Source organism: Spodoptera frugiperda, chromosome 10, assembly GCF_023101765.2.
Source record: "Spodoptera frugiperda isolate SF20-4 chromosome 10, AGI-APGP_CSIRO_Sfru_2.0, whole genome shotgun sequence".
Taxonomy (NCBI): domain Eukaryota; kingdom Metazoa; phylum Arthropoda; class Insecta; order Lepidoptera; family Noctuidae; genus Spodoptera; species Spodoptera frugiperda.
This window is the reverse complement of record NC_064221.1, coordinates 631,214-877,672: the sequence shown is the minus strand read 5'-3', so window position 1 is coordinate 877,672 and position 246,459 is coordinate 631,214. Positions and strand designations below refer to the sequence as shown.

Below are 246,459 nucleotides of genomic sequence, written 5' to 3'. Positions count from 1 at the left end.
AGCTTGCTGAGAATGAGCAAGACAAGTATTGATTAGATTGTCTTGTTGCTCGTTTTTCTCAGCAAATATCATATTTGATCCCTGTTTGATAGGCACGATGACGACTTGTAACTTCTGCGTTTTAGATATTGACGAATAAGAAGTTTAATGCCTTTATTCTAATTTCTATTATATTTAGACGATTTTATTTAGCTTGCCCCGTTTTAACTATAAGCTATGAGTCTCTTTTTTGAGGTGGGTAAATCGTCCTATGAGCCTTGGGCGATGCGAGAGGGAGTGTCTTTTACTGACTAAAAACCACCCCCTACTCCTGCTTTTCGAGGCCGAGGCCCGGCAAACCCGCTAGATAATCCGCAGCACCGGATCAGAGTTATGCGTGGCTTGAAACTAGTCGACTTTTAACCAAATTATTCATAACTTAAATGCACAAATTAGTATGGTCAAAACATCAAATTAATACGACGTGTCATTATCGAACCAGTTGCTAACTGAGTGACACCTACACCTGGTGGCGCTCGCGTCGACTCCCGAGTCGTTCAGTTTTTTGTCCACAATCACACTCGGTTTCACTGTATTGTGTTACTACTGTCAATGTATATACCTACGTAGGTAAGTACTAGCGTGATGTAATGTGAGAAACGAGACAAGCTTCACTTTTACAAGGTGCTTATGTAAAAATGAGTCATGTTGAGTAGTGGAGTATGTAAGGATATAGATTTTTGACTGCAGTCTCAAGGTGGCTGGACAACCGGCTGCCGCGCAACGTGTAGCGGAGAAACGCTTTGTGTGATCCACAAATTGTTGTTTCAGGTCTGGGTGTCATGTGTATGTGAACCTGTATGCTTGTAAACGCACCCACGACACAGGAGAAAATTTTACAGTGTGGGGGAGCAAAGTTAAAAAAAAGGAGAAAACATATAGCCTTATTTATTGGTTAAATAAAGTACTTGCACTACACTTTTAGCCAGTTTTTTTGAGGAGTCAGAAGGCCGTAATTGTCGTGCGGTGACGTGATGACGTCAGACCAGACGTCAGAGATAGTAAAATACAGTTTGTGTTTGTCACTTGTTCATTACCTCTATTTATTGCCTCAGATTTCGTGAGAGCCGACTTAGGGACTACACATTTGACAGCGGCTAGATAACAGCGCTCCCTAACCCACCTGCAAAACGTAAAAGTTTTAGCAAACCCTCTTTTTAATGGAATAGTGGGCAACCCAACAGACGGATCACCTGATGGTAAGCGATCAATGCCAGCTATGGACACCCGACACCAGAGGAGTCACAGGTGCGTTTCTTGAAGGTTTGGTTCGGAAGTCTCTTATGTAAGGAGGTCCATAGCCCCGCAGTGGATTGTCACGGGATGTGGTTGTCTTGTTGATGAATGAACATAAATCATCAAACCTGTTTATGTGAAACAAGGTGAGCAGCAACAGGAACAATCTCTCATTCACTGCAACCTTGGTTTGACGCCTTCTACCAAGTGAAGTGGATGCGCCCACGCAGCTTATTCGGTGTTCTACGAAATTTATTACAAGACCTACACTCGGAAAGTATAGGTACCATAACCACCTTAAATTACTCAAGGTTTTTATTATGTTAATACCTTTCTGAGCATATAAGATTATGACCGGTAGTCACATTTGCGACTATTCTACATAGGAAACAGACAAAGTACGAGTTTGTTTTACGTTTAATGAAATTGAAACAAGAGTCTGCGCACGCTGCATGATGAAGAGTCCTTCTGTGACTCGAAACTCGAGCTTTTCTCCATTAATGTACATGAGTAAACCGTGGATGTTTAGTTAATTTAATTAACAAGTAAGTACCTGACTGACTACCTATTACAGACGTGCAATTAATTATTACATCGTATCTATCGAAGAACTTTGTACCGTCTGTTATCTCTTAACACCTCCACTTTAATTAGTATTCATTTGAACACTTAATTACTTAGGTATACTGTTTGCTGACTATACCTAGACTTCGCGGATATCCTATATTGGCCTGTCTGACAACCATCCGTTCAAAACTTTATCAGATTTTATTTATGACCTTCATTTAGTATTTAAATTAAATAGGTTATACTAAATATTGAATTAAGTTTCTTGTCGTGTCTGTGTGTAATAAATTCTGTATTAAATAGTTTCTTTAGAAACCGTTTAATAAAACGTTTTTTTCTTCTACTGATTCAGATAAGGATAGAATTCTGTCTGTATCAAATGAGTGCTTGCACTGTGCCGACGACGCGACGTCTTATGACATCTAAGAGTATGGAGAATGACACGTATCATCTACCGGCACTATTACCTACTTAATATTAGCAGACTAGTAGGTAATATTAACTAAGAACCTAAGTGTGGGAGTGCCATGCTTCAGCACGAATGGGCCGGCTCGACCGGAGTGATACTTATCACCGAAAATTGACGTGAAACAACGCTTGCATTGTGTTTCGTTGTGTGAGTAAGATTACCGGAGGCCCAATTACCTCCCTTCCCAATACCCGATTCCCCAACAACCCTTAAATTCCTAACCCCCAAAAGGCAACGTACTTGTAACGCCTCTGGTATTTCGGGTGTCCATGGGCAACGGCGATTGCTTACCATCAGGTGATCCGTCTGCTCGTTTACCGGCAAAACCTACGTACTAGCAGACAAGTAAGTATACAAACATATAGTAAATAGGTATAACATATTGTAAATCTCACAGAGTGAGTGAAAGTATTGTGTTTATCGTTTAAGAAAGTGCTTACCGAGTTTATTTTTATCGACACAAGCTGCCATATTGAAACGGCTGTAACATTGTTTATGCTTATTTAATGGTAGGAACGCGTAGATTGAAGTGTTACAAGTGCCGCTGCTTAGCAAGAGGTAACGGATTCAATCCGGAATTTGGAAGATTGGGAAGGGTGGTAATTGGGCCTCCGGTAACCTCACTCTCACAACGAAATACAACGCAAGCGTTAATTAACGTCGGTTTTCTGTGAAGCCATGGTATCACTCCGGTCGAGCCGGCCTATTCGTGCTGAAGCATGGCTCTCCCACACTTAAAATGTCAGAACCGAGCACAATTTGGAGTCTTTAAATTACATGGGATACGAATGCTACCTGGCGAAAATCCGTAGTATTTGCATGACTTCTATCTACCCTTTTGAGTTAAAAAGGGCGTGATATTTACTTGTAACTAAACCATTCATTAATATAAACAGTACTAACAGTAGTCGTAAGTTGTGACACTTAGGTAATGAATAGTAATGAGATAATAACATAATGACAGGCAATGTATGTGTAGAGCATGTGTTTGTGAACCATTGTGTCGATGGCACCATTTTCAGCCTTTGTGCTGCGATGTCTACGTCAGATCCCAAGACGGTGTAGGTAAATAAGATTTCTGAAGACTTAAAATATACTTTACAATAAGTATTTTCAGATGTACATTCAGAAAAGTAGCGTGTAACAACGTCATTGCGCTGTGTTTTTATTATACTCAGCTAGAGGTCACGTTATAATCTTTATTTATTAATAATCTTGGGCCTTAATTTACCCGGAGCTGCGGACTACCTAGGAGCTCGAAAAGCAGAAGTAGGAACGGGATGGTTTTTAGACAGTACAGAGTCTGAAAACCATTCTCCACGTCGCCCAAGGTGGAAGAAGTCATTGAATGATTTTCCCCTTAAAAAAGGCCTTAATTTAATCAGGAGATAGTGTTACAGTCTTTAGAGTAGAGACAACAAATCGATGTACAACAGATACGTATAGAAATAAAGACAAAATACTAAAGGGCCCAGAATACACCCTTAGGAACTCCTATAGCTATTACACTATCCTATCTCTCTAATTCATTTCTTTTATTGTTTTAAAGTGGTTTGCTGTTGCTGTTTAGTGCAACTTCTTCAAAAATAAAACGTTTCAAGTGGAATCCACTCGAACAGCATTTTTATAGAACATTTCGCAATTAATAAAAGTGCGTACGCTATCGAACGCATTAGATAGATCACAAATATTATAAACTAGTTTTTATTTGCCGTTTTACTCCTCTATTTTTAAGTGTCGTAGCACGATGAAAAGGTGATAGATTTCCAGATTTCTTTTCAACAATTTTCCTAACAAAGAATTACACTGAAACAGATCTAACCAGACTACTATATGGATACTAAAATTACTATTTACTAAAAATTTTATCTAAACAAACAAACTAAAACATTCAGCTGCATTATAATAATATCGAGTCGCAAGTTTAGGTATATTAAACATAAATTACGTGTGAATATGTAGACTGTGGACTATTTTTTATAAACAATCGATTAATCGATAGTGCGAAGGTTAACAAAATTAGATAGACACGCATTGATGCACGTTGTACATTATATTCAGAGAACTGTGACCCAATTGTGGCTGAATGTCACATGTTATCTAAGATGCAGTCATTCTACAATTATGTGGGGACTTTATTATGAAAACATTAAAACATTTCTATTTATGGACTACTCAAAATAATATAAGCTACACCAGCTGTACGTGGAAATGATGAACAATAGACGTGTTCCACAGGAATGGAATAGTTTCTTAGGATTAAAAGTAGCTTATGGTACAAGGCCCACGTTGATCTGTGTGTCCATGGGCGGCGGCGATTGCTTACCATCAAGTGATTCGTCTACTCGTTTGCCGACTTATCGCATAAAAGAAGACTGTTTTTTTATTCCAGACTGTAATCTGCTGGTCGATATAATGGGTACTGAGTTTTATTTAGCTGTATTGTTTAGCCATTTCAAGTTCATCGATCACGGATCGGTAACCATGGAAACTCGAAGTTTCGATCCTAACAAATTGCAATAATAACATAACTGGGGGAAAATGTGCGTTCTACACTTAAAATAATTTTCCGGAGCTGCGGACTACCTAGCGGGTTACCAGGGCTCCGGCTAGAAAAACAGGAGTAGGAACGGGATGTGTTTTAGTCAATAAGAGTGACACTCTCTCTCGCCTCGCCCAAGGCGGGAGAAGTAATTGGGTGATTAACCCCATCAAAAAAAAAAAACTCTTAAAATAATTGTTTATCTGTTTCTAAAAACATTAATATACCAAGAAATTACTTATAGGTCAGCTGTATGAGCCATATTGTTCCCGTGAAGTCATTCCCGATGATCCAGTTGCGGTCAGCGGTCGGCGGCAGATCCTCGATGACTGATGCATCTCAAGCTCACAAACACACAATGAGTAACTTGATGGGCATTTGTTTATTAACTTATTGTTAAGTATTCAGCCATCGGCATTGAGTTTTGTTTTAAAATAAAACCTCTTCCATTAATCCTCCCTTGTTAAACTTGTTTTACGTGTTTTTAAATCTATAGCTTATAAAAAAGTCTTTTAAAATTAGAATCTGTCAAAATGTTGACAGATGTATATTTGTTAGGAGGTTACAGATACAAGCCTAGGTAAGTGTTTTAGCATTCATATATTACTTAGATTGTGTATTGTGTAGTAGTCTAGCAATCTGAGTCATAATCATATTTTAAACTTGACATTCGACCTCCATTAAACAAAAAAACATGTCAATCTGTCTTCTGTGAAGTGATTTAGCTCAGCCTTCACGAAGGTCCATAAGAAAACCGCGAACAAAATCATTCATTGAACACAACAACACGGCAATCTTAATAAGAATGTCACACAAACCCACATGACATAAGTTGTTTATTATGACGAATAATAATGACATCACCGCGTTATCACCTGACCAATTTAAATTGATACCTCTCGGTCCTCTCATAATCGTTTATTAGTACAAATAGAGGTTATAACGGGAATTGACAGCGGCCACTTAAAATGGCCGCCGTATAAGTGCATTTCTAAATTTAGACCAAGGCGATGATGTCAGGTGTATTCTGCCTAGTTTTTGTTGCTAACCTACTATGTCGAACATTCAGTCTTGAATGCGTATTTTTGGGAATTTTAACTAGTGGAGTTTATTGTTTGTAATTTATTATTTGAATGCGTTTAATGTTCGTGTAGGTCCGTCATATTTGGACCAGAGATAAGGTATTTATTATCGGTAGATTATATAATGGATTACAGATACAAAAGTTGTTTGTTTGTCGTGCTATAAAGTGTTTTCTTGTTGTTATCAAGATAGGAGTTTGGCTGTTCTTAACCTTCATCGAAGTCATTCGATACAAGGAATTCATTTTCCATGAAGGAATGACGTAAGTGTTGTCCACCTTGCTGGTGCTGATTCAAGGAGCCGATAGCAAGAAAACAAAGTGATAAATAAAAATCTTTATTATATACATTAAATTATATTGTTGAAAACAATTTGTAATCGTAATAAAACTTCGGTTATTGAAGCACTCTATGATTTGTCTTGTATGCCTGTTTGAAGACATTCTAACTTTATCATAAATACATAAAGAGTGTCATCAGCCTTAGAAATGTTCAGATCTTGCTCTCAACGAGGCCAGGCATGGAATCTCTAGGAATGTATATGTATACAATTACATAATATATGCCCACGAGTCACATAATGTCAAATCCGGGGTTTTAGTCGTGCATTCTGTTAAAAGTTAGAAAGCATGTCTTTTCATTCAATACACATCGTAGGAATCATTAATGTTACTTAAACGTAAAGTAACGAGTAAAATACAATGGCAATGTACTATGTGGGTGGCAGTGCGAGCGCCCTCTAGTGGTGCTCGTCCAGCTCCTGCTCCTGCTCCTCGTCGAACTCTGCGTCCTCGTCGGCGGTGGCCTCCTGGTACTGCTGGTACTCGGACACCAGGTCGTTCATGTTGCTCTCCGCCTCGGTGAACTCCATCTCGTCCATGCCCTCGCCAGTGTACCAATGCAAGAAAGCCTTGCGCCTGAACATAGCGGTGAACTGCTCCGAGATGCGCTTGAACAGCTCCTGGATGGCGGTCGAGTTGCCGATGAAGGTGGCGGCCATCTTGAGACCACGGGGCGGGATGTCGCACACGGCGGTCTTCACGTTGTTGGGGATCCATTCGACGAAGTACGACGAGTTCTTGTTCTGGATGTTGAGCATCTGCTCGTCGACCTCCTTCATGGACATGCGGCCACGGAAGATGGCGGCCACGGTGAGGTAGCGGCCGTGGCGGGGGTCGCACGCCGCCATCATGTTCTTGGCGTCGAACATCTGTTGGGTGAGCTCGGGCACGGTGAGGGCGCGGTATTGTCTGCTTCCGCGGGAGGTGAGGGGAGCGAAACCAGGCATGAAGAAGTGGAGACGGGGGAAGGGAACCATGTTGACGGCAAGTTTGCGGAGATCAGCGTTCAACTGACCGGGGAACCTGAGGCAGGTGGTGACACCGGACATTGTGAGGGAGACCAAGTGGTTGAGATCACCGTAGGTGGGTGTGGACAGTTTCAGCGTGCGGAAGCAGATGTCATATAGGGCCTCGTTGTCGATACAGTAAGTTTCGTCTGTGTTTTCTACGAGCTGGTGGACTGAGAGAGTCGCATTGTAGGGTTCGACGACGGTGTCTGATACTTTGGGTGAGGGGACGACTGAGTATGTGTTCATGATTCTGTCGGGGTATTCTTCGCGGATCTTTGAGATCAGGAGTGTACCCATACCAGAACCGGTACCACCGCCAAGTGAGTGTGTGAGCTGGAATCCTTGTAAGCAATCGCATGATTCCGATTCTTTGCGTACAACGTCCAGTACTGAGTCGACTAGTTCAGCGCCCTCGGTGTAGTGTCCCTTGGCCCAGTTGTTGCCGGCGCCGGACTGTCCGAACACGAAGTTGTCCGGTCGGAAGATCTGTCCGAAGGGTCCCGAGCGCACCGAGTCCATGGTACCGGGCTCGAGGTCGACCAGGATGGCGCGGGGCACGTACTTGCCGCCGGAGGCCTCATTGTAGTATACGTTGATGCGCTCCAGCTGCAGGTCGGAGTCGCCATGGTAGGCGCCGGTGGGGTCGATGCCGTGCTCGTCCGAGATGATCTCCCAGAACTGGAACAAAAGTAAACCGTTAGCGGAACGAAAGCAGTGGTGTAGTGCGCGCGGTGTAGAATGCAGTCAATTAAGATGCCTACACGAAAGCTCTTGGCGCACTATTTGTAAGTGCGCCGACGTTACTTTCCAACCGGTTCCGTGTCGCGGCACAACATCTCGGGAGAGTGTCGTCCCTAGCGAGTTGCAATCGAGGTCCAGTGGACACTCGCGATTCTATTCAGATGTACTTTAGGTTATAAAGCTCAATGAACCGTCGTAAAAGGTACACAGGATACATAATGCATCATTAATGAACGCTCGGCTTCGGGAAGGGTTACGCAAGACAATGGCGCGAGTTATGACAGCGGTACAATGGCTCGCCGGCGACGGCCGACGCCCACGTCCTGCCGTATTTGGTTTATCTCGCCGTATAAGCGGAGAATGTCTCGAACGACTGGCTTTATTAGCATTCAATTTTTCGATGCCTCTTGAAATCTGCGACCTGATTTCAGGGCTGGCGGCCATATGGTCGCCGAAATTTCGCAATAAAACAATTACTGCTTGTTTATTTTCGAGAATAAAGTACCTATTATCGCTATGGCCGGCGGATGTGTGCAATTAGTTGACGTAATCGCCACTCCTACCAATTTGGTGATCAGAAGTCGGAACCGATTTTTAAGAGTCGAAACATTGCCTCGCGATATCATCAGGACTTAGCAAGTCACAAAGCTCTCCGCGTCGTAAATCAATTTGTGAACGCTTACGTAATTCGTTAGACTGCTGGTGAAAATAGTCAGCAACACAAGGCTGATGTTGTCGTGCTGTTAGAGCATTAACATTCAGCGGCGTGTGCGCCTCGGTCCTGGTGATGTCATCCGCGAGTGGGCACAACTCGACATGTACATATATGGTAATATGACTAACATGGCCGCCTTTTTGGTTCAGGGTTTAACTTCGACTCTTGTTTATTTAGTGTGTGTGTTTAAATTAACTCGAGTCCTTATGAGGCGCTCGGTATTTTTAGATTGAATCGATTTTCATTTTGGTTCAGATGAGTTCTTTAGCATTTCCAAATTAAGATCGGCGAATTATATGGATTTATCATCAAATTCTTTAAAATCATTTATGATGCCATAAATGGTTTCAATAAAAACTTTATTAGTTTACGTTTTGGGCTTTTTAATTACATTCCAACCACCTACAGCTTTATAATAGCAAAAATGAAAGAACTCCTAATCTAGCAAATTACAATTTAAGAGATATTCGTGCAGATTATTGCAAAAAAGCCTCAGTACATGTCAATTTATCATGACTTTCATAGATGACATTGTAATGATTTTTAATAACAGCGAAAAGTGAAAGGCTGCAAGAGCTGCTTTCTTAGTAACTAGATAGAGCAGGCAAGTTGAAAGTATCGTGTGAACAAACGAAGGGAAACTATGGCCTCTGTGTAATGGTTCCATGCTCGTAATACTATTACCATTGTGTTTGATTTCACCTTACACCCGTTCTCAATGTGTCTGACTTTCGAAGATGACGTGCTCCAAGCATCTTTTGTTACACCGCATAGTGCTCAATTTCCATTAACATTAGATCTGCGAGACGCAGCTACGTCGGCAATATGAATCTAATCTTCACTTCAATTTATTTTCGTTATAATACTCGGTATCGAATGCGTAGCAATCAATTTTAGAGCTTGCGAATTTTGGAGTTCATTGCTCGAGAATTTGCCACAGTCTGCCGTGGCTATAGTTCTACTGTAATCTGTAGTTTCCTGCAGTTAATCCCTGCGAGATATAGATGGTGTTATAGTTATGGAGTAGCGGTACTCCGCGCATGCACCAAGTCATGGCGAACTACGTCTATGGTAGTTATTTATAAGTGGGCATCGACCGACAGCTGGCGGGTCGTTCAACCCTGCAATCTCTCTTTGCCAAACGCTTGATAAGATAACAACTCACTTGGATTCAATTACGAATGAGAAAGGCCAGATCTTAATGGGCATCTTAAACAGTTTAGGCTCAATTTGTCCGGCTTTATTGATTGCATTTTATAGTTGCTGTAAACATTCCGTTTTGTTCTCTCGTAAAATTGGAAATTGGTCGTGAAATCGTTTTGTTAATGTGGCTCTTTATTCCTTCCTTTTTTATCGTCTCATGTTTCTTTATGTTTGACATTATTGTATATTATTCTAACTGTTGTTTGAAAAAGGTCATGGATGCAAATAAATCACTTTTAAAATGACACACAATACTACTATGCTTATAAAAATATGTTGACGTCACCAGCAATTTTCTCGGCCAGCGAACGGATCAAATTATTCGCTAGTCTGTCTGAGTTTTCAAACTGCCAGACTGACTACTATAGGGATGAGTAATATTATTTTACTCATTTGTTTTGCCAACAAACTTTTTGCTGTTCCAGCCAGTTTCAAGGCTTGCTTGATGTGTACACATCATTAGTTGCTAGGCAATGATGTCATTATATTATATGTACGAGGATAAAAAATATACAACTATGACCAAATTTAAATGGAATTTCCTTTAACCTACACAAAACCTACATTGTAAAATATTTTCAAAATGGCCACTCTTCATAATGAAGCTGTTAACACAGCTGTTACAAATATTCCTGTAGTTATATCTGACTGCCATACAAATACTTGGAGTGCATGAATCATTTTCTGAGTAACAAATGTTTTAAGACATAAATAGTCATGAGCTGGCTCAATCAATAACAATCCGAGTTTGAATATCGGAACTCTTTGCTGCAATCCATCTTTAGCTTATGAAAGGTACTGGCTGATGAATGCGTTCCAATTTTAAGTTTCTTTTTGATGTTGGTAGTACTGTGTTGATGTTCTTATTTTGAGCTTTAGGAAATTTATTTGATCTTGTTTTTGGTTTCGAAATAAAAGAGGTACGATATCACTGCATTCAATTTGAATGCTTCAGTGGTGAGTAAAGTTTTAAAATACGGATGCTTCAGTGTTTTACAAGAAATGAATGTCTTCTGACCAAAGAACGTCCTACGCTTGGTTACTCAGTATCTAATGCCAATTAATAACATTAATGCTTCCAAAATTAGACACGAAATGTAAGAAGGCTCGCTGGAGCGTAGACAATAAAATTTACTGTTAAATTCAATCCGGAATCGCTTCGTCTTACATTGTCTTGATTGAATTGAAAACGCGAGAGATTGATGACTTGTAATTGACCTCAATTTGTTACAATCGCATTTTCCACCGGCTTGAATGCTGACACACCTTATGCATAGTATCATGCCCTTCTTGCATGATTATATTCTATTTATTTAATAGATGGGCTACTATTACCAAGAAACTTTATTCTATCTTGTCTAACCATTGTGAGAAGGAATAAAAAAATCAAAAGTGGTTTGAATTTCGAAAACAGGAACAAGCATAGTTTATTGTTTCCTTCCAGCCATGTCTTTATTAACAATCCTAAGTTTGAATTTGGAACGGAAAGGCCTTATAAGTCTGAAATACCTATAAAAATAGCGAATTGTAGTTTTTAAAGTAGATGTAAGTGTGTGAATGTTAGAATCAAAGTTCTTTTCAAAATGGAGGCGTTAAACAGTCATTTTACTCTACCGTGATATTCATGCAGCAACGCTGACTAGTTTCACCTCAGTATTTGATAAGAAAGTATTATAATTACCGGTAATTTGCAAGCTAAGTAGCTTAGCTAGTTATCTGAGTAACGTCCATGTTATCGGGCAAAGACTAAAGACAGCCGCGGATTTAAAAAATGCCGGCTAAATTGATATTTGTGGTAGCTTTTCGAAATTTAAATCTGTACTTTTGTAGAATATTCAGCTAGTATTCTCAAGACTGTGTGCTGTTGAATATAAATGGGCTGAATATAGAATTATTAGCTGTCGGACGATCTCAGACTACAATCCGTTACTATTGTGTATTCAACAACAATTTCCAAGCAAATTCACAAGATGATCGAATCAACTTTTATAACATTTTATAATCGTGAGCCGGATACAAGAAATTGTGAAAGGAGGTCTTAATACAAGCTGTCAGATCATCTGTCAAAATATAATTTAAAAAAATACTCCTTTTTATAGTCAAAGCGTTCATAAAGACGGATTTATGATTGCTAATCAAGTTTGTTTCAACCCAAACAAGTATTTGTTATTTAGATTAATGCTAAAACTATTAGAATCTAAACCAGTTTGAGTAAAACCTTCTTGCTTGGACCAATGATATTGTACCACATACGGCTGTATAAGTAAACGCCATTGCCTGTTTTAGAATGTCATTTAAATACCTACGTGAGTATTTATGCTACGTACATACTTTCTAGAAACTTGTACCTACTTGAGTTATCAGAATTTTGTCGAATCTGAATATTTATATTTATTTAGATAATAAATTCGCCGGCATAGTAACATTTCTCTTACGTTAAGATAATAGTACCTTTATATTTGGCTTTACGATTGCGATTGTCCTCTTGCCATTGTCAGTTTGACCCCCCGATAAAAATACAGCTAATCTAAATTACACACGTTTACAATAACTAGGTGCATATATTGAGGTCATGCGCGTAGGGGATGACAGTTGCCCTCCTTACCGGTGCGTTCGAGCGTGAAATATTACCGTTCTGTCATTGTCTATTCCCGAATTATGAACGGAGCTATGCAACAACACAGCAGTTTACCGGTCGACCCAGATTCATTACGAAAATTAACTAAACAATGGTATTTCTTGGTCCATTATAACTTATACAGCAGACTAACATTACATCGAGTACAATAATTCTCATTGTAAGTAGCGGGTTCTCTAGTAGAGACCGTTACCAACGGTTAGATGGCCGGGAATCTATAGAAACAAAACAGGAGATAGAACATACCTTAGCTCCAATCTGGTTACCGCACTGGCCGGCCTGGATGTGCACGATTTCCCTCATATTTGATTATTAAAAAATACTTTGTAATAAATAACTTAAACACTATACGCGGCTCTCGCACTACACAACTCGCAGATTTGATCAGCCGGCCGGCCCGGTGGGGATTTTTGAGGCCCGCTTCGCCTCCGCGCTGCGGCCGGATCGCGGGCTCTGATTGGTGGATCGCAGCCGCATGTTGCCAACTTCACGACACGCGAGACGCTTATCAATTTGAAATTGGAATCATCCTACAATTCTATGTATGGATATTGTCGCGAATGTATTGATGCTCGTGTATTTAGACACGTCTGTTTTTTGTTTGCGATAAGGTGTGACCGCGGCCGCGGCGCCGGGTTTCAACTTTAATTTATTAATATTTTTGGTTCCGTTTGACATGACATCGTGTCGGGGTGTGATCCCGCGTGTTGCCGGGATAGTTTCGCGATAGTTTACACACCCTATGTTCACGGGTTACAGCCCCTAAGCACGTAAGCTGTTTGTTCGATAATACCAGCCGGCATGTAACTAGGCGTGAATCACACTTGCCTGCCGTGTAATCATATAATCAACGTAGCTGGATGTGTTTATTTATTACAATTTGGTAGCACATAAAGTTTTTAGCAAGACAAATATGAAATTTTCATGAATATTGATACAAAATATTAATATACAGGTTGGTTCCCTTGGTTACAATACAATAATCGATTATACTTTATCAACAACTATCTGTTTATGTTGTTTTTAATGCATTAAGTATTAGGTAGGTATGATTATTTATGTGTTTATTTTTAATTGAGATTCTATCTAATCTGGTTCTGAAATTTTTAGTAGGTACTCGGAATTTGCATTAAGGTCAGGGGGGCTAATGCCGGCATAGTTTTTTTTTTACTCACATTCGAGTCTCCGTATCGGATGAACGTGTTGATGTATGATCAATGATATGGTCTCATCGAAATGAGAATCTATTAAGCTTTGAAATGCCGGGACCTTTTTTAATTAAATTGTCGCCAGTGCCAGGATATTAACTGTTTTTTAAAATTTGAGCAGTAGACGGATTTTCCCTTCTAAAATCGGAAAAATCCGTCATAATCGAAGAATTTATTGAAATCTTTAATTGTTTTAATAAAATACGTATTTGTAATATACTTCTGTAAGTGACAATGAATTCTGTGTTTCACAATCTTTAAAATAACGTCTCGTTCTGGTTAAATACGTAAAAATCATTTTTAGGGGCTATTTCGGCATGTTTAAGCCAACAGGGGTGGTCAACATATTTTAGTGGAGCGTTATCATCTCATTTGTTAAATAGGTACTTGTTAAATAAGTACCGCTATTTACGAAAATTATGATTTTACTCCTTATACAACAGTACAAAACATTGGGTGATTCGATTTTTGAGTATACACTTATATACACATATACATTTAAAAACATCCCAAAGTAACATATTCTTGTAAAATAAACATATTAATGATGAAGACGGCGCAGATGAAGTAAACTAAACTTAAGATTAACGTACACAGAAAAATATGTAATTGTCTTGTTAAGGTCGTTTTAATTTACAAATCGTTTTAATTCAATCAAAAACTTAAAACCTATCAAAATCAAATGGTATTTTAAAACAATATTGTGGTGGCAATTATTCTGTAAATGTTACACACAAAAAAGATTTACGATCTCTGTAATGGGGCAAATTCGTCGTATGATGATTTTGCCCCATTCAAAACAGACGGAATTATGCACTTAATCATTTCGAGGTTACAAATTTGTTACGTTAAATAATCTGATCATTGGTAGCGTTATCTTGCAAAGAAATACACTGAAGATAAAAAACGACCCTACACTATATATATTGAATTCATTCGACACTGTAAATAACATAATTTTAAACTTATCTTCAAAAATACAGGAGCGTAGGGCACTTGCATTTCACTTTAAAAACGTAAGTAAACTTTGTAGACTGTTTTACCCGTTTTTATAGCGCCTAACGCCAATCTGATGAATTTTATTTATAGTTAAAAGTAATGTTGTTTTACCGACCGTATTACAAACGCTGTAACTCGACTGTAAGGAGCGTTATTTCAAGTAGACGGTTACGCCCCATAGACGGAATATGCCACCCTGACCTTAATTAAAGATACACTCGATTAGATTTAGATATCCTGGGTATAGTTGGATGTAAGAGGTCGGTTAAAATACTAAAGTGAATTTAAAATACAAAATTGAATTTCCTCTTCATTTTAGGTACCGAATTATGCTGATAACTCCTACAAATTAATACAAAGAACCTCAAAGAAATGTTTTCCTCAATAATATACTAGGCGTCTAATTATTTTTAAGGTATAAGCCGGTAAACGAGCATACGGATCACCAGGTTGTAAGCAATCGCCGCCGCCCATGGACACCCGAAACACCAGAGGTGTTACAAGTGTGTTGCCGGCCTTTTGGGGATTAGAATTTATGGGTTGTTTGGGAATCGGGAATTGGGAATATTGGGAAGAGGGTTAATTGGTCCTCAGGTCACCTAAATCATTCAACGAAACACATCGCAAGCGTTGTTTCACATCAGTTTTATGTGAGGCCGTGCTATCACTCCGGTCGAACCGGCCCATTCGTAATATCGTCGTGACAATAAACCACCCCGTTCCTATTCCTTTTTCTCGCCAGAAATATAGTTAAACATAAATTAATAAACCATTAAACAATATTTCTCAAAGATTTACATAAACACAGTACCTATACCACTTGTGTCCTTAGCATGTTTTACATCTACCGAACTCAAGGTGACATGATGTGAGTCAAGCTAGAGAATGTCACATTATTAACTTTTTCCTCCATTTTATAATAAAAGTAATATATAAATACTAGTTGTACGTGAGCAATAGTTTTATTTAAGACGAGGTAATTAAAGGAAATTGTCTGTAATATGTTTGTTGAGAGAGATAATTGGGTCGCAGGCCTACTTTTGTATGTCAGTGGGTCGATCAGCCCTATTATACTATCCTGTGGAAAACGGATCATGTTCTGTTTTAATAATCTACATACCTTTATTTCGTAGCTCAAATATCTACACTAGAGGACTGACCGACAGACAGATATTTTGTTTTTTTTTTTATATTGTAATATTTGCTTTGACGTTCAAAAGTGTCTTCCTGGTCTATTTGAAATAAATCATTTTGACGTTGACTCTTTAGGCCTTTTGACAACGTTACAGGTTACCGTAACTCCGGCTTAAAGTAGGAGAAGGAACGGGGTGGTTTTTAGTCAGTAAGAGTCTGACATTCCCTCTCGCGATACTCAAAGCGGGAGAAGACTTTGGAGCATTTTTGCTCAAAAAAAAAAACGCCTTTGATCATTCATTAGTTTTTGGAGTCTTAACCAGATTTGGCTAACCGTTATAACCGATTTAAAATGGATAGAGAGACATAAAACATGCCACAATAATAGCTACATTGTCCGATCAACATAATCTTTAATATTGTAGAACAAATAAGGACTCGTTAGTCAGTACCTTAACCACAAGCCCACAGTTACCACAGAGCATGAAGTAAGTAGTTAATACATCCAATTTATGAATGCAAAGGTCTACTCAGCTGTTTGTTTGATTTCCATCATGTTAACCTGCTGCTATCTGCTGGAATAGTTTCGCTTACTTCTGAATAAATGCGTTCTTTCGTAATACTTTCTTGTAGTTCGCTCTACTAGTTTCGAGTCACAGAGGGACTCTTCATCATGAGCAGCGTGCGCAGACGTGGTGACGTCGCGCAGCCTACGTAGTAGAAGTGGCTAGCTTTTCTTAGCTCCTTTCTTGTACGTCTCTGTCCCACAACAGTTACAGTTATTATAAAAATATATTTAAGGTTATAGGGATTTTACTATAATCCCCTCACTTAGCATGCAGCTTGGAGATCGTGTAGAAGATAGTGCTGCTCGTAGCTCGCGATTATGCGCTCCGATGTGGCTTGAAACACGTCGAACTTCCTTGAAGTATACCTATATGTATTGTAAGGGAAAGACCTAACCGGTTTCCTAAAGATAGAGCATGTAGGTATTAATTAAAAACTTATGATTTGGTATTATTGACCTAACCAGGTTCCTAAATTTAGAGTGTATATTGAAGGATCCTTAAAAACTTACGATTTTGTTTGATTTCAAAATGAACGAAAGTCGCATTTTAAATCCAGCTAGCAATAAAATAGGCGGTCTATAACGGGACCTAAGCAGTTTGGTTTACAAAAGGAGTGATTATGAGCGATGGCTCGAAGGCGTGAGATGGTAACAGCAGATTAAGTGTAATTTGAATTGACATTATCATTCGCGAGCAACTGGTTTATGATGTTGTATGAAGGCTTAATCTGTGAATGGGTAAGTAGAGGTGCAGATGGTCATGGTATAATCGTATAGTCCGGAGTAAAACATTAATTGTGAGTTAGTTATCTGAGTTGAGCTCTGATGTGCCTGAAAGGTTTAAAAATAAAAATATACAATACCTACTACTTTGCCCAGCCATCATATTTTATTTTTGTAGTATAGACGAATCACCTGATGGTAAGCAATCGCCGCCGTCAATGGTCACCATAAACTCCAAAGGCGTTACAAGTGCGTTGTCGGCCTTTTGGGGGTTAGGAATTTAAGGGTTGTTGGGGAATCGGAGAATGGGAATATTGGGAATGGGGGTAATTAATAATTGCGCACTTCTAAGGTATTTTTCATAATCTATTGAAATAAACTATATGCTTGTCTAGAATTTTGAAGTTAAAAATGGTTTGCCTGACTTAAGAATCGAACCTGAGACCTTAAACTCGTCAAGTTCCTACACAATCTCTTGAATAATAAAGCAGTCACTTTAAAGTAGGTTAAAAGTAATACGATCAACTACAATGACTACTAGATAAAGTTATTAATCTTACATTTAATGATAGTATCAATGAGACCACCCACGCGGGCTTGGCACTCCACACGATACCTAATAAGTGCAGTCCATGAGCGGACATGTGAATTAATTTGTTATTCACTTATTACGAATTGTTTATTTATCTATTGTACTGGTGAAGGGGGTAAGCTGTGATGGTAACAGTAATTTAATACATTTGTTACTACTCCTGATCTTCTCTTTTTCTTGGGTGTCGGAAACCCTGACTCCTCCTGACAGGGAGCAGTGAGAGCAACAGTTTTGTTACTACTCCTGATCTTCGGGGTCGGAAAACCGGGCTTAGGGAGAAGGTAAAATGGTTTAAAATTGCGATCTTCAAATGTCTCCAATATACATGAGAAGTGTGAAAATTACAGCCCACACAACATAAAAGGGTTTGCCTTTTTATGTCTTGTGGGTCCATGGTTCAACAATAAACTGTCTCGCTGTTGATGACTATGTTATTAAAAAAACATTTAAGTAAAGAATGTTAAAGAATTTCTAGATTAAAAAGCTCAACTGAAACAGTATGTGATTCCTTATCTTATTTAAAACTCACTCTCCTACTGTCCTAGCCACAGAAATATCCCGGAGCTGCGGACTACCTAGCGGGTTACCGAGACTCTGACTCGAAAAGCAGGAGTAGGGTGGTTTTTAGTCAGTAAGAGTCTGACATTCCCTCTCGCCTCGCCTAAGGCAGGAGAAAGAAGAAGAAGGTTTAAAAAATGCCACAGAAATATTATATCCGTAGTCCTAGTACTTGTGTTTTACCTCTTTACTTAGGAAAAGGACAAAATATTCATAAAAGGAAAAATCCGTGTACTAACAAACCTATACAAAGTTCTTACTAATATAATATGATGTCAAGGACAGATGTGTCTCATCCGATGATGTTCATAGAAGTCAATAAATAGATGACTAAACAACTCCTTTGTGGTCAGTGGGTGCATCAAAATAACCTATTATTTAGGTCACAAACTGAGAATGAAGTTAGGCATAGAGTTAAAATAAATATTGTTTAAGGTACTTCGTTAGGTACCAAGAAATACATTGTGTTTTTGTTTTGTTCATATAACGTTACCTATATGTATACATTAGTGTATAATTTCTTTGTAGACAAGGGTAATGAAATATCAAGGTATAAGTGTTGGAATACGTTCGTAAGTAAAGAAAAATAGAATAAAAAACATTTATTTATTTACTACTATTACTTTTGCCCGCGTCTTCACCCGCGTGGATAATGGAAGATGTGTCTTGCAACTAGGAGAAAGTGGGTGTTTTGTTTTTTTTTAGACGGGCTTCACACTAATCTTTTTTCCTGTATCGTGGGTGCGTTTACAAACATAAATATGACACCAAGACTCTTGCTCCGTGCGGGAATCGAACCCGCTACACGTTGCACGGCAGTCAGCTGCCCAGCCACCACGCCAACCGCAGACGAATATGGGCACGCCACCGCTAAAACAAATAACAGATGTTATACTACTTTTTACTCGACATTGAAATAAGTATACTTTTAGAATTTTAAACAAATACCAGAGAATATATTCTCTAGCTGAATATTTACTATATTTTTTCCTCTTTCGAATTGAACTGTCCAGAAAAAAACACAAAATGTTAACGACGTCATTATCCTCAACCAAAAGTTAACAATTCTGCCGATTGAAACACAAAATTTGGTTTCAGTAAATTAAGCTGTGACACTGTTCTCAACCAATCCAATAAAAATAAGGATGATAATAGGATACCACGATGCTTAATAACGCGGGAGAATAATGATTTGTTAAAGAAAAGTTAAAGTTTTCTGAAAAATCACCCCTGTGATTCATTTTGAGTTCATAAACCTATCCAGCCAGCGTGAGTGCACATAGCCCGGTATTGATCCCTGCAGTGCGCACCGACCATACTCTACACTGTGTACCTATGTATACTTAGACCACACCTAGTGCATCTGTGTGAGTAGCGTACTGCGCATGTCAGCGTTGCAAGGGAGTTGCATTGGGGGCAACGACCTGAGTGTCATAAAATTGAGACGGTTTTAGTTGAAGTTTTTGGCTATTTGACTTTTATTTGAGCATACATACATATTATAACTTCACGTCTGTCTCCCATGGTGGTAAACAGTGACAATGGAACGCCAATTGCTCTTTCGTTTCATCAACAGTCATCAGTCTTTTCATGCATGCTCGTCGGTTAAGAGTACTTTACGGACATATATCGACGAGATTGGCGATATATTAAAGAAGGGCCAAATTATTTGAGCAAAACATACAAATTATACTTATCCTTAATTAATATTTGGCCAAGCAATTAAGCACAGACAAGCGGCGGTCATTTAGTTTCAAATTGACACTGTTTGAAGAAACTTGCATCGGTTAGGCAGTAATTTTAAATATCATATCGACTTTTATTCCTCAAAGAGGCAGGAGAATAATAACGGACTCCGTGCTACCTACCAGACTACTACGAAACACGAGAACCGATTGCTTGATAATAATTGTTAATGTTTAGCATCATCACCAACCAACCGATTTAAAGACAGCCATTTAAAAATTCTGTCTAACAATTTTGAAACAAAAATCAATAAAACTTTGCCTGCAGAAGAAATAAAATGGTGGTAGAAAAATTAGGTCGTATAAGACGCGGTATTGATTCCGCTGCGGTACTCTTGAAGTCTAGCTCAAACCGGGAGCGCTAAGCCTAGGTTACATAATGCGGTAAAAACGAGGATAATAATGTAGGCAGACTGGTAGGGACCGCATAATATTATGTCGAAATTCCTCTGGTATTTTTATTGGATCCTGGTGTGTCTAAAAACTGTGATCAAATACTTATAGACAGAGAGTAACATCCTTTCAAACTTCTAACTGTGATCCCAACCCAAGAGTGGGGATTATGCCAAGCCAATTGATTATATTTGATGTCAATATTCAGCAATGGACATATTCCGGCTGATAATTATGATGACTACTTGTTAGTTTTTTACAAAAAGAGCTTAATTTTATATGCTTAGAGCGCTTTTCCACCAGAGATGTGTTATGCTACGTTGCTGTGAATGCGATTGGTTTCCACCAATCATGTTCATTGGTACACATACACACCCACGTGTTAAAGTAAACACTTACCTTAGCTGTTGTGAGAAGTGCACACCACAGCAGGACTCAGCTAAGCCATGTTTTTTATATGGTAAGATGCGTGCTATGGATGGCTTCCTTACTATCGTATTCGTATTCGATATATCGTATACTCGAGCTGTTCATCTTACTCGCACAGCTACATAGCTTAGTATCAGTGGAAACGATCACCCGTTAAGCTTAGCTATTACATCTTCGTATAGCATAGCTACATAGCACATTTCTGGTGGAAAAGCACCCTTAGTGTGTGGACTCAAAACATAGTTAAGACCTCTAATATCCTTTAAATATTCAGATATAAGTACCAGTTATTAAAAATCAATAATACTTAATAGGCTACATACACTAATACTCTTGTAACATGTCATGGCCGGTCAGTCATTAAAAAACCAGCAGCTAGACATTAAGTATTCTGTCAAATAAGGCCGAGCCTCCACGAAGCGTCGTTTGGCGTTTGGTCAACAGCCTATAAGTGGCCACTGCTGACCAAAGGCCTCTTCTCACACGGAGATGGTTTGAGCATTAATCACCACGCTTGCTCAATGCGGGTTGGCGATTTCAAACTCATAATCAGAAATTATAAGCTCAAGTTTCCTCACGATGTTTCCTTCACCGTTTGTCAGTGGTGTCTAAATAATCTTAGAAAATACATATAAGTCGGAAAAAGTCACATTGGTACTTGCCGTTGGTAGGTTTCGAATTCTCATGCATGAGAAGCGGGGGTCTTAAGTCTCCGGGCCACCAATAGTTGGCTTAAAATTACCGCTTCATGAACAGTTTTCATTGGTTCTAAGCAAGATGTAAGCATTTGTCATATAGGCCGACTATTGTTTTTGTAGGTTGCATGCTTTCGTCAAATGCCGCGTCGTAGAGAAGACCTAACTAATCGATAAATGATAAATACTTATAAACCATTTGACCACGTAATTGTCAAATATGTACCTACAACAAATTGTTGATAAAAAACTGGAGACGAAATAGAATGAAGTTCATTCATTACTTATTCATGTATTCAAATTATAAGTTCAGTGAATAACAGAAGTTTATGGCCGTCTTAGTCAGGCGATTAAGTAAATATGAATTTGTTATGCCATATCAGATTTGTGAATAAATCTGTTGTTAAGAGTAATAGTACCTCTAAAATATAAGGCTGATATGTTTGTTAAAAGCTTAGTAAGCTTACAAATAGGTATTATGTACATCGTTATTTTGTTTTATGGAACAGGAGGCAAACGAGCAGACGGGGATGACACCAGATCAGAACAGAATAAGTTTTAAAAAGGAATATATAATAGTTCTTCTCTTAAAGGTTTGAAGGTCGTATTGTTTCGGAAATACCTACGTTGTTCAAATTTTCAGTGCTTCAGTATTAGTAATCACGATAAATGCAGAGCTGTTATTACTAAACAACTCCTATATACCAAGAATTAACTAAATACATAACAAACTTAGTCACTATTAGTTTGATTTACGAGAAAATGTGATGCAATCTAATTCAATGGCATTAACTAAGAGCCTGTGCTAGTGTTAGTTCTGAAAACTGATTCTACCAATACCAATTCAATTCCTTAACTCAATATTTCTAAAAGTTAAAACCATTCTAAAACTATTAATATTAATATTCTTCATTGTGTCAAACATTTGGCGCGAAAATGAGTCATAGATAAACTATAACATGGCGCGTTACCACAGATATATTACAATTAGCACAATATTTATTCAGCCAATATTTTCTCGGTGTGAAAAGAATAAATTAAATATTTAAAAAGACCTTCGACCAATAGGTAGTATGACGTAATGAAATGTCCTCAAGTATAAAAATATGGATTTATTTTTAAGTTATCATAATGATTTTATCATATACATTAGCGGCACCAAGTTTATTAAAATGTGATAAAAATAAGTAGATTGCTTATGAATTTGTTTTCAATTTTTGTCTACCGTGATGTCACATTTATTATAAAACGCTATTAAACTTTGTCAAAAGCGAAACAACTTCAAATGCAAAGCGAACAAGTCATAAACTTGAGATGAGAAGCAGAATGTTTTAAATTGAGTTTTCCTGTTTACTTCAACGCTGTTTTTAATTAAAAATTCCTTGTAATAATGAATGTCTAAAGGAGATCATTTTTTTGGGCCTTTTCTAAAAGTGGTCAACGAAAAAAAAGAACTTGTCATTTGGAGCTATAGTTAATATGACACTAAAGTTATACACGTTTGAAGATTCATCATTTTCATACATTTATTGTTTTCTATTCAAGGTCCTAGGAAACGCAAAATAATGATAGATATTGCCAGAATTAAATATATGAGGCAATTTTGATTATAATGCGAAATATCCGTCCGCGAGCATATAATGAAAGATTGGCAGACTCAAGACAATTGAGGAAATTGAGGAAACTTATTTCTCCATTATGTGTATGTATATGTATGTAATGTGTATTACATGTATTGTATGTATTGTATGTATTATATATTTAAATATGTACTATATATTGTATTGTATTCTTATATTATTATGTATTGTACATTGTATTCTTATATTTATTCTTTTGTGCCTGTGTTTTGGCTTCGCATCGATCCGCTTCATTTCTCTGCACTACCCTATGGTTGACTGTAAGAGAATGCCTTAAGGCATTAAGTCCGCCATTCACTGTATTTGTGATGAAGATATAAATAAATAAATAAATAAATAAATATGTTCGTGGATTTTCATTTGGTGGAACATCTTCAAATCTCTCCTCCCGTCCTAAGGGTAGTGGGAGGGAGTGCTAGACCAAAAACACTTGCATTTGATTCGATCATCCGATAGCTAATCAGTAGGTGCTATTAGAGTGATCAAGTAATGTCAACATCATAATAAACCGGTGCCCGCCATTACCGTAACCAGTCACACGAGTAGGCAGTAGGTATCGAGTGCCGGTGCTGCCAAATCATCAATTCTCGAGAACACCTACGTGTAAATCGATAATCGATGATCGTACCTTATTTGGGTTAAAATGTATAACTGTAGTGTTGGTTTTCTAATACATTTATAGTTTAATTGCTTTGTGTGATTAAGTCATTGTTATTTTATTTAGAAGGGTTTATAGTGGTCATTTTAGTCTCTATTTTACTAGCATTTATTTTACCTGTTGCCTCGAGTGCCGGACATGGGATCTCGGGTTCGATTCCCGGATCAAGTATTACTAGGCTTTTTTCAGTTGTTCGAAATAATTCTAAGTGGTAGCTCGGAGTCTGGAACTGTGCCCAGTATATGGTAATAGGGTCAAGTGAAACGTTGGTGTACGTTGTAATGTGCTCTGCCTACCCCTTCGGGGATAAAAAGTGTGACGTTGCAGGCATGCTTTTATTTTAATTAGCAGGTACATCCTTCTTGGGGTGGTGTAGTACAGACTACAGATACAGGGTATATCGGATATAATTTAGTCATAGGTGCTTTCAGTCATTACCTAAATCCTAAAATGTTTGACGTACCTACTTGACAGTCGGCACAAACTCCCCAACGAGAACTTTCTCCAAGTATGGACGTTTTCAATCCAATGATGATGTCATTACTTCCATTTCTAATAGGGGGACGAACTTTCGCAGAAGATTTATCTCTCAAGGCTCACCAGCCTCTATTTAAGCAACGAAACTTAATTTTTTGCACGCATGTCATCTGTGAACAGACCACAGCACATCAAGCTACCCTTTACTCTCAAACCTTTTAAACAACTTTCAACTTTACCCTCTTGTAATAGAGTTGATATTGTTCTGAATGGAGCTGCACATTTTCCTCGTGTGTCAAGTATCTGCATAAGGCAGTGTACCCAATAGTTGGTTGCATTTATGGTAACTTGTCGCTACCAATTCGTAAGTGGGACGCTTGATTCGTGTGTAATCGCCTTAAAATGTATTTAGTATTACAATCGTGTAAGCTAAAGGTAGGTACATACATTATATGTATGCACGTATGTATGTATCAGATTGTTTATTATTTTATGTTGTAAGTGGTATTTAAGTCTTTGACTGCCAATAGAAAACTGTTGAAGGCAAATCCTCCGCTAACGTCGGTCACCGGTGACCACCACGGGCGTTCAATGTGTTAAACCCTAACCATGATGTACCATATTCACCTCCAGGGTTCGTCTATTAAGAGGACCCAGTGCCTCCTTTAGGTGCAGATGGTGGCCACCGGGGAGGTTTTAGTGAGTTAAAAATCCCACACTCTCTAGCTTTTTCCCTAAAAAGCTAGGCGCCTTTTGAAGGTCCCGTTAACAAAAAATGTACCATAAGTATTCGCACAAGACACCGTATGATTGATACCAACACCTTTTTCATTAGTCCCGTTATCCAAAACTAATAAATAAACCTCCACACTCTTTACAAATATCTCTATATTAATAATGACAAACAATGACATTACATATTTCTCAAGTATTGACGCCACGAGCCGCGATAGTACTCGATCTGCGTAACTGTATTTTAACCACACAGTCCACAATAATAATGTTCTTGTGTAAAGAAAAGTGGGAGATAGCAGAGTAGAATACATTTCTTTTTGACCACCCGTCCTATTCCCGTGGTTGTTGTAAGGACCCATTAAGGCCATATTTGAACGGGAAACCAGACATGCCATCGTGGTCTCCGTAAGCTACCAAACCAGGTAGACACCAGAGTCTACACGACACTGCGTATTAAGAATTAAGATAGACCTCTAGGTACTGGTGTACGAGCTGAACCGCGTCGCGTTCCACACGCCACCATAAATGGGGCTCAGTAGGGCTGATGCCTGATCCGGAGCTGCGGACTACCTAGCTCGATTACCGGTGCTCCGGCTTAAAGCAGCAGTTGGGATGGGGTAGTTTGTCACTCCCTCTGGCCTCGTCCAATTCGGGACAAACCATTGGATGATTTTCGCTTCTGAAAAAAAGAATAGCAGCGATCTCTGATGAATGTAATCCTTTTAAACTACAATCTCCATCTCATCTTCAATAATAAAATAAATAAAACGAGAAATACTTCCATACACATCGCTCTGCACCCTACCCTACTGAAATAAAGATAAATATTTCACGCGAAACACATCACAGTGAGTTCATGGCGAGCCAGTGCCGACGGTAGCAATAAATTGTCAGTAGCGAACCACTGTGGTACTGCCACGGACCACGGGCGAGGCTGTCAGCTCGAAGATGTTTCGCCTTTAACATTTTTTTAAAAGAAAAGCCTGCTGTAAAGCTTGCTTGTTGATTTTAGACACGATAAGAACCTTTAAGGGTTGACATAAAAGGTCTTTTATTCGGTTGTTGTCAGTTTTTACGTTTTTATTTTGTTTTTTGTAAGTTTCGAAATTGTTTGGATATGTAGTGTGTAAGTATAATTGAAACTACTTAGATACCACCAATCTTCAAGTAAAGTAATTATTAAGAAAGTGATTATTAAGGACGTGTAACTAACTAAACTATGAAAATATGAAAAAAAAAACTTCGATTTCATATAAAATTGAAAATAATACTTAGCTAGAAATATTCAGGAATTCCAGGCGAGACCTAATAACAATCTAAAAGACAGACAAATAGCATGAGAAAACCCCATCACACAGATAAAATAACATTACCAACAAAAAAGGTTATATTAAAAAAACAACCTAGCCATAAACAACCTCTATCCTCTACGTCCCACACCTGACCAAAAAGTATTTATTCCCCTCGTGTGCATTACCGAAATTAAAACGAAATCGCTTCGGGTTTCAACCCCTGTGCCAGGGGATGACGTCATCGCGTGACGTCACCCAGTGACTCATGAAGACCCACCCCTTCAGTCCACAGGGTTTTGTTACTGTTAAGTACTTATTTGTTTTCGTTAAGTAAGTAACTACTGAGAATTTTATGTATAAAATATTTTTTTAATTATAAAAAAGGGTCAATGGTTTTTAGCCGTCTTCCCAAAAAGGAGAAGAAGGTTTCCAATTCATCTGCTTTTTTGCCATGGTGTTTTAATTCCCTAAATTATTTCGGAATGAATAATTCTAATAGTAGAGGACTAAGGGGGAGGCCTTTGTTCAACAGTGGACGTCTCTCGGCTGATGATGATGATGAATAATTCTAATCAGTATCGTGTTGTAGGTATAAAATGGTGTAAAAATAATAACGCTACATTTATATTTAAAAACAATTGGTTGTAGTTACACAAAAAACAATATGTATTGTATATCAAAAATAATTATTTTCCTAAACCTGTATCAATCAGGTAGATGTTAAAAAATATAAATAAATATGTAATCGACAATATTCATGGGGAAAACCAAGCATACAATAAACCAAAGTAGGTAAAACTGAAGATTTTATCTGAAATATACATACATAGACATAACTTCATGCCTGTCTCCCATAGAAGTAGGCTTCTGCCTACCTCTATGTTGTTTCTTTAATGGACCGCCAATTGCAACGAATCTTACATACCCCTTTCGCTTCATCAACAGTCATCAGTTCTTTTCATGCATGCTTCGGGTAAGGGTACTTTAGCCTTTCTTTAATATATCGATAAAATGACATTTGGACAATAATCAATAATTATTGATTATATAATCAGATCTATGGACAGTTAAAGTAATCGTAATAGAAAGGAAATAGTAATTAGTAGTAATTCGGCCCTTCTTTAATATGTTTGAATAATAAATATGTAAGTAATGAGATTATCCTGAGAAAAATAAATGTCAAAGATCTTTTGGCATTCAACAACAATGCAAGCATTAAAATAATTAAACAACTAATCATATAGTTAAAAGGCGTGATGTTATTAATCTGTTTCTCGATAAGCAGAATTCCCATAACACCACATCTTATAATAGGAGAGGTCATTCACCCATCGCCCACAAACTCACAAACGCCATAACTAGCCAACCATTATACTGATATATGGTGAGATATTCTTTAATTGATGATCTACGCCTAGTTTTAATCATGGCATGGACTAATAAATAATTCTTTACTCCATAGTTTAAATTAAAACAACATAAGTATTGTAAAAAACATAAAGACGATTTAGTGTTAACGTTAACTGTAAGTTCATATTTTTGTTAAATCTATACTAATATTATAAAGCTGAAGAGTTTGTTTGTTTGAACGCGCTAATCTCCAGAACTACTGGTCCGATTTGAATAATTATTTTTGTGTTGAATATTGCATTTATCGAGGAAGGCTACATAACATCACGCTATGAACAATAGGAGCCAAGCAGAGCGGGTGAAACCGCGCGGAAGTAGCTAGTTATGAATAAATCATTAAATAATTAATACTACACTTGTCTTTCCAAGGGAGGCAGTAAAGAACAGACGAAGGTAAAATGTATGAGAACCTCTTCCCTCAGTAAAATTTTCTCGACTTAAGAATAAGAAGCCAAGAAGTCTTGTTCAACAGCTTGTTCTATGGAATGGAATGTGAACAGAAAGGACCATCACAAAGTATTTTTTAATTTTGACGTTCCGAAGATTACCAGCATTGTTTTTACTATTCAACAGCTCGATAAATTAAAAGCACAGTGTAAACTATTAGATGTATAAATTCCAGTCTTAACAGTGCTTCTAATCTATACATACTAATATTATAAAGCTGAAGAGTTTGTTTGTTTGAACGCGCTAATCTCAGGAACTACGGGTCCAATTTGAATAATTATTTTTGTATTGGATAGCGCATTTATCGAGGAAGTTTATAGGCTATAAATCATCACGCTATGACCAATAGGAGCCGAGCAGAGCGGGTGAAACCGCGCGGAAGTAGCTAGTCTTAAATAAATTCCCAAAACAAAGCTCTAACTATAACAAACCTAATCTATTTGGTCATGTTCGCGTGTGGTGCCAATCTGTTGCGTGTTACAACAACCAAATGATTAACTAATTTCTCAGAAACAGTCGCGGACTAACCTCCTGTTAATGGCCTGTGAAAGTCTACTGCTTGTAAATGTTACATTTTGAGGAAAGAGTAGAGTTGTGGGCTATTTGCCTGTAAATTTTTAAACGAGCAGACGGATCACCTGATGGTAAACTATCGCCGCCGCTCATGGACACTTGAAACACCAGAGGCGTTACAAGTGCATTGCCGACCTTTTGGGGGTTAGGAATTTAAGGGTTGTTGGGCAATCAGGGATTGGGAAGATTGAGAAGGGGAGTAATTGGGCCTCCGGTAACCTTACTTATACAAAAAACACAACTGGTCTTGTCTTAAATAAAATTCGTACCTTTATTTTATGTTCTTTAAGTGCAAAATTAAAAAAGCATTCACGAATAACATTACAAATTCAGAACACAAACAGACCGTCTACCTACACTATCTACAAATCACATTTAAGAATACAGCCACCGTCACCATGGCAACCGCAATCAATATCTCAGAAACAATGACAATGAACCATTTCATTTAAACATCGTAATAAATATGGACTCATGTTGCAAAAGTTATTAATGGAAACTAGTTAATACAGAATAGAGTAGATGACTAATATTTATATTAATGTCTGTCTTGTAGATTATTTTAAAATATTAGACACGATATATATTTTTTTTTCTTTCGCAAACAAATACTTTCGAAGATATATCCATTTGAAATATCGCGTGACGTCACTTTAGAGTGCATTTTATACTGAGTTAGCTCCCACTTCTAAACTTTGATTCGTTTTATCTAAGTATTGTTATCTTATATAACAAAATAAAAAAATACATGTCTAATATTTTTTCATTACCTAACTGACGGACTAATTAGATTTTTAATTTTCATACCCCGTCATCATCCCTATTCACATCAACGTTAAACTTGTGAAATAAACTCTGTATTGAAGTTTATAAATGTCTAGTTTCGTCTAAATAATTCAGCAAACACAAGGCAGTTTAGCCGGCTAACGTCGCCATTTTAGGTAGCGGCATCGATCGGCCGTGGGTGGAAGCCTAAATTATTTGCTCAAAGGAAAACTCAGTCATAATATAATCAGTTTTTATGTACTTTTGCCGAGTTTTTATTATTGTCGAGTTATATTTGCGTGTTTTAGGCCTTTATGGAGTTATTAAACTGGTTTTATTTCGTTATAGGTATTTATGTGGAAAAGAGGTTTTTTGGTTAAAAGACTTAGTATTTACTGAAAACTAAATCATAACATGTTAGCAGCTTAAAAAATAAAGGTAGAATGATATGTTTATTATCTATGTGTTTCAATCAATTTATTCTAAGAAATAAGAACATAATCATCTAATAGCGTCCCTTGTTATTTCCCGAGTGACTAGAGAGCGAACATTACCTACGTAAGTACACTCGACTACGTTTATAAAATAATAAAACATACTTAACTAATAATAACTAATATATAAAAAAGACATAGAGCACATGTTCCAAACGCTTTCCTTAAGTCAATATCTTTCTAACAATTCGACTATTAGACTACACCCCTAATAGCTTACGTAAAACTTCTATTACAATACAAAATACCTCAATGTTCCATTTGTACCCCGTGACAAAGTTACACCGCAAATTCTGGCGAAACAGACTCGTCGTGATTACAAGCAATAAGGGATCCCTTACAAGGTCATTGTGGGGAGTCGTCACGTGGCACGAGGGGGCGGGTGACAAAGGGTGGGGGTACAAGGGGGTCTCAGTTTCTGGGGTCGTAAATATAGGTCTTATAGGGATGAGTTGCCACGGCTGTAGTGCGAAAATAGATGGATGAGAGTAGAATAGTTTTTTAATGGTTAAGTTAAAGTTTATTATTTTTGTTTCTTTAGTGGAAATGGATTCAGTATCTGTGTTCTACTTCGTGGACTGATCAACTAACTTGAGTAAAGGATTCACAGATAGCTAAGCTAAAGCATTTACCTACTTAAATCAAGATCCCCAATAGGGCTGATGCCTGATCCGGAGCTGCGGATTACATATCAGGTTTACCGGGGCTCTGGCTCGAAAAGCATAAGTAGGAACGGGGTGGTTTTTAGTCGGTAAGAGTCTGACACTCCCTGTGGCCTCGTCCAAGGCTGGGAGCAGTCATTGGATGATTTTCCTACTTAAAAAAAATCGTCTATTGTATTCTATTAATAAAAAAATCATTCAAAACATACTATGTATTACGTCAATCGCCAATTATATGCAAAAACTCAAGTAGGTTTTATACAAACAACAATTACTTTTACATAAAAAAATAAACCATTTCCTAATCAATAAATTCTAAAGACCTTGATTATAAGCGACCTTTCTTCAATTTCAATTGATGTTATAAAACCGATACAGTTTCGTTACAGCCCACGTTACATAAGTATTGAATATTTTCATTCACTTCGCCTTGTAAGCGCCCACAGCGATGACTTCAGCCGGCTTCAAACCTGCTACTGACTCATACCAGTCCCGCCTACAACTCAATGTGCCATATGGATGTACTTTCTTTGTTTAGAAAAGGTTCTTTATAGTTTTTTTTATTACTGTTGAAGGGTTGTGTTAGGGGTCATAAAGGGGTGGTTTGGGTTCAAAATGGGAGGAGGGGGGATGTTTGTGAAATGTTTAGTGGATGTTTTGTGGTTAAAGTGTATTGGATTGTGTTGTTTTGTTTCTTATGAGATACCTACGACATACATACGACTGCTTATATTTACTTTATTTGTTCTTTTTAAATTACTTGTTTTGTCAATGTTTCTGCATCTGTGCTTATGGAATAAAATATATTATATTATGTATTTGTGTCTATGCTTACAGATTTGTTAAAAACTTTACCAAAGTCAAAGTATTTATTTCAATTAATCATAAATTAGACATTTTTGAAACGTCAAATTGATTTGTCAGTCAGTCTGTCTGTCAGTGAAGCTAGGTCCACTTCCAAAGTGTCAGTCCAATCAGTTAGTGCTGCTACCCGGTTTCTGTTAAACATGAAGTTCCTTAGTCGGCTCTTACGACACCATGGGAAGAATAGGAGGGCTGATAGTATATGTCAATATAAAAGCACCATAAAATAAATACATGGGTTACAGAAATTACATACATACAAAAATAATCTATTGTCAACTTCCTTACAAAATGAATAAGGTTCAAAATCCATAATTTTTCCTAGTTTAGTATACTTTGTATATTATAGTCTGACTTGCTACAGCTCCTGTCAACTTAGTAGTACCTATTACCAATAAATAAGGTTCAAAATCCAGATTTTTTTCTAGTTTGGTGTACTTAGTATATTATAGTCTGACTTGCACAGTCCCCGTCAACTTAGTACCACCAAAATTCATTTAAATTAAAACCAAGGTTCACGTAGGTGGCGCGTAGGCGACTCTTTCCTATTCCTATAACCACGTTACTGTTGCCGTCCATGGCACTCTTATTATGAAAGGTGTAGAGGTCATATTCGTTTGTCTAAGTTGTGAGACAGAATGAGGCCATAAAAGTCACTTGTGGTGGCAATGTGTCTCAATTTACGTGGTTGAAAGTAGTGATGTTGGTGTGTGGTGTTTTGGATACTGGATTCGGATGTACTGTCTCGGTTTCGGACATGAAATCATTAAATTTTTAAGCCTTTGACTGCCAATAGAAAACAGATGAAGGCAAATCCTCCGCTAACGTCGGTCACCGGTGACCACTACGGTGTTCAATGTGTTAAGGAAGTCTAATTGCCGTACCTACTCAGAGTCATTCAATGGTTACTTCTGCCAGTCCTTAGCAATTGTTTTCGGAACAAAATCGTAATTAAGGAATAGTTTAAGTAATCATTAAATGTCTCTGAGTACGGCAGTTTTTATTTTAGTTATTATATAAACTATAAATGATGAGTTATACGAAGACAAAGCTCTCATAATACCAGTAAAATTAATGTCTTTTACAAACGTAACACAAAAACTGAGTGTGGCAGTAATTAAAATACGAGAAGGACTAAAAGATCGAGTAATTTGGACTGATTTTGACTGTGTCTATTGTCCATATTCGATACTTATATTCGGTTATAATAACGGTTACCTATGTTTTACTTATGGTAATCAAGAATTTACCATACAGTTCAACATCTTCACTATCATTTGGAACACGCCCATTGCCGAACAAAGTCCTTCCCCATAAAAATAGGTCATAAAATGTTTGGTGGCTTGAGCATCGTAAGTGTACATAAAAATATGTATGTATGTCATCCGAAGCAGTGTACAACCTAGCGGGTTTACCGGGGTTCCGGCTCGCAAAGGAGAAGCAGAAACGGGGTGGTTTAGTCAGTAAGAGTCTGACACTCCCTCTCGCCCTCGACCAAGGCGGGAGAAGGCATAGGTTAATTTTCTCCCCTTAAAAAAATGTTGTATGTCATCAAAAGAGTATGCGGGTGATTTTTGAAAAAGCTTTAACTTTTATTTAATATATCATTATTCTCCCGCGTTATTAAGCATCGTGGTAGCTTATTATCATGCTTATTTTCAATGGATTGGTTAAGAGCAGTGACACAGCTTATTTTATTGAAACCAAATTCGCCGTCAGCCGTCTCTTGGTACTCGGTTGCAACTTTAGGACATGCCCGATCCGAATCCGGTTATGGGACTTTAAACATCCCTGTTCATAACTTGTTGGTAACATCTGCCGGTAAAATGGCACGTGACACGTTGACTGACAGGTTTTATGAACTACTATTGTAAATTGGGCAACAGAAGGGTTAGGAAAACGTAGTTAAAAGAGCTTTTAGAGGTGTTATATATAAGGGGTGGTTTAAAGGAATGAATAAAATATTCTAATCAGCACAATGCCTTTATGCGTAAGAATGGTGATACGGATATGATATTGTATTGGTGGTCTTCAGGGCTTAAGTGAATAGGTTGCTTATTGGCAGACGTGCTCCATTGATGGCAATATCATCACTTACCACCAAAGAAGGTTATAATTATTAAATAACCTTCTATTCCATTAAAAATAAAAAAAAACTTCGATTTCCAGCTTTACCTAGCTGGTTTACCGGGGCTCCGGCTCAAAAAGCAGGAGTAGGAACGGGGTGGTTTTTAGTCAGTAAGTGTCTGACACCCCCTTTCGCCTCGCCCAAGGGCTTAAAAAGAGCAAAGTAACTATCTCTTAAGAACCAACAGAATTATTAGTAAATTAAAACGTCTCATGTAGTGTATTATGAACAATTATTAACTTAGGTACCTATTCATAATTTCTGAACAAAACCTAAGATGTTTTTTCTTCAATCGAACCTTATACTCTACTATTAACCCCTTGTCTGTCGGTATATGAGACACAATAGAAAAAACACATTGTGTCTCGCGTAGATCTGCGTTCCGACAGACAACGGGTTAAATAGCACAAGTCACAAGTTATTAAATAACTTGCAAGAATCTGTCCAAAACACCTACACATGTTGATGGCATCAGGAGATGAGTTGATTTATTCCAAGTTCTTCCCTCCTGCATATAACAAATACGTAGTTAAGATGTCCGATACGGACGAGACGAGGTGAGATCTTATTAAATGATTGTGGAGACTGACAGACGGTCTAAATACACCATGTATAATATGTATAGTTCCTATATTCCTTGTAGCTATGTGTATTATTTTATACCACGTGGTGACAGAGTGGAATATAGGTATATGTCGTTACCCTTATTCTTCCCGCGGGTATCGCAAGCCTACTAAGAGCCTGTCCGTGGGATCTATGCAACGTCACGCCTTTTATCCCCGAAGGAGTAGGCAGAGGCGCATATTACGGCATCCGTGGAATCTATATAGATCTACTAATACAAATACAAATCTACTAATACAAAGCTGAAGAGTTTATTTGAAGGCACTAATCTCTGCAACCACTGGTCCGATTTGAATATTTTTTTGTGTTGAATATTGCATTTATCTAGGAAGTAAGTAATAAATCATCACGTTATAACTAACAGGAGCCGAGCAGTGGGTGAAAAACTATATAAAGTAGTAGCTTTTTCGAAGAGCAGCCGCATGGTCCAGCAGTTGACTGATACAGGCTGATGATGGCGTATATTAATTTAATTGACTCATTGGTTCGGGACAGTGTAAGCACACTGTTGTCGGTTGTCAAGAAAGAGGTCGGTATTTGCGTAGATATCTATTAATTGGATAAAAAGTTGGTTGTTCTTACACAACTGTTCTTAATTAGAGTTAATCTGGTTTAAGGAAAGATTAAGTAGCTACAAGTACTTAAGTTTTTAGTGTCAATACTCTACAATACATAGTCTACTGTAAACAGTCTGGTTTGGAGAAATTATCAGAAATTATCGCGAGGAAGAACCATACTTCGACACAAATGGGCCGGCTCGACTAAAATCATTAATTCTACATCAATAGAATAAAGTATATTTCAGTTCAAATAATAAAGAAATACAAATATCTTCAAGAGCAACTCTCATTTCTACCTAATAAATATTTTTCCGAACAACGTTAAAGTGTAATTAAATCGCGAGTCAAATCATTTCTTCGTCTACTCGCTCACCACTGCCTTCGATCGTTATCATAAACGATTCTTAATTACTGCCCATCAACAACTTCAAAGCTTTCCATTATTTATTCTTTCGAACAAATATTTGAATTTTGGAAACTCGGAAAAACATGGCGTCAGCGAGATATAGATTAAAACACTTAAATGGCGTTTTTACGCCACATTTGAGATTTATCATAAAGTATAATCTTAATAATTTCAATGAATAGGTCACCTAACAATCTAGACTCCCATCCTACAGTATTTAGACCAAAAACGGAGCATTACGTAACCTAACGTTATAAAATATTGTCGCATCGTCTGCCTTTACTCTCTCGTTGTCATAGCAACCGAACATACCCAAGTACTTATCATCCGCTGCGTAGGTGTGAAGGAGACGAGGAATATAGGTGTCTCTCTCCCTCTTAGGGCTCAGCCGTAATGCAGGCACCCCACCCACGGCTAGGCTAGGTCGCAGAATTGGGCCTAAGTTGTATATAATCGAGGTATGTAGGGAAAGGAAGCGGGTTGCACCAAATAACTTGATCGGAGTTTAATCCACGGTTAACGATTTTGTCACCAGTAACCAAAGTAAGAGCTGCGGACTACCTAGCGGGTTTACCGGGGCTATGGCTCGAAAAGCAGGAGTAGGAACGGGGTGGTTTTTAGTCAGTAAGAGTCTGACACTACCTCTTGCCTCGCCCAAAGCGGGAGAAGTAATTGGATGATTTATCCCCTCAAAAAAAAGTAATCAAATTAAAGATAAAAGGTTTGGTAAAGACCGGATAAGTAATCATAGCAATTTTAATCTAGTTTTATTCTACATATGCTAACTTACATTAAGATTGAACACCAATAAACCTCCAGCGACTTTGTCGCTACAGTCGGTGTATAGAGCTATATAATTTGGTAAATGCACAAAAGCGTGACATTCTTTTGTGAATTCGAGACAGCATCGAATGCAAATAATAGTAATGCAACCAATATAAAAGGAATAAAAGGTGCAAAGTCTGTACTCTACAGTATCCCCCTACCTTGGTCGCACCTGGCTTGCTCCGACACCCTACATGAAACAAACTATGACCTCGATTTGAAATCGATTTACAATGGACATACGGCTTTTTGAAACCCTAAAAAGCCGACATCAGTCGTCCTTATAATTGCAATAACGTAACAATGTTGGCTTGTGACTCATAAAACGTTTTATGCAAATATTATAATAGGTATACTTTACATAATGTTTGCAGTAAAAAACTTATATCATGTTACCTATATTGCGTTATTTATTCATCAGTATTTATGTGTAAGACGTTGGAGCTTTTAGGAAATCAAAACAAGTATCGTAGAATTGCTGCATGCACGTGATCTGATTTTAAATAACACAAAAGTGGGCTTATAGGCTTTTGATTTAAGGATTAGGTATAGTAGGTGATGAGTGTTTCAGTTTACTTAATTCAAATTCATTTTTTATCCTCCCTTTCCTTTCAACAAGAACACAGTTACTTTGACAAAAACTATAAAGTTAGAACAGTTAATCAAGTTATTAAACAAATCATTGTAATGAATAGGTACCCATTTACTGTTTTTTATTTCACAGTTTGTTCACCATTATTTGCCTTCGTTGTTGAATGATCAATTGCTTGTATTTATAAGTAAGCACTTACCAATATCTTGAAAGCTTTTTCAAATAAAATGTTATGCAACTAGAAAGTAGAAAGACTGTAAAAGGACAGATTTCTAATGCAATGGAACCAAATGTCGTACGTCAACGCAGTGCTGAAACAAAAACTAGTGATTGGTCGGATCATTACTAGACTTAGCTTTTACATAATTATTTGATATGAATCTTACTATGAAATGAACGGTTCCGTACTTAAAATATTTTGCTATTATTACATGATGACTGCCTTGTTGGCCGAGTGGTTGCAAGTGTGACTACCGGGCAAGGGGTCTCGGGTCTGATTCCCGGGTTGGGCGAAATATTGCTGAGCTTTTTTCGGTTTTTCGAATATTTCTCAGTAGTAGCACGAAGTCTGAAAATGTGCCCGGTATATAGCACAACTACCTCTTACATGGGACTTACAAAATAAATTGTTAAAAGTGGGTGTACATTGTACGTGCCATAATGTGCACCTCTGCCTACCCCTTCGGGGATAAAAGGCTAGACGATATAAAAAAAATATATAAAAAAACATGATTTATTAAACAACAATTTCATACTTAATTCTTTTTTTCTACATAGAGTCCTTTTCATTTTACGTTTGGTAAAAACTGTAAATGTTGGGGTATGCGAGGACAAAGCTTTCATAATACCGGTTAAATAAAATTGATGTCTTTTACGAACGTAACCCAAAAACTAGCCTAAAATAAATTACACGTCAGTATAGCAAGAGACACCCACACTTTAAAACTGTCTGTCACAAACTATCTTGATGTAGAATAAACTAGATAATTGGCGGTTAATTACAAAACATAGGAAGATAATTATGAAAGGATTATACAGTTATGTGGGCTACATCCCACACGTATTTTAACTAGGCTTACATTGTTACAACAGAGTAGGAAATTAGTCAAACAGTAATTTACTTGATAATAATGCCTTAGGCTTTGAGTTCGCCTATACACAAATAAAGTGTTTGAATAGTTGTGACTGATATGACATTTTTATTTAGGTATCCTTGTTTGACGTTTCAAGGAATTTATCGGATGTGAAAGTTAATTGATGCAAGTATGTTGACTGTAATTAATTAATATTAAATAGTATGCTATTTAGTAGACGTAAAAAAATGTTCAAATCCTAAATGCATTGTAATCGTACTAATATTATAAATGCGAAAGTTTGTATCTTTGTTTGTTACTCCTTCATGTCAAAACGGCTGAAGAGATCGAGATGAAATTTGGAACAGGTGTAGATTTTGGATGGAAATAACACATTGGTATGCCTCTTTTTATCCCTTTAGAAACTCGGGCGAAACCGCTGGCAGAAGCTAGTATTCCCTTCAAACAAACAGAATTGCGTTTACACCATCAATCAAAAAACAGAAATTAGCAAAACAATAAGGAAATAACAAAAATATAAAAAGCAAAACAGTTCATCAAAGAAAACAATACCACGGTTTACGATAGCGTGCCCCATCACAATCCCTTCGATAGATCGGTATCGTGGTATCCGCAATTTTATTCATGTCAATATAAGTTTTGCATAGTCACGCAGTGTTTTAACCACCGTTACGGTGGTGCCACTCGCCCTGGAACAAACCCAGACTGTATTGATTTCGCGGTATAACGACCCGACACACACATTTAACCCTACACACACACACACAAACAGTCTATGTCGACGGTTAAAAGGAAATAGGGTATAAGCGACAAAAAATAAAATGTTCAGGAGAGCCGTTTAAACTCGTCTGTCGTCGAAAGAATACTAGGATTTTTTTTTGCTAGGGTATAAACGCCAAAAACGTAGAGCCATGAGAGTAAGCGCATTCGAAAGAACGGAAAATTTTACGCAGGTTAGCATAATAAACTCATTTCTGACCAAAATGTCGCTTATACCCTATTTCCTTTTAACTGTCTATGTGTGTATACTTAGGTCTGGGGAGTGCAATCGGGCCCTGGATTTTCAGTAAATAGGTTTTATATAAATGTATGTTTGACAGCTTGTACGCAGGTCCCTAGGTATTGATTTCCCTCTGTCGTTGCTACGCATTTAGCAAAAATATGTTCGCAAATTGATTTCCACAGAATAGGGCTGCTGTGGAAACTATATTGCAATGATTTTCTCTAATTATGGCCGAGTTTGAGGGGAAAATGTTGTGAAATGTCGTTTTGTGGGTAATACAGTAATAATGGTTTGTATAATAGCTCCTTATAGTAGCGTATTTATTATTTATCCAAGCAATAAATAAAGTAAGTACGTAGTTATATAGACAGTACTTTAGTTACCTCAATCGATTTATTACACGTGTCTCAATTCCGGAGCTGCGGCTACTTACCTAGTGGGTTTACCGGGGCTCCGGTTCTAAGAGCAGAAGTAGGAACAGGGTGGTTTTTAGTCATTAGGAGTCTGACACTCCTTCTCGCCTCGCCCAAGGCGGGAAAAGTCCTTCTTCCGTCAAGTCGCCAGGTCTTCCACAGATCCGTAAGAAGAAACTGCTAAAATATGGATCGAAATAGTCCGTAAAAAATAGATTTGATGCCTATTAAACCTGAACACTAAAAACGAGTGGAGATTATGAAAAACCATCCTATTCCTCCTATTCGTAAATAGAGGGCCTCCTCTACATAATATGTGAGCTATGAGCCGTCATAGTAATGGACTATGAGCCCTGCAGTGAACTGATACGGGCTGTGGAGTAAAACTAATGGTAACTTTTTAAATTGTACATTTTAAGTTGACATGAGAGGACGCATTGCGGTTTTACCACATACATAATATGTACTTATTACTTTATAATGCAAAACAGGTATTTTCTTCACAAGTTTCATGTTAATTTTATTATAGCACGATGTTTGAATTGAGGGAAATTAGAATGTTGCATGTTACAATTATTACTGCAGTTAAATGTTAATCCGTAATTATATGGAAACTGTCACGCCTTTATAACCCTTTTATACTCTCGAGGGGTTAACGGTTAACCCTTTGTAATGGGGAGGGTTAACAATGAATTTGAATTCATTTATATTAGGTGTTAATTGACATATAATTTGTTAACTCATGTTTTTATATCATGGGAGTAAATAGAAACATTTCGCCACTTACAATAATACTTATTTCTCCTCCTAATCCCAAATCGCCAAATGCTCTATTCCAAATCTTTATTAACTCTACAAAAAAATCATTCCATTACCAACAAACCATTAGGTGGTGTTGCTTATTGTGTTATTATGTATATTGTCGTATCTTAACCGGGTTTCATGTTGAACCTAATGTGCTAATGTTAAATCTATGTATACACATGAATGTAATAAATGATTTGAGTTTGACAGGTGATCAGTCTGTTGATTACCTATAGTTAGACCCGTTCCAAAAAGACTCAGTAACTATAATAACGTCAACCCCTTAGTTTTGACGTAAGAGGAAACATAGCGTGTTACCTACTTAGACCCACAATCTAGATGATTTGTAGCTCATAAACCGCAGTCTGAGATCATAGCTAATAGATAGTAGCAACTACACATCAAACAATATAAACCACTGTACCCTGGTCTCGCTTTGTCTAGCAACTTGGTTCATTCGACGGTCAGGTTATACTGGTTATGTTTAACTTGATATGTCGTTATATGTGCTTAGCTAGTTGCAAGCATGCGGTAGCTTGGTGTCGCTGCAATACTAATCTGCCATTTATGGTGATGAGTCCACTGTGCAGCGTGGTGACATCACTTCTTATTTCTTGTGACACTTCCATACATAGGTACTCAGTACCTATTGCAGAGTACCTAGGTACAGATAGGTTATTCTGTAAGTATTAATTCGAACTTTCAAAGTGAGTTCGATTGCAAATTGTCCGTTATTGGTCGAGAGTATTATCAAAACTAATATCATGGCAGACCGCGATCGAGTTCACTTTGATCTTTCCAATTTAAAATTACGGAATAAAAGAAACCATCTATGGTTTGTTTTTTATTCTTTTAAGTGCCTTTTGATCTTTTCATCCTAGAATTATAATAGAACTAGCTTCTGCCCGCGACTTCGTCTGCGGAAAATTAAAAAAATAGGGTTGTAGTACCCCTAATATTTAGGGGGATGAAAAATAGATGTTGGCCGATTCTCATAAATACCGGATAAGCACAAAAAATTTCATCAATATCGGTCAAGCCGTTTCAATTTTATATATTAGATTAGTAACGCTATAGTCGGTACAGTACCTTTACCAGTGCAGGGTCTTAGTTGCACCTTTTTATCCCAATGGACAAACGACTCTTTCCAACACTTAGAGGAGTACTTATGAGCTGCGGATTGCCTGTCAGGGTTACCGGGGTTCCGGCTCGAAAAGCAGGAGTAAGAACGGGGTGGTAAGAGTGATATTTGTAAAACTTTTAATTTTATATGGGTAGATATAATAAAATTTAAAGGTTTCGTCCAATCTAAGTACCCACATACTCTATTTACCAATACTAATGTTTTCTTAATAGAAAATACCACGATAACTATCTAAAATCCGTTTATCAAAATAAATAAGATAACCAATATTGTCAATAAACGATGGATAACAATCTAAAGAGAAGCAAGGTCATGTTCATGACAAACTGCCGAAATTATATCGCGGCCATATTTCATCCGATTGTCTATGGCCAATCGAGTATGGTGCCGGCCAGAGACAAGCCGTTTTTATTTTTATATCGTTGCATCATTCATTGTCAAACGTAATTTATTCTTCGGTCGCTAAATTCAAGAGAATTCTTTAATCTATTTCGACTAGACTTGTAAACGTTATAGGATCGTAAATTTTCTAACATTTGTTTGACTATTCAGTACAGCTGACTTTGTCCTAGATCCAAATTAGGGGTTTATGGCTTTGTTTTAAAGCTTAATCTCGGCGGCTACGGTAATTTTATTACTAATCGAATTTGTTCGTAACATGTGTCATTTGGTAATGAGTACGCTCTCTTTTTAGTAAACCTAATGACCATCAGTGGCACCGAACACCTGGTAATAATAGTTAAGCTAATAAGCAATGGGTGCTGCCCATGGACACCTAGCGTTATCTGCAACACCATAGAAGAGTTACAAATGCGTTGCCAGGCTTTTGGGATTTAGTTCCTCTTTTACTTTCTTACCAAAAGGCGACTGCCTCGTTGGTCGAGGGGTCGCTGTCGTCCTTGAGTTCGATTCCCGGGTTCTCCGGCAAAATAGTACTGCGGCATTTATCGGTTTTTCAGTCGGTAACATAAATTCTAAATACTAGCACGGACCTACTACATGGGCCTTATGACACAATTGATGAAAAGTGGGTGTACATTGTATAGCGGCATTATGTGCCGTTATGTGCACCTCTGACTAGCCCAACGGCGATAAAAGGCGTGACGTTGCAAAGTCAGAATATCGTTAGTATCATTTAGGTTTTAGGTACCTAGCAAAGAGTTGAGCCTACACGGTGTATGAACTTCGGTCACAGCCTATACTCAGCTGAGTCATAGCTTCCGCAATATGTTCCACAGTATGTAGGTCGTATCGTAAATATACGTAACAATGATTGATGCGGCCTAGGAACCAGTAACAACACCTTCCCATTTGCATTAATCTTTATTTTATCACATTTACTTAGGAAGTCGACTCCTACGGACTTTAGGGTGATTGAAACTTAAATGGGTTTATGTGTAAATTACCTTTATGGGTTTAACTCTTGAATGTAGGAAATCATCAGCCTTCATAGGTGCAAATTACTATGAAGCTTAGAATCTGTTGTACTTTGTTAGACTCTTTAATGACACTGGTACAAAGAAAAAATCAAAAATCATTTAGTACTAAGCTAATTAGGTATAACCTAATTAGGTAATCATAAAACCAACTCATAAACATGACTTCGTTTTATCTCAAGCAAAGCTTTTAATGTCGTACAAATTTCCTAAGACGGAAATTAAGTGCCTGAAACAACTCAGGGAGTATGTCTTGGCAGCGAGCCAACGCAGGCACTAGGCAGATCAATAGACGCATCTTTGCCTGTCGCATAGACAATAATCTTGACGCGAAAATCTCCCGCCATTAAAAATTTTTGTTCTAATGTCCAATTACTCTCAAGACTAGTTCTGTCCCTATCAATTCTTTGTAAAGTGACAGAGATAGCACGATATTTAAGTACCTACAATTTAAAATTGAGTAGCATTTCAGTATTCAGGCGTAAATGAAATAATTGTTTTTATTTCGTTCCAAGATTGGCTACACAAGTACACATTCAACCTTGGGCCTAGCTTACTCATCAATTGTTATAAAACAGCCTACTGCATGTTATTGTGATTGTAGGCAGGTAGCAATATTATTGAATATTGAAATGGTCGACGGCCATATTGAAAAAAATGTAGCAATATTTTTTGTAACATTTAGCCACCTATTGTCATTTATTATGACATTGAAATACACCCTAGGCCTCAGTAGGTAGACTGACTTTATTGATACGGTTATGGCGCGGCGGTTGTGGGCGACCGCCTGCGACGCGACGACGTGTCGTAAGTTCGATTCCCGCAAGGAACCATTCTCTGTGTGATCTACTAATTGTTGCTGCGGCTTTGGGATTGATGTAAATGTGACATCAAAGTTTGTAAACGCACCCACGATACAGGAGTAAATCCTAGTGCGGCGCAACGTTTCTATGAAATAAACTAAAAGAACCAAACCATACAAACCAATTTAGTTTTTGGACCCGGACCAGGGTGTAGACCCTGAAACTGTGACCAGTCATCCTGAGGTAAGAGCCAGACCACCACAGATGGGGCCCAGTAGGGCTGATGCCTGATCCGGAGCTGCGGACAACGTAACAGGTTATCGGGGCTCCGGCTCAAAGCAAGAGAAGGAACGGGGTGGTTTTTAGTCAGTAAGAGTCTGACACTCCCTCCCGCCTCACCCAAGGCGGGAGAAGTCATTGGATGATTTTCCCCCTCAAAAAAAAAGGTAGCAACTTCCTTTAGCAGGACTAGCTGGTGAGATCAGTATTGATGAGTGGATGATACACGATTTCTATATACCTAGTTACCTGCTTACCTATTTATTTTATAGACCCGCATGACCACAGGTCGAGCTAAACCCTACCAGTAGAATTTCTCTTTCGCCGTGCTCGTGGATGCGATGACAACCGTAACTCGTTGCGCTTCGCAGTATTTACACGTATTTGCCCTGCCATGGCACCAGGTTTAAACCATAGGTACTGTATCCTTAGTACGAGTTTGCTTTACGTTGAACGAAAACAAAACGAGAGCGCGTTCTCCAATGAACTAACCAGTCAGTCCCGAACCAGAACGCGCTCTTATTGAACGTATAACAAACTTATACTAAGCCCTGTGTTATCAAATTACAAACTGGCTAATTTCTTCAATAAACCTTCCATATCATTAAATTAATCATCCAGTTTTTTTTAATCCTAATTTTTTAATAGGACTTCTTTTTAAACTTTGCCCCACATTAAATTTTTCCTGTCGTGATTGCGTTTATAAACATACAATTTCACATACACATGTCACCCAGACCCGGAATAACTCTTTTTGGGATCTGTGGATCACAAAAAGAGTTGTTTCTATGCGGGAATCGAACCCGCAACACGTTGCACGGTAGCCAGGGTTGCCCAGCCACCGCGCTAAATGTGCAGTCTTTTTTCCTAATAAAAAAATGACAGCCCCATTATAGAATACAGAATTCAATAATACACAACAATGAAGCACCTAGCTTGCTTGTATCTACATTGTACATATTACACCCGGCTACAAGTCTGTTGTGTTGTATCCGGCAGCTCACGTGTCGCGAGCCCAGTGATTGATGTAGGTTGTGCGTGATGGACGCCCGGAGTCGGGAGGACAGTATGTTTCCTGTTGATGTAGAGATACGTACTTGGGTACCTACTATGGTAATGTCTATAGCTTTGTAACTGAATGACGATTTGTATTCAGGGGCGTAGCTAGCGCCGTTTCTGCCGTATCAATTATACGGAGCCCCCAACGTGCATAAGCAAAAAATAAAAAAAAATCTAAGTAGTTTATTATATCGCGAGACCAGATGGGGCCTAGCAGGGCTGATGCCCAATCCGGACCTGCGGACTACCTAACGGGTTACCGATGTTCCGGCTCAAAGCAGCAGTTGGAACGGGGTGGTTTTTTTTCAGTAAGAGGCTGACACTCCCCTCCAAAAAAGACAAGAGCCCTCAAACAAACGGGCAAGGCACTAAGGCCGCCACTGTTTGGATTGTACTGTAACAAAACATGCACTGCTTAACATACTCCTCCCCCAGTCGGTCGGTTGGAACTGCCCTCACCAGTCACCACTCTGCATGCCAGTCACACCTACACTTGGTACGTCAAATGTCATAACATCTGAATTCAGTGGCCTATGGCCCAACCGCTATACTAGAAGCTCATCTCAAGCACTCTAGGTTACCATAAAACGGAGTGAATGGAGTTTCTTACTCTTTCTTCTCTATTCGAAGCTACACTTTAGAACGAGCACCTAGTTTCACCGACAGACAGACTCTTTCTTTCTTTGTTGACCTTTCAGAAATATCTAAGTATTTATGGTTTAATTTGAATAAATGATTTGACTTTGTGAATAAATAGTAGAATATTTTCCCAACATCTATGCAACCCGTTTCACCGTTACTAAAAAAAGCTATATTACAAAATTCTTCCTAGACCTCACCAAAATGCTCTTTCCAAACAAATCATAATCACAATAGAACCTAAGTGATGATCAAATCTAATAGTAGGGTAGCGTGCCACCAATTGTGAGCAGACATCAATCTGCCGGCAAGTGGCGACCTCTACCGGATTGTAATTGCTTAATAGAGTTGCTATTTTAGTCAGTATGTCAGTGTGGATACAAGGTCATGTAATAACTGTCTGATGTGTTATGTTGATTGGAAGATCCTTATGGATTGTCTCCTGTTCAGAAGATTGTGTGAAGTCGGTATTCTAAACTGTGCCCTATCTATTGTGGGACGACCTAAAATGTAGTCTTCTTAGAAATATGGAAAATGCGACTGCGACTATTTACTGAAAACTCAGTATTTGATTAGCAGGGCACTATAATTATCGTTTGAAATTGAAGACCATTTAGGAAACCAGCGTGCAGGCTGTGTATTTAAAATATAATACAATGCTTCTCCATCTCAATACAAAAATGTGTAAAAAATACTTCTATCTGCATAATATTATCACTTGATTAGACTACTAGTTATATCTGAATGCTATTATTTAAAACTAAAAATTGAATGTATTGTTAGTATAGCATGGATTTCTATAGTAACACCTGATTCTATTTTAGCTATTAATTATGGCCAAAGTTTATATAAAAGCAAATAAACTTGTTAAATATTGTAACTTAAAATACTGAGAACTTTGGAGATAGATACCACAATGCAAAACCCCGGAAATAAAACACTTAGATTTCTTAATAAAATATATTAGGCAGTTGTGCCTACGCGTCAGCGATGGTGACCTCAACCTCTACACCGGGCTCGATGTTGATGGAGGTGATCTGCTTCACGATCTCCGAGGGCGAGTGGAGGTCGATCACACGCTTGTGGATGCGCATCTGGAAGCGGTCCCAGGTCTTGGAACCCTCACCACAAGGAGTCTTACGGGTGGTGATGCGGAGCACCTTGGTGGGCATGCGCACGGGTCCCTGGAATTGAGAAATTGAGATTTAGCTTACAATGAGGAGTAGTAGCCTTGTGGGTACAGTTATAGAGAATTTCCTTATAAAATTTTATTGGGATTTAGTATAGAATAACATCCAGAATTTTCCATAGGGTCTTTTTATACTGTGAAGAAATTAGTAATGAATAAAAGCTAAACAAAGAATTGTATGTAGACAAACCCGTCTTTATGAAAGTAACAAGTAGTTTCATAAATTAACACATATGATGTAAAAGCATGAAGCAAGTACAAAGAGGAGATGCCATATGATTGTGCACTGTGACACAAAAAAAAAACAGCCCTGCCCAATGACATCATAAGTAAAAAGGTGTTGATAGGTTATAAACACAGAAAGTGGTAGTTTAACATGTGGACAACTGGCAATGTTTTTTTAATATGAGACTGCATGGTGGAAAATAGAGAAGGGTGTGGTGTGTAACATCCTGCACTCACTGTAAAGTATCACATAATGCATGATGTTAGAAGGAAATTCTGTTATCTCCTCTTTGTATTTGCTTCATGTAAGTGTGTAACCCTCAGATGAACAATATGCCGTGTGTGTACTGGCATAAAGCACTTTCGAGAGTATCACTCTAGCGCCGGCAGTGAACACAACTGCATGACACATGCCATGCTGTGTATGGTAACTACTGGCGCTGTCTTACTACTTTATTATCAAACTATACCTAGAAGCCACATGGGGGGCTTCAAAGATGTATAATGGTTGCTCTTAATACTTAATTTTAATAATCTATCTAAAGCAGTGGTTCGGAAACAAAGTTCTGCAGAAGAAGAAATGTGGTCTGCGAAATAAAATTAAAACAAGGCAGAGGTGTCTTATGATTCTAATAAATAAAGATGGTTAAAGCTTGAATGAAACTTATGTTAAAGGAGACAACAGAAATGATTAATTAATTTCAATAATGGAAACGTCACTATTATTGAGAGAATGAGGCTAAAACTGGAGAAAATGTTGTGTGGGGACCACATGGAAAAAGTAATACTTAGTTATTCCACAAATCCTTAATCTAGAAATGTTATAAAAGTGGCCCTTGACTCAGAAAAGGATGGGAAAAGAAAGTCTATGCTTTAATGCAAGTTGAAGTGATATAATATGAACCCCTTATAATTAAGATACAAAGAACTAAAATGTTTTTTCTCAACTTTTAAACCTACTCAGGACTTTGACCGCTTCACTTTGAATACCAAAATTTGCCAAATCAGTCCAGCCATTCTGGAGTTTTAACCAGACTAACAAACAGCAGTTGATTTTAATATAATTATATGGATTTATAAATACTACCAGCTCATTACTATCTCACCTTAACACGGAGCTTCTGTTTCTTGGCTCCGTTGATGAGGTCAGCGCACACCTTCTCCAAGGAGCGCACGTTGCGGGAGGTCAGGGTGATCCTGATGCGGTGGATGGGCGAGATCTCAGCCTGGGGCTTCTCGATGTCCTTGCCTGACACGACAGCGGCTGCCTGCAAATTGATAAAATACAATTTATATGAAACTTACAAAACTGCATAGTTTCTGGTTTTACTAAAGATGGTATTGTGTTATATAGACTTCACACACGTGATATGGTTGGAATAGATTCTAATAAATGATAAATCATTGGCTTTGATATTGTTCTCAGCCAGTTTCTGAAGAACATTCGGATATCAAGCGAAGCGACGATAAGTTTGTTTTAAAACTCACATGAGGTGTTGTATATACATATTTAGGTCGATTTCAGGCTGTACTAATTCACTAACATATATATTAAAGCTAAAATCAATGTAAATGAAGAATTTCCCGCTTTAATACACATTAACTTTGTTGACACGTGCAAAGCTAACCTCAAAGTTTCATGTAAAGTTAAATATTGCTAAATAACAAAATTTATCAAGAAAAACATATAACGGGGTGGGAAAACATAATAACTTACCATTTTGTTGCGATATTCCGGTCGAGATAAACAATTTAAAGAGAAAATTGCACAGCGCTGAACCGGAGCACAGCTTCACTTCACTTAATGAATGAAAGAGAAAAAGAATGAAAAAAAAGACTAGATGTCAAAATTTTGAACTTACGTTTTGTTAGTTTCAAAGCGAAGTGAAAATTGGAAAAAAATAATTTTGCTATTAACTTAGTCGAGAAGAAAAATAGTTTGGCAACGCTAAAATTTTTATTACATTAATTTGATAGTATTAATACTCCAAAAATAATTACCTAAGCTTTAATTAATGGATTCTGTTGAATGGAACAAAACGCATCAAAATTCTATTTTCTATGATATTTGATTCAGCAATGTTACTATAATAAAAAAAAATACCACATTGTGGGTAATTTATGAAAACTTGGGACTTAGATGAAGACTTTTTTGTCTGATAATACAAACTTTAAAAGAAAGGAGATCTGCAACATCATTCGTGTACAAACTATTAATCAACAACGAAAATCTGTAAAACGCTAACCAAGCAAATATAATTTATTGTTAATATTAATCAAAATAGATGTTTTAAATAACACAATACTCCCAAAATGAAACATAAAATAAGGTGCCAGTAAATAAAGCTTTATTTATTAAGTATAATTATGGATATAAACAGTCAAACATCATTTGATGTCAATTAACTTAAAGTAAATTATAATATACTAGCAAACCTGGCGAATTCCGTTTCGCCACCATGAATTTTTTTTTCCTGAATTATCTTTGCTATAAACCTCACAGAACCCGAGACCTTTCCAACGAATGCAAAACCGTGCAAATCGGTTCGTGCGTTCTGGAGTTATAGCGTCAGGAAGGAAAACCCGACTTATTTTTATATTATAGATTATACTAACAGTTACATGAGTTACAAGAAAATTGTGAAGGTACAATCACAAGCATTTAGCATAATGTCACAGGCAAGGGAAGCATCAATTATTAAATAATGTTCAATATTTATATGGCTTTAAGGATAATACGGAACCTATATTTTAAGCATCAAACATTATTCAATAATGTAACAGATTACGTTGGCAAATTAATATAATAATAATAGCCTAGTGACGTTGACTGTACTTCACTTAAGCATATTGAGAAAACCAGGATCAAACATTGTTAAGCATAATATTCTTGACTTGTTTGTCGAATTTCCTGTAAACAAGAATTTGTTGATTAGTATACTTAGCTGTTCTTTGAATAACATTTGAGACAAAATGAGACATTAGAAATACAAAAATATGATCTTACAAGGAAGTAATTTGATCTCCAGGCAAATGGAATGGATTGCAGATAGCATCAGCATAGAGTGCGTGCAGGCGGCGGAGTGCTGTCCTCACTTCTGCATCACGAATGTTAGAGCCACTTGGAGACGTAGACGAGGTCACTAGAACCAGCTTGATGCGCGTGTTCGTCACGTAACCGTAACTGAAATTAAATATTTTAATTACGAATTAAAATTTCGATTAATAGATTAATAAATTAAAGATGTTTAATATTCCGCTTTGGTGGACTGTCTGTCTGACGTTGTTACTTACATTTTATGAGTGTCGGTCGAATATAGTAGACCTAAGTACAAATCTCTCAGATCGGTGCGAGCGGCGTTCGTATTGGCACCTGTGTTATTAGTATTAGTACTAGCAAGTCTCTCTTCCAGAGCATCCAACGCAGTGTGCACGAGCCATTGACGAGACAGTTCATTATCAGTGCTTGTATCGTTGCCGATACCACCAATATATAAAGGTGAATTCTGAAAAACAACATTTATGTTATTTTTTAAGCATTTAAATAAAATGGATGTGGGGTAATTTTATTCTACACTGGCAAGTATAAAATTGTCATTTTGTTTTCTAATATGGCAGTTTTCAATTTTCTAGTAAAATAATCGGAAACATTGATATTTTTCGATAGCTATTCCGAAACAATATCAATCTATGTAGTGAGGAATAGTGTATCTGTGTTGTTTGGTCTATGCAAATTGCTATTGACGTCATCATGAAATCTGAAGTGACGTGTGTGAGTTAAAAAATATTACATTGGATTTATCGTCAGTGAGAGGATTTGGTACAATTATGTTATAATATGGTGTAATTTTAAACATTGAGTGTGCCCGTGATGTATGTGTAAGGCAAGTCGTAGTGTTAGCGTGTGGTAATTCAATTAATACTCACATCTTTGCCGATAACTGCGACACAGACTGCCATTGTTGACAATTATTCAGCGGAAGTGTTCTCCAGACGGTAACGCTACATTGACATTTCTCGCCATTCGCGGGAATTTCGAAATTGTGGTGCGCACTGTGCTACCTTTGGCCCAGTAAAAATAATTGGAGGTGAATTTTGTGCGTGATAATATAACAATGGCTATAAACGACGAGCTTGTATACGAAGTTAATGAGAAGGGCGAGAATGTTCTCGTTAAATCGATAAATTCAGATCACCAAGCGTATCTTCGCTTCACAAATCTAACATCGCGAGCGGTGGACGTGTGGTGGCGTGATTTTGCTGGGAAGAAACGATTTTACGAGCGGATGGAGCCGGGCGCGTTCTACGATATCAACTCTTACTTAACACATCCTTGGGAGTTCACTGACGCAACGACCGGGGAGCACTACGTGATCAACAACAAGCTTGTGTTCAGGGCGCCGGAGCGTGCGGGCGACCTCCGGTACAGGACGAACTGGAACATCACCGTGCCTGTGCGGACCTTGAAGAGCACGGCCATGCAGACCCTGGCGTCGCTGCTGCCCCACCCAGACGCAGCTAGTGAGCTGGACCTGCCCAACGTACTGTCCCGAGAGCTGGCAGAGCTGGTGACGAGGATGCGCCGGGCCCCTGCGGTGGAGGAACCGGCGGAGAACACGTGGTGATGGCTGTACATGCCAGTGGTGGTGCTGCTGCTCACACTGGCCGGTCTGATGCTGCTCTGGTGTGTGTCTGTGAAGAGGTCTCACAAAATAGGTTTGATCATTCTTTTCTTTTCTGTCTGGCATCTGTTGAATGCGCTGCAAAACCCCAGCGTGGAGTCCAGTCTGATAGACTACACAGAGCAAAGTGTGGTGCGGAAAGTGTTTTAAAGAGGTGATATTTCTAGTCGGCCTGTTTCTTAAAGAAATGACGGACGGTGCTGTAGACAGAGAGTGAGAGAATACTGCAAGTGGAATTATGTTATTGTAAGCTATTATTAATGTATTACTTACTCACAATTGAGTAAATTCTGTTTATTGTGCATTTATCAAAATTCCTTTAGTTTATATTGACTTACATTAATGTGATCTAGTATTGTTAAGTGATACTGCTCATTTGGTAACTCGTAATGGCAAGATTAATTATTAAATAATGTTCTTGATTGGCAGAAGTTTGAGCATTAAGGCTGCTATAATATGTGTCATTTTGTAATGATATATCAAAAAATATTTGTTTGATATTTCATAGATGTGCTGGTTGAGACATCAAGGAAAAATTAAAATTAGACCTAAATTACTAATTTCTGTCTGGCTGATTATACCATACCTTTTATTCTAAGGGGGAAAATTATCCAATGACTTCTCTACACTATACTATAACTTGCAATAGTGTTAGACAATACAATGCGAATGTTTTTAATGTTATTATGTTTCCGCCTGTTTTCCTTTCTATTTATATCTATAACTGCCTTTACTCATTCTCCTTTGTATTCACACACTTCTACTAAAACAAGTATGGAAAACATACAAGCAACTTAATAAGCTATTCAGTTAGCAGCCTTTCTTTAATCTTTAAAACTATGGAAATCCTCATAGATACCTTTTCTCTTAGGATGTGCATCAGACTGCAGGTTATGTCAGACTCTTACCGACTAAAACCACACACTCTCTCTGAAAACAAGAGAGTCACTGAGTACTCGAGTGAAGAAACTCAAGAGTTACACTCATTTTATGTTACTACAACCTATCTTTAGGTGTTAAATTCATTTAGCAACATAGCCTGTTTAATGAATGACATTGCAGTTCAATTCTGGTTGTATATTTCCAATGGCGATTCGAATTTTGTGCTATTCGCAATTTCTAATCTAACCTACCTATAAATTCTGGTGGTAATTGTGTTCTAATAACAAATTCATCCATTCAATCAAGCGGCTAGTTATTCAGGTTGTTAGTTGAATGGCTAATTAAGTTAGTTGGCTGGCTGCAACATATAATAAAATACTTGTACAGTGTGTAACTATATCTGTGTCATTCTGTATGTAACCCAAATGTCACAACCGCAAAGGTCATAATGAATAGATTATTTTTAATGATAATCATGAAGTATACTCGACAATATTCATAATTATTTTAAGTTTAATTTTGTAATAAATGGTTTAATATAATGAGTATGTGTGTGTCTGTATGCAGAGTATTTTAAACATGATTGATTAATATTATGTTAATACATAGTAATGCAATGTGAAATTGTTCTTTTAAATTCTTTTGTGTAATATGTTATTTAGAGGAAAAAGAATACAAAATTCTATCTTGGTCACTGGTCACATGATTTTTTTGGAATGCATATTATGTTATTATCTATTGTTACATTTAGTTTGCTGTACTCAATTGATAGCTGTAATGTTGGAATAATAATGGACAAGATGTATGCAACTAATTTAATTCATAGCAAAGTACATTATAATATAACAGGTATTTTAAAGTATTCTGGGTGTATTGACTGTGCATTTAATGGATCATAGAATATAGTCACAGATGTTTTAACTTTATATTGCCTAATAGTAGAATTGAGAACTAATCATGTATTGAATTGCTTATTGTCAATAGTTAAACATAACTAAAGTGTTATTTAGGCAGAACTAATGATGCCTAATTCAATTTATCTATACTCTATGTGTGAATCTCATGTCAATAGCTGTGTAAGATCATAGGACTAAAATAATGCAATGATTTATTATATATCTTTATGTAGATACCTACCTATAACGTTATTGTTATTTTTATTTCTATGATAGAAATTATAAACTTAAAATTTATAATATTTTTTATATTGAAACTTTGGAGCGGTTTTATTAATTGTATAGTTTTATGTGCCATGCAATTTGATTGTTGGTAAGGTATAATGTGTAAGAATTATTATCTTATACTTAGTAGTAAGTATATAATATTAATAATTAACTATAGTGTATACATACAATAAAACATCTGAGTGTTTGGTGTAAGCGTAACCAATTATATTTTGTTTTATTTTCCCGAATGATTCAGGAAAAAAGGAGGAAAATCGCTTCAGTTCGCAAACAACGCAAGCGTTGTTTCACGTCTATAATTAAATTACGGATTTATCTATCTTACTGTGACATATCGTTTTCGGCTATAAAAACGCTAACGACGAACACATAGAGTAATATAATATATGGGGTATAGAGAGCCCGCTCGCGGAATTTTTTGAAGACCGCTAATGTCAATTGATCTGAAAGACAGCGCCATCTATTATCGTCATCCACAAACTTACGATATGTATAGATATAGCGCCTATAGCTATAGACACGTACTAATGGCGCTTGGACTTCAGCTTCTTACTATTTTACTTGAATTTAAGTTGATAAAGTTGAGAGAAGTCAAGTTAAGTAAAATCTTATCAACTTAAATACAGTAAAATAGTAAGAAGCTGCAATCTAAGCATAACTTTCAGAAAGTGAGTGGATACAAAAACAAAAACACATTTTATTTTACAATTTATTTATGTAGTTAAAACTTACATTATTTAACATTGAATTGTAAATTTTGACAATGGTACGGGATTTTAGGAAGTAATTGATTTTGATTGTTTTGTAATAATCAGAGACAATTATTTTGTACTGTACATGTATTATTTCAATATTAATATTATTATTATTCTGTTGAATACAATTTAATTTTTATATAAGACTATTTAATACATCCAATATTTTATTTTAAATAACCCAATTTAATTTAATTATCACATTCAATCTTATTTATTTTCTATTAATGTATTTCTGTTTAAACACAACTAACATAGATTAAGATGATTTGTTACTAACAAAATTATGCACATATGATTCGTCTGAATAAAGAATTATTATTATATTATTTATTTATCCCATGTCTGTGTTTATTTTTATAAGCTTGTGCCGCTGTTTTTATTTCGTCCTCACCATGATACGTTATTTTGCCAGACAAAATACGGTTAATTGAACGGCACCAACTGTATACAAGTACATTAATGACTGTATTTTCAAAATAATTTTTTAACATTATTTTATGTTTATCACAATTAAAGGGATAATCCACAAATATGTCGGTAAACATTTTAATTTTATGTTTTAATCCTTTTTTAGGTACATCTTTCTTCAAAATATCTATGACTAAATTTTGAATTTGAATAAAACATTTTTCCATGGCTTTTGATGGATATATTAAAGATTGTTTATTTTTTTTGTACTCTTTGGCCCTTATATATTCATTTGATGTGCTCTCAGGGTCGCCATACATATTTTTTACAGTCTTTGCAGCTTTTGCAAACATTTTTAATACATCTGTTCAGGACCCACCCACACACATAATTGCCCTGACCAACATCATTTACAGACGTATTTAAATTAATAAAAGGTACCACAATTTCATCATCTGTGCTTTCAGAAAATTGTGGCTCCTCCTCATCAATTGGGCTGGGAATATCAGAAGTCGACGGCGCCAAAACCGACTTTTCTTTTAAAAAAAAATCTAGGTTTTGTAAGCAATTATCTTCGTCTTTTTCGCAGTTTGCGTGCAGAGAATGGGGCGAGTTAAAATTATTTATTAATAGGGACTTAAAGGCCCCTTCGAATGCCACTGTGTCTGGTGCCGTATTCCTCGCCCCATAACTTCTGATATTCCCGAAGAAATTCTCTAGTGGGTCCTGGTTAAAATTACGAGTTAGCATAGCATCAAATGAATATGTTTGAGACAATAATATCCATATTTGTTGTATTCCCTCAATTGTGCGTATTAAGTTTTTAATAGATGGTATTGCTTTTGTTTCAATTAAACGGATTTTGTTATTATCCTTAATTTTTTTAACAAATTTTACTGTATTTAAAACTTTTATAGCATTCTTCCATAAATCATGGTGCAAACTATTTCTTCGTACACAACCTTTATAAATTTTACCATCAGGTACATGGAATGTATTGGAATTCAGGGAATCAAAAAGATTATCTATTAATTTGGTAAATTTTACCAGATTTTGGCATTCTGCTGGAATTTCTCCTCTTGCCACAAGATGTCCCGCAGTCGCAGCCATTGTGTGGCTAAAAATTTGGGCTGCTGGTTTCACTTTCATTTTTCTCATTTTTTCCACATAAATGTGCTCGTCTGTGATTTTTAGCAGGCATTTTAACTCTCCATAGGATTTGTCTGCTTCATACGTTAACTTGTAATAGTCCCATTTAACAATTTTTTCACTCTCCTCTTCAAAATCAAAATATTTCAAATCTTTGGTGAGCAGATTATTTCTCATTCCTTTTATTAAATGCGGAACATCAAATATAGGGATTAATTTTGTCTTCCCTATTTCAATTATTTCATTTCCCCATTGTTTTTCTTCTCTTAAATATTTTTTTCTTGTGTCTTCTATCAACTCATTGATGACACTAACATTGACTGTGCTTTGATCGCACACAGTGCACACAACTTTTAAACCTGTACTTCGTATATATGAAACAACTTTTTTTAATATTTCTTTTAATTGTGCCTTATTTAAGGCGTTGGTAAAATAATATGCGATGGGTTGTTTAAATTTTTTTCTTAGTCCCTTAACCATGAAAACTAATACATGGTCTGCAATTTTTTCACCATTAATTGTGAACCCCCTAAGTAGATCTTTTGCAGCATTGTAATGGATTTGTGGAGAAATCGACATTTCGTCGAATATAAGGCTGCACAATCTGTCTTCTGGGCTTAAATCCTTGACAGTATTTTTTATTTTTAAAAATATACATTTATTAAGCCCTGGCGCCACTTCTATTTTTGTTAAAAGCCTCTTCAAAGATTTTGTTGATGGCAATGTGAAAAATTTTGCTAACAGAGGGTAACTTCTCGGACTCTTCTTATATAGAGAAAGTGAGAGCACTTTTTCTTCAAGCGTGAATCTGCGCCCAGAAGGCTTCTTTCTTGTCTGGCTGTATTGCATTTTGGTGAAAATTTTTGCTGCTGTTGTCATTTTGCAGGACAGTTTTTTAAATAAATCGTCAGCAGACATTTTCTCCGCACTGGCTATTCTGGATTTAAGATTTTGGTTTCTCTTCTGAGATCTCATCAAGTTAGATTGCAAAATTATAATTTTTCGTCTTGTTGTTTTAAGCTGATTTATCCAGAATGATGGCACCTCTTGCTGCTGATGATTACCTGTTTAAAGAAACACAATTTCATTAGTCTCAAACTAAGCGAAATAGTATTTGTATGCTGTATGTATTAATAGATTTGTTTGTTATTAACTTTAAAAAATAAAATATTATTTTTTTGTTAGCCTATCTTGTCCAACTCCTGCGCAAAGGCCTCCTACCAGTCTACTCTTGCTAGTCCTGACGGAATCGGTTTTTTTTTTTTTATTAATGGGATCGGGTTGGTCTTTAGGAAAACACCCTTACCATTTGTTGTGGTTACCATTAAAAGTGCACTCTGTCACCAATTCCCCTAAACAATCTAAATAATAACTTACTTTTGTTTTTATTTATTGCCTTCTTCTGCAGCTGGCAATAATTGTGTTCTGAAATTATGATTCTGGCAGAGTCATCTGTAATGTGAAAAAAATTTATTAGAAATATTGATATGTAGTTGTTTTTATATATATTATATTACAGGTAATGTGTATAATCCGGTATTCTATACAATACCTAGGCAATGTATAAAGTTAAAAAATAATAACCCTAACCTGTCCATGTCGGGGTGCTCTAAAATTACATTACCTCCTTTCTCGTCACTGCCTAGGTTTTGTATAGAATACCTGAATTATACATTGTAGAGTTGAAATTAACTTTTATTGAAATAGATGAAAAATTACGTTATACAAATTATTACAAAGATGTTGTGTGTTGCAATATTCCCGTCGTTCTGGCGGGAGTAGGGCGAGCGCGCCGCGTATGCCCATACGCGGCGCATTGAAAATGGCGTCACTTCGTTTTAAGAGCGGGAAACGCTGATTGGCTGAACACGCGCCAGGTGTGCCAACCGCGCACAGGTCTACCAACTTACAATTATATTTGCTCTTTGGCCCTTGCCATGGACAATTTGTAATAAAATTAGGAGGCGCGCTACAACATATATATTTACCAAAAACATGTGTAATAAACAATATTAAAATAATTATAATTAACATACCTGTCAATATAGATTCTGATACAGCAGGGTTGCTTCTTTCATGTTTGGATTCAGGTAAAAGTGTAATTTTCTCTGAAAGACCAACATCATCCGACTCGCCTGAAAAATAAGAGTATATGTTTAAGTATATTGCCGAGCACGGATAAACATAGGAAGATTTTATTTATCATTGAAAGTGTGTTTTACTACAACCCAAATGGTGAATTAATACAGTTAGTATTGATTGGGTTCAATACAGTTATTGACCATTTAGATTCTACTACATTCATTACATTTTATTAGAGTAGGCCCAAAATTAATTATGACGACCTTTTGGGCATGTTGACCTAGGCCCTTATTAATAAACGTTACTCAAAACTCCAGCATTACCGGATATTACCGGAGGCCCAATTCCCCCTTTCCCAATCTTCCCCATCCCCGATTCCCGAACAACAACCTTTAAATTCCTAACTCCCAAAAAGCCGGGAACGCACTTGTAACGCTTTTGGTGTTTCAAGAGTCCATGAGGGCCGCAATTGCTTACCATCACGTGATATGTCAGATAATAAAAAAAAAAATACTTAAAACTAGTTTCAAACTTGAGTAACGTTTAGTATCATGGGACCTAGATGCCGTCAGCATTTCCAAAAGGTCATCATCGTTCAAAAGTTATTTGTTATAACAATAAAGGTTTAGTACCCTTGGACCCGAACCCAAGAGTACTAAACCCAATAAATAAATAAAATGAAATAAATTTTGTTATACATTTATATACCAAAATTTATTTTGACTTTCTTTAATAGCCCTTTAATACTTTAATCTTAGCCAAAAGACCGAAAAGTGATGTTTAATAGTTTTCTCTGCTAATTAGAATCCATATATATAATATGTAACCTGTACATACCTGCCAATGTCAGTTTTAGTGTAGTAAGGCTGCTTCTCTCAATCACAGGTTCAGGTACAAGAAAATCTTTTTCTGAAATACCAGCTTCATCAGACTTGCCTGAAAAATAAGAGAATAATTAATTATTTAAAAAATAAACTTGTAAATTATGTCAGAGAATTTTTAATTTTAAGTTGGACATAAATATATTTTTTTATTATTAAAAAAAAAACTGGGTTATAAATAAAAAGGAAATGTTTGATTTTTGTTTGTTTTGTGTTACAACTTATCTCCAAAATTCTCAAAGCTATATTTTTACTGAGTAACATGACTAATTATTTTCTTTGATATGGGCGAAATTGCTGACTGAAGCGAGTAGTGGCAAAATTTATATTGCTTATTATTTTATAAATTATGTAATTTGTACATACCAGCCTGTGTCGGTTTTAGTGCAGCAAGGATGCTTTCCTCAATCACAGGTTCAGGTACAAGGAAAACTTTTTCTGAAGTACCAGCTTCATCACACTTGCCTGGAAAATAAGAGAATAATAATATTAATTACTGTAAAAACAAATAAAAACTTATGAATTATTTCATTTTTGTATGCTTGAATGTTACAATTTATCACAATAATTCTTAAAACTACTTGAACAACTTAAAAAATTCTTTCATGGGAGCGAAGACGGTGACAGAAGTATATACATATATAAACACTAATAAATATAAAAATCAAACAATACTAACCATAGCCAAGTAAACTACAGTAAGTGTTGTTGGGTAAAACATCATAGTTTTGCCTAATGGTTTAGGCGCACAATGCCACTTTCGCAGATTGCCACATTAGCAAAATGCCACATTCGCAAAATGCTACATTATCAAAATGACACATTCTCAAAATACACCCTAAAAAAATCCAAAATGAATGAATGAATTGAATAAATATTTTTGCCATTATGCGAAAGTGGCATTTTGCGAAATCATTTTGCGAATGTGGCATTGTGCGCCTAATCCTGCCTGAGCGCAATATTAGCAAAATATTAACTTCAATTTAATAAGTTATAATAAAAAGCCCAGTAATTAAGTTATAATGACTTAATTTAAAAATTATATGTAAATCTTACCAGGAAGGTGAAGTGATGGCACAGCTAGAAAATTTAACCGGTTATTACGGTTCCTGTCCCTGTCTGTAAAATGGATATCACAGATGACCTTCTTTCTATACAGTTCATAATCAGTAGGACTATCTAACTTCCCACCTGCTATATGAACCCAAGCCTTGAAACGGTCAGGATTCCTTTCTGGATGTGGAAATTGATGGTAGGAGATGTTCTCTGAAAAAAAAAAAAAACATGTTAAAGTTAACAATACTAACATCTCAGCCAATTATAACACTACTAATAATATAAACAAGCAGTCAAGTTAGACTTACACTCAATTTTTTTCTATCACCATGTGATATTAACACTACTTTTAAGTAAATCCTTGCTTAACAAGAAATTGGAACCCCCAAGCACCGTCAGGGATGTGGTCGGCGACGGCGACCTCTCGCGCCCGGCACTGGTTCAGGCCATGGTGCGGAGCGAGAGGGACTGGGATGCCGTCTCCTCCTTCTGCGAAGCAGTCATGCTAGCTAAGGAGGAGGCGGGGCGCGTGAGAGAACAAACCTCCTCACGTCCCAGCCGTCGCGAGAGACACTCCGGGCGTAGGGGATCGCGGGATGATCTCCGGCCACCGTAAGTGCGGGCCTGCGGACGGCGAGCAAGGGTAGCTCACCGCCCGAACAGAACCAGACCCGTGCGTCGCGTTCCGCGCGCGCCTCAAAGAGCCATCAGACCACCACAGATGGGGCCCAGCAGGGCTGATGCCTGATCCGGAGCTGCGGACTACCTAGCGGGTTTACCGGGGCTCCGGTTCGAAAGGCAGGAGAAGGAACGGGGTGGTTTTTAGTCAGTAAGAGTCTGACACTCCCTCTCGCCTCGCCCAAGGCGGGAGAAGTCATTGGCGCACGCGATCTGGTGTAAACAACTTTTAGTAAAGATGGAAGAAATATTACATGAGAACTTAGGCCCATATTAATAAACGTCACTTAAAACTCAAGCATTACTTAAAACTAGATTCAAGCCATTTGATTGGTTAAAACAAGTTTTAAGTAACACTTGAGTTTTGAGTGATGTTTATTAATATGTACTGGCTTTAGATTCACCATTGGTTTAAGAAAGATTTGACATTACAGAAAGAAAACACAATATGTTGTAGCATAGGTACCAAAGAAAAAGATAAAAAAAAAGAATAATTACTTATTTTTCAAATAATCACATTAGCAGTATACATGATTATTTGCAGACAGTAAAGCTACCATGCATAATAACACAAAGGCACCGGTTACCGACCGACCTCCTCGATCCGTCCATTTTAGTTTTTTTACGCTAACTTGTGTATTTATCACGCGAAAGTCTTGAAACAAGCCTTAATCAATCTGGGGGCACGGTAGTGCCCCCGCCAAGACGAGCCAAGCGAAGCGCAAGCGCAAGGGCACTACCTACCTTTTCTCGAAGCGCTTCGTCGTGTTTTTGATACATTAATTCGTCATACACCTTCAGTCTAAATTTGGGTTTTGTGCAGTTATCCCAATTCCAACTATCCCACAAAATCTAAAAAAGGAGCAGTTTGCGTAAATTTGAATGCGAAAAAAACATAAATCAGTGAAATAAAAGATCTCGATTTTTGCGATGAACACTCGGGTAAACTAGGAAAGTATTTACTTTATGTGAAGTATTGGTTCATTGAGTCCTTATAATTTCAATATGCATACAGAAATTCCATGGTTTTATAGATTTATCGATAAATTAATGTTGGACGGAATAAGGAACCCTACAAAATAACGACGTACCGAATACCGACCAAATTAGTCGGTAAACGGAATTTTAAGGTTTATGAATGACACTAATTTTCTGTAACGTGAGATGTTTTGGGAGTGTTTTGTGATTAGTTTCTTATTCTTAAAGCTATCCTTAGATAATAGACCGGTATCCAGGGTTGGCAATGTTTAAAACATTTGTTTAAACATACGTTTAAAACACTGGTTAAAACACTACAAAAGTATGTATCACGTTTAAAACATGATTAAAACTAATTTGTTTTAAACATGTTGAAAACACACAAAAAAATACTCTTTATAGTTTTACACTCAAGAAATTAAAAACCTAATGGTATATTTTTTTACTAAAGAGTTGGCAACATGGATATTACTAGATGGGATTCCCCTGACTGAAGCGGGAATGCGGTGAATGAATGTTCATAAAACGCGGGGATTTCCCGGTTCGCTTTTGTTCATTTAGATAGAACGAAAGCCAAACGAAATCGATCAATTCATGTTTTGCATGTGTAATGTGGTGGACACGTATTTTTTTTACGTAATTGTTTTTGTTCGGCGTTATTAATTAACTATTACAGTGCGTGTATGTGTGGTGTGTTATTTGGGAAAAAAATATGATAACAGGGCGGAAGAAAGACCCGCTTTGACGGAACTTTATAGAAATTCCAGCCTTTTTTTTTTCATTTTATACATATTTACGTGTTTAAAACAAGATTAAAACATGTTAAACATGTTTAGAACAGCAGTGAAGCATTAATAAAAAAACATGATTTTTTTGTTTTTCAATTAAAACATGATGTTTTTTTTCTTTATAAAACAAACATGTTTTTTTCCAACCCTGCCGGTATCCGACCTATGCTAACTATAATGGATTCTTTGTAATTTACGTTTCAAATTGACATATTTCCGATTTATTTGCGATTCCTTCACAAATTCTTGCTAGAAGTAAACCTTTATATTTAATGTTTATTTCGAAGAATTTCATGAATACGATATTGTTACAACTTAATAAGTAATAGTAGAGTAGAAAGTAACTAAAAAAAAAATGGTATAAATTTCGGTAAAGACGTTTTATTAAATACAGGTTTGGTCGTAGTCTGGATACGATTTGTTTCCCTGTCCCTTGTTCCGACTAACTAAGGAAATATAGGTTTAGGTGTTTTTTTTTTAAATTACATGATAAGCACATCATCGGTAAGTCATCGGGATGAACGACAAAAACGTTGGTAATAGGTATAGTACTTGTGCGTAATACCTACGACACATAATGTTCCGAAAATAACTTCGGAGGTTTATTGTACCTACCTACAACCTACAAGTAGTAAAGTAAATAAAATAAGTACCTACCGTATGTACGATACATAGTATATAATATAAAGTAGGTACATACATGTGGCGACACTCTGACACATTGACAAGTGACAGATGACAGAAGTCACACATAGACTATCGACGAGCAAATCAATGGATGACGTCATAAATATCCTGCATCGCACATACGAAGTTTACATGCGAATTAACACGGATAGAAAATCCCAACGAACAACAGTTGGGCAGAAAGCCCGCCAGGCTGATCACCTCGCCTGGTCGAGGATCCTCCTTTTCTTAGGGAACTTTACTCTCTGTTCCCTAAAGTGGTGACCCCGACGTGATTGAAAGCAACCTTCACGGAGCAGATCAGCAGCACTGTCATCCTCATCGCCACCTCCCTCACCCATCACTTCTCCGCTGAGCGGTAATCAAGTCGCAGCCAACCAGCATCCTCGGCCTCATCAGGGACCACCACACGCTACATCGAAGATATGCAGCCTGGTTCTTCCCTACGGCCTCATCAGCGTCTAGGCACAGCACTCTGCACACGGTCTGAGGACGCCTTCCTCCCGTCAACGCAGACGCCAGCCACTACGCACCTACCCTCGCAGCATCTATTCCCCGACTCACCGTGGGATACTGCGAGCTTCACTACTCCGACTCACTGGAGTATCACCCTGCACCGCTCACCCGACTCACTGGGGCATTCAGCGGCACAGTTCCGACTCACTGGAACTAGGGACATTCTACACTGGCTCTGGCACCGCTCATCTCAAGCATCGACAGCCGTCTCAACAGGATCGACCTCCGGTCTTGGGGGGGAGTGATGTGGCGACACTCTGACACATTGACAAGTGACAGATGACAGAAGTCACACATAGACTATCGACGAGCAAATCAATGGATGACGTCATAAATATCCTGCATCGCACATACGAAGTTTACATGCGAATTAACACGGATAGAAAATCCCAACGAACAACAGTTGGGCAGAAAGCCCGCCAGGCTGATCACCTCGCCTGGTCGAGGATCCTCCTTTTCTTAGGGAACTTTACTCTCTGTTCCCTAAATACAAAAATTTAGTTACGAATATACCCAATGACGTATCTTAATTATAGGTACATAAGTACTTAATGACCATGATTGCATTAAACAGTAGGTAATACGAACAATTTCTTTATTAGGCATAATAAATTAAGATCGACATGATGTAGGTAAATCGTACTAGGAAACTTAATTAAAAAATTAAATAACTACCAACACGGTAGGTTGAAAAGTAGGCGTTACATTGTATGTTCTCTGCTTACCTCTCCGAGGCGAGTGTTAAAAGACGTAATGTTATGTTAAATTTTAAAATTCATTATCGTAATTTCAGTATCGAATCCAAAAACAATGCGTGAATAGTTTTTGAAAGATTGTTGTTTTACGAATTTCTACTCTACTGCCAGATAGGTTCCTGAGGAGTCGGTATCACGTACATCTGTCGGCAGTCGGTCGGTATACGGGGACTTTAGTATTTTTCCAAGCGTAAGAGTTTAAATCGAAATAAAGGTACAAAATAGTCGTAAAAGAGCAAAATAATGAACATATTTCCAATTCATAGTTCTTACGGAATCCGGTACTTTCGGAAAAGCATTTTTTATTATACGATCTTGAGTATTTGGTAATATGTTATTAGCCTTTCAGATACTGTCAATTTAAGGTTACTAGGCTACAGGTTATATTGTTCAAATTTATACACCTACGGCACTTGATTAACTTAAAATGACGCCGGATTGCACTAAGAACCAGCATGTAAGTAGGTACTTCAACTAGACTCTTCTTGGAAATCTATGAAGAAGAAAAAGATAATGGTAGAATATATATATGATGACTATACTTACTATTAGAACATCCTAATGCACAACGTTTAGGCATGATGAAAACAAATCACGAGCGTCTATATCGCAAAGAAACAGCACAAACACAGCGTTCGTCGCAAAATACGATTGCACAGGTATGGTGGAGGAACTAAAAGCTCAACTCGCACAAAAACTTCGAGAAATACGTACACTTCACTGCGGAGGAGAGGACTCAACTCAACGCGGATCAGAGGATTAATTTCACGAAGAACGGTACAAAAATATAACAAAACTACAAACAAGCGCAAACGCAAGGAGCAGCCGCCATATTTTTGAATTGACAATTTAACACTTGATAATCAATATGGAGATCAATTCTCTGTGTTGCTATAGTAATTATTACTCAGCTTAAAAGCTACACAAAATTTAAAAATATAATACGATACGAGTTCAATTATGTAAATAATTTAGATATTTAAATAGATATTCTATGTATTTTTTTGTAATAAACTATTTCTTTTCGATTGTGTCGCCATCTGTGAGTGTACAAATCAACTAGTTGTTTTGGATGGAGATAAGAGATGGCGCATTTTACAAATAAAGACCCTAAATCTGTCATTCTAAGGAATTGTCTTACCCCTGGTGCGGACTGAAACGCTACATTGCACTGTGACATCTCGACATTCGCGGGAATTTTAAATTTTATTCGCGAAATTAGTGGTGCGCGCCGTGGTACCTTTTGTCGAGTAAAAGTAATTGACGGTGTTTCTACTTGATAGTATATACAAAAATGCCCTACGAACAGTTTGTATACGAAGTTAATTGCAAGGGAGAAAATGTTCTCGTGAAATCATTAAACTCCGATACTCCGGTGACTGTCCGCTTCACGAACCAGACGTCGCGGCCGGTGAACGTGTGGTGGCGCAACTTCGAGGGGAGGCAAGTGTTCTACGGCCGGATTGAACCGGGCGCGAGTCTCGACCAAGGCACGTTCCTGACACACCCTTGGCAGTTCACGGATGCGTGCACCGAGCAGTACTATGTGATCAACAACAAGGCTGTATTCAGGCCGCCGCCGGAGCTGGCGTGCCAGACAGCGAACTTTAACATCACTCAGCCCTCGTGTTGTGCTCACACTTGCTTTTCCTTTTGTCATGATGCTCCGCAATCTGTCTATCCCGTCTATCAAAAGATGTGTTAGGTTTGAAACAAAGTGTAGTTGTAGCTTTGTCACTAAGTTAGGTACATAAATCCATATGTCCAGTTGTATTATCAGCGTTTAAATTTTAAATGAGTCATTTTTACATTTTGACAATATACACGTACTTACTATGAGCACTAGGAAATTAGTTCCTAGTGCTCATGTACTTCTAATCTATAGATAGAAACCTAGATTAGCTAGAATTTCCCAAATTCTTGGCAAACACACATGAATTTGTACCTAACTAAAGTTTTAAATTGTTTTGGGTATAGGTACCTATTATTATGTGGATCCTCTGATTCATAGATGTTTTCAACTTTAGATTAACTTTTTTTTTTGAGGGGGATTATCATGCAATGACTTCTCCCGCTTTGGGCGAGCGGGAGGGAGTGTCAGACTCTTACTGACTAAAAACCACCCCGTTCCTAGTCCTGCTTTTCGAGCCGGAGCCCCGGTAAATCCGCTAGGTAGTCCGCAGGTCCGGATCAGGCATCAGCCCTGCTGGGCCTCATCTGTGCTGGTCTGATGGGTCTTCGAGCCGCGCGCGGAACGCGACGCACCTTACGCACGGGTCCTGGATCTGGTCGGGAACTTTAGATTGGCTGACAGTAGAATTTGAGGAAAAATAATTTAGACATTAACCCTTGGTGTGACGGAACGCAGATCCACGCGAGACACAATGTGTTTTCTATTACATAGGTACCTATATATCCATATACAAGAGGCATACAAGAGGTTAAATCGTTTATTGTTAACAGTTATATGTATGTGATGCCTAATTTTTATCTAAACTCTATTTATACCTATGTGAATCTCATGTCAATAGCTATTGTACAATAAATCCTATTGTTTTTTTATTGTACCTATACCTAATGCTACTTTTATGATATAAATTAAGAATGTATAATCCATACTTTGTTTTATTTCTCCCTATAAATTAAACGAGTAGTAACCAACTTGGCGAACTCCGTTTCACCACCAATTATTTTCCCTGTTTTTCTACTTTTTTTTTGCTATAAACCCCACGGAGCCCCCAAAACCGCGGAAATCGGTTCGTGCGTTCCAAAGGTATAGCGATCAGCGTCAGGAAGGAAAACCCGACTTACCTATATTTATATTTTAGACTAGCTGACCCGACAAACTTCGTACCGCCTCAGACATTTTTTTTCTCACCTTTTAAACCTTCCCTGGACTTTCACTAATAATTCAAGAGAAAAATTCGCCAAATCGGTCCAGTCGTTCTCGAGTTTTAGCAAGACTAACGAACAACAATTGATTTTTATATATAAAGAAAGATGTATGATTCAGGCTATTACAGACCACAAATAAATTGTCGAAAATTACCAATGGTTTTAGAGAATCAACGTCTAGATCCCATTTTTATCTGATAGGGCAGCAAACGAGGACATTGATCAACTAATTGATGGTAAGGAGTTGGCGGTACCCATGGACACCCACAACACCAGACGAGTTACGAGTGCGTTGCCGGCCTTTTGGGAGTTGGGTATTTGAGGAATTGAAGGTTGGGGAGGAGGAATTGGGCCTTCGGTAACCTCACTCACGTGGTGAAACACAACACAAGCGTTGTTTCACTCCTATGTAGTGTGGTATCACTCCTGTGTACTGTGGTATCACTCCGGTCGAGCCGGCTCATTCGTGCCAAAGCATGGCTTTGCCGCTGCCGCACTTACTTTTCATTATAACATGACGCCTTTTTATCTTATACAATGTAACATCTACTTTTCACTACTGTAATAAGTATACCAAGAATTTTGTACAATCGAAAAAGCCATCTAGTAGGTAGGTAGGTAGATAGGTAGGTAGGTAGGTTACCTACTGCAATAACTACTTTAGCTCATTACGGTTGCGACCACTCAAACTAAGAGTTTTGTCTAATAAGTCTATTATTTTGTTATCTTATTTACCGACTTCAAAAAAAGGACTACTATGTTCGGATGTTTGTAATTTTTGTTGAATAGAACTTTGCATTTATTTGGATCATAATTAAGTAGTCAATCAAAACAAGTTTATGTAGTCTTATACTTACTAAAGAGAAAAAATAAATAAATAAAAAAGCTGTGTCTAAAAAACCGACTTCAAAACACCATTAACTGAAAACAAAGAAAAAGTTAATACTTACTAAAAAGTTACCATTCTAAGTACTAATGGGTTATCCCCGCACGGATAGGTAGAAGTCGGTGCCATAATCACATATCAACATAATACAACTTTAATGTTCACAAAATTGTGAACATTAGGTATCTATATCGGTTTGAATAATTTAGTTTGTTTCTCAGACATTTTGCCGCATAATTATAGGTATGTTTCCAACTAATTCCAACTAGGTAATCGCCCGTCGTTTTACGCACGCTTTCTTTTCAGAAACTAGTAGCAACGAAAACCGTTTAGTTTTCTAACCAGTTGTAACGAAAATTAAACGGTTTTCGTTGCTACTGGTTAGAGGTTAACATAGGTTAGGATAGTTATGAAAACTACAACAGGTTACAATAGTTATGAAAACGGTTGTCAGAATCGTTTCAATGACTTAAGCTATAAAAGCAGCAACGAGCGGCGACTCGCTACTACTTCCCAGTGTGCCGCAGGCTGTAACACTACATCACCATTTGTGGTGCGCACTCTGCTGCTGTTTGTCAGTAAATATATTGCCGGTGATAATATCACAATGGCGTTCGAGGAGTTTATATACGACGTTAATGAGAAGGGAGAAAATGTTCTCGTGAAATCAATAAACTCCGATACTCCGGTGACTGTCCGCTTCACGAACCAGACGTCGCGTCCGGTGAACGTGTGGTGGCGCAACTTCGAGGGGAGGCAAGTGTTCTACGGCCGGATTGAACCGGGCGCGAGTCTCGACCAAGGCACGTTCCTGACACACCCTTGGCAGTTCACGGATGCGTGCACCGAGCAGTACTACGGGATCAACAACCGGCGTGTATTCAGACCGTCGCCGGACCTCGCGGATCAGACAGCGAACTTCAACATCACTGCGCCCCAGTGTACCTGTGCGTGGTAGAGAGTCTGTCTGCAAATGTCTATTAGGTTTGAGCATTCTCCTCCTTTCTGCCTGGCATCCGTTGAGTGCGCTGCGCCACCGACCGAGTACAACACCTCCCGTAGAAGGTGTTACGAGAGCTGACATTAGCAGTCGCCTGTTTCTGGAACAAATGGCAGACGGTGTTGTAGACAGAGAGTGAGAGAATACTGCGAGTGGAATAATGTAGTCTTTTGTGTAGTCTTATGTATTAAATATATGCGTATATTATTTACTTATACATATAACCTAGTTTTAAGTAAATACATGGTTGTTCTGTTGTTGCATTATATAAAATGTACAATCAATCATATTCATGTTGCATTTAGGTATCTAGACATTTATTGTTAAGTTTATTTTTGTATAGGTAATTAGGTACATATCTGATAATCTAAGTGATGTATCAGTAGGCGATAAGTTTACACAAGGACATTATTTCATAAGCACCTATGGGCAATAAAGAAGACATATTCTGAAACTCGACAGTTTTTTCTTAAACCACCTGACATCCCTTGTGAATTCATTTTTATTTTAGATCGCTCAGTAAGTTACCTTACAGATAGGTAGGTAGAGCAACCACCATTTGTCGACTGCACGCTGCATTCCCCGCGGCTGTCGTAAGAGGCAACTGAGGGAACGTATTTAACAGATCAGGCAGTAGTTCTCGTTCTGTGGTAAATATAATTAATTATCTCTCTCTCTGGTCGGTCCTTCATGTCTGAAGATCGTGGTCATGGTGGGTGATTCTGGCGCGCACGAATTGTCTCCATCGGCTTCTGTCTGATGCTATGCTAACGACGCCATAAAACTTTGTTGCTTTCGTGGTCTTGAGCTGGTCAGACCATCTTGTCGGCGAGCGGCCTCTGGATCTTTTGCCCTCCGTGTTTCCAACAATGACCAATTTCTCGAGGCTGTCGTCTTCGCGTCTCATTATGTGGCCAAAGTAGCTCAGCACACGCTGATAGCACGTTGCTGAGAGACGCTCCTTGATTTTAAGCTGTGAAAGGATTGACACATTTGTGCGTTTGGCAGTCCACGGAATTCTCAGCATCCGCCTCCAGCACCACATTTCGAATGCGTCAATCCTTTGCCTCTCTCTTGCTTTGATGGTCCATGTTTCCACGCCGTACAGGAATATCGGGAAAATCAATGCTCTCACCAGGCGCATTTTGGTTGTGTTGGTGATGCCCCTATTCTTCCACAGCCCATTAAGGCGGGTCATAGCGTCCTTGGCCATAGCTATACGTCTCCTTATCTCCGGCTCGCAACTGCCATCGTTACATATTTGGGAGCCTAAGTAGATGTAATTTTGGACGACGTCTACACCAATGTCATCAATATCAGCTAACTTCTGAGCACGGTCTACTATCATAAGTTTAGTTTTGCTCCTATTGATGGCTAGACCCAGATTCAAGCTCTCCGCCTCCAGTTTCTGCAGAAGTAGTCGCATATCCTCCATGGATGTTGTTAAAAGGACAGTGTCGTCGGCATACCTAAGGTTACATATGCGCTTCCCTCCTATCGGAAAACCTCCCTCCCAGTTCTCGACTGTTTTGCGGATTATGTACTCTCCATAGATATTGAACAGAACTGGAGAGAGTATGCAACCTTGTCGAACTCCCTTCTTTGTGACGAATACATCAGACCAGTCGGTATCGATTCTTACGAAGGAGCGGTTGTTCACGTAGAGGTTACGAATAAGGCGAACGAGATGTTCGGGCACTCCCATCTCTCTAAGAACCGTCCATAGCTTATCCCATCTCACGCAGTCGAAGGCCTTACTGTAATCTATGAAACATAGCACTACGGGGTTGTTGAACTCTCGGCTCTTCTCTATTATCTGCCGTATATTGAGAACCTGCTCTCTGGTTCCTTTACCCTTAACAAAACCAGCTTGCTCTTCGGGTATTTGGCGGTCAAGGTAATGATGGAGCCGATGGTTTATGATGTTCAAGAGAACTTTGCTGGCATGCGAAATTAATGCAATGGTTCTGTAGTTGCTACATTCCGTGGTAGAACCTTTTTTATGAAGTGGTATAAAAACCGACTCGGTCCATTCTTCCGGCCATTGCCCAGTGTTCCAAATAGCGTTACAGATGTTGGTCAACATTGCTATGCCTTCATCGCCACAGTTTTTAATAAGTTCAGCCGGAACTCCATCCTTGCCAGGAGATTTACCAGGTTTTAGAGTTTTCACCGCTCTTTCTACTTCAGCTGGTAAAATATCTGGTTCCTTTTCCTGTATGTCCCAGGGTAATGGTGTTAAGTCAGCAGAAACGTCATCATAGAGTTGGCTACAGTATTGATTCCAGCGACTAAGTACTTGTTTCACATTTGTAAGTAGTACTCCATTTTCTGCTTTTATTGAACACGTTTTGAAAGCGCACGTTCTGGTGAGATCTTTAACTTTCTGAAAAAGGTCTTTGGTCTGATGCTTTAAAGAGTTCCGTTCCAGTTCCTCACAGAGATTATTAATCTGGTCAGTTTTGTCTCTCCGACATCGGCGTTGTATTTCAGCGCTTAGATCAGAATATCGCTGATGGTCTTCTTCCGAGATCAATCCTTTTTCCTTTAGCATTCTTCTCTCCGTTATAGCGCGCTCGGTGTCTTTTGTAATGAAGTTCTTCATCAAGGTGTTATGAACTGCGTTTTCTTTAGCTGCTTGTATTATGACTTCCTTCATGCCACTCCAAGAGATTACGCCATTTCCAGGGTGATTATCAGTCTTATCCTTGAAGCTCTGTCTAAATCCGCTGTAGTCTACTTTTCGGAGGTCTGGTGTTCTGCTTGGTTTCTTTAATTTTTTGAAACGTATTCTTAGAACAGCAGCAAGGAGCTGGTGATCGCTCCCACAGTCCGCTCCAGGAAAGGTAGTGGCGTTCAGAACAGACGATCGCCAACGAGATTTTATAAGAATATAATCTATCTGGTTCCTGTATCTGTCCCCCGGCGATATCCACGTGTATAGCCTACGGATATGATGTTTAAACCAGGTGTTTGCGATAGTCAGATCTTCTTCACTGCAGAATTGCAGAAAACGATCACCTCTCTCGTTTCTCTCTCCAATACCATATTTTCCAAATAATGAATTATATTTCAAATAATTATTTATAATTAATTATATTAGCTAGTAAAACTACAGACAACTATTCGCACATTGTTTATTTATTCTTACTTTCACTTCTTTATCCTAGAAGGGGTAGGTGCAAAGGGTACGTAATGTCAATGTACGATGTACACCCTCTTTTCACCATTTGTGTTAGAAGTTCAATGTGATAGGGTGTGAGCCTCTTGTCATATACTGGACAAAATTCCAGACTCCTAAGAAATATTCGGAAAACCGAAAAAAGCCCAGTAATACTTTGCCCAACCCCTTGTCCATGTCCAGCAGTCGCACTTGCGACCACTCGACCAACGAGGCAGTCATAATAAAATGAAACTTTACAAATAGGGCATATAATCTAACCGAGGAATATTCCTCAACCGTCAATTGGGACATACATATAGTATGTAGGCATATATACTACTAGGGCCGTTTGAAAAGTCCGTGCAAAGTCAGAGCGATAGCAATACTGGCGCGTATCGAGGTTATGCCCAGTTAGTAGCGTCTTTTGGAAGACCACACACCAAGTTTCAGCCAGATCGGTCTATTTCTTTGTGTTTGGCATTCGTTTGAATAGAAGAAGTCGAGTGATTTTCAAAAAATTTATGAAAAAGTATTTTTGTGTGTTGATTAAACACTAGATTTGAAAGGCAAAACGCCTCAGGAGGCTAAAGAAAAGCTTGATAAACATTATGGTGACTCTGGTTCCTTCGATTAGAATAGTTTATTAGTGATTTCAAAATTTTCGGAGTGGCCATAAGGGCACAAATGACGCTGAACGTTCTGGACGCCCTGTTGAGGTTACTACTCCAGAAATCATTGATAAAATCCATGATATGGTGATGGATGACAGAAGATTGAAAATGCGTGAGATTGCTAATGCTGTGGGCATCTCGAATGAACGGGTACATAATATTTTGTATCAACATTTGGACATGAATAAGCTATCCGCAAGATGAGTGCCGCGATTGCTCACGCTCGACCACAACGCACCAACTCACACCTCAGCAGTTGTGGTCGCAAAATTAATGGAAATAGGGTTCCAACTCGTTTCTCATTCCCCCTATTCTCCAGACTTGGCTCCCTCGGACTACTATTTGTTCCCCAATATGAAGAAATGGCTGGCGGGAAAAAGATTTTATTCAAACGAGGAGGTGATTGCCGAAACAAAGGCTATTTTTTAGACTTGTACAAATCCTATTATTCGGAAGGGATCAACAAACTACAGCAGCGTTGGATGAAGTGCAAATCCACTCTCTCGTCCCTCCTTCTGTGGTCCAATGGACTGGCAGGCCAGTACGATCGGCAAAGGTCGGGATGCAGCGAAAGGACAAATGAAAAAACTGTCGAGTTCCAGAATATGTCTTTTTTATTGTCCATAGGTGCTTATGAAATAATGTCCTTGTTATCGCCGAACTTATCGCCTATTGATACATCTAGATCTGTGATTATCAGGAAAACATAAATAAAATAAACAAGACATGTCTAGATACCTAAATGCAATATGAATATGATTGATTACTACGTTTTAAATATGTAATGCAACAACAGAACTACTATGTATTTACTTAAAACCAAGTTATACACAAAGGAATACACAAAAGACTACATTATTCCACTCGCAGTATTCTCTCACTCTCTGTCTACAGCACCGGCCGCCATTTGTTTCAGAAACAGGCGACTGCTAATGTCAGCTCCCGTAACACCTTCTACGGGAGGTGTTGGACTCGGTCGGTGGCGCAGCGCACTCAACGGATGCCAGACAGAAAGGAGAAGAATACTCAAACCTAATAGACATTTGCAGACAGACTCTCTACCACGCACACGTACACTGGAGCGCAGTGATGTTGACGTTCGCTGTCTGGTCCGCGAGGTCCGGCGACGGTCTGAACACACGCCGGTTGTTGATCCCGTAGTACTGCTCGGTACACACATCCGTGAACTGCCAAGGGTGTGTCAGGAACGTGCCTTGGTCGAGACTCGCGCCCGGTTCAATCCGGCCGTAGAACACTTGCCTCCCCTCGAAGTTGCGCCACCACACGTTCACCGGACGCGACGTCTGGTTCGTGAAGCGGACAGTCACCGGAGTATCGGAGTTTAATGATTTCACGAGAACATTTTCTCCCTTCTCATTAACGTCGTACACAAACTGCTCGAACGCCATTATGATATTATCACCGCCAATATATTTACTGACAAACAGCAGCAGAGTGCGCACCACAAATGGTGATGTAGTGTTACAGCCTGCGGTACACTGGGAAGTAGTAGCGAGTCGCCGCTCGTTGCTGCTTTTATAGCCGAAGACAATGAAACGCTTTAGTCAGACGCCTACTGGAATTAATTTATTTTTATCCGACTACGCCAGAAGCAGGGTTATATTTTTCGAGAGTATGTATGTATGTATGACTATATGTGCCTACATACTATATGTGTGTCCTCCTTACCGATATACATATGTCGACCTAAATCCATTAAGAGATGATAGTTTTCATCATTCCTGACCGTTGTGACTGGGGAGCCCTATATCCCTATATATTAACTACACCGTTCTCAAGTTATTTGAATTTTTTATAAACTTTTATAAAAATTACCGTTTTTGCCCTCTTTTTTGTGTTTTGTGTAAGAATTTTGTTTTGTTTTTTGGTATTTTGCTTTATTCTTTTAAGCATTACGACTGCAAGTACGTACGAACAGAGTCGTAGTAGACGAAGGAATAATAAAATAGAAACAAAATGGCGATAAGTGTTTGTTTTTTTAGTAAGATATTTTAGAAAATGGTACGAAGTATAGTAGTAAAATCTTTAGCTTTCTAACTAGGTATAACATGCTAGGGTACATTAAGATAGACCCAGTGCTAGGTTTCTGTTAGGATTGCAATGCAACTTCACGCGTTTTATCCCCGAAGGGGTAGGCAGAGGTGCACATTATGGCACGTAATGCCGCTCTTTTTTCGGGTTTTAGAAAATTTCTCAGTAGTAGCAATTTTTCAGTTGTGCCCAGTATTTGGCAATAGACTTCCCCTTATTACATGGGACTTATTATAACACATGGTGAAAAGTGGATGTACTGTTAGGCTAGTGTTAGGATTCTCGAGAAAAGTTTCAAAGACGCTCCAACGGACGACGATCTATGTGTTGTGTGCGACGGTGTACCATTAAAATATGCGCAGAAAATAAATACATGACGCTTTGATAAACCTCTGTCTTTTAATCTGCTATTTGTAACCTGCTGCTGAGATATCGTAGTACACGCTTCTATTTTAATAGAGACTTATAGTGCAGCCTGCAGCGGAATCTCACAGGTTTTATTTTATGGAACATGCCAGTTAACGGGCAGACGTATCACCTGATGGTAAGCAATCATCGCCGCCCATGGACACTTGAAACACCATAGGCGTTACAAGTGCGTTGTCGGCCTTTTGGGGTTTACGAATTTAAGGGTAGTTGGGGAATCGGGGATTGAGAAGATTAGGCAGGCAATTGGGCCTACAATAACCTCACCCACACAACGAAACATAACGCAAGCGTTGTTTCACGTCGGTTTTCGATGAGGCCGTGGTATCACTTCGGTCAAGTCGGCTCATTCGTGCCGAAGCATGGCTCTCCCATCTGGAGCTGCGGGCAACGTAAAAGGTTACCGGGGCTCCGGCTCGAAGCAGGAGAAGGAACGGGGTGGTTTTTAGTCAGTAAGAGTCTGACACTCCCTCCCGCCTCACTCAAGGCGGGAGAAGTCATTGGATGATTATCCCCCCCGCAAAAAAAAAGAAAAAGAAAAACAAAAAAAGGATCTCCCACTCGTACGTAGGTTGATGTTAAAATAACATCATACCAGGTAAATAAACATTTAATGTTAATTTATTAATATTATGGTTCCAGGGTTTCCCAAACTGTATATGTTCCATATTAGGTAGTGCTGTTAGTAGGGTTACCGACTTTTTTACAAGAATGAAAGTATATTTAGGTTGGAGAAGGAAAATACCATGTTATAAACATATAAAAAGTCAGTTTTAATTAAAATTGTAAGCAAAATAAGTAAGGAGTTCATTTTTATTACATTAATTTTATTGAAGGTCTATTTCTGTCTTCCCGCCAATTTGCATTAATTACTGAAAAACGAATCAAACTTAGAGTTCGTCCGACATGTTGTTGAACGGTAAAAACTATAATGTATTGAAAGACTGTATGATACTGTTTTAACTAACTCAGTTTTTTAAGGGGGGAAAGTCATTCAATGTCTTCTCCCGCCCTGAGCGAGGCGAGAAGGAGTGTCAGACTCATACTGATTAAAAACCACCCCGTTCCTTCTCCTGCTTGTCGAGCCCGGGCTCCGGTATACCCGCTAGGTAGTCCGCAGCTCCGGATCAGGCATCAGCCCTACTGGTCCCATCTGCTTGATGACTACTTGAGCCGCACGCGTCTGGTTCTGTTCGGGCGGCGAGCTACCCTTACTCGCCGTCCGCAGACCCGCATTGATGGTGGTCGAAAATCGGGCGATCCCCGACGCCCGGAGTATCTCTCGTGACGGCTTAGGCGTGAAGAGATTCGTTCCCTCACGCGCCGCGCCTCCTCCTTAGCTAGCATTACAGTCCCCTTAGCTCCGCACTATGGCCTGAACCAGTGATCACCCAACGGCAACCCTAACTGTAAGAGGTAACTAACCTACTTAATTAGAAAACAATTATTTATTATACCTACGTAAAAATACCCAAGTAGTTAATTAGTTTAAAAACAGGAAAATTTATAGACTTGGTACTTATCACAAAGGCATATAACATAATAAAAATAAATTAATTCCAATAAGTAGGTGTCTGACTAAAGCGTTTCATTGTCTTCGGCTATAAAAGCAGCACCGAGCGGCGACTCGCTACTACTTCCCAGTGTACCGCAGGCTGTAACACTACATCACCATTTGTGGTGCGCACTCTGCTGCTGTTTGTCAGTAAATATATTGGCGGTGATAATATCACAATGGCGTTCGAGCAGTTTGTGTACGAAGTTAATGAGAAGGGAGAAAATGTTCTCGTGAAATCAATAAACTCCGATACTCCGGTGACTGTCCGCTTCACGAACCAGACGTCGCGTCCGGTGAACGTGTGGTGGCGCAACTTCGAGGGGAGGCAAGTGTTCTACGGCCGGATTGAACCGGGCGCGAGTCTCGACCAAGGCACGTTCCTGACACACCCTTGGCAGTTCACGGATGCGTGTACCGAGCAGTACTACGGGATCGACAACCGGCGTGTGTTCAGGCCGCCGCCGGACCTTGCGGGCCAGACACCGAACTTCAACATCACTGCGCCCTCGTGTAACTGTCCATGCTAATAAAGAGTCTGTCTGTAAATGTCTATTAGGTTTGAGCATTCTTCTCCTTTCTGTCTGTCTTTTGTATAGGTATCTGATATTCTAAAAGATGTATCAATAGGTGATAAGTTTACACAAGGACATTATTTCATAAGCACCTATGGACAATAAAGAAGACATATTCTGGAACTCGACAGTTTTTTCTTAAACCACCCAACACCCCTTGTGAATTCATTTGTATTTCAGATCGCCCAGTAAGTTACCTTATGTAGTTAAATAAGTAGAGATATATTACCAATCCAAAATGGTTGTTATTGTAATTAAATCGCCATTTTTCGCACGGTTTGTGCGGTGGCTGGGCAACTGACTGCCGCGCAACGTGTAGCGGGTTCGATATGTATCGTGTCTGGATGTGATGAATATGTAAACTTGTATGATTGTAAACGCACCTACGACACAGGAGAAAATCCCACCTGGAATTTAAGAATCCCAGTAAGCGGGGCTCTATCGTACCACAGTTTGCCCAGTTATAATTATTGTTTTTTTTTTTTTGGGTTTTTCAAGTCTACGTATGTCTCATTTGTCACAACCCCGTCTTTCCCCGCGGCTGTCATAAGAGGCAACTGAGGGACTACATATTTAACAGATCGGGAATTGTAGTTCTCGTTTTATGTTTTTTTTTACATTTAATGGGTCGACGTTAAATATAATTAATTATATTAGCGGGAATAAGTAAAACTGCAGACAACCATTAGCACACAGATTTTTTCTCATCGTAACGCCTTTTATCCGCACCTACCCCAGGTGCAAATTTAGGCACGTAACGCCAAAGTACTACTAAACTATTAATAGATTTGTCCCGCGGCGGACACTGCTTCGGGACACTTCAAAAGCAATGTTTTACATTATTTTTTAAATAGAGTCACTATTCCAGACTAGAAAATCTTGGGGCACTTTCGTGTCGCCCAGAAAGTTCTAATTGATATACACAACATTAAAAGAATTCATACATATTAATTTATATAGGTAAGGTAGGTACTTACCCCACCTATAGGTCAATACTCTCCTAGAAAATTACTAAAATTATGTTACACTGTAACCACTAGGTAGTAGGTATTTCGTTAGCCCATAAACCCCTGATTACAGCCCCGCGGTCCTATGGGGGTTGCTGTCTACAATTTGTGTCGTAGTGTATTCGTACATTTATAAATCACCTAGTTCTATTCTCGTATCGATTAGACAGGGTTTCCCAAACTATTTTTATTTTTTGAGGGAGGAAAATCATCCAATGATTTCAGAACGTGTGTGAGACTACTCTTACTGACTAAAAACCACCCCGTTTCTACTCTTGCTTTTTGACCCGGAACCCCGGTAAACCCGCTAGGTAGTCCGCAGCTCCGGGTTTCCCAAACTATGGGTAGCGACCCATTAATGGGTAGCAAGCTAATTTTTAGTGGGCCTTGTAGAAAGACATACCTACCTACTAATAAACGGTTCTGTATTTTATTTTTCATATTGGTAACGGTTTAATTCCTTGAAAGTGGGTCCTGAGTTTAGTAACTTGATTTAGATAGGTCGTAGTCCAGATAACTTTTTTTTATGAAATACGAGGAGACGTATCACCTGATGGTAACAATAACCGCTGCCCATGGGCACTTTGAAACACCAGAGGCGTTACATTGCGTTGCCGGCTGCCGTTTCTGGGGGTTAGAAATTTAAGGGCTGTTGTTCGGGAATTGGGAAGGGGGGAATTGGGCCTCCAGTAACCTCACACACACAACGAAACACAACGCAAGCGTTGTTTCACGTCGGTTTTCTGTGAGGCGGTGGTATCACTCCAGTCGAGCCGGCCTATTCGTGCCGAAGCATGGCTCTCCCACATTTAACTTTGGGAACCACTGGATTAATAGGTTCGGGGTAGTTTAGGTTTCATAATTGAACTGGTGGTTCCTAGGAATCAGTCATTACCGTCACGTACCTACGTGGAAGTCTGGCGCCTAACTGACCTTGTGTCACGAACGACCCTTCCATTAGGTTCCAGGTATGATAGTGTGTAGGTGTGGGCTAACGTTGTTGGCTTCATAAGCAACGACAACGACACGCAACCGTTTTCAGTACTACAAAAAAACTAGTTATCCAAAACGGTTTTTTTTTGGCAACTGGTTTGCGAAAACGGAAAATCGCGTTAGGTTTACGTACGTATGTTCAAATATTATCGGTTTCAATTAATTTTTTTCTTTGGTTTTAATACTTAAACATTCTTGTTGTTTTTAACTTGATGTTGTGTTAATAAAATTGTGTTAGATAATTTAATTTTATATTTTTTAGTTTGGCAAGAATAGTATCCATGGAAAGTCAGGATAGTAAACAAACGCCGAAGATTTTAATGCGAAAATTCCTAATTCGCAAGTTTATGGCAATTTACAGCTAGATATGATAGTATGTTGATAAAGTATATATTGGCGATAGTGAAATGTGTGTGTTTACACTGCAAAATCTATTTTTAGACCATCCAGAATTCGGTGACGGTCGGGAAAGCACTTACAATTTTAGTAAAAAGTCTAAAAACTTCTAAAAGTTACTGAGATATTAATAGAGTTGTAAACACGTACATTTCACTACCGCGCAGTGGAGATAGGCATGGTGGTACCTATGCATTCACCATCCATTTAGAATTTGGTAAAGACGGTGGTCTCAACGTTATCAGTGAATATTCAAAAGATCACTTGCATGGTTCTCCTACTTTATCTAGCAGGGATTCCTAGGTAACCGTTTTCTGATCAAGGACCACTTTTATAATCCCAGTTATGTTAGGAACCACTATTACTATTCCATTTTTCATGTGGTCTGAGACTGGTTTTTTCATTTTCTCATAAAAATGGGTTATTGATAATCAGTTAATCCTCTCAGTTGTCTCGTTTGATATAAGTTTAATTCAAGCTTTAACTGTGGTATTTATTGTACAGAGATGTAGCCTTGCATATTATCTTTTTCATGTTGTAGACCATTGTTATCTACTCCGGATGACCAGTTGGGAACTATTATCTAGACTTTAGAAGAAAATGTGACCTGTTTTTATGTTTTTGCTCAGAGTAGTCTGGTTGAAAATACACAATCTAGTTTACACCTATTTTCGTTCCTACTTTTGTTTTCTACAGGCAATAAAAACAACAAAATGCTGGGTATAAAAAATAATTTATTGTAAAGAAAAAGACGAATTAAGTGTTACAATCACATCACTGGTAATGGCAAGTCAGTGTTTGTTCTGGTGCATGTGTGTGACGAGCGCGAGCGCGCCGCCCGGGATGAAGCGCACGAAGTTATCCGCAGTCAGTGGACCCAGCGCGTACATGCCCTCCGGCCCATTCAGTATCTCGTGGGAAGACTTGTCCACAGCTATGGGGTTACTCCGGCCATCCACCGGCTTCTTAGGGTCTAAACCGAAGCCCAACCCCGAAGAATAAGGATTAACAGCCTCGCAGGTACATTTCACCTTGTCGTCGTCTGAATATGGAATGATTTCACATTTGTTTTTGTTCATCACACTAGTTTTGTCGTTACTATCAACAGTTCGCTTATTGCAGTCCGGTATAACGCACTTTGTGTCGGAGTTGCCATTTATTTCGGAATAATTTAAGTATCTTGACTTGCAACTCTGGATGCTCTGCCCCAGCACGGACTTGAGGTAATGCCAGTGGTTCTTGAGGAAGCATTGTTTCTCTTCTATCTTGCGGTTGGTGGGTTTGTCGTCGATACATTTGGTGCAGTCTATCTTGATGTCGATGCAGTCGAGGTAGTTGGTTTGTAAGAAGAAGAGGTCGGGTTTGGATCCGATGAAGACGCCGATGACGTAAACTTGTATCTCTGTGATCTCGTTAGTGTTCAGGTCGAGTAGTTTGACCCGCTTGAGGCAGAGGGCGCAGTCGTCGATGTCGTCAGTGTGTCGTGTGTCGAGGGGGGTGACGTCCACGATGGTGTGGTGCGGGTACGGGGTGTAGTTCTCGTGGTTGCCTGCAGGACCGTCGCACATCATTCTGTACACCTGGAATACGAGATAAAGTCTAATTAGTACAAGTTATGTGACATCAAGGGATCAACAAAAGGTAATAAGACTTTTCTTGGGTAATAGAATCTTCTATTGCAACTGTAATAATTTACTGCTGTGAGTGTCGTCATTGCCAAGGAGAGTCTTCACCATGAATGAGCTGGATCGACCGGAATAATATTACAGCTTCACAGAAAATTGGCGTGAAACAATGCTTGCATTATGGTTTGACTCCTCGAGGCCCATTCTTCCACCAATCCATGCACAACCTCGTAAAAACACTTTTGTAACTCCTCTGGTTGTCCATAGTCGACACTATTGCTTACTATCAGGGGCTTTGGTCTGCTATTACAATTGTGTCAGGATGGTCAACCATTGTTTGGTGCGGGAGGGACGGAGCTATGTAGGTTGTATAGCTCCTTCCCTTTTGCACTGCTCAATGATCGACCTGGGGCCTTAGTCTGCTATTACAATCGTGTCAGAATGGTCGATCACTGAGCAGTGCGAGAGGACGGAGCTATGTAGGTTGTATAGCTCCGTCTCTCTCGCACTGCTCAGTGATCGACCATTCTGACACGATTGTAATAGCAGACTAAGGCCCCTGGTGACTCGTCTGCTCATTTGCTACCTTATAAGAAAATGTATGTATCAAGTAATTACCTGGCAGTAGTCGGGATACGCGCTGGGTTCGAGTCGTGCGAGGGCCTCAGCGGGCGCGCGGTGTATGTGCGCGGCGTGCAGGCCGGCGCGGACCGCCAGCCACACGCCGTCCGCCGCGCTCACGCCTGACCCCACCACCAGCGCCGTGGGCCGACCGCGGGGGGGGACTGGAATGGTCACACAGATATTATCATCTACAGGAAGATAAAAGGAAATGTAAAGAGAGATAAGAGAAAGATAGATTGTTACTTACTAAACTTAAAGACAAAAAGTAATAGGAAAAGGGATGGATAGTTTGTTTTTTTATGACATGAAAGGCAAAAGATATTTGTTAATTTTGTAGTAAGAGCAGAAATAAGATTATCATCTATAGTCCGTAAGAGCTCACTATTGCTAGCAGTGGAGACAAGAGGTTTTACAACTCGGTCGTTAGACATCAACAAAAGAAGGTTGCTATAATCTAATCCATATCCATCCATAATCTCTTGGCTAGGCTGGTTTAAAATCTTCGTTTAAAATATAGTATGTAAACTTTTAATCTTACAACGACTGTAAGGAAGACTAAGACTTTAAACAGATGTTTCTTTACTCCGCTGTTACACATGGTAAAGGCGAAGAAGATAATATGAAGCCCACTCACAGGAAGAGTTATGGGCGATGGAAAAAAGTACTTGTCAGAAATAGTGGTTTCCCCTCACCAGTATTGGCGAGCACGTGCAGCGCGCGCTCGAAGTCCCCGAGCGCGTGCAGCGAGTGCTGCGCCACGTGCCGCGCCAGCGTGTTGGGCCGCGCGCCGCCGCCGCTGGCTACTACCACGCGCCGGCAGATGTAGCGGAACGGGCGACAGGAAGAATTGTCGTAGCTGGAAGCATATACAACTTGTGTTAAAGCTTATTCATTCATTACAGTTTTTTATACACTTAATCTATGCTAGATCAGCTAGAAAGGCGATTTATGTTAAAAGAATCAAGCAGGTGTCTTTAAGGGGCCCAATCACTCAGTGAAACGTAACGCAAGCATTGTTTCACGCCAGTTTTTTGTGAGGCCGTGGTATCACTCCAGTCGAGCCGACTGGACTGAAGAGGACAAGGCTTAGGGTGTTTCGCTGTATAAACCCCAAATTTCCAAAAGAATTCGTAAATCATTTTGTGTTGTGAGTATCCATAATGACTTACCATCAGAATCCGCCTACTTCTTCGTCACCATAATCTTAACTATAGGCTTAACTATAGGCAAAATCTTCAATATCCTAAATATCTTCTGCAGTTATGCTTACCCCTGTACGCAGAACTGTGCGTTGAGTGGGCAGTGTGTGTTGTGACAGCGCGGCGCGTCCGACTGAGGGATGCGGGTCACGCTGGTCACCGTCACGCCGCTGCGGAAGAATTTCTGGAAACCACAACACAACGAGTTAATAAATAAATAATACACTAACATGTTAGATTTGGCCTTTGCCCTGCAGTCCAGCCTCATCTAGCTATTTGAAATATTGACGTGGAAAAGTGTTATTATATAACCTATTTACAGAAATAAATATCATTTATCATTTAGTGGGACGACCAAGGCAGACAAAAAAAACATGTTAGATTCATTGAGTTTCACGGCTTGCTCTCGTAAATGGTATTACGGGATAGCTGGATTCGTTTCAAGCCATGTGGGGGTCCATAGTCAAGAGCGAGATTAGTGTTTTAGTTTATCAGAGATCGGTTCAAGTTTATTAGAGATGAGTGTTTTAGTTTATCAGAGATCGGTTCAAGTTTGTCAGGGAAAAGAGAAGAGAATGCTAGAAAATACAAATGTATACTACACGACAAAAAAGAAGGAAGTGTGTTATTGTGTCTTGAAGTATGTTTAGTCTGGTTAGTTCTCCTACTTGCAGTAGTACATTGTCGTCGTTGTTTGTAGTTGTGGTAGTATTCTGTGTTGTTGTCACAACACAAACTTGGATATTGTGTCTTGGAGGAGTCGCGTTGTCTTTACAATGAAAGTACGGATGGAATTTTCACGGCCTCATGGAAAACCGGCGGTGAAAAAACCGCTTAAGTGATGTTTCAACGAATGATTAGACTTCAAAACCACCCCAAAATGCCCGAAAGGACAGTGTTGCTAGAGTCCATAGTGACACCAATTATTGCTTACCATCAGATCCGACTTCCTTCATGGATGCTTTTTTATGGCATAAGCTGGTAAACTACCAGACGGATTACCTGATGGTAAGCAATCGCAGCCGCTCATTTACACTTGAAACACCAGAGGTGTTACAAGTGCGTTGCCGGCCTTTTAGGGGTTAGAAATTTAAGGATTGTGGCGGAATCAGGGATTTGGAAGGGGGTAATTGGGCCTCCAGTAACCTCACTCACACAACGAAACACAAAGCGTTGTTTCACGTCGGTTTACTGTGAGGATCGGAAGACGCAGCGTGGGCAGACCTCCTACTAGGTGGACCGACGACATCGTCAGAGTGGCGGGGAGCCAGTGGATGCAGGTGGCGGCTTGTCGTTCTACGTGGAGGACCAAGGGGGAGGCCTGTGTTCAGCAGTGGACGTCTCTCGGCTGATGATGATGTTTACTGTGAGGAGGTGTGAGGTGGTTGTCTAATCTATACTAATATTATAAAGCTGAAGAGTTTGTTTGTTTGTTTGTTTGTTTGTTTGAACGCGCTAATCTCCAGAACTACTGGTCCGATTTGAATAATTCTTTTTGTGTTGGATGGCGCATTTATCGAGGAATGTTATAGACTGTAAAACATCACGCTATGACCAATAGGAGCCAAGCAGAGCGAGTGAAACCGCGCGGAAGTAGCTAATAAACAATAGTGAGTGTAGTTACCTGTAGTTTACAAGCGTGCACGTATCGGCGGCAGTAGTTGGCGACGGCGCGCGCGGAGAGGCGCGCGGCGCCGGCGGGCGCGTGCGGCGGCAGCGACAGCCACGCCGCCGGCGACAGCGTGCGCACGCTCGGCGGGAACGTGTGCCACGCGCCGCCCGGCGGCCCGCGCCCCAGCACTATGTGCTCGATCTGAAGTGAAGATAGACTACCTTTAGTATATGATGATAAAGAATTCAAAGTTTAGTCAAATGGTCTAACTGCCACACTCAGTCATTTAATGGTTACTTAACCCTAAGTACTCTTAGCAATTGTTTTCTATACAGAATCGTTACTAAGGAATGGTTTAAGTAACCATTAAATGACTCTGAGTGTGGCAGTAAGTAAAAATTATTTATTTCAAATAGACCAGGAAGGCACTTTTGAACGTCAAAGCAAATATTAATTATATAAAAGACGTCTGTCTGTTGGTTAGTCCTCTAGTGAAGCTATTTGCGAATGGAAGAGCGAATGTGCCAGCTCAATGAGAGTAATACCACGGCTTCACAGAAAATCGGCGTAAAATAACGCTTGTGTTGTGTGTAGTCGTATGAGTGAGGTTACCGGAGGTCTAATGCCTAAGAAATGTTTGGCAACCCATTTGTGATTTCTCTGGTGTTGAACGAGTTCATGGGTAGAGCTGATTGCTTACCATCAGGTGATCCATCTGCTTGTCTCAGGTGATCTCATAAAAAAGTGCTTACTGAAGACAAGATTTTGGAACTATCGAGCTTATTATAAAGACTGCGCGTGCGAGTGTAAACACTGTCAATAAAATATACCTTTGTGTAGCGTAGGCTAGTGTAGATTGATAATTATGTCTGAAAATCGTCATCCTACATGACGATTTTCTGTAAGAAATACGTCATTATAGCTCTATAAAGATACGAAGTAAAACCTATGTGTCATCGCTATCATTAAGTAGGCGTTCCAAAGTAGTACTAGTACTGAAGCGATCAACTCCAAGGTTGTCTGTGAAATATGGATGTCCCTCACACATCGTATCTATGTGAGTCATGGAGGTAAAACCATATTGCTGATTGATTGGGCTATTGTAAAGTTTTTTTTTTATAAAAAGTATATTGATTTGTTATCATTTCTTTGCAGCCGACGGTTGTATCGATAAAGCGTTATTAATATATATATTTTTGGTTAACTTGTAGACGTTACGTAGTTAGGCGTCTGTTTTTTTTAATCTTGCTTACATAATAAATTTTACGAGTGTCGAAAATATTTTAAATCTAATCTAAGTATTGTATGCACTAATAGATTTTGCTAGCGATTTCGTATTTGCAAAAGATCTTGTAGGTTTTCGAGTACCTCCCTAACTATCCCTTTTGTTCCTTAAGCTAAAACATAGCATGTAGGTAACATACTATGTTTTAGCTTTCTTCCAGTGTTCTCAAATGTGAGTCGTCTGTCTGTCAATAATTCAGTTAACAGTTACGAGGTTGTGTAACCATTATTTAGTTACTTATTTACCTGTTTCTCAACATCGTATTTCCATTCAATGAGTGGGTCTGCCTGTATGCCCATGTCTGCGCAGGGCCGCAGTAGATTGTCCATCTGAAAACAAACAAATAAACAATTGAAATAACGACCACATTACACATATTTTTCTTAAAGAGGTTGTGTCAAAAAAGATCGAATTAGTTCATGTAATAGGATAGTTTACTCAGTCAAAAATAAATTATTACGACTTTTCAATACAATAAAATAATCACACTTTCATTCATAGATTTGACAATCTACATAATTTTCGAATTTTTAACGCTTATGGTGTTTCGAGTGTTCATGAGCGGTGGCGATTGCTTACCATGAGGTGATCCGTCTGCTCGTTTACCGGCTTACATCATGAAAAATATGTCTTAGGAATCTAGGTGATACTGATACGTATTTCTTTGGTACTGTTAACTAAATATGAAGTTTATAGCATTGCTACGCTTGACCAGCCGCGGAACAGTAAGGCCGTCCGTCAATTTCCTGACTCCACAAAAACGTTGCACGATGACATTTACACAATCTTCCTGTTTCCAATTATTATTGGATCGAGGAAGTGGACGGCTTTGATTGGACGGAAGAACGGAACTTAGTTATTATTACTTTAGCGAAGTAATTTCTTTTATTAATTATAGTTAATATTTTTAAAGTTAGCTAAAATAGGACGCAGGGAAATGAAACAAGAGCGCGTTCGGCGTTCTGATTGGCCGGCTCCAGTGAGCTAACCAATCACAACGCCGAACGGGCTCTCATTTCGATCCCTTTCAACGTAAAGCTAACTCATACCAAGGCCCTTGTAAGTTAACTATGTCGATAACTCTTAAGTAATAATTGTTTTAAGCAGCCAGAAAGTAATAAATAGTCTAATTTTCAATATATTCTGATAACAATGGACATAGTTATATTAATTAGATCATCTTTTCATCTTTAACAATGATGAATATCATCTGGCAAGATGTTTTGGCTTATCCACGTGCATTGTGTTTACTTTGTAATAAGACATGCCGGGGAAGAGGTCATTGACCTTTATTTGTTTTAATATAATTATATAGTATGTATCTTTTAGACATTTCTATTAGAAGATACTAGGACACGTGTCTACCGAAATAGGCGAAGGAACTTTAATAAAAATCTATTTGATTCATTAATTTGTACTGAAGCGTTCAAAGGAATCTGTTCAAAAGAGTTGGTTGAATGTTGTACATGCATTGATACTAGATGGCGTTAGTAGTTACATTGTAACATTTTATGTGAATCTGCGTTTAGAATGCATTCGTCGTCAGTTAGTACCTGGTTCCGATATCTAGATGCTTACTAAGACGACATTATTGAACCTCAAAACTATCCTAAATCCTTATCCTTTAAGTTTTGCTTCCAAATTTTTTTCGTAGGTTGTATAGCTGGATGGATTGATTGGAGTGGAATGACAAATTTATACAATTTTCACACGCTTATTTGTCAAGTAAATGTGAAAATTATCGAGCGAGCCTTCGTTTGTTATTGGAAACGTAAACAATTTGCATACAATGGCGTGTCAAGAGAGGCACGGTCGGCTAAATATTAATGACTCATTTTCATTCACTATTTAATGCAACCTCACGACTTTTATCCCCGAAGGGGTAGACGGCACTGCAATGTATTTCGACTTTTCACCAATTGTGTTATAAGTCCTATGTAATAGGGAGTGAGCCTATTGCTGTATACTGGACACAATTCCAGAGTCTGTGCTACTACTGAGAAATTTTTTAAAACCGAAAAAAGCTCATTAATACTTTGCCTGACCCGGGAATAGAACCCGAAACGACAGTCGTATTTGTGACCACTCGACCGATGGCAGACAGTTTAATATGATTACGATATAATAAGTTTCCTTCATGCTTTAACCCGTCGTATGCCGGAACGCAGATCTACGCGAGACACAATGCGTTTTCTATTGTTGTCTTATATACCGGCATACGAGAGGTTAAACCTGGTCTTCTTTGTAAAGATTGGGCTCGGCCCTTCTAGGCGAGGCGAGAGAGTGTGAGACTGACTGACTTAAAACCACCCCGTTCCTACTCCTGCTTTTCGAGCCGGAGCCCCGGTACCTAAGGTACCTAAATGAGCTAGGCAGTCCGCAGCTGCGGTCTTTTGAACCCCTAGTATTAGCATTAGTACGTAACGCGCTATATGTTTGATTACTTTAAACGTAGGTAAAGCAAACTCGTACTAATTAATGGTACTGGCTAAAGGCAATTAACGTAGTCAGCAAAACCAGAAATGGTCTTTACAGACTTTGCTCTTCAAGAACCGAATATATTCCTTGTTTCCACCTCAGAATACTACAGAAAAGATATGCAAACACTTATCAAATATGTACAGTTGCTAGGCAGCAACAGAATAATTGGTGGTACATACGCTATGCTAAGTTTATTGACCCGAGCACATATCATTCGGATAATAAATAAATACGTTGCCACTGCCTGACTACGAGTATCAGACTTATTGTGAGTACAGTCGTCAAAATACCAGGTGACCCTGTTCGGGAATAGTTAGAGGGGGTTGAGTAATAGGGAATCCTCACTGACACAACGAAACACAACGCAAGCGTTGTTTCACGTCGGTGTCCTGTGAGGTTATCACTCCGGTCGAGCCGGCCCATTCGTGCCGAAGCACACTTAATAATTATTAAGTGTGCTTCGGCACGAATGGAATTTCGAATTAACGCAGCAATTATAATTGCTGCGTTAATTCGAAAATTACTTGAAGATATAACTACGATTTTCAAAAAGGTAGTTTTTAATAGGCCTTTTATATTTACGAATTTATCATTTGATCATAATATTTACATTGAAAAAATTGTCATTACATTTAATTTTTTTTAATACTTGTACTACTTTTTTTAGGAATGACCTTCTAAACATATTTTTAACGCATTTACATTGTCATAATCGTACTTTACCGTGATTGTGAGTAACTTAGTCGATAGTACCTAGCCTAACGACTAACGAGTGTATTTCGTGACTGTAAACAAATTACTGTAATAGCAATATTTCAGCAATCACCGAAGTAAGGTGATTGACTTTTAACGACAGCATGGCTAATTATATTTCAAGTATTTCGTTAAGTGTTTTATTAGAATTTTAATGAAATCTTTGAGTAATGTTTTGTTAATTTTAAGTTGTGAATCAGCACTTCAATAAAAAAAGGTAATTTAAAAAACTAAAAAACCCGACTGCGCATCTTTATAACATGAAAATGAAAAAAAAACCCTAAAACAAGAATACAAGAAAAATGTAAGCAGTCGGGACCCATATATCCAGTGTCACTCTCACAGTAAATACGAATCTAACGACACCTCTCAAGTCAAAATCCATCAAGCCGTTTAGGCTGCAGAGCGTGCCAAACAATTATACATACATACAAACATACATACATACATACATACACTCGAAAAACATAACCCTCCTTCTGGCGCAGTCGGGTAAAAAAAACATGGCTTGAAACTAGTCGAGTTCCTTGTCAAACAGTTACTTGAGTGAGCCGATAACATATACATACATAATAAAATTTAGTATGTTTCACGAAAGTTATAATAAAAAAAATGTCTATTATTTAGAAATAATCAACAAAACGGACATTAAAATAAAAATTAGTTACCTATCCTATTGTGTATAGTGAGTCAAAATCAGTTATAAAAGTTTAAAGTATTATAGGTTATTCGGTATATTCTTATTCTTAACATAATAAATTACGTACTTAAAACATTAGCTTATTGGTTTATAAGAGCTGATGTAATATTAGGCAGAATTATGTAATTTCTTGATAAAAAAGAAAAAAAGCTAGTCAAACAGGAATCCTGTTTTAGACATATCAAATTAACATCGTGCATTACATAATCGTTAACCTATATACGTTAACATATAAATTCCTAAAAACTTATTATATTGATTTTAATCATAAGATTCTAACCATCTTATATGAGGTATAAAACTGAAAATGCAATAATTACCAGCGCTCGAAATGACTCACTCAAATACAAAAAGTGTATTGGATAGTCAATTTATTGAAGAAGGCTTATACGTCATGAACTCATCAACTTATGTTGGGTGTAGTACATTATACTAACTACTAAGAAGAGAAGCGAGTGAAACCGCGGAGAATAGCTAGTATTAGCTAAATAGGTATTTGTAGAGATTTTATTAAGTTCAATAGTAGTATATCGACCTCTTATCGATCACAAGTTCATTCGCGAAGGCCGCGGCGCATGCGCATGCGAACGTCGAACAGGTTCGACTTGTCTGTACGTGGTCTATGGTCTACTCTAGTTGTAGTGCTACTATTTACGATTATATCCGGTTTAAGTGGACCAGTGTACTTGATATTGGTTTATTAAGCAGTTGAGCAACATTAATTTTATTGCTTTAATACTTTTTATTTATTTATTTATTTATTAGCCTCGATTGCCATTTTTTTCACTATACAGTTATAAAGAGACTACGTTTTTATATTTGTTTGGCGTGTCCTGTGACACAAAGGCCTCCTCCAGCTTTTTCCACTCTTCCCTGATGCAAGCCATTCTTTGCCATAACGGACCTGCAACCTTTCTTATATCGTCTGACCATCGTATTCTTTGTCGTCCTTTCTTTCTTTTTGTTTGAAATCTCGGTGTCCATTCTGTTATGTCTTTTGTCCATTTGTTTCTGTTTTCTCTCATAAAGTGGCCGGTCCATCTCCATTTGAGTTTTTTTGTTTTATTTACGACATCTTCTATTTTTGTTATGTTTCCAATGTCTACCGCTCTCTTTCTATCTCTTTTTGTGAGGCCCAGGATACTCCTCTCCATTGCTCTCTGGCAAGTTATTAACTTTTGTTGTTGTTGCCGCGTGTTAGCCCAGGTCTGACAGCCGTATGTTAGTACTGGTAATATGCAAGTTTGATACAGTTTTCTTTTTATTGCTGTGCTATATTGTTTACTTTTCATTACTTCTTTAAGAGACCAATATCTTTTCCATGAGTTGGTAATTCGTCTTTCTATTTCAAGGTCCATTTGATTGCCGAATGCGATTAGGTGTCCAAGATATACATAGGAGTCAACGGATTCTATTTCTTCGCCTTCTACTGTAATTTGCCTATGTGATCGGGTTGTCATTATTTTCGTCTTTGCCTTGTTCATGGTGAGGCCTACTTTCTTGCTTTCTTGGGATAGGTCTTGAAGCATGGTTTGGAGTGTTTCTGGGTTATCTGTTAATAGAATAATATCATCCGCAAACCTTAGGTGATTCAGAAAAGTACCATTTATGTTGATTCCTTTATTATCCCATGTCGTCTTTCTGAACACTTCCTCCAGCACTGCGGTGAAAAGTTTTGGCGAGAGTGGGTCTCCCTGTCTTACACCTCTTTGTATTGCAAAACTTTCTCCTTCTGATTCCAGTTTTATTCTGGCTGTGCAATTCGAATAAACATTTTTTATTATCCTAATGTATTTCTTTTCAACTCCTTGATTTTTCAATGCTTCCCATATATTCTCATGTTCCAGTGAGTCAAATGCTTTGTTATAATCCACAAAAGCCATATACAGTGGGTTATTGTACTCTTGGCATTTTTCGATTAATTGTTTTATCACATGTATATGGTCTATTGTGGAATACCCAGTTCTAAATCCGCCTTGTTCTCTTGGTTGTTGCTCATCTAGTTTCTTGGCTATGCGACTTAGTATTATTTTAGAGAATGTTTTATATATGTTAGACATAAGACTCACTGGTCGGTAGTTATTTATATCAAATCTATCTCCTTTCTTGTGTATGAGTATTATGGTGCTAGTTGTCCACTGCGTAGGTACAGTTTCCTTAGTTAGGATGAGGTTGAAAAGGTTCGTTAGTCTTTTTATTGTTTCTGGCAATGTTGATTTTATCATTTCATTTGTAATTTGGTCAGGTCCGGGAGCTTTTTCGTTCTTTTGTGTCCGTATAGCAAATTGTACTTCACTCTCTAAAATTTGAGGAATTTCTTCAGTGCTATCGTCTAGGTCTATATTCTTAATTTGTGTTTCGTTTTTTGTAGAATATAGTTTACGATAGAAGTCTGTTGCGGTTTTTAGAATGGGCTGTCTTCTTGTTTCGCTTTTGTTATTATTGAGTTTGATTTTTTGGATCCATGTTTTCTGTTCTCTCAGTTCTTTTAGTGCTTTATTTATACCGCCTGTTTTGACTATGTAGTTTTCAATAGTTTTGAATCTTCTACTGGCCCTGTCCTGTTTTATACCACGACTTATTTCTTTACTTAATTGCGTTATTTTTCGTAATGTTTCTTTGTTCTTCTTAATTTTGAGTAGATCTTGTCTTTTTTGTATTAGTTCTTTTGTTTTAGGGTTGAGTATACTTTTCTTTTCCTTTAGTGTTGCTCTTTGTTTTGTACCATACATACTGATAATTTCTGAGGTGTAGAGTTCTTGTACTTTGTTTAATCGGTTGGATGTCAAGTCTTCTTGTATGCACGGTGGTAACTCTGCGTATCGCGTTTTAAAGTGGTTTCTTTGCTTTTTTTGATGTTTGCATGACAATGTTGCTCTGACCATGCGGTGGTTGCTATTGAAATTTATATTATTTAATACATTTACATTTTGGAAAAACTTGGGTTGATTACTCATTATATAATCTATTTCGTTGCGATATGATCCATCGGGTGATATCCAGGTCCATTTATTGGCGGGTTTTTTCTTAAAAATGCTATTAATAAAAGTTAAATTGTTCTCAAGTGCTATGTTAACTACTCTCTCGCCATTTTTACTCCTTTTCCCTATGCCAAAATTTCCCATTACTGACTCCTCGCCGTGTTTCTGTCTCCCTATCTTGCCATTAAAGTCACCCATGACAATGAGGTTTTTGTGGGTATCTTCTAGTGTGGCTGTAAGTTGATTGTAAAATTCATCCTTAATAGTGTCCTCTGCTGCTTCAGTGGGTGCGTATACTTGTATTATTGTCCATTTGTCTCTGGAGCTTTTCAGTTGTATATTGAGTGTTGCGATCCTTTCAGAGACGCCTTTGGACTCGATGATTTGATCTTTTAGTTGTTTCTTCACCATGAATCCTACTCCGCTTTAATACTACTTTTATTTAAATCAAAATAAACTTTGACATTAATGAATAAGAGTCAATTTTCAATACGCAATTCCGTATTATTAAATCTTTGGTTGCCGAGGATCGAGTGGTCGCAATTGCGATTGCCGGACAAGTGGTGTCGGTATCGATTCCCGGGTCGGGCAAAGTATTACTGGGCTTTTTTCGGTTTTTCGAAAATGTCTCCCTAGTAAGTACGGAGTCTGGAATTGTGTCCAGTATATGGCAATAAGCTCACTCTCTATTACATGGGACTTATAACACAAATGGTGAAAAGTGGGTGTACATTGTATAGCGGCATTAAGTGTCGTAATGAGCACCTCTGCTTACCTCTTCAGGGATAAAAGGAGTGACGTTGCTTTCTATATCTTTGGTTTAATAAGTAGTCAATACACTCGGTACTAATCATATATATGGACATTTTATCTACACATTTCCACAAAGAATAGGTATTGGCACCGGCGTCCTATTTCATAACAATGGTTGAAGGCGCGCCGTCCACCGTCGGTGCTAGGGGACAAATCGATGGCAAACATAGGAACTTTCCCATTTACCATCGATCCGACATTTAGTGCTTTGCTAACTTATAAAAGAGCTGAGTTATTTGATTGGTTTCATGGTGGTTTTATAGGGTAGGGAAGCAAACGAGCCGGTGGATCAGCTGGTGGCAAGTGGTCAGAGGCGTGTGGATACCCACAACACCAGAGGAGATACTAGAAGTAATCGTTTTTGTACGTATCGGTTATGGCACAGGCGATAGGTCATTCAACAGTATTGTGGGAATTGGCAGAAAGAGGCAGTTGGGAATTAGGAATCCTACATCCTATGGCTGAGTGAAACAATTAAAATGCAAAACCTACTTTGTAGACTGCCTCCTTAGTTGAGTGGTCGCAAATGTGACTGCCGGACAAGGGGTCTCCGGTTCGATTCCCAGGTCGGGCAAAGTGTTGCTGGGCTTTTTCGGTTTTTCGAAAATTTCTCAATTGGCAATAGGCTCACATGGAACATATAACACAAATAGTGAAAAGTAGACATTGTATAGCAACGTTACATGTAGTAATGTGCATCTCTGCCTACCTCTTCGGGGATAAAAGGCGTGACGTTGCTAAATAAATTTTGCATAATTGCACTTTTCTCGATCCATAACCTAAGATCTCGTGCTACCTGTACAATTGACAAACGACATTTGTAACATGTTTACAAGTAATTGCAGTAATAATAATAACGCCTGCAATATTGTTACCGTAATGCCATTGTTTACACGTTGAATAATAAAGCGCAACGAGTAGTGTTACGCTTGTAAGCGCAATCATGTGGCGACGTGCAGTCGACGCGACGACAAGCCAAGGAGAATCGATTGGGGCATTGAACAAAACTGGCTGTGATGGACAATTCACACTGCATGACTAACGGACAGTCTTATTAACTTATATATTTGTAGATTTGCTTACTTTTTTATGTGGGAATATCATTTAATGACTTCTCTCGCCTTGGCCGAGGCGAGAGGCCGAGAGGGAGTGTCAGACTCTTACTGACTGAAAACCACCCCGTTCCTACTTCTGCTTTAAGAGCCGGAGCTCCGGTAAAGAGATATAATTTTGGAATTCACGTGGAAGAGCCTGCTACGTCTTACCGGCTATGAATGGCCTCAAAGACTCACAGGAAAGTAACGTGAAATAAAGCGTTGTGTTTTGCTGTGCCAGTGAAGTCCTTTTTTAACTTGAAAAAGCAAGTATTATATAGGAATATCACTAAATTACGCCAATTCCAATAAAAAGTATCGCCCACAATTACATCACGTAAAATATCTTTATCAAAAGTTCCGTAGGTCACCCGGTACACCAGTCGATAGTACTTTTCAGTAGGTAATTAGGAATGTATAGTAAAACGTTCACACTTGGCGTACAATTATGTAAAACATTAAGCACATGTGATCTTGGTTGGACGCTACAGTAATATATAGTCACTAGCTGACCCAGCGAACTTCGTACCGCTTTCGCGTAGCAATGATGCTCTACTTTATTTTGTATAGCTGAGCTATGTATGAGTCCCTATTCAATTTGAACTGGAATCTATAATATCCTCCATATAAAAATGAATCCATAATTTCCTAGTCTCACTATACCTGAAAAGGACTTCACTAATTTAATAAAAAACAAAATATATTTTCATAATAGTGTTTATTTCATGGGATTCAATAATTTCACTACAATTTTTTACAAATCGCTATTGAAGAACTTGGCATTTTTAAGTAAACACTGAGCTAAATACCACGCGCGCTCTTTATCAATTGTTGGCACATTAAAATGTCCAGCATTTTGTCCTGCTGGCGCCTTATCGGCTCTGATGACAATTTTGTGATTATCTGATGGCATGCGGTCTAATGCATTTGTGAATAATGCAACTAATTCATTGTGTTGATGGAAAAATTTTGAAGTTGTTCCACAATGGATCTTTTTACTGAGTTGTTGTATGCGCAACGCTGATCGACTTCTCTTGCTGAATTATCCATAAAATATATTTGCAAAAATTTATAGTCTTCAACAGGCACTGGCAATAAGGAATCTGTTTGATGATATATTTGAATCCCTGAATCTGCAAGAATATAAATATGTAAACAGGTAATTGTATAGCAAATTGTACCACCATGTGGCTCGCAAAATACTGCCACAATACTTTACATCATTTCAAATTAAAACTACTCCCTTCCTACTGCCTTCCACGGCAGCTTTAAGTAGTAGGCTTTACCAAGAACATCTTGCTCATGCCACTATAAAATACAACATGTTATAAAATGTTGCGGATTATAGACTATTATTATGTATTTGACTAATTGTTTACAAAATAAACACATCCTTGACTCAACATATTTTACACCAGCTACATGGTTGTAAAACTAAAAAAAATGTTTGCCATTATACTTACTTACTAAAAGTAGGCATAAAATTGTCTCGTATAATTTTTGTTGCCCCAAATGATGTCATTTGAAAGCAAAAAATGCTGGATATGAGTCAAAAAATGAACCAATGAATGTAGTGGCTCTGGTGGCGGTACCAATGGCGTCAATTTGACTTGGCCGCTGGCGCAACACAATCCAGGGGCTTCATTTTTGAATTTCAATCCCAATGTGGACACACAATGTTCATTAGTCCAAAAGCAACAATTTGCTCTGAACTGTAATCAATTGCCACATTATAACTGAATGCAGCTTTGTGCGGCCTAAGCTTGTACGTCTGGTTGATAGCATTGTTAAAAACGAAATTCCAACTGAAAATAAAAAGCTTTCATACATTTTCTGCATAACCATGTTTGTATACCAAATTGTAGTATTGTGTAGTGACCAAAAGTTACTAAAAATCAATATGAAGATGTGAACTTACCTTGATTAACAAACACTTATTAGCAAATAAAAATCTTCTTAGTCTTTAAAACTCGAAAAAATATTAAGATAATCTCTCAGAAATATTGAAAAATATACATTTATTTAATTTTGCATATTTTAAAAAACGCGCAATACGAATGTCAATGTCATTCACACCAATTGAAAGAACATCGTTTGTTCGAAAACGTGAATAGAAACTTTAATTTACACAAAATAAATTTCTGAACACACGCGTAACTGTTGATAATTTGTCATTATTTCTGAACGCACGCATAAATATTTGAGGAATTACTATTAATGCTTAATGCACTTTTCAACATTTTCAATAGATTAAAAAAATACAGACAATTGTTTATTCACCCTTTTCATAGTTTATGCATAAATGTCAATCATTATTTACAGAATTTGAATTTAGAAACAACAAATATTTGACATGTACAAATGAAAATTTATTGAATCTAGCTTTTTCCCGCGACTTCGTCCGCGTAGTGGTGTTAGTGGTCAAATTGCTGCCGTATGTCATCTAATATGTGAATTACTTGAGAATATGTTACTGTTAGCATTTTTAAAGATATGTATTCCATAGAAACCACGACCGCCGATTCATCATTTTATAATCATGATGAAAAGTAGCCAAGGTTATCTATATTATTATCCTTTAATTTCCTACATATTGCCTATCAATAAAAAAATACATTGTTTTGTTGTTACATATATTCCAAAAAAAAAACATTCGTGCAAGCGTAACCTCAACACAAACAGGATTACTTTCGCATTCATAACATTAGTATGGTAGTAGGGATATTGGCGATTTAAATAAGTATATGTGTATTTAAATAAGAATCGAACGCGAGTGAAGCCACAGGCAACGTATTAACGAAAATGACGAATTTTCAAGCAAACATTAATCTCCTCTATCAAACATTCTACGCCTTCTACCCTTTTTATTAAAAAGTAGCCTATGTTCTTTCGCTCCTCATTAAGTGTCTAAATACAAAATTTCACTGTTACAGCTTTAAAAATGACGAATTTCCAATCCCTTTCCCTATTTTTACCCACTTCCCCTATTTTTTTGCAATAAAAAGTAGCCTATGCTCTTTCGTTTATCTTTAAGTGTCTAAATACAAAGTTTCACTGTTACAGCTTTTAAAATGACGAATTTACATATGAACAGTCATTCCCTCTTTTTACCCATTCTTTCCTATTTTTTTTGCAATAAAATGTAGCCCATGTTCTTTCGTTCCTCATAAAGTATCTAAATACAAAGTTTTACTGTTACAGCTTTTAAAATGACGAATTTCCATATGAACATTAATTTTATCCCCTATTTTTACCCATTCTCCGCTATTTTTTTTGCAATAAAAAGTATCAAGTAAGTTCTATTCTATCTCAGTACCAAATTTCATCAAAATCGGTTCACTGGTTTAGGCGTGATAGCGTAATTACAGACAGACAGAGTTACTTTCGCATTTATAATATTAGTAGGGATTCTGTGCTCCAAGTCTCCAACGCACACTTATCCAATAGCATTTGTTTTTTTGGTATCCAATAGCATTTATTAAATATGAACTTTATCCAATAGCAATAAAGCTCAAATTGACTCTACGTATTAGTTAGAAAACGTTTGTATGGGATAAAGAAAAGGGCTATTTTTAGGGCTTTTCCGTCAATTATTTGATATTTTCTCGCCGTAAAAACCATCCTTGAACTTCGACAAATATTACAAAAAAAGAATTGGCTAAATTGGTCCACGCGTTCTCGAGTTATGCGCTTACCAACACTTTTAGCGATTCATTTTTATATATAAGATGCGTCACTAACCGATTATGTTTTGTAGTAAAATGCAATAACTATTGTGGGTACACGAGACATTTTACCGGGGCTTCGGCTCGAAGGACAGGAGTAGGAACGGGTGGTTTTTAGTCAGTAAGAGACACTCTTTCGAAGATATGTATCTCATAATGTGTCAAATTCCATATTTCGGGATTTTCATTCTGTGTGTTCACATGGTGACACCATGGTTCAACTCAAACCCTTTTAGTGGTAAGTATCAGTATTGATTATAAGCACTATCTTATCACACCGTTAGATCCCCCTCACATGAAAGGTTTGCACAGATATGGATAAATTAAATACGAAAGCTTTAAGATTAGATAATACAGAGTACTCACGTCATTGTGATCATGCGGAAAATGGAGAATAATTTGATGAGAACTTTATATATTTTTTTTTAATCCTTTTAGTCGTTCATATAGAAAACTAGTTTTGAATTTGTTTTTAGGATGGGCTTATTTTATAGTGGAAAGTTTTATTTTCTTTAACAGCATGGTTTCTACATATTATATTAAAAAAACTAAGCTTTTCAACTGCTTCGTATTAAGTGACTAGATGCTGAGCTGAATCAGGAGTTCAAAATTCGATCAAAAATAATTATAATCCCATTCCTTCAATTTTTTAGGATAATATTCTAGCTTTAGCACTATGATATCATTTTTTTTAACGTCTTACACAGATTTTCTATCATTTCTTCATTTCCTTTCCTCTTTCAAACCTTTTAATCGAGTGTAATTCTGCCATTATAATTTCCCTAAAATATTTCCGCAGGGATTATGATAATGCTAGCTGATATCCACGTGGGTAGACGTGGCAACAGTCAGCGTTATTATACATAGATACAGATATAAATAAAATGGCTTGAGTTGGTAGCCTTGGCAACATGTCTAATTTTATAACAGACTAGGCATTCGTTACAACATAGTTATGAAATTCATACTGTTTCTATTAATAGCTCAGGCAAAACATGTGCGAATTTAGAAAAAAAACTTTTGGGTTGTTTTTTTTTCCTTTTTTTATGGTATAAGCTGGTAACCGAACAGACGGATCATCTGATGGTAAGCAATCGCCATCGCTCATGGACACCTGAAACACCAGAGGTGTTACAAGTGCGTTGCCGGGCTTTTGGAGGTTAGGAATTTAAGGGTTGTTGGGGAATCGGGGATTGTTAAGATTAGGATTGGGGTAATTTGGCCTTCGGTATGCTATTAAAGAGCTTATCATTTTGATTATAAGCATCTTTTTGACTTGTGAGTTCAATGACTGCAAGCATAATGTGTTTTAAAACTTGGTCTACGCCAATTCTGAGAATATTGATGTGATTTTCTATTTTGATGATTGATAAATTGCTCACATGAATTTACACACGAAGTAAACATCAAAGTGGACGATCTGTGTGTAGTGTACTAACATACAAAACATTTACAAATACATTTTAATATTCTGTTCCTCATAGAAGGTTGAAACCAATTTGTACAGGAACTTCCTTTTAAAATACCGTACAGAAAGTACGAGAAAAACAACGCATGTCCAATGAGGAATTCTTTACATCTAAAACAAAATATTTTATGGACCGGCTTGCATATTATGTCACAGTTACCATGAACTTCGAATCAAGGTTAAGCAAAATATATTATTAAACAAAAATGGCGTCTCATTTTGTATTAACTAAATGAAAATTATAATTTAGACATTAAAGTAATTAATTGCTCCATTATACGTGTTCCGATGTGATTTGAATAATTTAGATGGAAATAGCACATTAAAGTAAGATATAAAAACGCTATGTTGGCTTTGAATATATTTTTGGAAACTAAAACTTCTTGGTTGGGGGGGGTTTTTGATATTATACGTACATTACTAATTATGTTTCCATACTAGTGTGTTTACTAGATAGTAATGAATAAGTTTGATGGTTGAAAGTTCATAATTTAAAAATCACATCACATCAACAGCCTATACTAGTGGCCACTGCTGAGCAAAGGCCTCTCCTCACACGGAGAAGGTTTGAGCATTAATCACCACGCTTGCTCTTTCCTTCACCGTTTGTCAGTAGTGTGTAAATAATCTTAGAAGGTACATATAACTCTGAAAAAGTCACATTGGTACTTGCTGTTGGTAGGTTTCGAACCCGCACTCTCATGTACAATGTAAGAAGCGGGCGTTGTATACCACCGGGGCACCACGACATACAGATATTTTCACAATTTAAAGTTAGAAACTGAGAAACTTTTTACAATTTGAACGACAATAACATTACTCAGTTCACCAAAAATTTTGCCGTTAGTACTTTTAGTAATGACGTCACTGGTATAGCGAAGTTTTCAGGCAATACGCCAACTCTTGCCTTGAGAACCTAGTACTACCTACTGGTAGTATGCATAGTAAAACATTGCTCGGCTTGGTTATTGAACCATAGACGCCAAGGTCTGTGCATTCAACCGTTGCTTGGTTCAATGAATTGCTAACTGGGCCATAGGGTGCTATTTAGAGTTGTGAATCGATATTATGCTGTTTTATGCAATAATAGAGCATGTTTTTTATTTCCTTAAGGGTTATAATTGTTTGTTTTATGTGGTTCGTGCAAGAAAAAGACTTATTGAAATCGTAATTTCTGATTATATTTTGCATTTTAAAGAGATTTTTATGCTTGTATTTTCAGAAGGCATTGGAAAAGCAAGGATAAGAAAAATAAATTAACTATGGGTACAATGCTCTATTTTACAGTAGCTATATTTTAATCTATTGCTACAATAACTATTGTAGAATATTCATAAATTATTATGTTTTGCGGCGGTAACGACTGTTGCACTGCTACTGCATCAGTAGCAACGCTACAGTCGCCGTCGCGGAATGCTACTCATTAATATGAGCCTCTGACATAGCTTGAAACTAGTTGAGTTCCTCTTACATGAGTTAGCCGAAAAATATAATAAAGTGCCTCTTTATAATGATTACTTTGACAGGATAGATCATTCTTTAAGTAGTACCTAAATCACTCCATCGCATGCTAACTCTGATCAAAAAGAAACTAGTCACTGTATTATTATCTAGACTAATTAAGAAAGATGGCCGTTTGCTCGTGTCACCATAGGTAATTGAGAAAGGCAGACAGACGACACACATAAACAAACCATGCCAAATAAAACGAACATGATCAAGAATTTATTGAGTCATGCTCGTTCACCGCGAAAATAGGCAATAATTTGCTTTTTTACTAGGTTAGCTAGCTAGCTAACTTATAGTTAAACATCGGTGATAATATTGCCATGCTATTTCTTTTATGGTATGAGCTGGTAAACGAGCAGACGGAACTCCTGATGGTAAGCAATTGCCGTCGCGGATGGACACCCGAAACACCAAAAGTGTTACAAGTGCGTTGCCGACCTTTTGGGGGTTAGGAATTTATCCTTTAGTTTTTTTTTTTAATGATATAAGTCGGTAAACGATTAGGATCACCTGATAGTAAGCAATCGCCACCGCCTATGGGCACTCGAAAACCAGAGGCGTTACAAGTGCGTTGCCTTTTGGGGGTTAGGAATTTAAGGTCAGTGAACCGAGCAGACAGCAGACACTACACTAATGTTGATGAACGCGAGTAGTAGGAAAGGAAGACTGTAACATCACGGTGTTTATAAATACGGTAGTAAGCTGACGCGGTCACTTCCAAACATCTTTTCTGTGAATGATATAATGCTGCTTTCCATTATTTATGGAGATCGGGATTCTTAATAAGAAGAGATTGACAAGGGTGTCACTGAGGCTGCTGAGAAACGTAAGGGTTGTCGTTGCTCCGGCTTGAAGCAAGAGTCGGAAAGTGGTGCTTTTTAGTCAGTCAGAATCACTGCTTCTCGCCTCACCAAGGCCACTGGAAGGCGACAGAGGCCACTGGAAGATCAACCCCTAAAAAGGCGTGTTGCATCTCCGGCAACATTACACAACGAAATAAAACCCAACTGCGGATTAGCTAGCGGGTTTACCGGGTATCTACGGTACAACGCATGCACATTTACAATTTAAATAAAACATATTAACTTAATGTCGGCATACAGTTTTAATTAATTATTAGGTTTTTTACGTACATACATATATTTATATAGTTCTAGACCATTCTGTTTAAAAACAGAATATAACTTAGATATGCTCGAAAAGCAGTAGTAGGAACGGGGTGGTTTTTAGTCAGAAGAGTCTGACACTCCCTCTCGCCTCACCCAAGGCGGGAGAAGTCATTGGATGATTTTCTCCCTTAAAATCGTAGGATCACCCCGGGTTTCTGTATAGCCGTAGTATTCCGGTTGAGCCGGTTCTCTCACTTCAAAAGAAACATTCTCTTTTACTGTTTGACACGATGACTTCTACAATTTTACGATATAGTTCCGAGTTATTTACCTATTTTGTCATACCGACACCATTCAATTGGCAGTTTCTCAATGTAAACTAATCATCGATATGAACTGGGAATGGGTTCATTCGAAATTCTTTACGATGCTATTGTGATGCGACTGAATCAACGGTGACATGGTTTTATTAGTGACACATTACGATATTGACATTATTCTGATTATAGGGTCATTCATGATCGCGCGACGATCTCCGGCCACCGTAAGTGCGGGCCTGCGGGTTTATCGGGTAGCTCGCGGTTCGACCAGAACCAGGACCCGTAGGAACGGCGCGTCGCGTTCCGCGCGCGCCTCAGTCAGACCACCACAGATGGGGCCCAGTAGGGCTGATGCCTGATCCGGAGCTGCGGACTACCTAGCGGGTTTACCGGAGCTCCGGCTCGAAAAGCAGGAGAAGGAACGGGGTGGTTTTTAGTCAGTAAGAGTCTGACACTCCCTCTCGCCTCAGTCATTAGATGATATTCCCACCTCAAAAAAAAGCGTATCATAAAAAGATGGGACATAAAAGATTGATATTTATCAAATAAATTACCTACATTGTACATAAATACATAATAATTATTATGTATAAAAAGCGATGTAATGGTGGTGTCACGTTGATTGTCATGTGGTTATATACCTACCTATATAAGTATATTGTATGTTTAGGTGACTATGCGGTTGATATTATGCATAATGATAAGTAAATAATGGTAGGGCATTTATAATGTTTATTATATGAGAATCTATATAACTGATATAGGTATAAAGCTGAAGAGTTTGTCTGTTTGTTTGTTTGGACGCGCTAATCTCCGGAATTACTGGACCGATTTTAATAATTCTTTTTGTGTTAGATAGGGCATTTATCGAGGAAGGCTAGATGCTATAAAACATCGCACTATGACTAATAGGAGCCGAGCAGAGCGGGTGAAACCGCGCTGAAATAGCTAGTATAATATAAAGTTAGGTATAGAGGACTTACCAGTAAAGGAATGGGGTTCTGGCTTCTACCCTCGAGCCCCTCAGCCAGCTCCAAGAGGTCTGTTTCATATAAACTCTGTCCACGGGGCAGGTTTGATAGTCTGCAACGAAATTAACCCCTTAAATACCACTTTTCAGATAAACAATTATGAAAATTGGTTTGAGCTTTAAAATCTAATAAAAGATTTAGAATATCTTATGAAATTTAGTTAGTAAAAGATTTTTAATTACTGCCTCGTTGGTCGATTTGTCGCAAGTGTGACGCAAGTCGGACAAAATATTACTTTTTTTCGGTTTTCGAAAATTTCTCATCGGTAGCACGGAGTCTAGAATTGTGCCCAGTATATGGCAATAGGCTCACCCCCTATTACATGGGACTTATAACACAAATGGTGAATAGTGAGTGTACATTGCGTAATGTGCACGTCTACCTATCCCTTCGAGGATAAAAGCCGTGACGTTGCATTTTATAAGGATTTTTATTGGATTCGGATCGCCATCAAATTCTCTTTATAACACCAACAAAACTGCAATCCTTTTATTACAAAATGTGATAATATTTACCTGGCTCTAAGCATCTCATCGATGGGCAAGTCATCTGGTATCTCCTTGAGGTAGGGCACGTTGCCGGCCAGCATGAACGAGGTCACCATACCGCTCGGTCCATTGCCTGCAGAAAAAAAAACAATAACGTCAAATAACCGCACAATGTCGCTCAATAGATGGCGTTAGTCTGAACTTCGCGTGTTTCGTCCAATAGGGAATTAGCTAGTGTCCACACCATTGGACGTTGAATATTTGACAGCTGCAGTGATTGGACAAAAAATGAAAGGACAAATGTATATTTGCGCCATCTGTTGACCAAAAACGGCAACCCCTATTTATTATGGAAATGTCATACATAGTAAAGTTGAATATTTGACAGCTGCAATGATTGGACAAAAACAAATGTATATTTGCGCCATCTGTTGACCAAAAACGGCAACCCCTATTTATTATGGAAATGTCATAGTGTACTGATGACATAGTCTAGTTGGATTACGTCACGATCCTAAACCTTCATTTTAGCATGGAATGTGGAAATCGGATAAAGTCGTGCAGTTAATTCAATATTAATGGGATCTATTCATTATATCTATAGGAAGTGCATAATTATGTCGGTTGCTATAACAATTATCTTGCCATACTACGTATTTAATTACTTATGTATTTCTATGTAGATAATATAATAAATAGGAACTAATGTGCGTGATACTATGTATTTTCCTGTTAATTGATTTTATTTATTTAATTTATTGATTATAATATACTAGCTGACCCGACTCAAACATTTTACTTTTTTGAACTAAGACCAGAATTTGCCAAATCGGTCCAGCCGTTTACAAGTTTTAGTGAGACTAACCAACAGCAATTGATATTTATATATATGTATAGATAGATTTGACATTGAAAGGCGATTCATTATTGTATTTGATTATTTTTCATTGATGCAATAAACTTGAAGATGATTAGCTGCAGTGGGCGTGATATAAACTGTAAATGTTTTCCGGATTTTCCGAATTATGCTTTGTAAAAACTTTGAATATAATAATTAAGTATTAAAATAATACTAAGCTGCAACAAAAAGGTGGGATTTCTATAGTTTTAAACATAATATTGAAGATAATCTTTTTGACTTTGAAGGCCAAAGATTTTCAGTAGATAAATAATGAATGGGTTATGTAGACGAAGCAAATATAAAGAGTCGTAATCATGCATACTACAAAAATGTTGCCAATTGTCCACATTTTAATGTGCCACTTTTACAGTCTATCTAGAGGGCCGATTTGTTTTATCAAAGTGCACATACATATTATGGCATCTCCTCTTTGTACTAGCTTCATGGTAATTTATAGTCTACTATACGAGTACTTGTACGAAAACAAAATATTGGCTCTCATCCAGGTGTTGATTAGAAGTAATTTAGCATCAATTTTGTTGAGTATATACTTAGTAGTTAGTACTAAGTAAGTAGGAGGCAACAAACTACAAAGTTTCGCATTTTAATATTAGTTGGTTTATAGATCATAATTTATTTTCCTATCTAATAAAAGCTGCATAAATTTATGGATGATAATAATTTGATAAATATAGAAATTGACGTAATATCCAGACGATTTTATCAATAACTGTCCTTCCTTATCCAGGCTATCAGTGTTAGACATGACAGGTGATACGTTCCGGTCTAGATTCACTTATCTGTTAGGTAATATTTGTTAAAATATCGAGATCTGGAAAAAAATATGTAAAAACTTGCACGACTTTTTCATTAAAGGCAAAAATACGCAGAAGTTGCTGTATTTTATTTGCTAAGTTTTTGGTATTCGTATGCAAATATAGTTACCTGGTTCATATTATAATTAAATAAAAATCCTTGTTGACTTTTTATGGCTGAAATTATAAAAAAAAAAAACTCTAAAGAACAAAACGTAAAGTATATTGATCTAGATTTCGGATTAAGATCGTTTTTCTTACATATTATGCTATTAATGGAATTCAATAGGTTTCGCCTCACTCAAACATTAGATCATCACTCGTACTCATAAATTAGAACAAAAAGAAAACCGCTTTATATTATTAATTACCAATTCTACCGAAGTATTATTTCCACTGCCCTAGTGTCCTTCGCCTATTCCATCATGGTGCGGACCATCGCGTGACCCTCAATACTCGGTCAAGGTACTAGGCAGTAGCCAAAACTATAACTGATAATAAATCTTTACTTCTCTACAATAATTTTGAAGAATTGTTTGTTTGTCTGACCCATTTTCCCTAGATATAAATATAAAGGGAACGTGTGTAGGTGGTTTTTGTCGTAGAAATGAGTGTTGGGACGTGTAGGTGATTGGTGACTGTCATTGGATAAATTAGTGCGGCACTGCAGGGGTGCCCACTGATAATTAGTGCTAGGTGATTGGTGTGTCTAGCTTATACTGAGTGGGTAACCCGTTTAGTATGGGTATGTTGCCAATTTTTTATTTATACTGCATAGTGCCTGGTGTTAAATAAATGTTTTTTCTATCTTTCTGTCTCTCTTAGTGTTTAGTTTGTCCATCAGTGGTCATTGTGGCTAATACAAATTAGGGTCTTTTTATTATGAATATCTTTAATTTTAAGTTAAGCTACTTGAGTTTTAATTTCGCGTTAATTTCGATTTAATATTATTAGCTTATTTACATAACTATGAGCTATTTTAAGTAAAGATTAATTAAACTATTATAATGTTTATTTAGTAGATGTTCCGGTTGAATGTTTCAGCAAATTATAATAATTATAATTATCTAATAGAAAAGGTCACCAATGAACTAATTACTTTAATTACAAACTATTATGTCATTGTGAACCTTAAAACAACGCAGTAAGATAAGAAAGTACAGTACCCTGCGATAAAACGTGCACATTTACATTCAATATATCCGAAAATACATCTAAAAATACTTTATGAAACGGTATTTCGGTTCATTAAAATTATCTTCCATAATTTTATTAGAGCATGATGTTAATGACTCAAACGAATGGAATAAGTACCTCGATTCGATTTTTTCAATAAATACATATGTACAATAGAATTGTTTAGTAACATTAATTAGCAGCATTCCGCGACAATCGCCGCATCGTGTGTCGCGGAATGCTGCTCATGAATATGAGCCTCTAGCATGGCTTGAAACTGGTCGAGTTCATCGTCAAACATAATAATTAATTTAGTATGTCTCACGAAAGTTATAATAAATGTATGTTTAGTAATGTAATACTTACAATAAAAATAAATTACATATATAATTTCCAACAATATTATAACTCCTCTCTCCTAATAAAATAAATTCTCTTTATCTTTATCTAATTCTTGCTGTGCCCGACAGGGTCGATATTAATCTTGTATTATTTCCATACAATCTGTATACATTATATTATGGAATGCAATAATGTATTGATTTTATTGTAACTTTCGTGAGACATACTAAATTAATTACTATGTTATCGGCTTACGTAATTGTTTGACGAGGAACTCGACTAGTTTCAAGCCATGCTAGAGGCTCATATTCATGAGCAGCATTCCGCGACACACGACGCGGCGATTGTCGCACTGCTACTGAGTAGCATACCTCTAGCATGGCTTGAAACTAGTCGAGTTCCTCGTCAAACAATTACGTGAGTAAGCTGATAACATAGTAATTAATGTATTGAGTATTGAGTAAAATACGAAAATTTTATAAAGATCGATATGTAATACTTATTACATATAATACATTGTATGCATGATGGTACAAGGGGTCAATTGATGTCGCCTGCACATTCGAGCCGGGTCGGGGTCACAGGAACATTCCATGCGGCCATGTTTAGACTTCGTTATGCACTTAATTGATAGTTGCGAACTACAATTAGACATTTATTGCGCTGATGAAGAGTGACTGAGTGACTTTGTATTTATGCAATTTTAATTTTAATTTTAAATAAACATTGCCCCACACTAGGATTTTCTCCTGTGTCGTGGGTGCGTTTACGAACATACAAGTTCACATACACATGACACCCAGACCCGAAACAACAATTTGCGGATCACACAAAGAGTAGCTCCGTGCGGGAATCGAACCCGTTACCCGTTGCGCGGCAGCCAATTGCCGCACTGGCCGTGCAGTCAAAGCTGATTCAATTACATATCTCTATCGAAAGACGTATGTAAGATTCGTAGCAATTGGCGATCTGTTATCTCTGCCTACCACCATGGGAGACAGGCGTGAAGTTATGTATCTTTGTATAACAGATCCATAAAGGCAACTCTTAGCTAGGTCTTACTAACAGTTACAATTGCGTATTATCAAAAAGAGGATTAGATTAAGTAATTCCTAAACAATTAAGATTAGCTAGTAAGTACCTATAATTCCTTTTTACTGTTATATTGCTTTATAAGAGAATATTACGATTACAAGAGCAATGCGAAAATTCGAGAAAGTTTTTAAGATTTTTTTTATAGTAGAAAGTTAATGCCTGATATGAATTAAACTTCTGTATTAGTCTGCCTAGTTGGTCGAGTCGCAAGTGTGACTGCCGGACAAGGGGACTCGGGTTTGATTCCCGGGTCGGGCAAAGTATTACTGGAACCTTTTTCGGTATTTCAATAATTTCTCAGTAGTAGCACACAGTCGTAGTAGAGTTTGGAATTGTGTCTAGTAAATGGCAATAGGCTTACCTCCTATTACATGGGACTTGTGGGACATATCAATTGGTGAAAAGTAGGTGTACATTGTATAGCGGCATTCGGTGAGGCAGTGGTACTTATCACTCCGGTCGAGCCGGCCCATTCGTGTCGAAGCATGATTCTCAAACACTTAAAAAATATATGTATATCTATATCTATAAAAAACTATAATAATTATAAACTTACCGATAACAACAACTTCTTTGTACACGACGTCCTCCGACAACGTGTGCTGGCACGATTTCATACTGTCTTTCATTTTACTGTCCGATCCTATCGCATACAGCCTCCTTTGATCCAGCCTTTTTACTTCAACGTCACTGGTATTAATTATCTGTGCTTAGTTTAGTCTATGGCTACTTCTATTCGATTGGTGGATTTAAATAGCGAATTCTAAATTCTAAATGCAGTCAGAATAAATACTTTTTTTTTCAATAAAATTAATATCACACGCAGTTTTGAGTCTTACGGACTGTTTTATTTAGTCTATTTTCCTTCGTCGTTAAGTTTTGGGTTTGTGGTAGTTTGTCAAGGCTATCGTGGTTTGTGTCGGTTCTCTGAGGTTCTTTGTGTTATCTGTAACAATAAGAGATTCACAGGTTAGTAAATATGATCATATTTCTTAAAGAATTGCAGTTAACAAAACGGCAGTTCTAAAACATACAAAAAAGTATGCTTTAAAATCTCAAGTTACTTATTTGTTTAACTAAAACATCACGGTTTATTCACGTATGTACATTAATGGAGAAAAGCTCTACTACTTTCGAGTCACAGAGGGACTCTTCATCATAACCAACGTCCATTAATGTAACCTTTAGTGAGTAAACAGTAATTTTTTAGTTAATTTTGTATGTCTCACGATAATTATTATAAAATAATACACATTTCTTGTTTCATCCATTATTTAAGTTTCCATATGACCGTGTCATGTACGATCTACAGTTTTTTGTCCCAATACTTAAAATAAAATGCAACATCATGTTTGTTATTATCAGCATATCTTAAAAAGCCATAAGTTCAGTGACGATAACTCATTACTCGTTATCAGTTATATACTTAAACAAAAATTTTGACACTAAATACATAATGACATGTAATATTGCATGACATAGTTATGTAGTAGGTACTTATAGACTATGTTACATAGGTACTAGTCATGGCGCAATAGGTCGTTAGTCTCGTAAATATAAGTTTGATAATCGTAAGATTGGTAAGGTTCAAGGATCTGATATACATTAATCAAAAGACTGACAGTTCAAAGCAGTGCTATGAGCTTCATACTCGCTTCCTGAGAGGCGGGCTTTTTTATGGATTAGGGGGCAAACGAGCTGAGATCACCTGATGGTAAGCGATCAGCGCCACCCGTAATACAAGGAGTCACACGTCCGTTGCCGGCCTTTTAAAAAGGAATACATACTTTTCTTAAAGATTTGAAAGTCGTATCGGTTCGGAAATACCACCGACGGCAACTCATTCCACAGTTTTGCTGTGCAAAGCAGAAAGATTCATGGCGTTGTGTTGTAGTTTAGAAAGAGATCAGGTTTATCATAAAGCGGTGCAGTCCAGTCTTTGTCTCGAAGAGCAGGGGTAACGTCCTGCAGGGGTAGGTACGGGGTGGTTTTTAGTCAGTAAGAGTCTGACACTCCCTCACACCTCACTCAAGGCAGAAGTATACTGTCATCGCCACAATAGACGTTTTATAAAACAACATTACTTATAATATAAATAGCCATCTCTCAATATGGAGCACGTATCTGCACTTGCGAACGTTGTACACTACTTGATTACTTATAAATAATGATAATATGAAATTGGTAGATAACACGCAGTGAGGGGGCCGTTATCAGCTCGTAACATTGTAAATTATTTATATTGCTTTTGTATGAATAGGCTTTGGCTAATTTATATGAATTGGGCATTTTGAGGTATTTGACATGTAGATATTTATTAGAGGGTTTATGGCACATTAACCGTATACAGAAAAAAGTAGGTGAGGTTTTTTGTTCGATGTTAATATGTAGAATGTATTGTGATCGCCAAGTTTTTTTTTGCTTTGATAAGTCTATGTTTGCCACAGACCCCCTTTCTGCCAGAACTGCGAAGTGAAGATGTGGCTGAAGATGGAGCACACAGACTTAGAAAGTACCTACTCAATGTGAACTTGATTTATTTTGCACTTGGTTGTATTTTTAAGTGTTAGGTATTGAGTGAAAATGAGAAAATAGTTTAAATCTATAGGATGAGATGGACGATATCTAATAAATTAATGCACTATAGACAGCCAAAAGTGGATGACAACCTTAGTCAATATTATAAATGAAAAACCGATTTAAATCTAAAATCTATGGATTGCTAGTTCTATTGAATTTCTGTTAAAGATTTTCGATTAAGATCGAATATTAATATCGGCCGATAGAGCCATAAAAGTCAAACTGCCAGCGAAAAACTTCGAACCCTTATGACGTACATCGGTAAATATAAAAGCGAAATATTATCAGTCATCCGATATTAGACAAACACCTGAATCTGATAACGTTAACATAATGCATATTCAATATAATTAGAACTGAAGAGTATTTGGATGTATTCATATAGAAAACTGACTTTCAGATCTTTTCTAGCCCGTGAGTTGGTGTTACCGGAGTTCCGGCTCGAAGCAGAAGTTGAAACGGGGTGTTTTTTTAGTCAGTAGGAGACACTTCCTCCCCCTAAACCTTACCCAAGGCGATAGAAGTCATTGGATGATTTTTCCATCGTCAAAAAAAGATCTTATTCTGATTCAGCTAAGTAGCGTCACTGAGTCTTAAACAGATCCATACTGTTACAGAACGATTCTAAATAAATCAATCATTAGAAAGTACTTCAAAATGAAAGTGAACTAATCATCTAATATCAACATCATCATATCAACCATGAGACGTCCACTGCTGAACATAGGCCTCCTCCAATGACTTCCAGATAGGTCGGTTGGAAGCGACCTGCCTCCAGCGGCTCCCTGTGACTTTCATCGAATAAGCTGCGTTTATTAGGTAGGTATCTATAACTCTAGGTTGAAGTCCAAACACCTGATTTAACATGAAAACAAACGCCTTATCAGTTGATAAGAAATATAATCAAATACGTCGTAGGGGCTCAGTAGTGTGCAATTAATGACATCATACTATGCCGTCATTTCTTTTATCCAAATTTTTTTTTTTATTTATTTTTTAAAAGAAACGTAGATTAGAATTACACTAGGATTTTCTCCTGTGTCGTGAGTGCGTTTACAAACATACAAGTTCACATACACATGACAACCAGACCCGAAACAACAATTTGTGGATCACACAAAGAGTTGCTCCGTGCGGGAATCGAACCCGCTACCCGTTGCGCGGCAGCCAGTTGCCCAGCCACCGCACCAACCGTGCAGTCAAATTATAAATGTGAGTTTGTTTGTTACGCTTTTACTCCTAAACTGCTGCGTCGATTTGGATGCAGTTTGGGTATAGAGATAGATCATTTTAGAGACGTGTTTTTTCAATAAATTTTTGTATAAAATATGAATGGTAATATGCTATCCGTGTAACTGCTTTAAGTCTATTTTAGTGAATATAAAACTAGCAGGTAAAGTCGTGGGGTAAAGCCTAGGAAGTAGATAAATAAATATGATTCAAAATGATAAATGATGTAGCATATAAATACGATGTATCATTGCTTTTTTATAGATATCAATGCATTTCTAGAATACTTTGACCATTTTGGTTTGCATGACGTCATGATGAATGTCGTTATTCTAGTAATTTTTTTGAAAACATTTTTTTTTTTAAATATAGTACTCCACACTAGGATTTTTTCCTGTGCTCCGTACGGCAATCGAATCTACTACACGTTGCGCGGCAGCCGGTTGTCCAGCCACCGTGCCAACCTTGCAGTCAGGTACAGGTAATAGTTACCAATTATTTATTTATTTAGCTCAATAATTTAATGGCATTCGTAAGAATTGCTATCATCGAGTTTACATTCATAGGTCAAAAACCTATAAAATATTAAAGACATATTTTCAAACATTAAAAAATATATAAAAAAACAAACAGAAGTGCTAATTTACAGCAGTATTTAGAGCGAATATGCGGAAAACATTACTAGTCGTTGGCACTGGTTCAGTCGGCTAAATATAAGTACTTATAGTACTGTGTTAATTCTCTTGTACTTAATACTAGTTTCTGCGAACGGCTTCGACCGCGTTCCCTTTGAAAAAAAGGATTTATCACTCAACTCAGCTCATACCGTCTGTATACCAAATTTCATCAAAATCGGTTGAGTAGTTTCAGCGGTATTGACGGACAAACATCAGAACAAAGTTTCACATTTGTAATATTAGTACGAGAGTGATGTCATTTCTTTTCGTATAGAATTGTGATCATGATATTCTATGAAAGGGTTAACAGAAAGTATGATTTTTCTCAATCATCGAGAAAAAATCTTAACATGTAAAATATGCAAAATATACCTGCTCCTATAATTTTATTAAATTAAATAAATAAGCTTAATAGTTCCATTGATCGTTCAAAAAACCTAAAAATAGAAAAAAAAAACAGTCAACAGTCAAATTTCTTCATTTAAAAATAATTAAATGTAGAAATAAAAAAACAAACTTTGAAATAGCTTGCTGGGCGCTAACATAAAAAAAAAATATTCGGTTCCTAGTTTCATAGACAAATTAGCAAAACAAATTATATCACAGACTATATAGAATGACAATGTACTTTTTTACAACCAGGAAATGGTCAATAAACAAGACATTATGACAAAAATATTTAAATCAGAGGCCCTTGGACATTGATTTATGGTGATAAAGAGGTCGCCCAACGTTTTTATTAATGTTAGGTAGGGCCAGTTACTAATTTAGCAGACATGTGTGTTGAACCTTTGATTACGACGCAATAACATGATCATGTTAAATGTATGTTGTTTAGGTTAGGTTTTTTTTTAGTTGGTTCCCCCCGTCATAAAAAGAAGGTAGGTTTTTAGTTAGAAAAAAAGAAAAATCGATTAGATAAGTTAAAGAGGACATTAACTAGTTTCTGAAGTATTAAACACCCTAATATAATCCCCTAATCAATATTTAACTCATTATCGTATTAAAATTAATAGTACTATTTGCTTGTATAAGGCTCTCCAAAGTACGAATCAGTGCATTCTCTATTAAAAATAAAAAAAACGAAGGCAGTCCGGTTTGCACAATCTGTCGTCGGGGTTTACCAAAGACAAAATTTTTTCCTTATTCATTCATCCTTATCCATAAGTTATGAAAAAATAATTATTTTCCTTAAAAAAGGAGCAGGAAAAAATAATAGTAACATTATTAAGAATGCACTCATGTCATGGCACCTAGATTTATGTCATCGTTTTGTTTTATTTATGTAAAATAGGTACTTAGAAGAATAAGATGTCGGATGATTCAATACCATTGTTAGTTATTTTTCTAAATGTTAATTAAACCACATATCTCGTACGTATATACCTACGAGTATATATAAATCAATTGCTGTTCGGTAGTCTCGCTAAAATTCGAGAACGGCTCGACCGATTTGGCAAATTTTGGTCTTGAATTATTTTTAGACGTCCAGGGAAGGTTTAAAACCGTGACAAAATAATGTTTGAGGCAGTACGAAGTCTGCCGGGTTAGCTAGTTTGTAATAAAAATATTTAAAAGTAAAAGCAATTTTAATTTACTTCACAATCTTGAAATACGCCTTAGAACAAGGTATTTGGTAAGGGAAAAAATCATCCAATGACTTCTCCCGCACTGGGCGAGGTGAGAGGGAGTGTAAGACTCTTACTGACTAAAAACCACCCCGTTCCTACTCCTGCTCTTCGAGCCGGAGTCCCGGTAAACCCGCTAGGTAGTGTACGCCTTAGAACTGGGTAGTTTTTGTTTCTACAAACTAAATTGTGATTAAAGATTATACTTTGAAGTCCCATAAGACCCTGTCTGTACTAATTATAGACTATTGCTATCAATGCTCCTAGGCTTTCATGTCGGTTTAATGAAATTTCTGAGAACTTAAAGGGCATCTTATATTTAATCTTGTATCATAATTTCAATATAATAGTCTATTTTCGATACCGACGATATTAAGTAAGAAGAATTTTCTTGGAATCGTATGACCGAAACTATATATTTAACATTCCAGGCTTATCACATTTTTTATCGGCACGGGAACGGACTTTCTTTAACATTTCAGTAGCCTGACTTCGTACAGTATTAAACGTTTGCCTCTCCAATAGTAAACCTTCTTGCACGATCTTTAGCTCTCCGTATCTAACCACTGCCATTCATATAATGTATTATAATAATATCAAGTGTGGCCGGCTCGACCGGAGTGATACCACGGCTTCACAGAAAACCAACGTGAAACAATGCTTGCGATGTGTTTCGTCGTGTGAGTGAGGTTATCGGAGGCCCAATTCCCTAATCCCAGATTCCTTAACAACCTTTTAATTCCTAACCCCGAAAACGCCGGTGATTGCTTACCATCAGGTGATCCGTCTGCTCGTTTACCGGCGTATATTCCATAAAAAAATCAATGAAACTAATACACAATAAGTAAAGGTAATGTAAACAAAATGGAAGGAAAAATAAATAGTCTATCAGTCCTCATTGACTACGGAAACCCGAGGAAAGTCTATTGAGGATAGTCTGCAGCTATGATTTAATGCTCTTACAGGAAAACTGTAATAATTAATTAGATGACGCATGTAGGTATAAGTTGATAGGTATGGGTGTCGTGTCTTGAGAATAAAAGTAGTTGTAAGGTAATTCCCAATAGTTAAGGATTTGTTTCCTTCCTGCAACATTGGTTTACAAGCTTTGACTAGTGACTTTGTTTGTATAAATAAGAATTAATATAAAATAGTTATTGTTTATTGATCTTTTGGTCTGATCTTCGTCCCTGTACTTATTTTAATACCAATTGGCGAGTTGGGTCAGCAAAAACTTAACGATTAAAGCTTAATCGTTAAACTTTAATCGTTAAGTTTTTGTTTTAAACTAAACGTTATTTTAAAGCCTAATGAGAACACATTTCTATTATTAAACTCGAGAACGGCTGGACCTATCTGGCTAATTTTGGTCTTGCTATTATTTGTAGAAGTCCAAGCCAGTTGGCTTGGACTTCTACGCCTCAAACATTTTTTCTCACCTTTTGAAGTTTCAAAAGGTGAGAAAAAATGTTTGAGGCGTTACGGAGTTTGCCGGGCCAGCTAGTTTCGAATAAATCAAAATAAATAAACAAATGACGTAATACTTTCTTAATGTGGTGATTTGAAAACGAAGACAACACGCACATTCAGCCTATAACATAAAAACGTTTGAATATTTTATGAAATCGCCCACAGATAACGTATACTTGACGTCAACCTTGTTGGTTTTCCGGTGGTCAGCCGCTATCGTTTACAATATTAAAATATTTATGTGAAAGTTAAGTTTGATATGGGAAATGGGTTGATGGCCCTCGATATTACAGAATAGAAAGTTTAATATTGATGCACTGCCAGTGCTGCAGTTACGTTGCAAGTGGGGATGGCTAGGCCATACGCTCCCAACCATATTCCCAAGCAGGATTTAGACTGGAATCCCCAAGGAAAAAGGAAGCGTATCCGGAGCTGCGGACTACCTGGGTTCCGGGGCTCCGGTTCGAAAAGCAGGAGTAGGAACGGGGTGGTTTTTAGTCAGTAAGAGTCTGACACTCCCTCGCACCTCGCCTAATGCGGAAGGAGTCATTGGCAAACCTGGCGGCGTAGTGGAGTGAGGTGAAGCAGGAAGCTCAAGACCGATCGAAATGGAGGACCTCTTTGGACCCTATCTGCCCCATCTAGGGGACATAGGACTTTAAGTCACTGTTAGTGTTGATCATCAAAGTAGCTTTAATCTTTTTTACGGCTGAAATCGAATAGTTTCTAAACTCATTTTCGCATTTGCATAATAATCATCACGAAGTAATTTATCTTTCTTGCAGAAGAACATTAACATTGGTTTACGTTTCGTTTTTTTTTTCTGTCTGACGGCTGGCGTTTAAGTACCTATCCATTCACGAAGCTTAGCGAGCAGGTAAAAACGAGGTTTTTAAGCAATGAAAAACGTGTTTTGTTACTTTATTACTTTTTTAGTTCTTTTTGTAAGGTTTCAGTTGGAGTATTCTTAATTTAAATGTGTCTTCTACTAGAGATGTGCGATGTAGCTACGCTACGAAGATGTAATAGCTAAGCTGTGAAACTATGTGACCGTTTCTACTGAAACTAAGCTATGTAGTTGTGCGAGCAAGATGCGCAGCTTGAGTTTGCGATGTATCGATAACAGGGAGGCTATCCATATACGCATCTTTCCATATAAAAAAAACATAACTTAACTGAGGCCGTTTCCATCAGTGCTTAGCCATGTGTACCAATTAATATGGTTGGTGGAAGTCAAACGCTGTTGGTAGAAAAGCACCCTAATGATGCCCTTGGCTTAAAAAGGTCGTTATATCGGGTGATGAGATCTACCTATCTACTAAAAAAACGAATACCCATCAGACACACATAAATCTTCCTCGTACATCCACAGCATATCAAAACTGCATAACGATGTACGGAGTAGTCGAAACAACATGATATATGATGTATCAGACGTCGGCAGACAGCTCACAGACTTCCCGCGTAGTTTCAAGGATGGTTCCTTGGCGCGCCGCCAGATAGCGCCTCTTACCTCGTACTATTATTTATCTGTACACATTCATTATTTTCTTCTTAATAATTAGTCTGTTAGTGAGTCACATCTTGTTGTTTTTAAATATCTAAAGTTTTACTACATTGGTTTTTACGGGAAGTAATTTGTTTTCTAGCAAGTTTTGTCTTCGGTTTTTTTGCTACGAAACGAGTGAATGAGTTATCTCCACTATTTTAAGACGTTGCCTAGGTTGCTTGTTAGATTTAAAGAGACAATTTTTCACTACCTACGACTGCCTCGTTAGTCGACTGCTGGACAAGGGGTCTCGTGTTCGATTCCCTGGTAAGGGCAAAGTATTATGGTTTATCGAAAATTTCTCAGTGGTAGCATGAAGTCTGGAATTTTGCCTAGTATATGGCGATAGGCTCACAAATGATGAACATTCGTATAACGGAATTATGTGACGTAATATGCATCTCTGCCTACCCCTTCGGTGATAAAAGGCGTGACGTTAACGTTGACAATTTTTCAGCAAAACATTCCTCGTTTAGCTAAGTTTTCAAGTGGCATCATCATAATATTGTTTTCATAGTACTCTCCCAATGTCCTTTTAAGCTACCAGTAATTTAGGCAGAACATTGATAAGTCAGTCAGGGCCAAGGTTCTAAGTCGATAAACATACATACATTACGTCACTACACATATGTACATGTTATACTAATTTATCAACGTATTAATGAAGTAATCAGTGAAAAATCTATTGCTATTGATGACTAGGCCTCCCTCGAACATAATATCAATAAATTACGGTGTTCACAATGACGTAGCACATCAAATGATTTAACATTATTCTCAGATCGTAATCTTGAGTGGTAATGATTCAGCAGTTTTTGTGCTTGGATAAAAACTAAGAAGTTAGTCTAGCTACGCGTTAAATAAGGATATTTATGTAGTTTACATTCTACAGAAGAGCTCAAAGGTGCATTTCCAGACATGTGTTATGTAGCTATGCTCCTAAGATGAAATAGCTAAGCTGTGAAACTATGTGACCGTTTCCACTGATACAAAGCTATGTAGCTGTGCGAGGAAGATGCGCAGCTCGAGTATGAGATATATCGATGGTAAGGAAGCCATTTATAGCACGCATCTTTCCATATAAAAAACAGCTCGCTATAAGGACGGACAAACATCCAAACGTTTCACATTTATAATATTTGTTTTCAGGGAGGAATGCTTTGCGAATACGGTGGCGTAATTAATTGGGTTGGGCACTCGCAGTTATTATTTACCCTCTAAACGTAGCAATATTACGTCACTGCTTCACGCTCTAGTATTCTGTGAGAGGGTGGTTTTTGTGACCAAGCCGGCGTTTTCTAGTTTAATTGCTAAAGCTACTTCTAAAAGTTAATTATATCTAAGTAAGAGGCTACATTCCGATAAGAATGACTGTACCTGTTCGACGACCACAACCATTCAGTCAAGAGTGAAATGAATTAAAATTAGTTCTAAACAAAATAATCCTTAACACATTGAACGCCGCGGTGATCACCGGTGACCGACGTTAGCGGAGGATTTGCTATCAACAGTTTTCTATTGGCAGTCAAAGACTTGAAATGTAAAACTGAATTTTAACTACACTCGTGTGACACATATTATGTATGTTTTAATGCTAGTCACGATTTATTTCGGTACTTCAGGTTTGCCCGAATACTTTCGATATAGAACGGAGCTAACACACGCCTACATGCACGCGGTCGCCACGCCGCGACCCTGTGTGGAGATGTGCCGACAACACAAGTGTTGAGATAAATGAAAATATTTAGAAATATGGCCGGCAACGATGATAAGATCACTTTACACTATGATAAACACTACTGACATTTGCTGTCCATTGTAGGTATGGATTTTTATGGTATAAGCCGGTCAATGAGCAGACGGATCACCTGATGGTAAGCGAACACCGGAGTTAAGTGCCTTGCCAGCCCTTTGAAGGTTAGGAATTTAAGGGATGTTGGGATTGAGCAGGACCCCCTTTTTTTTCTTAAGAAAAGCGTTGCTCCCCACTAGGATTTTCTCCTGTGTCGTGGGTGCGTTTACAAACATACAAGTTTACATACAAACTGTATGTACACATCTCCTACCGTAGCTGAGAATTCCTATAGTTAAATATCTATATTAAATTAATTAACTATGAGTATCTCTCTCGGCAATCGCACTTCTTGACCAAACAGTCAAGTTATTACTCAATAAAGATAACCGTCCATTTCGTATTAAATTTTTCACTTTTTTCCCAAAACTGATACAGGTCTTTGACTCTGCCGACGTCACTACGGTAACCGGATTGAATATATGTCGAATAAATTACTACTACGGTACAACGCATGCACATTAACAATTTAAATAAAACATATTAATTTAATGTCTATTCGACATACTGTTTTAATTAATTATTACGTTTTTTTTTACACACATACATTTATTTTGTTCTAGATCATTCTGTTTAAAAATAGAATATAACTTAGATATGCTCGAAAAGCAGGAGTAGGAACGGGGTGGTTTTTAGTCAGTAAGAGTCTGACACTCCCTCCCGCCTCGCCCAAGGCGGGAGAAGTCATTGGATGACTTTGCCCCTCAAAAAAAAACTAAGTAAATAAAAGGATACGTGTAAGGATTGTATTGAGTAAAACACTCGACTGCTGATTGAATACTGACTTTTATTAATAAGGATTCATATTTAAATACACGAGTAAGATACATTGATATATGCGAACTTAGAACTATAGGGTATACACTACACCTTCCCCGGAGGGATAAAATAAAATATTATGTTAGTATTATTTTATTTTTATGATTAAACATGATTAACATACAAAACATTTTTTTTTACATATTAGTTTATTAATGTTAATTAAGTCATACAAAAGTATAAAGTACCTACCTACGTAAGAGTATAAGGTTAATATGAATAAGATTACAAGATAAGTATAACTAACAAAATAAAATGTTCCTATGTGAATACACACACACAATAAACACAAAAAAAAAAAAGGGTATAAAATATTATGAATAATACAACTTAGTCCTATTCTTATGAACTAAATCAGTTTTTCCCTTATCTTTCAATATTTCAACATTTGGTGAAACATCTTTGATTACCAAATATGGTCCATCATAAATACTCTGGAGTTTGTTTCCTGTCTCGTTTTTCACAAGTACTAAATCATTTGGTTTATAAGTAATAGGATTACACTTTAGATCATGCTTTTGCTTTCTTGCCGATTTACTTTCATATAAATTATCATACGCTTCTTTTTGAGATGTTTGCAATCTGTATTTTAATTCCAAGGGATAATTATCACAGTTATACAATGGATCTACTGAGTTTTTAGTTAAATTGGATGGTATATTGCATTTTTTCCCGAATACAAGCTCAAATGGCGTAAATTTAGTAGCGGTGTGAACTGAGGTATTATAGGCAAAGCACCAAAAGGGCAACCATGTACTCCACGAATTTGGATGGTTGTCCGTTTGAATTCTTAAATAATTACCCAAACTTTTATGAGTGTTTTCCAGAGAACCTATTGTTTCGTGATGATATGCGGTAGAGTTTAAAGTTGTTATGTTGAGAAGTTTACATGTTTCTTTGAAAACAGATGACAAAAATTCAGTACCTCTATCAGTAGCTACTCTAGCGGGGATACCAAATCTAAGTATAAAATGGTTAACAAAATTTCTCGCTACCTCCTCAGCACTTTTTGTTTTCATAGGGTAAGCTTCTACGTATTTACTCAGCTCACATTGAATAGTTAAAATATAAAGATAATTATAATCATCTCGATCTAAGGGTCCTACTACGTCCAAGAATATTTTTTCCATTGCTGAATTAGCTGTTGTTGTAACAACGTAAAGGCTCTTTAACGTAATGAGAAGTATGTTTTTGTCTTTGACACTTGTCACATTTTTTAATGAATTCTTTTACATCTCTTTCAAGGCCGGACCAAAAGTAATACTTTTTGATGTTATTATACATTCGTCTTATACCAGCATGGCCACTTGTTGGTAGAAGATGAAAATCATTTAATATTACTTTTTGGTCATCCTTGTTTTCAATTATTTTTACGTCGTTTAATATACACAATCGCGGACCGGTCCAGTTTTTATATGACTTTATTTCTGTCACTACTTTTTTTATAAATTCATCATAGATTTTACTTCTTATAAAAATTAATTCGTGCACGTTAATTTTTTCACAAAAACATTTTAGTTCCCTCACAAATGCGGCTGGCGTCAATTGTGATCGGGCAACTGGATTTATGAATAACGTCATTTTTGATGACGAATAACAAAACTCTTTGCTTTCCATGTCTATGTCATTTGACCTACGTAGGTTATTTAACTTATCATTATCTATAAATTTAAGTTCTACAGACATCCTCGATTTACTATGAATCTCCACGACTCTTGGTTGCGCAGGCCAATCGTCAGTAGTACCCATAGCACTTGGAGAATGTTGCGACTCTTGCACTTTCCTAAATTGCGAACGCGTCATAACCGTGATTATACTTTCATGCATATTTTTTAAGTCAGTTGATGTGATAGGTAATCGTGACATTGAATCTGCTGGAATATTTGTCGATCCTTTTATATATTCTACGATAAAATCGTACTCTTCCAGTAGAAGTCTGAACTTTAAGAGGCGACTAGATGGGTCACGCATGCCAAATAAATAAATAAGAGGTTTATGATCGGTTTCAATAACAAATGTACGGCCATATAAATATGGACGGAAATGTTTCACTGCCCACACTATTGCTAACAGCTCTTTTTCTCCAGTGGGATAATTAATCTCGGCCTTATTTAAATTTCTACTCGCGAATGCTATCGGTTTTCTGTTGTCATTGCATAAAACTGCACCTAATGAATATTTAGAAGCGTCGGTTTGTAAAATGAATTTATGATTACTAGAAAAATTAGGGTATTGAAGTATGGGAGGGCTAGAAATTATAGACTTTAAAGTAGAAAAAGCAGTTTGACATTCTTGATCCCATATGAATAATGCATTTTTCTTTGTTAGCTTTGTTAAGGGATAAGCTATATTGGCAAAGTTTTTGATAAATTTTCTGTAATAGTTGGCAAACGCGATAAACCTAATTAATTCTTCTAAATTTTTCGGTATTGGCCAGTTACTTAAAGCACTTATTTTCTCAGGATCGGGCAAAACACCTTCACTCGTTATAACGTGTCCTAAATATAATATATCCTTTTTAAGGAAATTACATTTACGGGGATTCAACTTCAAATTTACCTGACGCAATCTAGTAAAAACATCTATGAGGTTTTTGTTATGGTTTTCTAATGAATTTCCAAAAATAATGAGATCATCTAGATATACTAGACACTTCTCATATGTCAATCCTGACATTGCGATAGTCATCATTTTTGAAAATGCATTAGGGCTCGTTTTTAAGCCCATTGGCATTCTCGTCATCTGGTATTGTCCAGATAACGAAGCAGTACTTTTCCCTTCGTTCTCGGAAACTTTAAACTGACCCGAACAAAATGCTGTGTATTTTCGACTGTCGGAGTCAAGGTCACATTGGTAATATCCATTAGAAAGGTCAAGTGTTGTAAAGTATACAGAACCAGAAAGCGAATCTAGAATTTCAGTAATATTTGGGAGAGGGAATTTGTCCTCTTGTATGCAGTTATTTAATTTCCTGTAATCTATTACTAAACGCCAATTCTTATTACCTGTATTATCTGCCTTTTTAGGGACCAGTAACATTGGACTCGACCATTCTGATTGACATGGTTCAATTATACCTTCTCGTAACATGTTACTAATCTGCTTGTTTACTTCTGGTTTTTGCGAGTATGGTATTCTATATGGCTTACTAAAAACTGGTTGAGCGTTAGGTAGTAAACTAATTTTATGTTTGTAAATATTTGTTGTTGTTAACTTATCACCGGGCATTAAAAATATGTCGGAAAATTTCGCACAAATATTTTCTATAGTGATTTGCTCTTCCTCGTTCAAATGTTTTAAACTTAACAAACTGAACAATTTTCGAACTCTATCTGCGTTAATATTCCCACACTGTTCAAAAGTGCACAAATGATATTCACTAATTTTGTGTAATGTTGGATCAATTGTGTCAATATGAGCCTCTGTTTCGTTTGTATTTAGGATCAAAATAGGTATCACACCATTTATGGGTTTAACTAACACGCTGGCAATAAATATTCCTGTTCGTAATTCTGACGAACAAACAAGACACTCCTCAGTAATATCAGTAGGTATGTAATGAATTGATTCGGACCTCGGTGGCAAAGTTAAATTATAAGAACCTCTTGTGTTATTTAGTTTTAAAGGCAAACTTACATTTGCATCATTATTATTTAATGTTAAACTTCTGCAGCCATAATCTAATACAGCATTGAATTTCATTAGAAAATCTTGTCCTAAAATAGCATGTGCCATACACGGCAAAGAATTGAAAACATAAAACTTCTGCTTAAATGTTTGTCCTCCTAAATCATAACAATTGCTCATGGTTAAATAAACATATCCGATTGCTTCTACGGTGCCGCCGATTCCGCTTATCTTAATGCTCTCTTTATGGATAGGTATGTTTAATTCAATAACATGTTTATATTTTATGGCGCTAATTGTAGCACCGGTGTCAATCAAAAATAAATATGTTGATTTATCTACGTACAATTCTACGTAACAGTTACTGTTACTTGCAAATACAAACCCATTATTCACGAAAAAACTTGTTCTGCTCCTCGGTTGAATTAGTTGTTGAGGGTTCATCGTTTTTTAGAACATGAATATTGGCATCAGAACGTTGACTGTTCTTTTGATGACCTCTGGTGTTATTATATCTATTATAAGAATTATAGTACGTACCTCGATGTTGCCTTGGCTGACCTCGGGTATAGTTTTGGGACGGACGTCCACGGCCACGGCCACGGTAGAAACTCGCACCACGATGGCCGGTAAACCTACTAAAGTTGTTATTCGCGAAGTTGCGACGAGGTTGGTGATTGGCTCCACGATAATGCTGTCCTTGAAAATAATTATTACGTTTCCTAAAAGTTAAAACATTTTCAGACTGAGACGGAAATGCAATGGTCTCCTCGTCTATAGCTGCTTGCACCGCGTCCTTTAAGGATTCAAACTTTTGTGCAGCTATTATCGTACTGAGCCGTCTATTACGTAATCCGTCGGCAAAACGTTTAATAGCTTGTTTTTCATTTAAAGGTTGTAAAATCTTTAGGTTTTCAGTTTTGCCCTCGGCTTGCGCTATAGACAAGTCCATAAATAGCTCAGTCAACTCCTTACCATAATCATTAATCGACCTTTGATCTTGTCGCGAAGTTTGAAGTTTATTTTGCAAGGCAACTGCACTCTTTTTAGGTAAAAGAATCATACGCATATCTGTCAGTAATGCATCAATAGATGGATAATCAGACTTAAGGCTTAATTTTGCCTGTTGAGAGAGACGACTTTTTAAGACAAAGTTGATTAAACTTAATTTGCACCGTTCGGTTTTTAAGGTAGAGCTATAATACTCGATACCATCTATAAGTTGACGGGTCGTCAATTCCTCGTTATTCATGACTGGCAACAAACTCAACGCTATCTTTAAATTAAACTCCATTTTGGATTCAAGATTAGATGTTTCACCAAATTGCTCACAACTACTTTTAGTTATAGGTAAATACAACTTACTACAAAACTCTTGAATTTGGGCGTATAACTCTACAATTTTATCGCAATGAGATTTAACTAATAATAAACTTTCGCCACTAAATATCTTATCATCTATTTGCTTCCTAATGCTTACAAGTAAAACAGAATAATCATTATATATAATAGTTGCTTCATTCAACTTTTCTTTCAGACGTTCTGGTGTCCTCCTTTCTAAACTTAACTTAAACAAATTCTCTTTTAATTTTCTCAACTTTTCGTATATATCATTGAGCTCTAGTACCATTATTTGACATTTTAAGGAAAGTGGAGCAACTAGCCTAAGTAATAATAACTAATAATTGGGTTGTATAGTATAAACCATTTACCACACATAGTTCAACGCTTTAGGATTTCACTTTACGCACACTTTACACTCACTTAACGCGCACTTGGTATCGAACTTTGGGTTACGCACCGAGATCTTCCTTATGAAGTGGACGCCCCTGTCCGGGACTGCTTGAGCACGCTGGACATCGTTTTCTTTCTGCAGTTTCCCTGCGACTACGCCGATAAGTCGAGTTCCTCAGAGATTGACGTAGGATTTGGTCATTGATCCACTGGTGATGGCAGTTCTTATAGCATTTGTACAAAAAATAGGCTGCCACTATCAGCAATAACCCCAGAATTATCATCATCACCATGCTGATCGCAGAAACATGATACTGTAGCTGTTCGGTACTAGCCACATTCGTAGCTCCGATGCCATTCTGGTTTATAATCACTTCTTCACGTTTTGGAGTATTAGAATTGCACATTTTAAAGTTTATTGGGTTTTATTAATTATTGATTTTTGAAAGTTCAATAACGCAACGTACACTTAGGATGAGAGTCTGTACCACCCACGTTGTATGCCGGCATGGATACACGACACCTCAATACCAATCCTGGCAGGGTCGCCATGTAAGGATTGTATTGAGTAAAACACTCGACTGCTGATTGAATACTGACTTTTATTAATAAGGATTCATATTTAAATACACGAGTAAGATACATTGATATATGCGAACTTAGAACTATATATTTGGAATACATATAGAGTTTAGTGTCTTAATCATGGGAAAACTTAAATATTTTGTAATTTCGGTCCAGTTTTCCAAATACACCAACTGCATCAATAACTTTGTAATCCCATATAAATATATGGGATTACAAAGTTATTTATGCAGTTGGTGGTTGGTGGTGGTTATAAATTTAATAGGTGTAGATCGTTAGAAGTAGATGGTATCAAAAAGAAAGGCTCTACAAAAAGAAGTGAGATCCCATCAAAAACATCCTGTAAAAAACCCAAGTCTCGCAGCTCAGTCTTTCTACCGTCAAAAGTTGTGAGATCCATGTAATACCAAGTCGGTTAATCTATTTAGTGTCTACTTGAAGGACCTTCTGTCTTAAGTTATTACATAAGTTATTATCATGCCAATATTAAAAATATTTAACGTTTTAAACAAATAGATCGACTTGGACATCGCATGAAAACAAAATGAATATTACAATATTATATTAGATTCTTTAGTCTCTCGCGCCTCACGCGATTGAAACTCTCGTTCCTGTTGGTCGCTGGCCCGTCGTGCTGTGTAGTGTGATACATACTAATAATCAAATCAAGCGATGTCCAAGTCGATCTATTTGTTTAAAACGTTAAATATTTTTAATATTGGCATGATAATAACTTATGTAATAACTTAAGACAGAAGGTCCTTCAAGTAGACACTAAATAGATTAACCGACTTGGTATTACATGGATCTCACAACTTTTGACGGTAGAAAGACTGAGCTGCGAGACTTGGGTTTTTTACAGGATGTTTTTGATGGGATAATGTATTTATGTCAGGCCCGGCTTATCTATAGGAGCCGATTCAGTCGAATTCTAAATAAATTATTAATGAAAATAAGAATTCTATTTTCTATACCGGTGTCATAAATAATCCTATCAATTCGTTCCAATTTTCAAACTCAAAAAAAAAAGAAAATTTAAAAACGTAAGTAACTGATTATAACCTAACTACAGCAACGTTTCACAATTAAAAGACAGAAGACAGATTACGAAAAATATAATACATACCAAATTAAACTAATATTCAAGAAACACTAATACACACACAACACTTTTCTTAATATTATGAAAACGATTTTTTAAAACAATTTCTTGTTATATCGCGAGTGTACAGAACGGAGCTGTGCAAGGCGTGTGCTCTCGACGGCAGCTACGCGGCAACTGAGCAATACACTGACAACTGACATTGATATCCGATTCTTAATTTAAACAATACGGTGGCGTGCATTGCGGCCGGCTAAAACACGTGTTTTGCACAGTTTCGAGCATGTTTTCAGGTGTTGAGGTAGATTTACTGATGTAGGTACTTAGCGCATTACTCCTTATTAGATTAGGTTTTTTAGTTCCGATTTTGAGGTCATTAACCTATTAGTTATTACGTAATGACAGATCGAATATGTATCTATTAAAGATCGCTTTTATTTATTAAAACAGAATAGGCAGAAGTATACTTACTACTGGTACTGCATTTTATGTCACAGTTATCGCAAGTTTATTGTCAATGATAAATTATATGACACATCATTTTAGCATTTATTTTTTCCATTGGAATCGATGTCGATCTTCGTTTTACAGCTTTTTCTTATGGGTAAATGTATTTTATGTCATGATTCACGATGTATAGACAGACTATCTATTGTACTGTATTATGTCTTTTTTAGACGTTTCGAACCTTCGAGTAACTGAATTTAGAAGAAATTGATTCTGGTTATTCAAGTATAATTGATAATATGGAACCTTGAAATGTACATAATATTATTAACAAAAAAGTAAGGTCATATAAGGTATCTATTTATCTAGTCCTTGGTCATCAGTTCCAGATCAAGGGACATAATATAACATTTGTGGTACTACTACCCTTAGTAAGAAATGGTTGATTCTTAAATAACATAACCATTAGAATTTGAGTATAACTAATAACTATCGTAAGACATTCTAAATTAACTAAAACACATCTCATATTAGTAAATGAATTAAAGCTAAATCTTCGTTCGCCAATGCGCCGTTGCCAGACCATAAAACCCCCCGTTATTTCGAAATAAAAGTTAGTTCTTACTCTTACCAAAACGTGAAGAAGTACCGTATTGTGATTGTGGACGCACTTACAGGAAAACGTGTCACGTGAAACAACATGTGTAACTGTGTACCCCCCACTTGATGTCGAGTGGCTTGGAGATTGGCTAATTAATGGCTCATTCCAGATCCACCTTTGTAAGCACTTCATTCCAACATGGCAGTAATTGCATTGTGATGCTAGTTCGTAGTTAGGCTTGTGGACTAATTGCTTATTGCTACTGCGTCTGATAAGTGTAGATTAGTTATCTGATTAATATGGTAGAGATAGATTTTGTTTTTGATTGATAGTTTTTTTTTTTGTATAAGCCGGTAAACGAGTAGACGGATCACCTGATGGTAAGCCATGAACATCGGATACAATTGCGTTACCGGCTTTTTTGGGGGTTAGGAATTTAAGGGTTGTTGGGGAATCGGGAACGGGAAGAGCCTCCGTGACCTCACTCACACAATGCAAGCGTTGTTTCATGTCGGTTTTCTATGAACCCGTGATATCACTCCGGTCGAGCCGACCCATTTGTGCCGAAGTATGACTCTTACACACTTGAATACATACGGTAACATAAGTTGGATCATATGACGCTTGCGAGAAAAGCTGGGGGGTGATGACGCAAGTATTTACTCTGCTGTCACCACACATGTCGCCAAACAAGGCTTATAATGGCATATGGTTGATAATGAGAAGAAATCTGCATTATTATTATTTTACCTACTGTTGTCACTATCATACAATGACTCAACTTTTTAATTATATCTGTAGGAGTGTACTCTTTGCTTTCCTTGATAACAAAACCCTCCAGCGAAGCTGATAAAACACGTGAGGTCTGTTAGAATTCTGAAATGTTTTAAATGCACGAATTGTTCTAAAAAGTAGTTTATTAAATTAAACTTGCCATTTCGATGAGACAGCGACACTGATATAGGTTTTTTTGATAGGGTAAAATCATCAAATTACTTATCCCATCTTAGGTAAGGCGAGGGGGACTGTCAGACTCTAATTGACTAAAAACCACAGTGTCGCTACGCTAGGCAGTCCGCAGCTCCGGACTGTTATAGGTTAGTTTCTTCTTACACGAACTAAACAAACCAATATAACCGAAAAGAAACAATGAACCTCCTAATAAATCAGTTTTTAAGGTTACCAACTAAAAATCAGCAGCAGGTGTTTTGGTTGGAGACCTTCCAAATATTCCGAATATAATTACATACAATATTAAATGGCCTTTTTAGTACCTAGAATGGCCAATATCCATACAGACTTACATTCACAATTTACTTTCATAGACTGGAAAGTGTCGCAGTTAAACCACTCAAGGTCTCGTAATGACGTTGCATTTCTTGAAGTTTCCAGCCAACGTTAATGAGGTAAGGGAGATAACTTTAGCTGTAACGCAGTAACCCGTAGTATTGATTAGTTATCAGTCTGCCCTTTGGATTATTGTCTGTATCTCTGTATAAAGGGGTAACGCCACGCCATTCATGCTTCGGCACGCACGGGCCGACTCGACCGGACTGATACCACGGCCTCACAGACAACGGACGTGAAACAACGCTTGCGTTGTGTGAGGCTACCGGATGGCTAATTATTCCCCTTTCCAATCCCCAATGCTGCAACAACTCTTAAATTCCTCTCAATCCCAAAAAGACCGGCAGCGGACCTGTAATGCCTCTGGTGTTTCGGGTGTCCATGGACGGTGGCAATTGCTCAATTGTACCATAAAAACACTTTTCTAATAAGCCTTTACGTTTAATAACGAATTCTAATAAGCACGTAGTCTTAAATCGGTTGATGATGCTCAAAACAGTGGGACTAATAAATATAACTGAGGAAAACAAAGCGTACTAAAGGTCTATATCTTCATATCAACATTTGGAAAAAGTGAGCCTTACTATAAAACTCACAAAATGTTTGACAAATCTGTCTCCGGATAAAATCGTTCCATGTGACAAGGTAGTAGACAGCCAGAACTAATTGCTAACGTCTGCGCGATCCGAACATTAGACGATTACTAAAATAGACACTGACGCATCTCCTAACGATCTGGAGTTAATCCACGTCTGGGATCCCAATGTACTGAGGATGTGGCCTTGAAAAATATGACATGTTTTTTATATGTCCTTACAATATGATGTTTCTATGGAAACACCAATGTGAATTTAAATGGGTTACTTTATGACGCTGCAGCTAATGAGGGCTTATTTTTAATAATAATATACAATAATAAATTCTTTATTTCGGACAACAAAATCCACTTGGTTAGTATACTGATGATTAATGATTGGCGTATTTTTTTAGGCAGTCATATTGGATCAGACCTTCATAGCAGTGAGTGAACTTTCATTCACCTTAGTGAATGATGATGATGGAATTCATGGAGTTTCTTGCTTGTTCTTCTCCATTCGAACCTAGACTTTGGTATGAGTACCTAGCTTCACTGGCAGATAGACTGAAGGACAATTTAATTTGACATTTCAAAAGTGCCTAATTAAGGTTTTATTGAAATAAATGTTTCGACTTTGATATTGGGCAAAAAAATTTAACGAGGTTTCAAATAAGCATCATTTTTGGAGATTGTATGGGTCTCTTAAAGACCCATAGGAGCCACTGACCGCTTTTAAATTATCTTTAGTCTTAAGTAGCTTAATTACTTGTTCCATTACTGAGTAAAGTTCTTATATCGACGCCCTGTAGAATACTAGGATAGTTGCCCCACATAGTTGATACAAGTTCTTTCATGTCATATCCTGTTTAAGTTGTTTAATATGCCAAGTCACCCAGCCTACGTCACTCCTGTAGCTTGGTCTCAAAACAAGTCAGTTCTTGTCTTATTTTGCATCTGCTATCACAGATAAGATACCGAAATGGAGCTATGATATAAATATGAATTAATTGTGCAATCTGATATAAACAGGTATCATTAAATCATTTGCACAATGATGTTGCAAAAAGAACCTTAAGTGGGTTGATTTTAGGGATATAAATTAACTTATCAGAGATATGCACCAAGGTCACGGTCGAGTTATTAGCAGTAATCAAAGAAACGAATATATTTTTCAATCATGATTCCCCTTCATTGCCAATTTGTAAGTTTTCGTGTGATTTCCGATAATATGACCTATCGAGGATTGATGCCTTTTCTTTAACAAGAAGCTAATGTCAGAAGTCTTCTAATTTTAAAATTCCTTGAGGGGCAATTGTTTATTTATTTTTTCTTTTATTATGCATCATGCAATTTGGAAGACGTGTGCCTCTGGGACGTAGCACGGAGAGGAGATGAACGCCTCACTCCTCTGTGCATCTTGAGGAGTTTCCTAAATTGAAAATGAAATAGTAGACGGATAACATAACTAGAAAAAACTAACAAAAAATAATAGTACCTTTATCATAGATATATAAGAGACTTTCTTATACCTATGACACTTAGTACGAGTTTGCTTTACGTTGAACGAAAACGAATGCGAATGCCGATGCGAATGAACCATCCAATCAAGCGCCCAAAGCGCTCTCTTTAGACGTAAAACAAACTCGTACTAAGCCCTTTGAACAAAGGACAGTGTACGGGGTCAAATGGTTTAACCCAAAAATCAACTACACTACCGCATACATGTCAAATTATATTGTTTGCCGAACAACGACTCGACCGATTTGGCACAGTTCACAATAGTTCCAATATCATACAAACTTTTTGGAAACTTAACCGGAAAAATGGAAAATGTCAGAAAATTGCACTCTTGCCAAGTCTCGAGTAGCCATTCTGAAATAACACACAATTTGACACAATTTTCTTATTATTACAAGTATTATTATAGTGTTATATTGGTATTCCTGTCGCGCATGCGCGCTTGGTATTTCTGCGCGCCCTTATGTTGGCATTACTGCGCGGGCTGCGTCCCGCGCATTCTATTCGATTTGAAAAATATTAAAGCAGTGTGCAACAAACTAGCGAGTTTGATTGACGAATGTCATTTCCCGATTTCCCGCGCAAATACTTAACAGTGGCGACGAGCGGATTTTACATTTGAAAATATGTCCACGGGAACAACTTATGGCGTTCTTACGACGTTTGATCACTCATCACAAGATTGGAACAACTTTAAGTTGCGATTAGAACAATGGTTTATCGCTAACAACATTACTTTCGAAACCGACAAGGCAACAATCAAGCGTCGGGCGATACTTTTAACGTCATTATGTGAATCAACGTTCAAACTTGCATGCGATTTGGCGCTACCGAACAAGGTAGAAGAATTGGGTTACGAGGCGATCGTAAAACTCCTCGACAACCATTTTACTCCAAAAGGTTCGGGTTTGCAGAGAAGTCAATCTTCTATGCAGCAACGCAGCGGCAAGACGAAACGCACACTCAATGGGCCGCTAGGATTAGAGGTTTGGCAACTCACTGCGCATTCAAGAATTTGGAGGAAGCTCTGCTGGATAGGTTCATCATGGGCATGACACCGGGACGTGAGCGCGACAAGTTGTTCATGCAGGATCAGCGGGAGCTGACTCTTGCAAAAGCGATCGACTTGGCGGAAAGCGTGCGTTGTGCGCGCCTGGCGTCGTCGACAGCGGGGGCGCAGGCGACCGCGGCGGCCGGTGCGGCCACAGCGGCCGCGGATAGCGTCTTCAATATCTCCAAGAAAGAGAAGTGCAGTGTGTGTGGTTTCACCAACCATAAATCTAATCAGTGTCGGTATAAAAACTTCAAGTGTAAAAAGTGCAATAATAAAGGTCATTTGCGTAAAATGTGCCCTAACGAGGGAAAAGTGAAATACGTGGAGGAAGGTATGTTGGACTGCGGGGACGACGGTGAGTGTTTTTATAATATTCGGTGCCTAAAAGGGAAACCCATGACAGAGCGAGTGACGGTCAGTGGTCTAGCCTTAGAGTTCGAAATTGATAGCGGTTCAGCAGTTAGCGTAATCTCTAAAAGTACTTACAACTCGAATTTTAAGCAGTTGCCATTGTCAGTCACCAAAAAACGACTATTTAGTTATACAGGGGAAAACATCGAAACTATTGGAGTTGTTGCGTTACCTATATCATACCTAGGTCGCACACATACACTGGATGTGTACGTAGTACGCGCAGACGGGCCTCCGCTACTGGGCCGCGACTTTATTCGGGAATTCAATCTCGAGCTAGCGCCGGCAGCGGCTACGGCGGCGGCGGAGCCCACGAAGGCGCGCGTACACGTCGTGTATCAACACACACCTTGCGAGTCTGATACGAGTATCGGTAAAGAGCTTTGTAAAATGTTTCCTAAGGTTTTCTCAGGCAATCTCGGGGCATTTAATAAATACAAAATTGATTTACATTTAAAACCCGATGCACAGCCAATTTTTTTTAAGGCGAGGCCTGTTCCATATGCTCTCAGGGGGAAACTAGACGAGGAGCTCGACCGGTTATTAACGTTAGGCATTTTGAAGCCCGTGGAACATTCAGACTACGCGTCGCCCGTGGTACCAGTATTAAAAAAACGGTAGCCTTAGACTATGTGCGGACTACTCAGTTACAATCAATAAACAGTTGATAATTGATCAATATCCTTTACCAACGGTGAATGATTTGTTGGCTAAGCTACACGGAGGCGTACAATTTAGTAAAATAGATTTATCTATGGCTTATAATCAATTTATTTTGAACGAAGAGTCGCAAAAACTAACGTGTATCAATACTCATCGCGGTCTTTTTAATTTCACCCGATTAGTGTTCGGATTGTCTAGCGCACCAGCTATTTTCCAACGCGCTATGGAATGTTTACTTTCGGGAATCGACGGAATTATCTTTCTATTAGACGATATTCTGATAACGGGCTCAAATAGACACGAACACAAACAAAGGCTCACTACAGTCTTACAACGTTTAAATGATGCAGGGTTAACAGTACAAATGAGTAAATGCGAATTTTTTAAAGATGAGATTGCATACCTTGGTCATGTCATAGATAAACACGGAGTCAGAAAATCGCCCGATAAAGTCAAAGCTATTTTACAAGCTCCTAAGCCAACAAATATAATTCAGTTACAGTCGTTTTTGGGTCTAACAAATTATTATCGGAACTTCGTGCCGGACGCGTCATCTATATTAAGTCCGTTATATGATCTGTTAAATAAAAATAAAAAGTGGGAATGGACTCATAGGCACAATGACGCGTTTGTCCGAATAAAAAACATTTTAGCGTCCGATAGAACTTTGGCACATTTTGATCCGAATGCTAAATTAATATTAACGGTAGACGCCTCACCGACTGGGCTAGGTGCAGTACTATCGCAAATAGGTCCAGATAGATTGGAGCGGCCTATTTCGTACGCTTCCCGAACGCTCTCGCGGGCGGAAAAAAACTACGCACAGGTCCAAAAGGAGGCAACTGCAATCGTTTTTGGGGTTAAACGTTTCCATCAGTACTTGTATGGCCGTTCTCAGCCGTTTGTCCTTAGAACTGACCATAAACCCCTGTTGGCTATATTTGGCCCTTATAAAGGTATTCCCGAGATATCCGCAAATCGCCTACAAAGATACGCCATATTTTTAGCCGCGTATAATTACGTGATTGAATATATTAGTAGTAAACAAAATAGTGCGGATTATTTATCTCGCGCGTACAGCGGCGACAATGAGACGGAAACAACGGACGAGCTCACGGAATGCGAGGATCGCGCGGCTTACGTGAATTTCGTAACGGACGGCGATCTGCCTGTCACGTTAAACGATTTGCGCCGGGAAACGACTCGCGACACTAACCTGACTACTGTAAAGGATTTTGTGTTAAACGGTTGGCCTAGGAAGGTTAGTGACGCCGAGTTAAAACCATTTTTCAATTGTCGAACTCAGTTATCTTACGAAAGCGGTATATTAATGCGGGGACATAAAGTAGTTATTCCTACAACTTTGCAAGAAAATGTTTGCAGGGAATTGCATAGTTCGCATTTCGGCATCGTAAAGATGAAGGCAGAGGCTCGCAAACGGTTATGGTTCCCCGGCGTGGACGCTGCGCTGGAACGAGTGGCGGGCGCCTGCACGGTGTGCGCGGCATTGCGGCCCGCGCCGCCACACGCCCCTCTTGCACCTTGGCCGCTGCCACCGCATCCGTTTTACCGAATTCATTTAGATTTCTTGGGTCCATTTCATAATTACATGTTTTTAGTTATCGTGGATGCTTACAGTAAATGGGTCGAGTGTTATAACATGCCTTCAACTCATAATTCAAAGACAGTTATAAGTAAAATGCACGATTTTATGTCACGGTTTGGTATTCCACATACTTTGGTGAGTGACAATGGTACGTCGTTTACATCATTGGAATTCAAAGAGTTCTGTAACCTTAACGGTATCAAACACTTGTTATCGCCGGCTTATCACCCGGCTAGTAACGGGCAGGCCGAAAGTTTTGTCAAAATTGTAAAAAAGGGGCTGAAGGCAATAATTTTACAGGGTTGTAACAAATTAACAATACATGATAAAATTGCGAAATATTTATTCGATTACAGGAACTCTAAAAATAGTACCACTGACAAGTCACCCGCGGAGTTAGTGTTTGGGCGTTCGCTGCGCTCACGGCTAGATTTATTGAACCCTAACGCACCGTCGTCATCGACGTCCACAGATCTAACTCAAACCGTCGCGCGTAAACAGTCCTTACAGGCTAAACACTTCCGTGGTGTTCTAAGACCAGAATTTAAAGAGAACGACCTTGTCTGGATAACTAAAAACACTAACAATAACAAAGTGAATTGGCTGGAGGGTATAATCACAAAGAAGATCGGAAATCTTATGTACAGCGTATACGTGCCACAATTAAATGGTGAGGTCACTAGACATATGGACCAAATAAGGAAAAGACTGTCTTCGCCAATATCATCGGCAACTGGTGAAGACCAGGACTGGGATCCTGACGTGATTCCGGATGTGGCGTCGCCTGCTACCCCTCACCCCGTACCTGCCACACATCGAGAGGGGGAAGGAGAGGCGACAACGGTTCTGGAACCAGCTGCGGCGACGCCGCCGGGCACGCCAGAGACTTCACCGCCATTAGCCACGCCGGGGACCTCACCACGCGCCGCCCGGCCCGTTACGCCCCACAGGCGAAGAGCAATTAGCCCAATCTTTTCGACTCCTCAGTCGACCTTACCATTAGATTGATTAAATAGATTAACCCCTTACTGCATACCCAGCCATAGTAGGTAGATATTAGTTAGTATAAGTATATTCCCCATCTTAGGGGGGAGAGATGTTATATTGGTATTCCTGTCGCGCATGCGCGCTTGGTATTTCTGCGCGCCCTTATGTTGGCATTACTGCGCGGGCTGCGTCCCGCGCATTCTATTCGATTTGAAAAATATTAAAGCAGTGTGCAACAAACTAGCGAGTTTGATTGACGAATGTCATTTCCCGATTTCCCGCGCAAATACTTAACATATAGCTTGACACATAATATTACGTCTTATTATAATGATTATCAAATATTTTAATGATAATAAAGTGAGCGTGAAAAAAACAACGCCATTCCACGATTTCCTTATTTGATATTAGAAGTGCGAATTTCCCGTCAATCAAATGAAGAGCTTATGTAGATAAGTTAAGGTTTAATATTAGGTACTTCGGCTTGATATGACTTCGCGGTATTTTATCCTTCAGAAGGTATTTGGAAAATCTTGATAGATAGAGTTATAGAATTGTTAAATCATGCATTATGGTTATCAAATACTACTTCCGCGCGGTTTGACCAGCTCCGCTCGGCTTCTATTGATCATAGGGTAATGCTACATAGCCTATTATAGACTTCCTCGAAAAATACGCTATCCAACACAAAAATAATTATTCAAATCGGCCTAGTAGTTTCGGAGTTTAGCGTGTTCAAACAAACAAACTATTGCGTATACTTATTTATTCTTATGAACCCTGGTCCAGCTTGAATCTAGTCGAGCTTCTTCGAACAGTTACGGCATACCATCATTAAGTAATCAAGTACTGTTAAACACATGTCCCTTTTCATTCCAATAGTAAAGATTAGGTTCACCACAAGTATCCTATTCATTTCTGCTAAAAAATAGCATGACTTGCAATGTCCAATTCAATTCGTGAAGAGTTTTCCAGAGACTTCGTTGCATTTTTATTACTAAGTAGAAAGAACACGAAATTACTTTTTTTAAGTACTTTTTCTTCACTCTGCAGGTATTTATGGATGAATGGCAGTAGGTACACCAGTATGCAGTTCCTCAAATACGACCTTCAGTAGCTGTGAGACAATTACATTTTTGTTTCTTTTTACTGCAAATAAATAAACAATTCAAGGTTTCTGGTGTAAGTCAGTTGAATATTTTTTGATTGCAATTTGTTTTAATCAAAGTCTAGAAAGAATATTTTGTTGTCTTATATCATTAACATAACATAATCAATTTTTGTTTTCAATTTAATTCCCATGAGTAGCTAGAGACTAAACTAGTCGACTAGCAGATCCCTGCGTATATTGTGGCAAGGGTAAATAAAATTAGAGATCCTCTGGTCTCCAGAGTTAGCACCCCCTCTAGTCACGTAGCTCTTAACGCATGCAACCTTGGCTTGGGTTGTATCTCTCTTGGTCGGATTCCTACTCCAGTCAAGATAATATCATACATTATAAATATTATTACTTTTCTCTCTTTTAATTTTTATTACAGATTGAATAGTGTAATTGGTATTTTGTACCGTCCTATTTAATGAAATAAATAATAAACATACATTTTCTATGTCTGTATTTTGATAACATCAATTAAAAGAGTTTTATCATTAGAAAAACTCAAATAAACTTAATCTTAGAACCCAAAACATCATCATCAACTACTTCAAATCCTCTACAACTAAGCTAAACAGAAACATAAGTGCACTATCATACCAAAACCCAAAACGCTTCAAACAACAACTTTAAACTTCTACACTACCATAAGTAGGTACCCATTATCAAAACGTAACCAAAACAAGATGGCGGTCAGTTTGCCACAAAAACCAATGTCCGCAACATCAGTCAAGGTCATGGTACTGGTTAGGAGTTTCCTTAAGACGGAGCAAAAAGAGGAGTAGCAACCAACAGCCTGAATGAATTATTATATGACGATGCAAAAACGAAAGAAACTTGATTCAACCGGTTCGCTAACCATTATATTGAGGAAAGTTCTAGAATAGAGGCCTTATAGGCTTGTCGGTACAAGTATAGTGCTGAAAGTTCACCCACGAGGTGGACAGACGACCTAATTAAGGTCATGGGTAATAGGGACTAGGATACTTAACAGCGGACTACCTAGCGGGTTTACCGGGGCTCCGCCTCGAAAAGCAGGAGTAGGAACGGGGTGGTTTTTTAGTCAGTAAGAGTCTGACACTCCCTCTAGCCTAGCCTAAGGTGGGAGAAGACATTGGATGATTTTCATCCCTAAAATAAGGTAAAAGGATGCAGGTCTATTCCAACCGTTCTATCTACTCATTGGGGGAGGCCTATGTTCAGTAGTGGATGTCTTGTGGCTGATATGATGATGCTAACCATTGTATGGTGTTAACCAATACGAAGGTTAACTTTGGAAGGCAAAAAAGCTTGAGTATCGAAAGGAATTTATAATATCTGGTGGAGATTTGTTCTAGAACGATATCTACTAGTTAGTTGTTTTTTTAGGGTTGTCAATTCAGTTCATTGAATTAATTGTAAGGGATTTTAGTTTGAATTTGGACATCTACACCACCTTGACAATTTGTGGTATACCTAATAGCAGTTCTAGTAATATTACGTGAGTGAACTCTGTAAGTATCTTTTGAAACGAATCAGCTAGAAATCAATTATGTTTCGTAAGTTCTGAATTAAGTATGACTCTATTTAACCTCATCTTCATCACCATGCATCAGACAATTCCAATCAAACTATGGAATTACCGAAACCGATTGCCGAATTCATTAGCATGGGTTTCTACTGATGAATGTAACCTCGTGTATCACGCTAGTACCCCGATAAACGAGCGTGGTAGACTTCCACAGCTTCAAAAAATAATGACGTCATAATTATCAAACTCCAACCCCTAACCCCTAAACAATCCAACAGATAGCTTATCAGAAGGCTTATTACTAGTTTCTATTACATTTAGCGGCGCTCTGATTGGTCTGTTCTAATTGATCAACGAATCACAGGACTAAACGCGGTAACGTTTCGATCTTTTTAAACGTAAAATAAAATCGGAAGGCCTTCAGAACAATTGTGGATTGTCATTGTGTCTGACGATAAAATCAAATTCTACCAAGTATAGGTACGTCTCACTAAGGCTGGTTTATCTCCCTGAAATTATCATTGCTCTTGGACATTTTGGAGCAAATATAATCAGCAGACAGTTGATAATGTCATTTACCTTATACATACCAGGAAATGATATAAGGTGAGCAGTTAAGGAAATAAATAGAATTATAATATATCGATTTGTAAACAATAATATGGTATTTCCACGAAATTTAAGCGGTTTTTGGAACTGTGGTGTCATCTTTTATGACCTAAATAAATCTTAAATTAAGTGTGTGGTAATACCAATTTGGTTATGGTTCACAGACAGTTTATTTGGTGGATTTAGGGTTGAATTTTTTTGGTCGCGGCACTTTTTGGATTAAGGTAACTGCAAAATTGCCATGTAATATTATATTGATTATATTACAGTTTTGACAAATTATTTGACTGAGAAGAAAACTAAAACAATCAATGAGAAGAAAAACAAATGTATAGGTAATACATTATACCTGGTGAATCATGTAGACAAGCCAATGAAAACATCTATCACGTCTTGTGACATTTTTTATTTGAAGTACTTTCATTATTATTAGCACTTTTTTCAACGTCCTTGGCTGCTAGAGCCAGTCATTGTTATAATCATTATTGATTATTATATTAACAATAATGAATAGGACATAGGACACATTAATTAATAATACTAAGTAAAACCTATATTATAAACCATGCAAGTATTTATAAATTCGGTCACCTGCAACTTAGGCGACGTTTTATAATATTATCGATCGGTCGACGTGTCAGTTTGAGGAAATTTTATAAATATTTGACTTTATTCATATCCGCTTTAATTCAATTTTTAGTTTATTATACTTTATAGCTAATGTTTTAACCTTTTCCTGGTGTAGCCGTTGAGCACATTATTATGAATTAGTAACATGATAACAAATTAATTATAGTTAACCTAGCAAGACATTTGCTTCTTAAATACAAAATCATTTTGATTTTTTATCAAACTAGCTATTAGCCTAAGTTACTCCTTAGTACAATAGCTACGTGCCAGTGAAATTTCCGTCTAAATCGGTCGAGCCATTTCAGAGATTACGCAGGAGACACAGACAGACAGACAATGACAAATGAAAAAAATGGTGTACGTATCGTAGATGTATGTAGATTTCTTGTCCAATCTACAGGCACTGCAACTGCACTTAAAAATAACTAAACCTCCGATAACAAACAATTGGCTCAACAATATTAATAAAAATACATAATACAACTTTTGCTTTACCTACAATACAACTTCATTGAAGAACAAAGACTATAAATCATTGAGAAACAGTTTCTTTCAAGTAGATAAGTTTTATATAACTTCGATTGACCCTGGGGTTATCAATGCGATGTACTGCCCGGGTGGTATAGATAATTGTCTCAGACATTACACTACGATGATTGAGCGTCTGGAGCTGCGGACTACCTAGCGGGTTAACCGGGGCTCCGACTCGAAAAGCAGGAGTAGGAACGAGGTGGTTTTTAGTCAGTATGAGTCTGACACTCCCTCTCGCCTGTGACGGTGAAAGGTTAAGAGGTGCCATTTTATTTCTTTTCCGCATCTTTTAAACAAATAGTTTTTCCAAGAGTTACGGATGGAGTTTAGTGCTCATTCTTCTCCATTCGAAGCTACACTTTGACACGCTACCGAGCTTCACTGACGGACAGACTGCCAGACTATTATTTATTTCTTTATTTGTTGACATTTCAAAGGTACTCATTTTGGTTTAATTGCAATTAAATTATTTGACTTTGACTTCTGAAATGGACGCGTGTGTAATATTTTTTCAAATATTACTTCATACTTATTTTTTTCATAGGAGTCTTTGGAATCTAATGAATTTAGTGAAGTGCATTCACGTGAGAATTATTGTAGGTATAGATCTGAAGTTTATTTTGTTTTGATAATTAATTATTTAAGTACGTACTTAGATGTCTCGACAGACGAAACGTGAGCTGCCGTGTCCAATTTCGACCTCAAGTTTCGAATTTCCCTGACACTCCAAAAATAATTGTAAACATTGTCTCCTCACGGTTTGTGCGAACACGTGTCTTGTCATATGTCTAATCATGACATCGATTGGGCACACACCTACAGCACATCAAGCTACCCAACTCCTTCAACAACTTTCAACTCTATCCTTTTGTAATTAAGTCGAAACAAAGTTAACAGTTGAGGGTAGTTTGACTTGCTGATATTTTACAAGTACCTACTTAAATTACGAGTATGAAAACAATACATTTATAGCGTATTAAGTATCCGTTTCGTTTGTTGATTTTATCATGTTACTTCCAATTAACCTCTTTGGGTTAATTGGCTCTCCAGACAATGATTGAACTTTTTTTTGTTAACTTTTTTAACTTAGCAACTGTTGAATCTCTTTTTGTTGTTACTGACTGAGATACAGGGCGTTGTGCACACGATCTGTCATTTTACCTACTTGATGGATTTTCTTTATTTTTAAGGTATAAGCCGGTAAACGAGATGATGGATCACCTGATGGTATAACCACCGTTGCCCATGGACACCCAAATTACCAGAGGCGATACAAGTGCGTTGCCGGCTTTTAAGGTTATGAATTTATGGATTGTTAGAAAATCTAAATATAAACAGAAATAAAAGGGATTGGGAAACAATGCAATTGGAAGGGGGTAATAGTTTATAGGGTTTACGCAAAAATGTGTCCTTCTGAAAGTGATGAATTTATTAAACATTTATTGGGCAATTTATGTCGAGATTATACAAAGCGGAGTATCATTGGTGAGTTCTTGTACAAAATAATAGATTCAGGTGCAGCACGGGACAGCAAAGTCGTTTAGTCCACTCTCAGACGTGTCAACTTGGCTCGTGAACATTGTTCACACTCGGCCTTCGGGGGGCGAGAGCGGATTTTCATAGAAGACAGGCAAACCTCGTCCACCTTCGTCTCATAGCTTGAAAAATCAATCTTGGTACAGTCAACTACAACACTTTAAAAGGCACTAGGTGTGTTTTTGTTATTGGGTAATCGTATATACAAAGCTTACCTTTGTGAATAAAAACGATTTTGACAGACCGAGACTCAAAAACAACTTGGAAATAGTTCTCTCCCTAAAAAACTAACTATTAATGGATCTAAACCAACTACTAAGTTAAAAAAGAAAGCTAAACCAATCTGTCATAAAAATGACGTCAGCTACACCTTACAAGAATCATTTTATTGATGGATCTCTTGAACGATAGTCATCAATCATTATCGCAATAATCACACTTGTCAGACAATTAGGAACATATTAGAGGCACGAAGTTTTGTTTACATGTTACTTGCCCGTCGTCATGGCAACGATGACGCCGTATTTTTGAAGGTCGGCCTAATGACTCTCCCACTATACATAGAAATAATGGGTTTAACTCATTATTACTTATGATTAAAAATAATTGTATATATGTGGTTTTACCATGTTTTACTGTAAAGAATTACTTTTGCTGTGTATATTGAATTATGTCTATTGACGCTTATTGTGAAATGCCTTGAATCATTTGTAGAGATTTGATTGGTAAGTTCAAAATATTAGGGGGTCCAATTAACCCCTTTCCCAATCTTCCTAATCACCGATTCCCCAATAACGTTTAAATTCCTAACCCTATGCACAAAATTGCTTATCATCAGGTGATATCATATACTATAAAAAATACAAACACAAATGTTTTCTCATGAACACCGAAGCCGAGATCCTTTACTTTGCAGTTTTACGTCATGAAGCTGTTTACTTGTAAACACAAAAAGTGAACAATAAATATTTATAATAAAACTTCACTATTCAAAATGTTGTAGCCAGTATCATTATTATCACTAGAGATCTGATATTTTAGCTTTTTTGATGTCACAGAAGAACTTGAACTAATCGCTTTATTATAATCTCAAGAATAAAAAAACTAACTATCCTAATGGGATATGTTTCTAAACCAAACTACTAAGTATAAGAAAAAAATGTCTAAACCAATGAAATTCTGTCATAAAAATGAAGCTTCAGAGTCGTCAATACACCTTTTCATTTAGATATTGATGAAAGATCTGGTGTCACTTGAACGGTGATAGTCAAGCGTCAATCATTTCATCGCAGATAATCACATCTTTCGTCAGACAATTAGGATGACATATTAGATGTCACGAAGTTATGGTGTTTACATGTTACTTGCCCGTCGTCATGGTGGATAATTTCTGGGTTTTTAACGTTATTGACGCCGTTCCTGTCGTTTTGAATAATTTGGTTTCGGCTAGGGATTCATAATGACTTCTCCCACTATAACATCGTACATACTTGAAAGGTCATGGCCTGGACGTGGTTAACTTCATTATTACTTATTCGCTATAGTAAAAAACTATAAACTTTTGTTATACGTTAATGGTAATAATACATTAGTTTATTAATAAATGGTATTTACGCGGTGTTAAAATGTTTAATAACTAATGTAAAACCTTTAGTCTGAATTCATCATCAGATTTTGCCAATCCCACAGTGTGACCCCAGACATTATACAGGATAATATGAATTAAGTGAACCTCTTATCTATAAATCAGCTAAAAGTGATTAACACAATTGTTTTTTTTTCGAATATAGCAAAGTTCTTGATTATCACTTCGTAGACATACCTCCCTCCTGTAGACACTACGTTAAGTAAAGATGTCAAAAGACACATTTTTATAAATCAAAGATGGCAGCCTTCCATTAGAGGTTAGAATTTAAGCATTAATATTTGCCCGCGCCCACGTTGCACTTAATATCTATGCAATCTTTGCAAAGGTTACCTCAGGTATCCTAGTCACAGGAAAACACCTTCTCGACTGATTGTGTATTTGAATAATCAAAAGAGTTTCTCTTATCACACGCACTTTACGTAAAATTACAACCGAGCAAATGACAGAGAATGCAATGCTTACACAAGGACAAAATAAAAACGATGCCTTCATCTTTAGCAAATTTAGGCTCATTTTATTTGTCTACAGAAGTAGACCCAAAATTGTGAACATCATTTTTATGACGTTTAATCAAAATTAAGTTATATATTTTTTTATTCGTCTGCTCGTATTTGATAATATGACTGATGTAATAAAACGAATTAAAAGTATCAAAAGTATCTGTATAAAATTATCACTTGAACTCAACTACTGCCATACCGAACAGCTACGAAGGGGATCTTTTAGATTCAAAAGCGAGAAAAATGAAATAAATTTCGGTTAAGCTGATTTTTTTAGATCAGAAAAAGTGACGAGCGATTTAATGTTGATTACGTATATGTAATAAATTAGTAATATTTTCAGAAATATGAACATTCCTTAGTCACCATTCAAGATTCAAATTAGTTCGATAAAATAATCTACTCGTGTAGCAACCAATTTTCAAGCGTCATAATATATAGTAACACTTCATATAAATCTTAGATTAAATTAGAATTAGGATTTAATTCTCCCGATTAATTTTATGAAGTAATATCAGTCTAATCTAATCCATAAAACGTTTTATAATCGGATTTGAGTTATTTTTCACAGATATAATATTTTCTAATGAGTTTTATCTCAGTCTCTGTTTCTCTTATATTACTCAAATATGTTATTTGAAGAACAGCGTCAGAATCGTTTTTGATTTTTGGAGTCGGGCAAAGTATAATTCAGTTTTTGGATAAATGCCCACCCCTTGTTTCAAGGAATTTGATAGTTTCAGTGTGGGAGGAGCGACAAGGGAGGGCTTTAAAGTCATATTTATAACATACTGCCAAAAAATCGATGTTAGTATCGTATAATATATGAGGCATAAATTATGACGTAATGCTTTGAAGACATGTTCTCTACGAAATAAAGGTAACTCAACCTACCCCGAACTGTCTTTACCGGATTTTCTACCTTTGTCCCTTTGAAATAAGATTGAAAATCTATGAAATTGGGGTTAGCTTGATGTGCGACCGTTTTCATGAGTATAACTGACACAGTGACACAACATGGTACAACAGCCAAACTTTTATCTCGGAATATCAACTTTATCATTTACAAATAAAGTCGAAAATCCGATGAAAAGCAGACTGGGATAGTTTGACCTGCTGTTAGCTACGATACGTTCAAGATACAGCTCCTATTACTCATGTCATACATCATTATCATTATCTTATCAGTTTATCCCAGATTAGCGAAGTTATCTATTACGTACAGTTTTATGAAATACGTTTATTTATTCTTACTTATCTTCGAGTGGAGGTAAAGAGTAAAGATGTTTTTAAGAAACGGGAAAAACTGAAAGTGGTTTGGTAGGTAATGGATTAAATGCACGTATAGTTTTCTACTAAGGCCTAAGGGGGAGGCCTTTGTTTAGCAGTAGACGTCTCTCGGCTGATGATAGTTTTCTTATGTTTCGGCGCTTTGCTATCTTTTAATAGGACTGTTACCTGGTTAAATTATGCCACAGCTTGTTGGGGGATTAAAAACAACCTAATCTACTTAGTAAGGTAAGGTGCTTTTCCACCAGAGATGTGCTATGCTACGTTGCTGTGGATACGTTTGGCTTCCACTAATCATATTCATTGATACACGTAGCTTAGCACTGGTGGAAAAGGACTCGGTCAAGGTATGTTTTTTATATGGAAAGATGCGTGCTCTGGATGACTTCCCTACTATCTATACATCGCATACTCGAACTGCACATCTTCCTCGCACAGCTAAATAGCATAGTATCATTCGAAACGTTCACATTGTTTTACAACTTAGCTACTACGTCTTCGCAGCATAGCAAAACAACTCATCTCTGGTGGAAAAGCAACCTAATACGTTTATTTTCTATGAAACAGTAGACAATACGGTATAGAAATGAAACAGCTGTGTCCTTTAATAAATAAATAGGTAATAAAGTAGCGTGCACGTGTGTTTACGATCGATGGGAAAGTATGTAGTGTCGTGCGTGCGTAGCTCATGTAGACACAATAGTGTTTACTTGTGTAGGCAACAAAACAACCTGCCCCAATCTGTACTGTCATATGTCATTAATTCATTTACGTAATTATAGATGCATTTTTAACTAAAAATAAACTATGTTTAACGGCGTATGTAAGTGTTTGACGAGATGACTCAACTAGTTTCAAGTCACAGTGGAATCTCATATTAGTCATAAGCGTAACACACAACGATAATAAATTGTTAAAACAATTTTAGTTTTGAATTTTTAGTAGAACTGAAATTAAAGATTTGAACTGATAAGAGAAATCACGAAGATTTTGATAGTCAATCCGTAAAAATCTACACAATAACTCTAACAAATACCTACCTAAAGATCCATATTTTTAATATTATTTTTACTGTTTATTGTTCAAAAGTGCCACTTAAGTTTAATCAAAATGACTGGCTTGTAGGTATTTTCTTAGAAATCTGTTTAAAAAACTTAACAAAGTTTTTAAACAGATTTTTAACAAAATACAAATAAAGAGGGACCTTAATATGTGGGCGTCTGAACAAAACACACAAGCCATGGTGGTCGACACGGTAGCTTATCTGTAACTCGCCGTGGAAAAACATTCCATAATATTATGTTATCATATTGTGTGATAAGAATTTGTAAATACTAACATATTCATACGTATTGTGTGGAAATTAGACGCAATTTTCTTGCTCTTGTTATCATCAGCCTGAGACAATCCGGTAGACAAAGTCAAAGCATTTATTTTGTTCAATTAATCCTTAAATTAGGCACTTTTGAAACGTCGAATTGAATTGTCCGTCAGTCTGTCAGTTAGGTAAGTTAGGTGCTTACTGCTTACGTTACTGACCTATGGGTTTTCTCTGCATATGGGGGTGCCATAATTTCCACGTATGGCAGGCGGATTGGAGATCGCAATAGTAAATCTATACTAATATTATAAAGCTGAAGAGTTTGTTTGTTTGAACGCGCTAATCTCCGGAACTACTGGTTCGATTTGAAAAAATATTTTTGTGTTGACTAGATCATTTATCGAGGAAGGCTTTAGGCTATAAAATATCACGCTATGACCAATAGAAGCTGAGCAGAGCGGGTGAAACCGCGCGAAAGTAGCTAGTATTGTAATATTAAAATAGAGATTTAGACTTACACTGGTATCAGGTCTCTGAAGATTTTAATGTCTAATGCCTTTAAATGCCCATGCCTTTTTAAAAGAGGCAGATCATTCTATTACTTTTCCCGTTTTGGGCGAGGCGAAAGGGAGTGTCAGACTCTTATTGACTAAAAACGACCCCGTTCCTACTCCTGCTTTTCGAGCCGGTGCGCCGGTAACCCGCTAGGTAGTCCGTAGCTCTCCAAACACCCTGGTGTCCTATTTTGCAAGTGGAAAAACACCGGTAGCAAAACAAAATTTCCAGCAGAGATGTACCTATATCTCACTGTTTTTTTTAATTCGTAGTACTTTTATCCAAATACAAATACTGGTATAACTGACTAACGATGTTTATCATGACCTAACTTTAATATATAATGCGTTTGATGCAAGTGTTACCGCACTGCGAAATTAGGCCAACGCCCGATACATTTCCACATAAAAATAAGTTTGATATAAACAAACATATACACACATTGATTATACATATAAATATCGCTTGATAACCAACATATATGTGTACCTATGTATTTATTTATGTACTCTATACTGTACTTACGTCATACTAACCACACCTCCTGTTCGTGTAGATGTGCATGTGTGGGTGATGTGTGAATGTGTGTGGCAATTGAAAATTCTGCTTTGTCATTGTGTTAGGTACTAGGTAATAAGTTATTAGTCTGGCTTAGTCTAATTTTGTTGGTGGATGAGTAACTAAGTAATTTGATAGTTTCAGTGTGGGAGGAGCGACAAGGGAGGGCTTTAAAGTCAAATGTCATGTTTATGAATTACAAAATCATGAATACCACTCCTACTTAATATAAAATAGTGTCTTTCATTTTAAAACTCTAAAAGGTGATATTATTGCCATATACCTAGCCACCCTGGTCCCTATAGCCAAAGTTGTGTCTTGTGTCTATTTTATTCGGGAATAGGTACCAATGATTGGCCGAAATCTGTATTAGCCTATTGGGCCAATTGTAGCCACAATAATAGGGGCTTGTTGTTGCTTGGTTGATTAATTCATTTCGAGTTTCGACCAATAAGAGTGAAATCTTTTAAATACCATCAAATAATATTCGGATATCGATTTAGTAGTATTTATTGGATATTTTCAGGAGGATTTCACATGATTGCGTAGCGGAAGCAGCTGTGTTGTCCCAGGCGCGTGTACTCTACTACCGTGACACGCTGAAGGTCACAGGCCAGACCCGCGTGTGTAGACTCTAGGCTATTAGGCTAATAACATAACATTAATCAGATTTAAAGTTGATGACAAGCAAAAACATGGGTAATTTGTATAAGAGAAAGAGGTTTTAGGGGATAGAAAGTCAGGTCACCTGGGGCCTTAGTCTGCTAATACAATTGTGTCACAATGGTCGATCACTGAGCAATGCAAGAGGGATGGAGCTATACAACCTACATAGCTTCGTCCCTCTTGCACTGCTCAGTGATCGACCATTCTGTTTTGATGGTGAGCTCCAACCTAATACTAAAGGAGTTCCAGATGTGTTACATTGGTGGCTTTGATTGAGTTACGGCACGAGTTAACACACCAATAAGAACGCTGAACGTGCTCTCGTTTCGATCTCTTTGAACGTAAAACAATCTCGTACTAAGGGTACAGATGTGTTACATTGGTGGCTTTAATCAAGCTAGAGGCAGGATGAGCCCAGGAGAGAGACGAAATGACTTCTAGACAGGTCGTTTGGAAGGGACCTGCCTCCAGCGGTGCCCTGAGATCTTAATCAGTAGTCTGTCTACTTTGTGGGTAGACGCCCACAAGGTAGATAATTAATTGACCTCAAATATTGGAAGCTATAAAGTTACTAATTGCTTGTCCAGTTTTTAGGGACTTTGATAATCCTTCTAGGAAATGTTTTGACCAGATTTTACTTAGATGATAAGGGGTTGTAAACATTACCACTGGACAAGGCTTATCAAGAAGTTTAAATTATGCCATAAGCATAAGTTCAACTCTATCTTCCTAGGTCAGATATTAAACAATACTTAATTAATATATCAATACAAATTCCATTATCAATACCAGTTCAGCATTTGACTATAATCCTCATAATATCAAAATAGAAAACCCTTATATAGATATCCTTAGTTTTCAGCAGCAAAAATTGTTACAAAAATATTTCGAACCGCTTTTAATTTTCTCGACCACCTCCTTTTTTTAAGTCAAGTAATACCCCTAAAACCTGGTCCTAAGCCTGAAACAATACTATGCAGAAAACGTCAACATCGTCAAGATAATCACGCAAGCACAATAAGCACATGCATACAGGTTAAACTGAAAACCTCCTTGTTTTTGAAGCCAATTAAAAAAACTTTACAGTTGTATTTTCTGTCCAAAAATAAACAGTTGTATTTAACTGTGAAATATCACAGGCCGTTGGGCATAAAGTTATAATTAGATACAGAGCAAAGGTCACGCAATAGTGACATTTGATGAAATTTTCAAACTTTTTACTGAAAGTAAGTACAGAACATTAATTTGCTGAGGAGATGAAAAGAAAAGAAAACGTGGGCGGTGCGGTGGGTGCCGCCATATCGATCGTCGGAAAGCCAAGTTAAGTTTTTGAATTTAATCATAAAAAATTTTTTCAGTCACTTTAGAGTAACACAGGCAGGTAGATGAACTTTGATCTTCAAAAGATTACAACAGAAATAACTTATTTTAAACCGTTTTCTGACTTAGCTTAAATTACCTTTGAATTTCTTTTCGATGTTTTTTCTCAGAGTAGTTAGAGACTACCTACTGGTGGTTTCATCTGACATTATGTTTAAATCAAGGACACGTGCTATTTTGCACCCCTTTTTGAGATAAACCTGCCATAGACTTCCAAAACCGCTCCAACTCTTGTAACCTAGTTTCTACGGTATATAGAACCATGAAAACACCGAAACACTTAAGTCCAACGCGACCCAGGGTCATGAACAACTTTACTGTCCTGAATCCCACAAAGAGATAATAAATAATAAAATATCATTATAGGAGAAGCACTCTTATCTTGCAACCCCTTTACAGATAAGTTTTCCACATGATTTCTTCTGCTTTTCGCATATAAGTAAAGATTTCTTTGCTAATAGGAGATTTCTTTCATCCGTGATCATGGCGCTTGCAACAGTGTGAAATATCGGAAACTCATAGACATAAATAATGGTAGGTAAATATCCCGTCTCAAGTTCTTATGATAGTCTTTCCTAATAGTTCTAATTCAGTATCATCTGTCTGCATATAAATAGTACTAAGTATTGGCCACTAGTTTTTGCTATTCACACTGCATAGTAAGATGTAACCTGTAGTTGTGTAGGTACTAAACGGATTACACCATGTTGTGAAATATTATGCAATAGTTTCAATGAGGTACTTACGAAAAAAAAAATTCAATGCTGCATTCCTTGGAGTATTTTTAACAAATGTTCATAAAAAAGCTGAAGAGTTTATTTGTTCGAACTCACTAATCTCCGGAAATACTGGTCCGATTTGAATAATTCTATTTTTGTTGGAAAATGCATTTAACAAGGAAGGAAAGAGGCTGTATCCCGCTATGACCAATAGGAGTCTATCATAGCGGGTGAAACCGCACCGGAGTCGCTAGTGTTTATTATATTGAATTTATAAACGTTAAAATTTTTCCGAAAACCGATGATATTATCATCGGTTTTCGGAAAAATTTTACTCTTCTAAATATAGATTCGGTTTGTAGTATGTATGTGTTGGTTAATTCAATTATCGGGCGTAGCATTGGGAAGCTTATCAACATACGATTATACCTACATATATCTGAGGAAATGAATATTTAATGCTAATCATTAGTTTAAGCTGTAATTACTAATGAGATCTTTTTAATTACAATCACACACATTTGTATAACACTTATACTAACTTCTTTTTGTTCTATTCCATTGCTTTTCTTTTCGTTTTGATTAGGGAGAGTCCTTTAAATTCACGTAACTACTGATATTGAAACGGTACAGTTTCTCATGAGAGAATAAAATAATAAGAATAGTCTAATTAAAGAAGAATTTAAAGAAAGACGTAGACGTTTTAGAAGATTTAATTTTTTATGAATAAGCAGCAAAGATGCAGCAGAAATTGTTGTTTCGGGTCTGGGTGTGATGTGTATGTGAGCTTGTATGTTTGTAAACGCACCCACGACACAGGAGAAAATCCTAATGTGGGGCAACGTTTTTTTTTCAAACATATTTATTACGGAAGCGGTAGCAGTAACCTTGGCAAGGCGTGTTCTACATCAAAACGTTAGCTACAGAAAATTAACAATGCAGTACGTACAAATGATTACGTTTAACGTACGAGAACGGAACGGTTTTGGCAAAGACACTACGGAACTGTAAACAAATGGTCTGTTGCGTAAATATTGGCGTAATCATCGCCGTTCATTGATAAGCTATCCGATCTTATTAATAAAAGGTAAACAAATAGAATATGTTACAGATTTTTTTTGTATTTACCTATACTTGTGTGTGTTTTTTTTTTATGAAACACGCCGTAATCGAGCCGACGTATTACCTGATGGTAAGCAATAGCTGCCGCCCTGCATGGACACTTGAAACACCAGAGGCGTTACAAGTGAGTTGCCGGCTTTTTGGGAGTTAGGAATTTAAGGGTTGTTTTTCTAGAATCGGGAATGGGGAAGATTGGGAAGGGGGGAATTGGGCCTCCGGTAACCTCACTCACACAACGCAAGCGTTGTTTCACGGCGGTTTTCGGTGAGGCCGTGGTATCACTCCGGTCGAGCCGGCCCATTCGTGCCACAGCAGGGCTCTCCCATACTATTGTGTATGTTTAATTGTATATTTGTTATGTTTTATGATGTGAAGAGTGCTAAAGTTGACGATAATTGTGGGATAGGAGGCAATAGAGCAGATAGATTGCCTGATTGTAAGTGTTTGATTAGCACCACCCATGGACAACCGCCTTTGGTTCTCTTATTATTTCTGTTTTCAGAATGTTTCAGTTAAGCATGAGCATCGTCCCGCTCTCTATCCCCGAAGGGGTAGGCAGAGGTGCACATTATGGCACTGTCCAATGTACACCCAGTTTTCACCATTTGTGTCATAAGTCCCATGTAATAGGGAGTGAGCCTGTTGCCATAAGATGGGCACATTTCCAGACTTCGTGCTACTGCTGATATTTTTTTCGAAAAACCTGTAAAAGCCCAGCATTAACAACTTTGCCCGATCCAGAAATCGAACCCGAGACCCCTTGCCCTGTAGCCGGACTTAAGACCACTCGACCAACGAGGCAGTCACGAACAGTTTATTCATAATAAAGACAAGAAAGTCTTCTCAAGCTCTGTCATTTCGTGAATCATTTAATTTATCATTTTATTGTCTGCATGCGAAATCGTGAAAAACTATAGGAGAAATTATTATTCAATACACTCTTATTTTCACGTATTGTGTATTGAAAGTTGGCATTTAATTTCAGTTTAACAATAGGTCAATCACTCCAGCGGCTGGCCGTGACCGATTGGCTTGTATTCTACGCATGTGTACCTACCTATTGTATTATAGCAGTATACAATCATACATGTGTTGATAATTACGTATATTACAGCGGCCATGTGGTTTCTACTGTAACCTTCATCGTTGAAACGATGCGTAATATAGTTTCAAATAGTGGTAAGCAGCGGTGTACCCTTTGACCTTACTATAGGTAGGTTCAGGTACAGATATAAGCATGAATATTACTAGACAGAGGTGAGATTATTTTTATAAGCATTATTTAGCTTTACTGTATTATTTGGAATAGCTTCACAATATAAGCAGCGAGCAGCTACGTCCTATTTTCCGATAACCTATTTTTTGAGGGGGGAAAATCATCCAATGACTTCTCCCGCCTTGGGCACAGCGAGAGGCAGTGTCAGACTCTTGCTGACTAAAAACCACCCCGTTCCTTCTCCTGCTTTTCTAGCCGGAGCCCCGGTAAACCCGCTAGGTAGTCCGCAGCTTCGGATCAGGCCTACTTGGCCCCATCTGTGGTGGTCTGATGGCTTTTTGAGGCGTGCGCGGATCGCGACGCGCCGCACGCACGGCTTTTCAAATAACCTAACACCAGATGGTTTGAAGATCGTATCCGCCTAGAGCAGGACACAATGCTAGCAGAAGCCTCCTTTAAGAATAAATAGATCCTGTGTCATCAGTAGACGTATTTCGACTGATGATAATGACGACTTTTAAATCTGCGATGACTATAGATATTTAGTTTAAGGTTTAGTTACGTGTATTATTTTATTTTATTTATTTATTCCTTTTCCATATAAATTACATTACAATATACTAAGCCCCACAAAACCGTTGTAGTGGTTTGACTGTGGGGTCGCTGAGTCTCTATGTTAATATGTTAAATATTTCTACAAATTAAAAGTGTCTAAGTAATATAATTGGCTACTTGACAGTTTTCGAAAAAGTTTTGTATTATATTCAGATGTTTCTTTTTTACGTCTTACAATAATTTATTTTCTCGAAATATAATTATTTAATAGAAAAATAACATATTTTCTTCATTAATTTGAATTGTCGCGCGAAAACAGCGTGTCACGTGACATTCCATAACGTGACGTCACATTTCACAAAACAGTGGTGGAGTTGTGCTGTCACTGTTTACGTACGGCGGTAATGTTTAATAAAATGTGACGTCACTTGACGTACAATCATGGCCGCGCTGCGTTTTGGTCTCGTAATGCACAGATTCAAATATCACAAATTTAAATTTCAAAAATAAAATATTATAATTAATATTAATGCAAACCAATAATTACACAGTGATTGTCTACCTTAAAGCTATCATATCAAACTTGTTTCATATTTTATTGTTACAACTGTCAAATAGCCAATTTTAATTTACGTTTAAATCTATTTAATTTTGCTTCACTCCTTATGTCTGCTGGCAGATTGTTCAATAGGTAAGGTATTCACTTGTTTAGTGTCCTGTCACCATAGTAATTGGTGACTCTGGGTACATTGAATCTACCAGCAGCCATAGATCGTGTGTTAAGAGTGTTGTTCACATAAGTTAAGGTATGTTCTTGGGTTCCATGGTGGTTAACTAATAAAATATATTTATGTTTTAAAGTAATCGGCAAAATTTTACATATTTTAAATAATTTTCTGTAATCTCCTTTACAGTTGCTTTTAGTTTTTTAGTGACACGTAGTTTTAAAAATAGGTATAGGTAAACTAGTCGTGGTTATGAAAGAGGGTGAGAGACGGTGAGATAGGTCAGTTTATAGAACTATTTAACAATATTGCGCGTATTGTGAACAACGTATTGGTAAATTAAGTATGAACAATTTTATTTTAGTCCTCGAATGTTGTCGATTAGTGATGTACCTACTTAGTTAGTTTTAACTGACTGCACGGTTGGTGCGGTGACTGGGCAACTGGCTGCCGCGCAACGGGTAGCGGGTTCGATTCCCGCACGGAGCAACTCTTTGTGTGATCCACAAATTGTTGTTTCGGGTCTGGGTGTCATATGTATGTGAACTTGTATGTTTGTAAACGCACCCACGACACAGGAGAAAATCCTAATGTGTGGCAACGTTTTTTATAAAAAATAAAAAAAAATAAATAAAAAAAAACTTTAGAACTAGTTTCAAAGGCAAAAGTCAAAATAGATCTGGAAGGCACTTTTGAACGTCAATGCAAATATTACAATAGTTATAAAAAAAACAAAACGTCTGTCTCTCGGTTAGTCATCTAGCGAAGCTATTTGCTCGTTCCTATGAAGAGGAACGAGCCAGAATACTCCATAGTTTAATCTTTTTCACAATAACTACAAATCTTGGTTACATTGTTTCGTTGGTTCAATTATGTGAGAATAGTTTGTATGATTGATGTCCAATACAATGCGTATAATGTGCCACCGACACTCTTTTCAACACCCTGATGCTGACGCTTCATAAAGATGGAGTAATTAAGGCGATTCTAAAGGTTCATTAACGAAAATACAATAATAAAATATCTAGTCATAAGCATTATAAAAATATATTGTGAATCCTATTGAAATTAATTGAAAATCAACACAATGCTCATTGTGGAATTGCCTAAAAGACATTTTTTGTGATTACGTTACACAATAAATTAGCATGCACCATGCGTAAGCGTATTCGCCAGCGTCCAATTCAATCGGTGTTATATCGATTACACCAATCGATTATACTATATTATCGATACCTGTCATACTTATGTATACCTTATCAGCAGTTACGTTTAAAAAATCTTTATTGCGTAATTTTCCATGTTTATTATTGAATTGCGAACCGAATCGATTCGATTTATTATTATAATCGATACCTACAAACGATTCTTTATAATCGGTTTGCATGGTAATGGTTGGTTGAATCATTTACTTGTATTAATATTAGTTAAGAATGCCCTATTCATTTATTTATGAGATCATTAATAAAATAAGATCGATTTCAAATTATGAGTGTCTGTCATGATAAGGTCATTTTGAAAAGAAAAACTAAACTCAAATCTTATTAATGTTTTTGGCATTTTTTATCGACTGCTGTGTGATTTATAGTGTTGTATGCCATATAAACTTGGAGAGTCCACGAAGTATGGCATTAACTTCTTCTTGAGATGATAAAACATCATTTAGTTAAGTAGATATATCCTTTTTTCATTAAATTTTGGATTTAAGGCCCTTGTGTCTTCCTCCACGTGTAACTACGCTAAAATATACAAATAGATTACTTATACTAAAGATACTACGCCACAAGTGGTGATTGGCAGTGCCCCTATTAACCCAAGAGGTCACAACACAGCCGTTAACATTATAGCATGCAGAATTGCAGATATTATGTAGGAAAGAACAGTTGATTGATTCGAAAGAGGGAAAATTTGAAATAATTAGGTACTTAGAAAATTTTCCGTTATGGTAGCCACAGGCATAACCGAGTTATATATATTGTACTCGTCCTGACAACTGTACAGTTTTCCCCTATACACGCCAGAATTTGCAAGCAGTTTTACATGTAAGGGCAAAACCGTCATGCAAAACCTAACGTTTATGGCCGCCGCTAAATAAAATTAACCATGCCAGGACACAGGGCTTCCTTGTTATCTAATTAGTCTAGTTTTTTGCAGTATGTAAATAACTAACTAAAGAACGAAGTAACTAAATAAAAATGATTCTGAAACTCAAAATGGCGGTTTCACTAGCTGTCAAAAACTAATTTGGCGCCAAATTAAAGTCCATAGACAACAGGGGCATGGTTTTCTGGAACGGTCTCGAACGAATGTCATCAGTCGATGCGGCCGTGTGACATCGAGAGTCGAGGCCGAAGTAACGAGGGCGCATCATGGAAAAGTTTACAACGAAAAATAGACGAAATGACACGTAGATTTAGAGATTATTTCTGTTTGTTTTGATTGCGATGCGATTTATGGAAGGTTCTGGATAGTTGAAATGGAAATCTAGGAAGAAGGAATGACTGAATATAAATCTAGAAGATTATTAATTAGTTAGCTAGATACTTTAGTCAACAGCGCGGTTGATGTAGTAAGTCATAGATTCGACGCTGTGCTTTACTTTTTACGGAAGGTTTGTCTTATCTTAATTAGACATAATTTTTGCGTAATTATTTTAATAGGAGCTTCTTTGTAAACAGTCGAAAGTAAAGCTCGCTTCGTGCTTCTTAAATGTCTTATTTAAAATAACTAACTTCGTTAAGTATTCTCGATCCACCAAAATCTCATGTTGTCGTTAAGTTTACGACATCGACAATGGCTCAATAAGTCAAATTGATTGTCAAAATGTTCTTCCAAATTCACAGATTAGAATCAGTATTATTTGACGATAAAACGAGAAGTTTATGTAGCCTGTCAGGTGAACATCAACCCGCTTGGAATTATATTTATGGCGGCCCTTGGAAATAATGCAATTGATGGCAATTGGGTAATCACTGCCTTGTTTAATAATATTCAAATTAGATGTGATGATTTATGTTTCTTTGCAGTATTATTTATTACATTATATGGCCTAATTAAATCTATATAATATGTACAAACATGAAGAGTATGTTTGTTTGAATGTGCTAATCTCAGGAACTACTAGTTTGGTTTGAATAAATATTTTTGTCTTGGATAGTCCATTTATAAAATAAGATTTATAAGCTTTAAACTCTTAAAACATCATGATAAGATGAATAGAAATCGGAGCAGTGTGTGAAGCTTTATGGGAAGAGCTAGTTTTAAGGAACTTTTTTATTCAGGGGTTTAGCCAGTGTTGCCTTACTGCGACTTACCTACAATAACTACCTAAGTACCTACTTTTAGTACAATTGAATGAAGTAATATTGTAATAATGTTGTATATTGCCAATGTTTTGACAACTGTAGGACAATGTTGTTGTTGAAGTGTGCTCAAGTATACAATATCACGTGACACATGTCGCCTACATTGTAATTGGAAAATGGTTCATTCTTTCATTTTATAAAGATCACAATGAATTCAATAGGTCATAACAATAAGATAGTTGAATGATGAACCCTTGTGACATATTTGAAAAGTGACAAGTGGGAATGTGAAATGAAAATAAAACATAGTGGTCTATGGTTATTCCTTTTTTTTTATTGTGTTCAAGGTAGTTAGATAATGTTTAAACTTAGAATTGGCTTGTATAAGTTTATTTTTTTTTTAATAAAACATTGGTTAATTACTAAGTACCTGTAGTTAGTTATTATTATCTTTCTAATGTAAAACAAAAATAGTTGTATAACAACTGCATGCTAGTAAAATAAAATCAATGAAAGAATCAGGTCACTGTTACTCGGTGCAGAGTTAATGACCCCATAGCTCTTTAGAACATTGTCTTGTGTCAACGTTATAATATAGGTATTTTGAACCCAATTTATGTTTAACAACCATTCATCTTCTTGTGTAAAATTAAAACTCTTATAAGAACACTATGATTTTGTGAAATCTTAAATTGTTATCATGTAGTTTTAAGCAAGAATATAAAACAGTCAATCAAAGTTCTAATAATGTTTTGTACTACATGTACATTCAAGTTTATGAAGTGCCCCTTAAATCGTAAAGATATGCCATAAACAAGGTTTCATGGCCCAATTATTTTTTAAACAGAGGTTTACAGGAACTAGGCTGTATACTACAAATACTGGCTAGAGGCACTCGTTACGAGTAAAGAGTAAAGGCACGATATGTTCAGAGAAATGAGGACGTTAGCCGGCGGCTCGTCGGCGGACGAATCATAACAAAAGTGACGATAATTGTTTTCTGTGCCACTAACATCCGATCGCATTACATAAAACACCACCGTACTACACTCTGGTATTCGAATTAAATGCCAACTTGCACTTACAGATCGATAAAACATCATACCACAAACGTAAATAAATCATGCAGACCTCACCTGCTCGTATCGATTTGGCCTGCATGTGGGCTTAAGTTAATCGATTTCAGTCATTTACATACGGATAAAAAGCGGGAATATTAACCCTAAATCATAATCTCACTTCATATCACTCGAAACTATACAGAAATATAGATTTACTTACCAAAGTATGCGGAGCTGCAACGGTGTCTATACACTAATGCACTGAATTATTTATATTGCACTCTAATTAAACGACTTACGTAAGTTATTCTAATGAAGATTAATAATTTTACCACTAAGATGTCAATGAACTATAACAGTAAACTGATTAATCTACGGAAATTGCAAGAAATTCTAATAAAATGTGCAATAACCTTCCGCAAAGTGTTTTTAGTTTCGCGATGATTTTTCTACAGAAATAAATAGTCCACTAATTTACGCCAGATGGCACCACATGCAGGTGTTCTTTTGACATTTCAATTTGTATGGCTGCGTTCCAAGCAGCCTAATTCAAAATTCCAAAATTATAGTTTCTTAAATCTCAATATTTTTTCTTGAGTGCTGGCTGAAAGCTATAGAACTTGGATAAGAATATATATTGTTCTTATTTCAGAGTCACAAAGGCCACCAAAACGAGCGTCAACATTATTTTCATTGTTTTTGTTTGATTAAAACGACTTGGATACGATCGCATCCAAAGAAGAGATTGACAGTTGACACAATGACATTTATGTTTATTTGATTTTGATCAGCTGTAAATTGCGCGCGTTATCGGTTAACTTAAAATAGAAATATTGTTGGATAAATCGCTAGTGCTTTAATCTCAACATGGTACCAAGTGCCAGGACAGCGCGTTTAGTCAGGGAAGTGAAGAACTTTGAAACAAAACCTCCATGGGGAATAGTTTGCCACCCAAGAGAGGAAGATATCTACGATGTGTTGAATTTCACTTTGCAAGGACCTAAAGGATCGCCGTATGAGAACGGAGCGTTTAAACTGACTGTTACAATCCCACAGAAGTATCCCTTCGAGCCTCCACTCGTCAAATTCACTACGCCGGTGTATCATCCCAACATAGATAAAGGTTACCGATCCCTATCATATTTATTTGTTTGAACCTGTTTAAAATGGCTAAATCTTTGCAATTAAATCACTAGTTGGGACATATATAGTCGCTTCTGTATATACGATATAAAAACAACGACATCATTGCCCCTAATATCAATAATTTTACAAGAACCTTCTTTATCAGAAATTACTCACTTACAGGTGGCAGAATATGTATGGACATGTTGAAAATGCCTCCTAAAGGGGCCTGGCTGCCCACAATCACACTGGAGACGCTGCTGGTGTCACTACAGACCTTACTGGCCAATCCAAATCCCGATGACCCTCTGATGATGGATGTAGCCAACGAATATAAGTATAACATCGACAAGTATATAGACAATGCTAAGAAACACACAGAGAAATATGCTAAAGGCTAAATTACTTACATAGTGTTATTGTTTGTCACACAGTGTCCATTTTTTTCATGTATCGTAAATGTTTGTTTAATTTATTCCGTTTTGCAATAATATTGTGACAAATTCGGGCTGTAGTGAGCATCACAGTGTTCTTAATGTTTAAGAATTTATCTTTTAATATTTAGCAAAGCTAAGGCAACTAATTATTACAAAATTTTGTTGATTACCCTCAAAAAAAAGTATTCTATAGTAGGTAAGATATTCCACGCTTCATTGAGATTTCCACTATGTTTCCGAAGTATAAATCTTAGTACTTGTTAAAGAAAGACTATTTTTGCTTGATTATACTAAGCCACTATGGCTATATACTATCTTGTTTTCTTCTTCTATGTATGTGATATAAAATATTGCATTTAACTGTTACATCATGTAAATAAGAGACTGGTATTTTAATAAACATTTCTTTAATAATTTATTGTTTTATTTACATTGATTCTTATATAGAAGGTTTACAGATACAGTGTAACTAAATTAACATAAATATACATATGACAATAATGTTTTATACTTATTGGAACTTTTCGATGTTACTCAACTAGACTCGAGTCACAACAGGGACCCATAATCATGAGTAACAGATGCGATGACCGATGGGACCAGTGTACACAGGTATAGGCTGACATATACTTATGCTCTGAGAAAAAATAATCATTTACTATGTATTTTTTAAATTAGTAAAACACTTTTATGATAACTATCATTGTACAATCTAAATTGATGGAAGACAAATGAGTCATGTAGGAGTATGATAAATTAATTATAATATACTTAATGCAGATTATACAAGATTAACATTTGTGACTGATTATTACATTCTATCTTATTGATAAATGAGGTAATTCCCACACACTTATGTATAAAATGTTTTCATAGCAACAGAAATATAGTACATACAACTTTCAGATAAAAATTAGACATTTTAAAATAATTTTGTCACCAACAATAGTCTTTATAACCAACTAGCAAACCCAGCGAACTTCGTTTCGCCACCTGCTCTTTTCTTGTTTTTTTTTTTTTTAATTTTCTTTGCTATAAACATCACGGAACCCGTTACCTTTCCATCGAATGCAAAACCGTGGAAATCGGTTCGTGCGATCTGGAGTTATAGCGTCAGGAAGGAAAACCCGACTTATTTTTATATAATAGACTTCACAAAGGAGGTTGACTATGTTCTTTTTACATGTAAGTAGTTCATGTTTTTTTCTATATGCATTTACAAAAATATTTTTACCAATGGTTTTTTAAAAAGTACCAGTTTTTATTTATTTTCTAAAAAATGTTGCTGCAGTAGGTGTTTTTTTCCTGTGTGGGGACTAGTAAGAAAGAATCATACATATTTTACATATAGGGCCTGTTTCACAATCTCTGGATAGCCGTAATGTACCAGATAAATTTGAATTCCAAATGTCATTTGTTTGAACTGACTACATAAGTTTATTAAGTAGTTTATATGCAGGTGGTAAATCAGGCGGTAAATCTACTGCATATGTATTAAAGCCAGCAAAAAAGACTTCAGTTCCAATTTTTTTTTTTCACAACTGGTCTTTGGATAATGTATGAGAGCTAACATAGTTGTGTGTAGTAATAAGCTAAATAGTATCCTAGACATGATTCATTAATATTTACATAAATATATTCATATATAAGAGGATAATTTTCAGCCCGTATCCGTACTGCTATCATCACCAGAACTAGCACTCTCCGTCTCGGAAGAACTACTATTTCTTTTAACTTTCCTACCAACAGTTTTAGGATTTTCTTCACTGGCAACACTAGGTTCCTTATTATTGTTACTCTCGTCACTAGTCATATCTTTTTTCTTTGATTTCTTGCCAGTATCACTAGTGGTAGGTTTCAGGGTTTCCGTGGAGACAGTTGCCACCATTTTGGATTCTGGTCTGGTCTCGGAAGCCTTGAAGTCTTCATCATCGTCGTCATCTGCTGGCCTTCTGTTGGCTATTGATGCTGCTACTGCTGATTTGTATGCTTCGGGATATTGTGTACTGAAATTGTAAAGCAAATCTACTTACAGTTATATATATATATATATAGTTTAAGAAAAATTATAAGAAGAAGTAATAAGTTTAAGCTTTTGTCTGCCGACAGGAAAATGTTGAAGGCAAATCTTCAGTTCATAGGTGACCTTTGTGGCAGTTAACACATTAATTTTATTCTAGTCAGACCATAATGTTACTTTTTAGAGTAAAGTAAGTAAAATTATTGTCTCTACTAGACTCTTAGTGAAGCTATTTGTTTGTTATAAATAAAGGATAAGTTAAATCAGATTCCTGCGGGTAACAAGGTTTACAAGACTCCTTGTAATATAATCTACAGATGGTGTTTTAGAGAATACTGACCTTAATTTAGTTTTAATAGCTCTAATCTTTTTGAATATGAATTCCAGATCCTTCCTCATCTCGAGGAGCAGTTGTGTGTGTTTCTTGAACTCGGTGGAGGCTGCACGGAGGCGGCTGGCAGACAGCTGGTTGCAGTTTGTTAACATTTCTGTAGTCTTCTCAAAACGTTGCAACCTGAAATAATAGATGACAAACCTTGAAATCCCAACTCCCAAAAGGTAAAAGACTTGTAGCGCCTTTGGTGTTTCAGGTGTCCATGGGCGGCGGTGATTGCTTACCATCACGAGTCCTGTCTGCTCGTTTATTGGATTATGCCATAATAGAAATATTAAGAGCGTAAGTCTTAATTAAGTTACCTAATTCTAGCATAGAATCTTACTAATGAATGATGACGACTATGTTATGATTTACGTAAAAACTACAGAACGGTTTAGAATGAAATTTAGCATATTTACGATTAAAGACGGGAATAACACATAGAAGGCTACTTTATATCGCGAATGCGCGAACGAAGCCATTGCCACTGTTGGGAGAAGCAGGAAACGTAACTTCGTTTTTTTTTACTTTGTCTACGTTTAGTAAGTGGAGGTTTCCTTCCTATATAACAATATAGAAGAAAGAAAGAAAGCCAAATATTATGTTCCTTTTTCAAACTTACATATTTTTCTGAGCTCTAATAACGGTTTCCACATCGTTCTGGTTTACCATTCCCGCTAAACCTTGCACAAATACCTCCGGTGCCGAGTAGTTTTGAAAGCATTCTATAGAGAAATCACTCTCAGGTGTGTCGTTAGCCATTTTAATACGTTTTTCCTTATTATTTTCCTAAGCGAAATCTGTAAGTAAATAAAAATCGATATTCAATACACGAAATAGTTGTCACTTTGACAAAATAAATACAAAAATTACACAGACTATAAATACCATTTTGACATTGACACAACTAAAGACAGTTAGATTTAAGCCCTTAATACACGTTCCAAATTGGTTGGACCTGACCAAATTGGGTCGCAACGCAGCCATCTCCCTGACGTTGCAACACACGTTACAACGATCGTGTACCTAATAGTCAGTTACTTTTATGCAAAGTTACCATAATCTACGGCAATTGGTCTTACGGTAATTAAATATATTTTCTCAAAAAACACGGTACGAATGGCTATACTGACGATGGGTCGGCGTCGGGAAGCCGACCACGGCTGAAGAATATTAATAATAATTATGTTGGTCCAACTACACACGTTACAATTTGGGCGGTCGGGTCCGACCAAATTGGGACGTGTAATAACGTTATTTCAGCTTCAATCATTTTTATAGACAATACGTCTGTTTTTTATAATCTTTGATTGAACTATGGGATTTTGGCATACCATAGAATTTCATTAATGCATAATATCTTAATAATTTTCAAGATCATAATAGAATTGATAATTCATAAGGATCTCTTCCTATATGGCTTACTATGAGATTGGAACCGATGTTTGTATATGCGGGTTGTATGGTTCAACAGCGCCTAGTACTGAGCAAAAAAGGAGTTAGTGAAAAAGACCGATAGATGGCATTATTGAATGAAATGGTAGTCAAATATTATTTTACAATAATTAAATTAGTCTTTGTCAACCACGGAATACAGAAAACTCAACAGTCTGGAATACTTCTTCAATGAACTAGGCGTCTCCTCCACACGATATAAGTCAATCTAGGTTGGAGTTTAAAGATACAAGACAAGTATAGATCGGAAAATTACACATTTTCCATAAAACTTGTAACTTTTACTAAACTGGTACACTTATGACAGATGTTTTTCTTTTTTTTACATTTGATGGGTCTACGTTTGGCCGCTATCTCGCCTGATGGTAAGTGATGATGCGGCCTACGATGGAGCACGTCTGCCCATAAGCAACCTATTCACTCGGGCCTTGAAGACACCTAGGTTATACCCATCAGGATACACAGATTCCGGCAAAGTATAAGTTCCGCTTGCAACAGTGCCCAAAATATCGGAAACTCATAGACATAAATAAACATGGTAAATATCCCGTCTTAAGTTTACTGATACGCAAACATATTTAGGGATACAAATAAAACTCACAGCTAACCTAGAATTTTGGTAGAATTTATTTTAAGGAGCATTAGGATTGACTTGACCTAAGCCTTGGACTTCTAGGTGGAATGGAACTCCTACATCATGATCGAAGTTACGGCGGCTATTCACTTTTTGTTGTTTTCTTTTTCTTTCTTCTGCCTTTAGCCTGGCTTCTTGCCTTGTCAGCTGTTTCGACTTGGGCGGCGAATAATACTGCAGTAACTGAACCAAGTCGGGCTGTTTTGTTTCAGGATCCGAGACGAGGTCAAGTAGCCACTGTGGAACATACATATTGTTGTTGTTTTCGTGATGTGCCACTATGTTGTAGTTACCTTTCGTATCCTTTCCACCATTGTTTATTTGTTTTTCTATTCCACTGACGTAGTCGTCGATCCGTCCGTCCTGTTCATTGTTGTCTGAGAGTAGATCCTTGATCTGTGTCGCTATAGCGTCCCCATTGTCTACTCGAGTTAAATCAAACACAAGTGCTTCTACATTCGATCTTTTAAGATTATCTTGTCCGTTAAGGATATTTTCTAAATTAACATTATCGAGCAACGCCGGTCCTTTCGTTTGGTCCAATTTTGGTGAGTTAGTTCTTGATAATAAACGTTCGACGTCCGACATTCCCAGGACTACAGCGTCTAAATCGTCACTTAGTTTTATTTTATTCCCTAACAGATTCGAGTCTAGTAATGATTCTAGATTATCTCTGTCTCTATCATCGTCATCATTCCGATTGTTGCTGTCTCTTTCGCACCTGTTTCCTGTGCAGCGTAACTCGCTGACATAGCTTCCATCGTCAGCGATGTTTCTCTGTAAATCATTCAGGAAAGCGACGATGTCTTCATTATTTTCCTCGTCCTCTCTTGCTTTGTACAGTTTAAAATTATTGGAATCAAGTGATAGTAAGCGACCTAGCACATCGTTGGCATTAGATTTGTGCTGTGATTTATCAGCATTACTCATCACGTTGTTAAGAATGTCTTGTAAGTTGTTGTCGTTGCGGTCGTAGTCCGCGGCTTCGTCGGAGTAGTACCGTGTGGCGTATTGAGGTTTTTGTTTGTTGTATTTGTTGCGATGTTTGCCGACGCTGTATATGTGAGCCGTGTCTTCATGGTGGTTGTTAGGCCCATCTTCGTGATGACTTAGTGCAATATCGTATTTACCTTGATTCTCCAACAGCTGCAGTATTTTTTGAAGCCCGGATTCACCTGTTACGTAAGCTTCCACATCGTCTGCTGTCGCCTTGCCGATTACGATGGCGATTATTCCAAAGACAATGAAGTAGGAGATGTGGGCCGCCATTTTTGATTTAAATATTCTATTGCAACATAATATTTCCTAGTAAAGTTTATAATTATTATAAACTCTCAATGGGTTTCGGTAATAGCGAGCTATAATTGGTTGGGCAGCTAGTTGCAGGTAACGATAGAGGCGACTAATTGAGCGTGAGATTAAAAACCTCTTAAACATTGCGTTACTGTGGGCCGGAATGAGTTTTACAGTTTTAACTGGTTTCTTGTGAACATTGTACACTTGAACGTGTATTTTACTTACAACCTATGTCCATATGTATATGTAGTGTGAATTAAAATTATAAAAAACTTAACTCTATTTTTCTACCGTTATCATCTATTTCGTTGATCTTTCTGTCACAAACTATATTGCTACTTTTAACTTGTGATTTGCAGTTGTTCAATTTTGTTGTTCAGTTATTGTTGTTGTATCAAGTTTCGAGATATTATTATTTATCATCGCTATATTATTTTTATACCGGTCATCTCCAGAGACGGATTGAACCCATCGAACCCTAAGCAAGCACCTAATTGGCATCACTATTTTTTTGACGCTACCAACATGCGTATTTCTATGTAGGAAATGCGCGCCTCGCGATGTAGCGGTGCCATTCTGTACCCTGGTGGCCAGACACAGGCACATGTCTTGGTTGTCTCAGGAATAATACGCCTCAAGGGGCTCAGTACGAGTTTGTTTAACGTTTAACGAGATCGAAACGAGAGCGCGTTCGTTCTCTGATTGGTTGGTTCATTTGCACCGGCCAATTAGAGCGCAAATAAACTCGTGCTAAGGATACATTTTGTGAGGACAATTTTAGACAAATAATATATGATGACATCTTTATACTTTATAGGATGGCGTTGGGCCACCATCTCGCCTAGTGGTAAGCGATGATGTTGCCGACAATGCAGCACGCCTACCTATGAGCAATCTGTTCACTCGGGACTTTAAGATATTATTTTTGTAAGAATGCAACAAAAATATCTGTTAAAATATAATATGATTTAAATATTAACTATTCGTGCGAAGCCTGGGTATGAAATTAGTATTGCATACGTGTACAATACTTAATTAAATCAATAAAAATAATCAAATTTGTATTCGTAATACGAGCATACTTACAATGAATTATACTCAAATACTTGATAAGGTTTCCAAATAGCTAAATCTTCTGATAAATTACGTTGCACATAATTTTAATCAAGTGTTATTAGGTATAGGTACAAGGTAGGTAGGAGTAGATTATATTAGTATTAACAATAGACCGATCAAAATACGTAAAAAAGGACCTAACTTAGACTGCGCGGTTGGCGCAGCGGCTGAGCAACTGGCTGCCGTGCAACGTGTAGCGGGTATATACCCACACGGAGTAACTCTTTGTGTGATCCACAAATTGTTGTTTCGGGTCTGAGTGTCATGTATATGTGAACTTGTATGTTTGTAAACGCACCCACGACACAGGAGAAAATCCTAGTGTGCGGCAACATTGAAAAAAAAAACATCCAACAGCAAGTACCAATGCGACTTTACCCGAATTATATGTATTTCCTAATATTATTTAGACACCACTGACAAACGTTGAAGGAAAACATCGTGAGGAAACCTGGGTTTATAATTTCTAATTATAAGTTTGAAATCTCCAACTCTTGAGCAAGCGTGGTGTTTAATACTTGAACCTTCTCCGTGTGAGAAGATGTCTTTGGTCAGCAGTGGCCACTTAAAGGCTGTTGATGTGATGTGATATTCCAAAGGTAATATTTTGTACTGAAATTAACTGTTGCCATAATTAATATTTGGTATCTTAATGTAGCAAAATGTTTTCATCTAGACTACAATTTCAACAATATGTCTTTCTTTATCAATTCTGCCGCACCTGACACCAGAGCAATTGGGTTCAGAGAAATCACGCATGAAGCCCTTGGGGTCAACAAGTTTCTCATACTCAGAGATCTTCTTGTCAATCTTGATTAACAGTCCAATGACGTCATTGATATCATTGTGGATGCTTGGATTCCTCTGTCTCTTGTATCGCTTGTCATCACACTCATTACCATCACATTTATCGTCCGCTTCACCAAATTTCGTTGATTTTGGAGCATCCGAACATTCGTCTTTGGGTTTCTTGCGACATATTCTAAGCTTTGGTTTAGTAAATATTTCATTGTTTGGGGCAAAAGCCTCTGGAGGTACCTTTCCAACATTTGCCACTCCTATCGATATATTGAATGCTTCTAAAGGACTGACATTACTAGAAGCTCGTTCTTCTATTCTTTTATTGGTGTTAACGGGGTTTAATTCTTGGTCATTGTTTATGTCATTGTCTATATGTTTAAGGCCATATTTATTTCGTTGGTTGGATAGTACCCGTACCAGTGTTCTCATTCGGTCCTCGTTGTACTCGAAGGCCCCGTATGTCAGGGTTAATGTGGAAAGCACGTAACACAGGATTGTTGGCCCCATCACTGACTACTTGTGTTAATGTTACTGTGCATCCTTGATTGTATAGGTTCAGACGATAATCGATTTGTAAGACAATGTTCATTGGGGTTTATAATTGATTATATCTGCGACGCTACGTTGTTAAATTTTCATATGGATTTAGTATTAGGTGGGGAATATTTGAGCAGTATGATAGGTATGGTCTTCGCGACCATACCTATCATACACATACATTCACTCGACACCGGCACCGTTGACTTAGAACAAATTTTTTTATCGTCTACTTTTGTAAAGAAATCTTCTGTCTCCTGGTTCTTGCTTGACTATTTTTTCATCAGCAGTAAGGCCCCAGCCGCACTATAGTGGGAATTGGGCCTTAGTATTAATTAGATCAGGTTGAATGTCAGTATTTTACATGGAGCGAAGTATTCGTCTAGTACCTAATAATTGTTACCTGCGGCCTCCAAAACATTGTAACCTCCTTACTTTTTTCAGATAGGTACGGTATTTAAATCCTAACTAGGTTTCAACGTGAAAGTACAACAGATTTTTATATTTACAATATTATTAAGGACATAGGTACGACATCAACTTCATCAGACGTCGCGGCAGGCCCAAAAGGAGATGGTGGGACTCCTGCGATAAGGATTGGCTGCAGAAAGCTATGCACAGAGAGGAGTGGAAAGAGGGTAGGGAAGCCTTTGCCATGCAGTGGGTCGATGGCGGCTAAAAATAAAACAAACTCATCTAGAACAATCATGGTCAAATAATACAAAATTATTTTTATTATTTATTCATTTATTTCAGGCTTCATAGGCCCATATAAAATACTATAAACTAATACATTAAAAATTTATAAATACTATACATACATTACAAACAATATTACAATTACTTAGTACTTAATAACTAGGTCACACGAAGAGACGGCGTCGTGTGTCGCGCGGTGTCCGGTAGCCGACCTCGGAACCGTCGGTAGACTACCCCTCGCGGCCAAAACTCCTCCTTCATGAAGGTCGACAGATGTTCAGTCGGCACCCTGACCACAAAGGACTTGAAGTGCACTCTGTGTTGAGAGTGCAGCTGCTCGACCTTCAGATGAAGCTTTGCCTTTATCTTGATGAACTCCACAATCTCCTCCACCTTTGTAGAGTCATGCAGACGGGACACGTAGAGCAGCGTCGCTGGTACAGCAGGACGCAGCAGATGGTTATGTCCTGTCAATGCGGTACCGCACTGATTGCGGCAAGTAGGCTTCCTCTTCTTCTTTCTTTCGACAAGGGTAAAGCCTTCCTTGTCATTCTGGTTCTTTTTAGGAACCTCCTGATGCAGATCCACGTGAGGCTTTTCGCCCTGTTGAGTCTGCTTACCCCCCTTTGCAGCGATGTCAGCGTAAGCACGTTTGGGGGTCGACGTACTCACACGTGTCGTAGCCTGCGCCGGAGACGCTAGCCGTTCGGCGGAGTGACTCACTGCAACGCCCGCACGTGGCGATGCCTGCGCCTTCGCCGACTCAAAACTGCTGACCGATGCATTAGCTGCACCGCGGCATGTGTTTGCGTCGGTGCACAGTTTCGGTGACCCACTTACAGCAACTGTGTTGCGTAACGCCATCAATTCCGCACGGAGTTCTCCAATTGTATTCTCTGAAGACATCAGCTTGGATTGTACCTCAGCCAGGCTTGTCTTCAAGGATATGATGTCCTTGAGTAGCCTGGTAACGTCGACGTGATCAAAGGTGACAGGGGGCAGCTTGTGCAAGTCCTTTGCCACGAATGCAGGCACGTCGTCGGGATCTGTCACCTTCAGCAAGGTGATTATATCCTGCACACTTTTCTCCGTTCCGTCTCTTCGGCGAGCTGGCATCTCGTCCAGCTTTCCAAGACATTGGAATAGCAACCTTTTGCCGCTACTTATGTCTTCCTCCTTGAAGTTAGTTTTGCAGATTTGCAAGATGCTAACCTCATCCATCGTGTCGATGGCATGCTGAATAAATGCCAGCAACTCATTGGCTATGAGTGGTTGGGTACTCATAGTAAGGCAGGCAGCGGCTAGTGCCGCGCGATTCGCGAGTTTTGTAAACACGACCGTATACGAGCGCGCTTCGCACTGCACTCTATCTATTGTGGTATACATAATTATTATGATATGATATACACATGCCAGAAGACTTATCAGTATGACACGTTCAAAGCCAAGCAGCTTTCATTCAATAAAATAATACACACAGTCTTAAGTATGGTTAAAATAAAAATGGTTTATTAGTTTCTGGTATCTTGATGGTGATGGGAATATGAACTTGTTGATACAATTGTAATAACTAGACTAGATACAAGTTGGACATGTGACACTGTTACAGCCTTTGTGCTCGGGCTACGGCATTTTAGCTGAGCACTGGCTTTTTCGCAGCGTGTTCCTTATTTATTTACTTTTTAACTAGCAAACCCGGCGAACTTCGTTTCGCCACCAATGATTTTCCCGGTTTTCTGGCTTTTCTCTTGAATTTTTCCAGTTTTTTTTGCTATAAACCTCACGGAGCTCGACACCTTCCCAACGAATGCAAAACCGTGGAAATTGGTTCGTGCGTACTGGAGTTATAGCGTCAGGAAGGAAAATCCGACTTTATTTTTATATTACAGATTTTTATCTTGTTGTGCATGCATTATTTTATAACAGTGCAAAATAAACTACTTTTCTTCTTTTTTTCTTTCTTTCTTTCTATGTCCAACTTCTATCAATTCTGTCACATCTTCTACGAGGAACGGATATATTCCTCTTCTGCATGGTCTCCATTCTCGATAGGAACACCATGCTTTTCATACTCAGAAAACTTGTGATCAACTGCAGACAACAGTTTGAGTATATATAGAATATCATCGCGTACACTGAGGTCTCTGGTCCTCTTGAACTCCCTCCCATCATAGTAATTCCCATTACATTCCTCATCATCATCATCATCATCTTTAGGTTTATGTTTAGGACGTATTATTGCACTAACTAGAGGTTTGGGTGTACACTTATACTGTTTCGGTTCCTTGTGACCCATTTTAAGGTTTGCTTTGGTTAATACTCCATTGTTTAGGCTAGAAACTCCAATAGGAGCCTTCCTCATTCCAATTAACATGTTAAATGCTTGTAACCCACTGTTTACCTTATGAGTCTGCTTATAATTATCATTTGCATTCCGTTGCTCCTGTTCCATGTAGTGATACACTGGGTTTTGCTGGTGGCTTTTTGTTGGTATATTAGTGTCTATGTGTTTAAAGTTGAGGCCATATTTGAGTCGTTGTTTCGTTAGTGTTGGTAGTAATGTTTTGAATCTTTCGTCGTAATAATCGTGGAAGCTGAACGCTAGGGCGAATGTGGACAGTATGTAGCACAATATTGTTGGCCCCATCACTGCGTGCTTTTGCAAGTATTACTATCTTGTACTGTCCATGCTTGATATCTTCAATTACGAAGGTAGTCAAGCTATCTAGCTGTATCATTGGCATTATAATTGATTGTCTACGTTGTTATTGTTAAAAAATACGTAAAATTGGTTGTCAGCTGGAGATTTAAATTAGCTACATTAAAAATGGATGTGAAATTTCCGAATCAAAAGCATACATGAACTGAAAGAAAACCAGCTTTGTCAAACCTCATAATATACCTAAGGGAATAATAATTACGGTACTTTATTCTTGTAAATAAGCAATAAAACAGCACTATAACACGTCATCATTATGGAATTTGGAGTCAACTATATGTTGGTCGGACAGTGCGACATAATATTTATCCATTAAGTTTTTCGATTTTATAAATTTTCAGTCTATCGCCACAGAATACTACTATCACATTAGGCTCATCTTGTCACTCTCAACATCCAATACAGTATTTTTTTATAGGTTTAAAATATATTATTAATAATACGTATGCATTACATATGCAATTTAAGACGACCGCTTCTCATACATGAGGGTGGGGATTCGCAACCTCCCAACAACAAGTACTAATGTGACTTTTCCGAGTCATAAGTACTTTCTATGATCATTTAGATACCACTGACTAACAGCGAAGGAAACTTTGGAACCAGCACCTAGCTTTACTGACGGACAGACCTAAGTATAAGGTTTAATTGGAATAAATGATTTGACTTTGAATTAAGAATGTTTCATTTGAGGGTGGAAAATCATCATCTGACTTCTCCCGCCTTGTGCGAGGCGAGAGAGATTGTCAGACTCTTACGAATTAAAAACTGCCCCGTTCTTACTCCTGCTTTTCGAGCCAGAGCCCCGGTAATTCAAATCGAATCAATGCATTTTATTTAATTTAATTTAATACATTTTAATAGGTTGATAATTCAAAATGTTACATAATTTGACTTAACAAAATGCCAATCTTAATAACTATCTATAACAAATCAGGTATTGCTTGATTGACATTGGATTACTCATGGTGTATTTGGCTCACTATTTTTCTAACTTCCTTCATAATCTTCTTTCGTTCCTTCAATAACATCTGTACGTCTTCATCTTCTAGTAAAGAATTTGCTCTTAAATTTTTAGCAAGAACGTTTGTTATGAGCGTGTCCACGTGTCCAAGTAATTCGTCTTCTGTAACAATAGCGTTTGAGTAACTGGAGTCACCTTCACCCTCCACTCTGTCACGGTCGCATCTGTCTTCAGAACAACGAACAGTATTTCTGCTGTCATCTTCATTCTCTCTGTCTCTATCGCACCTGTTATCTATGCATCGCAGCCCATCCAATTCTATTACATTAACTTCGTCGCTATTAGTATCTTCGTCTCTTTCTCGCGCGCATCTGTTGCCAATACAACGCAAGCTATTGCTATCATCAGTGTAAGTACACAGATTTCTACTGCAACGTAAATTATTTAGTCCTAGTTCAGCTATTGCAAGAGCAACGTTCGGATCCATACGAGCGTCATCATCGTCATCGGTGTACTCATCATCCTCATCATCAGCGTCATTGCTATCACTACCAGAATCAGCATCAGATTCAGAGTCGATGTTGCGGTTCCGACCACATCTGTTTCCAACACAACGTAAAGATTCAGAGATATCATCTGACAAGCATCTATCTCTCATACAACGTAAGCTATCAATGGCATCCCTGTCATCGCTGTTAAATTTACTGCATCTATCCCCGATGCATCGTAGTAAATCTATTTCATATGCATCGTTATTGGCGTGTTGTAGTCTACTCCTGCTGCAGCTTGCTCCAGTACAGCGCAGAATATTTTTGTATCTATCTTCGTTATTGTAATTTACGTCGTCTGTTCTTCTACTACATTTATCTCCTATACACCGAAGATGTTGATTATAATTTGCGTTGTTTCGTTCATTATTGTCATTAGAAGCGTCCCCACTATCTCGATTCTTGTTGTTGTAATTATTAGCATAATCAACTTTATTCTTAATGTCATTAATGCCAGTTAATCCCAGTTCCTTTTCAAGTTCGTTTAGAAATTCCGCAATTTCTTGAGTGTTGTCATCGAATGTTCTAACTTTGGTTTTATTGCTGGGGGGCCAGTCTAAATCTGTGCACTTTCCGACTTTCTTCAGACAGTCTTTCTTTGAACCATTGTTCTCCTCACCGTTCTCATCACCGGATCTTTGCAGTTTTGTGAGTATATGGTAGAGGAAATCGTAGAGGCCGTCCTTTCGAGCTGGGAGTTCCTTGCTTTTCTTTGGTTTCCACTCATTTAAGCCCTTGTTCGTATCTGCATATATACTTTTTTCTTCGTTATTGTTATATCTGCCTTTTGTTTGGCCGCGATAAGATATTTGTGCAACGTCTTCATGGTGGTTTCCTGGCCGATCCTCGTGGTGACTGAGCTTTACATTGTAATTGCCTAGTTTGTTAAGAGTTTGCATTAAAGCTTTTAACTTATATTGGCCTTCACTTCGAGTTAAATCTTTAAACACAGGGCCCCCATTTGCAAATAGTATTACACAGAAAAGAACAAAACATGAGATTTCTGACGCCATTGCTCAGACCATGCCGTTTCCTTCACAGAATTATAATGATAGTACTTTCTTTGTATCGTTTGGTTAAAGAGCAAGATAATTGATTAAGAAACTAGTTAAAACTGATTACATTTACTGTTTATAAAAGCATGAAATTGTGCATTAAAAATGTAACGCTATCTCTGTAACGCATTCCCCGTTTAATTATTATTAATCTATTAATTATTTATTTAGTCGTCCACAACTTTATGCCTTGTTTAACAGGTTACGTGGCTTGAGAATCTAGTTAGTAGATGGTCTTGTAAATCTTTTCAATGCCGATCTTTATACTAACATATACGTAGGTACTTGGACGTTGAATTTTGGTACAGCGTTCCAAAGAAACAATATTATTCAGATTCAAATTACTTGTTGAAATCAATAGCAATACTCGTATAAAATAAGTAGAAACTTTTACTCATGAGGTAAAATAGCATGCTGACTCTCTAAAATGTAGACACAGTCTATTGAAATCACCATATAACAGTGCGCATGTAACTGAGAGAATTGTGTACCTTATGTGATAAAGTCTAAGGAATATTTTCCAAGGTATATAATATCGTAGGGAAACCATGGTAGATGGTACATTTATTTGGCAACAAAGACCAAATGATATGCAGGGTTTATAATTAAAATGACAATACATCTCGTTTCTAAGTCTGAATCGTTTATTATTTTCAAAGTCTGACAGAAAATATTCTAGTATTCAAGACCTAGTATTGCATTTTGAACAAGAATAGATGAACTAATGAACTATATGTATGTACGTGAGCAAAGTTCGTAGTTTCTAGAAGACTCTATTATAAAACATCGTGAGAATGGCGGGTAGTATTTTCATTCAGAAGATCAAGCTCAGTGTGTTGTTAAATAGGCTGTTGTCCAGTAGTTGTTGGAAATCGACTGATGATTATTCTGATCTTCAAGATGGCAGTACAAATACTTGGCATACTTGTAACAGTTACAAGGACGAACCTTGTGTCAGCAATCGTTTTATTTCCTTCACCAAATCATATTTGTCGTTACGTTTCTCTATATCGTCCAGTATAAAATCAATGTTGTTCTTCTTGTTATTCAGAAGATTCTCTAAGACCATACTTTTAAGGGATTTGCTTAATTGTTGGTCAGTTCGAGTGCTCTCACCAGACAACAAACGTTGTAAGTCATCGGCGTCAAGAATAACAGCATCGACGTTTTCACTGATTTTTACACGTTTGGGCTGCCATTGCGTTTCATCATTTCTGTCATTGTTCTCGTTGTGTCTGGCAACAGAACAAGTCTTTCCATGACACCGCATGACATTGCCTTCTCTGTATCTACTGCACCGATTGTTAGAACACCGCAGGTCCTCGCGGCCGTCTTGGTCGTTTTCATCCCTACCGCATCTATTCCCGTTGCAGCGAAGCAATTCATCAACGTTTGTATTACATTGGTTGCAGGGTGCATCGTCTCTCAAGGTGCCGCAAGCATTGGCGCATCGTAGACTGTCACCATCACCCTCGTCGTTGTCAGTACTGCATCTGTTACCTGCACATCTTACCGTTATTATTGAGTCGTCGCTGTCTCCGTCCCTGCCACACCTGTCGTTCGCACATCGCAATTCAATTTTGTCTTCATCGTTTCCATTATTGTCATCATTTAAATATCCTAAAATACGGCTCTCAAGTTGTAGTAGAGGTGAATTTTTACACTTAGTTATGTCAGTACATCCTGGTGGTTTCTCAATCAATATGCTGGCCTCTGGTAGTTGTGGTACTCTGTCTGCCTTTGTGTGTAAATTGTAGATACTTTGCACGTCTGGGGTTAGTTGGATTTCTTCGCTTTCTTCTACTGGTGCGGCATCGTGCGGTGAGATGCGAGCTTTGTCCTCATGATGACTTTTAGGACTGTCTTCGTGGTGACTGAGAGCGATGTCGAATTTACCACTCTGTTGGGTCAAAGCTTTCAGCAAACTCTCGATTCCAGATAAGCTGTTGTCAAGCGGCTTCCCGAGGGTGCATGATATTAGGCCGAATAGGAAGAAGTATGAGATCGCAACCGCCATCGCTCACAGTTCGCTTGATACCAAGCTATGTTCTACACACGTTGCTAATGAAAGCAACTTCACGGGTCCTTCAGATTATAAGGTAGACAAATTGATTTCGAAACTAGTTTTAAAGATGGAACTATCAAAGTATAATTCAGCGTGTGATTGGAAATTTAAGACAAATGAAATTGACGTGTGTGATGATTTTAACGAAGTTAAGTAGTAAATAGTAGCTAACGAGCGATCAAACGCATGTCGTGTAGGCTTAACTTTAAACTGTAAAGTAAGAATTAAACCAAGACAATGCCAGTATTCGTTAATATAAAGCCCAGAAACACTAATGATTAGAATATAACTTTGGAAGGTGGGTACTAAAAAGTAGGCTAACCAGCCAATTTCAATATACCAAATGTTATTTTAAACAGTTTAAAACAGAGATAAACGTACAGAGAAATATTATTAGAAGAATATTATAGAAATATTTCGATATTTATCGGTAGTCGATGATGGTGATGCAGAAACCTCATTGCGTTTTAACCTCTTTGCATCCAAATGCGGCAGCATTTAAAATGGGCTCAGTGGTGTGCTATTCTTATGTCTGGAGTAGGAGATTACGATGGGCTAGTGATGATAGCAAAGATTGCCTAAGCCATAGACAGGTTAAGCAGGTAGTAGGTAGCATAATTGATTTAAAGCTTTTAAAATTCACCGTTGTTTTTTTGATCACCTGAACTATCAGGTGATTCTTTACTAAAACAATTGGCTCCATCCACGGACTACCGCAAAACCAGTGGTACTACAAGTGCTTGGCTTTAGGATTAGGGATTTGAGGTAATAAAACAATAAATAAAAGGATGAGTAGTAGTTAAATAATATAATATATTGTATTTCATATATGCATTAAAGATGAAATAATACGTAACCATTTTTTTATAAACGACATTTATCTAAGTAGCAGCTCTAAGCGTATCCTTAAGCACACTTCATCAATTTCACCAAGGGTTCTAAGTTAGTGGTCTAGGTTCTATCACTTGTAGTAAAGCTGTAGACTATGTACTACATTAAAACAATTTTTGCAACTTCTGAATCATAGGGTTATCATCTTTGGCTTTTTCTACGTAAACAACGGAATCACGATTATAATTCTTGTTATTGTTGTTACCCTTGTGTAATCTCCCAACATCAACATTACTTAGCTTACCTCCTTTTTCATTCCTATTATTAGAATTTAAATAAGATGCGAGTCGCTCAAATGTATCTGTGTCAATCATTACAGCATCTGAGTTTTCACTTAATTGAATTATTTTTGGCATTCTTTGTTTTTGATGGTTCTGATTATCATTGCTATTGCGATCTGCACCTTGTACAGCTGTATTTACAGCTGTATTTTGATCTTCCTTTCCAAAATTCTTATCGAGTTCACTTAGGAAATCTAAAACATTATTGACGTGGTCCTTGAGTTGGCTTCTTTCGAGCAAGTGTTTGGTGTCCTTACACCGCGATGCTGTAGTACAATCTCTCAATGTGGTCCGCACTGGTACTAGTAGGTTGATGTTGGATAATGGCTCTTTCGGCTTTGTCTGTAGATTGTAAATGCTTTGTAGGAGATTGGCTACATGGTATTCCTCGTTATCATGTCGATCGTTGTTTAGTAAGTTCTCAAACTCAGCGTGTGACGTCACGCTTTTATGTTGGCTTTTGTGATTGTCCTGGGAGTGAAATTTGATTCCGAAGTCACCTTTCTGTTGGGCCAGTGTTCTCAATATGCCTTCGATATCATTTTGGTTGTTGTCTTCCTGCTTCCCAATGGTGCAAGATATGAGTCCGAATATAAGTAAGTATGAGATCACAAGCATCATTTCTTTCAGTTCGCTTACCAATGCTCTGTTCTACACAAGATGATAATGCAAGCAACTTCACGGTAGCATTACATTATAAGGAAGTGTAATCGATTTCGAAACTAGTTTAAAAGATGGAACTATCGACGTATAATGAATTAAGGCATGTGATTGGAAACTGAAGGCGAATGACAGCGACTTGTGTGATGAGTTTAACGAAGTTATTTAGTTAGTTCGATGTACGATCAGGAGTCTTCTGTAGGTATTGTTGCCATGTGAATTTTTTTGGAAAATTCACATCGCTCGGGCCTTTGAGTTACATTTTTAAGCCCATCGCTCTGCCTGAACATACTATATCTTTAGAACTTAAAACGGGATATTTACCATGTTTATTAGTTTTTGTGAGTTGATATTTCGACACTGTTGCAAGCGCCATGATCACGTTTGAACTGGAGTACATGCGGGTGGATGTTTCTCTTTCTAGTTCGTTCGTTCGTATATCGGAAACTCACAAAAACTAATAAATAGTAAATATCCCGTTTTAAGTTCTAATGAAATTACTAGTGATCATGTCAGTTTAAATACTATATCTTTTATAACAGGAGAAAGATAACGTATACAAATTATAAACTAAATCAGCGGCTTGAAGTTGTTTGTCCAGTATTGTGGTTGGTTAGATTGGTTCTGATGACGAACCAAATGTTGTGGTGTTTTCATTTATCACTATCTAAAAATAATATCACTTCATGAAAATGGATTGAAGACACTGATTAGTGAGCGACTAACTACAAAATACTCGACAGCTCTCAAAACACACGCATTAATTACAATTCAATTGTTTATTTACAATAAGAAATACAAATTAATTGACTTATTCCAAAGGAGGTTTTAGATATCCGTCGACTTTCAGCATTATTGGGAAACCGTATTGTGATAACACGTTTTGGTCAGCATTCCTCCTGAACCGTTTGCGAGCCGCGGGAGCAACGTCACGGCGCCGCCTTCGGTTAGGCGGCTCTATATTATTCTCAAAAGCTTTCAAATTTTCAACAAAGTCCGACAACGTTCCACCTTCATTGCTGTCCATTCTATCATCGTATGCAAAGCCTCCACCAGATTTTCGCGTCAAGAAACTCTCTTCTATATTAGCTTCTGGATTCTTCTGCTTGAGTACATCAGTATCATCAGTTAGATCGACGTTGAGACTTCTTCTGAAGTCTTCTTCTGAGTCTATCTCCTCTTCATCATCTACTAGAGGAGCGTCTCGGGAGGCTGGGTGAGCTTTCATCATGCCTGTCAAGTCGAACCTATCGTTGATATCGGTGAAGCTTACATCTGGCTTGAGATCGAACTGCGCGAGCACGGCGGGGCTCAGCAGAATAATACCAATTAGATTTCCAATCTGAAAGGAGAATTTTGAAATGATTTAGTTAGGTATCTGATGTCATACTATAAGTTTATGGGTGTCCAGATATGATTATGTGTTTTAATATGAGAGTGATCATTGTTTGTCGTAATTAATCTTCTGGTGCGGAAGCACTTAGATGAATTATTACGTTTTAATGTTTTTTAAAGATTTTTCAAGAAAAAGGCCAATATTATATTATCCTATATTGTATTATCTTTTTGTGGGGAGGTCTCTCCTTCTCGGGTTTGACCCGGTGAAAACAGGAACAACGGTGTTCATTCCCCCTTACTAAATATTAATTTATAAATCTCCTCTTTCCTCTTCTTCCTTATCTTATATTATATTATCTTATATTCTATTATCAATATAAACAATTACCATTTCTTAAGATTTTAATCCATTCTCCTCGCCACTGAAAGTGAACTGTGTTCAAAGACATTGTACATCCAATTTTATGCATCTGATTTCAATTAATTTTTGAGATTACTTATTTAGTACCTGCAGTAAGTGTAGTCCTGAATAGTTTTTTAGTTTCGCATTGGATTGAAGACTTGGCATTACATATTTACTGAAATTTTTACACGTACGAAACAGCAATTTTGGGATCACTAAAAGAACTGTTCCATGAGGAAATCGAACGTTGGAGGATATTTAACAGTAATTTTATTGTAACTTTCGTGAGACATACTAAATTAATTATTATAATATGTTATATGTGAGTTTAACAGATTAGCAGGAGGTTGCCAATCGTACAAGCTGTTGTGTTCTTCTTAGTCAGTTAAAATGGAGATATTTCAATGATGGAGGGAGTGTCAGACTCTCACTGACTAAAAACTACCCCGTTGCTACTCCTGCTTTTCGAGCCGGAGCCCCGATAAACCCGCTAGGTAGTGCGCAGCTCCGGATAATTTTCCATCTAGACTTAAGGTCATCTGGAAACAAGGACAAGTTATAATTTATTTCATATATCATAACAAAAAACATGTGTTACATATTTAGGTAAGTGCTTAAACAATAAAAGTCGTATTACAAAACATACCTAACGTTTAACACTAACGCATTGCAAACTCGCGGTTGGCGGTAAAAAAATGCAAATGGCCGCGACTCGTGACGTCACGTAGGTGCCGCATGGCGGCGGCACGTGTGCCCGCTTGGCCGCTTGATGGCCTTTTAATTACACGACATTGGTGTTTTATTGGCCAACACTGCTGATTTCCATGCTGATCGCATACTCAGAAAAATTTAAAGAGAAATAGTGCTGATATAAGTTGTACCTACATTTGTAATGACAGTTTGTTTCTTTGATTTTTTATTGATGTTTAGTTTTTAGAATAAGGAAACAGCGCAATGCCTTCTTTGTTTAATAAATAGTTCGATTTAATACTAGATATTATGCCCTTTAATCGGTTCATGGATGGTTTGTTTGGTTCCAATATTTACGAAGGTTAAGTTGTCGTTGTTAGTTTTACTAAAATTCAATTATTACAATTTTATTGATACGGATATTTTAACTGTATATTATAGTAAACTAATGTGTAGGTTGTATAAGAGACACTTTTATCACCGTCTTTATGAACACTCAACTCACAAAGGATATTCTATCCTATACGTACAAATAACGTAGAATTTCATTGAATTCAGACACAAATAGTTGTTTTCTTGTTAGTCCATTAATAACTAAACTTTCAATCAACTTTCTACCCAGCCATGATGACAAATCGCTGTAAAATTATACACTAGAAAAAACTTCAATCAATTTTTAATGGCGACATAAAAAAGGCGGGAACCACAGATAATCGTAAACATAGAGTTAATAGTTTATGAGATATCGGTGATTTGTATCAGGTATAGGGGGAAGTAAATATTTAACGTTAATTTTAGGAAAAACCAAATAATTAGGGAACTATTGCCGTTGAAACATAAATAAATACAGTGACAGTGCTAAACCTAAAGAAAAACTAAATTTTTTTTCTTCATGATCTAATAATTATTTGTTCTATAGACACTTCGTTGAACCTAGGCAAACTTAAACAGCTTTTTTCATGACCTGTTAATTACTGGGTTAAGTACTTAGATATACGCCACAAAATAAATTTTGAATAATGTATTTTCAATATAAGTGCTAATGTTTGTAGTCTTGTCTTTTCAATAGTGTCGAAATGTGTTTTTTAGATTCGTGTAGAGACTAAAAAAATGTGCAGAACACATTGTTCACTCATTTATTATGCAGACACAACAATGCCAAGACAGAACACGCAGATTTTTCGAACCAAAACAGCGCTAAACAGACTATTGACTTTTAAAATGTTTTTTGAACGAAACAATTGAAATATCGTATTCTTTCAACGTCGAATGGATCCAAAAACAGATCTTCATAAAAGTATGCATGGAAAACAATGGAATATTAACTAGTTGGCAGCTGTGACAATAGTGGGATGGTGGCAGACACGAGCGCTCCGCACCGCGTCCACACAGCAACTGATCAAATATACTTTTTGAAATAACGTTCGATTCGCAACGGAACAGGTGGACAGTCACTACGCTGTCTGTGGACCGAGTCTTTTGTCATGCTAATCATGTTCAAGCGAATATATTTTGTGTTGTGTAAGATGATGGTGTCAGGAGGTTCCAAAATTGCGTGACGTCATGATAGGAAAGCTGAGCACTTCGTTATGGATCCCATTGCCATCGTAATACCTAGTCAAACTTATAATTTATAAGTACATTCAGCAACCCGAAAGAGTAACGAATGGAGTTTCTTGCTTGTTCTTCTCCATTCGAAGCTACACTTTGGAACGAGCACCTATCTTCACAAACAGACAGACTGACGGAAAATTCAATTTGACGATTCAAAAGTGCCTATATTTAGGATAGATTGAAATAAAAGCTTTGATTTTGACCCTGCCCTGTAACTACATAAAAAAAATCGAAACAGAAAGCCAAACTTAGTTCCCCTCAAAAACCAAAAGACACATCAAGGATAATAACTCACAGTTTAAATACCAAAAAGTTTCCAATACCTTTGAGCTGTTTCCAGTGGAGGTTACGCGTTAAACCCATAAAATGGTACGATCGAACTTAGAGCATCGTAAACTCAGGTTTAGGCACATCGGTAGTGCGGAGCTGTTAAATGCTATTTGCTGGCTAATACGCCACCTGCGGCGCGCGATACTGGCGGCAAGCTAAAAACCTGCTGTATAGTTGCTACAGCTTAACTGGGCAGCTTTTGCAGTAACTGGACGTTGGTTTTTAGGTTACGGGGTTTGTAAAGGTAGTGTGGTTGGTGTTGGTTGCTTTTGGTAGTAAAAATTCTTATACTTTCTTACTATCCCTACTTATATTTTAAATGTGAAACTGTACAGTAGGTACCTACTGTACCTTTGTTTGTTTCTTTCACGTTGCAACTAAACTTTATAATACCAATGGTCTTTTTTTGAGGGGGAAAACCAGTGGTTTCTCCCGCCTTGGGCCAGATGAAAGGGAGTGTCAGACTCTTACTGACTAAAAACCAACCCGTTTCTACAGCTGCTTTTCGAGCTGGAGCCCCGGTACTAGGTAGTCCGCAGCACCAGGTCGGCCTCGTACCTATGGCCTAGAGAGTGGAAAATGGAAAAGGTTCAGTAATACATTACAATATTTGTAGTTTTTATTTATGAAATATTTATTTTCAACTGTCTGTGTAATTTTACCTACTAATAAATAGCTACTACCAAATAATGCATCGTTAGTGTATTCACTGGTCTTTGGTAGATTGGCAGCTTGTGTGCAGTACGACCATTAACCCATGGTATATAATCGGCAGCTAGGGGCAGCGAACAACGTAACAGGTTACCGGGGCTCCGGCTCAAAGCAGGAGAAGTCTCGTCGTACCTAAGGCTGGAAAAGCCACTGGATGATTTTACCCCCTCAAAAAAAAGATGGTATGCCAGGAGCGCAGATCTACGCGAGACACAATGTGTTTTCTATTGTATCTCATATACTGGCACACAAGATGTTAAGGCACTATTATTGGGTGAATTTGGGTGATGTGATGTAAGTGTATTACTAGACAGACATTTGCTTATAAAAGTCAAGAAACAAGTATAAGGTCACTGGGTAGTTTCGAAGGGAAAACATGTTAGAGTTAGTTGTTTTATTAGCTCAGGAATTACATAGGTAATGTGGTGCTGACACGCGATGGTAGCAACGTTTATTGGGTTCGTTTATTCGTGCCTGTCTTCTGTCATTTGTCACTTTATAAAGAGTTAGTTTTCCTTTTGTTATGTTAGTAGTTATGAGTCTATTAAAAGTTAAAACATTTATTTGTATTAAATTGCGAAAATATAAGTAAAGTGACTAGTGGTCACTGGTCAGGTATGTAAGATTTGGAATCGCTTACCTTTTTCTCATTAAAATAATCTAGGTACTACTACGTTAATTCCAAATCAAATGTACCGTTATGATTCCTGAAAATCGATAATGGTTTAATTTCTAGTTTTTAGGTACTATTTGTCCAAATATTGCATAACTATTAGCATTAAATTATTGTAGCATCAAATATTCTAGTTACAAACCAATTAGCACACATTAATAACAAATGACGCATTAAAAACCGCTGCAAGAAACATTCAATTCGTAATAACTACTTTTTCATAAAACCAAACGCCCAGCGAATTAGCAATACCCACTTTGAATGTGGAAAACAGAGGCAGAATGTTTGCCGCCCAACAGCTGAACAGTTTTCGTTAAAAAAAAGACGATTTCCGAGCGAATGGCGCTTAGACGCAGGCGTTCCCGCCCTCAGTCAGTGCTTACTCGACCGCGGCGCGAGACGCACGCATCGTCTGCGGCCGCCAAACCGAATCAAGAGATCGCGACATAAAAAAATACACCCCCAAAGTTTACGTTAACTAATATTGAATCTGTACTTTGAAATAATCTTAATTCAGTTCCCCCGTTTCGAATGTAAAGTGATTTATTTGAACAGTGCGTGTTACTGTGCGACTGCAATAAAAGCGAGGGAAAGCTGTTTGCTGTCATCTGTCAAAAACGTTGAGGTGAGCGATGAAATTTAATTTATTATCCAGTTGTAAATTACGCTAATAACGCACTATATTTCTTTCCTTGCAACATTTACAACTATAGGATATGTTATATAATAAAAATGAACATGTTTGCTGTTTTCCGGTTGTTAAATTTTATTATCTGTGTCAAATATTGTGTGAGTCCTTTTTTTCTTTTCATTTGAAGCTCTAGTGAATAATTATAAGTTAATTAAACGCTGTACTCAGAGTCATATTATAATGATTACTTAACCCAGTCCTTAGCAATTGTTATCGATACAAAATAGCAAAGCAATAGTTTAAGTAATCATTAAATGACTCTGACTGTGGCATTAAGACTTTTGCTGCATCTCGGGCAGATAAAATTCTTTTCAATTGTATCTGTTATTGGTGCAAGTTGGAATCTACCATTGTTACACTACATGCTACTTCTGATATACTAAGAATATTTAAAATCCTTTTGTAAATTAGACTAGATTAGTATTAAATTGTATTGTATTGTTTGAAGACTGGAGTATCGGAATATTTAGTGTCCAATTTTAAAATAAGTTTTTAAAAGTAAAGGATTGTAGATGAAAATTGTATGGATTTTAATTGAAATAAAGTGAAGATTCCTATTCCTATTAGAATATTCCGAACGAGCAAGAAATTCCATAGGCTACTCTTTTTCAATCATGTTCACAATACAATTCTTGGTTATATTGTTTCGTTGGTTCACACAAAAGGATTTAACTCTTAGGATCAGGATTTTTTAAGTGATAACTAAATTTCAATAGCATACTAACTTACTTCCTGCAAACACTTAAAATTATAGTGCAGCATGTCGGTTTAACAGCTTGCTTAGCTACTTATCATTAAGTTTTTCGTGGGTATTCGAAGAAATACGGTTAAAATTCAAAATTTTGAGAATCCGATCAATTCCACCCACCATTTTAACTTAAGCAGTAACTTGCACAAGACCAACAACCAATCGACACAAACACAAACAAAAGCCGTGAAATTCATTGAAAAAGGCACCAATCGGATCCCGTGTGACTTGGTACACAATGTCCGACATAAAAGTCTGCCATTACTCAAAGCGTACGACGTACGGGAATAAATAAAACGTTATTAGTTTTCATAAAGAGGGCACCTGTGCGCCGTATCAGCTGCTGCTCTCAATATAGCGATCATTAAGTAAGGCACGCCGCCTGCCGCCGCCTGCCGCCGTGTGCGACCGTACTTCATGCAAAAATACTGATTTTGTACGAAAAATTAGTTTCTTTTTCTGTGCTTTTTTGTAGCGTATGTGTGAGGGTTAGAAGACTTGCTATATAGACGGCTATTGGGGTTTTCTAAATGAAATTTTTGAGTTAGAGAATGGAACCGTTTGGTGTTCGGTAAAAGACCACTTCTTGGATTTAGTTAAGCACATCACATAGAATGTAAAAAACGATATTATTGACCGCGAAGTTTCAGGAGAACGATATTATTCGAGTTAAGGAAAGCCGTAGACAGTTAGGCTATACTTTTCTTTAAAAAATAGGCAGTAGCAAGGGTTTAGACTTGAATTGTGAGTACAGATTGATGGAAATAATTATCAAAACATTAATTTAAGAGACTTCAACAATATTAGCAATTTTATTTAAGAGATAAGCCAGTAAATGGTCCTATGAATCACATGATGGTAATCAATCGGCGCCACTATAGACACCTGAAATACCATAGGCGTAACAAGGACGTTGCCGGCGCTTTGGAGAGTTTAGAAATTAGAAGATTCTTGGGGATTTGGGGATTGAAGAGGGGAGTAAGCAAGCGTTGTTTTACGTAGGTTTTCTGTGAAGTCGTGGAATTTGAGGATTGTTAGATTTTATAGAATTTACTTATCAACTTCATTAATTACTTTATCAACAATCAATATCATTCCTAATCTATTTAAAACTCCATAACAATATTCCTCCACTTCATTACCTACTATAATATCTACAACTTTTTACTCCTCGGCATCAGCTGGTCCTAGCATTGCAGTGGCCATTAGCTGAGAGTGTGCGAGTGGAGCCATACGTGCAGCCATGGATTGTGGTTTACTAGCTGCATGGCGCGGTTCTCATAGCTCCGTCCAGGGTATTGATGTGTAGAATTTGTTTAAATATACGCAATGTCATTGGATGGTTTGAGGAAAGAGTTTTTTCTTATTTGTCTGAATAAAATAAAATGAATAGGTTGCTTATGGGCAGACGTCCTCCATCGCATCATTACTTACCATCAGGCGTATTGCCATGCCCATTAAATGTATAAAAAAAACAATGAAGTAATGAATTTAATTTCGTAAATAGGCTCGTAAAAGAGCACTTTTACATGTCAGAATTATTCTAGATGAGCAGCATTTCATAACGGACTATTCTGAGAAGAAATACCGGAAAAAACTCAGAGGTTATTGTCTCTTTTAAAGTCCAGACAATATACAAAGGAAAAAATTTTGTGTGAGAAAAGTTTGTTCTGTAGTGGCCTTTTGAGGAAAGAGCCACAACAGTTTGAGGCAGTACGTATGTGTCCGTTTACAATCTGTTCAACTAACGGATTCTAAGGAATCAACAAGAAAGAAGGAAATAAGAGTCAACGATTACTATCTTTTTATAGGTGATTTGGATTTTTTTTAAATGTCAAAATCATTTACCACATTATAGAATTAAATTATTTTTTTAAATGAACGTTAGTAAAAACAATTACATAGCTAAATAATTATTCCGTCACGAACAGCAACCCTGTCCCTCATCTATTAATATCTCAAACTAAACAAAGAGTTAATTTTATCCACAAAAAGTTTACTTACCGCCACGTGCTTCCGTTTTAGAAAAAAAAAAACACAATATTGTAGTCTAGCAACACGTTTGTTAAAAAAAGAATTCAGAACCTCTTTGGTGCGTGTAAGTGAAATTAAAAAAAAATGGTGTTCGCTTTTCGATTTAATTTTCCCGCGTGAAATGAAGTCAAAAGACCAAAATATCGTTACATTTTCACGTAAAAGGCAATCTTTGAGAAATTTGTATTTTCTTGCCAAAGCTTCTGTAGTTTAATTAATATTCTTTGAACGCAGCCTCTAAATAAATGGAATACACGCGAAGGTGTTTCACACAAATTGAAATATTTTTAAATAAATTCTATGAAGCAATTTAAAAGAAAAGTATTTTTAAATTATTGTATGTGTATTTTATTCTTGTTATTGAGAAATATTTTCAATAATAGATCCTATTGTTTTAAAAACACTAATATTGTGCGAACTGCTAGGGAGTGGAACTCCTTGCCGGAGTCTGTGTTTCCTGATGGGTATAACCTGGGTGTCTTCAAGCTCCGAGTGTATAGATTGTTTATGGGCAGACGTGCTCCATCATAGGCCGCATCGCGCCTTCATATACAAAAAAAACCTACTTAGATCAATAACGAAGAAATGGCTCTTATGGCAGCAAGACAGAACCTCGTACTAGAGTCTGTTGGAATTCTGAATCACTAACAACTCCCTCGTTGACTGCCTCGTTGGTCGACTGGTCGCAAGTTGTGCGACTGCTGGACAAGGGGTCTGGGGTTCGATTCCCGGGTCGAGTAAAATATTACTGGATTTTTTCGGTTTTCCGAAAATTTCTCAGTAGTAGCACGGAGTCTAGAATTGTGCCCAGTATATGGCAATAGGCTCACCCCTATTACATACTTACTTATAACACTAATGCTGAAAAGTATGTGAAAATTGTATAGCGGCATTACGTGCCTTGATATGCACCTCTGGCTACCCCTTCGGGGATAAAAGACATAACGTTGATATAACAAGTACCTTATAACATAAAGGTACAATACCACATTGTAACAATAAAGTTTCACCTCTACTTGTACTCCGGCCACCGCGTGACGTCACGGCCCCTATGCTCGGCCTCAAATGGCTCAATGCTGCCCCCATTGAGGTCACCTCAGGCCCGCATCTCTTCACCCCCTGTTTACTCAATGTCTGCTCAATTAACGACGTTACAGTTGTAAATCAAGAGATTTACTTTAAAAGTATTGTTTTGTACCTCTACTGCGGGTGTCGGGAAGTGTTACTTGAAGTAAGAAGAGAATTATGTGCTGTGATGATTCGTGTGATTGGCAGAAGATGTCTTCTAGACTTTATTTACCTATGTTTAAAGATTGGTTTCTGAAGCGGTACGAAGTTTAAATCTTTAAGAAAAACGTTCTTGTTTTAAAAACGCGTGCACTGCGCTTTGTATCCCCCTTAAGGCCGGCGCCCACTGCCGGCACGGCACGGCATGGCACGGTACGGCATCCCGCGGCATGCTCTGGCAAAAATATCGCAACTTCGTTTCTCGCACGAAACAAACTCTATGGGTACCATATTGTTCTGGATCTGGGTGTTATGTGTATGTTTATAAACGACCCCACAATAGACGGGAGTAAATCTAATTGCCGTGTAAAAGTGTTATCTTGTAACCAACTTGCAAAAATAAATAATCAATTATCATTTAAACACGAGATCAAGCACTAAAGTAGATTTAGGTTTAGATTTCAGCCATGATCGTCCCACTGCAAGCCCTTCCTACCTTCCTTCCACTCCTCTCTGTTTAAAGCTTTTAGCACTAAAGTAACTTAAAAAAAATACTAAAACAAAATAAACAATTCATTTTGATTCCATCCACTTAGAAACGTAAAGCCAAAATCTGCCCAAAGTGTCCACTATCCACTACATAAAAGCGATCTAATCTGCTAAACTCCTAAGTGGATTCGGATACAGTTTTCACCACCACTCAAGAGTTTTTCGAACAGGGATAGCGCGGCATTAATTCGTACGTCCCACCCGACCATAGATAAACATCACATCAGCTGTGTTTTCCCGCGCTAGACTGACAGCTCCGAGTTTGTCTATGCTTTGTGTGTGTCTAGTAAAGGCTGTGTTGGGATTGTGTCTATGAATTTGTGGAAAATTACGTTTTTAATAGGTAATTTTGTCACGATTCTTTGTGTTGTTTTAGTGGTAGGTAATTTTATTTGTACATAGATGCCAATCATAACATACATACGTAAAGAGTAACTAATATAGGTATTTAAGTGTAATTCGAAACGCAAGAGTTATACTTTGCTTGGGTGTCATTAAATTATTTTTATGGAGATCTGTGCTTAAATGCGCACCATAAACTACCAAAGCTGAACGTTTCATAATCCTAATATGGGATTTTAAGCAATTGAAACCGATTGGCAGAACATTTACATAATTGTATCAGTTTTTTTTAAATATCGAATTAGTAAGAAACAGATGTTTTTTATTTTTTTCCTAATTCAAAAGTCACATCGGTAAACAACTAATTAAAGTATTAATAATTAAACATACAAAACTAAGACATAATTAAACGGGTATTACCTAAATTCCCCTCGCATTACTTTAGGCAGACATGTGCCTAATTAAAACCTAGACAAAAATCACCAAATCCCCATTAAAACACGAGACATACAAACCACACAATAAATGAAAAAAAAAAAGAATCCCCACACATAATTTCATCAAAAACTTCGCCACACAAAACGACATTCCACCTCATTTCAACACAGATGTAATTCACAGCACGATGCGGCGCGCCCGTAGCGCCACCCCTCAAACAGTACGGCTTGGTATTAAAACTTCAATTTAGAACAAAGCTTTGGCACATCCAGTAGTACACATCTGTGTCAACAATAAGGCACCAGCTGTTGGGCCGCAGGTGTAACGCTTTACGTATAAATTGTAACAGGGAAATTCCAATAACGAAAGGTTCCGTAGAGATTTAGTGGCCACGACACGGGGACGGGACGTGATCGATTGTTTGGGATGGAATGTCGTTGCGTTAAAGTGTAATTAACCCCCTAAGTTATTCTATATTTTAATTTAAAGATTAGAATGATGAGAATTTTAAGGCTTGATTTCATATTTATGTTGTCTTATGATCTTCTTGTTTTTGAACCATTTTTATAAAAGTGATTTGTTAAGTGTCTAACTAAAGATTGCTTGATTCGGAGCTGCAGACTACCTAACGGGTTTACCGAGGCTCCAGCTCGAAGGGTAGAACAGGGTGGTTTTTAGTCAGTAAGAGTCTGACACTGCCTCTCGCCTCGCCCAAGGCAAGAGAAATCATTGGGTGATTAATGCCCCAATTGAAAAAAAAAACTAAAGAACGCTTATGAAATAATACGGTGCCAAATATCATAAATAATCTCTGTGCAATCAAAATTACACAATTACGTATAATATTCACTTCAATATGCATCACAGAACGTGCTAGAAACAGCACTTGGTAATGGAAAAACTTACTAAATTAAACATTATAAAGCGTAACTAATCGAATTGACTTTTATTGCAATGTATTTAAAGTCAATATTTGTCTACACCCACGTAGGAAAGCTGGTTGCAACGATAATAAATATATAAGCAACGTTAAATTCACGTCGTTTGTTTGATTTGATTATACTTATTGGGAAAAATACAATATTTGGTTCATGTATCTATTTACTTGGTTCATATTTTGGAACTAGAGTTTCAAAGTTCAGTACTTTTATTAATTGACGGTCCTTGCTACCGCACAGCAAAATGTCACCTTATATCTAAAACATACATATAAAAATCAATTGCTGTTTGTTAGTCTCGCTAAAACTCGAGAACGGCTGGACCGATTTGGTAAATTTTGGTCTTGAATTATTTGTGCAAGTCCAGGGAAGGTTTAAAAGGTGAGAAAAAACATGTTTGAGGCGATACGAAGTTTGCCGGGCCAGCTAGTTTATGTTCTACAAAACAATGTAAAATTTTGACTTTTTATTAAATGCCATAATAACTTGATTCACACACAACTTAGTCTAAACCAGCATCTTCCAAAATTTCACCTTTTTCTACAAATCGTGTCGCCACCGTCTCGCAACGCATAAGTTGCCCCAAAAACATAAAGGGTTAGATTTTCTGAATAGACTGCCAAGTTATTAGATTTTTTCTTGCACAAGTTATGTGTGATCGTATTTCCTTCACTCCAATTATACTGACGGAGGTTTATCGAATTGTCCCTTCAGATGATTTAATATTTCCCCTGTATTCACTTATATTACTTCCAAATGCGTATTTTTATTTGAAAGGGTAGTTTACACGTGCGGCGCCCGTCATTGGAAACGTTTACCTTGACACTTTTGTCTTTCAAATGTTATAGTGATAATAATTTCCACATAAAATACCATCGTAATTGTAATATTTATGATACAACTAGCAAACCAGGCGAACTCCGTTTCGCCACCAATTTCCCTGTCTTCTGGCTTTTTTCTTAAATTTTTCCTGTTTTTTTTTGCTATAAACCTCACGGAGCCCGAGACCTTTCCAACGAATGCAAAACCGTGGAAATCGGTTCGTGCATTCTGGAGTTATAGCGTCAGGAAGGAAAACCCGACTTATTTTTATATAATAGAATAAGCATCAATTAGTGTTAAGGAAAAACATAAAAGTTGATATGATTGACAGTGCAACGCTTGGTGTGCTTTTTGGCACCTAACGTTACTCATGACTATATGCCCCTAACACGGCTCGAAACAAGTCGGGTTACCTAATCAAATAACTATGTACCTAAGTAAAATAATGATTTATTGATTTCTGCTAGCGAAGTTACGGGCAAAAACTAGTTCTATGTGAATTGTCTAAAATACCAGCTTTTTACTTCTTCATCTCATTATAAATAGTAGAGAGGGACCCGGCAACAAGCTGTGTGACGTCACGCGGCTTCGGTTACACTGTTGTTGGCGACTGCGGCGACCGCACGCGCACCTGTGTCAACGCGAGCGCGTGCGGCGCCGGCGCCGGCGCATGGCTGGCTCGTGTGCTGCGTGCTTCTTGTTTGATTTCTTCATATTTTAAATTGAGTTGCTGAGAAATAGGGTATTACCATTGATTGTAAATAATATTGGTCCTTATAAAATGAAGGAAGCATCGGCTATGTCTGAATGGATTAAAAGATATTGAGGGCTTTAAAGAAGGACAGAGGTGCACATAATAATGTAACACCCAGTTTGCACTGGTTGCAAAAAATGTTGTCTCTTAACTTGTGTTTTTTATGGTATAAATCGGTAAACTAGTAGATGCATCGCCTGATGGCAAGCAATCACTGGGCGGCGGCCCATGGACACTTGAAACACCAAAGACGTTGCAAGTGCTTTGCCGGCCTTTTGGGGGCGAGGAATTTAAGGATTGTTAGGGAATCGGGGATTGAGAAGATTCGAAAAGGGGCAATTGGGCCGAAGTTACCGAAGGGTAACCTCACACAACGAAACAAAACGCAAGCGTTGTTTCACGTCGGTTTTCTATGAGGCCGTGGTATCATTCCGACCGAGCCGGTCCATTCATGCCGAAACATGGCTCTTCAACACTTAAAAGAATATGAAAAGCTTTTTAAAGCATTTTATTAAAAAAGTTAGTGTTTAAAAGAAAGGTTTGAAATAACTAAAATAATCCAAAAGACAAGCGTCGTTCCAGCCATGAACCGTGATAGTTGTTAACATCTGACGTTTGCTCGGAATATTGTTTTTGGCAGTCGCACCTGTGTAAACAGGCGGCGCGTGCGACGCAGACACCGCGCATGCGTTAAAGCTGACTTTTTGACGGTTTTTTTGTTCTCTTTTCGAGTTTTTATAGTTTCTTTTTGTGAGAAAAAATATGGGTGATGTTTAATTTGAAGGATTTTTGTTTTAGGAATGTGTCATTTTGGATTGTTTATATTATAACTTTCGTGAGACATACAAAACTATTTATTATGTTTTTCGGCTTACTCAGGTAATTATTTGACGAGGAACTCGACCAGTTTCAAGCCATGCTAGAGGCTCATATCCATTCAAAGTTGGAATTGGTCGAGTTCGTCGTCAAATAATTACGCGAGTAAGCCGAAAAATTGTGATGATTGTTGTACACACTGGCACATAAACTTCAAAGCGACTGAACATCTGATTAAATATACGTTAAGAACTACTTCAATATTCAATCAATATTTTCAACAGCTCTGTATAACAAAAGTCAAAGTCAAAGCATTTATTTCAATTAATTCAAAATTAGGCACTTTTGAAACATCAAATTGAAATGTCCGTTAGTCTGTCTGTCAGTGAAGCTAGGTGCTCGTTCAAAAGAGATGTTTACCCTAATGGGGGCGCTAGTGTGAACCTCTCGTTTCTCGTCCAATAGAGAATTAGCTAGTGTCACACCATTGGACGTTCAATATCTGACAGCAGCTGTAATGGCTCTACTAGTTTCGCGAGATTCGCCGGGTCTGCGCACGCTGCTCATGATGTAGAATCCCTCTGTGCTTCGAAACTAGTAGAGTTGTTTGCATTCATTTACGTGGGAAAACCGTGATTTTTAGTTAACTTAGTATGTCTCACGATAGTTATTATTATATGTGTAGTCTCGGTTTGAGCTACTCCTGCATACTACTGTTAATTATAAAAAAAATGTACATGTATGCTCTATGGGTCTATGTAAGCTCTATTATCTATGGACTAATAAAATTATGGCTACTTAGAAGTCCCACGTTGGGCGCCAAAATTTACTAAGACCTTCAAAACAGAAGACAAACTACCATCCATGGTGTGATACATCAGTACGACGGTACTTGGGCCATGGTGTCAGTAATGGTGCGATTAAGGAGGCACAGCTGGGCTCAGCACCTGGGCGCACTAATTACACCATGATTTAAGTGGACGACTTACTAGAATTATATGTAGTGGTATGTATTGGGCGGTATCAAGAATAATTTGTGACTTATTTTGCTGTACACCACCACCTTCTTATGCAGAAGACTGTCATTTTATTTTAAAGAATCTGTAAAGTATATTTTTATTGGCTGATTCGAATTGATCGTACTACTGATATAATGCGTTTTTTTTTGAGGGGGTAATTCATTATTATTGAGCGAGGCGAGAGGGAGTGTCAGACTTTTACTGATTAAAAACCACCCCTTTCCTACTTCTTTTCGAGCCGTAGTCCGACAACCCGCTAGGTCTTTTAAGGCACCGAGAGAACTATGCTTCTACAAATTCTGATTAGCTGAGCACCGGACTGAATATTTATTTACTTTTTTAATTATTTTCTTGTTTTGCCATAAACAAACTGTTTTTCGTTCTTGCTGTCTTTAGTAACAGCCAAATTGAATAATTACTCCTAATACTAGTACTTTAACAGAAACTCCACACAACTAATAGTAAAAGTCCTCAATTGAAACATTTTGGACTAAATGGTTATTAATTTGAATCTTACGAAGATTGACAGACATGTCAAAACATCATAACACTGCAAAAGATACACGACGCAAACATTGTATTATTTGTTACACGCACAGGTTACACAGCGGCCGTCAAAACCCATTAGAGTAGCATGTCAGTAGCGCCGGTACACAGTATACACAGTTTCGTTGTATAAATAAAGTTAAAGAGCCCAGCTGTACGCAGGCGGTGGACGGGCCGCGCTAAATGCATCTCTCTAGCACCAAACTACTCTCAAACGGCAGGTGTGCACGTTATCATAAGTAATTGTTTGTGAATTATGGGTTTGGGAGGATTGAAAAGTTATTATAAAATGTTTCTAGTTATGTCAAAGTCGTACATTATCATTAGGCGATTTTGTGGCCAAATGACGATTCGATACCAACAAAATAGCCAATAATATTTCAATTCAATATCCCTTAGACACGTACTTTGGTAACGTCAAAATGGAATTGTACATCAGTGTATCCATCAGTGATAGTCAATTTTTGTCTTTACACTTAGCTGAGCAGTTGAAAATCGCAGTTTAAAACCAAAAACAGAAAGAGCTGCTTCCTACATGAGAAGTCTCTTAGCCGGAACTAACGACACTCCATACATTTTACTTTGCTGACGTCACGTCACGACATGGCTTTAATAACACGGCATAATGAAACAATTAGAGATACGAGTATCACAATCAACTGAATCATAAGCAATTGTAAGGAATATCTTAAAAATTTTCATTCTTCATCCATGAAACCATATTCCAGGTCCTATCACCAAGTTATCTCATGTACCAACAGCTCCTGTACCCTGTACCCTGTACCCTGAGCCTGTTGGTAGGGAGCAATTAAATGTAGATTACTGTAAACAGCCGGTCCGGGCCGTGCGAGATAAAACTGTCCCGTATGATCGAGAGCCGTGCGCCTATCACGGCCATGCGGGCCGGACGCGTACCGACAGCATGCTAATGGTAACGCTTTGACAAAAAAAAATATAACTTCTTCTTAGCTTAAACTACTTTAAGTTGATTTTCATAGTCTAAGTATATTCTATTTTCTTTTTTTTTAAACTTTGCCTCACTCGAGGATTTTCTCCTGTGTCGTGGGTGCGTTTACAAACACACGAGTTCACATACACATCATACTCAGACCCGGGGCAACAATTTATGGATCACACAAATAGTTGCTTCGTTCGGTAATCGAACCCGCTACACGTTGCACGGCAAACAGTTCCCTACCCACCGCATCAACCGTGAAATCATCCAACTCTTACTGGAACATATGAATTTACTGCTTAATATGTAGGACAGTCCAAATACAAAAAAAAATATTAATCTATCCACAAAATTACTAATGAAATTATTTGTATTAAATAGTAATAAAATAATAGTCTCAGGATCTGGATTATTTCTTAACACAAAAATAATAATAAGTTAAAAGAGAAAAAAATTCACAATCAACAAATACCATCTGTATAAGCCCTATGTGTAATCTGCTGTCGCTACGGTCCCGCATAGGGGCACGATTTGAGTACGTTTGCAGTGTACCGGCGCCGAGCGTGATAAATTGTCACCGGCAGAGAGGTGCTGAGGGCTCGATAGCTGATGGCACGCCACTCCTATGGTGCTCGGGAGGCAATACCACGGCTGGTCAGCTGTGTAGTGCATCTATGTGACATTAATATTGTATTAGGATGTCTTTTGATTGACTTTTAAGTGTGGGCGAGCCTTGTTTTGGCACGAATGGGTCGGGTTTGATTTCTGAAAGGAGCAGACAAAAATGCAATTAATAAGTATTATGAGTAAACATTTATAAATGGATTAGCAACTTTTTAGTCTTTTTATGGTATAAACCATTAACGAGTAGAGTAGTAGTCACCTGATGGTAAGCAATCACCGCCGCCCATGGATACTACAGGCGTTACAAGTGCATTGCCGGGGATTATGAATTTAAGGGTTGTTGGGGAATCGGGGATTGGGAAGATTGAAGAAGGTATTTAGGCCTCTGGTAACGTCACTCACACAACGAAACGTAACGCAAGCGTTATTTTACGTCGGTTTTCTGTGAGGCCGTGGCCTCACTCCGGTATAACTTAAATACATAGAACAAAAAATATAATATATTTACATTATGATTTTCTCTTCTATTCAGAGTTTTCATGTACATTATCATGGAAAATTATCAAGTCCTACCTATTGCGTAGGTGGACCCGCAGAGTTGCCTGATAAACGACAGCTACCTACTTAGTACCTACCTACCTATGTATAGCATATTATGTATGTCGGCAATTATTTACTACTAGCTTTTGCCCGCGACTTCATCCATATGGAATAATGACTTCTGGCAGTATTTGGGATTTTGATATATTGATTTTCTTTAAGATCTGTATCATACTTCGATCTATTATTATACCCTGTGCGCTATAACAAGGTGCGGCTGACAGATGCCAGTATGAAGTTGACGTCTCCCTTTAGGGATGGACATTAGAAAAATCTTTTTTTATCGCTATCGATACTCGCAGCATACATTTAATTATCTTTAATTTTTTTATTAAATGTGTGTGTTATTTAGTTGTGCAGTCTAACTACGTGTATATACTTGTCAAAATAAATATTTTATGACCGAGCCCTGAGGTGTTTCAGAGTTACAGTTTTACAGAACCGTGAAGAAAACAAGGATATATTAGTTTGTATATGTTAGATTAAGTACCACCACGCATTATCAATGGCGCCGGAAATGTCTAGAAAAATGCCTACTACATATTTCTGCTCAGATAATGTCACTGTGGTTTGGGCAGAGAGAGCCGCGTCTACAGTGGATTTACTCACATAATTAAAGGTTTTTTAAGAATGATAATTGAACGACGCACGATTTTCGTTTTTTATTCTAAAAAAACATCGACTACCTATCCATCGTAGCCGTACATCCCATCACTAAACACGACTATGGCTTTACGTTATACGCATAACACTTTACTTTATTTTTCATTTCATTAGATTTTAATTGAATACTAGAACATTCCGGTTGGTTTTAATTTAATTAACTACGCATCCGAATGATTTAACATAATACGAATGTGATACAGCTAAAATATTAAGGCATAATTTTTAAATCGCAGCAACTTTCAAGAGTGATACGAAACGTTACTGAATCTGTCAGCCGCACCTTCTTAGAGCGCATTAGGTATAGTATCAAGCATGAGTATCGATTCAGTAGGTACTTAAGTTTTCTATATCATGAGATCAAAACAGACATAGCAAAAAACTATTTGTGTGGACGGATCTAGTCCATCCACACAAATAGTTTTCGTTTGATGAGGAAGACTAAGGGGGAGGCCTTTGTTCAGCAGCGGACGTCTTCCGACAGTGGTGATGGATGGATGGTGAACCGATGAACCATTCGCATCCGCACCCGCGCCCTATTTTTTTTTTTTTTTATATTTTCAATGTACAGAATTACAACTTCTACAGTTTTATTATATGTGTAGTATGTCACACATACTCTTCTATGACTTATAGCTTAGATCAGGGCAGCAATTTGAATGAAATTTATGTCTATTCCCTCACATTTTCTCGTAATCGCATATTTGTAGATAGTTTTTTCTAAGCATTCTGTAAGCCTCAGTAAGGTTAAGCATAGCTGGGTTTTTTTTTTTTTAGAGAGGATTGTCATCCAATTACTTTTTTCGCCTTGGGTGAGGCGAGAGGGAGTGTCAGACTCTTATTGACTAAAACCACCCCGTTCCTACTCCTGCTATTCGATTTCATTTATCATTTATGTAATACATACAGTGAATCAATATCTGATTGCATCGTTGGTCGAGTGATTGCAAGTGCGCGACTGCCGAACAAGGTACGGTTCGATTACCGGGTCGGGCAAAGAATTACTGGGTTTTTTTCGGTTTTTCGAAAATTTCTCAGTAGTACAGAGTCTGGAATTGTGTCCAGTATATGGCAATAGGCTCACCCCCTATTACATGGGACTTATGTCACAAATGGTGAAAAAGTGGGTGTACACTTTATAGCGGCATTACGTGTCGTAATGTGCACTTCTGCCTACCCCTTATGGGATAAAAGGACAACCAATATAATCTATCTTTATTTCTTTTACCTGTCTACTAAATAACATGTCTGCCTGCATCGTATGTATGTACGTAAGTTGTTATTGAAGTAGTGAGACACATACGGGGCCCGTATCCCGCGACACTGACGAGATATGTGCGAGCATGCGGGGCGCTGCGGTTTGTCACCTCGCTCGTTACATTGTGGGGTAGGCAGAACTTGAGGTGGGAGTGAGGCTGTCTGTCATTTTCTATTGTGTACTCGCTATACTTTTACTGTTGTTAGTAGGTGCTTGGGTTACAGTATAAGCTTTGTTGCTATTTAAAATAGTGAAGTTTATAAGAAAATAGTAGGGATTTCGCGAAACTCAATTGAACTCAATAAATACATTGTTTAATCTTATAGTAGCTACACACCTTACAATTTAACTATACAGTTCGACTGAGTGTAGGCTGAATGGGCCTACAATATTCCTGTGCGATTTTAACTGAATCGATTCAAGAATAGATAATATTGTACAATAATTACAGTTATTACAGTCCCCATGGATGGCGCTGATCGCTTACCATCGGGTGAGCAGTCTGCTCGTTTCCCCCCTATTCCCTAAAAAAGTTAAATCCTTATCAATTTAATTGTGCAGTTTTAACTGTACAGTTAAGTCGTGTCGTGTGTAGAGCAAACAATTGAATCGTAAAGTTTTAACTAAATCAAATCAAGAATAGATAAAACTGTACAGTTACAACTGCAAAGTTAAATTGTAAGGTGTGTGGGCTGTATAGACCTATAATTTACTTGTACAGTCCGACTGTACGGTTAAATCGTATGGTGTGTAGCGTCCATTACGATTCAAATAAACTTACTAGCATAACCAATTCTTATGTCAAAGTAATTTTGGACACCTACAACACCGACTACGATGTCCATTCATGTTTATTTATATATTTGCGTACAAACCTCGAGACAGATCGCTCCAATTGTTATACAAGTGTATAGAAATATTCCTGAGACTATTTACAACTACTCTCGAAATAGACATACTATGTATACCTACTTATATATTGTATATGTATGTATATTGTTACGTATATCCTTCGACAATAGGTGTAAGTGTTTTTAGACTTCGTGAGGATTTGCTCTATTTATGGAAATGTCGTAAATTGTAGGTTATGTAAGTAAAGAGTACAGTAAGTAGCTGGCTAAATACATAGAGTTGTAGCTATGTGATCGCCCGGAGCTTTAAAACGTCCTTTTCTCAAACCTACCAACGACTTTTACTTTCTAAGATTATTGAAACACCACTGACAAACTGACAAACGTTGAAGGAAAACCTTTTGAGGTATCCTAGGCTTATAATTTCTAATTAAGTCTGAAATCGCCAATCCGCATTGAGCAATATTTCAAATCAATATATTTTCGAAAGTATTCGTTTCCCTAAGAAAATAAAAAATACGTGACTAATGTTTTAAAACAATCATACAAGACGGACATTAAAATAAAAATTAGCCATCTACCCTACTAAGCTCTATACAAAATGTCTCAATAACCAAATCTATAGTAATAGATAAGTTATTGAAATCGGTCATAGGTCCAACAATTATATCAACATGTTTGTCAATATTGAGGGTAGTCGGGCGTCAAGCGGGCGGGGTGCGGTGGTGGGGGCACAATTAATCGCCGGCTAGCATTAATCACGCGGCACACCTGACGAGCGGACGTCTCCGCAGTCGAGCAAAATTGCATTCCGACTGACAAATTAGGTCATTGGTAATAGCGTTGCGTGAATTGATTGGGGAAGGTATGGGGTTGAATGGATTATGTAGGTATAAGTGTTAGATTATTGGATGTTTTAGATATGATGTAGATTTAAATACATATGCTGCGTTGTTTAATGATTTTAGTAGGTTCTGTAAATCTTCATGTAGCATTTACCTACCTTACTATGTTTTAATTGTGGGAGAGCCATGCTTCGGTACGAATGAGTCGGCTCGACTGGAGTGATACCACGGCCTCACAGAAAACAAACGTGAAATAACGCTTGCGTTGTTTCGTTGTGTATGTGTAGTTACCGGAAGTCCAATTACTTCCCAATCCCCAATTCTCTAACAACCCATAAATTCTTAACCTCCAAAAAGGCCGTTAATGCACTTGTACCGCCTCTGGTATTTCGGGTGTCCTTGGGCAGCGGCGATTGCTTACCATCAGGTGATACGTCTGTTCGTTTACAGGCGTATATCATAAAAAAAACTACAAGTTCTTAATTTCGAGTATTATCAGATGATATTTATTTGTTGATTTTATATTTATTTGATCGTAAAGAATATTAAGCAAAAAAAAAACACAACTATTTTATTTATTAAGTCAGATGGTAAGTAAGTCAGAAACATTTTTAATTTTCAAAAAAAGAATTAAAATAAACCTATAACAATTATCCAGGCCACAAACAAAACCCGTGACAAAGACACGTCAACATCAACTAACAAAAACAACAAAAAACGAAATTCGAAAATTTAAAATCAGAACAGAACACCTGAGTTTGTTATCTAGCTCCCGTTTAGCTGATTGGTTCGGTTTTAATCAAACTTTTGCGCGCGCTCCGTTGCAACTGACAGCTCGATTATGGCGGGATTGTGTTTAACATACTCGATTATGAGCAAAAACTGTGTCGGTGGTGTCACTCGCATGTTTTCTTTGTTCATTCTACGATATTTTTTTTCGCGTGAATTAAAATCAGTGTGTTCCAGTTATTTTGTGAGGCATTTTTTTATTTTTCGCTGAAAATCCGTTGAAACAAAATGGCGGAGTTTTAAATAGGATGCCTGTTGTTGCCGTTTCTTTGAATAAATAATTTGATATTTTGTTTATTATTTTATTATGTTTTTAGCTTCAACGTTAAACCACGCCCTTTTTCTAAAGTAGGTACTGCTCGAAAAGCAGGAGTCGGAACGGGGTAGTCAGTAAGAGTCTGATTCCCTCTCGCCTCGCCCTGGCGAGAGAAGTCATCGGATGATTTTCCCCCATAAAAAAGCCGTATCAGTAAACAGGTATAAACAATACTTTTTTACTGAAAACCCAGAAGATAATATTTTATCCGCTCTAAAAATGAAACCGAAATCGCACGTATTTCTTAGAAGAAACTACTTTTCTTAGAATAATCTAAAGTTATCCGTTTGACGTTTGTAATTCCAGTGACAGTTGACAGTTGACAGGTGTCACTGGTGACAGTGACAGATTTTTCTACATGTAAGCGGTGTGTATTAGTGTAAACAAAATACATTATTTATTTTTATTTATTTAGCTCTTCATGCACATCAATGTGTACAAGGTGGGCATTTACTATGCCTACGGTCTATAAATACTGAACAGAAACAACTATGTAATGTTAGAAAGCCGGTAACGCACTTGTAAAGCCTCTGGTGTTTCAAGTGTCCATGGGTGGCGGCGATTGCTTACCATCAGGTAATACGTCTGCTCGATACTTTGTACTTCTTGATTAATGACTTGTTCGACTGACTACTGTAAGCATGTAACCAACAAAATCATTGCCAGATCCTAACTAATGCCCAATTAGATACATTGTACTTATCTTTAAGAAAAAATAATCTTGTTATCATAATTATTGCCTAAATGAAGTCATCGAGAATTCTAATTAAAATTTGTAATAGCCAGTATATGCTATCAAACATGACGATTGCTTATATTCGAATGAAATTACCATTTTTATTCTGTGGCTAATTACCATAACATATCTGTGGGATGTTGATTTGAAAATGGAAGAATAACAGACAGCTGGTGGCGTTCCCGCGCTTCCCGACCGTTGCCATAGCAACGCTAAACAGTTCCTTCGTTATTTTGTTGAGTCTTACTTTTTGTGGCGATCTAGTTTTGTTCTGTCTAACTGAGTAGAATTTATAACGTGGTGTATAATAGTTTCTTGTACTTTCTCTTACTAATATGATGTTAAAAGGGTCAATATGATGGTTTAAGTTCAATTGTCGTTTGTGTTTTTCACGCGGTTGGGTTTGTCTAAGGGATCGACAGGGAATTTAAAACATAATGTTAAGTACCTAAAGCTAAAAACAAGACAAAAAATGCAAATGAATATCTAACTCCATAAACAAATCTAATTAAAAAGCACCATAGACAAACTACTTTTATTTCACAAAACGCAAAGACATCACTCAAACAGCCAAACACAGCCTACTATTCTATTACAACAAGGAGGTTTATAAGCAAACAGGTACGATGTATAAGCTATAATCCTTGCTTAGGCCGCTCTCCAAGTGTTGAGCCGATGGTCTGCCAGTGACAGCTCGATTACGCCCCGCTCCCCGCACACCCCGCCCAAACCGCACCACTTCGCAAGTTCCCAATGTTTGCATTTTGTGTTTTGGGTTTGATAAAAAAACTAAAATATGGGGTTGAATAGGTCAAGCTAAAGGAAGGGTAGTGCTGATCGATCTAGTGGTAAGGATGATGGGTGATCTGATTTGTGGGTAAACAGAGGGAATGGTGTGTCGTGCGTTTTTGTATGTGATGCGATTTTTTATGGAATTTATTATGGGTGTAGTTTAGTTTAGCTTTGTACTAACTAAGATAATATTTTGATAAATACTAATTTATATTTGTTTATTTGTTATGAACGTTCGTTCTACGTTTAATTGCTTAAACGTAACTTAGATATTAGCACCTGTGTTTCATTATCACGTAGATCCATAATTATAGAATATCTCCAAAGAGTCAAAACAAAATAAAATTATCACTAGCCTGATAGAATATGGAGTCTGTGTTTCCTGACGGTTATAATCTGGGTGTCTTCAAGGCTCGAGTGAGTAGGCTGCTCATAGGCAGACGTGCTCCATCGTAGGCGGCATCACCACTTACCATCATGCGAGATAGCGGCCAAACGTCGACCCATCAAATATAAATAAAAAAATATATAAATTCAAAACAATAAAAAATATTGAGGACTGAAAGGCAACCAGTTAAAAACCACAAAACAATTAAAAATTAAAACCGACCTCCTTTACAATCTCCAATACATTGAACAATGTGACACCTGAATCTTCGACTGTAGTTAATCAAACGTGTTGCGAGGGGACGGGCTGGAATTAGGGGGTATGGGGTGGGGGGAGTGTCGTCAGCTGTCGTCCTCTTCGAGACGTACTCTTAAACTTTTACATACAACCCCCCAAGTTACATATCTTAAGTTCAAAGATGTAAAACAATATTGGATTTGGAAGTGGACAATATTTTTTTAAAATTATAGTAAGTAGTTGTAATGGTATTAGGGATGATGACGGGGTATGAAAATTAATAATCTATTTTATCCGTCAGTTAGATAATGAAAAATATTAGACACGTATTTAATTAATCAAAGTTTAGGAGTGGGAGCAAATATGTCATTTCTACGTATGAAACGTACCTAGAAGTGTGTGGAGAAACCTCTTATGACTTAATTTAAACCACATATTTATTGTTATCTTGGCTGATGATATACAAAAATGGGTGATGGACGAGTAGTTTAAATAAAGTCATACGAGATTTTGTCATTATACAGCGTGATCTCTATGCTATAAAATGACAAAATATTAGCGACGTAAACTAGTCGTTTGACAAACAGCAACTATTGGAAACCTAGTGAAGTATATTATTTACGGTTGTAATATTAAACAAATATTTCATCGAATAAATAACAGTTGGTCGGTAGCAGGAGGCAGGATCCCTTTGTAATCAAGAACACAGATGTCAATCGCAGGTCCTGGGTTACAACTTTTAATAGAGCTCCTGTACTCACTATAGTGTATTGACTATCGATTCTTGGATATCTAGGAGGGTATTAAAATATAAACATTGCTTATTACTTATACACAATATATTTCTTTACGATATACGAAATGTTATAGTTTGATTTCAATAAATAACTATTAAAACATAGTTGTATCATTGTTTTTCTCGATTTTACAATTATAAAGCTTTTACTAAATTATAACAGAATTTTACAAAATAGCGTATATTTGGCTAAAACATCCATAACTTTTCATTTTGTCAATGTGAAAACGGCAAATTATTAAAATACAGAAAAGAGTAAAATTCTAGGTGTAACATAGCTTCTAAAAAAAACGTTTTGAAGTTTTCATAGAAACACACTAAGCAATTTTAATTTACAAATATTACAGAACATTAAAGTAGATTAGCAACAGTGTCTAATGCCCTTTAAAACATCGAGTAACACACATAAAATACTACGTTATCACCCGCATACAAAGCTAATCAAGAACACAAAAGATATTAAAATAATATCAAAAAACTCCCCATTTTTTCCGTAACATCGATAATTGTAATCCTTTCCCCTGGGGGTGGGGGTGGGTGGTAGCGCCACCCCCCGGGGGGTGGTAACATCTGTGCCGCCATCCCTCGCAGGCGGCTGTCAACCGCAGCGGGGCCAAACCGTTTATTTATTTGAAGACCCCCTAAATTGATTCGTTTGATACGAACATGCTCTGTCCAAAATGCTGTAGTGCGAGCTCGAGATCTCAACGTCTTTGTTAATAGAATTATCTTGAGTCTGACATGTCTGAATGTCATGCTCCAATCATAGGATGAAGCGTACTACTTACATATTATGTCACTGTGTGTATAGCGTTTGTACTTGTACCGTTACTGTTTTGTTTTATACAATAAGTGAAAACAAGGTCTAATATTTTTTATTTTCTCATGCGTCGTGGACAAATATACAAGTTCACATGCACATGATACCCAGACCTGGTATAACAATTTGTGGAGCACACAAAGAGTTCTTTCGTGCGGGATTCGAAACTGCTACAAATTGTGCGGTCGAATATACCAATCGTGCAGTCAAATTATATTTAACTCTTTTTTTTTACATAATAACTACCGTAAGACATACTAAATTAACTAAAATCACGGTTTACTCAGGTATATTAATGGAGAAACGCTCTACTAGTTTTCGAGTTACAAAGGAACTCTTCATTATGAGGTCGTCGCGTCTGCTCTCGTTGCTCAATTTGTACACTTTTTATCTAACATTTATTGTTAGTTACATTATCTCTACCATATCTTTATATTTACTTTCTTTCCTCCCTATAGTTTAAATACAACCAAATTTTCCAAAACATTTCAGTTTCCCCAGCCACATTTTGCAAGAAATTTTCCTCAAAACTTAATTCCCAATAAGCAACATGTGGACTGGGCAGCGACATATTTTAAAGGCGCGCATAAAAATTCGCATTAGCGTTAATCCTGACGATGTTATACGCTTTCCTAAATGAGAGCCCGTATAACACGCCTCTCGGAGGCACATGGCGACCTACACCGAGCTACAGAGCTGCTGGAAGCGGTTTGAGCGCACTTTTTACGCGTTGTGTGAGCGTATTTACAATGGTATTGTGGCGTAAAGAATAGAACATCTGTTAAGAGTGTCTATTGTTTTTTATTTTGGCTGATTTGTATACCTTTTAGTTTAGGGTAGTTTAGTAGTGTTATTTCGTAGGAGATAGACGAATGGATACAATTTTTTTGTGAAAGTAAGTCTGTGCTGATTTTTCAACGAGCACTTTAACGGCTAGTCTTAAATTGGTGTCTGATATGACAGTACTTTAATTGAAGTTGTCTACAAGAAGTATACTTACACATAATATATAGAATTGCATGAAACATATAAAAAAAAACATTGGGTACTGATACTACCCAAAGAAGTGCCACATCCAGTACAACTAGGGTAGCGTCGACATTCATTAAAATTTGCCAAACCCGCGGCGCCGTCGGCCGCACCTGACGTTGTCGACCCAAACCGTGCCGCTATTTGTGCCAAATACATCGACGCGTTTGCTTACACAGCGCCATCCAATGCCGCGTGCCAGTCAGCAATGGAAAATATACACAGCGATAGTTTTGTTCGGAAAATTAGTACGAGGTTAGAAGGCGATATTTTCGATACATTTAAATTGATTTTTTTTAGTTATGGTTTTGGTTGGAGTTTCTAGTTATTTTGGAGAACTGCGGTGAACTAGGAAATAGCGAGGAAATGAAACACACAATGATTTCAGCGATAATTTCATAAATTGTCCCAGTTATGAACACTTTTGTTTTATAGCTTGTCTCCGGAATATAAGGACTGGTATATTTTTGTAATCCTTATCATTGGGAGTTCACGATACCGGGCTACCATTTCGAAGTTCTAGAACCTATGCATTCGGTATGCAAGACATAATACACTGGTGCAGTGTCCATTATCAGATGCCCTTAAATAACATTCACAAGAAACGAACCTAGTTGCAATTCCGACCTATTTAAAGCCTTCTTTATAGAGACAAGCAAATTCTTGATTCTTTTAATGGAATAGGTGGCAAACGAGCAGCCTTATCACCTGATGGTAAGCGATCAGTGCCGCCCATGGACACCTTTAACACCAAAAGACACACAGGTGCGTTGTTGTCCTTTTAAAAAGGAATACGCTATTTTCTTGAAGCTTTGAAGGTATCTGCTTTGCTTACAGTTTTGCTGTGTGAGTTTCCAATGATACAAATGTACCAATGTTACATGTCTGAGAATAGATCTGTTCTGTAGCGAGGTAGGTAGTGTTGCAGGGTCCCGTGTCCCGGGAACTACCAGCTGTCACGCTGTTGACGTTCCATTACCACACAGTAACCATGGTTCTGCATAATGTGTGTATTATCATTTTATTTGTATGTCTTACATATACATACATAACCTCACGTCTGTCTCCCATGGGGGTAGGCAGAGACAATGGAACGCCAATTGCCACGGTTCTTACACACTTCTTTCGCTTCATCAACAGTCATCAGTCTTTTCATGCACGCTCGTCGGTTAAATACATATCTGTTGATATTATACATGTCTGTTTGTATATGGTTGTATTTATCTCTATTTTACGTAACAATGTTTTCAGGAATATTGGCAGAAATTAGTATATAATAATAGCTTCTCCCATTGCCAACCCGCATTGAGCAAGAGTGGTGGTTATTGCTTAAACCTTCTCCGTGTGAGAAGATGCCTTTGGTCAACAGTAGCCACTTATAGGCTGTTAATGTTGAATAGCTTCACGCATATAATTATAGGTCTTATGTAAACTTTTTTATAATAATAGCCGGCAAACGACACCGACAGCTCACCTAATGGAAAGCAATCGGCGGCACTCATAAACACAGGTAACACCAAAGAACAAATAATGGGAAGACCTGTGGCCTTGTATAACCTCTTTAGATTTTTCTGTATAACTGCTATTAGTATTAATTTTATTATAACTTTCGAGAAACATACTAAATTCATTATTATGTTTGGATATTTATGGATTAATATAATATTTATGGAATGCTGCTTATGAACATGAGCCTCTAGCATGGCTTGAAACTAGTCGAGTTCCTCGTCAAACAGTTACGAGAGTAAACCGATAACATAATAATTAATTTTTAAACTGACATGGTCACTAACACTAGTACATATTAACTCAGTTAATCCGTGATCATGGCGCTTGCAACAGTGCCGAAATATCGGAAACTCATTTCGAGTTCTAATACTAATAATAAGCAATGCTATTAATATAATTATAATGTAATAGGCTCACCAGCTATTACATGGGACTTAGTACATAAATTGTAAAATTTAGGTGTACATTGGCTTTATATGCCATAATGTACACCTCTGCCTACCCCCGTCGGGGATTAAAGGCGTGACGTTTGACGCTATTAATATAATTGTAAATATCTTTCTATATCAGTGTACCAGCTTTAAGCAATATCTTACAAATCTTACAACTAGTATCTAATAAAATCCACACGTTTTATTATAAATAACATGGCCGGAGTAACAATGCGTGCGTGTGACGGAACCAGCTGAACGGTATTTTTCATCCCCATGCGTCCCCCTCGCCTCAGGCTCCGGTGGCGCCCCCTACATCAATATGGGAGCACTGTGTTTTAGACTATAGGTTGACCAGAACGGATTACGTGGTTTTTTGACGGATTCCTTGGAAAAGTGGACGTGTTTTGTTTTGTGTTCGGTTGATGAGTGGAATTGTGACTGGAGTAATTGTACAAATCCCGATTTGACATGAGTATTGACTCATGTCAAATCCATTGAGTCAATACTCATGTCAAATCGAATCTACGATTTTAGGAACGATCACCCAGCTTTACTGACGGACAGATTGACTTTTTATTTGTTGATGTCTCAAAAGTAGGATTAAAGATAATGGTTTAATTGAAATAAATACTTTGAAATACGTAGGTATATTTTTTGGTTTACATTCTTAGTAAAAGTCGCTGTGGACATCTTAAACTCTATGATTCTTTTAAAAGTTATAAAAGGACAACTTTTTAAGTAAGTAATAAAATACTACACTAAACTAAATGTGTTATAAAAACAATACCATAATTATTGATGACACCCAAGTATTTGGCATTAGACTCGTATACTTTACAAACAAACAAAAATATCCTTTTTTACTCATTGGCGTCGATGCGGACGAATTTTTTGATGATTTGTAGATAGTAAATAATTTTTAGTTTTTAAGTTTTATAGTTTAGTTGTAAATATTATACTGTAGTAGTATATTGAATGTTCTTATAAGTAAATGCCATTTGTGTAAAAAATACTTGAATAGAAAAAATATACGGAAAAGAGTTCCTCTTTAAACAACTCATTACTACACCATAACAAGCATTTACTTTAAGAAATGCAAACGCCATAAAACAGTTCCTCCACTACATCCAGCCTGAACAACAAGGGGGTGGGCAGAAGAGCAGGTGTCGCTTCCCATGGCATGCTAATGGGCTCGTCCTAAGTGGGCGAGCCTAAGGCGTGTTGTCTTAGGCCCAGCGCCGTATTACCGATCACATTTTATTGTATGTAGTGAATTAGTGATGGTGCTTAGGGTCTATAGTACATGTTCTGTGTCTGTGAATATTTATGGGGTCAATATTTGTGTGAGGATTGTCGGAGGGTGGGAGGGTAAGTGAGAGTTTTGAATGAGGTTTTAGGATTTTTTCTAATTGCGGCGCAAGTCATAAAGTGCAGAATAGAAATTGTACCTGATTTGTCGATACGGCGTAAGGTATAAAGTACTGTCTAGATATTGTACCTGATTTTTGATTAGAGGCGTAATATTATTATAAAGAATACAGCCTGCACACTCCCTTTTCACCATTTGTGTTGTAAGTCCCATGTGTTAGGGGGTGAGTCTATTGCCATATACTGGACACAATTCCAGACTTCGAACTACTACTGAGAATTTTTATCGAAAAACCGAAAAAAACCAGTAATCCCTTGTCCGACCCGGGAATCAAACTCGAAACCTATTGCCACTCATTCGTCTTGAACAACATTAAAATCTACGAAAAGTAAAAAATATTATAAGTTGCAAAACCGACTTCGTTTGAGACCTTAGTGAACATAGGTACAATTATGTATATTTTTATATAATACTATAACTTATAAAAATACATAAATAATAAAATACAATACAGTAATAAAATATACAAAAATATTCACATTACATTCAACGAGATTCGTAGCGCGTCCGCGTAGCGGTGTAGCCTGCACCATTCGTAGCATATTGCTACGCGGCTACGCTCGTAGGCCTAGCCGCGTAGCCTACGAAAAAGTTTTTTGATTATTTCATTTTTTGTGTGTGTAATGTGTACTTTTTCTGTTATACACTTATTAAGGATATTATTTTCTCTCCTTTTAATAAATAAAATCAAATTAACTTTGTTTTGTCCAGCGCTTACTTAATTGAATAGCAGAATTTTGTGCAATGCCTAAATAAACAGCTTGATGATAGTGGAAACTTTTTCTACGTCAAAATATCTTGATCATATCTATATTTTCTTATATTGGTGGCCAAGAAGATCGTTAATAACTCGTGGATTTGACTGTCAAAAACATGATTTTTGCGGTATCTAGTTGTGTAACTGTTGTGTAACTATAGCCAAATTAAATATCAACTTTATTCTTACACAATTTTCAGAACACCTTTTGAAAGAATAATTTTAAGAATCAAACTTATTAGAACGATAATATGGTTATATTTTTAAAACTTGACCCCATATTATAATTTTCGCCAATGTCATTATGTGTATTTAGTCAACACCATCACCAACGTCGTCATCAACATCATCAGAGTATAAGTGGCCACTGATGACCAAAGGTCTCTTCTCACATGGAGAAAATTTGAACACTGCAGTTAATCTTTTTTTTTTTACATTTAATGGGTCGACGTTTGGCCGCTATCTCACCTGATGGTAAGTGATGATGCGGCCTACGGTGGAGCACGTCTGCCCATAAGCAACCTATTCACTCGGGCCTTGAAGACACCCAAGTTATACCCATCAGGAAACACAGACTCCGGCAAGGAGTTCCACTCCCTAGCAGTTCGCACAAGGAAGCTTGAAGCGAAGCGCTTCGTGCGAGTGGGTGGGATATCTACCATGAAGCGGTGACGCCTCGCCGATTGTCTTGTGGTTCGATGATGAAAAGGACTAGGGGGAATCAAGTTGTGCAATTCTCCGAAATGTATCCGGTAAAAAACGGAAAGGCTTGCGACCTTGCGCCTGTGTTCAAGGCTTTGAAGCCGGGCCTCCACAAGCGCATCATCATTGATAAGCTTCCTGGCACGCCTTTCAATGTGTTCGAGCGCATCCAGCTGGTATTTGGCCGAGCCGTCCCAAAGGTAATCAGTTAATCACTGCAGTTACTCAATGCGGCTTGGTGATTTCAAACTTACAATCAAAAATTATAATTAGCCCAGGTTTCCTCACGATGTTTTCCTTCACCGTTTGTCAGTGGTATCTAAATAATCTTAGAAAGTACATATAATTCTAATAATAAAGTTACATTGAAACTGACCCGTTGTTGGTAGGTTTCGAACACGCACTCTCAAGCATGAGAAGCGGACGTCTTATTTTATTTAATTAGTCAATAACCACTAACAAAAATTCCTAATTCCCAATTACAATTTAGCCCTCACATTAAACACTAATCCCCTCCACACACGGCATAGATCAACTAAAATCTCTGTGTACAAGCGCTGCAGTGAAAATCCAAAATTATCGTGACACATACATATATAAATGTTTGTTTGTCCATCCGTTTGTTTGGACAGCGGGCGAGCGCGCGCAGATGGTACTGTGAATTTATATGTTTGCACTTTTCAATCCTACTGCTACTCGTGTGCTGTGGTACTGGCCGAGATTGGGATTATGGGTTAAATGGGATGTGGGTGTAATGGTTTAGTTTAGGGCCTATTTTGTAAACGTCTGATTGAGGTAGTGTTAGTTTAAGTGATACGTGTTTCGTATGGGAAATTGTCCGTCATGTCAGTTGTATTAAGAGAAAGTTAAATTAACTAAACAACGCGGTTTACTCACGTACATAATTATAGCAAAAAATTTAACATTTATACAAGTCGATTAAGACTTGAAGATAGATTTTCTTATTGTTTCATTGAACTGAATGAATTCTTTAAGTCTCGAGTGCAAAGATTGTTTATACTAATTATCAGTAAACGAGATTTGTCAAACCCATTAAATATAAGAAAAAATCATAGGCGAGGTAATCCTCTATTAATATTCATTACAGATGAACTTTTCCTTTTTTTAATCACTTTTAACTATTCTTCCTACCCCACAGCGTCATAAAATCAAGTATATTTACAAAAGCACTAGCTCACACTCCCCTTTTATTCTAGAACACGGTATTATCGTACAAATTGGAAGCACTGCAGCGACATCTGTCGGCGAATCTTTTTTATATTAATGTCGACAGCTGGCCGCCCGCGCATATTGTAACATACTATCGTACTGTAAACTTAGTGCGGATTTGTGGGGAACATAGAAATTACAATTGTGTGATTGTATATGTATGTGTGTTATTGGCAGTTTTTTATGGTATAAGCCGGTAAACGAATAGACAATTTACCTGATTGTAAGCAATCGCCGCCGCCCATGGACACACCGAAACACCAGAGACTTTAGGAATTTAAGGGTTGTTGGGGAATCGGGAATTGGGAAGTGGTAATTGGTTCTCCGGTAACCTTATTCATGAAACGAATCACAACGCCAGCGTTGTTTCACGTCGATTTTCTGTTCGAGCCGGCCCATTCGTGGCAAAGCATGGCTCTCCCACACTTAAAAGGGCAGTAGGGTACTTTTGTAACTACCTTTACTCCTTCCCGCGAGTAAGAATTAAAGGATTACAGATTTGACATAGATTGGCCAGCAACGATCTTTTCTAAACGCGAACCTTCTACACTGATCTTCGTGTAATGTAAGCATGAAGATTATGACAAACCATCTTCCGTAGAGGAGTAGCCACAGACTTCTTTTAATGACTTTTCCCGCTTAAGGTGAGCCGAGACAGAGTGTCTAACTAAGAATCACCCTGTTTCTACTTCTGCTTTGAGCTCTTACCCTATCCTACTATTTTCCGAAATGTGAATCACGCAAATATGCAAGTATATACTTGGCCAGACAAGTATATTTTATTTTATTTTATAGGCATAGTAACAAACTCCAGACCGAGAAATACATAAACATATTACATACATTACAAAAAGTAATTAAATATAGAACTAATATTATACATAACGTGTACAAATGCACTAAGGCTACTATGCCTGACTAAAATAGGAAAGGTGTATGAGATGATTTTACAGAAATCGGTATAGAATGGGGGTATTAACACCACCTACAAGGTGGAACCACCTTAGACAGCAGGCTTAGTACAAGTTTGTTTAACGTTCAATGAGATCGACACGAAAAATCAAAAAAATAGATTTTTCGACATTCGGCGCTTTGAATTGCTGGCTCAAACCAACCAGTTAGAGCGTCGAGCGCTCTCTTGTTTCGATTTCCTTATACGTAAAACAAACTCATGGTTAGCCCTCAGAAAACCTGGTAAAGGTCGCAAGGATTCGCTGTGCTGGTGGCACTGGTGGCCATGGCTTCTAACCAGCCTATCTGGAAATTATTGAGGAAGGCCTAAGTAAAATAGTGGACGTCTTCTGGTGGGTATGATGCTGAATGTGTACAAGTTTTTTTTCTTGCTATCAGGGGTAACGAAGCAGATAGATAACCTGACGGTAAACGATCAGCGCCACCCAAAGATACGGGTACCTACTACATTAAAGGCGTCACAACTGCATTAAAATTGAGTTATATTTAAAACGCCAAATCTATTTCTAATTCGATCACATGGCTTTAATAACCGATGGCATTGACCCCGGTTCTGTGCTACCAGTGGTGGCTGGCCAGTAGCGTGCACTCAGTGGCCGCGGTGAGCACTGGCCGGTGGCCGCATCCGCTCAGCTGTGTGTTGTGTAATAGCTGGCGGCCATATGGCCACACGTGCTGTGAATGCTGTGATGTATGATTTTGTTACACATTGCTACGACGCTGTAGCTGAAAAGATGAAACAAATTATTTTCTTTTTTTTTGTGTGTCTGTCGGTTGTGACTTTAAGTTATATTTTGTAACTAGCTTCTGCCCGCAGCGTCCCTCGTTGTCGTGGTATAAGAAAAGTAGCCTATGTGTTATTCCAGATCACAATCTATACCTGTTTCAAAATTCATCCAGACCAAAATAATCTATCCCTGTTTCAAAATGTTTCCCAATCCCTTCAGCCGTTTTGAAGTGATTGAGTGACAAACATACACACAATATCACAAACTTTCGCATTTGTAATAATAGTAAGATTTGAATTTTCCTAAATGTATGTATAATTTTTTTTTCCTCCCAAATCTTGGGTAAAGCTAATACAATTACAACATTTTTTGTTCCGAGTTGAACCTGCTAATGCAGCGGTTCATCAACAGCTGGTTTAAATCTATTGCTTGAGTATACCTCTACAATATTACCCAATTGACTTAAAATTTCAACCCTTAAACATCCAACCACTGCCAATCACTATTTACTTTGATTGTTATAAACTATAATATAATTATGACAATAGTTGTTGCATACACAGAAATCACCAAAAAATCCTTCAATTTCCGTACATCCGTGATTTGATCCGTGAGCTACACGTCTGCCGACCTCCTTGGCGGCAGCTGTGCGTGACGTGCGCGCTGTAAACACGGGACACGTGCCGCATACGGCACGCATGTGCGCCGGCTGCCGTGGCGCGCTCCGGAGATGGAACCACGAGTGAAGTAGTGCGTGGAGGACTAACTTCGATGGAAATTGCTATTGTTTAATTTTAATTATAACTTTCGTGAGACATACTAAATTAATGATTATGTTATTGGCTTGATCACGTAACTGTTTGACGAGGGACTCGACTAGTTCAAGCCATGCTAGAGGCTCATATTCATGAGAAGTATTCCGTGACACACGACATATTAATTAATTTACTATCCTTTGTTTCAAAGTTTATATTTCTTTTCTATTTCTTTATTTTGTTAAACTTGTTGAAATGAACAAATTTTGTGGAGAGTTAGAAATACCAGTTTTTTATAGAAATTTTCTTGTAGTAATCATACTTACAAAATTTTACTGAGGATAAAGCTAGTTAAAATCATTTTTCAATCAATGAAATGCAATGGTCGAGTTACATAATGTCAACAATACCGGAAACGATTAAAACATAATTCTCCGGTAACCACACACTCCGAAACATAATGCAAGCGTTGTTTCACGTCAATTTTCTGCGAAGCGCTATCACTTCATCATTCTTGAAACTGAACTCTCTGGTGTGTACATACTCCTGCTCGCTATGTGTGTACCGCGGCGCCGCCTGTTGTTGCCGCCATTACATCGCCGTCCGCAATAACAGTTTGTGTTGCCATCAATCTAGTTTTATGTGACCTTAATGATAACTCCGAGTCTTCGCATTTGCTGCTAATTCAAACATTTCATATGCAAGCGTTGATACAGTTATTTATTACCTGAATTGATAAACTTTGCGTGCTATCTTAGGTTATATATAAATGTTATGTTTATTGTTTTTATGTAAACTATTTTATTGACCGTCATTTTTATTGTGAGTAGTAGTAGTGTTTTTACAATGAGACAACCTATCTCGCGAAAATGCGGAATATTGATATTTTCTTTGGAATCTCGAATTGTATTATGTGATGCCTGATAGTGATCTCATTTATCAAGCGAAACATTACTAAGATCAATTAAGATGTGCTTAACTTTTGATATCATTATTATGGGTCAATAGGCAGTAAATAGATTTCTATCTCATGTACCTAATTATTTAAATTATGTTTTTTTTCGGGAACCTTTAGGCTTCAAATGTTAACATGTTCTATTTTTCCCAGTGGACCATTTATTTAGACACATCCTATGGTATAATGCTTATACATATAATGTTTATGTCTGTATACGAGCTGGAGTGTGGTTGACGCGCGCCCACTACTGACTGGTCACCAACGGCGGCGGTAGACCCGTGGCCGTGGGCGTAGGTTCGAGCCCTTTTCCTGACACGCGTGTTATCGCCCGCGCGGCTTTGGTCCACATGCAGGCTGTCCGCATCCTATGATTTCATAATTATTTTCCTTTAATGCGCAGGGCACGCACGTAGAATGTGGGTTGGCTGCGGGTGGTCAGCCCGCGTGCACGTTATCTTTTTTTGTGAGATAAGCCGGTAAATGAGCATACGGATAACCTGATGGTAAGCAATCGCCGCCGCTCGTGGAAACACAGGTGCACTCTCTGTTCCCTTACCCTCTAAAGCCCATGGGACGACAGACCGCCACTGCCGGAGAGAGGTCAGGCATGGGGCACACCACAGAACTTCCTGACTCCGTACTAAAAAAGTCCCATTATCGCCTTTTTGCCGGCGTTGGAATCGTACCTGCGATGCGTTGCAGCCGGTCAGACAACCATTGCGCCAAAAGTGCAGTCAATCATAATTAATAAATAATAATATACTAGTACTACCATCAACAGCTTACTAACGAGTATCGATATTAATAAGAATGTAATAAAACAACAGACAGACGGACGGACCGACCTTCCTGCTCGATGTGTATAAATATTTAGCCGAGAAACATATACGTCTGCTTATTGCACAGCGTCCACAGACCACTGCCAGGGAATTAAAAACATTCGATTTAACTCATTCAAGTTTATATTGGACTAGTTGTTAGTCCTGGCTTCGCTTGGGGTACTATACGTTCTGAAGTTGATATACCTTTTAAGGAAAGAGAATACTCCTTCTTAAACCGGTGATTAGCATTCGCATATGTAACTCCTTTAGTGATACAGATGTTCGTTTGCATACTATTATATGTATAAAAAAAGAATCCGGAGTTGCGGACTACCTAGCGGGTTTATCGGGGCTCCAAAAGCAGGAGTAGGAATCGGGTGGTTTTTAGTCAGTAAGAGTCTGACACTCTCTCTCGCCTTATCTAAGGCGAGAGAAGAAATGGAATGATTTCCTCATCTCACCTCAAAAAAAATCTACAACCAATTTTTGGTGACCCATTTTTTTCTCCTAGGCGTCAGTCGTGGTAAATACCTATGAGAGAAATTTCCGTTTCTTTATTCAGCCGAAGTCTTCTATAAAATATATAAATTATTTTCATCAGTTTTTAGTGAAGCTTATTTACTTAGATGCCTACAAATAAAATAGCATTTCAACGATTCGTTTTTATTTGTGTACATTACCCACATACATAGAAGTTTATATAAACATTAGTATTTTGGCAGTGCATCCACTATTCCTGGCGTACGGACGTCTGGAAAGCTAGTTGTGACTAATGCCTGGTTTCTGTCTAGATTTCTTTAGGTTTATTCTGTCTGTGACGTCATTATTAAGTAAACTGTGCCTGGAGATTGTAAACCAGTCATCGTTGCGATCTTTAAAGGCTTGAGAGAAACTTTTTCCAGATATTATGGAGCGTTAACATGTAGTTTTTATTTGTACTACTTGCAAATGCAAAGCAGCTATATTAACCAGAGCTGTTGTAGACTCTACTCTGTAAGATAGGGCGCTTTTCCACCAGAGATGGGCTATGGTATAGTACTCTCAACGGATCTTGGCAGGTCTGAACTACGTGCAGAAGGCTGCGCAATAAGTATTTTCTAGAACCAAATGGTGGCATGAGGCGAGGTACGGGGGGCGGCGATCTAGGCTAGAGATTGACCATTTCTAAACACAATTGACCCTTTACACTTATTGCGCAGCCTTCTGCACGTAGTTCAGACCTGCCAAGATCCGTTGAGAGTACTGTACGTTGCTGTGGATGCGTTTGTCTTCCACCAATCATATTCATTGATACACATAACTTAGCACTAGTGGAAATTGACTCAGCTAGGCTATGTTTTATATTATATGGAAAGATGCGTGCTATGGATGGCTTCCCTACTATCGATACATCGCATACTCGAGTTGCGCATCTTTCTCACACAGCTACTTTGCGGCAGCGCATCTTCATAGCACATCTTACTCGCACAGTTACACGGCTTAGTATCGGTAGAAACGATCACGTAGTTTCACAGCTTAGCTATTACATCTTTGTAGCTTAGCTAGGTGGCAGATCTCTGGTGGAAAAGCATTCTAAGAGAGAAATTAAAAACATTACAACTCTCTTAAATGTTTTTCTCTTAAATAACTCTCGAATTAAGTTGTGATTTTTAATTTTTATATACGTAGGTACTAGTCTAGGGAGCAAGCATAGTCATCACACCACCTACGTTTTATGAAACTTCGAAGAGACTAAGTAGATTTCATCATCTAACCACCGATATTTAGTCGACAGTAATCCCAGATCCCACAAATACAGAATCTATGTACTCAAGTAAAACAAATTGTCACAGTTCGAGCTGAACTCGTCAAATTGGGAATATTTCCCCCGGAGTAGGTATAGCAGTGTTGGCAATCAATATATTTTAATAAATACTTGTGTAAATCACGTCTATAAGCCGGTGTACGGCGCCGCGTGCTCAACTGTTGCGGGCGGAGCGGCCATGATATTTTTCAACACGACGCACCTGAGCTGTGCCCGTACCATTTGTTCAACTCGATATTATTTGTAGTGAGTTTTTTTTTTGAAGTGAGTTCGAATTGTTAAACGTCCTTTATAGGTCACATCTTAATTTTTTTTATGTTTATTTATTTTATAACATAAATAACTATATGTAGTGGCTATACTTAATAACACTTTATTCTTTTATACCGATCATCATAATTAAATAATCTTGTGTCATTTAAAGAGAGAGAATACAGATGTAATAACTACGTTCTATGGCATCCATAACTAACAAACTTTTACACAAGTTCGTTATTGCTCAGAAACATTTTTATACACAACTAGTCGTACTTGTGACAAATGCAACTGTCTGGCAAAAGGTCCCTGGTTCGATTCCCGGGGTAAAGTATTGCTGGGATTTTTAGTTTATCCAAAATTTCTCAGTATTAGCACGGTGTCTAGAATTGTGCCCAGTATATGGCAATAGACCTACCCCCTATTACATGGCACTTATAACATAAATGGTAAAATATGTGTATACATTGTACAGCGGCATTACGTGCCGTAATGTGTACCTCTGCCTACCCCTTCTAGGATAAAAGACGATACGATACGATATTTATACACAAATATCAATCTTATCGTTTTTAATCACTTCTAATCACAACAAAGTGACATAAAATTATTATGACACACCCCTTACAATTAAATCATTTTCCTTCAAAATTCTCGCACCCTTCTAAAACCAGTGGTAGGGGTATGGGTGGGGTGGCGTACCCTCGGCCCAGCACAGGTGCGGCCGAGCACAGGTGTCACCGGATCCAATACAATCTTTACTTTCGCACATAATTGGAATACCACTGTGTACCTACAACCTACTGTTCGGATACTGGTATAGTTAGTTATAGTTCAGGAGTTGTTAATTATTTTATGATGGCATTGTGTAATTGGACTTAGGATTTGGTGTAATAGCAATTGTGTATGTGATAGCAATTGCCGTAATATGCACCTTTGTCTACCTCTTGGGGGATAAAAAGGCGTGATGTTGTGTGTGTGTGTGATGATTTGGTGTGGTTAAAGAAAGAAATTGTTGTTAAATGTTTTTGTTTTTAAGTTCTATTTAGAATCGCCTTGATGAATGAAGTCAGAGGTTTTTGTCTTTTGTCCGTCCGTATAATAAAAGTTAAGTAAGAAATACTCCAAAAATTGCCTCATTTACGGCTTTTATTACTCTTACAAACCCAGTACAATAAACAAGATATTTCTAACATAAGTTAAGTACCCATTTTCAACACACATCCACTTAAATCACAAACTCATATATAATTCAGTCGAATTAAAAGAATCTAAAGCATGTTAAGTATAAACAGAGGTCAGGAAACGTCGCTCCTATGAATGGACAGCTATACTAGCAATACTAGCAGATATAAAAACATCAATAGGACATGGGTATTGCAGTGCACTCATTAAATATTTCGTTACATTCTTGAGAGTAACGAGTTTAGAATGAAGGCATGGTCACCATCCACTGCTGGACTATCAGTCTGCTCTCTGAGATGGTTTTCTCTAATTTCCACTCTTCGCTAGTGGGTTGGAGATTGCTGTAAAATGTTTTAGGCTGCTGCTCCGTCTATATCAAATGTTTAGTTAGTCTCCAGTCGACTCTTATGATACCCGCGGGAAGTGAAGGGGTGGTTACAAAATTATTCTTCTCTACCGCGACAAATTAATTTTTCAAAAATAATATTTTATGACCCATTTTCGATCACAGTAACAATTTAAGATGTAGGTACAATGTCAGCAATTTTATACGAACAGCTGTTTTGATTCAAATAAAAATACGTTAGCAATATATTTTGGCAGTGCTAGTTTAACGTGCGTCCGCTAGATGGTGCTGTACTATGTTTGCAGACGGATGTTGTGGCTCAGCTGACGCGCGCGGCGGAACATTGTGCAGACTCGCAGACGCACCGCTTGAGGACCGTTCATACTGGGGCACACGTGATACTGCTGTTGTTTCTTAGATGTTTGATTAGTTTTATATATTTGCAACATCACATATTTCTAGATTCCATGAAAATTCATATCTAAGACTACATGTATCTACCTAATACTGTTGTCACTAGGTAAATTGTGAAGTAGCAAATGAAAGATTTTTAATTTAACATGATTATTTACAGTAAAAAATCAAAATCATCACTGGTTATTTCCCACTACTAAGTATTAGGCAAAGATGTCTCCATCGTCAGCTCTTTGTATTTTACCAATAACCATTTCACGAATTTCGTTACTGGACATGACAAAACGTACTCGTAGCTACATATTATGTCTCAGTATGAGTCTGACACTTTCTCTCGCCTCGCCCTGGCGAGAGAAGACATTGGATGATTTCCCTTAAAAAAATACTACTACATATGTCTGCATAGTCCCTACAGCTGATTTTTAAGTTTCTTCAGTATTTAATTTGAAACAAGCACTTCGAATTTTAAGTAATGAAACTACAGTACAGTTGCGTACAGTGTACACGAGCTACAACTCTCAGAAAGCAGGTGTACGCTGGAATCCAGCTGGCGTACGTCACGGCGACGCGGCGATGTAAACCAGACGCCCGAGCGACACGCACTGTACACAACGCTGCTCTAGCTCTCCTATATATTCTAGGCTATCTAGATTCTAGACTTAGGTTATTGGTATGCTGACTAAGACTTTGTATTAAAAATAAATAGATATGTACTATTTTTTATGGGATTTTAGGGTTGATTAATGTTGTGGTTGATTGTTTATTGCAAAATGGTATTGTTTACTGCTGAATTTTTGGCAGGATAAGTTATTTCAATGAACTGATGTGTGTTCCAAGTCTGAGTGTGATGTTTAAGTGATAAATCTCGATAACGAAAGTATATTTGGGAATAAACCAAGTAGTGAAGGAAGATATGTTAACTGTATCAAAGCATTAACTCCCAAAAGGAAACTGTTGAAGGCAAATCCTCTGCCAAGCGTCGGTCACCAGTTTCCGTTAACTTTTGTTATGTAATCACGCCAACTTTTTACCGGAGAAAAAACTGGAAACATTCTTAGAAAAAGTCTAGAAATAGTACCCGTGTTAAGACTTTTAGAGTACCGTACCTATCATTAATTACCGCATGTATTGTTCCAGATGGAGGCGAAAGTGAAGGAGGAGGTCCCGGACAAGGACTACACACAGCCGACCACCACCGAGAGGAGGAAATGTGAGTGACAACTCTACATTACTCTAAAACTGCTATAGTCTATATTGGACCTATTAATTTATTTTCCACTATATCGCTAAATACTAAATGGACTGACAAAAGTTGTCATCAGAGGCATCAACCTTGTTATCCTGGTTGCTTTCTTTTCCAAGACATACCGGGGTCCACTTTTTTTTGCCCGCCACAACCTCCCATACCGCTCCAATTCCTGTAAGCCAGGAACTACAGTAGGTAGATACAACTATGAAAACATTGAAGTCCGGCGCGTCTCAGGGACATAAATGACTGTCTTGGATTCCGTAACGAAATAAATCAGAAGATATTATTAGAGGAGAAGCGTTTTTAGTCAGTAAGAGTCTGATACTTCCTCTCGCCTTGCCCGTGGCGGGAGAAGTCATTGGATGATTTTCATTCCTCAAAAAAATAAATAAATAGATAAACAAACTTTCACGTTTAAATTTATTTATTAGTGTAATACTTAGACCGATTTTCAAAATTTTTTGTTACCTAATAGATGGAGCCCCATGACTAAGACCTACGTCATAAGACTCGAAGCACGACTAAAAGATAACTAAGTATAAAGTATAGCAAAAAGTACCTACATTTCACACTTACCTAAAGATCCTGAAACGTTTTGAATGGCTAGTATACGTAAAGTATTATTTCCAGTGAAATAAATAGATGATGTATAGAACAACAACGCATTATTGCCGGGGCCGGGACGCGGCCGGCGATGGGAGAGCGCGCAACTGTTGGCGATCATAATCTAGTGACGGTACCGCGGAGCACGAACCGGGTACACACTGATGTGGAGACACTGGAAGTGGCTTGGTTGGGCGTAGTTGGGATTGATGGAAAGAGACAAAAAATGTTTTTTTATTGTTTTGTGAGAATGTAAAAGAGATGTAGAATTTTTCCGTGGCTATGCACTATCCTTTCTTCATGAGCAGCATTCCGCAACACACGCCGCGGCGCGGCTGTCACGCTGCTACTAGCATGGCTAGATGTAGAATTTTCCGTGGCTTTGCACTATCCTTTCTTGGGTGTAAAAGACTTTTTATGTTCTTTGTTGCAATTGCTAGAAATGTAATCTGTCTGCTATTCGTTATAGGAAAAGCGCGAATATCGTGTCGTAGTGTAGAGTAAAAAAGCTTTTTTTTGGTCTTGTTTATAAAAAACATACTAATTTAGTTCGTTAGACTTACACATTTTAATACTGCTAACCGCCGAGCCGAGTCAGATATGACTCGGCGAACTTCGTATAGCCTCAAACATTTTTTTTCACCTTTAAAACCTTCCCTGGACTTTCACAAATAATTCATGACCAACATTTGCTAAATCGTTAAGCGAGACTATCGAACCGAAATTGATTTGTATATACATACATATACATATGTATAGGTAAAGATTATAACTAACGCGATAACACCAACCTAAATTATTTTACAAAAACATGATCCGTCACAATAGTATTTTGAACACAAAAGCAGATGATTATGAAACAATTAGTAGATAAGGTTACAAGTGCTGGTTGCCGTGGGAGCCGACAGCTGCCGATAGTAATCTCGCGGCGGCAGGTCGCGGCACGAACCCACTCAGGGGATTTAGGCATCCCACCTAGATAGGCACCGCTAATCTATTGAGCGTTTTATTGGAAAAAGTTTGGTCGTAAATGGCATGGTTTGGTAATGTAGTGTGGTTACTGGTGTGGTTATTGAAACTGTGACTACAATACTTTTCAATGCATGTATTAAATCTTTAAAAAAACATGATATGAATAAATGCATGGGTGGTATAAAAACTAAAAAAAATATACAGGTAAATCATGATCGCAGTAAAAACCCGAAACTCAAAGAACACCGACGTGAAACAACGCTTGCGTTGTGTTTCGTTGTCTGAGTGAGGTTACCGGAGGCCCAATCACCCTCTTCCCAATCTTTCCAATCGCCAATTTGCCAAAGAACCCTTAAATTCTTAATCCCCAAAAGTCTGGCAATTCACTGAGAACGCCTGTGGAGTTTCGGGTGTCCATGGACCGCGGTGATTGGTTACCATCAGATGATCCGTTTGCTCGTTTACCGGCTTATACCATAAAAAGATAACAGTGAATCATGATGAACCTTACCTTATTAAACGTCAAATTCTTGAACTTAGACAATAAAAAATACAATGTATACCATTGCCACTTCCAGTAAAGATCTACAGCAATGTAAATAAGCTGCTGGTGTAAAAGCATTGTATTTGCACAGCGGCATCGGTTAGACGAACATTTGCACCGCCGCGCCGCCGCGACACCCTCCGATACACAGCCAGCATTTTATAAACAACCGCTTATTTTTATATTATATTTTAAAATCCTTGTTATTGGTTGCGATAGAAGACTTGAACACTTGTTATACAGTTTTCCTTCCTTACGCTATCTTCCCAATCCCCGATTTCCCATAAGCTCTTAAACCTACATTCCTAACTCCCAAAAGGTCGGCAACGCACTTGTAACGCCTCTGGTATTTCGGGTGTCCATTGGCGGCGGCGATTGCTTACTAACAGGTGATCTGTCAGCTCGTTTACCGGCTTATACCATAAGCAATATCATAATGCGTCTGCAGTCCCTGTCGACAAGCAAAAATCTAAAACAGTCGGTACCTGATGACCTGATAGTATCATTTCTTTACAGCCAGAACCTCTGAAAATCTGTCAAAATCCATGTGCTTTTGTGCAATGTACTTTTTGCCCTTGTGTAGACAAGGGCAAAAAGTAAATTTTAAACCAAATATTTTCTAAAGAATTCCTATGTAATAAGAGTCGAGGCTGTACCCGAGACCATGCAAAATTATCTCTTTTACTTTCGCTCTATCACCGAAAACTCCATACCCCTAAGTATTACTCTAACAAGACATGTAACCACCCACACACGTACATGTGTAGAAAACATTTCCATAAAAATAAAACCGCGGCACATTCCCCATAGATAAGTGTCCAGGTGTGGTCTCCCACAGTGCTGGGTTATGCATGGTGTTTACCGAGCCGCCCGCTGCCCGCTCATCGGTTACCATGAATCTGATTGTCCTAGAATTACGGACACAGGGATGGACTGAAGGGCTACTTTTTATAGACAAAGGTATATAAAATTATACGCCTACTTAAGTTAGTAACGTCAGCAATAGAAGGATCTTGAGACATGCATTGGTCTTTGCAGAATCCCCTTATGAATTTCTGTTTAAGAGTGTCGTAATTTTTGACCATCCTGAAAATAATAACTTTTTGCTGGCCTATCAGCTCCATCTAATTTGAGGGAGATTGGCTTTATATGCTGGCCTAGATATGGAGTAAAACATTGGTGATTGTACCAACGGAAAATGTCAACATTATTCCTTATCCCAAAGATCAGACCACGTGCTGTCTCTAAAAATCGTAACCAGGCAAGACGTAGACATCCCGACTGAGTAACTCTACTTACCACACAGTGACGGTGCTGTGAAGTTTTATAACTTCGTATGTAGTTTGGGTAGATCATAATATGTGTCTAATCCCTTCAGATTTAAAGACTTATTTATATCAATCGTGTTACTAAAGAGAAAATAAGTCTACTTACTCATCCTCCCGATCAAAACCCTAAGTAAAAGGAAATGCTATAAGTGTAGGTAATATTTTTTTTTAACACAATGGAGTCCGGTCACCTTGTCAATCGGTGCTAGTAATAAATGATGAAGTGCCGCCCCGCCCCGCCCCGCCGCCGCCCGCCTCACGCCCCCGCGCGTCTCGGAGCCACAACCTCAACCTATACCTATCATTATCCATACAAGCTCACTGTCATTCATTCTACATTTTTCATAACACATCGTTTATGCTTGTTTACACTGAAAACATAGTTTTCTTGGTAAACTAATTATTTATTAGGTCAAACTCATTATTGATTTGGAGTAAGCATTGAAATAAAGGTTACCCCAGATTATTGTCAAATGTCTTGGGCTTTCTTTTAATTAGATGTCACATACAACACAATAGATTTTGTTTTGCCCCGCAATAAATTTTTTTCCTGCGTGTGTGAAATACAAACATACAAATTCACATACATATCACACCCAGACCCGAAACAACAATTTGTGGATCACACAGAGAGTTGTTATGTGCGGGAATTGAACCCACTACACGTTGCACGGCAGCCGTTTCCCAGCCACCGCGCCAACCGCGTAATCTAGTATTTTAATCCGAAAACCTTCTCACGACAATCAGACTTATAACTTGGAGCAAGAGGGTAACCCTTTCTCTTATGCATAGGTTTTTCTTACTACTTACATAATTTAAACCTTTCTAAAGTTTCTTCACAAAACATCCAACTATCTGCTACTTTTTATCATCCAGCGATCACATTTCCCTGTGGGCCATAGAAAATGGGATAACTGGCATTTTAGATCTCATGGATAGATCTCGAACTAAGTCTATTAATCATCACAGGCACAGATAATTAAAAAAAAAGTACTAATCAACTTTCGTTGTGTGACTTCGTACCCAGACCGGGCCAATAGCCAGTGAGCCACCGACATGATAGGTGGTCCTCATCGCATGTCGAGGGCTCTCCGGTCGAGTGACGGGTTCTACCGCGTGATTTGTAGGGCCAGGATTTATTAGGGTCGTGTCGCAGCGTCTGTCTGTACGGGAACCTATGTGGACATTTGTTGGGCGTATTTTAATTGGTGTTCTTCTTGGGTGATTGTGAAGGTTAATTTTATGGAAGAAGATGGTCTTCTATGGAGTGTCTGTTATATTGTGTTCTGGAGTTGTGTTCAGCAATAGATTTGATTGGCTTTGAAAAGGTTCCATTGCTCTCGTTTACGAAGAAAAGTGGGTGACTTGTAGTTACTGTAATTAGTTTCTGTGTAACATGTTTTTTTGGAGTAAACCGGAGGCTGTTTTCATCTTCTTACTAGGGAAGGATACTGGATACAATTTCTATTGTTTGTAATGCGAGTCAACTACGAAAACTGTTCATGATTTAAGTCTTAGAAGTCAAAGGTCGGTTTGATAATCGCACCAAAATAGCAAATGGGAAAACACTCATCTGATGACCATGTTAAGAAAGCAAACTTGTAAGCATTTTTGAAAATTTCTTTCGCCAAAACAATAAAAGTAAGACAATTGATTCAGATACACGTCTAGCTCAAAATTCATACCCCGTTAAAAACCCAATCCATCACTCTCTCACCACATTTTTCAACACTTTACACATGCAAACGGTGTAAGTATAAAATAATGAGTTTGTAGTTTGGTAGCACAATGTTATAAGTCGGTAATGTCGCATTTGATATTAGCCATAATTGCGTGGCAGCGGCGAGATGAAAGCCGCGCCCCGGGCGAGGTGTCGCCTGTCATGGCCAACACTCGACGCTAAGGATGGGGTACAGTCGATAGAATACGGTTTTAAGACTGTCGATGTTTTTTAATAGCCCAGAAAATAAGAATGTTGTGAGAATCCATGCTGGGTGAATGAATTGGTGTGGAAGGAATGGAAGATATCAGTATAGAAATGAAGAAAACAAATTTTCAATTTAAGGAGTACGCGGACTTTTCTCTATTAAGTTGGCTGAATGAAGATGAGCCGACTGATAGCGTTTTATTGTTAGAGATTTTGCAAGACCAACTTCGGGCTAGTAACTAACCATAACGACTGTCATTGGTGTTTGTCGAATGACTTAAACCGAGGACTACACATAATGGCTAAAAAAGAAAAATAAAACTTATTTTTCGATAATAATATGCAAAACAAAGTAAATTCCAGCACGACATTAGTTATTCCAAATCCAACATATTCTATCACACACTGAACAATGTTTCTTATTGGGACTTTGGGCTTTAAAATTATTAAGATACAGAAAATAAAATACCCCAAACAAAAACTAGGTAATTAGGCACATCGATACAAACGATCTCTCGCGTGTCCCCTCCCTAGCCGTGCAGTGAGGGCGCGTGTCTGTGGCACGCGGGCCGCACTTGGCACACCACTAGCTTTTCACTAAACTTTTATTTATTCTGTCAGCGCCACACACCCGCCATTTTTATATTTCTATATTACTTACGGATTCGTTTATATAAAGCATGTATTTTACGATACCGAATTGTAATTACATGGGTTTGGAGCCTTGGTGGCTTGGAGTAAAGAAATACCTATTTATTAGGTCTTGTTCAGATCCTATCTAGACACACGGCAGTGTGTCCGCCAAGTTCGAGCAAAAAAACCGACACACCGGCCGTGGGTTATATTACACGAACCATTTCGGGCCAAGTTCGACCCACCTATAACTCAAAATCTATTTTATCTACGCATATGAAATATCTAGTATCTGTCGAGATCTACTTACTTATCTAAAATACAAAATTTCATTAATGTACCTATTGTAGGTCTTGAGATATTGACGTCAGAAAATCGCTATTTTTACTATACACTCACTGACTGACTCACTCACTCACTCATCAAAAACCTAGACCACTTCCAATGGTCGTATTGACTTGAAATTTGGCATGGAGGTAAGTCTTTAGGTCAAGGTAAAGGAAAAATTCTGAAAATGGCCAAGTGTGAGTCGGTTTTAAAAATAATGAAGGTGTAAATTCATACTCCTATGGAACTAAAACAAAAAAATATCTATATCTTCCAATGGTCGTACCGACCTAAAATTCGTTACGAAGGTTTGTATTTAGTCAAAATAAAGTAAAATAAGAAAAAAAGAAAATAAACCTTACAAAAATAAATGAAATCCCACCCAAAACATAAATGTGAAAGGCTGCCAAGTTCGATAATATTGGAATGCTTCGCCTATAAAAGAAGTGAGATCTAAATAAGTACCAAGTTCCATACACAGACCTCAGTTAAAAATGATATAACTTGGCAAGTTTTAATAGAAAATTATATACTTGACTCGTTGCGTTTAGTAGGTTTATAACAAAGTGTGTGAAAACTTGCCAACTTGTTATATCATTTTTAACTGAGGTCTGTGTATGGTACTTATTTAGATCTCACTTCTTTTACAGGCTAAGCATTCCAATATTATCGAACTTGGCAGCCTTTCACATTTATGTTTTGGGTGGGATTACATACCTACGGTCTTCAGAACGTGTTTATTTAATTTTATATTACATGTCTTACTCTTTTCATTAAGTAAAATCCTTCCTGAATTTATAATCTTGTTCATTTGATATTTTAACAATTATTATTTAAGGATTTCTTTTTTTAGATAAGTAAACCTTTTGTTGTCATATACTTACTGCTTTTTGTTTAATGCATGTCGTGGCATCCTCTAATTAATACTACACTCTCCAATGTTAAAATATGTTAAAAACCTATCATGGATTTTGGTGTATGCTTTGTTGGTTGCCCTTAAAGAAAGAAAGAAATAAATAAATAAATTGTGTTAGTGAAAGAGTAACAACAATTTACGTAGTTGCTGACTATTATGAACTGTAGAATGAAAATTTAAACTATAGGGATCGAAAAGACCTGTTAAATTAATTTATTTTTCTACCCCTTGCATAGGACACTTTGAAAAAAATGTCCCATTATCCAAAAACCACTATATCTACATATAAAAAGTAATAGGTTGCATGCCGGTCGGTATTTAAAGCATCGACAGCGTGTGGCCATTACAACTGCGGACTTGGATTTCTATCTTGATTGGATTAAATAAACTTTATATTCTATTAGCGTAGATTTTTATCAAAACTATTTTTGCTTATACATAAATTTCTAGAATAGGCAATGGTGAAAATATTAACTATACATAACCTATATGTATACATAACCTTATACCTGTCTTCCATGGAGTAGGCAGATATTATGGAACGCCAATTGCTAAGAATCTTACATATTTTATAAGTAATTAAACTTAGCAGCACAAGAAATAAATGAGTTTATTTGTCTTTAACTTTCTTACAAAGATCTTTAAGTCAGAAAAACTTCTTTAACTTAATTATAAATTGGTAACAAACGTATTTCATAGAAAAAAACACAACATTAAATTCACTACCTAACTAAAAATTAAAACTAAAATTCAATTAAATACAAACCAATCAAATCTCTAACCTCAAAAAATGGCGACACAACAATTTCGCGCCACAACTTGATAGCGGCCATATTGATGGCCGCCCACTCCCGCCCTCTATCGGCCGCCTGTGTAAACTCGATGATGAGGTGCGTGCGCGGGCATAGAGCTGCGCTACTTACTTCTATATTGTACGTAAAATGAATAAAGGTTAGTGTGTTGCAGTGATACCTGTTTATTTGTCAATATTACCATTATCTGTTAGGGAGGGATATGGGGAGTGGATAATATAAATGCTGGGTTTTCAATGTTTGTTCGCGGTTTGTGTTTAGCGAACTTTTCAGAAGTCGGACGTTAAAATTTGTTTTGTTTTGGCAATTGATAATAATCGACAGTTTTTTATCGTATATGGATGGTAAGCGATCAGCGCCGCCCTCGGACACCCGCCACATCACAGAGAGTTTTAATTTCAAATCTACTCCTCCTTTTTTACTGGAGTTTTTAAAGGCCAGCATGACATTTATAATTCCTCTGGTGCTGTGGATATCCAACTGTCAATGCTTTTTGCTTTCCATCAGTCGTTCCGACTGCCATATTACACAAAAATCTAACGATATATCACCACCAAAAGCTCAAGTATATTTTTAAAGTGTTTCCAGAACCTTATCACTCCAACTAAACTTCAATACACAGTTTCAACACAATACTAACACCGCATTTCTCTGGACATTTAATGATTACTCAAACTAATCCTTTTTTTTTGAAGGGGAAATCATCCAATGACTTCTCTCGCCTTGGGCGAGGCAAGAGGGAGTGTCAGACTCTTACTGACTAAAAACCACCCCGTTCCTACTCCTGCTTTTCGAACCGGAGCCCCGGTAAACCCGCTAGGTAGTCCGCAGCTCCGGATCAGACTCAAACTAATCCTTAGTAACGATTTCGTATCAAAAACAATTATTAAGGACTGGCTTAAATAACCCTAAATGATTTTGAGTACGGTAGTTAGTTCAGAAAGTTCTACTCGTGGTGTGTGCGTCACGGCGACGGGTCACTCACCATAAGTACCAAGTTGCAGCGCTCAGCGAGGAGGGCAGCTGTTCAAACTGCGCCTGAACCGGCCGTGACCGCGCATACTATTATATCGTCACCGTGTGCTAGCCTGCTGCGAGCAATCAAATGGTGATTGGAGTTTTGTTGAAAGGAAAATAATTGAATAGTTCATAACATTTTTATAATCTTTATTACTTAAAAAAAAGACTAAGAGTATATTTTTATAATAATTATCGTGAGACATTCTATGTCAAAAAATCACGGTTTACTAAGACGTCGTGTCTATGCACGCTTCATGTGCGTGATGAAAAATCCGTCTGTGGCTCGATTGGCTGGTAGAGCCTTTCTCCATTAATTTACGTTAGTAAACCGTGACGTCGCCACGTCTGCGTATGCTATTAATGATGAAGAGTCCCTCTGTGGCTCGAAACTAGTAGAGCTTTTCTCCATTAAACGTGATTGTCAGTTAACTACGAGTACAGGCGGTTGACACGCGTATAGTCCTTTTGTTTGGCTTATAAATAGTTGCTTTTCCACATTCCTACTCACATTCACCACCGTAATTAGGTGTACATCGTATGCTGATGATTTTTTTCCTACTCGACCAATAACGCCGTCAAATCGTTCGATGAACCTTGCAGAATTCAAACCTCTCTCCCTTGGACGCTACTATAATTACTTTCGTGTTGATCTTAACTCGCAGTATTGACATCCCAACTACTGTATGTATCTCTCAGTTGGATGATATTGATTTATTTCAATTGTTGCAGCCACAACGACGAGCAAAGAGCATCGGTCGCCGGAGCAGGAGGAGGCGCGTTCGTCCCCAACACCAGGCCCGCCCAGTCCACTCAACAATGGCACTGCTGGTACAATTTCCTGAAGCAGAGATACACAACTTAATATAGGACATTCTGCTCCTACATGAGCTAATACTGAGGGGCTATTGAATCTGGATTGGTTTACATTTTGAGAGGAAACAGACTAAGGATCGGTTCATATCTGATGTAAAATACGTCAGACGTATCATCAGTGGAGTGTGGATGGCCAACTGTTTCTATACATTTGTCTGTTCTGGCGTTACGCGACCGATATTACGCGACGCATGTTCCGTCTGATGTGAATCGACCCATAAAGTTCATTATTGTAAAAAATCTCTCCTATTTCCAAAACACTATATCGACTGGTTAACTCTAATTCACACCAGTTTTAAATCCAGAAAAAGTGCGCTATGGATGTCTATTACAAGTATAACAATGACTCCTAATTTGTTCGTACAGCAGCCCTGTCATCAACGGAGTCCCTATCACCACCGTTGGCAGAGGGTTCTCGGTCCGCTCCAGCGCTGCAGCGGTTGAGGAAGTTCCTGTCAGCGCTGCAGCAGTTCGCTACCGACGTAGGAGCCGACACCGGCGAGAGAGTGCGCCAACTCATTCACAACCTTGTAGTAAGTTCATTATGCTTTAAAACCAAATTTAATAAATAAGAAAGTATACAAATAAAATAATAAAAAATATACATCATCGGCCTGTTCTCGTCCACTGCTGGATATAGGCCTCTACAATACAAACATACATCATCATCATCATCAGTCGAGAGACGTCCACTGCTGAACAAATCTTCTGATTTAGTTCGTCCACGTAGATCCAAGACAGTCATTCATGTCCACTGGACGCACCGGACTTCAGTGTTCTGGTCAATACAAACATATAATAATCATAAACTATCTTGGTTCCTAAACCTGACTTATATTCATTCAATTGTAATTTATAACAATAAAAAACCAAGTACAATTCGTTAATTCATTCTTTCCTCCCTCAGTCTGGCACCGTGAACATCGAAGAGTTCCAAGCAGGAGTACAGGAGTGCACCAACTATCCTCTACGAGCATCAGTACCAGGGTTCCTCAGGGCACTGCTACCTCTCGCACAGAGAGACTTACATGCGAGGGCTAGGAGGGCTAAACAGGTAATCTATAGTTAGCAAAGAGAAGCATTTGTGTTATAAGTAATCAAGGAGAGTTCCAGCCAAGACGTGCGAGTGCTCTTGCCAGGTGATTAGACGGTTTGCACGCCTACGAGATGAATAATGGGAAAACGCTGTGCCACGAGTTACGAGGTGCGCGCTACGAGTTATGAATTGAGAGCTACGAGCTACGAGCTACGAGCTAAGCGCTACGAATTAAGAATTGAGCGCTACGGGCTACGCGTTACGAGCTACGACCTACGCGCTACGAGTGATGGACTGGCTGCTACGAGCTACGAGTAATAAACTGAACGCTACGAGCTAGGAGCTGTATTTCGCCTCTAATTAATGCTGAAACTACTATGAGCGACGTCTGCGATCACAACCGTCGCGTCTATTATTCATTTTCATCATAGGTTTTTTTGTCCTCAGACTCCGCTGCAGTACATCAGATCACACGAGCACCTGATCTTGGAGTCAGGTGGTGACAGTAGCGACATATTTGCTCAGCATCCACCCGGCACTGCCGCGGAGACGGGCGTCAAACGACGAGCCAGTGACCCGTAAGTTATCATTAGTATTGCTCAATTTGCTCATCATTACAAAAGGGTAAAACAGATTGGTCAATAACATTAAAGGATCTCTTTGTTTGGCCTTACTGTACAAAGTAATAAACAACAATGTCAGTCTACTTTACCCCTAAACAGAATGCAACGAAAATTCAATCAAACAACATCCTCACTTTAATTAAACAACAAACATTCAAACACGTAAACTGATCCAAACATCAGCCACACGAAACTATGAAACATTAATTATAAACAACAAAATGTATTCCGTTTCTAGCCAAAAATTGATTAACTATAGTGAAACCGAAACAATATGAATGGTACTATCAATAATGTCCGTCACAGCCAGGTGACTGGACCGGACAGGTAATTTGTAGCGCTCTCCCCCGCGCCTGCCTCGCCGCTACACTTGCTGCTTGATAGCAACTTGCTAAGTGTAAATAGACAGGCGTTTCAATTATAACTGAAACGTTCAATGTGAACAGTGTTATTTGTTTGTAATTACTATGTTAGTTAGAACATCGAACGTAAGAAGATATATTTTTGTTACGAAAGTTAACATAAAGATACAAAAAAACAATAGGAAAAGCTATTTATGTTTATAACCTCGTTATAGAAAAAAACACACGAAAAAAAATATCTAACCGCAACACCCGCAGTTGCTATGGTAACGTTAAATTATTATTATTGGACAATTTGGCAGGGTGCTGCGACCGCCAGCTTTAAATACTGCCTACCCCAATTCGTTAGAGCCACGTATGAGCCTTATTTATTACAACACGCGCGCCTCGTGCGTTTGCCAAGTTGTAAAGTAAATTTTTAGCATATGGCATTGTTTATTAAGCTTGTAGCTTAGGCTGTGGCGCTGGCATAACTTAGGACCCAGATAACAGCGACAACGCTGTGTTATTTAAAGCTAAAAGCTAGAATATTTAGCTTAACAAGCTGTTATCGCAAGTTATGTAATATGCTTGTGTTAATAATGTACCGTGTTAAGCTTGGCTACATTCAACACAATAATTAATCTGTACAAATAAACCTTACATACAATTTACTGTAGTTAGTTGAATAATAGACGTAACCGTAATACATAAAAATCATAATTACATAAACGAGGTAAAACGCCTGCCAGATTAGTGTTAGCAATTAGTGTGATTAGGAGTTTGCTATAACGTAACCAGCAGGCGCCTCTCGGTTAATAGCGTGCACAGATGTGTCTGATCGGCTGTTTCATTATCACAGGTTGTGTGTGTTACGGAACGGTATTACTAACGATATTTAAGAAGTTCGGTGAAGGGGTAGGCAGATGTTATTGATGTTGAAAGGGAGATGAGTTTTGAGCGTTGAAGATTTTGATACGAGTAACGTATGTAAATTAAACAATTTGGAGACAATGCACACTAGCTTAAAACACTTAATATTAACTTATTGAATATTTATTCGAAATAACAAAAGACAAATACCCACTGCAACATTTTCAAATTAAACCATTTTCATAATACAATTTCAAAAAGTATAAAATTTCTCCCATATTTATTAATTGCTCGTATAAACAGAAAGTTTTCAAGTTCAAGCTGGCGCCTGGCGTAGTGGCATTAGCAGCAGCTGGCATAAGTTTGATTGTCGACTAATTGCTCGCAGTAAACAGTCAGGCGTTAGTTCGCTGGCACAGCCGCGGGAACACATGTTGCGTACAAAATTACTGTTTGTTGAACTTTTGATATATGGCGAGCTTGTAATTGTAGTTTCGAAAGATAGGTAACGTGGCTACGTTCTACATTGTTCCCGTGAAGTAGGGTAAGTATTTGTCAACAATACTTGAATTTGTTTATTGAAAGAGTTCCAAAATGAACGTCGCCTTTTTAACACTTTGTAAATATTCACAAATCTTTTCTAATGCCAAGTATTGGCAGCTGAGTAGTGAATGTATGACAGTAAAAGATCAAAATCTAATAAACTTTTAAAACTACGCATTACGCTGTGAACGTTGTAAACAGTAAAGTACTGAAATACCTACTAAACACACATCATTAATCATTGATCCAAACTCAATTCTAACTCGCTCCCTATTTAATGAAATGCAGCCAATTTCACTAATGAAAGGCCATAATTAATATTGCTTATCAGTGCAATGAATAAAGCCAAAAACTGGGTAGTAGGCGTAACGTATAGATCACCGCTGTATGCAGGCGACAGTGCTGCGACACGGCCTTACGAATCAAACGTTTGGTTGGCGCGACCCCAGTGGATACTGCAAGGTGTAAGCGGTAGCGAGTTTGTCACTCTTGTTGTGTCGTTATTGCAAATAGCTTTTTATTTAAGAACATCTTAAATTAGTTATTTTTTCTTAATTCCCCTATCATTTAGTTGTGGTTCAAAAGTTCTAGAACACCTATGTTATTCACATAGGTGTTCTAGAATATTTTTAATGATAAAACCCGTCACAACCTCTTAAAACCGCTGCAACTCCTGAAAGCCAGGATGTACAGTAGATACTACCATAAATACATCGGAAGACTGAATTCTAGAATACGTAGATACGTACACTAGTTATTTGCACAAAAAAAAATAAGGGAGTAGTTATTTTTCCGCACACAATTTTTATGGCATGAAAATCTGTTAAAACTCACTTTTTTATGAAGAAAAACAATATTTTATAATTCCAAAGCAATCAATTACACACTACACACACAGTTAATAATTGAAAGAACCTTCTTTTGAAGAACTTAAATTAGAAATCATAAGTTTGCATTCGTTCCCGCTTTGCTCTCCTCCACAAAGCCGTGTGTCAGGCAGGCGGCGGGGCGCGGCGTGCCTTGTACCGATTATTATTTATTGCATCGATTGCATTGCGCGCCTAGTCCGCCTTGTTTGCCGTCCGAAGCACACGTGGACCAACTTATGAAGCAATGGACTCGGATTATTGGAAAATATTGAGTTACTGCTGTTTGTTCTTGTTATGTAAACTTGGAATATATTTCTGTGCGATGTAAACTAGCGATTTTAAAGTCAAGCTTTATAAGAAAGTGTGAGGTTTATCGTGGTTTAGTATTTAGAGCATTATGTATAGATCTGCTTTATGAAAAGTTTGTACGAAGTATTTCACGACGAAAAGGAGGATATCAGTATAATCAGTTTATTAAACACTGAAGTACAAAGCTTACAAAAACTTTATTATGTTTATTTGAAGAGTTTCCTTTCATAACCAAAACTGAATCAATAACTCAATAAATACAGACAGATACAATAAAAAAAACCAATTAAAACCTTTAGTCTTGTAGCTCCTAAATTTATTTAGTGAGTTAACAATCATTACAAACACGACTCGCAATGATAGTAACTCAGATATTATGACGTCTCATTTAGCTCGCTATCAAATCGCTCCCGCTTATACTTTGCACCAGCCACTAATTTATGAACGGTGGCTCGTTTGTTCCAAGTTTTGTATTGTCTTTATTTTCTAGTTCATTCGTTCGTATTATTAATTATTAATAATAATTTAATAGAACGCCATGCTAGTATTGTTCGCGCCGTGTCGATACCTACAGTTGTGATTAATTTTATAATTAATTTGGTTTAAACAAAAGGCTTCGTGGTGTGGTTCCTGGACGTGAGACCCAATTAATTCTTACGTGATTATTGCGAAAGTCAACGAGTTTGTCTGTTAATGTTGTTGTATAATATTGTAGATAGATCTATAATGCAATTTAACTTTATACATACTATTCTATAAACAACTAGCTTCTGTCATCTTTTTTTTTTGATAAATCCTTGGAAAATAAGATAAGGAAAAGGACATTGGGTCCTAAGCTACCTCAAATCAAACACAAATCAATATAGCCGTTCTTGAATCTAACTTTATTTAGCTACTTACTGTATGTACAAACAATATTTCCTACGATGGCTACTGGCTATAGACGTTTTTTTTAGCACAAAGTCTTTGGCACATCACACATCTACATATTTATAGGCTTAGGATTTCAACAAGAAATGACTACCGTAAATTATCTTCAAACACTTTCTTTGTTTTGGCTTCCATTACCACTATTAACCTATAGAGTATAGATAAACTAGCGACCTTACAGCGATGCTCTAGACTGTGGAGCCTTCCGGAAACCAACTTCCTACCACCTATCATCCTCTTTACAGCTAGGTTAGAAGTCGATGCCATAAGCTCATATAAAATGGTCACAAAATTATAAACAGCTTAATACTAACTGCATCATCACCTCCGCCAGGTTCTACGACGCTCCTCAAACGAACGGCTCCCACGAGGAGTACCCGCCACAGGCCAAGCGCACAGCCTCCAGTCTCTTCCTGAACCCATCGCCGTTCCTCTACCCGTTGCCTAGCAACGCCAGCCTCTTTGACTATGGACATCCTTACCACACCTACCATGGAAACCAGGAACCAGGCTATGAGAGGCGAGATGGTGAGTTACTGACTTTTGTTATGAGATTTAAATGGAAATGTAGACCAGAGGGGTATGAGTTTGTTTCACGTTTAACGAGATCGAAACGAGAGCGCGTTCGGCACCCTGATTGGTTAGTTCATTTGAGCCGGCCAATCAGGGCGCTGAACGCGCTCCCGTTTCGTTTTCGTTCAACGTAAAGCAAACTCGTACAAGGTACAGTAAGCATACGATATTTTTAAAGATATTTTTTTCTCAACGTGACACGAGGGGAGCGTGTTAAACTCTTAATTGTCACACAAAGATTTGCAAAATTTATTCGGGATATTCAAAAGCTAAAACTAAGTCAGACAACGGTTTAACTTGTCAATTGGTTAATTTATAAAATAACAATCTAATGCAACAGACTTAGATGACAGACTGGCGCTCCACATATTTATAATACTGGCATTCTGTTAAATTGAGACTTAACCCTACGTGTGCCGGAACGCGGATCCATACGAGATACAATGTGTTTTCTATTGTTGTCTTAAATACCAGCTGAAGAACATGAGAGTGTTTATACAAATAAATCAAATAGGACTAGACTAGCTCCCAAAAAATCTAAGTTAACGGCTTTAAAAACCGGAATACTCTGAAACACCATAATTATCCCAACCAGGTGGTATAACAGTCCGTGACGTATCCTCAATGAACGCGCCGTTCGCGGAGCCCCGCGGGCTGGGCGCTGCGCCCTCCGGCCTGCTGAAGACCGACGACGAGTGGAAGAACATCAACACCATGCTGAACTGCATCCTCAGCATGGTGGAGAAGACCAAGAGGGCACTCGCTATACTGCAGCAGAGAGGTAAGGTGGTCTTATTGGGTACTTGGGTAGATGGTGCACGGTAGTGTTGCCAAGTCCATATTAAAGGAGTCGTGATAATACGTTTGAATTATTTGATATTTCTGTTTAATGTTTGCATGTAATAATTATCTCTGCTGTAATTGTCAAGAATAAAACAGATATTTTTAGAGTAAAAATGACTCTTGGGCCTATGGATAACATTTAGCTCCGGCCTCACGGACACCTTTTTAACAAATGGGATTTTTTAACATTCAATGGAATAAAACTCTGCTTGTTCTTTAAATGGATTAAATAGTTTAATAAAATAAATTGATAGGAAAAAAAATCTTGTAAAAAGATCTAAATATCTATTACCGTTACGTAAAACGGTTAATGTGACTTTAAACGTATACGTTTTTCTTTTGGTATCTATACAAAAGTGAATTGTTTTGAACCAGGAGTGGAGCCAACAGAAAGTAATGACATAAAGCGGGCAGCCAGCGAGATCATGGCGACAGCAGTCAGGCAGACCGAGGAGAGAGTGGCAGAGGTGCGGAGACGAGCTGAGGATGCTGTCAACCAGGTAACCACTAGTATTCATCGAAAATTGACATGAAATACGAAGGAACAGATACAGATTACTTTGCCCGACTCAGGATTATAGATCAGTACCTTTACCATTACTACAATAGTTTCTATCGATACTCTATAGTTTAGGCGTATTTTTTTGTATAGCAAATTTTAATTCTAAAAGTGACCGGTAGAAGCGTTGTACATACAAAAAAATTACGTCGTCGCTAGCAACTATCGACAAATACTATTGCTTCAAACTCATGGTAGAGGTACCTACAGAAACTCTTGTTCAGCATCAAGAGTCAAATTTTCTTGTCGAACTTAAACTTTATCGTAATGCATGTGCGAATTCTAACCAATATTTATCGCAGTACTTTATATTAACCCAAAAAATGTCAATCAGGTGAAACGCCAAGCGCTTCTGGAATTGCAGCGAGCAGTGGGTGCGGCAGAGACGAAGGCTTTAGAACTGGTCGCGGCCGAGCGCGGGAAGGTCGAGCGGCTCGGGGAACGGCGGCACTCCCCACCGCCCGGCAGGGAACTCAGCCCTAATGCTAGCTCGCAGCAAAATGTGAGTATACCTTGTGAATATAGTGAAGGGAAGAATGAAGGGGTGTTTTTTTAAGCAACGTCACGCCTTTTATCTCCGAAGGAGTAGGCAGAGGTGCTCATTACGACAAGTAATGCCGCTATACAATGTACACCCACTTTTCACCATTTGTGTTATAAGTCCCATGTAATAGGGGGTGAGTCTATTGCCATATACTGGGCTCAGTTCCAGACTCCGTGCTACCACTGAGAAATCTTCGGAAAATCGAAAAAAGCCCAGTAATACTTCGCCCGACCCGGGAATTGAACCCGAAACCCCTTGTACGGCACTTGCACTTGCGACCACTCGACCAACGAGGTACTCATGGGTGTTTTTTTAACGTAACTTAAAAACAAATGAGGTTATAATGAGTGATTAATTCATTGGCCAGTGTTGCTGGAACTGCGGCCGCAAAGCCCAGGAGACCTGCTCCGGCTGCAACGCGGCGCGGTACTGTGGAGCCTTCTGCCAACACAAGGACTGGGAAAATCACCACCAGGTAGAGTAAACGCGTAGAGAACTTGTATTGTTACAGCATTAAGAAGTTGTCAGCTTTTCTTTAGTGTTATAATAACCTAAAACAAGCCGAAGCTTTTATTCATACCAACAGTTACTCCAACCTGACCTAAAAGGCTTTCAAATCTGCGTATAACCGCCACATTTGACTTATGTTTTATTTCAACAATCTAATCTCCTACCCAGGTATGCAGCGGCCGCGACCAAAAACCAACAGCCTTGCGGACATCACCTCCCACGACGCAGCCCTCCCTGCCGAAGCCCCTGACTCGCGCGAGCACCCCCGTGGCGGCGGCCAGCGCGGGCGCTCCCCTACCGGACGGGCGCCTGGCGCTCACCACGCTGGCGTCCGACCGACTGCTCACCACGCAGGACAGGACCGACCGACTCACCCTCGCCTCCCTCTCGTCAGCGCAAGGACTCATCGGGATCGGAAAGAAATGACGCCTGAACAAGGAGCCGTTTGCAAGCAACGTCAGGTTCCCTAGGAAAGTCAGGCGGTAGACTGTTTAGGCGGAATAAACGGGCTCGGTTATATGTTTCTTTCAAGTGAATGGAATTGTTGTTTTCATAGTTATTGTTACTTTTACGTTTACGTTATAGCATAACGTATTTTCTGGTGAAAAGTGAGTGTTACTAAAGTGTGCACCTCTGCTTACCTCTATCGGAGAGTTAATAGCGTGATTTTATATAAGTTCAAGATGAAAATATTTTATGTAAAATAAAATCACTTTATTTCTTGAAACACTTTTCTATGCAATTTGGCTGTGCTCTACCGTGGGCGTGTTTTGTTTTTTTACCTGACTGCCAGAGAAGAGGTTATGTCTTTACAATTTTGTTCCTCGTTGTGATCTTTTTTTTAAGTTTAAGTAATTTAATATTTATTATTAATAAAGTATACCAAAGAATATTGTTTTAAGATGTCTGTAAATATAATTGTTGAAGTAGTTTTATACTTTTTTCACTGTTTTTCTGTACAGCACGCATCAGGAAAATTTTCTTGAATAGGGATGATGGCGGGGTATGAAAATTAAAAATCTATTTAGTCCGTCAGTTAGGTAAAGCAAAAATATTAGACACGTATTTTTTATTTTGTCATATTAGATAACAATACTTAGATAAAAACGAATCAAAGTTAAGGATTGGGAGCTAATACTTCGTTTCTACGTATAAAATGTACCTAGAAGTGACGTCACGTGGTATTTCAAATCGAAATATATCTTCGAAAGTATTTGTTTCCGAAAGAAAATAGAAAGAACGTGTGTAATATTTTAAAATAATCTACAAGACGGACATTAAAATAAAAAATAGTCATCTCCCCTATTATTAAATAATTTATAGGCTAATAGGATCAATCTACTTCACTTTGGTCTCATAGTAAGTCTGTTTTAGCATTTTTACTATCTGACAAGTTTAGATATAACATAACATATAATAAAATCTTACACATTAAAAATTGTTATTTTCTTTTTTTTAATTATCTGTAAATATTTCTTATAAACTCGCAATGCAAGTACATTAGGTACAATTACATTATAAAAATGCAATTAAATTTTAATTTAAATTAAATTAATATAAAAGAGTTGTGACATATATTTGTATTAGTTTTATTAATTTTAAATAAAAACCGTGTAATATATAAATTGTGTAAAAATGTATCTATGTAGTACCTAATTTATTTATTGTTGTTAATTAATATTAAATAATAATTCAAATAAATTTACTGTTAAAAGTAAAGTCAACATCATAAATATATAAATATATAAACAACATCTAATATCAAAATAAAATAATTATAACTGCCTCGTTGGTCTCGGGTAAAGTATTATTAAGGTTTTTTCGATTTTTCGAAAATTTCTCAGTAAGTAGCACGGAACCTGGAATTGTGTCCAGTATATGGCAATAGGCTCACCCCCTATTACATCGGACTTATAACACAAAGGATGAAAAGTGGGTACACTGTACATTGCATAGCGGTATTACGTGCCGTAATGTGCACCTCTGCCCACCCCTTCGGGGATAAACAAGGCGTGGCGTTGTATTGTCTAATACATAAGTATACGAAGATATATAAAGACTAAATATATATGATGTTGACATTGTACGAATGTAAATATTAAAAAAAACTAGAAACATGATTTCAACGATATTTGACTTGTAAGATAAATAGCTTGTAATACGAACTTCAAATACTATGTATAATCAAACATAATTAATCTGTCTGCACGTATATCAATATTTTACATGTTCTCGCAGATTTTAGTATCCATACTACGGTATTTATTATATGTGAAATATAATTATAATAAAACTTTTTTTAAAAAAAAGGTAACCGCCTTCAATTTTCTTTACCGCCTCGATTTTTTTTTTGAGTTAAACATTATTCCAAAATCTGAAAAATACTATGCTGAAAACGGCATCAAAATCGGTTCAGCCGATTGCGAGATAAGTCGGTTAAAAATCAGATCTCGCTTTCTTATTGTTTTTGTTTTGTAATTCCACAAACACATATTTCTTTTGATGAAGAAAAAAAGATAATTTACATATTCGTTGTTATAACTTACTTTTTTACTAACCGAAAAACATATTATGCAGTATTTAAACATTATACTATTATGTGTATAATATCATGAATAAATCAAACAAAACACATCTTTATTCTTTGTACAATAAAGTGCAATATTAATAATAATCGATGTATAAAATTTCGAATTTAATAATGACTAAGTATTGTATTAGTAATGCAACGTTTGGTTTGTACCTCACTAAGTTCTGTAACAACATTTGAAGCGTATCATTATAATAATAAAGAGATGCAACCGTGTTAGACATATTGCTGTTGTTTTTATTTCATTCACACTAAATAAAAAAAATATATCAAAAATATCTATATAAAAACATTCCTTAGTTGAAGCCGTTTCCATGAGTGCTTAGCTATGTGTACCAAATAATAATATGATTGGTGGAAGCCAAACGCATCCACAGCAACGTCGCATAGCACATCTACCTTACTAGTCGATAGTGATAACACAAATAAAGTAACGTATCGATGCGTTTCCCTGGTTGGATAAAGTACTCATATTTATTGTTTGAAGTTCTACTTAATACTCTATAATGGTTAAATAATTAAGGAATATTTGGAATTCAGAAAATATTTTTTAAACCGGTGAAAATCAAGACTAAAAACTACCCCGTTCTTATTCCTGCATTTCGAGCCATAGCCCCGGTAATTCCGGGATATTGGGAATTCAGAAAAACCTAGGATTAAAACTCTATCAACCTAAAATAAACTATACAATATTAGATAGCATGAATCATCACACCAGTTAATCCCCGAGGAGACAAACAGTAATGTCCCTGCGGGATATTATTGAATTAATGCGATAAAGGCCTATTGTTTATTGAGACTGCGAAATAAAAAAGATGAAAAGGTTTCCATCATTTACGTTACAATTTAGTAAAAGTTATAGACAATATTTATTATAAGGGCTATATTTCACCGGGACACCACGGATTGGTGGATCACGCTATTGGTTACGCCGCCGTGGTATCCGTAAGCCAAATAACCAGACAGCAGAGTCATGCTAGCGTCTGAGCTGGTAGCGCCGCAAGAATAGTTGCTCTATCAAACGGGTACAAGGTAAATAGCTCTCTATAAACCTATATATTTACATATTGTTGGTAGCGGCGACCAGTCGCGTCACCATGGTGTCCCGGTGACACATATGTGTAACCGTAAAGGTAGACACCTACATCAATCTGGAGGCACGGGAGTGTCACTGCCAAGACGAGTCAAGCGGAGCTAACTGGATCTATGACATGCTTCATATTTATTTGATATCAGTGATAATAAGACTGCTACTGCACCAAAATATTTTGTAGCGTCTAATGTAGCTACTGTAGTATATCTAAAATCTTTTTTCCTCTCTATTCATTTACAATCAGAGTCCAGACTATGAGCAAATTTGTTGAAAGCCAAATGAGGTCTGTAGTGACTACAGGCATTGTTTAACAAATATGTCTGCAAGCGCCTCTCAGGTAGGGAGGACGTTAGCTCTCTTTAATCTCTTGGCAGATCCAGTAGACATTAATTGTTGGTGTAAATATCTCAAACAACATATTATTTTTCGACCTACATAGATTTATTCCTTAGTACAGTCAACCACAAATTAATTGACAGTCTAATACCAACCATAACACCTAAAAATAAAGACGAATTCAGAATATAACTGAACAAGTGAAGGTCTGTTCTATATAAAATTAGGCATAACAAGAAATTACTGAGAAAAACTTAGCGTTACTTAGTCATGAGGTCAAAATAACAACGAAGTATATAGTGAACAAAAGGATACATGTAAATACAAAACCGCATAAATATGTATTATTCATGAATACTAGGTATATGTTCACAAATATTATGTAGTGAATGTGTTTAAAAATATTTTAATATATTTTTCCAAGCGTCGTTGGTTGTCAAACTTTTACAAATGTTTTTAATATTTACATAAACAGTTTTTATTTACTTATATAAAACTTACGTGTCGTCTGATAGTAAATGGTCACCTAAGGGTTTAGTACGAGTTAAATCGA

At 37.6% G+C, this 246,459-nt stretch overlaps 15 protein-coding genes across 17 annotated transcripts; 7 read left to right on the top strand and 8 right to left on the bottom strand.

Annotated features, from left to right (window-relative positions):
- Window positions 1–6,259: 6,259 nt before the first annotated feature.
- LOC118277354 (tubulin beta-1 chain) lies at window positions 6,260–12,998 on the bottom strand. The gene is made up of 2 exons (XM_035596112.2): window positions 12,830–12,998; window positions 6,260–7,964 (listed from the first exon to the last, which is right to left on the bottom strand). Exons 1-2 carry the CDS (start codon window positions 12,884–12,886, stop codon window positions 6,675–6,677), a joined length of 1,347 nt encoding a protein of 448 aa, XP_035452005.1. The 5' UTR covers window positions 12,887–12,998; the 3' UTR covers window positions 6,260–6,674.
- Window positions 12,999–46,399: 33,401 nt separating this feature from the next.
- LOC118277579 (40S ribosomal protein S20) lies at window positions 46,400–48,753 on the bottom strand. The gene is made up of 3 exons (XM_035596449.2): window positions 48,585–48,753; window positions 47,974–48,135; window positions 46,400–46,637 (listed from the first exon to the last, which is right to left on the bottom strand). The coding sequence occupies exons 1-3, from the start codon at window positions 48,585–48,587 to the stop codon at window positions 46,431–46,433; spliced, it is 372 nt and encodes a 123-aa protein (XP_035452342.1). The 5' UTR covers window positions 48,588–48,753; the 3' UTR covers window positions 46,400–46,430.
- A 440-nt stretch (window positions 48,754–49,193) lies between these two features.
- On the bottom strand, window positions 49,194–50,940 carry LOC118277088 (trafficking protein particle complex subunit 2-like protein). Its single transcript, XM_035595754.2, has 4 exons — window positions 50,795–50,940; window positions 50,162–50,373; window positions 49,875–50,051; window positions 49,194–49,778 (listed from the first exon to the last, which is right to left on the bottom strand). The coding sequence occupies exons 1-4, from the start codon at window positions 50,825–50,827 to the stop codon at window positions 49,733–49,735; spliced, it is 468 nt and encodes a 155-aa protein (XP_035451647.1). The 5' UTR covers window positions 50,828–50,940; the 3' UTR covers window positions 49,194–49,732.
- On the top strand, window positions 50,449–53,821 carry LOC118277087 (von Hippel-Lindau disease tumor suppressor-like). The gene has a single exon (XM_035595753.2). The coding sequence runs from the start codon at window positions 50,983–50,985 to the stop codon at window positions 51,490–51,492; it is 510 nt and encodes a 169-aa protein (XP_035451646.1). The 5' UTR covers window positions 50,449–50,982; the 3' UTR covers window positions 51,493–53,821.
- An 11,824-nt stretch (window positions 53,822–65,645) lies between these two features.
- Window positions 65,646–66,056, top strand: LOC118277089 (von Hippel-Lindau disease tumor suppressor-like). Its single transcript, XM_050696422.1, has one exon. The coding sequence runs from the start codon at window positions 65,646–65,648 to the stop codon at window positions 66,054–66,056; it is 411 nt and encodes a 136-aa protein (XP_050552379.1).
- Window positions 66,057–68,626: 2,570 nt separating this feature from the next.
- Window positions 68,627–69,586, top strand: LOC118277090 (von Hippel-Lindau disease tumor suppressor). Its single transcript, XM_035595758.2, has one exon. The coding sequence runs from the start codon at window positions 68,740–68,742 to the stop codon at window positions 69,088–69,090; it is 351 nt and encodes a 116-aa protein (XP_035451651.1). The 5' UTR covers window positions 68,627–68,739; the 3' UTR covers window positions 69,091–69,586.
- A 7,471-nt stretch (window positions 69,587–77,057) lies between these two features.
- Window positions 77,058–77,552, top strand: LOC118277091 (von Hippel-Lindau disease tumor suppressor-like). The gene has a single exon (XM_035595759.2). The coding sequence runs from the start codon at window positions 77,179–77,181 to the stop codon at window positions 77,527–77,529; it is 351 nt and encodes a 116-aa protein (XP_035451652.1). The 5' UTR covers window positions 77,058–77,178; the 3' UTR covers window positions 77,530–77,552.
- Window positions 77,553–80,684: 3,132 nt separating this feature from the next.
- Window positions 80,685–160,240, bottom strand: LOC118277196 (oxidative stress-induced growth inhibitor 1). Of its 2 annotated transcripts, none has more exons than XM_035595914.2 (10): window positions 159,991–160,240; window positions 109,673–110,062; window positions 104,815–104,920; window positions 104,252–104,351; window positions 86,561–86,644; window positions 85,043–85,231; window positions 83,490–83,602; window positions 82,912–83,075; window positions 82,214–82,380; window positions 80,685–81,550 (listed from the first exon to the last, which is right to left on the bottom strand). In XM_035595914.2, exons 2-10 carry the CDS (start codon window positions 109,743–109,745, stop codon window positions 80,762–80,764), a joined length of 1,785 nt encoding a protein of 594 aa, XP_035451807.2. In that variant the 5' UTR covers window positions 109,746–110,062; window positions 159,991–160,240; the 3' UTR covers window positions 80,685–80,761. The 2 variants fall into 2 exon arrangements, with proteins under 2 accessions (XP_035451807.2, XP_035451808.2); XM_035595915.2 differs by lacking the exon at window positions 159,991–160,240 and adding an exon at window positions 127,994–128,180.
- LOC118277664 (uncharacterized protein K02A2.6-like) lies at window positions 132,999–137,312 on the top strand. The gene is given in 3 exon segments (XM_035596562.2): window positions 132,999–133,353; window positions 133,356–134,535; window positions 134,537–137,312. Coding segments are annotated over 3 exon segments (4,113 nt in total). The 5' UTR covers window positions 132,999–133,085; the 3' UTR covers window positions 137,202–137,312.
- A 305-nt stretch (window positions 160,241–160,545) lies between the features above and the next one.
- LOC118277551 (ubiquitin-conjugating enzyme E2 T-like) lies at window positions 160,546–161,746 on the top strand. The gene is made up of 2 exons (XM_035596398.2): window positions 160,546–160,893; window positions 161,079–161,746. Exons 1-2 carry the CDS (start codon window positions 160,638–160,640, stop codon window positions 161,294–161,296), a joined length of 474 nt encoding a protein of 157 aa, XP_035452291.1. The 5' UTR covers window positions 160,546–160,637; the 3' UTR covers window positions 161,297–161,746.
- A 580-nt stretch (window positions 161,747–162,326) lies between these two features.
- Window positions 162,327–164,592, bottom strand: LOC118277550 (kxDL motif-containing protein CG10681). Its single transcript, XM_035596397.2, has 3 exons — window positions 164,351–164,592; window positions 163,693–163,866; window positions 162,327–163,338 (listed from the first exon to the last, which is right to left on the bottom strand). The coding sequence occupies exons 1-3, from the start codon at window positions 164,488–164,490 to the stop codon at window positions 162,993–162,995; spliced, it is 660 nt and encodes a 219-aa protein (XP_035452290.1). The 5' UTR covers window positions 164,491–164,592; the 3' UTR covers window positions 162,327–162,992.
- A 5,704-nt stretch (window positions 164,593–170,296) lies between these two features.
- LOC126911086 (uncharacterized) lies at window positions 170,297–171,637 on the bottom strand. The gene has a single exon (XM_050696134.1). It carries the CDS (start codon window positions 171,548–171,550, stop codon window positions 170,426–170,428), a length of 1,125 nt encoding a protein of 374 aa, XP_050552091.1. The 5' UTR covers window positions 171,551–171,637; the 3' UTR covers window positions 170,297–170,425.
- A 2,197-nt stretch (window positions 171,638–173,834) lies between these two features.
- Window positions 173,835–175,552, bottom strand: LOC126911085 (protein PFC0760c-like). The gene has a single exon (XM_050696132.1). It carries the CDS (start codon window positions 175,508–175,510, stop codon window positions 173,945–173,947), a length of 1,566 nt encoding a protein of 521 aa, XP_050552089.1. The 5' UTR covers window positions 175,511–175,552; the 3' UTR covers window positions 173,835–173,944.
- Window positions 175,553–180,209: 4,657 nt separating this feature from the next.
- On the bottom strand, window positions 180,210–181,303 carry LOC118277492 (uncharacterized). The gene is made up of 2 exons (XM_035596317.2): window positions 181,176–181,303; window positions 180,210–180,791 (listed from the first exon to the last, which is right to left on the bottom strand). The coding sequence occupies exons 1-2, from the start codon at window positions 181,176–181,178 to the stop codon at window positions 180,261–180,263; spliced, it is 534 nt and encodes a 177-aa protein (XP_035452210.2). The 5' UTR covers window positions 181,179–181,303; the 3' UTR covers window positions 180,210–180,260.
- A 3,975-nt stretch (window positions 181,304–185,278) lies between these two features.
- Window positions 185,279–244,658, top strand: LOC118277730 (protein CBFA2T3). 2 transcript variants are annotated; one of them, XM_035596640.2, is made up of 12 exons: window positions 185,279–185,833; window positions 223,268–223,340; window positions 233,191–233,289; window positions 233,701–233,867; window positions 234,242–234,388; window positions 234,818–234,948; window positions 239,193–239,386; window positions 240,027–240,212; window positions 240,650–240,774; window positions 241,168–241,335; window positions 241,745–241,852; window positions 242,056–244,657. In XM_035596640.2, the coding sequence occupies exons 2-12, from the start codon at window positions 223,268–223,270 to the stop codon at window positions 242,311–242,313; spliced, it is 1,656 nt and encodes a 551-aa protein (XP_035452533.1). In that variant the 5' UTR covers window positions 185,279–185,833; the 3' UTR covers window positions 242,314–244,657. The 2 variants fall into 2 exon arrangements, with proteins under 2 accessions (XP_035452533.1, XP_035452535.1); XM_035596642.2 differs by lacking the exons at window positions 185,279–185,833; window positions 223,268–223,340 and adding an exon at window positions 231,456–231,580 and having other exon boundaries at window positions 242,056–244,658.
- Window positions 244,659–246,459: the final 1,801 nt, after the last annotated feature.

Bases quoted from the DNA above. Each gene is read 5' to 3' on its own strand.
- LOC126911085 (XM_050696132.1), bottom strand. From the start codon at position 175,510: ATGGCGTCAGAAATCTCATGTTTTGTTCTTTTCTGTGTAATACTATTT.
- LOC118277551 (XM_035596398.2), top strand. From the start codon at position 160,638: ATGGTACCAAGTGCCAGGACAGCGCGTTTAGTCAGGGAAGTGAAGAAC. The intron at 160,894-161,078 runs GTTACCGATCCC...ACTCACTTACAG, and splicing joins TCATCCCAACATAGATAAAG to GTGGCAGAATATGTATGGAC.
- LOC118277354 (XM_035596112.2), bottom strand. From the start codon at position 12,886: ATGAGGGAAATCGTGCACATCCAGGCCGGCCAGTGCGGTAACCAGATT. The intron at 7,965-12,829 runs GTATGTTCTATC...CTTTTGTTCCAG, and splicing joins GTAACCAGATTGGAGCTAAG to TTCTGGGAGATCATCTCGGA.
- LOC118277579 (XM_035596449.2), bottom strand. The intron at 46,638-47,973 runs GTGAGATAGTAA...TCTCAATTCCAG, and splicing joins AACAGAAGCTCCGTGTTAAG to GGACCCGTGCGCATGCCCAC.
- LOC118277089 (XM_050696422.1), top strand. From the start codon at position 65,646: ATGCCCTACGAACAGTTTGTATACGAAGTTAATTGCAAGGGAGAAAAT.
- LOC118277088 (XM_035595754.2), bottom strand. From the start codon at position 50,827: ATGGCAGTCTGTGTCGCAGTTATCGGCAAAGAT. The intron at 50,374-50,794 runs GTGAGTATTAAT...GTTGTTTTTCAG, and splicing joins TCGCAGTTATCGGCAAAGAT to AATTCACCTTTATATATTGG. The intron at 50,052-50,161 runs GTAAGTAACAAC...ATTTAATTTCAG, and splicing joins TCGACCGACACTCATAAAAT to TTACGGTTACGTGACGAACA.
- LOC126911086 (XM_050696134.1), bottom strand. From the start codon at position 171,550: ATGAGTACCCAACCACTCATAGCCAATGAGTTGCTGGCATTTATTCAG.
- LOC118277550 (XM_035596397.2), bottom strand. From the start codon at position 164,490: ATGGCTAACGACACACCTGAGAGTGATTTCTCTATAGAATGCTTTCAA. The intron at 163,867-164,350 runs GTAAGTTTGAAA...CTATTATTTCAG, and splicing joins ATTAGAGCTCAGAAAAATAT to GTTGCAACGTTTTGAGAAGA. The intron at 163,339-163,692 runs GTCAGTATTCTC...TTACAATTTCAG, and splicing joins GCTATTAAAACTAAATTAAG to TACACAATATCCCGAAGCAT.
- LOC118277730 (XM_035596640.2), top strand. From the start codon at position 223,268: ATGGAGGCGAAAGTGAAGGAGGAGGTCCCGGACAAGGACTACACACAG. The intron at 223,341-233,190 runs GTGAGTGACAAC...CAATTGTTGCAG, and splicing joins CACCACCGAGAGGAGGAAAT to CCACAACGACGAGCAAAGAG. The intron at 234,949-239,192 runs GTAAGTTATCAT...CACCTCCGCCAG, and splicing joins AAACGACGAGCCAGTGACCC to GTTCTACGACGCTCCTCAAA.
- LOC118277091 (XM_035595759.2), top strand. From the start codon at position 77,179: ATGGCGTTCGAGCAGTTTGTGTACGAAGTTAATGAGAAGGGAGAAAAT.
- LOC118277087 (XM_035595753.2), top strand. From the start codon at position 50,983: ATGGCTATAAACGACGAGCTTGTATACGAAGTTAATGAGAAGGGCGAG.
- LOC118277196 (XM_035595914.2), bottom strand. From the start codon at position 109,745: ATGAAAGACAGTATGAAATCGTGCCAGCACACGTTGTCGGAGGACGTC. The intron at 83,603-85,042 runs GTAACTACACTC...TGTGGTTTCCAG, and splicing joins TGCACGCTTGTAAACTACAG to AAATTCTTCCGCAGCGGCGT. The intron at 81,551-82,213 runs GTAATTACTTGA...CTCGTATTCCAG, and splicing joins CGTATCCCGACTACTGCCAG to GTGTACAGAATGATGTGCGA.
- LOC118277090 (XM_035595758.2), top strand. From the start codon at position 68,740: ATGGCGTTCGAGGAGTTTATATACGACGTTAATGAGAAGGGAGAAAAT.